The following is a 249,548-nucleotide window of genomic DNA, read 5'->3' as shown; positions in this document are numbered from 1 at the left end:
TAAAAAAATAATACAAAAAAAATTAAAATTTTATTTCAGTTATACATTAAATTGTACTAAATATTTATTTTTGGTAAGTTATTAATTTGTGATCGTTCCCTCCAAATTAAACTTCCTTGGTCCCCCCATTGCTTTCTGCCAAAATATCATGGTCCTTAAGTTTCAAATTTGCAAATAGGGGCTCTAAAATCTTCTAATTACTACGGTGGAGGATTACTCAGATTAGGGGTGTTGCAATTTTTATTAAACGGTAAATTTGAACTAAAATTGAATTTATTTTAATAATTTAATTTGGCTTGTCGCTTTAAATAATTTTTTATTTTATTTTATTTTATTTTAATTATTACACAAAAATTTTATTTTATTTTATTTTAACTGTTACACAAAATTTTTTTTTATTTTAAGTGTGCCAAATTTTAATATTTTTTATGTGCTAAGACTAATCGTTTGATTCTTGAAAAATGATTCGACAAAAAGTTTCCAACACTATTATCTAATTATTTTATGTGCTGAAAATATTTCATTAAAAATCAATTCATATAAAAAATTAAACAAAATAGTAATATTGTAAATAATTTCCTTTAATTAAAAATAACAATAATATTTTTGAATTAGTTTAAAGTCATTTAAAAATCATAAAAAAAGATATTTTAAATATCTTTCATTAAGATAGAAATTAAAAAATAAAAAAACTTAAATAGTAAGAGAGAAATTTTATATTCAAATTTCACTTTTATATATATATATATATTTTGAGATTTTTAGTGAGCGTACAAAATATATAATATTTCATGATAAATTTATATATTAAATTTTTAAATAAAAATGAAAATAAGATATTTATATTATCTTAAGAATTAATTATATACCTTTTCGCATTAAATTGTTTAATAAAAAAATAAATATCTAGAAAGATAAATATAAATATAAAAAATTTTATTTACAGTCATAACCCTGTATTCTTTCTAATAAAAGCTCCTTCCCTGGACCTTCCCTAATTCCCTTGTGGCATTTTGCGAAGCTTCCACTCACTCTTAAAGCTTTCCATCCAACGTGTGTCTTCTTCAACACCCAGACGACAGAATTCCAAATCCAACGGTCCAAACTTCCGAATCACACGCCCATCAACCGCGTAAATCTTAACATTATATATGAAAAAAAAAAAAAAAAAAGTCCAAGTCACCGTCCGTCGAGTCCCCCATACCGCGTTCACACTTTGCTCACACGCGCTTCCTTACGTATATATAAAAATAAATTCCCCTAAATCCCATCATCTTCGTGTACCCAGCTCTCTGTTCCCAATCTGAATACCATTTTCGAGTTCACATCTTTCCTTTCAGGCATTTTCTCAAACACTTTTTTCTTGCTTTCATTTTGATGGAAATCTCATCTTTCCCACTTCTTAATCAGGAGGATATTTCGTATTTCTATAGTCTTTTTCAGGATATGGATACTACTAATGGTGGTAATTCTACTGTGAACAACGATTTAAAGAAGCGTAAGAGAAGAGGTGAAGACGATGGTGGAGATGGCAATAAAGATCCTTTCCAACAATCTAAGGAAGAGGATTTGAAGAAGAGTGCAATGAGAGATATATTTGCTTCTCTTTTGATGCTGGATGAGGAGGAGAAACAAGAGCAGCAGCAGTGGGTTATTGATTCTCAGCAAGATAAGGCACTGTTCGATTCCAATTACAAGCGGAAAGTCCAAGCTATGAATGATTATAATTCTCAACTCCAGACCCACTACTCCAATTTGGATGAAGTGGATCATAATAGAACTAAGCGGGCGCGCCGCTCAGCTTCCGCGGTTGCCGCGGTGGTGACTGAAAATGCTGCTTCTGGGGATTCAGCCCAGAGTAGTGGTAGCGGTGCTGGTGGGGGGGCTACGGGGTCAGGCCAGCACCGGCGGCTATGGGTGAAGGACAGGTCAAAGGACTGGTGGGAGCGATGTAGCCACCCGGATTTCCCAGAGGAGGAGTTCAAGAAGGCTTTTCGCATGAGTAAAGCAACATTCGAGATGATCTGTGACGAGTTGGATTCTGTTGTTACTAAAAAGAACACAATGTTGCGTGATGCTATTCCTGTTCGCCAACGCGTGGCGGTTTGTATTTGGAGGTTGGCCACAGGCGAGCCTTTGCGACTCGTGTCGAAAAGATTTGGATTGGGGATCTCTACTTGCCATAAACTGGTTTTAGAGGTCTGCTCGGCTATAAAGACTGTGTTGATGCCCAAGTTCCTTCAATGGCCAGATGAGGAGAAATTGAGGATGATTAAGAGCGAATATGAATCAATGTCAGGGATACCAAATGTTGGTGGCTCAATGTACACTACCCATGTTCCAATTATCGCACCAAAGATTAGCGTGGCGGCTTATTTCAATAAGAGACACACCGAGAGGAATCAAAAGACATCATATTCTATAACAGTTCAAGGCGTTGTTGATCCCAGAGGCGTTTTCACTGATGTTTGCATTGGCTGGCCTGGCTCAATGCCTGATGATCAGGTGTTGGAGAAGTCTGCCCTGTACCAGAGGGCTAATAGGGGGGCTTTGAAGGATGTCTGGATTGTTGGAAATTCTGGGTACCCACTAACGGACTGGGTTCTGGTACCTTATACCCACCAGAATTTGACATGGACACAGCACGCATTCAATGAGAAGATTGGTGAGGTTCAAAGGGTGGCTAAGGAAGCGTTCGCTGGACTCAAAGGAAGGTGGTCTTGCTTGCAGAAGAGAACTGAAGTGAAGCTCCAGGACCTGCCAGTGGTTCTTGGGGCTTGTTGTGTCTTGCACAACATTTGCCAGATGAGAAATGAGGAGATTGAACCAGAGCTAAAATATGACCTTTTCGACGATGAGATGATACCTGAAAATGCCCTGAGATCAGTAGGTGCAATCCAGGCCAGGGATCACATCGCCCACAATCTCTTGCATCATGGCCTTGCAGGCACTTCCTTCCTCTAGCTCCTTAGTTATAGCATCATTTTGTAGGCTGGACTTTATGTTTTTGCATTATTTTTTTTGGGTACGGTGGCTTGTCACACTGTACTACCTAGAGAATAAGATGATTGTATTTTTTTTTCCGATGGGTCCATGTAAAATATTGTATTTTATCCATCTAACAAATAAAAATGAATGCTTTTTGGTTATATGAATGCTGAGTCCCAACTCATCTCTTCCCATTTTGCATCTAGATTTGATTTTGCCTTAAGCTTGAGCAGGGATATGGAATAGGGAAAGCCCCAGTTTGGGATGATTGAAGGTTTAAGTTTCAAACTTGGGATTTTGATTGAGGATATAAATGGTTAAGGTATTCAAATTTGAATCTCATTTATATTATCAATATTAAAAATTCATTTAAAAATTAATTTAAACTATTTAAATTTATTTTAAATTTAATTGTTATTCGAATAAAATTCGACCCTATTTAGTCTCATCTATTTTAATTAATAATTTATATAAAAATATTTTTATTAATAATTTACATTTAAAAAATTTAATATTTTTTAAAAATATTTAAATTTTAATTTTTAAATAAAAATATATAAAAAATTTATAAATATTATTATAAAATATATTTTTATATTAAATTAATTATTTATATAAAATAAATTTAAACAGTAATTATTTTATATATAAAATTTAAATTTATAATAAATATTATTTTTTAAATTTAAATTTATTTCAAATCTAATTAATATTAATGTCTATCTATTAAGATTCAGCGGAAATGGATACAAAAAATACCTTGCCATCCCTACCTTTGACAAAGGACCTCCTCCGTGTAATCGTGATTGATGGCTTTGTCTTGCTTATTTAATGCTTGAGAGTTGAGCCAATTAAACTGCCTTTCTAATGCCCATTGACTTAGCAATCAGTTCTCTTACTTCGCGATTTTCTCTTTTCTCTGTCTCGGCATTAATCGTGGAGTGAAAGATTTATCAGTTTTGTTAATTCATAAATCATTATCCCATCCTAGTTTTGCTAATTCATAAATCATTGTCCCATCCTTCATAAATTTCTATTCGGAATTTAAGGCCATTTAATCTTTTGACCTTTTAAAGGAGAAGTTTTCAGATAGCCTCTGTTTTCCAATTCTAGCAACTCTGGGTGCAAATATGGGGATGGGAGACTCTATTATGCCGTCAGATGCCCTTGATCGTGGTGTTTAAACTCCTTTCAAATTATTAAAAAATTAAATCTTAATTATTTATATTTATTTTAAATTTAATTAGACTTTACTCTTATCTGACAATAAAATAAAATCTTTATAATTGCTACAAAATAAAATTTATCAATATCAAACTCCATATTTTAACAATTTAATGCAAACAAAAGTAAATTAAGTATATATTATTTATTTAAGTATTAACTTATTGTATAGATTTAAACTACAATAATTAGATTGCTAGAATTATAAAATTATAAGTTTTAAATAGTGAATGAAATAAATAAATCCTCCACTGATTTGTTAGTTTTTTTTTAATTATAAAAATTAAATAATTTATTTTAAAAATATAAAAACTAATGAGCAGTTTTTATTAGACTACAATAATTACATTATAATTTATCAAAGTTCTAATTTTTTTTCGAGAGTATCAAAGTTTTAATTACATGAACTTCAAATAATATGGTTAATTACAAGATAAAAAATCATAATGCATAAGGTAATATCAAAATTGACAAAAATCTATTAGTTCTCTGTTTGTGCAAAAGTAATGTTGAATTGAAATGGAAGTAAGGTGTTATTTTCTCTTGAATTAGTTTTTAAAATGAATTATATTTAATTTCAATTTAATAAATATTAACAAATTGCTGCATTTTGTGAAAAGAAAAAAAAATACATATGGATAAAGGTAAGTAAATTTTTATATTTGTTAGATAATAATACAATTTGCATAATTTAGAATAAATTGTAATTAAATTTGGAACAAATTTAAATATTAAAGATATTTAAATTTTTAAAAAAAAGTCTTTACAAATATATCCATATAATTATATTAATTAGCTCTATGTGAAAGTCAAATAGATTTAAATTTGGAAAAAAGGAAAAGACAAATTATCATAGCTCATAGCATCCCATCACTCTAAAACAAAATTAATGAGCAACTAGCTAGTTTGACTGCGACACTTAATTTATGAAATAAAGAAACTAAAATTTATTTTTGAATCTCCAATCTCTTTGTAGACTAATAAGTAATAACACAATCTAGCGCCTCAATTGACATCATCGTTCAATAATGCAAGTGAATATTTATTATTTAATTTTTATAATATAAAAAATTATTAATAGATGACTCAAAAATAATATTAAAATATATTTAAAATTTTAAAAAATATTAATAATTATTTTATTAATTTTAATCATTAAATATTAAAAAAATATAAAATAATTTTAATACGAATAAATTAATTAATAGATTTTTGAATTTGTTTTTTTTTGCTCGTCCCCCTGGTGCCAAACATATAGTGGCAGACAGACAGAGAGAGAGGCTATGGAGAATAATCACAACAAGGAAGGAGTAGGAGAAACACGAGGACGACGAGGAGGTGAAGCCATGGACAGAGAGGAGGATGAGGGGGAGTTAGTTCCAGACTGACCTCGGAGAGGATGGCTTTCAATTGAGAACCTCTACAAGGCTCAGATGAAGCACATTCAACAGCGGAAACAAAGGTTTCCTTCTCTACAATATCTCTTAAATTCCTTGATGAATCTTGGATGATCTCATTTCAGATTTTGGTTCGCATCGCATGCCGGCATTTACATTTTAGCTAGAACATTTGCAATTGAATCTGATAGGTTTTGGTAATTGTTCTACGCCTGCTCTTTAAGTTTATCCAATTTTCTGCAGAATTAAAGAGGAGCGTGTCAGAGTAAGAATAGATTGATACATGACATTTACCTGTTCTGGTTTTACATCGATTATAATAATCCCTACGTTGCTAAGCTAAAATTTCCTGCATTGCAAAAAAAAAAATCCTTCTAGGTGATCGCAGTGTGATTATTCTGAAGACTTGCCTGATGACTCGGAAATCCAGAAGCTTTCTCTCTGTCACCACGAAGAATCACTGATTGCTCAGCGTGTAAACTGTACGGCATCAGCATAACAGATAGAGCACTCATCTTGCGAAGTTGGAGGATTGAGAGAGAGGATGCTTAACCTTGGGTGATCCTATTATCTTGGCCGCCACAGGCGCAGCCCAGCAACTGCAAATTAGGTCAGATTTTGGAATCTTTAGTAAAATTATCCACACGTAGACTTGATTCATTGTCTTGGGCAACGCTCTATCCTTGCTCTTGGCGAGTCAAATTCAAGGTTATCACATGGTAATTGGGCCTACTTGTTGGTCTCCTGTTGTCAAGTGGGCTGCTTAACTCTGACTTCTACTTTTCTTTATTATTTTTCTTTTCCTGATAGTTTTTACATAAGCTTGGCTTGGTAGCTCAGCTGAGTCATTTTGACTGATCCATAAATGATTAAGGATGCTGAAAAATAAATGGAAAGAAAGACAGGCTTCAATCTTCAATCCACTAAATTGCAAGTTTCAAAACATGCTAAATAATAATAATAAAAATTGAAAAAGAAAAGGATCTTCAGTAATGATGCTTTGTGGACGAGGTATCAGAAAGCTTATTCCCATACATTGATGAAGGAATCTTAACTGTACCAATTACCAAAGCAATCCCTGTTATTTTTATTATTATTATATTAAGATTATATTTAAATAAAGATTATAAATGTTATTACAATATCAAATTTAAATTAATTATTTATCAAGATGTAAGCTGCTACTATTATGGATTAAGCTTAACGAGATGAACCAATGTCAAACATTTTAATTAGGTTATTATCTTATTATTAGATGGAAGTGTCTATTTAATTTCATTAGGATCTTACAATCTATTTATATCTTCTTAACATTTGATAATTTTAAGCATTTAATACATTTGACATAAATTTATTTTTTCATATACAATATTTTTAAAGACAAATAAAATTAATAAAAACTTAGTTTCAAAAAGAAAATAAAATTAATAAAACTTAATCCAACAATATCAATTCAATTATGAAAGCTTCAAGCCAAGTTATAAAGGGAGTGGAGTTTTAAAATAATTAAAGAAAGAAACTTAATCTTATTATTGTGATTTATTTTGTAAAAACAAATTAAATAAATTATTAAAAAATCATACCAGATTTCAACATTTTAAAATGAATATTTTTAATTTGACAAATTAAATTTTTTTATTTTAAATAAGAGAATTATTAAAAAAATAATTAAATTAAATTATTATAAAATTCTTAATTTTAAACAAAAAGTATGTGTATAAACCGATTCAAGATTAATTTAAAATAAATATAATAAAAAACAAAATCTAAATTAGTAAATTTTAAATTAAATTTTATATGATAAGATAAATACTCAATAATTAAAGTTTATTAATTATCGTTTATATGCATAATTTGTTTTTAAAAAATTCTAAGACAGTTTTGGCAGTGTGTAAAGCTAAAAAATCTTCCAACTGAAAATTCGTTTTGGTTATTTGCAAGGACATTACATTGCATCACATTACAATTATAGGCCTACTTGAAGCCGTGTAGGAGCTCGGCTCCACACTTTTATACCCTAAATGCCCTCACTTCTCCATTCTTTCCTTCGAAATTTCACTGCCCAATTCATGGACAATTCTGTAATTTAACAAAGCCCAATTTCCATTGCCGATCAAAACTCAGGGCGCCTCGTCCTCCATGGCTTTGTACGAACCTTCGATTTGGAGCTCCAACTTCTTCTCGTCACGGATATCCAATTCCAATCCCTAAATCACTCAATCTCCAGTTCTCGCTCACTATTGAGCATCATTTTAACTATTCGAGGTAGAATTCGTCTGCTATTCTTAATGCGTGTTCCTTTGTTTTATTTTCAATTTCACGTTTGATTCAAGTGCTAGGGTTTATTTTTCGTGTTAATTATTTTTTTTTCTGGTGATTTAGCATGGAGTCTGCTTCCATTTTCAAGGTTTTATGTTGATTCAATTTTTAGGTGTTTATTTATGCATTGATTTATTTGCTTGCTTAATCATTTAACGGGTTTGTTGAATGAACTGAGATTGGGATTATAATTAGAAGAAGTGTAGAATGAACAGTGTCCGTCAACTTGTGCTTGCAGAATTTTTGCAATGGAGCAGCTAATGTGATTAGAAGGTCGTTTTCTGATAGGAAATAGACCGATGAATAGAGAAACATAGGTAACAAGAAATTGAAGAATGGGGAAAAGGGGGATAGGAGAACTAGCTTGTAAAGTTCCAATTGGGTGCAGTTTTATCGGATAAATCAGATTGAATAGAAGGAAAGCTGAATGGGAATTGTTGGCGCAAGTTTGAGATAGTATATTCTTGAGAAGAGCAACTAAAGTTAATTGCTGTATCCTGACTAGTTTGCTCAGAATGCAACTAATGGGGCTAATGGTGATAATTTTCTTTTTAAAGGAAGTGAGACATAATTGGCCACATGACTCTATCAGGATTTATTTTCCAACTAAGTTTGCGTAGATATTTAAGTCATCAGTTGGGTATATCCAGTGGCATCTGGCACACTTTTTATTCAATTTCCTTTTTCTGTTTATGCAAGTGATGAGTTACTATTTCAATGCAATTAATGAGCTGAAGTGTGCTACTATTCATTGGAACCATGGTCGAATTATGCTATGCATGTGACATGTATCAATTATTATTTTATCCAATTTATCTGTGTTTTTGCTGAACCTAAAAATATATGATTCATGCTTGGAATGCAGTTAATTCTGTATTTGTTATTGATGCAATGCTCAAGTTCCTCTACCTGAAAGTAATTGTTCAGCATTATACTGAACATCGTTTCAAATGGTAAAAATTATGTTGTAGCCATTTGTGCAACTGTACTAAAACTGCTTTGCTACAATGAGTTTGCACTGTGTACTTGGTTTGTTATTAACACCTAAAGATTTTACTGCAAAGAGAGATGTTGTAGCAGCCTTAGGATTGTTGCTTTTCCTATATTTGTGCAATTCCTATATTGGATGCCTTGATTCACTTTATATGAAAAAGGAAATGGAATCTTTTATTTAGAACATGGTTATATTAGGAGATGCTGAATAGATGGAGTTATGACAGCATAGGAAATTATAGAAATGCTGGTATAATGAATTGGAGATTTTGTTAGTTGGAAGGACGATATTGGAACCTGTTTACTAGAGTTCAGTTATGTGCAAGCAGCAACAGTAAAGGAGATGGAGTAATGTGATTAAGCTTGAACCATTACAAGAAAAAGAAGAAAGTCAAACAATGCTGGTTGAGCTGGTGTGAGGAGGTGTAATGTCTATGATTTTCTAGAAGAGGATATTGGCCTAGAAATAGATAAATGGCAAAAATTGTCTCATTTAGATGTTAATTTGTATTTTACATCCTGGATACAAATGTGTGGTGATGAACTTTTATCTAAGTAAAGCTTGTGTCCTGCATCAATCAAGGAGGGATAATGGTGTTTCTTGTGAAAGGATTCTGTTTGCAGTCTCTTAACGTTTCATTATTTTTATATTTAACAAAACTTGTTATTTTTAAAGAGAAGTCTATATTTATACTAATTTTCTGTCTTTTGATGTTCAAAAAAAGATGATAATACTAATTATCTTAGTTGTTGGGGGGGGGGGGGTTATGGATCTTAGCTCAGTTTACTGCTTCTAAGTTTTTGAAAGTAAACTGTTGTCATTCATATTGGGATCTTAAGCGAAACTTGTCATTATTGGTCATATTTCTATACTCAGCATTGAGCGTGTAAGAGCATAAAAAGTTGATGTAATATGAAGTCTGAAAATTCCATAGTTCTCATCTGTAATTTTTTCTCCTTTTCAGGTGCATTGCCCTTTGCCATCCAACAAAGGCTCAAATTGGGCTTTATGTGCAGCAATTATCTAATTTTGTCATGCATTGTTATATTTATTGGGTTTTCAATACAGAGGATGTAAGGAAACCAATGCAATGGCAACATCTAGTAAGTTCGATTTATCTTCTGATAGCCCAAATAGGTCGTTATACACCAGTGGGCAGCGTGGTGGATCCCACTTAACTGCTCAGTTGGACAGATCAGGTAGTTTTCGTGAGAGCATGGAGAACCCCATACTATCTTCTCTACCAAACATGACACGAAGCAGTTCCATGGTAGCACAAGGAGATGTGGTGAATTTCTTTCAGTGTTTGCGTTTTGATCCAAAGGTGGTGGCTGCTGACCATAAGTCTAATCTTCATGGGGACTTTAAACGACACTTGAATGTTGCTCTTGGTGTGTCTGTGGATGATTCTCCATCGGGTCTTTCGAAAGGCAAAGTCCCTGCTCCTGAGGAAATCAAGCGGGTCAAGGCTGGTCTGCGCGAAAGCTGTGTCAAGGCCAGGTAGGTCTTTAAATGCTCTATCTCTTGAGCCTTGAGTGAGAGCTGTAGCTGGTTTATTAAATTTCACGAAATTAACAGGTTACGGACGAAGACTTTCAATGAAGCGTTGTCTGTATTCAACAAGTTTTTCCCCAGTATTCCATCAAAGAAGAGATCAAGATCAGAAAGCTTTTCTAGCGATCGGTCAAATTCCTTGTTATCAAATGATCGATCAGTCCTGGGCCCAAGCTTTGGTAAGATGGGGGTTCATAATCATGCTGTTAGTGGTGGTGGTTTTGAACTTGAACCGCAAAAGTCGGAGGAGAGAACAAAAAATGTTGTGCCAAACAAACGGACACGAACTTCTTTGGTGGATGTGAGGGTCTGTAACTTGTATACCTTTCTCTACCCCTATTTAGTCAAAGATTTCAGTATCTTTTTGGATATCTCATTTCGTCAATTCATAATGATCCTTGTCACGATGTTTTATGGTTTTGGCATCATAATATTTTATCTTCGTTGATTTATGGTTTTGGCAGTGTAATATTTTTATCTTCCCTATTGATTATTTTTTTTAATCCATTTGATTCTGATATTTTTGGTTTTGGTTGGTTCCCCTGCTTCTCTGTCTTCATTAAGATTTTCCATCTTGTAACTTGGAAGCCTGTTTTATCTAATTCTTGCTTTGAGGTTACTGGTTTGTAATCCTCTATCTCTCCCCCTTGCTGCATTGGAAAAAAAAGATATTGAGTATAAGTGGGTGATTATGCTTCTAGTTTAAATTTCTGTTATTTGCTCCATAATGCATTAAGATAATATTGATAGTCTCTTTGGTGGATGACCTGTGTTTGCTAGCATACCTCTTTCCACATCTTTATTTCTTTGAAAACTGTTGTATAAATTTTTACAAATCTATGTGGATGTGCAGGGCAATTCTCTTGTCAGGCCAGCTGGTACAGTAGATAGAGATAGAGAAATGCTAAGGCTTGCAAATACTGCTGCAGTTCAAGGTGACGATCGAACTTTATCCATTGGTGTTGATGGTTGGGAAAAGACAAAAATGAAGAAGAAGCGCTCTGTGATAAAGGCAGATGTTTCTCCAAGTCTAGTGTCAACTAAATCCACTGATGGCTATCGTGAGTCCAAACAGGGAATGCAGCAACGGCCTGTTACTGAGGCTCGATCAAGGCTAAATGGCGACTCGCATGGGTTCAGGTATGCCTTCTTGGAGTGCTATTATTCTACCTCCTGCCTGTTCTGGCTTCTGTGCCCTTGGCTTAATTAACCACTATAAAATGTATCTGATAATTTTTCTCTTTGCTGTTTCTTTTGGTTATCTTTTTCCTATAATTGCTTTGTTTCTTCTTTGCTTGGAGGAAACTTGGTAAATTATATATTTGTGATATTGCCCTTCTATTGCTAGAATCCTTTGTAATGTTAAAATAAGAGTTTTATGTACTACTTGCTGTTACTGCCATTGTTGTTATTGCAAGTAGTCTTTTATGGTTTTATGAGTGAGAACATGTAAACAATTGAAAATATAGACAAAATTGTAATAAAGTAAAATTGGAGTTAAAAATTGTGATTTATAGTAAAATAAGTACAATTTTGTCTAATGTCTATAATTTACAATATTGCCTTTTCATATATAGAAGTCATTAACATTTGTTTTCTTCGATATCGTGTTTCTAGTTTTTAAGTCGTATATTTGGTTATTTTTTCATGGGAGGCCAAGTTTCTCTTTTATGCAACTGTAGTACTTGTTTATTGCATTTCTGTTGGTATTCTTTGAACTTTTCTGTCCTATTTTTAGCTGAAACAGTATTTTATATTAAAGATGAAGTTTGGAAAATGATAAATCTCCATGCTTATGAAGGTTTTATTGATTAAAGAATAGAGAATGTCAAGACAACAATGAAAACATGTATATTAAAATCAGTTATTTCTTTTATTATTATTGGTTCTCTTCTACATGTGGTGCCATCATGTGCTTCGCTATTTTTAAACTACCTTTTTGAAGTAATTATTAGGGACAACTCAGTATACAAAAATAGTTATCACCTAATGGTTTCTTACATTTGATTGCTTGTGGCACACAAATAATGCCTTAATCCAAATTTATGCTTCTGTGATATTTGAATGAAATATATAATTTGGATGTATTGATGAGTCTAAAACTCAAAATTAAACTTTTCTGCAATAACAGAATCATCATTCATCACTGCACCCACTGTTTAACCTATCATGTTTACCTACCTAGCATTTGCATGATAAAGTATTTGTCAATGAGGATTGCTCTAATGAATAATAAAAAGTATCGATAGACCATGGAGTGCTTGCTTAGTAGAAAAGATCTCTAAAGTCATTGAAATTCTTAATCAGAATAGAAGTCCTTAATCAACTTTGAGATAAGGAAAATAATTATTTCTGAAGCTTCCTTTTTGTAGTATAGAGGGGGAAAAGAGTTACTTTTCAGACAATAATAAAAAGTAACCTAGTTGTGCTTATTTGTTAGGGTTATTTCTGGCTTATTATTTTAAGACCTATAAAGTTTAACACCGAAGAAAATTATTGTTAGTTTTTGGTAATTTTTTTTTCTTTTATTTCTATAATCTCCGTTTTGGGTCATCATTAATCTATGTCTTGCTATAGGCCAGGAGTTGCTGCTAGTACTGTGAGCATTGGAAAATCAGACGGTAACTCACAAACAGGCTTGAGTATGCGGTCATCCATCCCTAGGGCTGATCTCGACAATAGTTCTCTTCTCAATGACAGAAGAGAACGTTCTATTGGTTCAGATAAGGAGAGGGTGAATATCAGAGCTGTTAATAAGTAAGTTTATTCATCTCCACTTTAGTTTTTGTTGTCGTTTAGTCATTACCATTCATTGAGGAATTGTTTTGCTACTCAGGTTTCAGGTTTTAATGCAATTATCTCTTCAAATAAATAATAGAGCATATTTTTCCTTGTGATCCTTTAGATCGTTGTGCAGTAGTGACTCTTTTTTTTAAGATAAAAAAGAAAAATTGAAATTTGAGAGGGGGGTTGCATGATATATTTTCTCTTTTTTGTTCATTAGATATGTGTCAATCAGATGGTTTTATGACTCATTCTTTTGGTTCATGTAATGCTCAGAGCAACTGTTCGTGATGATTTTAATTCAGCTAGTCCTACTTCAAGCACAAAAATGAATGCATCCATCCGAGCTCCATGGTCAGGTTCAGGCGTTGCCCCCAAGTTGTCACCAGTAGTCCATAGAGCTACTGCTCCGAATGATTGGGAGCTTTCACATTGCACTAACAAGCCACCTACTGTTGGAACTGGCAACCGTAAACGCACAGCATCAGCTCGATCTTCATCTCCACCTGTTGCCCATTGGGCAGGCCAGAGGCCACAGAAGAGTTCTCGTACTGCTAGAAGAACAAATTTGATTCCAATTGTTTCAAATAATGATGAAAGTCCTGCTTTGGATACTGTGTCTGATGTTTCCGGTAATGAACTTGGATTGGGATTTACTAAGCGTTTGATTGGAAATTCTCCTCAGCAAGTAAAGTTGAAAAATGAACCTGTTTCTTCTGCTGCATTATCTGAAAGTGAGGAATCTGGGGCTCCTGAAATTAAATCTAAAGACAAGGGTAAAAGGTCTGATGAGATCGATGAGAAAGCTGGACATAATGTTCAAAAAGTTTCAATTTTGGGCTTCTCTTCAAGAAAGAATAAGCCTGTTAATGGGGAAGACCTTGGAGATGGAGTAAGGAGGCAAGGGAGGACTGGGCGGGGTTTTACAACAAGGACTCGTTTGCCAATTTCGGTAGAGAAGGTTGGCAATGTTGGAACAGCAAAACAGCTTAGAAGTGCCAGACTTAATTTTGATAAAAATGAAAGGTTAAATATTTTCTCCTTTCTAATTTTATTCCCAAGTTTATCACGTATCTTTTTCAATTTTGTAGTCTTAGCAATGTGGGCCACTCAAAGTGAAATCTCACACATTAAACATTTTTATCAGCAAGACAGGTCGTCCGCCAACTAGAAAACTTTCTGGCCGCAAGGCATATAAACGTCAAAAGCATACAACAGTTAATGCAGCAGCGGATTTTCTTGGTAATTTTATCTTCAAAATATTTCTAGTGTATAAAGGTTCGTGATTATCAATTCTAGTTCCTGTATTCACTTCTGGCTTGATCTTTTTAGTTGGCTCAGATGATGGGCATGAAGAGCTATTGGCTGCTGCAAGTGCTGTGATTAACCCTGGTACTACTTGTTACTGAATAATATTCGGGTGTATTTTTTTTATTCCTGAAACTGTATTTTTGGTTAAATAACTTCATTGCTATTGCAGCTCATGCATGTCCCAACTCATTTTGGAGGCAAATGGAGCCATTCTTTGGCTTTATATCTGATGCAGACATTGCTCACTTGAAGAAACAGGTAAAGCACTCAGCTTTTAAGTTTAGTAATTTACTATTGTTCTTAGGTAGGGACTTTATATCAAGATATTTTGTTGCATAAACTCTTGGTATTCTTACAATCTTAATTTGGAGGTGTAAAGCATGCAGTAAGAATACATCCCATTTCTCTTTGATTCTAATGTCTTTCATGCTTCATAATTTTACCTACAATATACAGTTCTTTTCTTGATACTTTGAATGACTACCTTTTAACAATTTAAAATGTTGTTTATTTATTGAATCTATCATTTTAGGTGTACCATACATATCCTTGTTGTGTAGGCCAAAGAGTAATGAACTAATGACATCAGGCAGGCACAGACCTTTAACTTAACTAAGCCTCAATCCCATTCTTGTTGGGGTTTTGCTATATGGATCATTTCCTCCATACCATCCAATTATTCGCCAAAAATGTCTAGAGTTGCTGAGTTCTTTTTTACTATTTCACCCTATGACATGTCATTGACATGTTGGACTGGTTTGGTTTTTACTATACAATGGTGGTTTCACCTCAAAGTTGGAAGTCCCAAACACAAACCTCTGGGCTGTCCCCTTCAGGCAACATGTTTAATTTGTCCTAGCATATGCTAGGATTGTATTTCTGATAATTTTTGTTATAACATTCATCTGTTATTTCCAATTTTAGTAGTATCAGAATTAAGTTATGCAGTAACCATAACAGATTAGGCTTGAACGAGCAGGAAATGGAGCTATGCGTTCACTGTTTACCCTTTACCATGTCTGATTGATATAATATATATATATATATATATATATATATATATATTACATAACTTGATTGTTGGTGGTTTTGCTGTATGTGATGATAGGGTATGTCAGTGCTGTTTCACATTTGAAGTCATTTTCTTGCCTGCTTTCTGCAAGAGCTAAATTATCTAGTTGTTTTTTTAAACACTGTTTATTGATCTCTGTTGTTTATTATCCAGTTCTTCCCCCTTCTAATGAATGATAGATAGTATTCCTTTCTCATTGTTTCTAATCAACTGCAAGTCGTATTGCTGGTGGTTGTGCTAGTTTCGAATCTTAAGGCCTGATTCCAGTTAATTGTACTGCTTCTCTGAAGCATCCTGGGTGTACACTTCATTGCAATGTCTTTTGATAATCTATCATAATTATTGTTATTACTGGAGGGAGACTACCTCTGTTTTTCTTAATAAAATTTTGTCATGTTTGTTATTGTTATATATTCTTCTTAACATTTGCTGCTTCTTTTTCAGGGAAATATTGAATCTACTGCAGCATCACCTACTAGAGTTTCATCTGATGTAAATAACTGCAATAGTGTCCCTAATGGATATGGGTTGTTTGAATGTGTGGGAGAAGTGGGACTTTCTACTGAATCAAGGATTTGTGAACTGTCAGTATCTGGAGCAAGAGAGATTCCCCTTTGTCAAAGACTCTTAGCAGCTATAATTCCAGAGGAAGATTGTGCCCATAGAAATAGGGATTTTGAATGTGATACATATGAAACTGGATTTGAGCTGGACGGGGAGTTGGGATCAAATGGCTTGAGTCATGCAGATAACTTCAATTTTTCTGGACACACTGCATTTAATAGTTATGAAGTGACTGGGAAGACAACACACAATGTGGCAGAGGTGGATCCATTGGGCTTCCCAACCCTAGGCATTTATTCAAACTTGAATCATTCTGTAAATGGTGTTCATTCTGACCGGGCATTGGTTCCTGGCATGGTCTGTTCAGAATTTCAGTATGATGATAGGCAGATAAATGAAAATCTCCTTCTGGAGGTTCAAAGTCTTGGAGTTTTTCCAGAAACAATGGTAGGCTTATTTTTATATGTACTTTCAAATGGTTGTTACTTTTCTTTTTGTTTCACATCATCTCTACATTTTTTAGTTGGTTTGTGTTTGTAAGCATGTGGATGCTCAAGAAAGTCAAATATCTGCTACTTGTAATTTCTGCAGTATATGGTTTCCAATGCTTAGATGTCAAGCTTCTTGTTTTTAATTTGGTGCCCCACAGAGGGGAGGGGTGGTGTGGATTAGCAGAGGATAGGAGTGATGCTTAAACGCTTTATGCAATTCTGCTTTAGCCTTTGCATATATTAATATATTCTAGTAATTGTGTTTCTTTTTTGTTCAGCCTGATTTGCAGATGGAGGATGATGGAATCAGTGCTGAGATTATCAGCTTAGAGGACAAGTACCATGGACAGGTATGTTGATTGCTTAGTAAAGCCATCTTGCATAACTTATGTACTCTTTCTTTATTAACTGTGTTTTTTTCCTACCTTTTCATTTTCTTGTGGTTATCATGGCATTTCTAGGAAATGTTAATATTTATTTATTTACTCTTGTCCAATGATAGGAAGTAGGAAGTCTCAAATTTTTGCTTGAGTTGCAACATATTGCTGTTGAATTTGCCATGTTGCAGTGGGTGTTTTCTTCACAAAAACTCACGTTATAGTTTCTTCTGTTTACAACAGGTTTCAAAGAAGAAAGGTTTGTTAGATAAACTGTTGAAATCTGCCACAGGAACAAAAGAACTTCAGGAAAAGTAAGAATTTGTTCTGTTCATGGGATAAATCTATGTGTCTTTACCTTTTAAAATACTTCACAATAACTGTGTGCTCATAATACTGTATGTTTGTACAGGGAATTTGAACCGCGAGCTCATGACAAACTAGTTACAATGGCTTATGAAAAGTATATGGTAATATTCTTGCAGTTAATACCTCTTTGCTTTGTTTCATGATTTGCTGCTGTTTCTTTGTTTAGGTTCAGCCTGGATGCATTGTTATGAATAATCTGGTGTTGCAAAATTAAGAGCTGTTATGCTTATGCATATAAGTTGGAAGGAGATTTTGTAATTAGTTTGAGATTGTGATGGAAGAAGAGCTAAAAATTTGATATTATGGGTTAGTGAAGAAACAGACAATGGATCAGACACCAAATTCTTCAAAATTGTGCTCTTTACTGAACATTTTATGTGATTCTCAGTGCTAATTCCTACTATTGCTTTGGAATCTGAAGATGTGAATCTAATTTATGTTCTTCTGGCTCTAGGACTGTACATCACCTAAGTAACCGAAATGTTGATTTTGTTCAAAGGGCTTTTAATTCTAAAGTTCTTAATAAAAAGTTCTCTGGCTTGCTACTCACCTAGTGTTGTCTTTGACCTTGAAGCTTGACCTTGGTTGAAAACTTTTGTTCCAAAAGCTCTCTCTATTTTATAAAACTCTTTCTATTTTATTTTTTAGAGGGTTCAGGATTAGAGGCATGTGCCAGCATCTCTCTGAGTTGTTCTTGCATTGATAGCTTGTACGTAGTTTAAAGTTTTTGTTAACCAACAATTGCTTGAAATTTAGTCAATGAACCCTTTTTCCTTGCTGGTTATCACACTGGTGGTCACAAATTTTAGAATGTGCTGAGTAACAAAATTCATGGTTAAATGATGTGTCTTTCTCTGATAGGCTTGCCGGGGTTCTAGTACCACTGGTGGGAAAAGTTCCAGTAACAAAATGGCTAAGCAGGCTGCATTAGCGTTTGTCAAAAGGACATTAGAACGGTGTCACAAATTTGAAGAGACAGGCAAAAGCTGCTTTAGTGAACCACTATTTAGGGATATGTTTCTTTCTAGGTCTTCCAACCTGAGTGATGGAAGATCATTGGGTACTACAGTGGATGAGGAATCTGGAAAACTGCATGCCAATACCTCAAGCCGCACTTTAGAAGCTAGAGTTTCAGGTATTTTTATCTGGTTGCTCTGGAATTCACTTTGGTATTCCACGCAAATGTGCATGTGGTTTAAATACCTTGTTAAAGCATTTAGTGGTTTGTAATATCTTGTTCTTCTGCTCTAGCTTTATTTTCTGTAATGTGGGACAATTTAAACACCTTTTTTTTTCTTTTTTGTCTTCTGCAGCTTCTATGGTTCCACAGCCAAGTCCTCAAACTTCTCGGTTGAGTCAGAATGGAGATTTTTATGTTGCTAATTCATCTGATTTGCTTCCACCTGTAAATCGCTTTTCTGAACAATCTACTGCTAAAGAAGACTTATGGTCAAACAAGGTGAAGAAGCGGGAATTGTCTCTTGATGATGTTGGAGGTACCATAGGTACGCCAAGTGCTCCCTCAGGAATTGGAGGGTCTCTAGTATCAAGCAGTGCAAAAGGAAAGAGGAGTGAGAGAGATAGGGATGCCAAAGGGCACAACAAAGAGGTTTTATCTAGAAATGGAACAAATAAAATTGGTCGGCCAGCATTATCCAATGTTAAGGGGGAAAGGAAATCTAAAACAAAACCTAAGCAGAAAACTCAGTTGTCTGTTTCTGTAAATGGCCTTCTTGGCAAGATATCAGAGCAACCTAAACCGGGTTTACCTGCAAATGCAAAGTCTACTGAAATCATTACTAGTAGCAACAGAAGAGAAAAGGATGGTTTTGGCTTAGATGTATTGGATGATCCTGAGTCCATTGATTTGTCCAACCTGCAGCTACCAGGATTGGATGATGGCCAAGGGCAGGATCTGGGATCTTGGTTGAACATTGATGATGATGATGGATTACAAGATCATGGTGACTTCATGGGCCTTGAAATTCCAATGGATGACCTTTCAGACTTAAACATGATGGTTTGAAAATCTTTCTCTGTATAGTCTTGTTCATTATACTATTGACACAGAAATATAGTCACTGTTGTCAAGAAATGACCAGTTACATGGATGGTTATTTGGCTGCGGGTCCACAATTAGGTTATATAGATTCTTTGGTAGACTTCCAAGATTTTCAAGTGAACCTTCGGATGTTTGAATTTTGTTCCTGTGTTGGTAACTTCGACTGTAAATTTCTTTTGTTCAAGGTATAATTTAGCATGTCACAAGTTAGTATGTCGTAGCATTTACAACCCAGCAAACACTGTATCCTGGCTGTAGCTTTTACAATGAGAAAACAATGCCTCTTGTACATACATTTTATATTTCTAATAAAATCCTCTTTTGATTCAGTTTATTTCTCTCTTGCATACTTACCCTTTTATGCTTTCTGTCTCCTTTCTTTTTAATTTAAATGTCTGATTCTTTGCATCCTTGATGCAGTTGAAGTCCTGGCAGAACTAATTTTATTAAATGCAGCAACTTATTCTTGATATCCCACTAAATTTCCTTTTCATTCGTTTATGGAGCACGATACTCATAATTAGTTGGTCTCTTCTGTCGTTTTTCTTCACCATTAATATTTTTTACAGGTTCTGCTACATGTAATCTGCCACACCAATTTACAGTGAGATTTTTCTTGTCCATTTTTGTTCTGTCTTCTTAAGAAGTCATTGCTGCATATTCAAGTTGTTGTGGGACAGTGTTTGATAGAGGTGCAGCTTATATCAGTTGTTGTAATGTGTAAGCTATTAAGTTTGATATATTATCTAAGTTTTTGCAGATATTAGATCATGCCAATTTACATAAGTGCGCATTTACCTTTCTAATTGATAATAATGGAAGAATACCTTCAATATGTTTCTTGTTGTAATAAAAATTTCTTCAACTATCAATTAAAGAAATAACAAAAGAGACAATATTCTATATGTTTTGTGTTGTAGAATTGATGACATGGATTTTTACAGGAAATAACCATTGAAGTTTTTTGGTCTCCCCCATTTGCAGGATTCATATTTTACCTCAAATGAATTAATTGTTTATTGTCTTCTTTTGTCTAATTAATCTGAACCCCAGTTAAATGATTATTATCTCTTCTTGGTTCTTATAAACAATGTTGCTAGATTCATGCCAACAATGGTTGACTGTTCTTATTGTTTTTCTCTGTACTGTTTAAGGCATTGAATTTTTTTTCTAAATTGGTTTTGCAGGAAAATGGTGCACCTTTCTGTGCATCCTATGCAGGATTGTGTCTCGTGCTTGAAGCTCAGCTCTCTACTCGTTTGCCTTATGGGCAGGTAGATTTAACTTACTGGTAAGTGGTCGGATTGAAACTCATTTGGCACTCCCTTCAGGACTTAAGTGCAGCAATATCTGTTGAAAAATATGAACCACTAAATGCCTGATCCTAAAAGACAAGAGCCATGACTTCTAAATCTATACAAAACCTCCCTTGCCCATATCCTCTTATTTTTCTGTCCAAGGCTTTTAACTTTTCAGGATGCATCAAAGTTCAAAGCTAATTCAACACATTAGTTCATGTCAAATGTTTGCTTTGAGAACTTGGATCATTTTGTTTCTTACTTTTCTTAATTCATTAATTATCTTGTTGACAAAAGCTAAAGAATTTTTGGCTTTGGCTGTCTCATGCCACTAGTCCGTACCTGGTTTCTGTGATGTATTGCTCACGTTCCACATTCCAAAGTCGAATTGCAACTGGGCAGAGCACAATTCGGTTAAAACCAAATAACCGAACCATCAAATTCAGCTTTTCAGTCCACCCAGTTCAGTTGCTGTTTGATTCTTTTTTTTTTAAGCCGGGGGGAGGGGGGGGGGACTCTGTTCAGTTTGGTTGTCAAAATAACTGAATGAACTGGAATTTTAATTTATTTAGTTTCGCTCTGTTTGACCCTCAAGTCTCAGCCTCCAATTGGTTCCAAGGCTCTCAATCCTTTGTTCTCAGTCAGCCGGTCTTCACCCACCATGCCATGTTGCATTGCTTCTCATAACCTCATCGTGATGTCTTCGTCAACTGTAATGCCTTTGCGAACGTGAACTGAGTTTGAGGCACAATCATACTTTACTGAATTTGGGAATTATGGGTATGCCTTATTTGTTTATTATTATTATTATTATTATTGAAAAAGAAAATATATGTTTTAGTTGATTTTCCTAGATTTTTGAATCCAGGATTGAAAGTTTAGGTTTTGGCCTTTTAGGTGTTCTGGGAGTTTGCTGTTTTTTTTGTTTTTGGCTCAGTCGTGTTCTGCTCCCTCTGATCTGATGCACCTCTGATTTCTGAATATTTGGGATTTGGTTTTTGGAGCTGCCATTTCTCATCCTATGAATTCTCATTCTATGATTTCCTGTTGCTATTCACTTTTTCCAATTTTTTTTTTTTTGAAATTTGTCAGGTTTTAGTGCAAATCCCGTGTGCTTCAAATGTATAATATGTGTATGCTTTGTTTGTTCAATTACATGTATAAATGGCATGTGCTGATTTATTGTTTAGGAAAGCCAGTGCTACTATGTAATATGACTGTTAGGGTTGAATGAGTTAGCAATTGCACAGTTACAGTAGCTAGCAGGGGGAAAACTGAAAAATTCAACTGAACTAAGCCAAATTAATTAGTTCAACACTATATATATATATATATATATATATATATTGGGAAACTACTTTTTGTCCCACAATCATTATTGTTTTAAAGAATTTATTTATCTCAAATTATCTGTTATTTTGAAAATTTTAAAATAATATCAGTTTTTTTTTATATATACTCTTACTAATTTTTAAAGTTATTTAACATTAATATACGGAGAAAAATATGATCATTTAAATGATATTTTAGATATATTATTATATATTTTTGTAAATTAAAATTATTAATTAATTTTATTGATTTAGGTGAATGAATTTTAAATGAAAGATATAATGAAATTATGGTTTGGTTATATTTAAAAAGTATTAAATGCTTCCATTCTAAATTAAGACAGGTTAATCCTGTATGTGCACTTGGCTGAACATTTTTTTTTGTCAGGTGAACATTTTGATTAAAAAGGCAAGGTATTTGGGCAGTTGGGCGTGTGGCAGATGATTTTTGTTGTTATTGGTGGGCATCTCCTTTGTTAGCTTCCTTTTCTTTTCATTGGTTAATCTGTGGATGGCTGAGACCAATAATCCTACACGTGCAGGGGTCGGCAAATCCCAACAAATCTTTCATAATCCTTTAAAAGCTTTCGTGTCTAATTTGGTACGTGTCATTGATAAAAACAAAATGCTTAGATTATGAAGGGCCAATTCCCTATGATTCCTATTGCAGTTGTATTTTGATTTTGGATAGGCGTGAAAAAAAAAATTTAAAAAGGCGAAAAACAGATCACATAAGCTTTCCATATCTATCTATATATGGAACTTTCAAATTTTAAAATATGTTGAACTTCTTACCAATAAATTTTAAAAATAAATCAATCACTTTTAAATATATATCATATTCATGTTAAATTTCATCTATATGATAAACATATTTTGTCTATATTTGTAATTTATATTAACTATTCATTTTCACTCAGTATAATTCAAATTATGTCTCGTCGTATTATAATTGAATTTGTGATATGAATATTACAAAAAAATAATTAATTAATTAATTAAATTTATTAAAATCACCCATCAAAATTATCGTTTTCATTGTCTTTAATACTACGTTTTATACGTTTATATATCCATGATGCATAACGAATTAATTTGATATTTTTTGATGTGTCATTTCATTTTCTTTGTAAATAATTATATTAATAAATTGTTTTATTTTCTAATTAATTTGATAATAAAGAGAAAATGTTGAACAGATACTTTGACTCGGCCTTCTTATAAAAAAATTGGGTTGACAATTTCATATTTTCATTGTTGATATTTAATGTTTAACCTTTATAATTTATATATGAATTACACATATTTTTTATTTTTTAAATTTTAAATAATAATATTTTATAAAACTTAAAGAACTTGATAATTACATTTTTATAAAATTAAAGACTTAAATGTTAGGCTTTTACTTTTATAAAGGTTAAATCTTTGTTTAGATGAGAGAAAAATAACAAAGCTAATTTACATTCGTCACTAGTTTGGACAAAAGAAAAATAAGTTAGAGAAAGTAGTTAGCAAATCGTTGAGAAAGTGAATGGTAAAATATGCATCATTTATTTTTATAATAATTTATTTAACTATAAAAACAAATGATAAAATAGATATTTTATTATTTAGAAATAATAAAAATATTAAAATTTAATTTTAAAAGAATAAAAAATATCAAATTTCATATTTCAATCTTAATTTATCTTTTAAATAAAATTAATATAAACTGAAAACAATATGACTTACTATAAAATCATGGTAAATAATGATTTTATTTAATTTTTTCATAATAAAATTAAATTTGATATTTTTATTTTTTAATGTATAGTTAAAGGAAAAATTTAACGTTTAAACCATTTAAAAAATCAATTTATTTCCTTTTATTTTACTTACTAAGATCCAAACAGAAGGAATCTTTATTTTTTTCTCTTTTATCTTTTTTTTTCACTAAAAAAATGTTTTGAAACATAGTGTAAGTTATGTTAAGAAATTAAAAAAAAAAAAAAAAGAATGTTAAATATTTTTTTGTAAAAATGCGAGATAATATATTTAACTAGAGAAGAGATTGGTTTAATAAAAAACAAAATAAAGTAGTAAAGTTAGTGGGCGTCACTCGTCAGTGCATTGTATCGTATAACGAATTTAGTTGCAATGTACTGCACATCTCCTCCGCCGTCGCCCCTCCGGTCTTCTTACACGTCACCCTCTTTTGCTTAACATGCTCTCATTTCCGACAAACCGTCCATCCCTACGTGGCGCTTTATTAGTGGTTCGCCCACATTTTAATTTTCTTTCTTTTACATTCAATACGATTATTAAAATAAATACACTCCTTTTCCAAAAAACAATTAAAAAAAACTCTGCTTTTATTTTAATTAATTAATTTTCTGTCTAAAGTTTATAACTAAAATAATTCTAAAAAAATTACTATTTAATTTATATAATATTAAAAATTTTTAATTAATTTTTTATTTTTAATTAACTTTTTAATTTTAAAAAATTAAATATTATTTATATTTTAAAAAGTTTACTTTAATTTTTTCACTGATAGTTATCTATTCTCAAATAGCAAATTTAAGTATTTGACTACTTTTTAAAAGTAATCGATAGCGGATGGATATCTATTGATTATTTTTATTAAAAAATTTATTTAAAATTAAATTTTAAATAAAAATTAATTATTTATATTAAAATTATAGTAAAATCATAAAATTTAATAAAAAAGAATGAGTTTTATAGATTATTGCAGCAAATAGGTATTTATTAATTATTTTTTATATTGATTTAACTATAAATGTTAATATATATATATATATATATATATGAGATTTTTAAAAAAATTAATTAATAATTTTATTAATTTTAACTATTAAATATTATAAAAATATTAAAAATATTTTCAACATAAAATGATAAATTAATAGATATATTTATAAAAATTAAAGATTAATAAAAATAATTCTAATACTATATAGATTAAATAATAAAATAATTAATAATTAAAATTAATAAATTAATTAATAAATTTTTTAAAATTATATATACCTTTTAATATATGTTTTAAAATTAAAAAAAATACTAATGAGTTTATAAAAATTAAATAAAAATTTTTTAAATTAAAATCACATTTTTATAATTCTTCAAAAGAGCTAAAAAAGATAAATAGCTTTGTCAAAATTATTTTATTGATAATATTTAGGATCATATTTATTGCATATTTTAATTAGAAAAATGTTTAAGCTCAAAATAAAAAATATTAAAAATATAAAAGAATGGCCATAAACAATACAAAATATAATTTAAAAATAAAAAAAGTGCGTTATATTAATTTTTAGTACTAATATTACCATAAGCTTCATAGCTTTACGCGATTCAATTTTCCTTTGTTTAATTTCGTGTACTAAAGGTGAAGGGAACTCAATGGACACGTGTGTGTTCCTCCATTTATCTCTTTTTTTTTTTCTTATTCTCTTTAACATATATTGAAAAATTTATTAATTAATATTTTAATTTTAAAAAATATATTAAAATATTTTTAAAAAATATATTAATTAATTATTTCATTAATTTTAATCATCTTTATATTAATGATTTTTTAATTTTATAAAAAAATTATTAATTAATCCTATGTAATTATTAAAATTAATGACAAAAATTAATTAATAATTTTTTTATTATTTTAAAATATTTTTAAAAAAATTTATTAATTCAATTCTATTTAAAAATCACTCCCCAACATATATTTTAAAAAATTAAACTCTTTAATTTTTTAAATAAATATATCATTAATGGTTTTTAATTATAAATTAAAAAGTGTTGATTTTATAAATTTTAATAGGGTGATTTGAAATGACAACAAATTAATAAATTTCTAAAAAATGCGAACCTTTTAATAATTATTCCTTGTTTTCTTAAGCTCTGTTCTGCTCTGGCAACTATCCCTTTTTTCTATGTTTTTTTCTTGCAAGGTTAAGCAAACTCTCATATCTTTCTTAATTGATTGTTTTTTGTTTGCATTCTTTTATTTTTATTTTTTTTTTATTTTTCTTTTTTCTTTTTTTTTATATATGCAGTTTTTTTTTTATTAATTATTTTAATGAATTCTTGAAAGAGATTGAAGTCCTTGTTCAGATTGTTTTTCATAAATTTTTGAACGATACATATCCCTGGAGATCAGCTGGTGACTTGCTTGTTGTCTTCTTAACTTGGGTAGTTGCAGGTGGTTAAGTAAAAATAATAGAAGAGAAAAGAACTGAAAATTTCAAGAGGCTCAGATAAATTGCCTCTCCTTCAGGGAACCTGCTTGGGTTTTTCCAGGCTTTTCTACTTTGTTTCAATTCCTTTTCATCACTCTGTTTCTCATATTTTCTCATTTGATCCTTCCCATCTCTTTTATGACCAAAAGGATCAAAGGGGTTATCTGGGAGGTAGGAAAAAAAAGGAGGAATTTGGGTCTTTTCTGTCTCACACTTTCTTTCTGGTTGATGTGTCAAGGTACAGATTACTCCAGTTTTCTGGACCCATCTGTTTCTAGCATTTGATCTTAGTGTAATTTTTCTTTAAATTGCTTGGAATCCAAAATAATTCAAGTTTCAGTCCATTTCCAGCGATATTCTTTGCTACCCAGTTCAATTGGCATCTCATAGCTTCAGTGCTTAGCTTCTTCAATTTGCTTTATCATTCTTTCTTGTGTAAACGATTCCTTTTGAGAAGAAGCAAAATTGCAAGAGAAAATTTTGGAATTGTAAGTGAAATCAATTCAATGGAAGAGATATCTCCAACAGTTGCTGTTCCATTTAGCATAGACAAAATGATCTGCAAAAAGTCACCAGTGACAGCCCACAAGGAAATTTCTGGGCTAAAGCGTATGGCAGATAAAGCAACCTTGATACCAAACACTGCAAGGAAGCCAAACACACCTTTTGAGTCTGTTTCTTACAAGAATGATAGTGAAACTTCACAGATAGAAATAGCTGATGATGTGAGTTCTAGGGAAACCATTAATGAGCGAAGCAAGGGCTTTGATCACCAAGTACCAGAAACTTTATGTTCTCAATCTGTGGATTTGGATGCTGATTCCAATAGGGATTCAATGGATGTTGACAAGGGGATTGGTAATTTTGAAATGATAGCAAAGTCCCATGTGAGAGAACCATACGTTGAATTGTCTGAACCAAAATTATCTGCTGTGCCTCCTATGGTGCCGAAAGAACAGAAGATCACTGTAACAGGTAGCCTGAGTGCCTTTGAATTGGATAGAGTACCACTATGGGGATTTACATCTATATGTGGAAGGAGACCAGAGATGGAAGATGCTTTTGCTGCTGTTCCTAGATTTTTGCATATTCCTATTCATATTCTAACAGATGATATTGTTTTGAATGGCATGAACCAGAAACTAGATTACTGCACAGCTCATTTCTTTGGAGTCTATGATGGACATGGGGGCTCTCAGGTATGCTTAATACCACTTTTCATACTATTGTCCTTTAGTTATATAATGATTCTTTCGAGTAATATATCTGGAAATGCCTATTGATTTCTTATTAAGACTATTTCTAGTTCAAGTGATAGATTATAGAATAATCCTTATTGGGATATCCTGGCCAAGAATGTTCTGCTTGGTCAAAACTAAGGGCTTTCTTTCCGTAGGTTGCTAATTATTGTGCCAAGCGGATTCATTTGGCTCTGGCCAAGGAGATAGAAATTGCAAAAGCAGGCTTGTGTAATGGAAGCACTAGGAGTAATTGGCAGGAGCAGTGGAAGAAGGCCTTCTTAAATTGTTTTCTAAAAGTTGATGCTGAGACGGCAGGATCATGCAAAGGCGAGACAGGAAGTAATAGTGATGAATCTGAGGATCAATCTGAACCCATTGCCCCTGAAACTGTTGGTTCTACTGCAGTAGTTGCCATTGTTTGTCCAACTCACATTATAGTTGCAAACTGTGGCGACTCGAGAGCAGTCCTCTGTCGCGGAAAAGTAGCTATGCCATTATCAGTAGATCACAAAGTAAGGAATGGCTTCATTTTAATTTCAGTATTTTCCCATTAAAGTTTCACCTGGCATTCCTAAGGAGATCAATCTCCTCATATCTTCATTTTGCTTGCAGCCAGATAGAGAAGATGAATATGCAAGGATAGAAGCAGCAGGAGGCAAGATCATACAATGGAATGGATCTCGCGTTTTTGGTGTTCTTGCAATGTCAAGATCCATAGGTATGCGTCTCCACTCCAATCCTTTATGTTCTTTTCTGGGACATTACATGCTTGATGTCTAAATACTGTTGATGATTACAAATTGGTTTATATATCATCATCGTTATTTTTTTCTCAGGTGATAGATATTTGAAGCCATGGATAATCCCAGATCCTGAAGTGATGTTTGTTCCTCGAGCAAAAGAAGATGAGTGTCTTATCCTTGCAAGTGATGGCTTGTGGGATGTCATGACAAATCAAGAGGCATGTGACATTGCGAGAAGAAGAATTCTTCTTTGGCATAAAAAGAATGGTGATAAAAATACCTTGTCTGCAGAAAGGGGAGATGGAGCCGATCCTGCTGCTCAAGCTGCTGCAGAATACCTCTCCAAGCTCGCACTTCAGAAGGGAAGCAAGGATAATATCACTGTTATTGTGGTGGACTTGAAAGCTCAACGGAAACTAAAGAAGAAAACTTGACAGTAATACTAATATACTATAGAAATTATCAAGAGATAAAGGGAATGCATACTTTGGTTCATATATCTACATCAACTTGCTTTAGCCCATCAATTTTTTCACTTTGGGCTAAACATAACGTCTGTCATTAGCTCTCTTTCTCTCTACTAATTAGAAGCATATTTTGCCATCTGTATACTTGGACCTGCTGCAGTACATTGAACCTCTTGTTTTATTCTGCAAACAGCACATCCTATGATGATTAAAATTTCACCTCAAGGTGTTCCATTTGATATTGTAATCTTGGAGTTTGATTGGTGACCCTGGAATTCTCCCCGCTAAAGGGTTTTATTTTCCTTATATTTTCCCACGACAGAAAAGTAAATTATTTTTTTAGTGACCAACCAAAAGTTTGGTGGAAACAAGGCATGTGAACTAGTTAAAAGCCGGTTGAAATGCCTGGTCATGTTCAAGTTGACTAATTTTTCACCATCCTACTGATAATTGAATGACACAAATTAACGCGCGATAGTAAAATAGAATATTTCAAATCAGTGATCACCGTCAGGCTGCAGCTGACCAATATAGTCCCAGAAGTTAATGTCAAACATCGCGATTCAATAGATGGAACTAGGGGCGGCCCATAGTCTGATTTTTAGACCCAGAACCAGCCCAATCTAACCCAAGACCAGAATCAAACCATTTTCTCTCCTCTTTGAACCGAATTGAATTAACTTGAACTAAATTCAAGATGAAAGGACCCTGTAGTCCAGTCCCAAGTTCCAGAAACAGGACCATGCCACTGTAAGATTGAACACCTTTTAAAAAGAAGTTGATACATTTTCAACCCCCAACAAAGCAACTAAAAACAATGGTCTCCGTCTCCTTTAAGGTTAATACATGAAACACTCTGTACCTCAAACAATAACACAAGCAGGCAAATAGCACCTTTGTCAGCAAAACACTCTTGAATTTAACAGTGTTCCTCCCACAAGTAATCTTCTGGCACTGGGATGTGTTCCATGAAGTATTGATGCTTTCTCAACCTCAGACTTGTCATTTTAATGGTAGCAAGTGTTTTTCCACAGTTGCTGTGGCAGGTCTTAAAAATTTCAGGCAGCGAACCTCTCTTAAACTGTTTCATATTCTATCTGTTTGCAAAAGGAAAAGCAACTCCTTTAAATTGACAAAATCCGATACTCAAATCTTAAAAATATAAAATCCACATAAAATTATACTAAGTTAGCAAATTCCCGGAATTACCATTGAGTCCATGCAGCAATGCAAGATTGAGTTGAAAGTAAAATGCGTAAAAATGAGGGCATGAAACAAAATGCAAAAGATGAGGAAAAAGGAAACGGGTAACTTCTGACTATTTGGGAAGGAAAGAATTCGGCAAAAAGAGGGAGGCTAGCTCTATTAGTTACCACGCCTAGTACTAAATTGTGTGTGTGTGTGTACAAAGCAAGAGATTGCCTAATGCTCATGGAGCACATCCTCCTCTCACATACGCATGGGACCTACCCTCATTTTAAATAATAACTAAAGCTGTGAGTATAACTGCATTATTGCTTGCTGCGCTGAGAGCATAACATATTCTCTATATATATCTTATCAAAAAAAAAAAAAAACACAGAAACAATCACCAGGTTGTGTGCCTTTTTTCTTTTATTGGACCATCAGAGCAAGGGTCAGCCATCAAAACATAACCCCTCACCTGCACTGACCCATAATTTATTCTTATAAAACCTAAGTTTTAATTTGTGAAGATCTTTTTTTGGTTTCCAAAAGCAAAAGATACCATCAAAATTCTCTCAGAGACAAGCATGAGAAAGGAAAGCCTAAAATGCTTTAATATGCAGACTATGAACAAGGTGAAAGAATATAATGGACTAAAAGTTTATCTTGCCAGAAGATCCAAGTCATAGACACCGAAGGATGTGTACAAAACTCATAATAGTTTAGGACATATAATTTTCAAGAATATGACTTACAAACAAAAATTGGACTTACCATATGTTTAAGTTTGCAAGTGGAGAGCCTGAATTTGTGAAGTAAGAGGAGAGATCTATGTGCAGGTCATCATACATGTTCACAAATGGATGAGTCTGGCATTTGAATTGAAAAGATTTTGAAAGAAATCAGATCTAAAATTTTCAAGTCAGCACATGTTTATGTGATTTGACTTGGACATTAATGAGGCAAATAAATAAATAAATAAAATTAAATAGGAGTTTTCACCCACCATAAGTTCATTTGCTGACAGTCTGTCTTTTGGGTCTTTCTGCACACTGAAAAAGACAGTAAAATTATGATGGGAATTAGTAACCTGGTAATCTTGATATTCTGTAGGCCAAAAGGAAAATAATAATTCAATCTTAACATAAAAATGTTAACAGGGATAAAACCAGAAGTATCCTTCTATCAAAAGGAAAAGAAAAAAGAAATGACATGCAAAAAACTTGTGCATATAAACATAGATTTAACAGATGCTCCATTTCCTTTATCCTAATTCAACTGCAGAAACACATAGTCAGAATCAGAAATAACACACGCATAATATATTGTGAATTATTCCAAATGAAATTTTTAAGTATTTTTCTATTAAATTGCTTGATACTCATAAGAATGAATCAACATGACAAGTGAAGAAAAATACTGAGGTTATGCATATTATCTTCTTGAGTCTAATCTCATCATGTTGGTTTTCTGAGAGGAGAGGAGAACAAGAGTGTGAATGAGACTGAAAATTGTCTACTGATTTTATTAATCTGCTGGTATTTATACACAAAAATGTAATTGAAATTCAAATGAGATCATAAATAATTTAAATTTGAACTTAAAAATCTAAACAATATAATTTTAAAACCTAATCATGATTTAGCCTAATAACAGTAATTCAAAATTTGAAGACTAAGAACACTCCTCCTCGGTTTTGAAGTTGCAAATTTTGAATATTGTGAATTGTGCCTCTACTAGCTCTTGAATGTGAATGTGAATTTCAATATGGTCACGAACTTGATTGTGAGTGCAGAAATCTTTCTCCTGATCTTGAATGTGAGCAGAGAATTTCCTTCTCCTGGTCTTTGAATGTGAGCGGAGAATTTCATTCTCTGGACATTGGTTGTGAATGGAGAATTTTAGAATTCTCTTGACGTTTCTAGGTTAGGTTTATTATGGTAAGGATTTGTGGTTGGTGTAATTGTCTACTGCTGGTATTTATACTAAAAAATGTAACTGAAATTCAAATGAGATCATGAATAATTTAAATTTGAACTTAAAAATCTTAACAATATAATTTTAAAACTTAATCACGTGATTTAGCCTAACAACCATAATTCAAAATTTGAAGATTAAGTCAATTATTCTAACACATCAATACCATTATAGAGAGCATAACTTCACTCCATAACTGAAGACAACAAAACTATTATGAAGCACCACATAATCTATACCATGAAGATATAAATGAGCAGAACTCTGGAGAAAATTGATCAGAAGGTGCACAGGGTTGTGGTTGCTCAACAACAGCTTCCATAAGCTCGTAAACATTAACCCAACCTTCATCCTTCTGTGGAGGGGAATACGGGAACTGACCAGTTGCACACTCGAGCAATACTAAACCCAGGCTCCAAATGTCACTTTTGTATCCATATCTTCCTCCAATAATTCTTTCAGGCTACAGAGCCAATCACAAATGAACAAGTTTCAAAAACAAGCAGGTAATGGTGAACCTTTCCAACCAGATAACGTGGAAAGATTCTTGCAAAAGAAAGCAAACCACATGTACAGTTAAAAACTTACGGACATATAGTTATATGTACCAATAAAAGTATTTGCCTGTCCAGAGGTGCTTGCCATTATTGCACTCACGCCAAAGTCAGTAATTTTGACTTCTCCTCTATGATTTAATAATAAATTAGAAGGTTTTAAGTCCCTGTGGATAATGTGTTTTTCATGATGAAGATACAATAAGCCCTTGAGTACCTGCAGAAATAAGAAAAGCAATACGAAAAATAAATGGGTAGTACTATTGCAATTTGCGAATAACTAAAATTCATGATTCAATGATTTTCTAAATATTTCACCTGTTTACAGATCGCAGCAAGGTATGGTTCTGGAATTGTTTTAACTTTTCTGAGAAGATCTGCAAAAGATCCACCGTCCATATACTCTAAGATAATTGAGATGGCACCATTGTCATAAAAAGACTGGTAACACATAACGACATATGGACATTGTGATGATTGATTAATTTTTAGTTCCTGGGCAATTGCTTTTCTTGCATTAGCGTCAATATTCATCTGTACAACCTGAATCAAACAAGAATGAGTTCCTAATAAAAAGGAACAGCAAGTTAAATGTCAAAACATTCATATTTCTTGGAAAATAAGCCACACCTTTAATGCAAAAAACTGCCCTGTCCACTTATGCTGCACCAGCTGCACAATTCCACCACTTCCCTTCCCAATGACCTTAATGGCGTCTATGTCTGCCAAATTCAATTGGTTGTCCGTTGGTTTAATAGGGGGTGGCTGAAGAAAAGCATGCACATAAAACAAACTAGAAGTTTGTAAGGTGAAATTAACATTAAGTAATACATCCATCAAATAAACAAGAAAAATATGAATTAAAATTTAATTCACTAATCGTTGCTTTTCAGTTCATGGATCTCATTTTTGCAATTAAGTGAACTACATTAACCTTTCTATTTCTTTCATTTCTCTACTCACAATTTCTAAATCCAAGATGAACCTGAAACAAAAGCATATTAAGCATTCCTGTGGGAAGTTACAGATGGAACTAAAAAAATATTATATAATTGTGAGAAGGGTGGTACACCTTCAAAAAGGACCACATAGGAATTTTCAGATTTGTCTATGTTCAATAAGCCTTTGCAAGAGAAGCTTTGGAGATTCTAAATGAAAAGAATAGGCTACAGATATTAGCAATGAAGGCAACATATATTAATGGGGACATTTCATTGGGGCGCCAAATTAGAACTGTTAGTTCATTTCCCAGCAATGGCTTATAGAAGGTCATTAGGAATGAGAGAAATGATTTTACTTCAATTTTTTATTTTGACTCAGACTTCAAGCCTTGATTTTAGGGCTTGGAGAGGGATGATATCAACCTCAAGGAAGCCTTCTTGTTGAGGGCTTCGAGGAAGCCTTTCCTTAACTAAATAATGCAGCTTATGATAAAAAGGCTTGGTAAGAATATTGTCCTTTTTCTTTTTTTAAAAAAAATGGGATATGATGATAAAAAGAAAGACTATTTTGGAACAAAATGCTTCATTTAACAACTTCTTGGCTTTAACAAGGTGGCAAGTAGGAATTGACTGTTCTTGAGAATTTTCAACAATATGAGTGGATCTATTTTGTACCTTTTATGCAGCAGCTCTAGATAAATTGGGAAGTTTTCCGCAGGATAAATAAATTGGGAAGTTACAGATAGTACTAAGGCAAAAAAAGCTTGAGAAAAAGGACACAAATTCTGTGATAAAATAACAAGTGCAGCGAGTTTTGCCTTGCAAGAATGACAGAAAGAAAGAAAGAAAATAGAAGAAAAAATCATAAACAGATAAGTTAACTTCCATTCGTTTGTGCATCCTTTTACTCAGTTCTGACTTTAGGTAATCTGAAGTGGCGATGATATTTCTACTGGGTGTATCATGTGAGAGAAATGGTGAAAGATCAATCAATACTAATTTATTGTGAAGTTGCTTCCAGACCATGGGCCTTCCTTTTTGCCTATATCCAAATCTATCAGGTGCTTAAAAGGCTAGTTAAAAAGATGATTGAAGAAACGCATTGTAGAATTATTTAAGAACAAAATAAGGAAATTTGGGCTAATTCCCTACTTTGGTACATGGGACACAAGGAGGGAAGGAAGTAAAAAGACTTCTACCTTATGGGGAAGGTAGATAAAAATTAGAATAACTCACTTCAGATTATAATAAGACGTTTCAAGTAGAGGAAATTAATACGCATAATCTCGAAGCCACTACAATCAGTTAATATAATCCAAATAATTTTATGAATTGAAGTAATCGAATTTTTTGAGGAATGGATGATTCAAAGTTCAATCTCACGACTGACTCAAAAGAAACTGAAAATGTGCATAAACTATTCTTTAAGGGAAAAAAAAAAAGATAATAATAAAGAAATAAACAACAAATGTCGTTCAACCACTGATTAACGTTGAAACTCTCTCCAAATGAAGAAAATCTGCTCTTTCCTAAGTTAAAAAGATAGTTTAAAAACATCAGATCACCTCTGGGAAGAGGGAGAAGTAAAGACAACAATCTTACAGCTTCAGATTCGCTTTGCGAGACAGTTCGAACTCCATATCGATTGACTAGCAGATCACCATCCATAAAGGTACCACTTCGGGTTCTGGCAATGATTAAGCACCAGAAATCAGCTTAATGTATCAAAAACAGGTATTGTTAAAACAAGAGAATTAGACTTACAGGAACTTGGAAACTTCATCAGGAGGAGGGAGAGAGAGCTTGAGATTGATATTAGGCTTTAAGATTCCCTTCTTCATAATGGAAAATTGGGGGAAGAGATGTGGAGGAGAGTCGTTCCAAGTCTTTGCCTTTGAGGAGAAAATCAGCAGCTTCACCAGAGGCTTAGTCGCGCCTCTTTTTCCTCTCCCTCTGTCTAACACTTTCCATTCTTTGAAATGAAAATGTTTGGTTTTTATCTTTAAAAAAAAAGTTTTTAATAAATTCCTTCAAAAAATTTTTTTAATAAATTCTTTTTATTTTAGAATTAATATACAAATGATATTATAATAAAACTAAACGAATATGTGTTTTATTAAAAGTGAAAAATTCATAAAGCTTGTTAAATCAAAATTTTTAATTATTTTATTAAAAAATTAATTAATTAAGCAACTGGATAATATAAATATTTAAGATTAATATAAATTTATAATATTTATTTAATTACAATTAAAGTGATTAATTTTATAAAATATAAAAGTATTCAATGGAATGATTTTAAAAGGAAAAATTATTTTTTAGTCCTTAAAATATAGCGTAATTAACGGATTCATCCCTCTGTTTTTAGAATCTAACATTTTTATTTCTGAGATTTAATTATATCAAAATTAAAGGTATCTCTATTAAAAATACCGTTTTTATGATGTTGACGTATGTAATTTGCTTCTGTATTTTATATATACATATTTTTTTGAGTTTATTTAATTGCTCCGCTTTTACTTTTGACATTTTAAAATCGTGCCGATGAGTCGATGTATATCGATGAATTTAATAAATTCGGTGAGATGACACATATTATTGGATAGTTCGATTTTGATTTTAATTTTATTTAATTATTGATTTTAATTTGTTACATGATTTAATTTTGATTTTTTTGATTTTTTTTTTGAAGTTTTATTTTTTATAATCTTTTTTATAAAGTTGTATAAGCCTTACACAAATGCAATATATATAGTGTTTAAAAAAACATAAAAGCAAATAATTAATTTTTTTAAAAAAATAGGAATGTAATTGTAATAGCAAAAAAATTTCAGTAAAAGATAAGGTTTTGAATGATATTTTTTGACCCGATTTAATTTACTATAAGTTTGATACAAATCTCTTTAAATAAAAATTATATAAAGTCCACACGAAAGCTGAATCTTTTGCACAATGAAATTTCACATTGGTGAGCAAAATTTTCCAAGTTAAACTGTTTTGGTGGGAGACGGGTCGTCGCCCCTTGTTTTTGAACCTAGTAGCTAAGTGGTTGGAAAATTCATGGAATTTGGAATTTAAGCATTTACTTGTGCGTATTATTCAATACTAATCTAAACATTAATTCTTAGCAACCGATTTAGAGATTAGATTTGAAATCCCAATACGGTGAGCATTCGGTCGGTTTAGTTTTATCGAATAAACCGAAAATCGAAATTTTAGTGTTTATAAAAACTGAACCGAACTGATTTTGATCAAAAATCGAATCGAACCGGTCTGATTCGATTCGATTCGATCGGTTTCGATTTTTAATAATTTTTTTATTTTTTACACTTTATTTTTAGTATTTTAAAATTTAATTAAAATATTTTAATCTTAATATAATTTAATTTCTCTATATTATTGAAAAAACATATTATTATCACTAATTGGTTCGGTTTGGTTTTTTCGATTTTTTTCTGATTAAAACTGAATCGAATCGAAATAACTGAAATTTCTGAAATTAAAAATCGAACCGAACCGAAATATATAAAAAATCGAACTAAATTTTCAATTCAATTCGATTCGATCAATTTTTTCAATTTAAACCGAATAATACTAGTCCCATTTGGAGGGTTCACATTTCCAACAATTGGAATGGAAAGGAAAGTGATTTCCACTTTTCATTGTATGGGACACAACCTCACACATTATGATTATGAAAATTTACTATTTTAGGCTTCATTTATTTTATTTTAAATTTTTAATAAAATAATTTATTTTTAAAAATAAAATATATTAATAAATTTATATATAGAGATTTTAATAAAATATTTAAAATGTGAAAAATAATTTTTTATTTGAAAAAAAGTTATTTTTCTTAAATTTATTTAAATTTTCCATATCATAGACATATTTTGATAATGTAATTCATATTTTATGCATAAACATATTTTGGAAGTCATTAAATCAATTCATAAAGCTTAAAATTTTAATTTATCAAAATTTACTGATTTTTAACATAGACATAATTTAAAATTAGACTAAGATCAACATTCTAAAATGATAAAACATTTAAAAACATACTCTTACATTCAATGTATTGTTTTTTTTAGTTTTAGAACTAAGTTAAAATCATTATTTTAGAATCATAACAACTCCAAAATAGACTTCTATTTTAGATATTTAATATAACTCGTTATATGCCAAAAATAATGAATAATTTCTATATAAATCAGTTTGAAACTGAATTAAATTCGTATCAAAATTACTTTTGTCTCTTTTAACTTATATACCCGCTGATTATATGAGATTTAGAGAGAAATATGATTTCTTTATATAGAAAAGTTTAGTCTAAAGAGATTACGCAGATGGCCATTTAATTCTCTTTCGATATCCGTGTTGATAAGGTCTGCGGTATAACTGGACTTATTCTCCTACTCCCTGTCACGTCAAATGAGTTGAACTCCTTTGTAGCAAGTCCGGATCTTTGGTCAGTTTGACCTACTTTAATCGCGAGTTGAATGGCGTATTGATGGGTCAGTTTACATAATGAATTCTAATGGATTTTGGACATGTTTTTTTCTTCAGATTTGACTTAAGTTTGAGCGTCAGAAATCCGACGTTCATCCCCCACTATTTTATATCATTTTACAATTAATAAAAGTTGAGATCTTATTTAGTTAGAGATAATTAAGCAGGAAATTAAAATTTTTAAAAAGTGCTAAAACGTATCTATTGGGTTGATATTTTTACTCAAATTTTTAAAGTTGAAAGATTTTTTTTTATTTAAAAGAGAGTCTCACCTAATTAAGTTATTTAGTGAAAAGTTCACTCACGAGAAGTAACTAATTTGAAACTGAGATTATTTATAAAAAATTATTGTTTTCACCCACTAGTATTTATTGAGCTTTACTTGCAAATTAACCCTCTTGCTCCAAAACATATGATTTAACCTTGTTTGTGAAATAAGATTTTACTATTATATTCTTTAAAAAAAAAAACAATATTATATAGATTTTTTGGGTAAGCATTTAATCACATTAAATTCACATTCATACAATAAGGTTTTTGGGATATTTGAAAAATAATCACATTAAATTCACATAAAATTTAATATTATATATGATTTAATCGATTTTGTATATAAAAAAATTTCAGACAATAAAATTTTGAAACTGTGAAACAAGTAAAAAATATTAAAATAAATTTTATTTATTTTTTCGAGATCCACGTGTCTTGAAAATATCTTATTTCACGGCGAACCGGTTCCATAGAGTATTCCCACAGTAGAGGCATGGTGGTCTTTAACTTTCTTGCCGAATATACATATAGATTTTTATATTTGTTATTAATTAATCATTAATCATTAATCATTAATCATCATTTGCTTACGCCGTTGGAAGAGAAGGACATATCACGAGTCAATTTCGCTCAGCTCCAATAGTGAGCGATTGATACCAAACAAATGCCTTTACTTGTTCAATTGCAAATCTGTTCCCTTTATACTTCTTCTACGCTTCCATAATCCTATTTTGTATCTCCTTTATGATCTGAACGGAAAATCATCTCAAAACTGCCACAATTCACTTCCTGGCTTTCGCAGGCAAGAACCCTTTTCCTTTTCCCTTTTTTTTTTTTTGTTGCTTTTATCTGTTTTAGTCCAATGTCTTATTGTGCTTTTATGTTTAGATATGAAGTAGAAAATTATTGATGTTTGTGGGTATATGTGTGTTTTGATGGTGTGGATAATATTCTTAGATTTTTTTGTTTTTGCAAGTGGGCTGTTGAAGTTGTCATTTGGCTTAGTGATTAATTGAATTTTGTGGGTTGTTTCTATGCGTTTGTCTTAATAGTTTGTTGAGTATTGCTATTAATCAAACTGAATTAGATTTTTTGCCAGCTTTTTGGAATATGCAGCTAAAATTTATTGTTCCAGCGGAGGTTTAGTAATCCATCTTGAGAACTTCCTCTTATGTTGGCTTATAAACATATTTAAGACCCGTAGAAAGAAATTTGAACTTTTGAGACGAAAATGCTAACAACAAGACCGTGTCCGCTGAGGACACAGCTTTTTAGAGGTACCAGTTCTGCTGAGCCTCTGTGCAAGCAGGCTTATAATGCCTGTTTGAACTTTATTTCTTACTCCATGAGATGTACGCCTCATAGGAATCTTTGCTCACAATTGTGTAATAGTGACTTTGGGGCATGTGTGTTATCTCACTCTATCGTTTATGAGACTAAGAAATAAGAATATGGAACTGTTCCCCTTATGAGTGTATATTTTGACAGGAATGGCTGGCCAGTTCATATGAAAGATGGAAAAATAACCTAGTTTGTCCATTACAGTTATTTCAATTTAATTTTGTTGACATTTCAAGTCCTATCTAATCAAATCACAAACGGCCGTGCTATTACTTTCTTTTATTAGATTTTTGCCATTCTGTCTACTTGGTATATAATTTAATATTAAGCGTTTCTTTTATCTTTGAAGCAGGTAATTTTGGAGTTCAGGAGTACAACCTGCTGAATAGCCTGCCCAGCTGTAACACTAATGGATCAAAGTAATATGTCTTTCTTGATGTATTTGTTCAATTCTTGAACATAAATGTGTTCGTTCAGAATTGATGATCATCATCATTATTTTTAAAATCCTGCTACAATTTGATTTTCTTACAAATATGAACCTTGTGATACCAGGAATATAAATGTGTTTGAAAAGTTTTGAGTTCGGATAGACAATTTAGTTGTACTATGTCTGTGCGCCTTATATGCGTCTTGATTGTATGAAAAAGTTTATCCTTTGATATGTTCATGTGCAAAGATATAAATTTGTGACATGACAGTTTCTTCTCATCCAACTCCTCGCAAGTGATATTCTTAAAAAAAATATATACATGTACTTGATAAATTAAAAAAAGGGACTAAATCGTGGGATTCTTTGCGATTTCACTTAATCTATTTACTTAATATTTTGATATATTTTGACTTTACATAAATATAACAATATTTTTTTTCTTTACTTCAATAAATAAAAGAACATTTTGATTTTTTATGGGTTGGTTTTTGTTCTGATTGATTATTATATGTGTGTGTGGGTGGAATTTCTAGGCTCAATTTCTATGGATAATTATTTTACTGTAGAGTTCTTCATTAAGGTTCTTGCAGTACGGCAAAAAAGCAAGTAGGTTAGTATGTCAAAATTAAGTTATTTCATCGAATGTCCAACTTGTTGGTACTACAGGTCTTGCTATTGAGGAGGAGGGTATACGGAATGGCCTTGAGATGGTGAAATCTGCCTCTGATAAGCATATTGATATTCTCAGGCCATCTGCTCGATACTATTCAGCATCTAGAGGTAGTAATCCTATTCAGACATTAACCTGCTTGATAATTGTTTGTAATATGGATATCCCTTGCTTATATTGTGTACTGCATTTATAAATGATCTTTGTTTGCTTATTCTTTCCCTTCTTTTCATGTTTGCAAATGCATTGATGACTCAGTCTGTACACTTCCCTGGAACCACTGAACAACGAAAGCCCCTTCTTTATGCTAAAAAATTGTCATGGTTGTGTGGACACAAATAACAGAGTATGTTTATAGGGATCCAAATGTGGCCCATGGAGCTCAAGGAATTGATGTTTTCTCTATTTTACCTTCCCTTTTTTTCCCTATTTTTTCGTCTAGTATTGGAAGCTCGTACATGTTCTCATTTTCCAATTCTAGTAGAAACTGACATTTTCTTTAACTTTAAACTACATCAGTTTCATAGGATCCAGTTTCTTCTTTATTGCACATGACGTTTCTGCGCAGTTTCTGTATTGTCTCCATGCATTATTCTATTTGGTGGAAGAATTTTTTTAAAAAAAATCTTTCTTTCAGACTTTTATTTCAGTTAAATAAATAATTTTCATAGCATGTATTAGTGTTTATCCAAACAGCTGAAGACACTGTGATGGTGGAAGGGCAAGCCTCAGATGCTGCAGACCGTGAAAAGGGAAAGTATACTCTTCTTAGGGATCCTGAGGACTTCCAAGCTGGGATTTATGACAAACCTCTTCCATGCTTTGGCTGCGGTGTAGGATGGTTTTCGTGAGTAGTCTGCAAACTACATGCTTCCTTCCGCACCAATTCATATATTCTCATTATTTTCTCTTCTTTTGCAGCTTTCTCTCAGGATTTGTGTTCCCATTGATGTGGTACTATGCCACAATTCTTTACTTTGGAAATTATTACCGTAAAGATCCTAGGGAGCGAGCAGGCCTTGCTGCTGCTGCAATTGCTGTAAGCTCTCTCTTGCTTTCTCTCTCACCACACATCTCCCACTCCCCACACCCACATCGACAATGACATAAGACATTGATAGTGTTATCTGGACATACATATTTAGATTCTTATGACTTTTTCCTAATGACCAAGTATGTTAAGTGAATGCATCCTCAGACCTCTCTGCCTAATCTTCAATAATGATGTTCAATATTTTAACTGAATTTAACATTAAAAAATTTTATGCTGCAGGCAATGGCATGTTCTGCTGTGTTATTGGTCATAGTAGCTTTCTATATTCTATTTTAGTTCAGGACTTCGCGTGCTAGTGTGCTCTTAACATGTACATGTCAAAACAAGACGCTCTTTAGTTGGAAGAAATTGCCCTTGCAAATGTAGATAAGAAAGTAACTGGTGGAAGAGCACGAAGCTAAAATGTTATTACAAGGTGTTTCTCAACGACTGCAGATACAAACACTTCAGAAGCATAAAACTGGAAGCTTTTTTCCATGTGTTTTGGTGTACCTATGTTTTTGTGGTGTTGGGGAACATTGTCAATTAGCATAATGTTTACAGAGGCATTTACGTATTTAAACATATATATCGAGGCTTTGTTACATGCGAGTAAATTCAACTAAATACATACATACGTGGACATATGGTTGGTTCTTCTTTATCTTGAATGGAAGCTCTTTAAAAAATCATATGCTTGTGTCCATTCTGTTGAAGCAGAAGGGGCCCCAAATCAATAATGACACCCTAAGCTTCTCAATTACTCCGATTATCTAAAACCATTTTGGGATTTCAATTTAATAAAATCACATTTTTATTCTTCCATGACAATCACTGAATGTTTTGCCGGAAAACACGTCGGAATGCGCATCTTTCTTTAGATAGTAAAAGTGTATTACAATCCTGCCCTCATATCAAAAAAATCTAAATTGAGAATAAAAACCACCAAGACTTATAGTTAATTAATTTAAATAAAAAAAGAGGTGAGCGAGAGAGAGAAGAAGAAGAAGAAAAAGCTGCTGATTCTCTTTAAACCTTCTCACCGGTACTACTGGTGCGAAAATGAGGCGGCAGTGAAACTGAAGAATAGCACAAACGACAACCGATCCCCAAAATTGATGGTCCAAAAACGACAACCGGCCAACTCAACTCGACTGTTAACCCCAAAACTTTGTGTTGTCTACTAGCACATTCTCATACTACACTATCAAAGTGTTCACTTCCATTTCAATCTTTAGCCACCAGCCAGACATATTTGCCATCAACTTTGAACCTCGAACTTGAATTTATCTGTCCACAACGTTAAAAATGGTCAGCTACTAAAAATAGCACAAAGCAAATTCTATCAGAACGAATAATTGTAGCCTATTCTTCGTACGCCAAACTAAAATATGGCGAGGTTGAATTTCCATTCAAGGCAATGACAAATATCAAAACTATGGAATTTATCAAATGATATAGTCCTTTTTTTCCATGCAATGGAGTTCATTTATCTGGCATTTTATTTCAAACAATCATTCAACATTTAAATAATATTGTATTTAGATGAGAATTCTGATGGAGTTGATGGTGAACTCTTATCAATGTGCATAAGTGAGGAATATTTCATTAGACACATTATTCTAATAATCACATTATAACCTCCAAAATGTAAAGCTTGGATCTAGCTACCTTATAATCAACATTCAAAGATTGGTAAGATAAAAAACATTTAGCTAAAGTTTGTGTCTTTTTGGTTATTAATCCTAAACAAAGTGTAAAGGTAGAAAGAAACAGTACAACTCTTTAGAGGTCTGACCTTGTGCTCAAGCATACCACTGAGTTGAGTTTCATCTTCTGTTATGCCAGATTCCCCAAGAGAATTCAGTACAAGTTTTTTCAGCTTCTTCATCTTCAAAACCCCTTCTGGATTCTGTGATGGCATGCAGTAACGTATAAATACAAACACTACAAGGAAGATACTGGAAAATGGCTCAATGTAAGCCTATTCAGTAAAATAGAAAGGTCATCAAGCCTATTAAATAGCCAAAATGTTTATTTAATCAAGATGCCTCATTTAACTGCATATTAAAATATAATTGAAAAGATGCTCTTAAAAAAATGTGAACGTAAGACATGGTATTTAGCAAAGATACATACAGTTCTCAATGCTGATTTGATCAATCTCTTCAACTTCATCTTGTTCTTCGAGCCACATTCTACCACCTTATCATCTTTAAGCCCATTCTGTTTAGTTTGCTTTAACAGACTCTCCAATTTCTCTGTTTTGGCTCTCTCAACTTGAGTCACACCATTGCCTATTTTGCCTGTAGCATCACTACCAGTCTTTTTCCCAGTACTATCACTCCCAAATTCATCAAGTTTTCTCTTTTTGGATTGCAGCTTTCCGGTCTCTGTTTCTGAGTTGGCACTTGCTCTGTCACGTTTTGGCATATCCTCCCCTTTTGGTTCCTCTACTTGTGTATTTTCAGGCACTTCACCATTTGTAGCGTTTTCACTCATGACAGTTTTATCTTGAGCAGATTCTTCCGTCTGCTTAATTTGTTGCTGCTTCGCATGAAATGCCTTGGCCTTTGCACGGTGCTTCTTTCCATCAGCATGGAGCAGCAAGGTCTGCTTACTAGTAGCCTGGGTATTGCAGAGACTGCAAATATTTACATTTTACAAAAAGGTGATGAGTTGGAAAGAACGTTAGAAAAGAAATGACAAATGGAAGCATCTATAAGTGACTTCATGAAACTAATCTCCTCCCTTCCACGTGCATCAGTCTTATGGTGTAAGCTCGGGTGTCATTCTAAGATAAAGTTACAAAGATTATAGACATAGATCCACGACAAATATTGAATTAACACAATGCGAACCTCATGGAAGAAGCCATGATTGCCTCTCCTCTATCCAATCCAAGACATCTCAAAATAGGTAAGTCATCAATCTACACATAAAGCCTATACTAAAATAACTGTTTGTGCTTCATTGAGTTCAGAAGCCCCCCTCCCCCAAAAAATAAATAAATAAAATAAAGTTTCCGATCGGTTGCAAAACATTTTTTGCTCACAGAAAACGAGCATGAAAATTCTAGTTTCTTTACTCAAACCATATACGTATGAACAAGGTAAGAGATGCAGAGACTTTTGTCACCCATTGGACAGAGTATTAATTTGATAACTGAGAAGGCACACATAACGGAAATAAGAAAGCACAACAAGCTGAACCCACCTACAAAACCAAGGAGGGCGTTCAGATAACCCAACATTTATATCAATATCAGGTTGTTGCTTTGTGTTCTTACTGGGTTTAGGAGTCGCACCATTTGAAGCTTTCCCTTGACCCTTGGGACCATATTTTTCCTGATCACAAAACAAAACTGTAAAGAGAAGGCAAAGTATGCAAGCTGAATATTATGAAATTATATGCAACAAAAAACGAGAAACGAACCGCCTCAGTAATACATTGAGTATGGCCCTGAACGCTTTCCTGGCCGAACATCTCTCCGCAGTCAATGCATGATAGCTACAGCATTAAAACTCAAATATCAAACACAGATACAATTATTTGGGACGGAAGTAAAGAAAAGAAGCAATTGAAACCTTGGTGGCTGAGCAAATTCTGAAGTGATTAGGTAATTTAGGTTTCTTCAAGTTCTCTCCACAATCTTCACACTGAAACCAGACCATTGCTCTTGCCCTCTGATTCGATTGCGTGGGATGAAAAGAGAAGGGAAAAGCACGAAAACGAGGTAGTCAAGGTTTAAGACGAGTATTAGGGTTTTCTCTATTTCTTTCCAACTGGGGGACCCACTGATCGAAATCCAACTGTGCTCCTAAACGCACCGTTTAGCCCGTTGGACTTTAGCCAACGTGGCACTGGCAAGGCCGCTGTGGCTGCTTTTATCTGATCCAGGAGTAGGGGTGAGCATTCGGTCGGTTCGGTTCAAAACCGAACCGAACCGAATAAACCGAAAACCGAAATTTTAGTTTTTATGAAAACCGAACCGAACCGATTTTGGTCAGAAACCGAATCGAACCGAACCGGTCTGATTCGGTTCGGTTCAGTTCGGTTTGATCGGTTTCGATTTTTAATATTTTTTTAATTTTTTACTCTTTATTTTTAGTATTTTAAAATTTAATTAAAATATTTTAATTTTAATATAATTTAATTTCTCTATATTATTGAAAAAATATATTATTATCCCAAATCGGTTCGGTTCGGTTTTTTCGGTTTTTTTCTGATCAAAACCGAACCGAACCGAAATAACCGGAATTTTTGAAATTTAAAACCGAACCGAACCGAAATGTATAAAAAACCGAACCAAATTTTCAAATCGGTTCGGTTCGGTCGGTTTTTTCGGTTTGAACCGGATTCTGCTCAGCCCTATCCAGGAGTGTAAACGAATCGAGCCGAGTTGTAAAGAGTTCAAGCTTGGTTCGTTAAAATTTTTTCGAGTTCGAGCCGAATTCGAGCTTTACTCATATCGAACTCGAACCGAGTATTAAGAAGCTCAAACTTGACTCGTTTAGCAAACGAGTTTAAACGAGTCGAGTTTTTATCGAGCTGAATCGAGCTTTTATCGAGCTGAGTCTCGAATAATTTACGAGTAATTTAATTTATTTATATGTATAATGAGTTTTAGTTTAAAATTAATAAGTTTAAAACTAAAATAATTTTAGTTAAATAAATATATCTACAAATTAGCATATAAACTTATAAATATGAATTTTTAAATCTTAATGATCCAAATATATACAAGTTTAAGAATGTAACTAAACTATATAGAGCTGAATTTTAAAAAATTTAGATTTGGCTCATTAAAATATATGTAGGGTTTAAGTTTATTTCTCTTATGACAGTAATTTCAGTTTGCTTAACGAGACTATTCACGAGTCTATTCGCGAGTCCGTTCATGAATTCAGAAATGAGTTGAGCTCACGAGTCTTAACGAGCCGAATATTATGGAGCTCAAGTTTGGCTCGTTTATCAAACGAGCCTAAAAATTAAGCTCGAACTTGACTCGTTTAGAAATTAAGTCGAACTCGATCGAATTTTTATCGAATTAAATCTCGAATAACTCACGAACGGTTTGATTCATTTACATCCCTATTTACGTGACAGTTTTGTGCCGAGTGCTTACGTGACTCGGCTGTTGGGCATCAACCGTAAAACTTAATGGGCCTAGTTTTGGGGATGACTTTGAGTTTTTTCGCAAATGTCAATGTTGGCAGACTTACGGTCCAACGAAACAATTATTGGCCGGAGTTTCTTTTGTACTAATAACTCGAAAAATTATTATTTAATTTTTATGGATAAATTTATTAATTAATTTTTTAATTTTAAAAAATATATTAAAATATTTTTAATATTTTAAAATATAATTTATTAATTAATTTTACCTATTAAATATTATAAAAAAATTTAAAATATTTTTAATAAAGAGAAATTAATTAATAAATTTTTATAATAGATTAATTAATAAATTTTTTAAAATTATAGAAATTATATAATAAATAGTAAAATTGAAAGAGAGATTAATTAATAATTTTTAAAAAATTTTAAGAATATTTTAATATACTTTTTAAAATTAATAAACTAATCAATGTAAACAATTGATAAATTAATGAGTTTTAATATATTGTAGGGATTAAATAATAATTTTTTAATAATAATAATAATAATAATAATAAATATTTTAAAATTAACGTAATTAAAATTATTAAATTTATTTATGAATTAATCTAATTATTTAACAAATATTTTTTCTTTAAAGAAAAAAAACAACCCGGACAAAATCATATCATAATATCAAATACACAACAAAAGAGAAATATAATATATGCCGCTTTGATTGGTACCTTTCGCTGTCAAAAGATTGATAAGCTCGATCCTACCAAGGCAGCGATGAGCCCACATTTGATTTATTTTTTTTAAAATAAAAATTAAATATTGAAGTATATAATTTAAAATTTTTTAAATTTATTTAAATATATTTATTATTAAATTAAATTTATGAGTGTATATTTAATTTATTATTAATTAACCCAAACACCAACCTTTAAATGAAATTCACTTTAATTTAAATTTTCAGTAGTTTGTTTGTTAACTGTCTAATTAATTTCACATAATCATCATACATCTATTAATGTCACCATACAAGTATTTTAAAATTAGAAAAAAAAACAATAACTTATAATTATGTTTTATCAATTAATTATTAAAAATAAATAAAGCTACCCATTTTATATATTTTTTCATCCATTATTATATATTTATAAAGAGTAAATGATTGATTAGATTAAAGCATGAAATATTCACGTGCGAGCTAGCTGTTGGGGAGACTTGGAGGACACTTCGCGGCCAGGGGTTATGGTAACGATCCCTCAAGCTGTCCCTTTTACTCAAATTATCTTCCAACATAAAAATAAATATATATAAAAAAAAAAATTAAAAACCCTAATCGTCCCCACCTGAACCAGAAATCAAACACCATCCCCCTTACCCAACCCTAATTCAGTAAATTCAAATCGATATAATCGCGCGTAACATCACGAAGCAAATCAAAGCATGCCAAGTGTTTTTATTTTATTATTTTTTTAATGGTTTTTCAAGTTGAAAGAAAACCATTTTCCTTTGATATGTAGAGTGGTTAGGCATGGGCCACGAGAGCTTTTGCAGAGAAGGAAGACATGGGTGAGTGGGACATGTATGAACAGTATAATCGCTAAGGATTCAAGTAACATATACTGTATATACTACTGGTACTGTTGCCCTAAAATTTTCCATGATTTTGAAGGACCACTGATTCATTATTATCACGCATTCTTGATTAATTATATTTTCCCACTAGCCAAACAGCACTTTTCTCTTGGTTAGCATGACAGCTAAAGGCAGAATATTTATGAGAACATCTTGGAAATATTTTAGAATTTAAATTATAATTTTCTACTGTTGTCACATCAATATAAAATATCATTTTTACTCTTAACATTTTTAAAATTTAAAGACAAAATTTTTCATCATTCTCTTTCATCTATTAAATTTCTTTCAAGTATTAATAAATTATATTTTATTTTTAAGATACATAGAAGAAAATAATATATTATATATATATTGAATTATTTTTATGCTGAAATTTCTTTTAATTATTGTTATTTTTTATCATTTTAGTAATATTTTTTAAAATTATTTTGTAGCATAATAAATTACAGTTATAATGTATACACTACTATTACATTTTAGAGCGTAAGCAATATTATTTTCATCGGTAGTTATAAAATTATTGTCTCAATATTATTAAAATAATAATTTAAAATTATTATAAAAAATTTATTTTTTATTATATATAATAATATATTAATAAAAAATTTATTTTATATTTAATAAAATTATAATTTTAAACATATTTTTTATCTATTATAATAAAATAATTAAATTATTATTTTATAATTAACAACAAAAATAAATATAACGATTTTCAAATTGTTAATATGAATTTATAATTATAATTAAAGTATATATAAAATAACTATATAATATAATTATTTACAATCAATATTTTAAATTTATTTTTATAGCCATGATAAACGTATAATTTGTATTAAGTTGTAATTTAATATTAAATATAAATAACATTTATTTGGTGTTAAAATAAATCTCAATGATTATTTATTTCATTTAATAAAATACCATTTAATTTGCTGTCCTCATCACATTTATTTGTGAGTCACTAAATAATAAAAAGCTTATTAAATAACATTATTTAATCATATTATTTTATTTAATAAAATATTATATTTTTATTTTATAATTTTATATTATTTTAAAATTTTTTTTTAAACTATAGTAATATATAAATTGATTAGTATAACTCTATTTAATTTTATTTTATTTTAAGAATTTTTTTAAAATATTTTTTTAAAATATTTTTTAATATTTAATAAAATTTAATGTATTTGAGATGAATATAATTAAAAAATTAATGAAAAAAATTATATTTTTAATATGTGTGAAAAAATAAAATAAATAAAAATTATGAGATAAAATGAGTATTATATTTGAACTAATCATTAAAATAAGGAAAAGTTACATATCAAATATATTAATTATTTTTTTTTAAATTAAAAGGATGAAACTATTTTATGGGCGTCTAGGTCTTGGCTAAGTCCATACTTAAAAAATTGGATTTTAATTTTATTAGATTCAATGCACGAACCTACTCCTTGTACAAATCCAGAACTTACTTGAACGAGTTGGATTGAGTATGAACTTTTATGTGGGGGACCTGGTTTCGGATATCTGTTAGCCCCATAGGACAACAAATCCCGTAATATCTGGAATCGTATCCAAGTGGTGCCGGATGCATGAGGAGTTTTAAGGCCCTGGTTGAAGTTTGAAGTGAACATGCGAAAAACCTTCTTATATATTTTTTCATTTAGCTCTGCCGAGCCCTTATACTCCTCCAACCATGCTTCACAAGCCTGTTGAATTTTCTCCTTTAACTCTGCGGAGTCCTTGTAGTCCTGCAACTGCGCTTTATATGGGCGTCTAGGTCTTGGCTAAGCCTGCGCTAAAAAAATTGGGTCTTAGTTCTATTAGGTTCAATGCACGAGTCTACTCCTTATACAAGCCCAAGATTTGTTTCAACGAGCCGGGTTGAGCGCGGACTTGCATGTGGGGGACCTAGCCTCGAATATCTGTTAGCCCTATGGAATAATAAACCTCATGATGTCCAGAATCGTATCCAAGTGGCGCCAGATGCATGAGGAGCTTTAAGGCCCTGGTTGAAGCCTGAAGTGAACATGCGAAAGGCCTTCTTATATATTTTTTTTCATTTAGCTCTGTCGAGCCTTTATACTCCATGCTTCACAAGCCTGTTGAATTTTCTCCTTTAACTCTACATAGTCCTTGTACTCCTGCAACCGCGCTTCACATGCCTGTTGAACTCTATCCTCTGCAGCCCGGGCATCCCTCAATAAGAAGGCACACCTCTCCTCCAGAGCAGAAACCTTTTGACGGAGTTGCTGTTGTTGAAATTGAGACTCTTGTCGCTAAAGTCATGCTCTTCAGGTCCTCGATATGCTTGTTAAGCTCCTGCTGGAGGACAGTAGCATGAGCCAAGGCCTCATCGCGCTGACAGCGGATCTCCTCCAAAGCAGATAGTTGCACTAGGGTTTCATCTCGCTGAGACTCCACTGCAAAAGCCCATTGGGAGGACCTGGCGACCTCAGTAATGTGCTAGTCCATCGAGCTTTGGAGAGACCGATTCCGGGCATCGATCTCCATAAATACGCCAAAGGACTGCCACAAAAAAGAAAAAGTAAAGTTAAAAAAGCTAGAAAATTAAAAACACTTTCAAGAAGGACATATAACTTATCATAAGGAACATCTCACTCAAACTGTCCCCAAGATCCTTCAAGAAGCACGAGCTAAAGACCGCTTACTGTTTAGTGGCACAAGCCAAATGGCTGACAAGGGCTAGAAAGCGAGGGTTAGAAGCATCGGGGACCCCTCCAAACATCCTCTCACACCGCGTTCCAGCCATAAAAGTCAGCATAGACTCAGCAGTCACCTCGGTAGCGTTCAGTAGCTCATTGTCCGGGGCAGACGACAAGTGCTCTACCGCCTTTTTCCCCTTATCAACGGGAGGGGAAGGGGCTGCCCTGCAGGTTCTAAAGTCCGAGCATGTTTAGCAGCCCTATCTTCGGTTGTGATAGCACCCACAGCTTGAATGAGTGGGACATCCAAAGGAGGAGTCCTAGTGCCCTCTTCCAAGCTGCTCTTAGTTGACTCGCTAATTGCGATACGCTGTTTACAAACTTTCTTTAGAGCAGGAGGAGCCTTGGAAGAAGCCCGTGCTTTAGGAGGGATCGACGTCCTAGAAGCCACTGAACGAAAGCCCCCTGACACGGGCACTTAAGCCATAGAAGGTGCGGGGGTGAGAGTAGAGCAACGAGCTGAAGATGCGGGAGCTGTAGCCTGTAAAACCTCTCTGGTCACATCAACTACAGACTTGTTAGCCTCAAAGGCAACCAAAGTCTCCTTCATGCTCTCCCTAGACAGAGTAAAGTTCTTGAAAAACTTGATGGAATATATTGACACGGTGGAAGCTAAAAAAGAAATATCAGTCCAGTCAGAGCTCGAAACAATAAAAGAAGAACATAAAAAGAAAGAATACTAAAAAGTATCAGCTTTCCGGCAGTCCTACAGGTTAGACATAAATATACATTTCTCAACGTCATATTTTTTCTTTAGAGAGGTCAGTCAGAGAAGGCAAGTTTGTTCTACTAGGCTTAACCTAAAAAAGTCATTACAGCCTTAAGGAACTTCTCCCCAAGAGAGGTTGATATCCCAGTTAACCCCTGAGCTTTCCTTTAGCTCGATAACCATAAAATTTTCTACCTAATCTTTAATCGAGTTATTGTAACCCGCGAATATAGACAACCCTGCCCCGGGACTAAAGTAATAAAATCTATGGATGGACCTAACAAGGTGGAAGAAAGTATAAAGCAACTCGATAGAAGGGGCAAAACCCCAACATAGACAGACGGACTCGAAACAACACATGAACAAAATAAAATTAAGGGACAACATTCGAGGAGTCACTCTAAAATGACAAAGGGGTGAAAGGTAAGGTCAGCTGAAGTCATACTGTTTGACGAAAAAATCAAGTTATGCCCCTGCTGAGAGTTTATCAGGCCCACTGGCAGTGGGTAGAGGATAATAATTCATTCATTGGGCAAAATACCATAATTTTAAAAATGGTGATATCAGAATAGTCGCAGAAAAAATAGTGGGAGGAGGAAGGAGTAATAGAGGACACCAGACCCACTATATGGGTTAATCCTAATAGAAGCCATGAGAGGAGTAAGACATACCTCAGATTGAAAAATCAGGGATTACAAAGAAGAGAAAGACTAAGATAGCAGAAGCAGCATAAGAGGCAGAGTAACGAATGAAAGTAAAAGTGTAAGTTTGAAATAGGTAAAGGAAAAGAAGGAACGTTTTGATAGAACTCTTCTAGAACCGAACAATAAAAATTGGAATCTCGAAGTTTACCTCCTCATAAATCATAAAATTATTAATGAACGGATAAATGGACACTTGATGAAGGCCGGGCCCTGGGCGCCCAGACCTTAGCTAAGCCCGCGCTAGAAAAACTGGACCTTAGTTCTATTAGGGTCTAATGCACAGGCCTACTCCTTATATAAGTTCAGGACTTGCTCCAATGAGTCAGGATGGGCACAGACCTGCACATAAGGGACCTGGTCTCGAATATCTGTTAGTTCCATGGGACAACAGATCTCATAATGTCTGGGAATATATCCAAGTGACATCGAATAAAATTAAATGGTGGCTTAACAATAAAAATGATGTAATACTGTACGTACGGCTAGCATGACTATGACAGGAGAATATGAGTGCAAAATAATAATTACACATCACTAGAGAATAAAAAATAAATAAAAATAAATAAAAGGAAAGAAGGAGAGTAACAAGCCAAGTTTATCGAAATATACTCTCCATCTCAATCTCACTTTTTAATTAATTTCAAACATCAATAATGATAATTATATCACATCACATCATTAATTAAATTATATAAAAATTTAATATGTATACTTTCATAAAGTTTAAGCTTTTATTTCAAATAAAAGTGAAAATTAAAAAATATTATTAAATATATAAGAAAAATATCCATAGCTCTCACATGAAAGGGATCCATGGATTGCCAAAAAGTTGCTTTGCCTTTCTCTCTCTTTTCTTTTTCCTAATTTCTTTTTAGTTTCCTCTTTGGATTACAATGTTTGAACGAACAAAACCCAGATGAGAAAAGCACAGGAATCTAAACAAAAAAAAAACGATAATAATAGTAATGGTCGGGTAATATAATGTAGTAAACAGTGAAAAGGGGCAAAGTTATAACTATAAGCCTTTGAATTTGCTGTGTTTAGCCTAAAGGTGGGTATTGTTGTAAAGGATATGATTTCAATGATTGCTTCCACGCTCCAATCATACTGCAGCCACCTACAACTCCAAATTTCTTCTTCTTTTTTTTTTTTTTAATAAAAAAAAAAAACTTCCAAAGTATATCTCACAATCTGGACAAACATGTCTTCAGCTGGATTTAGCTATTTCTTTTTTATTTTATTGTGTTTTTGTTGACTACTTGTTGGCTCTTTCTATTTCTTATTCTAATTGTAGCCGTGTGTTGTTCAACAATATCTAAAATAAAATAATTAAATTAAATATTTATATTATATATTAAAAACTATGTAAATAAAAACCCAAAGGTATATATACTTCCTTCATACGAATTAAGATAAGTAATAAATTTTATAAAAAATAAGAAATATACTAGTAATTTAAGAAGGTAAAAATAAAAAAACAAGAAATTAGTTAATTTAAGAACGTCAACATTTTTTAAAATAAGAAATTAATTAATATATAATTTTTGAAAATAAAAAATAATTTACTTGAAAAATAAAACTAAAAAAAAGTTTGATTTTTCTATTTTTCCAACCCCAAATTATGTCCCACTTGAAAAAGCAATTCCACTTTTTTTTTTTTTTTTGAAAGCAAGCAATTCCACTTTTTTATTATTCTTTTTATAAAATCATAATTTTTTTATTTACATTATTAAAGAAGTTATATATATATATATATATATATATATATATATATATATATATAAACTAAAAAATTATAAAAGAAATACCAAACAAATGAATAAAAAAATAAAATCTTAACAAAAATATCTATATTTTACAAGAGTTTAAAAATGCAATTTTCTTTTCTTTTCTCAAATGATATATTTAATCTTTTCATTCTTCTACTTCTAAAATAAAGTAAATTTAAAATAATTTAGCAAAATTTTGAATTGAAAATAATGAAAGTTCACATTTAAATAATAAAAATAGATGAATACATAAATTATTTATTATTTATTAGCATTTTAAAAAGGAGCATCGTACTCATTTGTTAAACACACCTGTCAAAAAAAAGCCATACCTTCTCTCTTTCCCAGCAAGCAAAACTCAAAGCTAAAGAATTAAGCTCAGACCCACCACCCTTCTGCCCGCCCACTGCTCACACTCGCCGTCTTCCTCCTCCATGGCTCCTCGCCGCAGTAGCTCTCCATCTCTTCTCCTCAACCTACCATTACTAATTCTTCTCTTATCCATCTTTGCATTCTTTCTCTTCTTCTTCATCGCCGTCCCTTCTTTTCTCTCTTCTACTCATACAAAACTTCGACCCAATGCTGTCAAGAAGAGTTGGGACTCTCTTAACATCTTCCTTGTTTTGTTTGCGATCATATGTGGGATCTTTGCCAGAAGAAATGACGATGACTCTGCTGTCGGCGATGATGCTAGCAACGCCAACCGTAACGCTTTACATGGTGTTCATGGTAATAAAGAAGAACTCCATCATGGCTCCAATCAATGGTTTGATCAGTTCGCTGCTGCGACACCGGCGACTGGAGGTATGCGGAGGTTAAAGAGAAGCAGTAGCTCCTACCCAGATCTGAGGCAAGACTCTTTTTGGGAATCTGCCGATGATCGGTCTCGGTTCTATGACGATTTTGAATTAAGCAAGTATAGATCATCGGCGTCATCTGAATACATGTATCATCGCAGGCAGCGAAGTGTGTTTGAAGAACCTAATTTTAAGGAAATTCCTGTTGATACTTATGTACTTCGTTCCCCACCGCGATCGCCGTCGCCTCTACCGCCACCAAAGTCGCCTGCTCCACCTCCTCCGCCACCACCCCCTCCCCCACCAGGGGCAAGCAATCAAAAACAGAGGCGAACGTATAGAACAGTTCCACGTACAGAAAAGATAGAGAAAGCGGAAAAGAATGAAACTGAATTCTCAAGGCATGAAAATTCTCCACCAACGCCACCTCCTCCTCCTCCACCCCCACGCCCTCCACCGCCTCCATCGGTTATCATGGCTACTCGATCAGAGCGCAAACACTGGCGTAAAAAGACTAATCCGACTAAGGAGTTAAAGATGGCTTTGATTTCGTTATACCATCAGAGTAAAAGAAAGAAGAAGCAGAAAACAAAGAGTTTATACGATGATACACCTCAGTATCAGCCTGAATCACCATCCTTTCGTATACCTCCACCTTCGCCACCACCTCCTCCTCCTCCTCCTCCTCCTCCCCCTCCTCCATCAATGTTCCATAACTTGTTCAGAAAAGGAAGCAAAAATAAGAGAATTCATTCATTTTCAGCCGAATCGCCACCTCCACCGCCACCTCCTCCTCCACCTCGACAGTCTCTCTCCACATCAAAGAGGTGGTCCAAACGTAAGATTCAGGTACCACCTCCTCCACCTCCACCGCCACCGCCCCCAGCACCAGCAACACCTCCACGAGCACCCTCCAGACGTCGAAACTATACAACAACAGGCCGTCCACCATTACCAACAAGAAGCAATAATTCCTACGAGGAAAATGTGAATAACGGAGGGCAATCCCCTCTCATTCCTATGCCTCCACCACCTCCACCTCCGCCATTCAGAGTTCCAGGGTTTAAATTTACAGTCAAAGGAGACTACGTTAACATAAGAAGCAGCCATAGCTCACGGTGCAGCTCTCCAGAGCCGGAGGAGCTAGACAAGCAGACAACGGAGAGAGTCAGCGTGATGGAGGGAGGAGAAGCGAGCGGTGGATCCGTGTTCTGTCCCAGCCCGGATGTGAATGCCAAGGCCGATACTTTCATTGCCAGGCTAAGAGACGAATGGAGACTGGAGAAAATAAACTCCATGAAGGAGAAGAGAAGTATGAGCCTCGGCCCAGAAGGAAGCCCAAGTACAGGCCCATCAACAACATGGAGCTGACTCAAAGAATTACTTTAACATATAATTAATGCACTATAGTATGAAAAACACTATATAAATAGGAAGGAGCTCTGAGTTTCTTTTTTTCAGCCACATCTTGGAGCTACCCTCATAGAGAATGTGAGTTTTTTTTTTTTTTTTTTTTTTTTTTTTTTTTTTTTTTTAGTGTGGAATGTGTCAAAAGAGAATTGATTTATAGGGAATGCATCATATTAATGGTGTAGGGTTCTGGGTGTGTTTTTTGGTGACATCTTGGAGCCATTGATAGAGTTTGAGAAAAATTTGAATATCAAGTTTGAATTGTTTTGATGATGTTACACAATAATAATACGCAATGGTATTAGTGTGATAGAATTGAGCTGACCGCCGATTGATAATAGTTTGTATTTTTTTTATAAAAAAAATGTAATATTGAAATTTCCAATTTGAATTATATAAAGTGAGATTGAAATTTCCAGTTTGAATTATATGAAAATTGAATTGTATATGATTTATCTTATTTTCTATTATTGTTTTTTTTTATGAATGAATAATTAAATAAGTTTTTGATTGAAGGAATTTAGACAATAACTTATGAACGTAATAATAGAAAATAACAATATGATAAAAATGTTTTATTCTATCAAATTTGAAAATACATTCTCTAAAAACTCTTTTGTCATTTTTTTTAGGCTTTCAACCCTTTGTCTGTTTTGGGTTTTTAAAACCTAGTTAATGCTTGAGTTGAGGCTGATTTGCCCCTTTAATAAGGGAGAGTACTCTTGTGTGAGTTTGTCATTCTCTAAAATTGGTTGAAATGTAAGTAGATCTTTTTATTGTTTTGAGAGAGTATATTAGACCTTTTAAGAAATGATATATTTAGAATTTATGTTTTTTAATGGTATGAATTGGCCCATGTAAATCTATCTTGCATGGTTTTTATAAATTTTTTTTAGAGTTTTTATTATGTCTATAGTTATAGGTTTTTGAGAGCTCAAATCCTCAAAACCAAATAAATGTTAGCTAATGAAACTTTATTCGAATGGAGTAAATGAGACGTCAATGAGTAATATCAATATATTAGAAGTATATTCTTCAATTGTTAATAGTTTATTTTCCCTCAAATGCCTCTTTAGTTTGAATTAGAGAGAAACTATCGCTTTTCAGTTTGTTTTTTTAAAGATGTTCGGTCTTTTTTTTTCCTGTTATCTTAACGACTTTTTCTGCCTCGTTTGAGCAGAGGAGACTCTTCCTCTTCCTTGCCCGGTTGTGTATATTGCCCTTTTTTCGCCGAGTGTACTATGAATATTTTTGTGTTTGCTTTTATTTTTTTATTTTCTTGTGGTGACCTTTTTGCTGTTTTGTTGTAAGCGAGCTTCAAGATTAAAGGTTGATTTTGTCTCCCATGTGTACTTGTGGTGGTTCAATAGATCAGTGCTATCTCTTAGGGTTAGTAGTGGCGTTCTAGCTTTCAAGGTGGCCCTCAATACTAGATGGTGGTAAAAGCCCTAGTCACCACCCTCTCTCGGCGGTGAAACTTTTGTATTTTTATTTTTTTTGATGGCCGAAGTTGATCTTCTTTCTTTAGGTTTAGTTCTTGATTGCATGTGCTTAGTCCATATCGATCTCCCTAGATCTTCTAGTTTCTAGATATTTTCTCTGCCTTTTGGACTTTTTCATATTTTTCATTTACAACAGAGTTTAGTGGATGTGTGTTTTGTTTTCGATCGATACTTGTTTTGTTTTCGATCGATACTTTGTGGCCCTCATGAGTTTTGATTTAAATTTATTCTCAAAATCATTAAAAATCCAAGTAAAATCACCACTCATTAAAATTTAAGTGTATAAGCTATGCTTCTGTCATAATTTAAAAGTATGATCTGCACTAATAATATAAAAGTTATATAATTATTTTACTTGTAACATTATAGTTTCTTATAAAATAATAAACGCATTAATTCAGCTTTAAAAACCTCTTATTTCCATCTCATAGTAATGATCGTCTTAGATAAATTATTATAATTTTTTTATATGCAAAAGACTTTTAAAATCGTGATGAATTTTAAAATAGTGCTATAAGCCGCTAACGGTTTTTTTTTTTAAAAAGGGTTCTAACTAAATAGTAAGGTCGAATTAAATAATAATTATACATAAATTAAATCAATTAAAGTATTCTATTAGTCACGTAAATTACACGTATCTAATGTCATTAAATCATCGTTCCAACATTTCCTTGGCTCTCTGTTATAGAAGTTGTTCAATGGCTTCTTCTTCGAATCCAAATTCAATTGCCAAATTATGAAACTTGCAATTTTTAATTCTCAAGCATTGCAGGATTACAAGATTACCAATTTCTATCATTGAATTACAAAACCCATAAATGCTGATATTGAACTCTTGTCGCAATCTCAAAGGACTACCAAAGGACATTAAAAAGTTGATCGATCTTAGGCATCTTAACTTTTATGGATGTAAAATTAATCATATGCCAGTTGGGATTAGAGAATTGTCTCGCTTTGAGAAATACAGAACTCTACAGATTGTGCAAAAATCCCCAAATTTGCGAGTCTTCCATTTGTACCATAATCATCCGTCTCATCACAACATCTTCTCACGTTAATTCTTCACTGAATTCCCCCTTGCCCTATCTTCTCTCGAATAGAATTCTGAAGCCAACACCATCATCCTCTGTAGGGCTGGTGATCACTTCTGCTCTGTAGAGCTGGTGATCACTTCTGCTCTGGTATCAACCTCAAAATACTAAACTTAATCATTGATAATTCTTCGTCCAGCGACGGAGGCCATGCCAACGAGGGACTCCGACGAGAGATTAATGCTTTTGCTATCAGATTGTCGTAATTTAAAGAGATGGAAGAGATGCAGTCAGAACGTTGCAATAACAACCATATCATCTTCGCCATCAATTAGAAAGTTGCTCTAGTTTATTTCTCTTCGAAGCTCGATCCGCTTTTGCCCTAACTTAATTTTGATGCCCGCTTTTTCATCTCTTGAAAAACTTTATCTAAGTGAAGTCAGGGACTTTTTTAAACTAAAAAATTATTAGGAGTTTAATATAACTATTTATAATTAAAGTTATTAATCATTTGGATATTGTTGGCAAAGGTAGTAATAGCTAAAAGCAAAGGGCCAAAAAAAAGGTCCAACGACATGTCGTCACAGCTCAAAAGGCAATCACAGTAATCTAAATTTTCAAAAACCTCAACTTAAAGTCCCCCAAAAACAGAGCTCTAGGGTTCTTGTCATCTGCAATTCCTACTTATCACACCAAATCAATGAAACTTGCGGGCCTAAAATCTATCGAGAACGCACACGACGAGTCTGTATGGGCTGCCACGTGGGTCCCTGCCACCACCAGCCGACCGGCGCTTCTTCTCACCGGATCTCTTGATGAGACTGTCAAGCTTTGGAAGCCCGACGAGCTTCACCTTGAGCGCACCAACACCGGACACTGTCTCGGTGTCGTTGCCGTGGCGGCACATCCCTCAGGAATCATAGCTGCGTCCGCCTCGCTTGATAGTTTCGTTCGAGTTTTTGATGTCGACACTAATGCTAGCATTGCGACTCTCGAAGCTCCCCCATCGGAAGTGTGGCAAATGCAGTTCGATCCCAAGGTAAAAAAGAGTGGAAATTTCGCTTTCGTTTTATGGGTTTTAATTGTCTGCTAAATTTGAGAGAGAGAATTCTTTAGCACTCGTAATTGACTAAGGAAAATGCTGCTTTATTTTACTTGATTTCTTGTTGCAGTACGGAACACTCATTTAATCAGTTGTAGATTTCAGTAGGAGACACCATTTGCCTTTGAAATTGATTTTGGAAATTTTATGAAAATATTCACATTCTTTGAGAAGATTTGACTTGCAGTGCGAAAATGAAGTTAAGGGGGTGGGAGGCTGTGCAAGGCATTGAAGCTGCTCAAACCTAGTATTTTTCAGTGACAAGGGCACTCATTTGCTCTAATACTAGAAGCTGAAATAAATTTTAGGGCCTGTTAATCGCTTGAAGGCTTTAGCATACATTTTATATGATAATTGGAGGTGTACAAGCTTTATAAGCTAAATTCTTCAGTTCCAATTGGCATTAATACATGGGTCACAATTTCATTTATTGAAAAAAGATCTGGAACAAACTTGTGGGTTGTATTCTTCTGAATTTATTTTTATTCATGCTTTTGATTTTTATTAAAGGATATCTCAAAGGATCATCTCCATGGGAGGCTTTGCTTAATTAGATGGTGTAGCTTTTTTTTTAAAATTTATTTAATTTTTAAAAATTATCTTTGTTTTGATTACAAGGCAAAAGAATATGACTCAAATTATCTACCTCGTGGTATTATAGCTAACAATTGAAATTTCTACACAAATCCATTGAGGAGGTCTAATCAATGGAACTGCCTCATTATTCAGTTGATAATCTAGGTGACAATGTTCCCTACACTTACTGCATACAAACACATATTTTATGGATTTGTTGATCTTCACCTATTAGTATTTGGGGAATTATATGGAAATTACTTGACAATTGTAAGTTGTAATTTTTGAAGAGTGCTTTTTTATTTTTGATTTTGGGATTTCACTTCTTTACAATAACTGCTAAATTCACCAGTCTTGTTCATGAGTATATATTTAGGCCTAAGTTGAAGTTTTGAAACAATTTAGAATGTTAAAACTTTTGGCAATGAGGCAGTGAGGCATATACACCCATGAATGCGGATAGTCCACAATAATGAAAAGCCTCTTCTTGTGCTGACATATTGTGTGTGTGTGCATGCATTTGAGAGAGAGAATATTGTGAATATGTATACTGCTGCTGATTTCTTCTTGTAGGACAAACACCACATGCAAATGGTTTCTTATTTAGCCATCACCAAATGCAGAGAATGGGAAAAGATATCGATGTCTGTGTCTGCTCTAACCAATGTTAAACAATATTTCTACCTGCAGGGTACCACTCTTGCAGTTGCTGGCGGAGGTAGTGCATCAGTCAAGCTTTGGGACACTGCTACATGGAAACTGATTGCGTCCCTATCGGTTCCTCGTCCAGAAGGACCCAAGCCATCAGATAAGAATAGCAGCAAGAAGTTTGTCTTGTCAGTTTCGTGGAGTCCTGATGGAAGAAGACTTGCTTGTGGCTCAATGGATGGCACTATTTCTGTTTTTGACGTAGCTCGAGCAAAATTTCTACACCATCTAGAAGGCCATTTCATGCCTGTGCGCTCTCTCGTATATTCTCCTATAGATCCTCGGGTGCTCTTCTCTGCATCAGATGATGCTCATGTGCACATGTATGATGCTGAGGGGAAAAGCATGATTACAGCAATGTCAGGTCATGCAGGCTGGGTCTTAAGTGTTGATGCAAGCCCTGATGGATCAGCTATTGCAACAGGCTCTAGTGATAGAACTGTGAGGTTATGGGATCTCAACATGAGGGCTGCTGTGCAGACAATGAGTAATCATGCAGACCAGGTCTGGGGAGTAGCATTTCGGCCACCTGGAGGGACTGGTGTCCGAGCTGGTCGCCTTGCTAGTGTATCAGATGACAAAAGTATATCCCTCTATGATTACTCCTGAACATACATGGTATGTTGGGGGTAAGAACATCAAGCACCTGTTTCTGTTGCAAAATTCACTGCTGCTTTTTGTGTTATCTATCACACATTTAGATAAATGTTTGGCTGCAGATTCTTTTATGATCTTGCGTTTAATTGATTTTTGCTTGATGATATGGACAGAAGAGGCAGATCTGATACCATTTCCCATTGTTTATGAAGCGCTAAAAATTGCTCTTAAGAGTAGTGGAGTTGGAAATTAGTTGAGAGAATACGTTCGAATTAGGAAATGGGCCATCGGGGTAATGATCTCGTCCAGCTAATGCATGAACTGGTCAGCCGTTAGTGCTGCTTTTGCTAGCCAGGCATAATCTTTATCATCAAATTGATATTTGGGACATGTGACGTTTTATCCGAAATTATTTGCATAATGGTGCTGTGATTGTTTTAAGTAGGGATGGGAACGGATCGGGTATTTTTGGGTATCCGATCTGATCGAACCTAATAGAACGGATTTGAGTAGTTATAATCGGATTTGGGATGAGTTCGGGTTTTAAAAATAATACCCGTTATGAGTTCGGATCGGATTCGAATTTTATGTATAGGTATCCACTGCTCGAATCCGTTTATATAAATAATTAATTTAATATAAAAAATATATTTTACAATAATATTTATAAATTTTTTTATATATTTTTATTTAGAAATTTAAATTGAAATATTCTTTAGAAATATTAAATTTTTTAAATTTTTTTATATATTTTTATTTAAAAATTTAAATTTAAATATTTTTTATAAATATTAGATTTTTTAAATAAAAATTATTAATGAAAAATATTTTTTATATAAATTATTAATTAAAAAATATAAGATTAAATGAGTTCGGATTTTATTGAGATAATAATAATCGGGTTTGGAATGGATTCTGATAGTTTAAATTAATTTTTAATCAGATTCGAAATAAGTTTAGATATTTAGTTTGAGTAGTTTAATTTTTCTGAATATCTGACCCGTTTACATCCCTAGTTTTAAGTTCGACCGCTCCAAGTGCACGTGATTCATGATTGCGAGAACCTAGAAGTGAATTGATTTGATATCTGATTTTTCATAGTTTCAATTTGAATTGAATTTTCAATGGATCCGACTTTAAGCAATTCGATAATTAAAATAATATTTAAAACTTTCTTTTGGAAAAAAATAAAAAAAAGAGACATAATTTGATCCGCCGACTTAAGTGAGAAAGAACTATATCCCCTCGCACCCCTCCTTTAGTTGGAGTGACAACGCATAACTCCCCATCCCCACTATATCCCCTCGCAGCCCTCCTTTAGTTGAATTGGCAACGCATAGCTCCCTATCCCCACTCTTGCCACCCTTATCTGTGGACAAAAAGAAAAACCTAAATCCCCTCAAGCAATTTCAACCCAAATTAAGTTGAATCTAACCCGTCAAATATTTTTGAAGGTAAATACATATTTACATTTTTATATTATTTGAAATTAATACATTTGAATAAAATCATAATTTAAATATCTAAATTTATATAAATTATAATAATAAAAAAAATATTAATATTATTAATGACTAGTAAAAAAATTATTATTAATTATACACTAAATTTTATTTAAATGAAAATAATTTTATTATTTTGTAAAAATTTAAAATACTAACTAATTTTAAATGGAAATTTTGATATAATTAATTTATATTTAATTATAATGATTTTTATAAATTCCCGTATTTACCATGCAATAGTTGCGTAACTATATACTCGAACATTTTTATCCATCCGCAGCTCAAATGGCTCATTAGAACAGGCCGACTTAGGAGAAGGTAAAGGGAAAACACCGTCCCTTCAATTGACAATATTTTATGAGACAGAGACAGAGACAGCAAGGAAAACATGACAACCCAGGCAGCTAATAATATTTTACATAAATCACAAACTACATCGTCCCATTCACAAAGCTAACCCTTCAACCATCTACCTATTTTTCCTCGTATAATCATAATAAAACCATGGAAAACATTTAATACTTCTAACCAAAAGAACATTTGACTTCAAAATTCTCAGGAGCTGCTTCCATCTTTTAGATCTTATTTAGGTTTTCTTTTCGGCAATATGTATATACACACAAACAGACACATTCTTAAGGCATGAAAACGCCACTTAACCTCTGAAATACTGCAGTACCCATGGCAACATTCCGCCTAAAGCAATCAAGCAACATGTTACTAAGCTTCAACATTCTACTGAAAATTTATGCGCATGAACCATGGGCTTTATAGATGGGGATTCCAAACTGTAAAGCTGGATTCCATAGAGCATGAGCCAAAATCCATAACTTTAGCATTTCATTAGTTCATCCAACTGTAGAGCATTGCTGATTGATGTTTCTCAAGTTGCATGTATGCATCGTTTCGTGCTTCATCATGCTACACATGCAGCCAAAATTTAACGTAGCAAATAACCTTTCCCCTTTCACAAATTTGTATCTGCTTACTACTCGACATTTAAGTTTCTTACTGAAACTATATTGTTTTGGAGGTTTGCTTGACAGCCAAAAGAAATCATTCTAATGATCTTACTCAACTGAATTGCTACTTAAAAAAGCAGGCCAAAATGTTAAGCAACTTGTAAGAATTTCAAGGAAAAACACAAATCAATATATTCCCATTATCCCAAGAAGTTACGTTTAGCAGGGGGCACTTAAATTAAATCAATAAGATATCTTCTCAAATGAAAAAATAATTGCTACAACTCTCATTATAGCACCACTTCACAAGCATGAAAGATTGAATTCACATGGCAAGCATATTCACTTTCAAAAAGGGGAAAAAAGAAAAAGCAATTCCCTACATTCAACACGTGTGTGATAAACTTTTTTGCCTTTTTTTTAATTAGCGTCCTTCTTCTCTTCATTTCTGACTTGCTAAGGGAAGAGACCCAATAGTCCACCTACTAAAAAGGTTCGAGATAATATTTTCACCAACTGATATCCACTCCTCAGACTTTTCATATTTTTCCTTTTCTACTTTCATATTTTTGGCTTAACAAGTGTAATGATGCTACACTTACAAGGCAAATTTCCTTGGCTTTTCTCTTATTAAAGTAATAATCAATAAAGGAATTATTACAATTTCAGCGGACCTCAGATTACTAAAGCCTGATGGATTGATTTTCTAAGCACAAGAGGGAACGAAATTGTAAGTTGAGGCATAAAGCAAAATGAAAGCATATTATTTTAGATTACCACAAAGATTCCAAGTCTGCATGAAAGCACTTGTCCCCATTTAACTTGGCTCTGCCCCTTACCTTCCCAGTCCCCAGTCCCAAGTCCCCACCCAAACACCCACCCCGGCGCAAAAAAAAAAAAAAGAGTTTACAAGCATGCCAATTAGTAGCTCACTGCGGCAAATTGTTAACTTCTCTAAAGGGTAATGCTTATAATTCCAAAAAAGAAAACCGCGGCTTTGGGAGATTCCCACTCACAACAACCTATATGACCAAAAAAAACCATCATCCAACCTACAAAAAAATTCATAAGAGAAACACCATGAAAAAAGAAATTTTTTCCTTTGCTTTTTAAAAGGAAGTTCTTAAAAAACCAAACATAAAGCAAAAGAGTAAAGGTGCTGAACTTACAATGTCACCGAACAGATTATTTAGGAGCCTTGTTGCCCAAATACCTCTTCAAAACATCCATCACGGCCCCAAAATCTGCCTTAACTTGTACAGGTGGATTAGCAAACCTGCAAGCCATATCTGGTATTGCTTTGGAATGGTAATCAACCTTAGACTGAGTAAATTTCAAGCCATGAGCTGTGCTCACCACTACTGTCCTATCCATAGCCCCAATAACCCCACTATTCCTAAGCTTAATCAAGGCTGTCAGTGCAACCCCAGTATGAGGGCATATAAACATCCCAGTGGAATCAGCTTGAGCCATTGCATCCATCAACTCTTCCTCTGTGGCTTCCTCAACAATACCATTCGAATTCTTCAAAGCATACACAGCTCTGTCTATAGAAACCGGGTCTCCAATCTGTATAGCCGAAGCAAAAGTAGAATTCGCTTTCACAGGCTTAAACTCTTCCCATCCTGACTTGTAATACAAGTATAGCGGATTAGCATTTGCTGCTTGAGCACAAACTAGCCTCGGTATTCTGCTAACAAGCCCCAACTCATGACACATTTTGAAACCTTTATAAAAGGCATATATATTCCCTAAATTACCGCCGGGAACTATAACCCAATCCGGGACTTCCCAATCAAACTGCTGCAAAATCTCAATTGCAGCAGTTTTTTGCCCTTCAAGCCTCAAACTATTCAAAGAATTCGCCAAATAAATGGGCAATTCCGATGTAACCTCGCGGATTAGTTTCATGCACCCATCGAAATCTGTATCTATACTCAATACAAATGCTCCATTTGCAATTGGCTGCACCAATTGTGCAATTGAGATCTTGTTTGCGGGCAAGAAGACAATCGATGGAATTCCTGCCGACGCGCAATAGGCCGAGAGAGCCGCTGAGGTGTCTCCAGTGGAAGCGCAGCCAACTCCAACGACAGGCCGTTTCATTTTGCGCAAACGGTTCACTTGGCTGACCAGAACAGTCATGCCCAGATCCTTAAAACTGCCAGTGTGGCTAATGCCGCAGTGCTTAACCCACAGATCATTCATGCCCAGAAACTGTTTGCCAAAACGCTCAGCCCAAAACAGATTCGAGTTCCCTTCGAAAGCAGACACTATGTCGTCAGGATCAATCTCCGGCAACACCCATTCCTTCTTAGACCACACTCCCGAACCGTAAGGCCACGTGGTCTTCCCCACGCGCGAGTCGAACAGGTCGCGCCAGTAAGCACCGTCAAACTTCTTCAGAGCTTCCATGTCGTGCTGGACATCGAGGAGGCCACCGGACCGACTCCTGTACACGATCTCGTCAAGGGAGTACCACTCACGGGAGTCCGGCCCGGCGTTAAACGGGACGTACTTAGCTGAAAAAGTATTCGCAGCTGAGGAGCGTTGACGGCGAGCCTCATCGCGGATGTTCTCGTCGGCAGGGCGGCGGTGCTTGGTTACCGCAGGCGTATTGTTGGACGAAGAGGAGGGATCAAGCGTAGAAGAGGTGCAAGAAATTACGGTAGGAGAAAGACGAGAAGTGGGAGGTTTAGGATTTTGATGGAACCGTTTACGTTTGTAGGTGAGAGAAGAAGCGAAAGAGGGGTGGAGGAGTGAGGAAGAAGCAGCCATGTCTGTGAGTAAGGGAGGCGGCGGCAGTGCTCGTTTTGGTTTCTGTTGTTCGGTTTATTTTGGAGATAAATAGGATGCGATCCGAGTGGTGGCTGTTAGTATACGGGACGGACCGCGGTGGGTCCGATTGGATCGGCCATGTCCATGAAACCGTGCGTAACTCGTGCTCGGTAGCTTGCTTCGGCTAAACAAATTCGAAAGACCGAAGTAATTAATGGAAATTATTATTTTTTTAAAAAAAATATTAATTAATTTCTCCAGAAATCTAAAATATTCATAATTTTATTTAATAAATATTTTTACAAAATTATATGGAGAAAAGTAAATAAATAGAAAAAAATTAACATTAAATAACATAAATAAAATAATAAAAATGAAAATAAATAAAGAAAATTTACGTTTTTAACTTCTTATATTAATTTATAATATTTTTTTATTTAAATTAGTGAAAATAGAGAATTAAAATACTTAAATATAGAGTTGATTTTCTTTTTAATTTTAACTTGAAAATAGAATTGAACCTCATTATTTTTCTATAATATTGATTCGATTTAATCTACAATTTCAGCCAATTCAATTTTTTAGATTTTAAATTTTCATTCAATTCAGAAAAAAAAAGCTGACTAAATCATAATCTATATCTATTAAAATGTCATCATTTTTCTCAATTTTTTTTTTTTTTAGATTTATGAGATATGATAGTTATTTCTTATCTTTTTCCTTCAAATAAGAAATTGTCTCACCTATTTCAATAATATGTCTAAATAATATAGAGTAACGTGCATTTAGAAATTGTTTTTTATGAAAATGGAAAGGGTTTCTGATGTTATCCCCCAAAACAAGCTATAAATTGTTACTATAGGACAATTGCATATGATAAAAATCTGATAAAAATCTGATGAGTAGAAAATGCAGTTTTACTGTAGGAGAAGGATATTTGCATATTTTAATTCCCGAACTATCGTAAAAAATTTTTCGAACTATTGTAAAAAACTCATCCTCCTTGAATAGGTCGAATCTTGACATAAAATTACTATTATTAAGTATATTCTCATTTCACTGGAGATCGCAGGATTACCAGCCTAATTAGCTGACAATGTCCATTATCGAGCAGCCGGCCACATCAACGCTGAATTTTCAAGAAACACTATATTTATTTTCATCATCTCATAGTATAAAAAAAGAATGATCCCAAAGGCAAATGTACGCTATTCTCCAAAACCAAAACTCTAAGCAATTCATTGTTTATCTACTTGTCGGATACTGACTTGAGCGTCGGAGTAGATGCCGTGGACACCCACCACCATTCCACATTTTCTCACTTGCAGGTTCTAACCAATCATAGTATAATCACATTCTGACCATATCATAAATCTAAACTCAGCTGCATCATTTGGTTTCGTTGTCGGAAAACTCCATTGAATCCCCTTCATTCAATTGGACTACGACCGGTTTTCTATTCCTTTTCTCTCCTCTAACTCTCAAAATGGTCGATAGCTCTACAGCCGCTACTAATGTTGCTACCAATGAAGGATTCATCATTTCCTTTATCCCATACAACCGAGAAAATACGCCCCCGGTAGTCAATAAAGCATACCTTAATAATTTGAACAACGAGCAAATACTTTAATATATACAAAGGTTGTAGGCTACTCTCGGGCGGTATAAGGTCTGGGAAGAGGTGTCTAAGATGGACTCCAAAAGAAGAGATGAAACTTTCGTAGACACTCCAACGGCCTAGATGGAAGCAACTAAAGTGCAGCACAAAGGTAAGTTCGAGTATGAAGATAAATCGGATGAGACTCCAAAAGGAGTGGATTGAAAGCTAGTATGGGTCGTACAAAGATATCAAAAAGAACAGGAAGAGGATTTTAGTTTAGATGGGTCTCGCCTCTTTCGGAAGAAATACTAGTGAAAACATTTCCCGCTAAGTTCAAGTTGCTCAGTTTGGATAAGTATAACAGAACAATGGACCCCCGAAACCATCTACCCATCTTCAGGATGACCATGTAGCTTCAAGATGTAAATGATTTAGTGTTATACCGAGTGTTCTTGTCGACACTCACGGGTTTGGCTCAGAGATGGTATGAATACCTAAGCTCGAGTTTAATTCAAAACTTTATACAATTTGCTACAATTCAAATCTAGATTTATCACTTGCATACCTCCAAAAAAGCTTTTCTCGAACTTGCGGAAGATCTGTCAGGAGGAGGGCGAGTCTTTGAGAAGTTTTATTTTCCATTTCAATGCTAAAGCCATACGAGTGGTGTAACGACCCGAAAATCCGGACTGCTACCGACGCTAGGATCCAGATCGGCATAAGGCCGCCGGGACCCGTAGCAAGCCTACTATACATCCTGTACAGCTGGTATAATCCCAAACATGATCCAACATTTTCATAAAACATTTAAAACTTTACCTTTAACCAGTTTGACCTGTGTATGCACTATGACTGAACTCATAGAACCCCTAGGGTCAGCATACCCTTATGTCAAACTCGGTCCATCACATGTAACAACATAAAATAAAACTCATGTACAAAGGGATTATCCAACTCGGGCCAAGCACAATACTATAACTCTGAACATATAACATAAAGTCATATTACAATATAACTCTTTTACATCCTTACATAACTTTACATTACATCATGTCCACTACTATTCTATTACATAAACATGACCATGGACGTAACCTGCTGATCTCTTGACTATCTCTGACCCTGCAAACCTGGGGTTAGGGGCGAGGGGTGAGCTAAAAAGCCCAGTGAGCAGAAACCATAAAGAAAACAGTTCATTTTAACATATGCTATCATGGAATGCGTCACATCACAAATATATCACTTCATGGATGAATCTGTCACCAATAGCCCTCTACATATCAATCTCGTACCATAACAAGTCAACAATACTCTATGCCAGGGGCGATACGGCCACGCCTGGACTTCATATGCTCTATGCCAGGGGCGATACGGCCACACCTGGACTTCTCATGCTCTATGCCAGGGGCGATACGGCCACACCTGGACTTCTCATCTCATATCATATCGTACATGCCATATCATATCATTTCATAACATACTGAGGGCTAGAGGATCATCCAGTATCCATCCACATCATTATCATCGTATTATGCAATGCATCATATTCGTGAATTCTAATGCAAACAACCTATTGCATAACATGGTATTCATGATGCATGAACATGCTTGAACATGCTGAAAACATTTGATTTAAAACATAAGGGTTAGTTCCACTCACCTCTGGCTAGCTCTGGACTAACTCTAAAGCAGCTAACACTGCTAAACACCTCGGTTCCTCGGGTCCGATCCTACACAGGTGGACTCTAGTGAGGTGCCAAACATACTCTAAACAACTCATAAACAACTACCCAAAAACCCCCCTAAAGCATCACTTAAACATGCATAGAAAACACTCATGAAAAGGCTGGACAGGGCACTTTTGGCGGCACCTTCGGCGGCCGAAAGTCCCAGACAGAGACGAAAGTCAGGCAGGTTCGGCGGCACCTTCGGCGGCCGAACTCTCTCTCCAGAGACGAAAGTCAGGCACTTTCGGCGGCCGAACATTACCTTCGGCGGCCGAAAGTCTGCTTTCAAGCCAAAACTCAACTTTTCAAACACATGCATATATCACTAACCATGCACAAAGGAGCTCAAACAAGCTTAAACTCCCAAAAATAACATCTAAAGCATACACAGATAGTTTATGACCCATATAGGCCAAAACCATCAAAATAATCCAAACCCCACATACTCTTTCCCAATCATGCATACTCTCTCCCATAAGCTCAAGGGGCTTGAAAACTAACTTAAACCCCAACACAAACATCACATGAACATACATTATCATACATTGGGCATAAAACCCACATAAACCCTAACATGCATATCTACCCATACTCAACCATCAAAACCTCTTAAAACTCACTTAAAACTTCATGAAACATAAAAGAAAGCATAGATCCACACTTACCTCTTGAAGATCGAGGGTTTGTGCAAGCTCTAACTTGGAGATGGGAGGAAACTACTCCTTGGGTCTCCAAGCTCCCAAAACTTTGATCTAAGCTTGAAAACTCTTCAAAACAACCATGGAACTCATAAAAATGAAGGAGATGAAGAGAAAACATGAAAATGACCAAAGGAGGACATGAACACACCTGAGCTCGAGAATGGGGAGAAATCTCGCCCATTTTCGGTCTGAGGGGCTTTTATAGGTGGCCAGCCGAACCTCCTTCGGCGGCCTAACATGCATGCAAAACACCCCCATGTTCGGCGGCCGAACTTGAGGTTCGGCGGCCGAACTTGAGGTTCGGCGGCCGAACTTGGTTTGTTCAAACATAGCTTTCGGAGGCCAAAAGCGCCCCCAAAACCAACTCATGTTCGGCGGCCGAACTTCACTTTCGGCGGCCGAACCTGGCAAATGTCTCCTTGGTCTATTCTTTTCAAAACTCAAATCTTTTTCATTTAAAACTATGAAATCAGTAAAAAAAAATCATTTTAGAAATCACATTTTACCCCTCTAGAAGACTCTGGCATCATCAAAATTCCATATTCCAACGGAGATTCCGCCGGAAGGTAGGGATTCCGATGCCGGAATCTAGCCGGGTATTACATTCTTCCCCCCTTTAAGAACATTCGTCCTCGAATGTTCAAACAAACAAACAGGCAACTCAAAGCATAGCATCTAACATACATAAGCAAGCAAGCAACAAGCAAGCAACAAGCAAGCAAAACCTAAAAACCTCTCTTCTAAAAGAGAGACACAGTCATTGCTGGAGTATAAACTCTCGGTCTCCCCGGTGAACTTTTCATCTTAAGGTGATTCTAAGGGGCTTTCACCATCAGGATTTCCTTGTTTCCACACTTTCTGACTTGTGTGTCTGTAGTCCGTACTAGCTGCTCAACATAGGTGAGATCCTCTACGGTCTCCACCTCTGGTTCCTTTAAGAACCTCACTCGGACCTGACACGAACTCATATATTGTGGAAACATGGAAAAACGAATGGATCTCTTCCATTGAAGTGGGTAAACCTAACTCGTGGGATGCATTCCCAAATCCTTTGCAGGATTTCAAAGGGTCTAATGTATCTGAGAGCTAATTTACCTTTCCGCCCATAACGAATCACTCTCTCTTTAGGAGACACCTCCAGCAAACCTCAACTTCCTCGAAAACCTAAACACGCTTCCGCTGCGCACTCTGACAAAACTCTTCTTCTCTTCCGAAACTCTACATGCCTTTTGCGGACGACTTCATACTCTCCTGCTGACTCACAGCAGTTTTGATTCCTCTTTTTTCTGACTATGCAGCTCTTACTCCTTTTCTCTGCCTCTGATTCTCCTCTCTTGACTCAAGATGTATTGCAAGCTCTTTCGATCTGTAAGGATCTGTCCTCATACCTTATACAGGTACCGCCTCCACATCTTGAGTGCAAAGATTACCATCGCCATCTCTAGATCATGTGTAGTATGATTCAACTCATGCTTCTTCAGCTACCTAGAAGCATAAGCAATCATCCTATCACTTTACAATAACACACAATCTAGTCCCACACGGGACGCATCACAGGACACTGTGACATCTTCATTATTGGCGGACAGAGCCACCACTGGTGCTGACATCAACATTTCCTTTGGCTTTTCAAAGCCCTCTTCAATCTGAGTAGACCACACAACCCTCTGGTTCTTCTTGATCCATCTGGTCATAGGAGCGGCAACTATAGAGAAGTTCTAGATGAACCTCCATTAGGTAACCTGCCCAACCCAAAAGCTCTTGATCTTAGTCATTACCATGGGCCTGGGCTAGTCGGCTACAACTTCAACTTTCTCAGGTCTACTTCACTTTCTTTTCTCCGACACACATGACCCAAGAAGGATATGCTCCTCGACCAGAACTCACATTGGAGAACTAGGCATCCAAGCCATGTTCTCTCAGGATTTGCAATCCTGATTTCAGATGATGGGCATACTCTTTTGCATTTCTGGAACTCGCCAAGATACCGTCAATGAAGACAATAACGGAGTGATCCAGAAACCGACTAAAACTCTGCTTATGAGATCCATGAATGATGTAGGGGCGTTCATTAACCCGAACGACATTCCTAGGAACTCATAGTGCCCATATCTGGTTCTAAACTCTGCTCTCTGCACATCTTCTTCCTTGATCTTAACTGATGGTACCTAGACTTCAGATCTATCTTGGAAAGGCAACTAGCTCCTGCTAGCTGGCTTAAAATAGACCGTCGATCCAAGGTAACAAATACTTGTTCTGGGTAGTGACTTTGTTCAACGACTAGTGGTCGACACAAAGTCCTAGGGATCCATCCTTCATCCTCATACAACACTGGAACACTCCAAGGTGAAGTGCTCAGTCAGATGGGAACCCTTAACTACCAACTCTTACAACTGATCCTTATAACTCTTTTAACTCTGTTGATACCATCCTGTGGGGAGGGATAAAGATTGGTCCAATTTCATGCATTACTTCTATTTTTAAACTCTATCTCCCTGACAGGTGGTAGTCCTGGGAACTCATCTGGGGAAACATCTAAACTCTCTAACAATGGGCACTGAGGCGGGCTCCCTGACCTGACTGCTATACTCTCTCTGAAGAGCTAGAACACCTGACAATTTTTCCTGAACAGCCTACGAGCCTATAGGGTTGATACTAAACCTCTAGGTATCCCTATTTTGTCCCCTCTAAGAACTACCTCTGATCCATCCTGACCTCTGAACCTGACTACCTTGTCTCTGCAGACTAGGTAGTACCACTAGTAGAAGAACCAATCCAACCCTAGAATGACGTCAAATAGTCAAATCTAGAACCGCTAGGTCAGCTGGAAGGCATCTACTCACAACACATACTCTGACTATACCGGCAGACTGACTCTGCCACAGATGGATCACACTTGGGTGCACTGACCCCAAGGGGATACTCTAACCCATAAGCTATCAACCCAACCTCACAAGAGCTCACAAGCAAACAAAGAAAAAAAAAGAGAAACATCAGGGTTCATGAAACAGACACACCAGAACATACCAGAGTGAGATTACCTGATCCCATCGGGTTCGATGTGTTAGCCTCCTGCTGGGTCATGGCGAAGATCCGCGCTGGAGCTGATGGACCTTCCCCACGGGAACCTGCTGAAGAAGGGGCTGTCCCCCTGCCTCCGCCTCTACCACTGCCCTGAAACATGACTGGAGCTGATGGCTGTGCCATACTGCCTGGAGTTGTCTGATGGGACGGTGTCATAAAAGCTGCCTTAGGGCACTCTCGAGCTATGTGCCCCTCCTGGCCGCATCTGTAACATGTTGTAGTCCCAAACTGACAGACTCCCTTGTGCGGCCTACCGCACCTTGCACACTCTGCAACCTCTGTGCCTGAGCTTGAGCCACCTCCTAATCCCAGACCAGACTTTATCCGATTCCAGAACTTGTTCTTCTGAGACCTCTGTCTCCCTTCTTACTTTTTGTGACAGCCTCGCTCAGAGGGGAGAGATTAACATCACTTGTCCCCGGGATTTGGAGTCCCGAAGACTGTGCCACAGACTGCTTAACTGTTCCTTGAACGATAGCACTAGCCTCCATTCTCCGTGCCATATCCACTATAGCATGGAAGCTCTCCCTTTCTGCTGATTGAACCAACGAGGAATATCTGGAGTGAAGCTTCATAACATATCTCCTAGACTTCTTCAGGTCTGTGTCAAGACCTTGTCCTGCAAACGGCAACAGCTCCAGGAACCTGTCCGTAAACTCCTCTACGCTCATCTCTTCCGTCTGCCTTAGCTGTTCAAACTGAATCATCTTCAGTTCTCTGGAACTATCTGGAAAAGCCCATCCTGCAAACTCATTGGCAAACTGCTCCCAGGACAAGCTCTCCAACCTTGGGTCCACATAGTTTTTGAACCATTCCCTTGCCTTCTTGCATTTCAATGTGAACCCTGCCATCTGAATGGCTCTACTGTCACTTGCTCCTAGCTCATCTGTTATCATCTTTACCGTTCTGAGGTACTCAAAGGGGTCATCGCCTGCTTCAAACTTGGGGGCATCCAACTTGAGGTAATCTGTTATCTTTACTTTACCCCCAACTGATGAACCAGGTTTGGGTATCCGGACATCAGGGACTATTGGTTCTGCTGGTGGAGGAGGAGGTGCAGCATCCCCTGGGTTAGGGTTTGCTGGACTTGGGAAAAAGGGTGAGGATGGAAACATGGGGTACTGTGGGTAAAAGGGAGGATAGGGCATAAAGGTGGGATATGGGTTATGGCTAAAGAAATCCGATGTACCTCCCATCGGATACCCTGGCCCTTGCGGGTAGGGTGGATACTGTGGTGGAACAAAGCCCGAGGCATGAGTGCCTCCTTGGGATTCTCCCATATCCTCTACTGACATACTCATGCCCAAACTACTATCTCTTCTCTGGTTATCCTCCTCTGTTTCCATCACATCCGCTGACATACCTTCATGAACTGATCTCCTCCGACCTGCATCAAAAGACCTTCTAGGGTCCCTTGATGTACTTTCCCTGATCGTCCTACAAGATCTTGCCCTCTGCAGAGCAGGGGAATGGGCATCCATGCCCTCATTCTCTGGCGAAGCTCCAGTCAATCTCGCAGATCGACGAGTTCCTCTCATCTTGACTTCTGAAAGCATAACATAGCACATAAACATTAGCATCTTATGGTTCATGTGGAAACACATGAACCCGCATCACATACATAACATACATATCATAGCATTAATGCACATGCTCATTATCATGGCATTTCACATCATCAATCAAGACAGGACTCTACATCCTATCCTAGTGGACATGATCTTCCTATTGTGCTTGACCTTCTATAACATCTATGAGCCCGATACTCTAGGTCCGACCATGTGAACCTAGGGCTCTGATACCATTCTGTAACGACCCGAAAATCCGGACTGCTACCGGCGCTAGGATCCAGATCGGCATAAGGCCGCCTGGACCCGTAGCAAGCCTACTATGCATCCTGTACAGCTGGTATAATCCCAAACATGATCCAACATTTTCATAAAACATTTAAAACTTTACCTTTAACCAGTTTGACCTGTGTGTAACAGCCCGGAAACCGAACTGCCACCGGCACTAGGATCCAGATCGACTTAAGATTGCCGGGACCCGTAGTAAGCCTGCTATCCTGTCTGTATACCTGTGAAATCCCATACATGATCATACATTTCTGTAAAAACATAAAACTTTTCTTCATTCCAAGGCTTAATCTGTGCATGCACTCTTTCTGTTCTCTACTAATCCCTACTAGAGCTTCTCATGGCTCTAGGCGGATCAAACTCATAATGTTAAGCCTGGTTTTGCTCATAAACATACAACAATAAAGAAACATACATAAACTGATCATGTGACTCCACAAAGGACTTACAACTCTTATAAGTCAAGCACTATTCTATACACTGTCCATATACACTATCTCTATACAGTTACATGTCCACACTAGCTATTACACCACTCTGTACTCTTCCTGTACCCTGCTGAGTTCTCTCTGACCTCTGAACCTGCACAACTGGAGTTAGGGGAGAGGGATGAGCTACGATAGCCCAGTGAGTAGCATAGTAATAAAATTACAGGTGATAAAACATGCTCTCATGAAATGCAACACATAATCACATCACCTCGGCCGGACGGATCAAAACTCCCTCTATCTCATCTGGGGTACCGGAGTACCATGTGCCTGGTCCCCGTAGGGCTGTTCCAGGTCTTTGTGCCTGGTCCCCGTAGGGCTGTTCCAGGTCTTTCCTCTGAGGGCTAATGAATCCTCACGAAGTCCGTGCCGTCTCACATAAGCAATGTACAAGGAGCCATGCCAAGTACAAGGATACATGCAATGCGTCATATTCGTGTACTCTAATGCACTCACCCTATTGCATAGTCATGATGCATGAAGCATGATAAAATATTCAGTTGTCATATTAAAACAAGTTCAGTTCCACTCACCTTTAGTTATTTCTGAACGGACTCTGCAGGTTCTGACACTGGACTCACTGCTGACTTCCCTGATTCCTCTGGTCCGTACCTACACAGGTGGACTCAAATGAGGGACCAAACTCACTCAAGAACATCTCTAAGAAACTCCCCAAAACCCCTCTAAACAATCCTCAAACCATCACATAAAACATGCTAAAGAAAGCTGGACAGGGCACTTTCGGCGGCAAGTTCGGCGGCCGAAACCCCTCTCCAGAGACGAAACTCATGCATGTTCGGCGGCACCTTCGGCGGCCGAAGGTCTCGTCCAGAGACGAAACGCACCAACGTTCGGCGTCCGAACTCCATCTTTCGGCGGCCGAAAGTCTCTTTCTAAACCGAAAGCCTAGCTTTCGGGGGCAACTTTTAGCAGCCGAAACTGCCTCCACAAGGGGTTCGGCAGCCGAACCTTCCTTCGGCGGCCGAACCTGGTTTTGCCCAAAGGGCAGAACCCTGCTCTGTTTCATGCACACTTTGCCCAAAAACCTACAAACATGCATAGCAACTACTCCCAACTAGCATCTACACATAGAGATGCACAAAGGGGTCTAAAACTACCCTAAAACCCCAAACAACCTAGCACATAACACTTAACCATGCTGGAACACCACAAATCACCAAAAACCTCACCTAAACCTGAACATGCATACTACCCATACAATCATCAAAGAAGCTCAGGATCTTCACTTACCTCTTAAAGAACTTGAGGATGAAGGATCCTAACGTGGAGATATGAAGAAAAGCTCTTCCAAAGCTCCAAGCTTCAAAACTTGGTTCTTTTGCTCAAAACCTTCATAAGTCACCAAAACTCTTAAAACTCTTGAAAGATTTGATGAAAATCATGGAAAACATGAAAGTCAACGTGGGAGAGGCTGAAACTCACCTCTGACTGCAAGTGGAGGAGAAATAACCTCCTTCCACCGACCCTTGGCCCTTTTATAGGTGGCTGGCCAGACCACCTTCGGCAGCCGAACGTGAAGCCGCAACCATGCAATGTTCGGCGGCCGAAAGTGACCTTCGGCGGCCGAAAGTGACCTTCGGCGGCCGAACCTTTGCATTTCTCCCTTGTTGCTTTTCTTTCAAAACTCAATGCTTTTAACACGTCAAAACATGAAAACAAGTGAAAATACCTTGGAAAACATATGCATTACCCTTCTCGAGGGTTCCGACACCCGAGATTCCACCGGACTACAGGAATTCCGATGCCGGACTCGAGCCGGGTATTACACTGTGTATGCACTATGACTGAACTCATAGAACCCCTAGGGTCAGCATACCCTTATGTCAAACTCGGTCCATCACATGTAACAACATAAAATAAAACTCATGTACAAAAGGATTATCCAACTCGGGCCAAGCACAATACTATAACTCTGAACATATAACATAAAGTCATATTACAATATAACTCTTTTACATCCTTACATAACTTTACATTACATCATATCCACTACTATTCTATTACATAAACATGACCATGGACGTAACCTGCTGATCTCCTGACTATCTCTGACCCTGCAAACCTGGGGTTAGGGGCGAGGGGTGAGCTAAAAAGCCCAGTGAGCAGAAACCATAAAGAAAACAGTTCATTTTAACATATGCTATCATGGAATGCGTCACATCACAAATATATCACTTCATGGATGAATCTGTCACCAATAGCCCTCTACATATCAATCTCGTACCATAACAAGTCAACAATACTCTATGCCAGGGGCGATACGGCCACGCCTGGACTTCATATGCTCTATGCCAGGGGCGATACGGCCACACCTGGACTTCTCATGCTCTATGCCAGGGGCGATACGGCCACACCTGGACTTCTCATCTCATATCATATCGTACATGCCATATCATATCATTTCATAACATACTGAGGGCTAGAGGATCATCCAGTATCCATCCACATCATTATCATCGTATTATGCAATGCATCATATTCGTGAATTCTAATGCAAATAACCTATTGCATAACATGGTATTCATGATGCATGAACATGCTTGAACATGCTGAAAACATTTGATTTAAAACATAAGGGTTAGTTCCACTCACCTCTGGCTAGCTCTGGACTAACTCTGAAGCAGCTAACACTGCTAAACACCTCGGTTCCTCGGGTCCGATCCTACACAGGTGGACTCTAGTGAGGTGCCAAACATACTCTAAATAACTCATAAACAACTATCCAAAAACCCCCCTAAAGCATCACTTAAACATGCATAGAAAACACTCATGAAAAGGCTGGACAGGGCACTTTCGGCGGCACCTTTGGCGGCCGAAAGTCCCAGACAGAGACGAAAGTCAGGCAGGTTCGGTGGCACCTTCGGCGGCCGAACTCTCTCTCCAAAGACGAAAGTCAGGCACTTTCGGCGGCCGAACATTACCTTTGGCGGCCGAAAGTCTGCTTTCAAGCCAAAACTCAACTTCTCAAACACATGCATATATCACTAACCATGCACAAAGGAGCTCAAACAAGCTTAAACTCCCAAAAACAACATCTAAAGCATACATAGATAGTTTATGACCCACATAGGCCAAAACCATCAAAACAATCCAAACCCCACATACTCTTTCCCAATCATGCATACTCTCTCCCATAAGCTCAAGGGGCTTGAAAACTAACTTAAACCCCAACACAAACATCACATGAACATACATTATCATACATTGGGCATAAAACCCACATAAACCCTAACATGCATATCTACCCATACTCAACCATCAAAACCTCTTAAAACTCACTTAAAACTTCATGAAACATAAAAGAAAGCATAGATCCACACTTACCTCTTGAAGATCGAGGGTTTGTGCGAGCTCTAACTTGGAGATGGGAGGAAACTACTCCTTGGGTCTCCAAGCTCCCAAAACTTTGATCTAAGCTTGAAAACTCTTCAAAACAACCATGGAACTCATAAAAATGAAGGAGATGAAGAGAAAACATGAAAATGACCAAAGGAGGACATGAACACACCTGAGCTCGAGAATGGGGAGAAATCTCGCCCATTTTCGGTCTGAGGGGCTTTTATAGGTGGCCAGCCGAACCTCCTTCGGCGGCCTAACATGCATGCAAAACACCCCCATGTTCGGCGACCGAACTTGAGGTTCGACGGCCGAACCTGGTTTGTTCAAACATAGCTTTCGGAGGCCAAAAGCGCCCCCAAAACCAACTCATGTTCGGCGGCCGAACTTCACTTTCGGCGGCCGAACCTGGCAAATGTCTCCTTGGTCTATTCTTTTCAAAACTCAAATCTTTTTCATTTAAAACTATGAAATCAGTAAAAAAAATCATTTTAGAAATCACATTTTACCCCTCTAGAAGACTCTGGCATCATCAAAATTCCATATTCCAACGGAGATTCCGCCGGAAGGTAGGGATTCCGATGCCGGAATCTAGCCGGGTATTACAAGTGGAAGAGTTGAATGATGAGATAACATGTGAGGCGTTGAAGAAAGGGACTCAAAACATCAAGTTCATGGATTCCTTAACAAAAAAAACCCAGCGGCAATATACCAACGGCTGATAGATAAAATCCAGAAGTATATGAGGTTAGATGATGAGATCCAAATATTAAAAGAAAACAAGAAGGCGAGTCATAAGATAAGTCAAAAGTCTGAGAGACGAACCCCTGAAGGGGATCATAGCAGCTATCCATCTCTTGAAAAAAGGATGAACGGAGTAAGTATAAGAATTACACCCCACTAAGTGACTCACGAACTCATATCTTGATATGGATCACGAAAAATAATAAGGAAATTAGGTGGCCGTCCAAGCTTAATTCTAAGAAGGCAGACAAACGAGACATGACCAAATATTGTCGCTTCCATGAAGATCATTGCCACACAATGGAAGAATGTTAACAATTAAAGGAAGAGATCGAGAGGCTCATAAGGGATGACACCCTGTAGAAATTCACAAGAAAAGGAAAAGAAGGTCAAAAGTCTGAGCTTGAGGAAATAACCCCTGAGACGACTCTTGATAGAGAACCTGTGGGAGTCATACATGTGATGACAAAAGAACTCGATGAGGTATGGACAAGTTTACAGCTTAGTTACTAGAAAGATGGGGTCCGCCCAAAGTATCCATTCCGATATTATTCGCATTTTGACAAGCAATTTAGTTTCACCCTCATATGTAAATGAAGGATATTATTTTAATAATAAAATCAACAAATTATTTTCACATGGTATGATTCTTAGGTCATAAGGTAGTTCCAGCCATATCACTTGGGCGTTGGTTCCACGAATCAAGGCCACAAGGCAAATTTTCACCAGATCAGGTCACTAGACGGTTTTCACCAGACCACTTAGGCATTGATCCTATGAATTAAGGCCATAAGGTAAATCTTCGCCAAGCCAAGTCACCAGGCGGTTCCTACCAGACTACTCGAGCATTAGTCCTACGAATCAAAGCCATAAGGCAACCTTTGCTAGGCTAGGTCACAAGGCGGTTCTCGCCAGACCACTTGGGCATTGGTCCCATGAATTAAGACCATAAGGCAATTTTAACCAAGTTAGATCACAAGGCGGTCCCTGTCAGACTACTTGGGCATTGGTCCCACGAATTAAGGCCATAAGGCAATTTTAGCCAGGCTAGGTCACGAAGTGGTCCCTCTGGACCACTTGGATGTTGGTCCCACGAATTAAGGTCATAAGGTAATTTTAGCCAGGCTAGGTCATAAGGCGGTCCTGGTCCCACGAATTCAGACCATAAGGCAATTTTAGCCCAGCCAGGTCACAATGTTGTCCCACCAGACTACTTGGGTGTTGGTCCCATGAATTAAGACCATAAGGCAATTTTAGCCAAGTCAGGTCACAAAGCTATCCCTGCCAAACCACTTAGGCATTTGTAATACCCGGCTTACTCAGGCATCGAAATTCCTGTAGTCCGGTGGAATTTCGGATGTTGGTAAGGGGTTAAGCAAAGGTGTTCAAAAGGTTTAGCAAAAGTGTGAAAAAGGATTTTGAGTTTTGAAGAGAAAAAGGTGAAGGAGACAAAATGCAGTTTCGGCCGCCGAAGGTGATGTTCGGCCGCCGAAAGTGCTTGAGGTTCGGATTCCGAAAGAAAAGTTCGGCTTCCGAACATTGCATGGTTCGCCTGCATGTTTGGCCGCCGAACGTGGTTGACCAGCTCCTCTATAAAAGCCACTTAGGGCGGTGGAAGAGGAAAGTTTTCTCCCTCTTCCCATCCAAGGTGAGCTCATGTCCTCCTTGGCATGATTTCTTAGTTTTTTCATGATTCTTCAAAGTTTTAGTAAGCTGTAACTTGGTTTTGACGGTTTTCAGCAAATTTTGGAGTTGAAGCTTGCAAAGCTTGGTGCTCCATGTTTTGAAGTTGAGGTCACACCAACTCAAGAGGTAAGGGTTGATCTCTACGTTTTATGATGTTTTAAGCATGTTTTATGGATAGTTTTAGGAGTTTTATGGGAAGAAAGGGTTAGATGAGCATGGGAGTGCATGGGAGGGTTTTAGGGACCCTTTGTGCACTATGTGTTTATATGTTATTGTTGTTAGAGTTTAAGAGTGTTTTAGGCCTCTTTGGGTATGTTTAGCGGTCTATGCATGTCTTGAGGAGGTTTTATGCATGTTGGGTATGTGAGGAAGGGTTGAGGAGAGGTGTTTGTGCATGAACTGGGTTCTGGAAGAACTCAGGTTCGGCCGCCGAAGTGAGTTTCGGCCGCCGAAAAGCCTTGTGGAGGTGGCTTCGGCTGCCGAAGGCTGCTTCCGGAAGCTGGACTTTCGGATCTGTCATGCACATTCGGCTGCCAAAGGTGCACCCGAAGGAGAGATAATAGGACTTTCGGCCGCCGAAAGTAGAGGTTCGGCCGCCGAAAGTAGGCGAGTTTCGTCTCTGGAAGAGACTTTCGGCCGCCGAAAGTGCCGCCGAAGGTGCTCTGTTTTGCCTTCCTTTGCATGATTTTTTCATGCATGTTTATGAGGCTTTAGAGGGGTTTTTGGGAAGGTGTTTTAGAGTTATGCTAGAGATGCTTAACACCTCATAAGAGGCTTTTTGTGTAGGATTTGAGCAGAGGAGAGGTGGTTAGCTACAGTACAGAGTTGGCCCAAGTTAGTAAAGCAGAGGTTCCAGGTGAGTGGGACTAACTATGCATGTTTTAAATTAAAGAATGTTTCAGCATGATCCATGCATCATAATGGCCATGTTAATGCTAGGATGGTTAATACTAAAAGATAATAATGTGACGAACAGACATGCATCATGGATGCCATGAGATAATAGGTTGTTGCACTAGAACCATGAAGATGCTGCATTGCATAACTGGATGAGTATTGCGGATGAATGTTGATAACCCTTTAGCCCTCAGTATGACATGAAAAGTCGAGAAAAGAGTCAGGGAAGAGTCAAGCATAAAGAGTATGAGCAGGGAGGCCTAACCGCCCCTATTAGTGAGTCAGTATAGTCAGGAGGCCTAATCGCCCTGACACAATGTTCTCAGGAAGCAGTCAGGAGGCCTAATCGCCCTGACAAAATGTTTTCATGAGCCAGTCAGGAGGCCTAATCGCCCTGACAAAATGTTTTCATGAGCCAGTCAGGAGGCCTAATCGCCCTGACAAAATGTTTTCATGAGCTAGTCAGGAGGCCTAATCGCCCTGACAAAATGTTTTCATGAGCTAGTCAGGAGGCCTAATCGCCCTGACAAAACGTTTTCAGAAATCAGTCAGGAGGCCTAATCGCCCTGACAAATCTGTTTTCAGAAAGTTAAGTACAAAAGAAATTTTACAAGTGAGTCAGTTAGGAAGAGGGCTATAGGTGACAACGTCTTCCTTGATGTGAAGTATGACATAAGAGCATGTGTTTTAATGAATGGTTTTTATGGATTCCACTCACTGGGCTTTAGAAGCTCATCCCTCTCCCCTATTCCCAATTTTGCAGGGCCAGTTCTAGTGATGGATGATAGGAAGGAGCTATGAGAAGTTAAAGATGGTAGAGACTAAAGTAATGAAGAGTTATATTTGAGATGTAATGGAATAGATGGTTATGTAAGTGATGATATGTTATGACTGTATGCATGTATAGTATAGTTGTGGACATGAGAATGTATGGACATGAGATGTATGAATGTAAAGAGATAAAGTAAAGCTATGAAAAGTATATGAAATATGGTTTAGAGATGTGCTATGCCTAATGTATAGAGTTATGTTATGTCTATGGTTGGCTAATCCTAGAAGGGGTACATGATCAATGAGTTTTAAGAAAGGATACGTTTTCATGATGTATGAAATGTTTTCAAGAACGAGTAAGTTTAAAGAGAAAAGATGTTTGAAGGAAGAATGAAATGTATTACAGAGGTTTTGATGGCCAAGCTTAATAAGTAAGAGCATGCATGGGTTAAGCTTGGAAAAAATGAAAGAAAAGTTTTTAGTCACAGTCCCTCGGGGTTACCCTGGGGTATTTAAAGGTAAAAGTTTTTATAAACCGTTGATCATGTAGGGGATTAGACCAGATGTATAGAAGGGATGTTAGGCTTACTACGGGTCCCGGCGGCCTTAAGCCGATCTGGATCCTAGTGCCGAACAGTTTGGAACCGTTACGGAAGGGTACCGGTTTCCGGGCTGTTACAGCATTGGTCCCACGAATTAAGGCCATAAGGCAATTTTAGCCAAGTTAGGTCACAAGACATTTTCGTCAGACCACTTAAGCGTTGGTCTCACGGATTATGGCCATAAGGCAATTTTCGCAGACTAGGTCGTATAGCGGCCCCTGCTAGACCGCAACTTATAACGACAAGGCAAGCATTCGCCACATGTTATGGTTGGTCGCTGAAAATTCATTAAGTCCCTTATTTCATGAACCCAAGATGGGTCAATGATTAGACGTCATAAATAAGTGGTAGCCACATGAGCAAACCTTTTTCCTCAAGAGAAAAATTATATGCAAAAAATATAAACAATAAACAAAAGGAACATTCTCATTAAATAAAAAAGATTACAAAAAGGCAAGGTCATCAGTCTCATCCGTTCGAGTCTCAATTACATTGATATTTTTGGCAAGAGAAACCCAGCCAGAGGGTGCATCTTCATCACACCCGTCCTCAAAAGGAGTATCCTCAGCACGCTCCCCTCCACCCTCACTGTCCTCCTCGAGGAGGATATCATCTATCCAAGAGAAATCATCAGAAGGAAAATGCTTCATCAGCTCCATTTTCACGAAATCCTAGCCTTGAACAAACATCTCCCTGCCTTGGGCTGCTATCTCTTGGAGTTTTGCCTCAAGTTCGGTTACCCTGCTAAAGGCGGCCTGGGCCTCCTCCGCCTGAGCCTGCAACTCTGAAACCTGGCATTGCAACAAGACTACTTAATCCTTGATAGACTTAACTCAAATCTCAAGGCTCAAGTTAGAAGCACGGGCCACGTCAAGATCAGCCTGGAGCTTGTCCATAGATTCCAGAGTCTCCTTCATCGCACCCTCAACTTCAGCCACCTAGGTCTTCAAGGTTGGACACTCTTCGACCAAAAGCTCCCTATGCATCTCATTTGTGCCAAATTCCTATCTCAAGGTTCTAAAATGTTTCTTGACCACATAAGTACAAAGGGCACCCTCTAGTGCAGAATGAAAAGCATTTATAAATAGCTCATCTATCTAGATCTCATTTAAATGATGGCCATTTGCGGGCCTCAAGGCACTCTTGATTAGCAGAAGACCCAGAGAAGGGTCATCAAGGAGAGAAGGTTCCCTGTTTAGCGCCTAGGCCAAATGTTGAATGCCCACAGGCCAAGAAGACTCAGCATTCGCATGAGCGAAAGAAGACAAGGCATCAGTGGGAAGCACAGGGTTTGAGGCAGAAGCAGAGTCGCTTGGGACTAAAGACTCAGGTTGAGGGAGTGTCAGTTCCTCAGCAGTAGGTTGGGAAGGAGAAGGGGAAAGTACAATCACATCTTTCGAAGGGCGAGCACGTTTAGCAGCAGGGTTGGTAACTCCAGCAGCAATAGCTTTGCCCTTTTGAGCAGCACGTACCGCCTTGGTGAATCTACTTGACTCGGCCATATCTGCAAACAAAAGAAAAAATAAGTAAGATAGTCAATTCAGGAAATAAAAAGCTTGAAAAGGGAAGTACCTTGATTCTAAGGAAGGGATACACGTTTAGAAAGGCTGGATGGGTGAGGAGCGTGGGCCTGGCTTGCCGACATGTGGCTCTTCCAGGACAAGTAGGCGTTCCTCACCGCCTAAGTAATGTCAATCTTCCTTAAGGTTTTAGCCATCACCATAAGGGAAATCAAAGCCCCGTCCTCCTTTTTCTTCTGGCAAACCTCATCTTTTCTCAACTCCACCTAGTAATATCAACTAGTTTGAAGGCGTTCAAAACCCCTCGGAGTATGATGATGGAGGACAAAAAACTTATTATTTCACCGTTTCTAAAAATAATGCATCTGGTAAAAAATATTCAAGTACTTTTGACTACTAAAATACCAAAACTTCTCGTTTTTACGATTATCCAGTTGGTATAGCTGGGAAAAAAGTGTTACGCTAGGCTCAATGTGATTGTTAAAGCACACGAATTAAAAAGCTACTAAGATTCTCAAGCTGTTATTCGGTCAAAAATATTCAAGTACTTTTTGACAACTAAAATACCAGAACTCCTCGTTCTTACGAGTATCCAGTTGGTATAGCTGGAAAAAAAGTGTTACGCTAGGTTCAATCCAAAGATTCAGAAAGAATCTCGAGGAATGTGATAGGTGTCATACAAACGATCCACATCGCTATTTGAGAAGATTGGGGGGATGTTGCTAAGGGAGGCACCCTCGTTCTCAGAGGTCACCCTAAAAGGAACAATAGGGGTTGACACTCGGATAGGGCCGTCAAAGGAGGAGTTGAAAACTTCACTAGGGAAGGAAGAGATGTTCCTATCTATATCAAAAAGGCAATAGAGTTACCGAAAATCAAGTAAGGACTTTAACAGAAAGGGAGTCGTAAGAGTGAATTCCTCTAGAAGTTGCAGAAAAACGCAAAAGTGATGCTTAGAGAAGACGATAGAACCTTATAAAAGTCGTTTCGATGGCAGGTGTTAAATGTGGCAAACAAACAGTGCAGAAGGTTCAGTAGGCCAAGAGACGTGAGTAGCAAGGAATCAATCTTGAAGGTCTACGTCTCCCGGACCTCGATAGGAGATATCCCCTTAGAATCTGAAGAAACAAAAACTAGTGGGGGACCTTTGATGTTACATAATATCTGCCAAAAATAAGTTATGAGCTATCACCGCAGGACATGGGTCACGTGATAAGGATCTAATAAGTAGAAAATGCAATCTCATTATAGGAGAAAGAGACCAGACACTTTAACACTCGAACTATTGTCAAATACTCTCCCTCCCCGGTAGGCCGAGTCTTGACATAGAATTATTGTTATCAGGCACATTCCCATTTCGTAGGAGATCGCAGGATTACCAACCTAATTAGTTGGTAATGCCCATTATTGAGTAGCCGATTACATCATCGCTGGATTTCAGAAAATACTGTATTTATTTTTATCCTCACACAATATAAAAGTAAAACGATCTTAAGATAAATGTACGCTATTCTCTAACATCAAAGCTCTAAGCGCTTACCACCACCTCACATTTTCTCCCTTGCAGGTTCTAGCCAATTGTAGTATAATTCTATTTCGACCATATTATCAATCTAAACTTAGCTACATCAGGTTCCATTCTATGAAAAATATTTTTTAATAAAATAATTTATTTTTTATTATTTAATTAAAATTTTAAAAATTAAAAATATAATAAATTTATATATAGATATTAATAAAGTCATTAAAATATGGAGAATAATTTTATTTTTGAAATAATAATGTTATTTTTTTTAAATAATTTATTTTTTTATCAGTTAAATATTTTTTGTTAATCAAATTGTTTAATGATTTAAATAAAAAAAATGTTTTGTAAAATAGAGGGAGTTTTAAATTTATATTATTTTCTGTTTTGTTTATTTATCCTCCTTAATTTCTAATTATTTCCCTGAAGCAATCAAACAATGGTGTTGATCAAACAAGCACGTGTTTTATACCATTAAGCTTTTCTCCTTTTTTTCTTTAACCATCGTCTGATTTATTATTAAAACAGCAACTTTTATACTTTTTAATTTTTCAAAACTAACCATTAAAAAAACATTTGAAATTAATTTTTCGAAATTCAGGCGTACGATTTTAATTCTTATTTGAAATCTACTATAAATTAAAATTGAATTGAACTTTCGATATGATTTTCGTTCAAATTCAATATTTTGATTTGGCTTCAATTTGAATTTGTCACCTAAAACAATTTATATTTTTATTGTCATAGAAAATCATACATGAATGGAAATTGATTTATTAATTTATATCATTATGCTGAAAATTGTCATTTAACATATTTAGAAAAGGCTAAATTATATCCCAAACTTTCTATAAAGTTTTTATTATAGTTAAATCTTTTAATTTTATCAATTTAATTCAATTTTAGTAATTAGCTTAATTAGAATATTTAATTAACAAAATTAATAGAATATTTGTTTACATCATACATATATTTTATAAATACGAATGTTAACGACGTGAAAATCGGATTACTATCGGTACTAAAATTTAAATAGACTTAATATCGCCGAAACTCATAGCAAGTTTATTGTAAATCTTATTACGCCTGATATAATCTTATACATAATCATACAAGTATATAAAATATTTTTCATTTCATTAATCAAAACACGATATTTGCATACATCATAACTAAAAAAACATGAAACTCATACTAGAAACCTTATCAAATGCTCAAATATAGTCAACATTACATGTCTCAACCTTAATTCAAATATAGCTTACATTTTAAAATTTTTACATAAAAAGATCATAAATAAGATATTAGTAAAGGAAATTCGGGCAAAGAACAATTCTAAACCACAATTTAATATATGTCCACACCTATATTATTATAACAGGACTATACCAATAACTTTGATAATCACCCGAACTAATTCTGATTATGCAAACCTGAGGTTAGGGAAAAGAAATAAGTTACAAGAGTCTAATGCCCCAGAACGCAAGAATAATTATCACCTTCGAATATGAAGAATCGAAGACTAGTAGGAGGACCTTTGATGCTACATAATAATTGCTCAAAGTGAGCCATGAGTTGTCACCACAAGATAGGGCCACGTGGGATCTGATAAGTGAGTGATACAGTTCCACTCGAGAAAATGAAGACCCGAACACCTTAATTCCCGGTTCATCATCAAGACTCGCCCTCCTTTGAATAGATCGAGTCTTAGCCTAAAATTATTATTAGTAGGCACAATTCAGCAGGCTTCCGTCCTGCCTGTAATTACGAGATCTATGACTAGTTAACCCAGCGAGATCCCTTATCAAACAGCCGGCCACATTATCATCGAATTATCATAAAATGCTATATTTATTTCTGCTTTTTTACAGTATAAAAAGATAATGATTTCAGAAGCAAATATACGCTATTTTATTACACTATTTAAGTTATAAACAATTTATTACATTCGTCCTATTTTTTAATATACTAACTTGAATGTTGGAGCAGTTGCTGTGGGCACTTGCCACCCTATATTCTCTTTATTACAGGTCTAACTAATCACAATATAATTTTATTTTCTGATCGCATTAATATTATTAAATTATTATATAGTGATTGAATTATAAAATCACTCTTATTCTATGTAGGTATATTCCCTCCAGCTGGTTTTCCCGATGTCTTGCTGCATGATATTTGTGGTGTGACGTATAGGAGCTGTGTTACTTCACCTTTCTTATTTTATCTTCCACATGTTTGAAAGAAAAAACGCTTTCAATTTGAATGAGCAAATTCTCGTTTCGATTCAAGTTTTACATATAAATCGAAACTGAATTAGAATTTTTGGTTTTTTGTGTTTCGGCTTTGATTTGGTGTGAATATTGGTTTTTCAATGCCAATACGGTTTGATATTATTGCATTCGACTCTTGAATTTTAATGTATTTTTTTCATAAAATATTATACTTAATTATAATCTAAATTTTAAAATTAATTATTAATAAAAATTATATCGTATATAAAAAACAGTTGAATTTATTTATAAATTATATAATTTTAATATTATATATACATATAACTAAAAAAATATAAAAAAATATCATATAATTTTATTAATTTTTTACTTAAGAGTTTGTAATTTATTTTATATTAAAGTTGTATATGATAATTTATTTCTGTTAATAAACGGCTATAAAATCTCGACAGGATTAAATATTACTGATATAACATTTTGATTAATGATTTTTTAAAAAAATAAAAAAAATAAAAAAATTATATGTAAGTTACCATATTAATAATATTTGATTGTGTCAAAAAATTAATAATTTAATTTTTTTATTTTTTATATTAATTAAAATATTAAAAAATAATAATTAAATTATATATAGATTGCCATATCATTTCACAGTGTTAAAATTCTGCCTCTCTTCATTAATATAAATAAACTTTGAAATACTATTTTAATACATAATGAGTTACAAACATGAAAATGAATGTAACTATAAAATATTTTTTATACTTTTATTATAAATATATTATTGGATATATATTTTAAATTTTTTATTATATAATCTTTAATTATAGAATATATATGTAATTGCTTTCAAAAAACAGAATACACATGTAATAAATTATTGAATATATTAAAATTATAGTTAAAACTGTTAGTATTAATTTTATAATATATAAAAATAATAATTATAACTAACATATATATGTATAATATAGTAATATTAGTGCAAGTATATATATATGTTAACAATATATATATAATAAACCTAAAAAATATATAAAAAATTGTACAAAATTCGTTTTCAGTTTGGTTTTCAGTAAGGGACAGATCCAATAGAGGATTGGTATAGCTTCGATTCAATGTTTTATAAAAAATCAAAACTGAATTAATACAATAGAATAAATTTAGTTTTATTCTAGTTTGATATAATTCTTAATAATTGGTAAGATACTTTTAATAGTAAATAGTCAAAGATGGAGGGACGATTCTGTAATTTTAATGACAATTTTTATTTCGCCCTGTCGAGTTCGCGTCCGTTTCGGGAATTTAGCAAGCGTTGTTTCCCACCTAAGCTAAGCCTACTTTCTTTGATAAAAAAACAAAAGCTAAGCCTACTTTCAACGTTCAATTAAAAATATCTTATTGGGTCTTGATGAAACGTGTCTGAGTAAAGAAATATAAGGACAGAAGAATGGTATCAGTAGCGTCACATGTTAAAGTTTCCTCTACCCAAATATCTAGCTAAAATATTTCCGCTCCCAGCGAAAGTTGGGCGGACAACATTCTATAATGCGTCAAATTTACTCTCCTTTTACGAGGTTATACTAAAAAATATATTTTTATTTCTCTAGCCACTTGTTCGTTGACAAGTAATTATATGACGACAGATACACCTTTTTGAGTTAATTCTCTCTCTACACCGACAATTTTATTTTATTTTTCTAAAATATCAACATATTTGCATTAGAAAAAGGGTAAGGTCCAATATTTAAAAAGCCGTACAATTAAGAAATGGACCAAAAAAAAGATAATTAGCCCTAATAAGAGAGCTCAAAGCAGCCCGACCCAAAGAACTTAGAACTCGAAAAAACAAAGAGCAGCACCTCTTGGCATCCCCGCTCCCCAAATCAGCGTTGAAAGGAGGAATTACGTATCTTTGGAAGAAAGTAAAAAGTTTAAAAGAATTCCGAAGCAAAAGGACACTATAGACAGCAGCGACAAGGGAGAAATGCTGTGGAGAAACAACGTCAGGTAAAAGGCAGATCGAGAGACCTCTGTCAACCATAACCACAGATCTACTAGTAAAAGGATATTTTATTTATTTACACAACTCTGTCCAGAGAGAATAACTCACACCTTGGACGGAGGAAGGAGACGACCAATCTATGCATAGTAAAGACAAAGGACGGCCACACAAACCACTGGTAGAAAAAGCAGAAATACTATAGAAAACATGAACAAAGGAAGGAGAGAGATTCTCTATCTAGTCTAAAACCAAATAGAGAAAATATGTAATTACCTACCAATTGTTCTAAATAAAATTTTAATGTTCACCATTACTAAGTTATATTTAATTTCCATACTAAAAAAGTTATATTTAATTTAAAAATAATTTGAATACAATAAAACTTTTTCTTAACCTGTAAACGTAAATAAAAAATTTATATTATACAATTGCAAAGGGCAGCAAAAGTAGATATTTCAGATAAGGCAACTGATTCTTTCAGATTATAGGCACATCGATTTATTAACAAAATATTCATAATTTTGCTATAATATCAGAAAATATATTAGCTGCATGAGCAACTGAAATTTAGTAAAAATAGACGTTTTATAATAAGGTGATTAGTTTTTTCAGATTATAAATACACTAAATTATTGAAAAAATATGCATAATGTTGCTATATCATCAGAAAATATGTTAGCCGTAGGAGGAACTCAAGATAAGTAGACACACGAAATGCAAAAATTGAATATCTTAATGGCGGCCAAAATCACCGAAATATCAGAAAAATGGTAAAAACATAGCTTATTAAAAAGTTTGATGAAGAACAGCGAAGTTCATAGACGACAGTATAATACAATAAAACTTGCGCAAGTAATTAGTAATTCCACTGCCTCATGGAGGTCGGTTAATGACGTACCAACTTTTTCGTCTATGTTGATTACGTACAGATCGGTGATTGTGTCGTTTTCACGTATTCCAGGAATGGCTGATACCTGAAACGACAAATCCCACCAAGCATGTTTTTGAAAAGCACAATATTATTTATCTATTTATTACATAAGTTGTCTCTAATGGCGGTTTTACAGCCAAATCATCGTCTAATTATTTTTTAATTTAAAATTTTATTTTTATTCGATGTAATAAAACTAAAACTTCAAAAAAAAAAAAAAGAAAAGAAAAGAAAAACATTGTTTTTGGCGACCACGAATGCCCAACTAGCCTCTGCCTGCATGGACCCCACTTGACCAGTAAGGAAGAATTTTAGAAAGAGAAGAGAAGTTTAGAGGTTAGAGCTTTGCATTTTGGTGTATATGAGCTTCTTTAACCTCAATATTAAGGAGAGTAATAAATAATATTTTTTTTAAAAAAAAAAGGAAAAAAGAGGGGCAAAGATCCTTGTAAACTCTTGTTTCCTTCTGGTTTATCATCTTCTTCTTCAGCTCAAATTCAATTCAACCGCCGTTTTTTGTCCGTCGAAGGCGAACAGGAAGAGAAGTTAGCTTTGGAAGTCGCAAAGACAAAGCTCACCGAGTCTTTTTTCTCCCCGATCCGACTCACTGATTCTTATTTCTCCTCGACTTGGTCTTTCTTCTAATGAGTTGAGAGAGAAAGAAGATCGCTGAATAGGATCGCCATGGTAATTTAAAGATATGAATAACATTTCTTATTTTTTCAATTTTTTATTGCTTGATTTCTTCTACTCTGGTTGATTTGTTTGAGTTAAATCCATTGTTATTGTTTGCTTCTGAGATATGGAATATGGAATTTGTAAAAACTGCGCCTCCTTATTTTTGGATTTTGACTTTTTTCTTAGGTGAATTTTGTGGATGAGACAGTATGTGTTATGTTTCAATTCAAGCTTGTTTGGTTACTTGCATTACTAGATGAGAGGATATGGAATATGTGATGCGAGAATTGTAGAGTTTGAATAGCTTTTGAACAATTTGATTCCAAACACATAGATGAAAGCAGCTAAAAAATTAGATGGCACTCTTTTACTTTTTAATTCTATTGGCTCGGCAGCTATATTTTCGCGTATGCAAATAAGGATTTAGATAAAGAATCATGCAGTAAGGTTAGTTGGACAACTAGCATTTCCATTTTTTTTTTGGTTATACGGTGGAACCATAATGGTATAACCACCTAATTACTGTTCCTAGCTTCAGAAAAGCTGAAACTTGGTAAGTTTTGTTTGGAATTGGGAGTTTAATCTGCATTTCTGACTGCTGTTGACTTCACAGTCAGCTGCTGAGCTCTTATTCAACTGTAGAAACATTTAAAAGAATGTCATTGTATACTTTTAGCAATATTTCCATAGCCAAAATCTGGAGATCCCCACATACTATTTCTTTTTGTTCCATATACTCTTTCTCTCTGCACTTCTCTTTACAGTTCCAATAAACCCATGATGTGAGTAATAACTCTTGTTACTTCTTCAATGGTTTTACCTTATGGGCCACAAACGTCAATGTGCAACTCGCTGTCAATATTTTTTTTCCCTTTCTAAACACATCTAGCTATGGTTATTATGAATTTTCATAATGTAAATATTCTTTTTGAATTTATCATTGGAGCATGTGAATCTTCTGTTTCTGTTTAAAATATCAATCGCCATTATAGATTTTTGGTGATCCTTCTTTGTGTGATTGTATCTCCATAATACTTTTCAACCTTGCGTAGGGAATACTACGAATAACTCTCAAGTTGCGTGCTATGCATATTAAGTTCACTGTCTAAACATATCTTACGACAAATCATATTCTTATTCATCTCTACTTCTCTTTATGTGTCTAATATGATTTTTTATTTTCAGGCCACACCGGTTAACATTATAGTAGGTTCTCATGTATGGGTTGAAGATGCAGCAGAGGCATGGATAGATGGGGAAGTTTTCAAAATAAATGGTGAAGAAGTTCATGCTCATACCACAAAGGGGAAAACAGTAAGTTCATACCTTACAACTCATTTTGTTGCTTTATTTGCATTAGGAGGATCTATGAGTTTCTAAATGATTGTGTTTATCATCTACTATGAAAATTTGAATCTACAATCTCGAGTATTGAATTTACCTGTAACAACAAATGCATAGCTATTACGAACTAAAGAGTTGATTGGCAACTTCAGTTTTAATCTAGGTGGAGATTTGGCTTCCTTTCCATCTCTCTCCTTCAAATTCATTTTTCTAATTTATAGTCTCGTGACGTCCAAATTTGAAAACCTTTTCAGGTTGTTGCAAATATATCCAAAGTGTTCCCCAAGGATACTGAAGCTCCTCCCGGAGGTGTAGATGACATGACAAAGTTGTCATACTTGCATGAACCAGGAGTTTTGCATAACTTGGCTACCAGATATGAACTTAATGAAATCTATGTAAAATACTTTCAGAATTTTCTTTCCCAGTTTATGTGCTGAAGTAAATATTGCAATTTGCATCCATAAAGTTCCAATTGGGTAAAATACCCTTCATTTTATGAACTGTTGAAGAGAGGACCTTTTATTTGCTGCAGACATACACGGGAAATATACTGATTGCTATAAATCCATTTCAAAGGTTGCCACATCTGTATGATACTCACATGATGGAACAATATAAAGGTGCTCAATTTGGAGAGCTAAGCCCTCATGTTTTTGCAGTTGCAGATGTTGCATACAGGTAAATTATTTTAATTCTATTAGATCTTATATTTTCCTGCCATATTTGTACTGAACTTTCTGCTTTGCTTGCAAAGGGCAATGATCAATGAGGGAAAGAGCAACTCAATTCTAGTTAGTGGAGAAAGTGGTGCTGGTAAGACTGAGACAACAAAGATGCTCATGCGATATCTTGCACGTTTGGGCGGTCGAGCTGGGGTGGAAGGGCGAACTGTTGAACAACAAGTTCTAGAAGTAAGATGAAGAGCTTTCCCAGTCCCACCTTCGCGTTGAATCTAAGATCTGCAAACTGTTCTAGATCCTCTAATTTTTATTAGATGGGAATTGCTCTCTGATGTGGGGTTTCTGGTCTATTGAAATTTGCAGTCCAATCCAGTTCTTGAAGCATTTGGCAATGCCAAAACTGTTAGGAACAACAACTCAAGGTAAGTACCATTTTACTCTTGACAAATACACTAAATATAATATTGTTATATGTGGTCCAATTTGGAGGTTGAACTGCAAAAGCAATTGAAAGTTAGTAAATGAAGAGATTACAGAGGATTAAATTCTTTTTCTTCTAGGTTCATGAGTTCTCTCTTGATTGAGTAGCTATGATGTTCAGAAGGTTGAATATAGTCCTTTGCATCTCCTCTTCTTCTCATCTTCTGAATGATAAAATAAGTGCATACATAGTTGTCGAATTGAGAATCAAAATCTTCATTTTGTGAATTGGGAATCAAGAATCAAAACAATTTGTAAGATTCAATAATTTTTTTAAAAATTGATTAAAGTATATATGTTCTAAAAAATAAGTACAAAAATATGGTAACCACATATTTTAATAAGTATAGAATTATCATTTGTATAATTAAAAAGTATTTTCTATAATAGAATAATATATTACTATTATGTTATATAGTTTTATATTATAAATTAGGAACTCTTGAATTGTATATAATGATTATCATTATGTATTTGCTGAAACTCTCATTTAAATTTGATCAAATAATTAAATAATAAAAAAACATAGCAAGTTACATTAAAATATTAAAATATAAAATGTCATAACTTGACAATTATAACTGGAGAAGTAAAATGAACTATAAAAAAGTAGAGAGATAGGGAAAAGGATGAGTAATGGAAGAAAAATAGCTAAATAAAGGATTATGTGCATTTTTCAATTTTCATAGTAAAAATGAATGAAATCTTAAACTAACAACCCTTTAGAAAATAATCCCTTGAATTGATTGAATAATCCATTGATTCATATTGGTTCACTTAACTCATCATTGATTCTTTTGACTTGGTCACAATTTAGGTTCATTCGCGATTTGCTCCATAAATTTGAATCGCTAGGATGTAGAATATCAAATCGAGAATTATAAGATTCAAATCAAGAGTCGTAAGATTCAAGTACATTTAAGATTCACCTTATAAATTTGGATCAATATGGTGGAAATAGATTCGAAATGTAAAATTTGAATCGAGAATCGTGAGATTCCAACGTAGTAAGTGCATATAGAACATAAATATGAGCAATGGCATCTGATGTTTTATGTTTCGGCTATAATTGGTTTTTCTGATTGACTTAGATGAGCCTGGTTCACCTCATGCTTCTGCCATACTTTTTCACTGTTCTTTTCCATGTTTCTTAGCCATTATTTTTTTTTCCTTCCTCCTGTTTTGAGACCTTATTTCCTTGAGTCCATCAGTGACTTTGTTCAAACTGTTTTCCGCATAAGTTTATTCACTTATTAAACCATTTTTTGCATTCATCTTGGTTTCAAAATGCAGTCGTTTTGGTAAATTTGTTGAGATCCAATTTGACAAGAATGGGAGGATATCAGGGGCCGCCATACGAACTTATTTGCTTGAGAGGTCTCGGGTTTGCCAAATTTCTGATCCTGAAAGAAACTATCATTGTTTCTACCTTCTTTGTGCAGCTCCACCTGAGGTATTGATTCTTTGCATTTGTATTGAAATATGTCCTTTCTCCAGTTATATTTCATAATGCCCCTGCCACTATTTGTGAATATAACTGTTATTGTCCCTTGGATTTTTAGGAAAGGGAGAAGTACAAGTTGGGAGACCCCAAGTCTTTTCATTACTTGAACCAATCCAACTGCTATAAGCTGGATGGAGTAAATGATGCTGAGGAATATCTTGCAACTAGAAGGGCTATGGATATAGTTGGCATCAGTGAAGAAGAGCAGGTTAGAATGATTTTTAATTGGTTTCTGAGAGGTGTAGTCTGCTTGCTATTGCACTCACTATTTCTATATTATGTCTTTTTAGGAGGCAATTTTTAGGGTTGTAGCTGCAGTTCTGCATCTTGGAAACATTGAATTTGCAAAGGGAGCGGAGATAGACTCTTCAATCATAAAGGATGACAAATGTAGATCTCATCTTAATATGACTGCAGAGCTGCTCAAGTATAGCTTATTTACTAGTTCCTGTTTCTGATACATTTAATTGATTTTTGTTATGCATGATTATTTGAACCATGTACACAATTATGTTGTACTGTAGGTGTGATGCCAAGAGCTTGGAAGATGCACTGATAAAACGTGTCATGGTAACTCCAGAAGAGATCATTACAAGGACTCTTGATCCTGTTGGTGCAGTGGTTAGCAGGGATGCCTTGGCTAAGACCATTTATTCCCGCTTGTTTGATTGGTAAAATTATCTAGTGTTGTTCTCTATGTGTGTGTCTGTTACTCTGTTATAACATTTGTGGCATATGACTGTGAAATGATCATGGACAGAACTTTAAAAAAGGGTTACTGAATCAGTAGATGTTCCAAATCACATTTGCACACATTTTTTTACCAGTTTTTAAAAATTTTTGCAGGCTTGTGGATAAAATTAATAGTTCAATTGGGCAGGATCCAAACTCAAAACAGTTGATTGGAGTTCTGGATATATATGGTTTTGAAAGTTTTAAGTTCAATAGGTAAGCCTTTGACTTTAGATTTTTTTTTGCTGTACAGCATTTTTTTACTTATCGTTACAATTTTCCCCTTTCTATACAGTTTTGAGCAGTTTTGCATAAATTTTACAAATGAAAAACTGCAGCAGCATTTCAATCAGGTTTGTTGCTTTGCATTGTCCTTGGCCACTAATTTGTGGTATCATCAGTTTTACTAAAATTGTGTGATGATTGTATGTTTGCAGCATGTCTTTAAAATGGAGCAGGAAGAATATACAAAAGAAGAAATAAATTGGAGCTACATAGAATTTGTTGATAACCAAGATGTGCTAGATCTGATCGAGAAGGTCTTATATATTTGACCAGTGCTTTTCATTTATACCTTTCTCCTTGACTTGTCAACTTTCTAAATAGAAAATACGGGGATATGGATGTAAGCTTACATACGGGTGTTGGGATACGTTATATTATATAAAATAATTTAGAATAAAGAATATAAAGTTATGTAGTAATAATTATAGCCTAGATAGATGATCAAATACAACTAAATATATCATCTAAAATACATCCAAATAACTATTTTTATTTGAATATATGCTCTTAATCTTAAGAGAGAAAAATACTTTATTAACTATACAGGAATATTCACTCAAGTGCTTGAGTGCACAAATATGCGTTGGGCATATATTTCATATCATATCTCATAAAGTGTCGTGTTAACACGGGTACGGTATGGTATAATGAAAAGTTAGAGTATCAGAGCCTTTATTCATTTGTTTGAAGAATAATATGCTTTGTGGGGCATTGTGAAGATCATTTAAATACATATACATATATATATATATATAATCTATATGAATACTTCTCTATACTTCTGATGTATGGTCAAAGATATTCAAACTGTTCTCTTCAATATTTGCAGAAACCTGGTGGAATTATAGCACTTCTAGATGAAGCCTGGTATGGTCCTTGTTTGCTTTTACTTGATCTCATATATTCCTCAGGATTTGAGTTGCTGTTTTTATTTTGGAGATTGTAGTTCACAGAACCTACACTATATGTTGCCTCTTTATTCTTGCATGTTTCTAAGTTTACTCAAGCAAGCTTAGATGCTTCATGCAGCATGTTTCCTAAATCAACACATGAAACTTTTGCCCAGAAGTTGTACCAGACATTTACAAAAAACAAGCGGTTTATCAAACCTAAGCTTTCTCGTACTAGTTTTACCATATCTCACTATGCAGGGGAGGTACACATTTTCCTGTATATTTTTGTTAAGTTGCTTCTACTTTAATAGATGTTAAAATACTCTTCATGTTTGATCCAGGTAACTTATCTGGCCGATCAATTCCTTGACAAGAACAAGGATTATGTAGTGGCAGAACATCAGGATCTTCTGACAGCCTCAAAATGCTCCTTTGTGGCTGGTCTCTTTCCTCCACTTCCAGAGGAATCATCAAAATCTTCTAAATTTTCTTCCATTGGGTCACGCTTTAAGGTATTAGGGAAACCTCCTAAAAGAGAAGCTATTTTCATGAACTAATTTATTTGAAGAAGATAAGAATCTTAGGATTATAGAACCCTAACAGACAATTAGAGGGGGGGGGGGGGGTAGACTGTAGAGAAGAAAGGGAAGAAGTTGAGAGAGAACGTAAGAGGCAAAAGAGTGTTTATATAATTAATCCTCTCTATTTATAACTAATCCAGCTGTACTATTTCTATAGCTGGTGTAACTAAGTTCAGCTCATACAAATACAGCTCACAAAATCTAAACTATCTGTAGTGGACCAGAAGGCCCAGAACTTATGGTCCAATGCTATGGAGAGAGGAGAAAATGTTTTTACTCCAGAAAGCCAACAAATACATTTGATTGTTGTTTGGGTTAAGTAATTTAAGCTTACAACTCAAACAACATCGGTGGGAGGTTTGATATCGTGTAATTCGTGTTTAATTTGGGTCAGACCTAATTCACCCTAAAAGCTCTCAAGGGAGAAGTGTCTAAGACGCTTATAAGGAGCACATCACCCTATCTCAAACTGATGTGGGATTCAAGATATATAATTGATTCTAATTAGTTTGTGATTAAGATTTTGAGTTGGGTTGAGTAGATTTTTGGTGATGGAAAGATATTGTGAGTTGTGTGTTGCCTTGAGAACTAATAATGTAATGGACTGCGAAGTTGTGAATGTCATATCGTAATAGGTGAAAAATAGTAGTAAAATCTGACCTAACATGTGAGGCTTGTAGCCAAACAAGGATAACAATGATTCTGTCATACCATTTTCGCTCATTGCAGTTATTTGCTTTATTTCTCCATTTTAGATTCTTTTTAGAGGTTTGAGTTAAACAATACTTCAAGGCTGCTATGTCTGTATCTGTCATCTAAATGTACATCTTTACCCAAAGAAGATGGCCATAGATTTGATTCAAAATTCAGTATCTTCTTCTTTTGGGTGTCATGGGGATTACCTTATTGGAGGAGTACATTTTGATTCAGCCGACATGTTGCAGGTTGACTTAAAAGACTATACAATAATAACAATTAAGCATTAATCTCAAGCCAGTTAGAGTGTGTTATATGGATCCTTTTTTGCTATTAAGACCAATTCTGCAATGGTATTTGAAACTCCTAAATTTTTTGATGCTATTTGGTCTCCTCCTTTCTCTCCCCTCCCCTTTCACTACTAATTTATCATATTTCTGTACAGGAGCATTTTAGTCTCTATGTTGAACATGATTAAACCATCTTAATCAATACTCTGTTATTTTATACCTGAAGTATGCTAAATGCACTTTCTGACAGATGCTGTTATTTCTAATCATGCCCATTATTGCAATACCAGACATCCATCTTACACTTGCATCCCTACCATGCTTATATTATGGAATGTTGTACCTTAGGAGCCCAATTTTCATTCCCATATAACATAGCTGACTTGGTCATAATTATATAGAACTTATCTTTTACTTTGTCAAGAAATTTACGATTGCATAATACACCTATCATACTTCTCCATTTCATCCATCCGATTTTAATCTTATGAGTTACATCCTCATCTATTACTCCATTCGTGGGATGATAAACCTAAGTACTTAAATTGGCTATATTTTGGCACCCCATCAAATATCCCCTCCATTCTTTTGGAAGATGATACAACTTCCAAATTTTAAGAAACACCTAAGATAGTCCAGAAGATGTGTACTGTTCTTGAACTATGGTGGTGCTCTTTGTCTAGTTGTAGCTGTGCATTAATCATACATGGAGTGATATTTATATACATGCCAATTCTTAACTGGAACTTTTTCCCCCTTTCTGTTTAAAGTATAAACTCCTTATAATTATATTCATGAAGATATTGTATGTTGACAATGGGGATGTATTTAAAAATTGCAGCTACAACTCCAGTCATTGATGGAGACATTGAGTTCAACTGAGCCCCATTATATCAGGTGTGTGAAGCCAAATAATGTACTCAAGCCTGCAATTTTTGAAAATGCTAACATTATCCAGCAACTACGTTGTGGTGTAAGTATGATGAGGCTTTGGCTTTTACATTGTTGTGATTCTTCTTTTTGAAAACCTGCAAGATTTCATATTTGTGCTTATTAACATGATGTACATTGTTCTTTCATATTTATAAAATTATTTAGGGTGTTCTAGAGGCAATTAGAATCAGCTGTGCTGGATATCCTACCAGACGGACATTCTATGAGTTTCTCCTCCGTTTTGGTGTTCTTGCTCCAGAAGTTCTGGAGGGAAAGTAAGTCAGAATTCAAAGGGGATAAATATCAGCATACCTTTTGTTTTATTTTTCTGAAGCATTTTATTTCTCTGAAATTGCTGTTGCTTCCTTTCATGCAGTCATGATGACAAGGTTGCTTGCCAAATGATTCTGGATAAAATGGGATTGAAAGGTTATCAGGTAATGGAATTTTCTCTGTTACTAATTCTCCATATGATGCTCTTAGGAACAGCAATTAATTGTCCTTGGTATGAGGAGGTGTCAACTCGATCTGCCTCATGAGATAATGAATATTGAGATGCAGCAGGGGAGTAGTAAATTTATTTAGATTTCTTTCACTTGGCTATTACTTACTGACACATCTTAATGTAAATGTGGCCACTTGCACTATGCTGCCCTCATATTTACTGCCAGAGACAGGTTATCATATATTCTTGGGTGAGTGGTGGAAAGTGAGAAAGGGAGTGCAGGGATGGTGAACTTTTAACGAATAATGCCCGTTTTTGGTCTTAGCTGTTTCAGATGTTCCAAGGAGTTATTACCAGCTGGTGGTTGCTAGTTAAATACCAATTTTTTCCCCCAATTCTTGTCTTACTGCTGGCTCTTTGGTGTTGGATATCCAAATCCAACCGTCTTACCTCCATCAAAATGTTTTGAGGAGGGTATTTTGGTTAGTTGCTGGGATACAGCAGTGGTGTTTTGGACACCTAATGGAAAATTGCTAATTTTGGAGCGCTTAATTTCATTATTAAATATTTTAATTGCAAAAGGATTTCAAAAACTAGCAGTTGTCATTTCAAACTTCTAGTTTAAATGTTGAAAGCTGGATTTCTTCTTTATTGTTGAGCCCTTAACTGCAACCATCAATAGGTGATCACACCCACTGATCCAAATAGGTCTCCTCAGTAATTTTTTCATGCTCACTCAACGCTTATGATGCAACTGCTGTCAAATTCTGTGTGTGTGTGTCACCTATCACTATTTCACTAACTGTGGGCTTTTCTATTGGAAACCCATTGGCTAGAGCTACTTATAGGGGCTAGCCTGCCATTCCCTAATCCTATGTTTTTCACAACATGTCTAATATGTTGTTCATCTATAAATTTCTCATGTCTGTTATATCTTGCCAATGGAATTTTTTATTCTGCAATATCAACCATGCACAAAATTGCTGGTCTCACAGATAGGCAAGACAAAGGTTTTCCTCAGAGCTGGTCAGATGGCTGAACTGGATGCAAGAAGAGCACAGGTGCTTGGAAATGCAGCTAGAACAATTCAAAGACAAATCCGCACATATATCGCACGCAAGGAATTTATTGCATTACGGCAAACTGCTATTTGCCTGCAATCTCATTGCCGGGGTATTTTCTTAAGAACTTACTTTAAACCATTCTTGTTTGTATCTTTTTACTTTTCAATAGTATCAGCCGTTCACCACTGCTGTGACATAAAGTTATCTACATTATCTTCCAATGGCAAACTATAGATCTTCATGTGTGCATGTGATGTTGTCTTGAATGTGCAGCCAGCCATGTTGATGTGCATATATCTGTGCCTTTAGAGAGCCATTTACATTGGCTTTGTGTGTGTTTGCGAGGGAGATAGAAAGAGGGAGAAAGGGGGGGAGGGGAGGGGTTGGATAAACCATGCAAAAATAAACTTATATACTTTGAATAATTCATGAATACTAGAACTTTGTCCAATTAATTTCAAAATGCAATATCTGTGATGCTAGATATTGCAAATATTCCCCCCATCCTTTCCTACACCAGTTTCATGATTTCATATCGTAATACTGCTTTACTATTTTTATACATTTAAATTCTGATTCAGATTTTAACCTTTTTGTTGTTTATGACTACAATCAGGTGTATTGGCCCGCAAAATATTCGAGCAGTTGCGAAGGGAAGCAGCAGCTTTGAAGATTCAGAGGAATTTCAAACGATATACTGCCAGGAAATCCTACTTGACTCTATACTTGTCTGCAGTCACATTGCAGACAGGCTTAAGGGCAATGACTGCTCGGGATGAATTCAGATTCAGAAAACAAACTAAAGCTGCAATTGCTATACAGGTCTTCTACTCAACTGTTGTCATATTTGCTTGTGATTAAGAAAGAAGCTATGGACTTCTAAAATTAGTTGCTATAATTGAAATTCAATTGATTCTCTTTTTCAATTTTGAAATTTATAAATTATTGCTTGTTTTTATTAATTCTGTTGGTGACTTTTAGGCACAATTGCGTCGCCATATAGCCTATTCTTATTATAAGAAGCTTCAAAGGGCTGCATTAACTTCTCAATGTGGCTGGAGGAGAAGGGTTGCTCGGAGAGAACTTAGAAAGCTTAAAATGGTAGGCCAAATTCCTTAATGGGGCTTTTTCAATTAGATCTTTGCGCATGGTAGTGATTAGATTATTTTTCAGGCTGCAAGGGAAACAGGTGCTCTTAAAGAAGCAAAAGACAAATTAGAGAAGCGTGTGGAAGAGCTGACATGGAGGTTGCAATTGGAGAAGAGATTGAGGGTATATTTTACTTTATGGAAATGCTAGTATGACAAACTCATGTGCACCATCATCTCATTTTGTTTTGATTTGAATCACAGACTGATTTAGAAGAGGAAAAAGCCCAAGAAATTGCCAAGTTACAGGATGCTTTGCATGCAATGCAAATGCAAGTAGAAGAAGCAAATGCTAGAGTTATCAAAGAACGAGAGGCAGCCCGGAAAGCTATTGAAGAGGCACCTCCAGTCATTAAGGAGACCCCTGTTCTTGTCCAAGACACATTAAAGGTCGAACAGTTAATGGCTGAGGTAGAGAGTTTGAAGGTATGCACTCAGACGTGGATTATCACTGTTCATGGTGTGTTACCCAAATGTCTACCACCTAATATCATTTCTGTATACAAGCATACTGATGTTCTTAACAAAATCATATAATCTGAAGGGATCTTATGAGAAACTTTATTGAGTGGCGAGTCTTCATTATTGGCAATGACTGAACTGTAATCAATTCAGTAACGGATGACTGCAGTTTCAAAGTTTCAAACAAAATTCAAACTTACTGTTGTTCCATATTTCCTGAAGTTCAATAGTTGTTTTGCTTTTTCTGCTTAAAGTACTGCATAAAACACATTCCATTTCCAAGCTTTTTTTTATGTATTATCAGGCGAGTTAATACCCAAGTTCATTAGCTTCTTTTTTTACTGGGTCAACCTATGAATAAACTAGTTTGCTTTGCATCAAAATTTTATATGGCACAAAAATTATTGATGGTAACTTTCCTTGATATTGTTTTTTTATTCTTGTTGAATTTCTGTTGCTGTCCAGGCTTCACTGCTATCAGAAAGACAGGCAGCAGAAGAAGCAAGGAAAGCATGTAAAGATGCTGAGGCCAGAAACTCAGAACTGAGCAAGAAACTCATAGATTCACAGAAAAAGGTGGATCAACTTCAGGAATCAGTGCAGAGGTTTGTTAATGATTTGTGAAATGGAACAATGAATGTTAAAACCCTGCCGTACAATTTTTTTTTTATTGTTACTTTTTATGTTTGATGCACCATAGATGATTGACTTATGCAGGTATGCCTATTTAATTCAATGCAATTCTTCTCCTATCCTGTCTGGTTACTTGAGTTTGTACACAATTTCACCATTGTCTTGGCAGCTTGTGTGTCTGCAAGTACATATTTCCTCATCATTTATGTTGTAGCTTATGATTTTGATTTTATCCACATTTTGCATGTAACTATATGCTTGTTCTCTCTGTCTCTGCATAGATACATTCTTTTGCTTTAGACATCCGAAGTTCTAAAAGAAATTTCATTTGCATTTCATTTTCAGGTTAGAGGATAAACTTTCCAACTCAGAGTCAGAGAATCAAGTGCTTCGTCAGCAAGCACTTACCATTTCACCAACAGGGAAATCTTTATATGGGCGGCCAAAATCAATAATTTTGCAGGTTGAATAGGATGTTTGGTTACTTGTCCATGCCTTTTACATAAAAGCTTCTAGAAATTTATGTTTTTTTATTAAATTACACTATTACAGAGGACCCCGGAGAATGGAAATGTTGCAAATGGAGAACCAAAGGTAGCATCAGTAAGGGAACTTTTTTCTTTCTTCACTTAACATTATTTTAAATTACCTTTTATCATCTATTATGCGTTTCAGGATATGGTGGTTGCTGTATCAAATGTACGTGAACCTGAATCTGAGGAGAAACCACAGAAATCTCTCAATGAAAAGCAGCAGGTTAGTTGCTTTTATATGCTCGCAAATGACTTATTTAATTGATTGGTCAACTATCAAGGTAATAAGAATATGCATGGAAGAATGCGTAATATTTTTTTCCTTATTTGAAGTGTTAAATTTGAGTGCCTCTGAAGTTCATAATCTCTTTACTATTTTGTCTTCTGAAATCTGCTTTTCTGGTCCAGGAGAACCAGGATCTACTGATCAAGTGTATATCACAAAATTTGGGATTCTCAGGAGGCAAACCAGTTGCTGCGTGCATCATTTACAAATGTCTTCTTCACTGGAGGTCATTTGAAGTTGAAAGGACTAGTGTGTTTGACCGTATTATTCAAACAGTAGCTTCAGCTATAGAGGTAAGTTCCCATCAGAGATTAGTCTGCCTTTTTTTTAACTACATTCAGATAAACTCTATTGTCTTTGCATTTTGTTGTCAGCTCAAACAAGTTGTGAATATATGACAGATGTTTTTGCATTTTATTGAAGGTCCCAGATAACAATGATATCTTAGCCTATTGGTTATCAAATTCATCCACATTGTTGCTGCTGCTCCAACACACACTCAAAGCAAGTGGGGCAGCTAGCTTGACACCACAACGGCGGAGAACAGCATCAGCTTCTCTCTTTGGGAGGATGTCTCAAGTTTTTATCTTTTCCTTTTCCCTAATCATATAAATTGTACCTTCTCCTTTTTCTTCATCTTCTGATTGTTTATATGGATTGTAGGGGCTACGGGCATCTCCTCAAAGTGCTGGACTCTCATTCCTTAATGGTCGAGCACTTAGTAGACTGGATGATTTACGACAGGTTGAAGCCAAGTATCCAGCATTACTGTTTAAGCAACAGCTTACTGCCTTCCTTGAAAAGATATATGGAATGATAAGGGACAATTTGAAGAAAGAGATCTCTCCATTGCTTGGTTTATGCATTCAGGTTGCTGCTTATTTACTTTGTGGACATGCACATGCTCTAACTACTGCTCTAGAGTTTTTTTTTTTTTTGTTTTGGGGGGGGGGGGGGTGTTGGGAATTAGTGCTATAGAGGATGAGGAGGGGGAAAAGGAAAGAACTAGAGATTAGGACAGTCATAGTGCCTTTTTCTCAATGCACATGTTAATGTATGAGTTCTGGGGTTCTCATTTGTTGATTATCTTGTGACCATGAGTGCAGGCACCAAGAACTTCCCGGGCTAGCTTAGTAAAAGGACGCTCTCAGGCTAACGCTGTTGCTCAGCAAGCTTTAATTGCTCATTGGCAAAGCATTGTGAAAAGCTTAAACAGTTGTTTGATGATAATGAAGGCAAACTATGTGAGTCATGACTTACGTCATATTCTAATTCTTCATAGAGTGTCAACAACTAACAACTCCTTGAAGAAATATCACTCTGATACGCCATTTTGCAGGTCCCTCCCTTCTTAATGCGTAAAGTTTTCACTCAAATATTCTCATTCATCAATGTTCAGTTGTTCAATAGGTACATGCAGTCAAAACCCATCTCCTCATGTCTCTTCTTGTCTTTGTTCATTCTTTTATTTAATGATGCGACACTGCAAAAGGGTTATCATTCTTGTGCAATTTACCAAGTTTCCTCTTTTTATACTTTCTGCAGTCTTCTTTTGCGGCGTGAGTGTTGCTCATTCAGTAATGGAGAATATGTGAAAACAGGTTTGGCTGAATTAGAGCAGTGGTGCTATGAAGCAACCTCAGAAGTGAGCATTGAGCATTCTTCCTGGTTTTATCCCCTACAGGCTTATCACATATCTACCTTACATGTTTTTCTCTTCAGTTTGCAGGCTCGGCATGGGATGAATTGAAGCATATAAGACAGGCTGTTGGATTCCTAGTAATACTTTTGTCTATTGCTTCTCCTGTTAACTAGTTAAAAAATCATATGCTTAGTGTGCTGACCTACTTTTTCTTTCAATATTGCAATCAGGTCATACATCAAAAGCCAAAGAAGACCTTGAATGAAATTACAAAAGATCTTTGTCCTGTCAGCACCTCTTACATCTTTAATCTACTTGCATTTTAATGCTCGATTTCATTTCCTCTTCATCTTTTTTTTTAAATATCTTTGTAATAATACAACATTATATTATTTGCTTGATGCTTCTTCAGGTGCTGAGCATTCAGCAACTATATAGGATCAGTACCATGTATTGGGATGATAAGTATGGCACACATAGTGTTTCGTCAGATGTAAGTTCCCTAAAGTTGGTGATGATAATGTTTATTTCTGTGGCCTGTTTTATCCATCCTTGATTTTGGTGTTAAATTCCTACCTTAGTTTATTCCTTTGCATCTAAAACAATTTAGTTATACAGGTTATATCTAGAATGAGAGTTATGATGACCGAGGACTCGAACAACGCTGTCAGCAGTTCTTTTCTGTTAGATGATGACTCAAGGTAGCATTTTTAACAGTGATTCCATATTTAATAGCAGTTGCATCCATAATAGGACACTTAATTTAAGTTGCTATTTGAATGCTGTCCAGCATCCCATTCACTGTGGATGACATCTCCAAGTCAATGCAACAAGTAGAAATAGCCGACATTGATCCTCCGCCGTTGATTCGTGAAAACTCCAGTTTTGGGTTCTTGCTTCCACGCTCGGAGTGATGTTCATATTCAACCACTATACGCGGAACCTTGTTCTTATGGATGTCCGTGGGACGTTCTATGCAAGAACGAGCTATAAGATCTGTCCATATAATCATCCATGTGTATATTATACTTTGCATTAGTCTCAGGTTATCTTCTTTCCCTCGCGTTACATAAACAAGAGGGGGTATTTTGTGAAGTTGCCATTATCACAGATAATGTGATAATGTGCAATCATAGCGGTAGGAGGCAGAAATGGTGCCTCGTTATCTCTGATGCCTACAACAGGCTTAGTTCATATTTTTTTATTATTTTTAGCCGGGCTGCTTCTATATAGTTTGTTTGGTTTTGAGCTGCAGTGATTTTTGAGTGTAACTGACATCTGCCGCATTTTATAGGCGCAATTGTTTGTATGAGAAAACAATGTATGTATTCTTTTTTTTTTTCCTTTTACCTTTTCTGAAGGCTTGAAGTGCCATAAGCAAATAGGATACCAGTTTCTTTTTTTTTTTTCCCCAAAAGAAAGAAAAACAAACTTAGCATATAAGACTTGGAACACTGGAATGTCAGATTTCTGATCGAGGGGTGAATAGAAGTGTATATTGTAATAGTGTTATTGGAGCTTGATGCAATGAATCATTCAGCTGCATGCCAGACAGATTCAAGTATGGAGCCAGCACCATAATACAGAATTTCTGTCGCCGAGGAGTTTTGTAATTAGAGGAGATGCACAGTCAACACTTGCGCAGTCACCTGATAGCTATGGTGGCATCTCCAACCAACCAACTCTAATATCGCCATCAACCACAGCGAGTTGAACTGAAGCGTGAGGTAGTAACTTTGTAGAAAAGCCATCTTATTTTCCATCATTCAAAGATTACTTGGAAAAATAATTTGGATTCCAATTTCCATCATGTAATTTAGAAAATTGTAATTCTACTTCCAAGTTTGATTAAAATGTTCAATTTAATCTATTTTTAACTTTGCAAATTAATGATAGAAAATTCTCAATTTAATAAAATTTTAATTGATATTTCTTGATTCAGCTAAAATTTTTTTATTAAAAACTCAAAATTTGAACGTTGTATTTTGAATTAAATTTAATTGCATTTGAAATTTCAAAATAAAGTTAAATGAAACATTAAGAATGAGGTAAAATGAATGTTTCTAATAACTGTATAGGAGCAAAATTAAACGTCAATTTACTTGGATATCTAGCCCTCGAGCGATCTGTTTGAGCTGAAATTACAGAGTCGATATGCAGACCAACCAAGATATAATATTGTCGAGCCCAAGCCTATAATAGCCACTATTCATTGCCTTAGCCCAACAGTAAATCAAATGCATTTAATTGAATTTTGAAAAGTTTCCAGTTAAAAAATAAAAAAAAGCAACAAATTATCGAATTAAGTCAAGATTTGTACGTTGACGTAACTTCACACTTGCCTCAGGAAATTTCAGTGTCATGTACACAGCAGGAAAAAGAAAAAAAGAAAAAAAAAAAGAAAAAAAGAAAAACTGCAATTTTTACCAAGTAAAAGAAGTTATTGAAATTCATTTTCAGCACTAGTACAATTTGAACTATTGAGAGCTAAGGCAGCTACTTTTTTGACACAAAGTTCTAGAGTAAGACGGGTTTGTTACAATTGTCAGAAAACTATCGATCCAGGGCCGTTAGGACTCCGCGGCAGCGCACCCCACCCCAGAAGAATCAATGGTATGCACTGTGTTCTCCATCACATTTGGGGATTGATCTTGCTGGATAGGTGCTGGCTGCATCTCTGATTTTTTCTTCTCTTTGAGAATCACCTGTCTTGGCATTACATCTAGCAGAAAGCTTCCTCCATTCCATACAGCTGCAGAAACCTTGAGTATTTGGAAGACCGCATGTAGTTCATATGACAAAAAGATAGGGACAGTGAGTGCCGTAGTTGCCACAGTAAATATAGCTTGTAACAGAATGTACATGAACATGCGGTTCTGATCCCCAAGCAAACCACTTAAGCGCCACCATACATTGTTTGCCTTTTGCGCCTTTTTCGAGAGCTCCCTAATGGAAGTCAACGAAATGAAAAGAAGATGAGGTTAACAAGTTGCAACAATTCGTAAAAGTAACTCATAGGAACAGCCATATGCATATCGTAAAATTTATATGTACACAAATTGTTAGTGGAGAGAGGGAGAGTCAGAACCTGTAAGAAGTCATGACTTCAGGATCTCTAAGTAGCCTCTGCCGACGTAGGACGTTGACAATGAGGAAATAAAGAACTTGCCACAGGGTATAAGCAACTAAGGGAACCAAGAACAGCCAAGTTAACAGGAAGGATTTGTCTTCTACTACATATGGAAATGATGCTCTTCGTGAACTTCCTTCAGGATGCATGGCTTCAAAGGTTGCAGGATTCCACCACCTTATAGTGAAGAAAACTAAACCTGAAAGAAAACTATCCTGTTAGAAATTGGGAATTCTTGAAGTTATTGACAACTGACTGAAAGATCTATAGTACTAAACATTAGTCTTGCCCTTCCACTCTCAGTCCACTGACTATCCATGTAAAATAACATCGAGAGAGATTGCAATGTTCTCTCATTATACAATGATTGTGGACTGAATTATTTTTGAAAATTGAACTTTTAGGTTGAGGGCCATGCTAATGCTCCTTTCTGATGAAACATAAGCAATTGCTGTGGCACACTGTCAAAGAGTATCAAAAACTCTATTTTCAGTTTCTCTCTCAGAACAATAGCCATTATTATGTTTTTCTCTCATATTTTATTGATATTGTAATAATTAGCTTTATTAGTGGAGCACATCAGCCTGGCAATAAAGCATTAAATTTTAGAATTTCTACCAATGATAAACCAAAGGTCACAACACAAAACAGCACTTGCAAGCATGCTTAGACTTGGAGAACACTGCAAGGGTCACTCTCCCCAATTCTTTTGTACACAAAAAACATACTTTAACATCACCCAACACACCATTTTTTTATGTGCTTCCTTTCCTTCCCTTTCTCCTAGTAGTTTGGAAATCTCTCTATATGTCTGCAAAAGCAGCTAAAGTAAGTCTAAATGCCATTCACTGACCAACTCAGAAATCATATTCTTCAGCATTATGTAGAACAGTGATCACCCAAGTACCTATGCAGTATAAACTTTTTACTCCCAATGACACTTGAGGATGGAACTACAATTTGCTGAAGACTTGCATAAAACTTAGCAACTGCAAACAACACTTATTATAGGCAGCCAAACCTAAAATGATTTGATACAGGATCATAACAGTAAGTTTGGGTAGACTTGATTTTAAGAATCAAAGGCTAAATTATATGCTTCTCCCTTGAAATATGTGAAAATGGTTAGTTTAAAATTCAACAGAATTATTGATATCACTAGCTTAAACAATAATCCAATTACAATACATCCACAGTTAAACCTCATGAGCAGTTGGGGCAACATTTAACGGACAGTGATCTTGAATGATCCCCTTCCTCTCCAGAAAACAAAATACTTTTCCTAAAATATATTCATATTGTCGTAAAGGACATATAAGTGTCTCAAAAAGAGGAAGGACCAACTCACCAGGTAAAAGATGAATAAGAACACTGACAAGTTTGTCAACAGAACTAAAAACCAAGCTACAACGCCAAACAATCAATGCCCATGCTAATGGCCCCTACAACATCATTTTGAAAAGGTAAAAAACAGGAGAAGATAATCATCCATCAAATATATATATACATATGTATAAGCTATCCCAGGAGTATTTTCTTACTTCAGCAAATGAGAAGCAAACCATGAAAAGCTTTTCATTCTTTGGGTATAAAAGAAGGTCGACCAAGAATATTGTATTGGCATAATAACAGAAGTCCTGAAATGCAACAAAAATTATGTTACTTTTAAAATTTCTCAATTCAGATGATAGAAAAGTGGTAAAGGCAGAAAAACTTTTGAGTGACAGGTATTCGGATCTTCCCGAATATCTGCATTACTGTGACAAGCATACTCAAACTTCAGAGCACGGCAAACTGATTAAGCTTCCACCATGCTTTGAACAGAATACAGTAGTAAATTACATTTGACATCATATGAAGCCCCTCGATCTTGAAACTTCGCAACTTTTTTTTACACTTGTCTATTTGGGATTATGCAACATCTAACCTGTTTTACCGTTTCATTCTATCTGCGAGTCATATTTTTCTAATACATGATGCATCATCTTAAGGTTATGTTGCAGTAGTAAGGAAGTTATTGAACATATCAACATTATTAACTCAAAAAAAAATTCATAAAATCTCTGATATGCTTTTCCATATGTTTGAACTAAGCAATTCATGTACCTATAAAGAGAAACTAGACAACCACAAAGCTTACCAGAAGATAATAATGCCATTTCTTGAACCTATAGTATATCCACCGAAGAGGAACAAATATGACATAGAACAAACAGTATACATATGGAATGTCCTGAGGCCCTGCACAAAGAACATTAAAATGGCAAGCAAAAAATAAAATAAAAATTATTGACTATAATTGTAGTAACCATTCCATCAAAAAACCAGTATACTCACTTGCACCCAGGAGGAAGCAAAATCCCCCAAAACCAAGAACACCAAGAAGATGAGTCACCTAAATATAAGAAAAAAAGAACATTAGTTTTAACACGCTCATATAATCAAACACTATGTGCACCGCTATAGAATATAACCAACAAGAATTGCTTCAAAACAAAAACCAAGAAGAATTCAACGAAAAAATCAATTAAAAGTAATCAGGCAATACCCAGAAAAGGAACAACCTTACTAAGAAAGCTCTGATGTTCCTCGGCTTGTTTTGCAATCTTAACAGCCTGTTTAGACAAGATCTCCTTGGTCTGATTCGCTTGTTTTGATAACATTTCCTTGGTTTGAGCCACTTTCTATTCATAAACAAAACACAACAAGATCAAGGAAACGAAACAGGAACGCAAAAGAAGCAATCAGAGACAAAATGGAAGGCAAAGATTCTGTGCACCTTAGATCGGTCCTTGAGCCTCTGCTTCACTTTTTCAAATGAATCTCCATTGGAAACCATATCCTCAACAAGGTCTTCGTTGCTAGACATTTTCTTCTTCCTTCTTTCTTCCTCCTGTTCTTCTTCTTCGTCGTTATTGAGAGAGACACGCGAGAGACGAAGGGGGAAAGGTGGGGCTTCCACAGATATATAAAGACACAGATCTCTGTCTAAGAGAAAATTAAATAAACCAATGTTTAAGTAATGCCTAATCATTACGTTACTAATTGAGATTAGGCGACATAATCTTCTTCTAATCACTAGATAAGTTATTAAATTAAATTTAATTAATTTTAAAATAAAAATTACTATTTAATATTTATATTATACAAAAATTTACTAATTGATTTTATAATTTTAAAAAATATATTAAAATATTTTTAAATTATTAAAAAATTAATATTAATTTTTTTATTAAATGTTTTAATATTCAGTATTTATAATATAAAAAAATTTATTAATTAACTTTTTAATTTTATAAAATATCTATTAATTAATTTTTTATATTAAAAATATTTTAAATTTTTTTATAATATTTAACGGTTAAAATTATAAAAATATTAATTAATATATTTTTTAAAATTAAAAAATTAATTATTAATTTCTTCAGTAATTAAAAAAATTTTTTTTTCAAAAATAAATTCCTATGTCGTATTCGTATGAAATAAGTATGGAGCTACATACTCAACAATTTGTGTCCGCATCGATGACGTGGAATCTGAATGCATTTTAATAATATTTTTATTTAATAATTATTAACCTCATTCTCTAATTTTGTTTTTCGTCTTTTACTTTTTCGTCGTTAAGCTTCAGGAGTTGATGACTGGACGAGGAGGTTAAGGAATCGATGACGTGTTACCATTAATTGGTGAGCCAGAATGTTTAATGGGCCGAAGACGTGTAATTTGCAGAGAACTCTAGACGGTTACAGTTTCCACGTAGAAAGTGACGCTAACGTCAGATTCGTTTCACAGGAGCAAGAGGCAAATATTCGCACCGGAGGGAATAAACTCCGTCCGGTGTCACGCGGCTCAAGGACGCTGTGATTCTGCATTTAAAATGAAGGATGAGGAATAGGAATGCGTATTTGTCTTGCAATTGGCAAATTCGAAGCTCACAATTTCCAATCACTCACCTGAAAGTACCCACACAATGAGTCAATTCAATGCCCTTGACTACTTTTCTTTTCTTTTCTTTTCTTTTTTTTCCTTTTCATTCCATCATTATTGAAATTCAAATTGTAAATTTAACAATTTTACAAATAATTCATTAATTTAATATTTAATCTTATAATTCTTAACACACGTTCCATTAAAAATGTCATAATAAAAAGGCTTTTTTAAGTACTTTAAATATTTTTTAAAAAATATTTTATAAAACAATTTTTTTTAAAAAATTTTTTAATGGTAGTTTAAAGATAAATTTAAATAAAATAATGAATTTTAATATTTTTATATCTTTATATAATTTATGGTTATATTTAATTTTATTTCATTTTTATTTTATAAAATTAATCCGTATATAATTTTTTTATTATAATAAATGCTCATAATAGATTTCAATAAAATCAAAATTATAATAAAATGGTTGCATGTAAATCATTTTCATAACTTTTTCCAACCGTTTTCTTCTTTGCTCTCCCATAAAAGAAGACTGTACCTCCAAATGACATCATCATCATCAGAGCCATAGAAAAAAACAGAAAAAACTGAAACTTAGCATCAACTTATTACAAAAAGTAAGCACTTAAAGTCTTCAACCCTAACTGCCATAACTGCCATTTTAAATCATTTCCTCCCTTTAACCATTTTTGGCTCCACTTCAAATATCTGAATTTTTAATAGCATAAATTGTTATTCAGTTGTTATAGTATGGGAGAAATTCATTAATTATTATTTTAATTTTAAAAAATATTTTAAAATTTTTTAAATACTTTAAAAAGTTTATTAATTATTTTTTTAATTTATTATTAAATATTTTACTATTTTTTATATAATTTTAAAAAATTTATTAATTGATTTTTTAATTTTTAAAATATTTATTAATTAATTCTTTTATAATAAATACATTTTAAATTTTTTTATAATATTTAACGGTTATAATTAACTGAATAGTTAATTAATAAATTTTTTAAAATATTAAATTTATCTTTTATTATTTTTAAAATTAAAAAATTAATTAAATTTTTTTTATATTATAAAAATTAAATAGTAATTTTTCCTTTTTAATATTGAAAAACCTTATTCAAATCAAACGTAAGAAACGAATTAAAAAAAAAAAAACCTTACAAAATTATATATATAATTGTAATTTTTTAAAATGAAATTTTTACAAATTTTAAAAAATAAAATTTTTTATTATAATTAAAAAAAATAAATTGAATTAAATTATTGTAAAAATTCTTTCATTCATTCCAATTAAGATGGAGTGAATTTTTTACTAATAATAATAAATAAATAAAAAAGCTTCAAGGTTGAGCTTTAATTGAAAAACTTAACCACAATTTGTGAAATTCAGATGAGCAAAACCAATGAACGAATATTTAAATTTTTAGCTTTTTTTTTTTATTATTATCCATATAACCTCAGTAATATTTATCACAAATTTATTATAATTATTTAGCGAGTTCGAAAAATAACTCTTGAAATAATTTAAAAATAGCCCTACATTTTTTTTGGGTACTTGTTTCTCATAATGACTTGGGACACATTTGGTTTATTTTATAGTAATTTGTTCTATAATTAAAATCACCACAAAATTATTAATCTATTATATAATATATAAAAATATATTAAAAAATAGTTATTTTATTATATAAGAATGAATGTTGCAACTAATTCAATATTACATATAATAATTTTTCTATTTATGTCTTATAAGTTAAACTAATTTATTAATATAAATTTAATTTAAAAAATTAAACCAAATTTTTAAATTAATTCGGTTTGATGGATTTTTTCAATTTGAATTAATACTAGTCTGAATCATCTTATTTTAGCTAATTATGATTTCCATCAAAATATTTTCATATATTACTATCTGTCCATGCTATTTAAGAATTTTTTTTTTTTTTTCTTGTTTAACATGCATTCTTATGCAAGGCCCAATTGTCCAAGGAAGAGATATAAGCTCATGAAAAATCCAGCCCCAAATCTAGACAGAAGAACAGCTCAATCCAAACAACCAAAACAACCCCAACCAGCGCGTCTGATGTTCAGCCGCCAATCAGACCATCGACAGCATAGTCTTAACAAAAAAAGCAACACACATGTCTAGAAAAAAGAGCACAACACCAACTATCAATTAAGTACACACATGTATATGGCCTACGATTCTTACCGTTTTCAATCCATCCTTAAACAATTATGTAAAGTTGCATAAACATATTTAATTTTAAGATAATATGTAATATAATTTTTAAAATTTAACGAAACTCATAATTTAAGAGTTCATTCTATAAATAAAATAATTATTTTATTAAAAATTTAATTTTACTTATAATTGTTTAATCATTATGATTTATAATAATTTAGTCTTCATAATTTTAATATTTATAATATTTTACTTTCTTTTATGTGAGATAGATTAACAATAATTTAGTAGAGAGCTATTTTATTAAAAAACTTAGGATTAAATTATTATTTATATAAAAATTATTAAACTAAAATGAAGTATTGAAAGACGGAGATAGAAAAGACAGATTTATAATCTCAATGAGAAAATGAAATTATATGTCTGTGCAACGGTCAAAAGCCTTTTTATAAGGCTAACCACAATATCAAAAAGATCTCTAAAATATTCCGTGTAGACCAATTAAGAACAATAAGAAGAAAAATAAAAGATGTAAAATAAAATGCAAAAAATAAAATATAGAAATAATTAGAAATACTTCTTCACACCCCATCAAGTTAGAGCTGTTATGAGAGCAAGTGTAACTTGAAGGCAAGATGATTATATTGCTTAACTGTAAAAGGCTTTATGAGGATATTTGCAGGCTGCTCTAGAGAAGGCACATGAGTAGGATGGATAAGTCCCAATTGGTACTATTCCCTCGTAACATGACAGTCAATTATAATATATTTAGTTTATTTATGAAATATTGGATTAGCTGCATCAAACCTGTACATGCATCAAACCACAAATATAAGACCTCCACTAGGGTCCTCATCAAACTCTAGTGTGGTAAACAACACATGACACAAGTTTAGTTCAAACACAACTCAACATATAACCAAAACATACATCATGTACTAAACAGGGACTAACCAAGTCTTAGGGCCAAGCACAGTACTAATCCATAAACATAATTCTACTTTACATTACATTACGTTATCTTACAATACATTATCTTAGTTTACATTACATGTCCACACTAACAGTACTAATCTATTACATAAGCATAACCTTAACTCTTGAGACTTCCCGATCGACCTCATACCTGCAGCATTGGAGTTAGGGGAGAGGGGTGAGCTAAAAAGCCTAGTGAGTAGAAACAAAGAAAACAGTTCATTAATTACATGCTTTCATGAAATGCGTCACAGCACAAACAATTCACATCACAGATTGGACATGACCACCAAAACTCCCTCTATCTGTAACATAACATGGTGCCCGGCCCTTCGGGCTCCTCAGGACTTCATTATGCCCAGCCCTCAAGGGGCTCCTCAGGACTTCATTAACATAACATAGTTAGGGCTATTGGGGTAGCCTTGGTCCATCCACATCAACAGTAAATAATGCAATGCGTCATATTCGTGTAACTAGTGCAATCAACCTATTACATATAAACATGATGCATGAACATGCCTTAGGCATTTGAATTTCATAAAATAAAAGATTATGTTAGTTCTACTCACCTCTGGCAGACAGCGACTGACTCTGCAACTGCTAACACTGATGGCCTCCTCGGTCCCTCAGGTCCGATCCTACACAGGAGGACTCGAATGAGGTGCCAAACACACTCTAAACAACTCATAAACAACTACCCAAAAACCCCCTAAAACATCACTTAAACATGCATTAACTATTCTACAACATGCAACCAAGCACATAGGGGTCTCAAACTACCCTAAACCCCAACAACAATACATTCATTATACATAAACACACATTTGCATTAAGGGTAACATAAACCCTCAACCTTATGCATTTGTTCTAAAACAACCCAAATCCTCACATACTCTCTCCCCATCATGCACACTCACTCCCACATGCATAAAGGAGCATAAACCTTCAACATAACATCACATAAACACTCATAAACATACATTTACATAAAAATGCACATAAACCTTAACATGCTTATCTACCCATACTCAACCATCAAAACATCATTAAACTTACTTAAAACTTCATTAAAACACTAGGAAAGCAAGGATCTACACTTACCTCTTGAAGATCGAGGGGTGGTGCGATCCCTAACTCGGAGGTGTGGAGGATCCAAGCTCCAACAGTCTCCAAGCTCCCAAAACTCCTATTTAAGCTTCAAAACTTCAAAACAAGGGGTAGAACTCATGAAAACTTGAGGGATGGGTAGAGAAAGCATGAAAACGACCAAAGGAGGGCTTAAACTCACCTGAGCTCGAGAATGGGGAGAAAACTCGCCCATTTCCGATCTGAGGGCTCTTTATAGGTGGCCTGGTCAACGACCTTCGGCAGCCTAACGTGCCCCCTAAACTCATGCATGTTCGGCGGCCGAACCTTGGCTCGTTCAAACAAAGCTTTCGGAGGCCAAAAGCGCTCCCGAAATCTTCCCATGTTCGGCGGCCGAACTTCACTTTCGGCGGCCGAACCTGGCAAATGCCTCCTTGGGCTTTTCTTTTCAAAACTCAATTCTTTTTCATTTAAAACCATGAAATCAGTAAAAACATTTTAGAAAACACATTTTACCCCTCTAGAAGCCTCTGGCATCTTCAGAAATTCCAGATTCCAACGGAGATTCCGCCGGAAGGTAGGGATTCCAATGCCAGAATCTAGCCGGGTATTACATTCTTCCCCCCTTTAAGAACATTCATCCCCGAATGTTCCACAAACAAACAAGCATCCTGAAATCATAGCATCAAACATACATAAACAAGCAAGCAAAACCTAAAACCTCTCTCCTAAAAGAGAGACACAGGTACTGCTGGAGTATAAACTCCCGGTTTCCAAAAGAAACACCTTAGCAATACCCAACCTCCTCCTGAACTCAACAAGCTTCCACTGCGCTTCTCTGATCCTTACTCTTTTCTCTTCATCTCTACCAAATTGACTCCTTCTCTTATCCTCAATAGGTAATACCCGAATCTCATATCTATCTTGGAAAACAACCAGCTCCTGCTAGTTGATCCAATAGGTCATCAATCCTAAGGGATACCTGCCCTTGGTAGTAACTTTGGTCAACTGCTTACAGTTGTAACAAAGTCTCAAGGATCCATCCTTCTTTTCCCCCAACCATACTGGAGCAATCCAGGGTGAGGTACTAGGTTAGATAAAACCCTTATCTACCAAGTCTCACAACTGCTCTAACAACTCCTACAACTCTGCAGGTGCCATCCTGTAGGGGAGAATAGAAATGGTTCTGGGTCCAGACACCACTCTTACTCCAAACTCTAACTTCCCTGACAGGTGGTAATCCTGACAACTCGCCTGGGAAGACAACTAAGAACTCTCTCTAACAACTAACACTGAGGCTGGTTCCCTGACCTGACTGCTAACCTCTCAAACAAGCGCTAGAACCCTTTGACAACCCCTCCTACGTACCCTACGAACCTGACAGGCTGACATCAAACCTCTAGGCATCCCTACTGTGTTCCCTCAGAAGATTACCTCTGACCCATGTTGTCCTCTGAACCTGACTACCTTGTCTCTACAGACCAAGATAGCACCACGAGCAGAAACCAATCCATCCCTCGATTGACGTCCAGACAGTCAAGTCTAGGACCTCAAAGTCGGGTGGAAGGCATCTACCCTTAACTGTCACAGAACTGAACCGGCAGACTGACTCTGCCACAGATGGATCACACTCGGGTCCACTGACCCAAAGAGAACACTCTAGCCCAGAAGCTATCAACTCAACCTCTCGACGGCTCCTAGAGCAACTAAAGAAAGAGAACCACCAGAGTTCACAAAACATACACATCAGAACATTCAAAAGTGAGCGTACCTGACACCACCATGTTTGATGTGTCTGCCTCCTGCTGAGCTTGGGTGAAGATCCGAGCTGAAGCTGACGGACCTTCTCCACGGGAACCTTCAGAAGAAAAGGCTGACCCTCTTCCTCTGCCTCGACCACTAACCTGAACCATGGCTAGAGCTGCTGGCTGAGCCGCTCTACCTGAAGTTGTCCACTGGGATTGAGCTATCCAGGGCGCAGTGGGACACTCTCGTGCTATGTGCCCCTCCTGTCCGCACTTGAAACATGTTGTAGTCCTCGCCAGACAGACTCCCTTGTGCGGCCTTCCGCACCTCATGCATTTTGAACTGTCCGAGCCAGAGCTTGAGCCACCAAAACCCAAACTAGCCTTCAAATTCTTCCAAAACTTCTTCTTCGACCTTCTGAGGCCTCTGCCCCACTTCTTAGTGGTGTTTCCCCACCTTTTATCTCTTGAGGCAGCTGTACTCAAAGTGGAGGGATCAATCCCTCCTGAACCCGAGATCCTGGAATCTTGAGTCTGAGCATCCTCCTGAGAAACTCCCATACCTTCTTCTGGCACTCTGATTCCCAAACTGATATCTCTTCTCTGAACATCCAACTCCACTTCTCTCGCACTAGCTGCCATCCTTCTTGGAGGCATTCCTTCTCTGCTTGCATCAAAAGACCTTCCAGGGTCCCTTAATGTTCCCCATCTGCTGACTCTCCACGACTGCGCTCTTGGCAGAGTAGGGGGAAAGGTGTCCATACCTTCCCTATCAGATGGAACTCCAGTCGATTTCACAGATCGACGAGTACCTCGCATTCTGGCTCCTCTGAAGAACAACATACAAGCATACAAACAATCATTAGCATCATACGGTTCATATGAAAACACATGAACCAGCAACATACATAGCATACATAGCATATCATACATAACAATAATGCACATGCATAAACTCATGGCATTCCACCTCATTATCAAACAAGACAGGACTCTACATCCTATCCTAGTGGACATGATTTTTTTTTCCTATTGTGCTTGCCCTTCTATGACCTCTAAACCAACCTCTTTCCGATGTGAGATATCTCTAATCCTTGAGCATCTTTGCTCAACACACCGTACTGATGAGGCCCAAAGCTCTGATACCACTCTGTAACGACCCGGAATCGATACCCCTCTATAACGGCCTGAACCGCTACCGGCACTAGGATCCAGATCGGCTTAAGGCCGCCGGGACCCGTAGCAAGCCAACATACATCCTATCACCTGGTCAAATCCCATACATGATAAAAAACTTTAACATAAAAACTGAAACATCTGATGTAAAAACCGAGCTTGACCTGCATGTAACATAACTGGAGACATAAAGAACCCCCCTACTAGAGCCCTCATCAAAACTCTAGCTAGGTCAACATAACATACATCAAGCTGGGATTACATCCAAGGAACTAGAACCTAACCTGTGCATGCATCAAACCACAAACATAAGACCTCCACTAGGGTCCTCATCAAACTCTAGTGTGGTAAACAACACATGACACAAGTTTAGTTCAAACACAACTCAACATATAACCAAAACATACATCATGTACTAAACAGGGACTAACCAAGTCTTAGGGCCAAGCACAGTACTAATCCATAAACATAATTCTACTTTACATTACATTACGTTATCTTACAATATATTATCTCAGTTTACATTACATGTCCACACTAACAGTACTAATCTATTACATAAGCATAACCTTAACTCTTGAGACTTCCCGATCGACCTCATACCTGCAGCACTAGGGTTAGGGGAGAGGGGTGAGCTAAAAAGCCCAGTGAGTAGAAACAAAGAAAACAGTTCATTAATTACATGCTTTCATGAAATGTGTCACAGCACAAACAATTCACATCACGAATTGGACATGACCACCAAAACTCCCTCTATCTGTAACATAACATGGTGCCCGGCCCTTCGGGGTCCTCAGGACTTCATTATGCCCGGCCCTTCGGGCTCCTCAGGACTTCATTATGCCCGGCCCTCAAGGGGCTCCTCAGGACTTCATTAACATAACATAGTTAGGGCTATTGGGGTCGCCTTGGTCCATCCACATCAACAGTAAATAATGCAATGCATCATATTCGTGTAACTAGTGCAATCAACCTATTACATATAAACATGATGCATGAACATGCCTTAGGCATTTGAATTTCATAAAATAAAAGATTATGTTAGTTCTACTCACCTCTGGCAGACAGCGACTGACTCTGCAACTGCTAACACTGATGGCCTCCTCGGTCCCTCAGGTCCGATCCTACACAGGAGGACTCGAATGAGGTGCCAAACACACTCTAAACAACTCATAAACAACTACCCAAAAACCCCCTAAAACATCACTTAAACATGCATTAACTATTCTACAACATGCAACCAAGCACATAGGGGTCTCAAACTACCCTAAACCCCAACAACAATACATTCATTATACATAAACACACATTTGCATAAAGGGTAACATAAACCCTCAACCTTATGCATTTGTTCTAAAACAATCCAAATCCTCACATACTCTCTCCCCATCATGCATACTCACTCCCACATGCATAAAGGAGCATAAACCTTCAACATAACATCACATAAACACTCATAAACATACATTTACATAAAAACGCACATAAACCTTAACATGCTTATCTACCCATACTCAACCATCAAAACATCATTAAACTTACTTAAAACTTCATTAAAACACTAGGAAAGCAAGGATCTACACTTACCTCTTGAAGATCGAGGGGTGGTGCGATCCCTAACTCGGAGGTGTGGAGGATCCAAGCTCCAACAGTCTCCAAGCTCCCAAAACTCCTATTTAAGCTTCAAAACTTCAAAACAAGGGGTAGAACTCATGAAAACTTGAGGGATGGGTAGAGAAAGCATGAAAACGACCAAAGGAGGGCTTAAACTCACCTGAGCTCGAGAATGGGGAGAAAACTCGCCCATTTTCGATCTGAGGGCTCTTTATAGGTGGCCTGGTCAACGACCTTTGGCAGCCTAACGTGCCCCCTAAACTCATGCATGTTCGGCGGCCGAACCTTGGCTCGTTCAAACAAAGCTTTCGGAGGCCAAAAGCGCTCCCGAAATCTTCCCATGTTCGGCGGCCGAAATTTACTTTCGGCGGCCGAACCTGTCCTTGGGCTTTTCTTTTCAAAACTCAATTCTTTTTCATTTAAAACCATGAAATCAGTAAAAACATTTTAGAAAACACATTTTACCCCTCTAGAAGCCTCTGGCATCTTCAGAAATTTCAGATTCCAATGGAGATTCCGCCGGAAGGTAGGGATTCCGATGCCGGAATCTAGCCGAGTATTACAATGAGAACCTGCAAATCTTGAAAAATATAAGTGATCCAAAGAAGTTCACACACAATGCTAGCCATAGCCCTGTACTTAACCTCCGTAAAAGGTTTAGAAATAGTATTTTATTTCTTAATCTTCTAAAAAAAAAGAAAATTATCCAAAAATATGTAAAAGCCTGTTAAAGACTTTTTTATGAGTGAGCAAGATGCCCAGTCAAAGTCACAATAGGCAGAAAGACCAAATGTATCAGAAATAGCAAAATATAAACCTTGATGTATTGTTCCCTTGAGATACCATAGAACATGGAAAACTACTTCCAAATGAGGCTTTCTAGGAACAATCATGAACTGACTAAGATGTTGTGTAGCATAACTAATTTCTGGTTTGGTCAAATTAATGTAGAGAAGCTTTCCAATGAGCCTCTTGTATACCAGAGGCTCTGGAAAGGGATTTCCAGTATCTGGTGATAAATGTAATCTTTTTTGTAAAGGAATAACTGAAGGTTTACAATCCAGCATGCCAGCATCTTTCAAGATGTCAGAAATAAGCTTTCTCTAACTAAGTACAGTAGCAATAGGTGATCTGGCTACCTCAAGTCCCAAAAAAATACTTGAGGAGGCCTAAATCCTTGATGGTGAACTTAGAATGAAAGCTTGTTTAACATGAGAAGTAGCATCTATTAAAGTGCCAATGATTATGATGTCATCCACATAAATCAGTAAAGCTAGAAAATGGTCACTAGTATTTTCATAAAAAGGCAATGATCATGAGATGACTAGACAAAACCCAGTGTTTTGATATAACCTGAAAATTCAATGTTCCATTGTCTAGAAGCTTGTTTAAGTCTATAAAGGGACCTCTTTAGGAGATAGACTTGTCCTGACAAGCCCTTATCATATCCCTAAGGAGGTACCATATAGACTTTCTCATCCAAATGCCCATGTAAAAAGGCATTATTCAAATCAAGTTGAAATATAGGCCACTATTTGTTAGTGGCTAAGGCAATTAAGATTCTAACAGTGAACAGTTTTGCTACAGGTGCAAATCTGTCCTTGTAATCAAGCCCTTCTATCTGATTATAGCCCTTAGCAATCAAACATGCTTTAAATCTTTCAATTTCTCTATTAAGTTTGCATTTCACCTTATACACCCATTTACATCCAATTGCTTGTTTTCCTTTAGCCAGCTCTATGAAAATCCAAGTGTTGTTTTGCTCTAAGGCCATGAATTCAAGGTGCATTGCAGTAATCCAGTTTACATTCTTAGATTCTTGGGCATAAGTGGAAGGTTCTGGTGTTTTAGAGACATTAAAGACAAAACAAAAGTGTGCAAGAGAGAAACAGATAGTTGGTGTGTGATGGATGTCAGTTGTTACAGTGGTATTGACAAAATCAACAAGTCAATTGGGTTGTTTAATGACTCTAGTAGATCTCCTAAGAGTTTTATGAGGCTGAACAAGAGTGATTTGGCTACTAGAGGATGACACAGAAGGGTAATGTTTGTCTGAAGTAGGAAGAGGTAATACAACTTCATGTTCATCTTGAATATTTTGAAAAAGAAATATATTTTCATAAAATTTCATATTTCTACTGATAAAGATAGTGTGATCAGTAAGATTGTAAAGCTTGTAAGCTTTATGATCATTGGCATATCCAAGAAAGACAGATTTGATGGACCTACTATCAAACTTGTCTTTATTGGTACCTAACTTGGTAGCAAAGCAAAGACAACCAAACTTTTTTAAGTGAGAATAATTAGGAGGCTTGCTGAAAAGTTTTTCATAAGGGCTCAACCAACCCAACTTCTCCATAGATAGTCTATTAATTAAGTAGGCGGCAGGAAGGATGCATTCTGACCAAAACCTTTTGGGCAGATGTGACTGTATTTTAAGAGCTCTTGCTGTGTCTAAAATATGCCTATATTTCCTTTCCACAATACCATTCTATTGTAAAGTATAGGTGCATATTATTTCATGAACAATGCCCCTTTCTTTAAACAGATTGGAATAATCATGGCTAAGAAATTCATTGCCATTATCAGTTTTAATTTTAACACCAAACTGATTTTTTTATCATTTTAAAGGACATGGTTATACTCTCTACAGTTTGCCCTTTGAGGGTCATCATGAAAGTCCAGGTGGCCTTAGTGCAGTCATCTACTATAGTAAGGAAATACCTAGCCTAATAATGGACTCTTCTCTATAAGGTCTTCAGATGTCAATATGAACAAGATCAAAGGTGTAACGACCCGGAAACCAGACCACTACCGGCACTAGGATTCAGGTCGACTTAAGGTCGCCGGAACCCGTAGCAAGCCTACCATGCAACCTTTGTACCTGATAAAATCCCATACATGATCATACATTTACATAAAATTTAAATATTTAACGAACCAAAACCTGACTTGTGCATGCATCATAACTGTATACATAAAACCCACACTAGAGTCCTCATCAAATACTCTAGCATGGTAAACATCACATGCCTCAAGTTTGGTTCCAACATAACTCATCATTAAAACTTTTTACATAAAGATTATGTACAACAGGGATTTACAACATAAACTAGGGCAAAGCACAATTCTAATCCATTACATGATACATGTCCACTACTATTCTATTACATAACATATACCATCAACCTTGGTGACTTCTTGTGTTATCTCTGACCTGCAAACCTGGGGGTTAGGGGAAAGGGGTAAGCTACAAGAGCATAGTGAGCAGAACCATAAAAAAAAAGTTTAATAAATAAATGCTTTCATGTAATGCATCACATTACAAACAATTCACATCAAGGATGGACTTGTCACCAGTAACCCTCTACATATTCAATTGTGCCAGGGGCGTAGAATGGGTCTCGACCTGGACTTCCATATCATATCACATTATATTATATCATGTCATATCGAGGGCTAGTGGGTCATCCAATATTCATCCACAACAATAGCAAATTATGCAATGCATCATATTCGTGAATTCTAATGCAAACAACTTATTATATGACATGGTATTCGTGATGCATGAACATGCTAAAAATTTAGTTACTTTTTAAAAAAAAATAGTTCAGTTCTACTCACCTCTGGCTGACGTTTTACTAACTCTGAAGCAGTTAACTCACTGCTGGTCTCTTCGGTCTCTCGGGTCTGATCCTACACAGGTGGACTCTGTAATACCCGGCTAGACTCCGGTATTGGAATTCCTACCGTCCGGTGGAATCTCGGATGTCGAAAACCTCTAGAAGGGTAAAATCATGTTTTTATAAAATGTTTTAATGTATTTTATAAAATTTAAGTAAGAAGGAAATTGAGTTTTTGAATGAAAAAGACCATGGAGGCATTTCCAGGTTTGGCCGCCGAACCTCAAGTTCGGCCGCCGAACATTGGATAGTTTAGGGGGGCAAGTTAGGCTTCTGAAAGTGGCTCAGGTTCGGCCGTCGAACCCCATGTTCGGCCGCCGAACTTGTATGAGTTTTGGAGGCACTTTAGGCTGCCGAAGGGTGGTCTAGCCAGCCCTATATAAGGGCTCCATGGCCGAAACGGGCGAGTTTTCTCCCCATCTTTGGCCAACGGTGAGTCCATGCTCTCCCATGGTTGGTTTTGTTGATTTTCCATCAATCTTTCAAGTTTTAACAAGTGTTTGCTTGGCTTTTGAAGATTTGTGAACTTAGAGCAAGTTTTGGAGCTTGGAGACCCAAGGAGCGAGATTTCTCCCATCTCCGAGTTAGATCGCCTTCCCTCTCGATCTCCAAGAGGTAAGAGTAGATCTCTAACTCATTTTTTGTTTTAAACAAGTTTTATGAAGGTTTATGGGATAGAAATGCATGTTTAGGTTTATTTTGAGTTTTTGGTTAATGTTGAGTATATGGGGAATGTGTGTTGTATATTAATGTTTGATGTGTTTTGGTTGGGGTTTAGGTTAGTTTGAGACCCCTATATGCTTGTTGGTTTGAGTTTGCATGTTGTAGAATAGGTAAATGCATGATTGAATGGTTTGGGAGGCAAATGTGCATTGTAGGAGGCTGAGTTCTGCCCTTTGGAAGAACTCAGGTTCGGCAGCCGAAGGGACTTTCAGCCGCCGAATCTGCCTGTGGAGGCAAGCCTTTGGCTGCCGAACCCTACCCTCGAAAGTGGACTTTCGGCTCTGGAAGGGAGTTTCGGCTGCCGAAGGTGCCGCCGAACATGCATGAGTTTCGTCTCTGGAGAGAACCTTTGGCCGCCGAAAGTGCCGTCGAAGGTGCATGACTTTCGGCTCTGGAGGGACTTTCGGCCGCCGAACCTGCCGCCGAAAGTGCCCTGTTCAGCCTTCCTTTGCATGATTTCTATGATTGTTTTAAGGTGTTCTAGGGGATTTTTGGGGAGTATTTTAGAGTCATGTTCATGTATGTTTGGTCCCTCATTTGAGTCCACCTGTGTAGGTTCGAACCCGAGGAACCGAGGACCCCAGCAGTGATGTAACAGCCCGCATCTTCGGACCGCCACCGGCGCTAGGATCCAGATCGGCTTAAGGCCGCCGGGACCCGTAGCAAGCCACTAGACATGCTAAACTTCTGGTCTAATCCCATACATGATCAAACTTTTCTTGAAAACTTAAGCTATGTTTTAGAAAAACCTTTAAACTTGTTTTCCTTACCTCCGCTTGACCTATGCATGAAAACATAGAACCTCATACCAGATGGGTCATCAAGCTTGCTTTAAAACCATGTCCGCTTTGGGTCAAGGGATTGAAACCCTTTCTTCCCTCACGGGCCATTCAAATCTCATAACATTAAAACATTTCACATCATGAAAACCTTTAACTCTTTAACATCAAGACATTTTCTTAAGATCATGTAAAACAAGGGATCAACCAACTCTAGGGTCAAACACAACTCTATACATCACATGACATACTATACTTTCCATCCTCTAGCTTTTCATTAACTCTTTACATACATCATCATATCATATCCTTTATATACATCATGTCCACTACTATACTATTCAAGCATACAAAACATAACATCTCTTTATATCCAGCTTACTTAACATATACATGCTTTTTCCTTTACATAAACTAAGCTATACTATTACATCAAAACACGGCAACCCATGCTTAAACTCTGCTTTCCCCATAGCTTACTCTGACTTACTCTGGCTTAACTTAGCTCTGGCCCTGCAAAACTGGGGTTAAGGGAAAGGGATGAGCTACAAGAGCCCAATGAGTAGAAACAGATAAAACAGTTCATTCATTCATTACATGCTTTCATGATATGTGTCACAGCACAAACATTCCACATCTCGGATTAGACATGACCTCAAAACTCCCTCTGTCGGCGCCCGACTCCTCCCATGGAGCTCACACAGGACTTTCACTGCCATTGACAGATTATGGGCTATTGATGTCGCCTTGGTCCAATCCCCACTATCAGTAAATAATGCAATGCACCATAGTCGTGATTCTAATGCAATCACCCTAGTACATAACATGGCATCCATGATGCATGAACTATGCTAAAGCATTCCATTTTTCAGTATAAAAGATTAAGTTTAGTTCTACTCACCTGAAGCCACTGCTCAGCTAACTCTACTGGGCCAACTAGCACTGAAGCTAGACACCTCGATGTCTCAGGTCCGATCCTACACAGATGGACTCACATGAGGTACCAAACAACTCTAACATAGACATAAACATCTCCCCAAAAACCCCCTAAAACATCCTCAAAACTTGCATAGAACATACTCATGAAAAGGCTGGACAGGGCACTTTCGGCGGCCGAAGGTCCCTTCCAGAGACGAACCTCATGCATGTTCGGCGGCACCTTCGGCGGCCGAACCCTCTCTCTAAAGACGAAAGTCAGGCACTTTCGGTGGCCGAACATTACCTTCGGCGGCCGAAAGTCTGCTTTCAAGCCAACACTCAACTTTCGGGGGCAAGGTTAGGCGGCCAAACCCTGCATCCTCAGGCAGGTTCGGCGGCCGAAACTACCTTCGGCGGTCGAACCTGAGTTCATCAGAACTCAGCCTCTCGAGCATACCAGCCTCCCAACCCCCCAAAACCAACCTCAACCTCACATACTCTCTCCCAAACATGCATACACACTCCCACAAGCATAAAGGAGCAAAGAAACTAGCTTAAACCTACCAACACAACACCACATAACATACATTGGGCATAAACCCACAAAAGCCTAAACATGCATAACTACCCATACATAAACATTAAAACTTCATAAAACTTATTTAAAACTTCATTAAACCATAAGGGAAAACCAAGATCTACACTTACCTCTTGAAGATCGAGGGTTGGTGAAATCCTTAACTCGGAGGTGTGGAGGATCCAAGCTCCAAAAGCCTCCAAGCTCCCAAAACTTGATTTAAGCTTAAAACTCTTCAAAACAAACGTAAAACTCATGAAAACTTGAGGGATGGGTAGAGAAAGCATGAAAACGACCAAAGGAAGGCAAAAACTCACCTGAGCTCGGGAATGGGGAGAAAACTCGCCCATTTCCGATCTGAGGGCCCTTTATAGGTGGCCTGGTCAAAGACCTTCGGCAGCCTAACGTGCCCCCTAAACTCATGCATGTTTGGCGGCCGAACTTGACTTTCGGCGGCCGAACCTTGGCTCGTTCAAACAAGACTTTCGGGGGCCAAAGGCGCTCCCGAAGCCTTTCCATGTTCGGCGGCCGAACTTCACTTTCGGCGGCTGAACCTGGCAAACGCCTCCTTGGTCTTTTTCTCTTCAAAACTCAAAACATTTCTTTTACAACTATAAAACACTTAAAACCATTTTAGAAAACCTTCCCTTAACTCTTGCTATACCCCTCAAAAAGGATCCGACATCCGAAACTCCACCTGACGGCAGGAATTTCGATGCCTGAACGAGCGGGGTCTTACAAGTGAGCTAGCTGCTTCAGAGTCAGCCAGAAGTGAGTGGAATAAATCTTTATGTTTTAAATTAATGAAAGTGTTAGCATGACTCATGCATCACGAACGCCATGTGATATTTTAGGTTGTTTGCATTAGAATCCACGAATATGTTGCATTGCATTATTTGATGTTGATGTGGATGGATGTTGGATGATCCTTTAGTCCTCGTATGATATGATATGATGATGATACGGTATGGAAGACTAGTGAGGCCCATTCTACGCCCCTGGCACAATGTAAGAGAAAGACCAGTGAGGCCCATTCTACGCCCCTGGCATAGTTGGAATGTTATGTTATGTTATGTTATGTTATGTAAGAGAAATACCAGTGAGGCCCATTCTACGCCCCTGGCATAGTTGGACTATGTAGAGGACTACTGGTGACAAGTCCATCCTTGATGTGATTTGTCTGTGATGTGATGCATTCCATTATAGCATATGTTTTAAATGTTTTATTATTCTGCTCACTGGACTCTAGTAGCTCACCCCACTCCCTTAATCCCCCAGGTTTGCAGGTACGGGATAGATCAGGAAGTCAAGAGTAAAGATGTGTGTTATGTAATAGTTAGATGTGGACATGATGAATTGTAATGTATTGAATAGTCATGTAATGATGAGTATTGAGGATAGAATTGTGCTTGACCCTATGTGTATGGTTATCCCCTTTGATACATGATCTATAAAATGTTTTTATGATGTTTATGTTAAACCAAACTTTTGTAATGTTATGTCAACCCATTGGAGCAATTGATGAGGACTCCAATGTGGGGTTGATGATTATGATCATGTGTCGTGCATGCACAGGTTAAGTTTGGTAAATGAATGAGAAAGTTCAAAATTTTTATGAATATGTTGATCATGTATAGGATTAAACAGGTTTACAGGTCGTATGTTAGGCTTACTACGGGTCCCGGCGACCTTAAGCCGATCTGGATCCTAGCGCCGGTAGCGGTCCGATTTTCGGGTCGTTACAGACTCAAATGAGGGACCAAACATACTCTATAAGGACTCTAAACATCTCCCCAAAAATCTCCTAAAACATCATAAAACATGCATCGAAAACAGGCAAAGGAAGGCTGGGCAGAGAACTTTCGGCGGCAGGTTCGGCGGTCAAAAATCCCTACAGATCCGAAAGTCAGGCACTTTCGAGGGGCAAGGTTCGGCGGCCGAAAGCCTTCACAGACCCGAAAGTCACTAACCTTCGGGGGCAGGTTCGGCGGCCTAAACTCCCCTCCAGAGCCGAAAGTCCATTCCTTTGGGGGCTAGTTTAGGCGGCCAAAGCTGCCTCCTCAAGTAGGTTCGGCGGTCGAACCTTGCTTCGGCGGCCAAACCTGGGTCTTTCTGAGTGACAGAACCCGATTCTGACATCATGCCCAAGCCACCAAAACTCTCCAAACTCACACTCAACTTCCTACAACATGCATTCTCACACCCACATGCATAAGGGGCACAAAACTAACTTAAGCCCCAACAACCAACAACAAAAACATCACAAGGGCAAACATTTAGCATAAAGCTAACATAAACCCTAAAACATAGATCTAACCAAAACATGCATTATAACCCCTTAAACCTTCACAAAACTTAATTAAAAACATGAGAGAGGCAAGGATCAAGGCTTACCTCTTGGAGATCTAGGAGTGACAGTAACCCCAACGTGGAGATGAGTCAAATGGTCTCCAAAGCTTCAAAACTTCGATTTAAGCTTAAAAACTTCAAAAACAAGATAAAAACTCATAAAAATCTTGAGAGATTTGAAGGAAAAACACAAGATCATCAAGGGGTGACGGAGACTCACCTTGCCCGAAAATGAAAAGAGAAAACTCGCCCATTTTCGAATAGGAGGCCTTTTATAGGTGGCTGGCCAGACCACCTTTGGGGGCCAAAGGAGCTTCCGAAACCCCACCATGTTCAACGGCCGAACATGAGGTTCGGCGGTCGAACCTGAGCCTTTCTCTCAATCTCTTTTCTTTTCTTCTTTAAAACTTTTAACTCAAAACCAAATAATAAAACCATGAAAATCATTTTGTAAAAACATATTTTACCCTTCTAGAGGTTCCGGTGCCCGAGATTCCGAATTTCAATGGAGATTCCGTCGAAAAGTTGGAATTCTGATGCCAGAGTCTAGTCGGGTATTACAAAATGGTTTTTTTAGTTATGGTGTGGCTGAGAGGGAAAGGTAATCTTGTTTGTTTGGCCTGAGAACAAATGTGGCACTCAAAGTTATTATTTTCAGTAAGTTTCATGCCTTTAATATGCTTAAGTTTGCTAAAGGATGCATGTCCAAGCCTATCATGGAGATCAATTACATCAACAATATGCACACAAACATTAGACACATCAAAAAAGCTCTCTTTATTATTGCAAGTGTTAGAAAGTATGGTATTTACAGTTAGCATGGTATTTACAGATGAATGCATATTAGGCAACAAATGAACAACATGGATTAAGCAATTTTCAATTTCAAAAGCCAAAAAGCTTAACTGATTCAATTTGTATAGACTTGCTTTTTCTTTTCCTACAGCAACCACTCTCTTAATCAGAAGGTCTTATATTACACAACAATTAGAGCAAAAAATAAAACTTAAAGATGAAGTATGGATCAATTTACTTACTGAGATGATATTGTAATGGAACTTTGGTATAAAAAGAACATTGTCAAGTTGTATGCAATCAGATACAATAATTGATCCTCTATGGGTCACCTTAAGGGCAGTGCCATCAGGGAGATAAACAAAAACAACTTTATCAAGTATTTGTAAGCATTTAAACAATGATTTATTAGAAGAGATATGGTCTGTGGCTCTAGTGTCTAATATCCAATCAGTATTATTGCAAGTAGATGCATAACAGATAAATCTTAGATTAGAAGTACCTATGAAATCCATGAGGCTTGAATCAGAGGCATTCCCACCACAGTAATCCAAAGCTTTGGTGCTAGCTGCAAGAACTGTCTTTCCCTTACTCAACTTTGTAACCTCCTGTTGAAGTGAACTGAGCATTGCACTCAGTTCATCAATCTTTATTGTGGCATCAGACATCTCGAGAAGATTGTCTCCTTCATAATAAGGTTCTTCTACAGCTGCCACTACCTTATCTATGCTCCTTGTGTTTCTATCTTGTCTAGAAGACTGTCCTCTAGTCTTATTCTTGGTCTTATACCATTTAGGGTAGCCTATTAGTTTGAAGCATCCCTCTCTAACATGACCATTCATGTCACAGTATGAGCAGTGTCCTTTCATGGACTCAAACTTCCTTTATTTCCCTTGAAATTGTCCCTATGCTTTATTAAGTAGGATTAGAGAATCCATACTGTTGCTTATGGTTCCTAAAAGTTTCTTTTGGGACTCAAATTTGTGTACCATAGAATATGCCTTATTCACAGAAGACAGGGAATAAAATCTAAGGATGTGGTCCCTCACAGGGTTGTAAGCATCATTAAAGCCATGAGAAATTGTATTAGTTTGTTTCTACTGTTAATCTCATCTATGGCCTTTGAAGTACCACAGGTATAGGGAGGCAGGGTCTCTATAAACCCCAACTCATTCCATAGCCTATTGAGTCTTGTGAAATAGATTGATACGGAGGTGTTTTCTTGCACAACCAAAGAAATTTTCCTATGTAATTGATATATCATCGGGCCATTACATTCCTTGAACCTTTCAGTGATTTTGATCCAAAGGTCACGAGCAGAGGCTGTATAAATGAAGCCATCTACAAGATCTTTAGATATTGAGTTCAATATCCAAGATGTGACCATAAAATCACATTTTCTCCATAGCTCATACTGTTTAGAATTCTGATATGGCACAGTAATAGTACTTTCTATAAACCCTGACTTCTTCTTGACTCCTAAAGCTATTCTGATAGCTCTATGCCAAAATTTGAAGTTGGTCCCTATCAGAGGAGTAGAGACGAGAACCATACCTGGATGATTCAACGATTGCAAGATGAGCGGATCTCCAAGCGTTTGCATCGTCATTTTTTATTTATCGGACATTAAAGCTTTTTCCTCTTTGCTCCCTTCACCGTGTTCTTTCATTTTTGCAAGAATCGGCTAGCATGCACTGCAGATCTAGAGAGAACAAAGAAATCAAAAGGTGCAGCTGTTACTAGAACCCTAGTCGTGGCTGTGATACCATGAAAGGAAGCATTGAGAGAATGAGAGAGAAAAGAAAGATTTATTGTCCGAATGAGAAAATGAAATTATATGTCTGTACAACGGTCAGAGCCCTTCTTATAGGACTGAGCATAATATCAAAGAGATCCCTAAAATATTACATGTAGATCAATTAAGGATAATAGAAAAAGATAAAATATAAAATAAAGTGCAGAAAATAAAATACAGAAATAATTAGAAATAATTCTTCAGATAAACTTCATATATTTACTTTGCACATGTATAAACTAGATATTGACAAGAATTAGGATTGGATGAGAAAAAGTTTGTTAAAGATCACAAAAGAAAGTTTCGATAATGGGTATAAAACAAAATTAACAGAAAGTACCGTGCGCTAAAAGTAATTTCACAAAAGGCATGTGCACAAAGGGCAAATACCATATACAGCACAGCTACAGCCTACAGCCCACAAATGTTGTTTGGTAGTTGGTTTGAAATCTTGAATGAAAAGAAGCGGCGGCAATTCTGAGAAGGAGACTCAGAGTCAGAGAAAAGAGGGAGAGAAGAATCACTGGCCGCACGAACGCTGTTCAGACACCAGCAACTCTTCTCTTCCTGCCAGATACTATCCTCGTTGTCGTGCTTAATGTTCTTTCCGATATTCTTTTGGGCATAATTGTTTCGAAAATTTTGAATTTTAGATACAGAGACGGTGTCTGTTTTAGGGTTCGCTTTGAAAAGAGTTTCTGAGTGCAGGTAAACTCTTCTGGGATTCATGTGAATAATCAATTATTCGGTTTTGGTTTTTTGCATCTGTATTCTATTTTAACCAAGTTTGCTTCAGTTTCGTTTTGGGTTATCCTGAAATGCTGAAGATTGCCCTATGAGATTTATTGCTTGAGATTTAGTTTATTATGTGAGTTTATGAATTTTATGTTTTATAGTATTGGATATTGGTTGTTTAATCTGATTTTTTTGTTCGTCATTGTTTTATTGTTTTGAATTTATGCATAGGTGATGATGTCCAAAGTTGAAGTTAGGAAAAAACTTGGAGAAGATTTAGGAAATGCAAAGCTGTTAAGCGAGATAGAAACCATAAACAAAGCTCTATACCGAGACAAAAACCCTTCGAGGACCTCAATTTCTCAGCCTGGTAATCTATCAAAACCCACAGGAAAATCCCAATTGGTTGATTCTAAATTGAAGATAAAGTATGGCAATATAGATTCATCACAAAAGGATAAGAAGTCCTTTTGGAATTGGAAGCCATTAAAATCCCTTTCAAATGTCAGGAACCGAAAGTTTAATTGTTGTTTCTCTCTCCTAGTCCACTCCATCGAAGGGTTTCCCTCAAGTTTCGAAAATCTCACTGTTTGTGTGCACTGGAAGAGGCGTGATGGGGAGTTGGCTACACGTCCTGTGAAGGTATCGGAAGGAATTGCTGAATTTGAGGAGAAGTTGACGCATACATGCTTGGTCTATGGGAGTAGGAGTGGACCTCACCACTCAGCAAAGTATGAGGCAAAACATTTCTTGCTATATGCATCAGCAATTGGTGTCCAGGAGCTTGATTTGGGAAAGCATAGGGTTGACCTCACAAGGCTGCTTCCTCTCACATTGGAGGAATTGGAAGAGGAGAAGAGCTCGGGAAAGTGGACTACAAGTTTTAAGTTGACAGGAAAAGCAAAGGGTGCAATGATGAATGTTAGTTTTGGGTACACAGTGGTTGGGGATAGTCCAATTCCACTTGGACATAACCAGACTGTTCCAGAGATGTTTAACTTGAAGCTGAATAATGAGAGAACAGTGAAGTCAGTCCCTAAATGTGGTCAGGGTGATGGAAGGAGCACACTTCATCGCACTGGAAGTCTTCCTGATGTTCATGCCTCATCCCGAACTGTAGAAGATGTAAAAGATCTTTCTGATGTATTGCCAATGTCAAAGTCAGAACTTGTCCTTCCGGTACATATGCTGCATCAGAAACTCAATGAAGAAAAGTTGGGTTCTTCATTTGATTATAAGACTGAACATGATGTTTTTACTGAACAAATTGACCTTGAGGAATCAAATTTCTTCTGTGTGCCTGCTTCCAGCCAAGACAATGTTGAAAAAGAGTGTGAAGATGGTGAATTTCCTGTCATTGAACGGGGACTGGAATTGTCAAAAGAGCAACAGGAAAAACCAGATGAAGCTACTGTTAAGGACGACAATGCTTTTTCTCTAGAAGATAAAGTTGATGGTAGTTTTCAGATAAGTTCTGAAGAGGGTGGTGAGCTTCATCTAAAGGATGCAGGAAATGGTAGTCAAAAGGAAGAGCTTATGGTGCATGGTTGCAATTTTAAGGAGGATGAGATATGCTCAAAAGAGTCTGTGATGAAAGAATTGGAAGCTGCATTGAGTAATGTGACAAATTTGGAATCTGAAGCATTTGATTATCCTGAAAAGAAAGAAAATTACATGGGAGTCAAAATAGATTATGAATCTAATAGGAACGGGACATCACTTAGTTTAGATGATGTTACTGAGTCTGTGGCAAATGAATTTCTGGACATGCTGGGGATTGAGCATGGTCCATTAGCCTTGAGTTCAGAAAGTGAACCTGAGTCGCCAAGGGAGCGCTTACTGAGACAATTTGAGAAGGATGCCCTAGGTGGGGGTTATTCTCTGTTTGATTTCGATGTCGACATAGAGGACCAAATAGAATGTGACATCAACAGATCAACTGTGTCCGAGGATTTTGGTCTCTCATCAATTATCCAAGCTGCTGAGAATCAGCCGATGGGAACTCGTGCAGAGAGTGCCAAGACAAGGGCAAAAATGTTGGAAGACTTGGAGACAGAAGCTTTAATGAATGAATGGGGCTTGAATGAAAAGGCCTTTCAGAGCTCTCCGCCTGAGAACTGTAGTAGCTTTGGAAGTCCAGTTGATTTGCCTCCTGAAGAGCCACTTGAATTGCCACCTCTTGGAGAAGGATTAGGTTCTCTTCTGCAGACAAGCAATGGTGGATTTTTGCGATCTATGAATCCTTCTCTTTTTAGAAATGCCAAAAGTGGTGGGAGCTTGATCATGCAAGTTTCTAGTCCTGTTGTGGTACCTGCTGAAATGGGTCCTACTATGAAGGATATACTGCAGCAGTTGGCTTCAGTTGGGATTGAAAAGCTCTCTATGCAGGCTAATAAGTTGATGCCTTTGGAAGATATCACTGGAAAAACAATGCAACAAGTAGCATGGGAAGCTTCAGCTTCTCTTGAGGGACCTGAGAGGTTTGCGTAATTATGTATGAACTATTCTTTTTCTTTAATTCGTCTAGTAGAATGTGTATTTACTCTACTATTTCTTCCTTTGCGCAGCCAAAGTTCATTGCAGCATGAATTGGAAATTGGGCAAGATATATTTGGTTGGCAAAAGAATGTGAAGGAGAGGTCATCTGCACTCGGATCTAACAGGTCGAAATCAGGCACAGTAGGTGATAAGATTGGTTCAGAATACGTATCTCTAGAAGATCTTGCTCCATTGGCAATGGATAAGATTGAGGCACTCTCATTTGAGGGATTAAGAGTACAATCTGGCATGTCAGATGAGAATGCACCTTCAAGCATCAGTGCACAGTCTATAGGTGAAATTTCAGCCTTTCAGGGAAAGGGCATCGTCGTCACTGGGTCCTTTGATTTGGAGGGAGCTGCTGGTTTACAGTTGTTGGACATCGGGGATAGTGGTGATGATATTGATGGATTAATGGGTCTGTCGCTGACTCTTGATGAATGGATGCAGCTGGACTCTGGTGATATTGGTGATGGGGATCAGATAAGCGAGCGGACGTCTAAGATACTTGCTGCCCATCATGCCAGCTCCTTGGACTCGATTCGTGGGGGGTCGAAAGGAGAGAGAAGGCGTGGCAAAGGATCTGGTAGAAAGTGTGGTTTACTGGGGAATAACTTCACTGTTGCATTGATGGTGCAGCTTCGTGATCCTCTGAGAAACTATGAACCAGTTGGCACACCTATGCTTGCTCTCATACAAGTAGAGAGAGTATTTGTTCCACCAAAACCAAAAATATACTGCAAGGTTTCGGAGATAAGAAATAAGAATGAGGATGATGATGAGTCAGGGTCACTGGTGAAGGAAAAGGAAAAGGAAAAGAAGCAGAAAAATGAGGGAAAAGCATCTGAAGAGGAAGGAATTCCTCAATTCTGCATAACTGAAGTGCAAGTTGCTGGTCTCAAGACTGAGCCTGGCAAGAAGAAACTCTGGGGTACCACCTCTCAGCAACAATCTGGTTCTCGATGGCTGCTTGCTAATGGAATGGGGAAGAACAATAAGCAACCGCTTGTGAAGTCAAAGACCATTTCTAATAAACCTGCAGGCCCATTGACCACGAATGCAAAGCGTGGTGACAAGCTATGGAGCATCTCATCTCGTATTCTTGGTACTGGTGCAAAGTAGAAATTGGTTGCATTGAGTTCATATATGCAGAGTCCAAGTGTAGTTTTCCAATGAAATTACTACAGATTGAGGTGAGTTGACGATGCAATTGTGTACTTCTGAGGAGTTTCTTCATCATGTTACTGGAATATGGCATAATATGCGTGATCTTTCAGACATGTGGATATAGAATGCCTAGATTTAAACAAACCATGAATGGGGCTGCGGATCAAATTTGAAAAAAACCGTGCAGGATGGTTCTCGAGCCACTATGATGTTCTATAAGTCTGCTTGAGGAGTTCTTGGATTTACTTCTGATATAGTCCACAGTTTAGTTTTGTTCGTATCAATACAAGGTAACTTCAATTGATCAATTTGCTGTATTTATATTCCTTTTTATTTGTAAATTTCCATGTTAGGCATGTCCATTTGTAATTTATATCCCAAGGTCAATTGAGGGAATACCGCTGCTGCATATTTGGCTGCAAATAAACGGTCTGGTCTGGTCTTTTGTTGGACAAATTGTTCGAAATTCAGTGGCCATTGGGTCTTTTTTTTACCCCTTCGGAAGAACTGAACGAATTTGTGTTGTGTACCATGATATGTAGAATTACATTATGTTTACAACTGATCAAATGAGAACCGTCCAATTGTACAGACATCACAGTACATGAATCAAATAAATCGTTGCAATGAAGTTGAGCTTGATGCAGATTTCGCCAACCTCTACATCTAAATCCTTGAAACTGGGGTCTAGGAGAGTAAATGCTTGTAACCTGACAGTTAAGATGGGATTCAGACGTAAGCCCGACGCTGCTCTTGTGCTTTACTCAGATGCCATGAAAACCTTTTCTAGTTTTTAAACCTTTTCTGATTTGAAATATATTTTGATGATAAATGCTTCAGAAATACAGTTGCTAACATAATTTCTCGTCATCTTTAATGTTCGTAAAACAGTGATCTTCATGCAATTCTCCGTAAATTAACAGTTTCAGAGATTGCTTTCGGTTGTGCTTCACTGCTAAATGCAAAAGGGTTTCACCTCTGTCCACTGTATACTGAAGGACTTCACCACTAGCCTGAACCAACCAACTTTCATATGTCGAGCGCATAAAAAATGCAGTAATCGATTCTCTCAACATGTAATTAGTACTTAAGGCTGATAGTATCAATCGTGTTAATTTTCTTATGGAATTTATAATGCTCGTAACATTAACTCAGAATTTCGTGATTGCTCGATGAAGAGGGGCTTGATGAAAATATTGATAAATATCAGTTTAAATACTATGATTATGTGATTGCAGTTCACACACCTGGGAGATTTTTTAGAATTTCAAAGAAAATGTTGCAATGAAATTGAGCATTCTTATTACTAGGGAAGTTTAAATTTGCACATGGCTCTCAATACAACATAAACAATGCCAGGTTTCTATGATTACATAAATTTAAAACAGAGGAGCTCTCTCTTTCCAATCTCTTAAGCACTTCAACAAAACATCTCCAAGTTTCCCTTCATTAATAGCCTCATTTACTTTCTCTATATCCTCTCCTGGGCTCACTTTCTTCTCCCCACTGAGAAGCTCAGTTCCCACTTCACTTCTCACAAACTCATATATGGGATAGGTCCCGCATTTCTTGATCCTGTTTGCTATAGCAAATTCTCCACCATCAAATCTCTCTCTTGCGTTTGACACTTCTTCTCCTAGTTTTGCTTTCAGTTCCTCCATGAAAATTGGTATCCTCTTGAATACTGAGTAGCCATTTTCATCCCTACGTTCAGATTTGGAATCTTTAAGTGCCCTTTTGACGAGAACCTCTTGCAGTTTTGGCAGAAGTGCATAAGAAGGATTTGTTGGGTCGTCGAGATATGAGAATACAGGTTGATGATCAATAACCTGCAAGAGTTCTTTCTCGCAGAAACGCGATTCGAGCAGCGATCCATCTTCAGAAATGTAAAGGGTTTTTCTTACTATCTGGCGGAGGACTTGTTTCACAACTTCCCTCATGTTCTCCTCCAAATGCCGTAGATCAATTGCCTGACAAAGTGCCACCATGAAAGTTGCAGACATGAGCTTCAGGATTTCAATGGCTTCAGCGCTTTTTCTTGCTGAAATCAAGCCTAGAGAATTCACATCTTGATTGTGTTGTTCAGCACTTTGAACATGGGTAGTTACAGGATTTGCCAAGTACTGAAGCTCTGAGCAGTATGAAGCCATGGCTATTTCTGCACCTTTTAACCCATAATCCAAGCTTGGATTAGGCCCTCCACTCAAATTGGAAGGCAACCCATTGTTGTAATAGTCACAAACAAGTTCAGAAAACTGAGCAAACATAAGCTTTCCAATTGCTGCAATGGCAATCCTGAGATTGTCCATAGAAACACCAATTGGTGTTCCTTGGAAATTTCCTCCATGAAGGGCAAGGTCTCGAGCTACATCAATCAATGGATTATCATTGACAGAATTGATCTCCCTCTCAATTGAATGAGTGGCTGCTCGGATAACCTCAATTTGCGGACCAAGCCATTGAGGAGAGGTTCTAATTGCATATCTGTCCTGTTTAGGCTTTGTAAGTGGGTCTTTCTCATGGCGAATTTTTGCTTCTTTCATGTAGTCACTTTCATCTAACAGATGTTTCATGATTGCAGCTGCTTCAATCTGGCCAGGATGATGCTTAAGTTCATGAGTAAGAGGATCTGTATACTCAGGCTTTCCATGCATGACCTCACAGAACAAAGCAGAGAGAATTTCTGCCAGAAGAGCCAAAACGTTGGCATCAAAACAAACAGTTGCAGCTACAGCTGAGCCAACTGCTGTTCCATTCACAAGAGCCAAGCCTTCCTTCGCTTGTAGCTCGAATGGAGCCTGAATTCCAGCTCTCTTCAAAGCTGCAATGGCTGTAATCACTTCCCCTTGAAGGGTTTCCACCTTGGAGTTGTGACGTCCAGTTAACAAGCCGGCGATATAAGATAATGGCACGAGGTCGCCTGAAGCTGTGATTGTCCCTCTCAGAGGCAGTTTAGGGATCAAATTTTCATTCATGAGCTTGGCAATGGATTCAAGAATCTCCCACCGAATACCAGAATAGCCTTGCATTAATGTGTTGGTTCTGACAAGCATAGCTGCTTTTGAATAACTTGTCGGAAGATTCTCTTTGCCAATAACTCCAGCATTGAGGAATCGAATGAGCTCTGTCTGAAGGTCACCAGTTTTACTGGTACGCCTATGAGAAGTGGCACCAAAGCCAGTAGTAACACCATAAGTATCAGTCCCACGAGAGATATTCACTGCAACCCAATCAGCACTCTTAGCCACTCGATCACGAGCAGCAGCCTCATCGAGGCAAACTTTTACTTCAACCCGACGAGCAACGGCAGTGACCTGAGCAACAGTGAGAGTGGTGCCTTGGATGTCAACGGTTTTAGCATTGGCAAACTGGGACACCATTTGAGTGACTTCATCAAAATGAGCACATTGGAGAGACTCTGCAGCCTTCTTCCAGTGTGGTGGGCATGACACAAAAGATTCACAAAAGGGCTCCTTTTCACCGCCGAAGGCAGAGGCAACGCCATTTGCAGCCATTAGTACCACAAGAAAAAAGGGAGAAAATGGTGAAAATTTTCTGGGAATTGAGAGAATTGGGTGTGAGAAATTTGTTGAGCTGTGAGGATTGAGTTTAAGAGGAAGCTTGGTATTTATAGTGGGGAGACTGGTAAGTGAGTGGGAAAGGGCTGCGTCAATGGTCCAAGTCCCAGTGCTTCAAGAGAAAAATAAATAAATAAATAAACTATAAGGAATGTTAAAGCTTGTTGGGGAGAATTTACATGGAAGGATGGCAGAAGCTTGGCTATCTTGAAAAACGTGGTGTGGTTGGTCAGTTAGTCTGAATTTGACCATTGACCCACCAAACCTTTGATCACACTTAACTAATTAACTACCATAGAAATAGATTACTATTGTATTTTATTTTCATATTATTATCCTTTAGCCACCCTCTCTCTCTATGGCAAGTTGCTTGGATTGTAAAGCACTCAGATTAACTAAGGTGGGTTAGTTGAGGTTGTAATTTTCTACTTTTTGTTTTTTATTTTGTAAAAAAATACCTAATTTATTTTTACTATCTACTAAAAAACATTTTTAATTAAAAAATTAAAAGGGTTTTTTTTACAAATTCTATCAAACAAGTATTTTTTAATTATCATTAATAATTTTAAAATTTTATATCAACCATTAAATTCATTTCTTTTTTTAAATATATATTCATTTAATTAGTTTATAAAATATATTTTTATTTTATTACTATAAGGATTCTTATTTAATTATTTTTATAATATAAAAAACTCATTAATTAATTTATGAATTTTAAAAATATATTAAAACACTCTTAAAATTTTAAAAAATTTTAGTAATTAGTTATTTCTATTAACTATTTTACTAGTTAATTTTTTATTATAATTTTAATTGAAAGTGGAATTAGTAGATTTTTTAGAATTTTAATAATATTTTAATTAGTTATTTCTATTAACTATTTTACTAGTTAATTTTTTATTATAATTTTAATTGAAAATCTAATTCGTAGATTTTTTAAAATTTTAATAATATTTTAATATATTTTTTAAAATCGAATAATTAATTAATAAATTTTATATTCTTTACTAATATACTTTTCACTTATGATACTCTATTATTAAATTATTTTTACAATTAATAAATATTGATTTTTTGTGCATATTAGATAAGGATATATTAAAAAACAAACTAATAAATAACTATTTAAAAAAGGAAAATCACCTATAATTTAAGGCAGATGAAAAAAGAAAATAACCTCCTATTTATGAAATAAAATGAGTAATAAATTTTACTTTTTCATTGCATATATTACATAGAAAATTACTTATAATTTATTGTAAATTAAAAGGAAAAATAAAATTATTTTTATAAAAAAATGTATTTATATATCAAGATGTAAAATGTTATTTTTCTTTTGAGGGCCTTAAAATATAAATACCTAATCCTCATCATTAATTAGCATAATTGAATTATTAATTTAATATCACTCGTATTTTTTTATTTTTAGATATCAAATTCTAATTAATTTTAGAATTATAGATTTAATTTGATGATAAAGACATCGAAATTGAAAAAAAAAATTCTGAATTTAACTCTCTCAATCTTCTGCCCTTCACTTCTGGCGAAAAAAAAAAAATCTGAGCAAAGGAATGGTTTAGACTTCTTGACAATGGCAAGGCAGGAAAAGTAATGTGGTTCTCGTGGTAATGCATGTGATATGACTTTCATATTCTGTAGCAAATGGGAAAGGATGGACTCAACAGTCCAAGTCTTTGCAGATTGGAATAAGGACTTTCTTCTGAAATTACATGGAAATTAAATGCTGAGTGAGCCTTTGGGTCATTTCTTCTTGTGTCTCAGTTTCATTAGAATACTTTCTATGGACTTTGCGCTTGTCAAGCTGAGAAAATTTCCTTTAACAACTCTTCTTTTGTTCTCTTCCAATTCACAGCTCCATAATAATTCATTCCTATAACATTTTGATAAATCCGTTATAAATATTAAAAACTTTCAGATATTTAATCTTTTTTTAAATTTTAAACTAGTTAAGAGACGCTTATTAACTAATTCGTAAATGCTTATTAGCTGATTCTATCTAATAAATGTGAGGCGTTCGGTTTATTTAAATTAGATTATATTGTTCTTTAGGAGAGTTTTACATAATCTAATTCACTAATATAGTGTTATAATAATTGTGCAACGCGCGCTTATTATAATAATCAATAGAATAATAATAAATACTAGTTATAAAAAAATATAAATATCAAGAACAATTAAAAAACTAATAAAATCACATAAATTTCATAATTAATTAAATTGAAATCTTATTTATCTTTTAATTGAAAAATAAAAAACCTTAATTACACGTGTTCATAGCTGAAACACCACAATGAGAATAGCGTTTTCAGCCTGCTAAACTAATTAAGAGTCAAATACAAGTAATTAAAATCAAAATTGAGTATATATTGACATATGAAAATTATTCGTTTGCCTTTCAAATTTAAAACTAAACTCTGTTCGTCAAAGTATGTATACCCATAACATAGTACATAACACAATTCATTTGGGAGTTAGAATTCAGGCATGACTCTACCTCTTATTTTTCTATGAACTTAGTTACTTCAATGATTTTTTTAAGTTTAGAATATAGAGTCTAAATTGGACTTTTCTCTTATTATTCTACGATCCTTGTTAATCCTACCAAGATATCAAAATTCAAATAAATTAATATATTTTAAATAAAATTAAACAATATCTAAATATTTTAAAATATTAAAACTACAAAATATACATATTATCACACTTGTGCATTGCAAATACTGATACCCTATCAAATTGAGGCATTGTAAATACTGATACCCTATCAAATTGAGACATCACTTTAACAACCCTTACTAAATATCAAGTAAACTCTCGCTATTAAATTTGTATCAGATCTAAAAAATTAATTCAAGGAGAGTAAGGTCCAAAATGGAATTCAACCACTCCTCGCACTCAAAATTGGTAATGGACACATTATAAGTTGTCATGGTCATTGATGACTATTTTTCTCTCATTCCAATCTTAAATTTTGACTTTAACTTATAAAGATTCACTTATAAATACTGGGTGCTTAGAAGTTAAACATTTAAAATTATGGGCATTCTTTAAAATGTTGACATGTTTGATAAAAACCAGTTTATAAACACAATTATTATTATTTCAATTAACCTCAGTCCTTAAAAACCTTGCAATTCATTAGACTTGAACAGAAGTAATGGATGCACTTCAATAATTAGTTGAGAATAATTAGATAGTCTGTGTTTAATAGGAAAAATGCTTTCCTACACAGTGGAAATGATAATATCCAAACTAGACATGCTCGACTATGCAAGCTACCAAATGCTAACATACACAAACTAACAAGTTCCAAAGACATTTTACCTAATAATACACGGGGCCAATATAGCACCACGTAGAAAATCTGACTAACTGAATAGTTTGATGACATGAACACGAGGGAAGCACGGTGGTGAGGGCTGAACAAACCTACAAACATCAAGGCCGTGCTCTCTTGTTGCTACAAGATGGGCATTTGTATTGCTTAATGTGCTCGGCCCTGGCTGGAGTTATCTTCACGCACTTGCCATGGAACCACTTTTCGCATATGTCGCAACAAATCCAGAACTCATCTGCAGCATAGTTTTCTCTACATGCCCCACACAATGTATCCCCATGCTCTTCCTCATCATCTTCTTCCAGTCCTTCATCATCATCCCTTGGCTGCCCCTTTGAATATTTGCCAGATTCAGATCCACGCTGTTTTCATGTTACAAAATTAGTATTAGCTTTCGACACGACGATGAATGATTTTCTCATCAAGGACCTGTTTGGCATTGAGTTTCAAGGGGGGAAATGCTTTCCCAAAAAAAAAAAAAAGTTGTTGGAAAAAAAGTTTACAAAAAGATGTAAAAAATATATGTAAGAAATGTTTTTCTTTCACCAACAATTCCAACAACAATGCCAAACCAACCATAAAAATTACAGAACACCATATTTGAAAGCAGTAAAAAACATGCACGTTTGTTGCAATGATTAGAATGACAAAAGTCCCCCATATTTTAAGTTGTCCAAAACATCTTCATAACTTGTAAAAGCAAATTGTTGCCTTCCACAGCCAAAATTTCTTCAAATAATGTCGACTTCAAGTAGCATGAAATTACATTTTTTCCAAAATTCCAAATATAGATGTTAATGACATTAATTTTCATGTTAACTGTTAGCATGGAAATTCACCTAGCACAGCTACCGCACAAATAAATAAAAAGCCTTCCAAATGACATCAGAATTGAAGTCCTAGGTCAAATAGTGTATTACTGAACTATGAGACTTGAGCAGGATAGTAATTGAAGGGTTCTAAGAAACTTCCTAAACATTAGTCACTTTCAATCCTGAACCCATGATACTGTAATACACACCAAGACTACACATGAAAACAATTGACTGCTCCAGACCATCCCATAAACCCCACTGCACTCCTCCCCCCACCCAAAAGACGACATTTTGTTCTACTTCTGCCCCTGCTGCTAGCACTCGCCATTATAGTTGCAATTTATAATGACAAAGCCTAAATAACCTGGAAAGAGGAGATGCACTCACCTGAAACTAAATTATATAACCCCATACACATATCAAATAAAGCTGAAGAAAAAGGGATACAAAAATATAATGGAAATTTATCAGAGTAAAATGTCACATTGAGTTATTGATGAAGGATCAAGTTATCAAATCAGAGCCCAAGAGCCAAGTCTTAAAATTTTAACTGATCCACTGAACAGAGTCTAAGGACCAGGACACCTATGTAAATTTGGCACTTATAAACATGACAAAAGATGGTTGATATTCCAGATCCATTTAACTAGCCAAATGACAAAAGAGATAGATTTTACCCCTTTTGAGCTCGACTTGGACTTGTTACTGCTATGATTTGAGACTGATGACTTCTCCTTCACCTGCTTCTTTGCAGTTCCCGTCACAACCTCAAATATTGTTGGAAGATCATTTATCATAGTGAAAAGACGTTTCCTGTGTCAGAACATCCATTTTATTTTCTGGGAAATCAAGCTTATAAAATATAACTCCTTTAGACAATCAGCTAATATAAATTATAAGAAAACCCACAAGTGGTATGCTCTACAGTAATAACCCAAATTTAAGCACTAAGAGGGGAATATCTTCCAGCAGAATTTGCGGAGTTAAATGAATTTATTTTTAGGGAAAGTATAATAAGTACCTTATAATTTGGGCCATATCCAATTACGGTCCCATGGTTTAGGTTTGACAAATCGGTTCCTTGTAGTTCAATCTGTTAGCAAAGAAGGTCCAATCACCCTAACACCATTAACGGCTGCTGATATGGAGATATTTTTCTGCCCACCACATTAGCACCATTAACGGTTGTTAGGGTCTCTTCTCTAGACCTTCTGTGCTAACGGACTAAACCTTGAGAATTGAGAAAATAGCTCATCAAAAGCCAAAACCTAAACCACAGGATATCAACTACAAATGAAGAAGAAAACAAACTAGGTCATCAGCAAAAAGCTCATAAGCACTGCCTGAATGCACATATCTTAGTTAATATCCATGCTTCAACAAGAAGTATTGTCTTCAGAAGAGATTTGCTGAGGCATAATAAACATGTAATGAATAATATTTCAATCAAGGATGACTTATTTGCTCAAACAACAGGACTTGCAAACAAATTAAAATTGAAATCCAGCTTAAATCTTGAAGGATTTGAATAAAATTTAGATATTTTAGAGAAAGAATTTTTCCAAATGCTTATTTTAAGCTTCATAATTTCATGCTCAACCTAACAGGCCTAGTGATCCTAATTGGAATAAACGAACAGCTAATTATAATAAACTACATACCTGCTCCTTTTCCTTGAAACTGCCATATAGGCTTATACATTATGCAAGGAATATGATTATATGAAGCAGTCATTAAATTTCTCAATAAATAACATTTGATATCACTAAAATCCCAAAAAAAAAGGATAAGCAAGTATTAAAAATCAAGTAATGCACTAATTGCAGATACTTTCATTGTTTGACAAAAATTTGCAACCTTAAAATAATTTTTACAGTTGAAATACAAAGATTGAAAGAGGTAGGAAAAAAGGGTACCTGTCAGCTTTATCAAAACCAAATCTAGCACCAAAATAGAAAGCCACAGCAAGTAACCATGCATCACTGTGAACAGCAACTAGAGAAAGCCAATCTTTCTCCTGCATTCCATCTCTGGCAAAGTTAATACCTAGTGCAGGCTCAGGGAGCTCTGGAGGCACTTCTTCAGCAGGTAAATTGACTTCCCACTGCTCATTAGGGAATCCATACAGGCAAAGATTCTCCTTCTCTGCACAGGTGTACAAGCTTATGTTAGGCATAAAAAATTTAGTGTTTGGAATAATTTCCAATTTCACCAAGAATAAATATCAAGTATTTTACACGAGGACAAAAAAATGGTAATGCAAACAACATGTCCCTAAAACATATATGCTGCTGCAAGTGTCAGCCTGTCAGGGAGTATTTTATCTCAGAGATGCCAAAAACTATTGCACAGTGGATAAAGAAAGAAAAAAAGCTTCACTAGTTATCACTGGATTTGCTAACAAAATAACACTGATGATCGATGTTCTCTAAGGAATTAAGAGGAAAGAATTAAGAGCATTGACTTTTTACTCTTCTAGTTGCAACTTCAATTTATTGTCAATAGAAATTCAGTTTGTTGTCTCCAGACAAGAAGCAAAGGAAACAAGCTAGATTGCATTTAAAAAAATTATATTATAAAAGCAAATGGCTAATATTTTATATCGGAGTTACAAATCACTTGAAGAAACATTGTACAAGTAGAATCAGGAAAAGTCACAAAACTGTTGCAAGTTTAAGCTGAGACTTGGTATACCAGAACCATATAAATTCTTGGTAAAAGAAGATGAATTTACCAGAACAATCACCAAATATCAATATATCTGAGAGATGAGATTTGTATGTTCAAGTATGTTCTTATAAATAGTTGTAAGAGCTCCAAAGAGAAAAGTAAGAGTGCAAATAACTAGTAAGACAGTTTTCTACCACATTTCTACTTCAAGGCACCCACGTAATAATTAAAAATAAATTCCAAAACTGCTACTCCTAGAAGGGAAATCAAAACTAAGCCACGTATATAATCTGAAGCTTCAAGTTGAAACTTCATAAATTCAATGAAAATTGAATAAAGCAACACCTGGGAGTTTCCATACACATATAAGCTAAGCATTGACCACCCAAAAAAAAATCAATTTGAAAACATGTGGGATAGTATAACAGCAAGGAAACAAAACTCTAAAGCCCTTAAACAAATGTACAAACATAAGAACCCTAACCAGGATTACACAGTTGATAGAACTCTTCCACATCTGCCAAAAAAAAGTATACTCATTAGAAACAGAAACTTCATAATGCTAAGAAAAATGAAAAAACAAAAGAAAACAGCAAAACCCCAACACCCAACTAGGAAAAGAGAAGAAAGAAAGCTAAAATTCAATTAAGAGAACACGAGCAAGTAAGAGACCAGTGGTGAGGGCCTTGATCATTCCAGCTCTACGGCCTTTAAAATCCCTGAAAACCTCTTCTACTGTTCGTGGGTTGTACTGTGCCCCACCCTCCATGTCCGTAACTCAAAGATAAATTTCGTTTACAGAGAGAGAATAAAGAAAAGAAAATGGAGACAGAAGAAAAGAGACCAGAAGTGTGTGTGAGAGAGAGAGAGAGGATAAGAAGGAAAATCTACAGTTTGAAAGGGGCAACTACGGAGATATCGCAGCCTATAGAACCAAAAACATCAACAGGCAATTCAGTCATGGCAGCAGAATGAGAAATTTGGTGGATAATTTTTCAGTTTTTATTTTTTCTTTTATACAAGAAGAGGGAAATTGCAAACAAAAGGTCGAGACCAGACCAGACCCAAACAGATTATTGCTTGACCTCCCGGCTTAGCATTTATTCACTCACGGTCACTGGCTCCACACACCAAATTCTTCTCCTTTCTTTTTCAAGTGTGTTTTTTTTTTTTTTTTTTTTTCAACTCAAGTTAAGAAATTAAGGGAAAAAAATAAAGTCCGACACTTATGCCACGTGGCATCATCATATGGCTAGAGATTTGCTACGTTGATGGATAGATTTTGGGAGTCGGAAAGAGTGGAGATGATGTAGTATAGTGTAGTGCAGGGTACTGTAGTGTATGCCTTTCTGCCTTTTCGGCTCAATGAGTATTTCGAGCGTGATGATCATGAAATGAGTTGTGGTGGGTGAAGATCACACACCTGATCTGCACGTGGCATGAGGATGAAGCCGCAATTGGGTGCATCGACAGGAGCAAATAGTCTACTAGTGACATGCATCCACGAAGAGGGTGCGCAGGAATATTAACGTGCGCACTCATGGCTTGCCTTTTTAGCTCTGTGGAAAATGGATGCTCAGCCTCCGCGACAGCAAGCGCCTTCCCGTTTTGAAACATCGATTATGTTATGGACCAAAGGGAGTATAGTGGGACTTTGTTATTCACGGCTGGCTAGGCATTTATATAGCATTCCAAACTAGGAATGTTTTCCCATCATGACCATTTTGCCATTCATAAAATACGCTTATTCTTGCTGTGCTGGCAGCAAATTCTTAGACACCATGAATGGTTTTTCTTTTTTTTTTCAAAGGATGAATGGGTTTTTGGTCAGGGAAAAACAAAAAGGGCAAAATGGTATTTTTCCACTGATGCAATTAGAAATGGAATATGCCTCTCTTGTTTTTCTTTCTTTTTTTTATTAGATAGAGATTAAAAAAAAAAAAAAAAAAAGCAGTTCTAACATCACAGTAGACAGACTAAATAGTTTAGTTTTTCAAATTTTTTCATTTTATCAGTAACATATTTTCTTAAAAATATACTTGTTGAAATCCCAACCTCTGGGGCCCAACAGTGACTGACCATTCATCATCATCTACCCGTGCATTCTCAGGTCTCTGGTGAGTGGTGAAACATTATCAAATGCGACTGTAGGGTTATATAATAGACACACCAGGTGGAAACCTAAATTTTAGAGTGATATCCATTAATTGTAAAAATAAGTTTTTGCAGTTCACCCAAAACTTTTAATTTAGTATCAAAATTAGCCATCATTTCAAAAAAAGATATATGTATTTTTTTTCGAAATTTTAATGATTAAATAATAATTTCATATAATTAGCATTATAAAACGCCAAAAATCGTCTAATTTGATTCTGCATGAAAATTTTTCAAGAACATTGAGCCCTATATCAAAGTTAGGGGCAAAAAATGGAATTTAATCCCTCGAACAATTGAAACAAAATTAAAAAGGCCTAATTGAAATTGTTTATTAAGATACAAACAGTCCATACATCAATTATATACTTCAAATTTCAGATTTTTTTTATTCGTACAATGGGAACAGGTCAGAATCGACTAACGAAGATGTATGTCAAAGAGTTTTGCAGCATACCAAAAGCTTTCACATTTTCCTGGCATCTGCTGAAGCTTCTAGAACCAACAAAAAATGTTAGAGAAAAACCAGACGTACTGGACGGATCTCAGCCAGCAGATATTCTTCACATAGAGCTTTTAATTGCTGCAGCTTCAAAAACACAAGGCACAAATACTTTGAGGACCTGTCGTGAGCCAGTTTATAACATCTAAATATTCTACATAAAGAAGTCACCACCACCCCTCAAACTCTGGAAGCACAAAAATAAAGAAGTCATTAACAAAATGAAGAAGCAATATAAGCTGCCTAGAATTTGAGCACAAGGGATCGAAAATTCCTGAATTACAATTTTATACCTAGAAAATAGCAAAGTCTTGATAGCTCTCACCAAAAAATGTTTGCGTGGTAAGTGATAAATGCCAGTGCTTCGGTATCCATGTTTTGGAATTTGGCCGTTGTCCAATAGTTTTCAAAAATTATATTATTGAACTTGTTTGTTTTTGTTGCTTGATGTGTTAAGAAGTGGCTTTTACTTGTCTCCTCAACTTGTTCCCCACATATACAAATTTTTTAATGTTGCACAACCATCCAAAAAGGAAGAAACAACATGGATATCAAACAAGCCCACACTGTGGCTGAAACCAAAACATGCTTTTTTTTTGCCTAGTTGAGTTTATGCTTTTTGGTAGAAGACATCTGCTTTAGGGAATAACCTTTTCCAGCTTGTGGCTGTTTTCACGCCATCCGACCAACAATTTTATGGTTTCTTAATGGTGAGTCCCACAGCAAAGAAACAGCCTTCCAAATCACCAAAATAGCTTGTCTCTTGGTTTTGCATGTCAATTTATAATCACCTAGTCTATTAACAAAGAAAATCCCTTTGACCATTTTGTTTTGCTAAGTTGCTAGGAGAGACAAAATGCTCACTGTACTTTGAGTCTGATCTTAATGGTTTCGTCTCCTTGGCCAAACCCAGGTCATGCAAAAGCACCAACAAAAAATTAAGCACCAACAGAAAATTAACTCAGATAAGAGAGGACTATGAGAAACCACCCAAATGAGGAGCCCAACCAAGTAATAATTATTATGTTGGATTGGTGTGGATATCTAATCTATATAGTTTTTTTTGTTGGTTAACTAACAAATAACCATCTAACATTCAATTATACATCTTAATTCTAACTTTACCTTCTCTTTCTAAATTTTTGTAGTTGGTTTCAATATAATATTAACTAGATTTTTTTTGTATTTCTATTATTATTAGGAATGTAATATCTCAATTCAATTATTTTTATTTTTATATTTTAATTTCTGAAAAAATAAAATTAGCCCTATCTTTGCGCTTGCACTATATTTTGCAGACATGTTATTTTATTTTTTTGCAATTATTTCAGATGTAATAATTTTTTAATTTCTGTAAAATTAAAATTAGTCACATTTCTGAAAAAAAATTTAAAATAATATACATAAATTATTTTTTTTTAATTTCTGCAAAATTAGAATTAGTCATATTTTTGAAAAAAATTTAAATTAATATGTAGAAATTATTTTAATTTTTTAATTGGTGCAAAAGTAGTCACGTTTCTAAAAAAATAGTTAAAATAATGTGCAAAATATATTTTATTTTTTAATTTCTACAAAATTAAAATTAGTCACATTTCTAAAAATAATTAAAATAATATGCAGAAATTATTTTAATCTTTTAATTTCTGAAAGATTAAAATTAAAGTTATAATTTTTATTTTGAAGTTAACCTTTTTTAGTTTACAAGATTTAAAAGTGTATAATTTATAAAATTAATTAGATGTTTTTTTGCTTCTTTATTATTTGAAATAAAATATCTAAATTTAATTATTTTAATTTTATTTAATTTTTATAATATTTTTTAATTTATACTTTTCAGTTGTGTTTTTATCATATTAGCAAATTTGCAGTTGAGACCCGAATGATTTTTTATTGTAACATTAATTGTAATAATTATTTTAATAGTTGATGGGGTATGTGGATAGTAGATGGTTTGAATGGTTAACCGATAAATAGGATATATAGATTAGATAGAGTTTGGTTACAAAATCAAATAACTATCTATTGTGATGAATGAACATGGTTTGATCCAAATTTGATCCAAACCAGCCATTGAACACCTCTAATAATTATACTATAGGAAAATGTCATTCATCTCCCTATTGTTACTTCTTCACATTACTATCATATTACGTGCATCATATTCCATTTTCGATTCCTTTTCCAAGAGAAGGTTTCAGTAAATTTTCCGAAGCAAAAGGAATACCTTGGTCAGTGTTGTATGACTCATGTTCCTTCTTCTCTGAAACATGCTTTTCAAGAAACTGCTGAATAGTTCTCCAATAATGATCACCACCGGCCAGCCAGGTGTCCATGTGCATGCCAGTAGGAAATTCCACAAAGATGCATTCCTTGTTATGAGCAGCTGCTTTAGCATACAGCAATGCCATATGGGATGGGGGTACCATTTCATCTTGTAATCCAGAGAGAAAAAGGATCGGCTGCCTAATCTGCAGTTGAAAAGGTCAATTTTATGAGCTATGCACGGAAAACGCTAATAGCCCAACAGTACAGAACAGAGGGGGAAAAAATAGAGGAAGCGTCATCATGTTCTATTTATCATTTTCAGAATTCAGAAATGAAATTTGGGAAATAGCTATTTAAGCATCAGAAAGAGTGTTGAATTAACACATGGGTTCTGAGTAAAGTTCACCAAGAGGCAAGAGGGTATGGAGGTTAACTATCTGCATGTGTAAATGCACAGCATAGCTTCCACTCATTTAGAGAGACTGAAGGCAACAAATTGAAAAATGCTTGGGAATGGATAGCAGGAGTTTCTGACATGTAGACTCACCTGGCTTACAACATCAATAGTGCTCCATGGAGACCGTACTAGAAAATTAAGAATTTTAGGACCATTTGAATGAGTACTTCGACTTCCAATAAACCACTTTAAGAAAGGCAATAGAACTCCAGCCATGTCCAAAATGGACGTAAAAGTATTTTCCAGAATCAGTCCAGCAACCTGCCAAGCAGAAAAAGGTCAACAGATAAAGCCAAAATGGCTTAGTACAATTTCAGGTAGCTTGATGACCTTGAAACTTGAAACTAGAAACACATAAATGCTAACAATAACATAGGTAAGTAACTGGAATGAGAACATGATTGCAACAGAAGGCAAGAATTTAAATCAATTGGAAGGATCTCCAGCAGAGAGTTTTGTCACGATAAGAAGTTTTTGATAGCAAATAAAATCAAGAAGACTGGTAGAAACATATGGGGAATGGGGATGGAAAACCCCATTGTGCCCTGACATTGAACCTGTCCCTCCTCGTGAATGGTAATGTGATGGGAACAAGAATAAGCCTCCCCCACCCTGCCCCAATCCATGCATCGGCTTTAGTTTTAAAATAAAAGTATATTTTTTACATTATAACTTTTAAGTTATATAAATATGAACAGTAAAATTTTCTTAAGAACATGCCATGTATTAATTATTTTTCTCTCAACTACAACCTAATAAAACATGAAACTTAATATGAACCTATATAATATATGAATTATATACTAACTTGTGATAACATATAAAAATATTGTTTAGTTATCACTTAAAAATGAAAATAAATATAAAATAAACCGGAAAACCCATTGCAAAATCCAAGCCACCTCATTGCCATTCCTAGAAACATGCAACCAAGTGATTGCATGAATCATGTTTCCATATTGCGTCCCTTCTAAATCTCAGAGCAAAACAATAGGAGCAAAATGTAAAATACCTTATCGGGGTTGTTCGTTGTCAGCAGAGCCCCAACTGCACCCCCAAGTGACCTCCCGAACACAACTATTCTAGACGTGTCAATGTCAGTCCTCTGAGAAAGATGATCTAGTGCAGCCTACAAAAGAAAGAAGCCATAACACATGCCAATTAAGAACATAGCCAGAACCCAAACAACAGTTGTTGGAAGTTAAAGACCAAGATCCAAAAGAAATGCACACCTGAGAGTCCTTTGTGATTCCTTGTTGAGAAGGATATCCATCGCTTGCTCCATAACTGTTAAGACACAAAAGCAATTGGAGCTTTGTATTTACTCGGCTTGATGAGCAGAAAGCAGAACAAATGCATCGATTTGCATCCAGAATATACTAAATATTGAGAAAATTTTGATGCACAACTAAAAAATGCATACCCTCGGTATGAAAGCATGAACACATTGCACTGCAGCCTCTGTATCATTATGCGAATCATTTCAAGACGGTGAGCAATATCTGCAGAATACTAATTAAGGCTGCTAGGAGAGGTCTGAAACAACCATATATACAAATAAAACCACCAATTGGAAAACACATTTTAAACTAAACATACTGCAGATCACCCATATGGTAAAAATGAAAATAAAGGATACTTCCAGCATTCTCCTGGAAAAACAAGATGGTTGGACCTGCAAACCAATGGCATTACCATTAAGCTATGGGAAACAGGAATCCAAGAAAAAAAACAAATTTGCTAAAGAAAAAGGAACCATAAAACCCGAAATTTCCAGAAGAAAAAACCAATTAGAAGAGCACCTTTCAGCATCAATTTTATGGAAGGAAAAACATCCTAGATAATATTCAATCATACTAGTTTACTTCCTGGAAAGACTTCCACATCAGAATCATGGGCTCATGTGTGTGCAAAAGTTCAACTGAAACCAAATCAGACAAACATCAAAAGAGTTGTGCAAAAGATCCGTCATGCCAATACAATTATAACAGACATTCAGCAAAGAAAATCCACCACGGATCAATTCCAATCTAATTCTGATCTTGTCTACTTTCCTAAATTTTAGCTAAAAAGAAGCTTGATAGCGCTGCATTATCCATTCGCACTTGGATTAGTCGTGCCACTAACAGCAACAGTAATAGTTAACCAAAACGAAAAATCCAAATCTTATTTTCGCTAATTACAATCAAGTAGATTTGAGGTCCATGAAACACAAATTACACACAGAACAGTGAATGTAACATAACTAGTTAATTAAAACATTGTGATTCCATTTCGAATTGTCCAGAACACAGCTCAGACCTAAAAGTTGGTCCGAAAGCAAACCCTAACTCAGTGAACAAAAACCAATAACAACAAATTCTATCAATAGATTAACAATTGAATAAAGAAATGGTAACCTCGGCATTCAGGAAAGAGCTTAATGAACCAAGCGTGGAGGCGAACGCCATCGGAAGATCTGAGCCAGACGTCCTCATAAGTGAGTCGGAGGCGAGCGGGCGTTATAGGGTAGGACTTGGTGAGACCGGGCAAGACCGGCACATAGACTAACCTCTCTTGAAAGGCCACGAGCAGCGCCATCCCTGCCACCACTATGCCGCCCACTCCGTACAGCAAGGCACTGACGTACGACACCATATTTTGGGGAATTGTCTGGATCTTTTACTCGTGATTTGATTTTGATTTGACGCTTTAGCTAACACCAACAATAGCTGCTGCCTGCGGGCGCTGGTGGTGCCTCTGTGCCTGTGAGCTGAGAGACTCGTTTGCTAGCTGCGAAAGAAAAGTAGTAATTTTATGGGAAACGTAAAACCAATGGGAGGAATGTGGGGTCCCTCGTTAAGAAGGTGGGCCTCGTCTCTGCCCGTTGAGGTAAATTTTTGTTGAATACTGCTAATAGAGAATTGTTTTATTATTTATTTTAAAAAGGAGAATTTACTTATTATGTATTATAATTCATGTATATTTAAAAAAAAGTTCATTAATTTTAAAAATAATTGCATAATATGAATTAATAAAAATTTATTTGTTTTAATTATAATATTTATATTAACAATATAAAAATAGTATTTTAAATTAAAATAATGAAAACATCAATATTGTTATTTTTTTAAAATTGCTTTGATTTGAAGAAGTTGCTATTTTTATTTTAAAATGATAATTCACATTTATTAAAATATAAAGTTCATTAGTTTTAAAATAATTGTGAAATATGAATCATTTAATTTTAATAAAGTAATATCAATAGAAACTATATAAATATCAGCAAAAGTTTTTTTTATTATATTAATAATAATATAATGAGTGTATTTTATTATTTAAAAATATTATATTTTAAAAAAAAATATTATATTTTTAAAAAAAATATTATTTAATTTTTATATTATATAAAAACTCATTAATTAATATTTTTAATTTTAAAAATATATTAAAATATTTTTATCATTTTAAAAAATTTATTAATTAATCACCTTATTAAATTTAAATATTAAATTTAAAAAAAATTATCGGTTAATTCTTTAATTTTATAAAATTTATTAATTATTTTCTTATATCAAAATCATTTTAACTTTTTTATATTAATATTTAATAGTTAAAATTATAAAAATAATTAATTAATTAATTTTTTAAAATATTAGAAATATTTTAATATATTTTTTACAACTAATTAATTTTTTTTGTAACATAGAGAACCGATAGATATTTTGAAAATATGATACTTTCTACATTAATTAATAAAAAAAGTTGAAGTTCAACTTTGAATTACAGTAAATCCATTTACATTACAGTCCTATTATTTTGTTTTATTTTTCAAATTTATTATATTATTATTATTAATCACATATTATTGTGATTTAGGGGTAATAATAATCCGTTAAAATAAAAAAATTAATCGAATCGAATTAATTTAAAATTTTTTAAAAAATTAAACTAAATTAATTAATAATAATAATATATTATTTTTAATACCTCTAACGTTAAAATTTTTTAATTAAATTTTAAAATATTAAAAATAAAAAATAAAAAATTTATTAAAAATTTAAACCGATCAAATTAAATCATACTAATTTAATTTAATTTAATTTAATTTAATTTTTAATTAAATTTAATTTAATTTAATTTTTATAAATATTAAATTTTAATTTTTTATTTATTTAATTTAAAATTTAATTTAATTTAATTTTTATAAATATTAAAATTTTAAATTTTTATTTATTTAATTTAATTTTAAACTGAATGGAGTGAATATTCCTCCTAAAACGACGTCAGAATAAAACTCAAATATTATAATGATATTAATATTATAAAATGCGCTCTTCTGCTGCTTTACTTCGTCGAGCGGCAAACGCTAACAGAATGGATAAATAAATAGCCTCCATCCATTTCAAAAAAATAAATAAATAGCCTCCGCAAAGCTAAGATTCTTACAAGTACTAGCGGCTAATCATGCTCCACGTCAGCATAATTGGACAAAGTCTGTTGATATATCTTTTAAAGTCTCCAACCAACGCATGTCAAAATAACAAACAAACGTTTCATTTATAATTAGTTTCTACTGAGTTCGAATTCCAAACCTCACATCTCTGGCCATCACATGAAGTAAGCTAAGTAATGGATGAACACCAACAATGCAAAATCCCAAAAGCAAACTTTTTTCAGTAACGTTAAACACAAACATGAGACTCGTAAAAGCAAACACCACAGTTAAGTCAGAAGCTTATTTCATAACAAAACGTGATAGCTTATAATAGCAAGAAATAGACAAAGCCAAGGATGAATTGCCCGCCCGGAATGGTATCCGGACAACTGGAAGCATAGTTCTAAGTTCCACTGCACATAAGACCCCCACTGCTTTGGATGCTACCACCGATATGTGCAGCTAGGCTTGCGAAACGGTGATCTGACTGCCTAAAAATGGATTCATCGTTAGAGACACTGGTCATACCAGAGGAGGTTGTGTTTGAATTACCAGATTGGCTGGTTCTTGAATAGAAACTTCCATGTTCTGTTGTCTCATTATTTTGATGCAGCTGAATGGTGTCCAAGATGACATGCCTGTTACTGGAGGAAGTTGGATCAGACTGTTGGAGCTTTTTTGTGCTAAGAAAGCGTCCACCAGATCCCCTAACCCTATTTAATGCGTGCAGATGCCGAGACTCGTGAAGATATGGCTGCATTCCACCCAGTAACTCGGTCAGTAGATCATATATAAAGAAAAATACTACTGTTGTTATTATTATTAGCATTTTCTTACAATGATGGTATCAAACAATTTTTGCTTCTAAAAATAACATCGGCTTGATGAGATTCTCAATAACTTAACTACTGACTCTCCATAGTAGTAAATCAATGCCCTGACGATATATGCAGATTATATGTACCTTTCGACTTTTGACAAGTTTGTTCTGAGCCTCTAGCTTTGCACGTGATTGTCTCCTCCTGAGAATTCCATGGTACTGTTTTGCATTAACATAAATGGGCCCATCATCAGCTAGATCAAGGGGCAAAGCGACCCGTGTCGTTGTCATCCCCACCATCTGAGAACCCAGCTGAGGCTGAATCTAGTCAGTTCTCAAATATACTTGTACCATAAAAAGAAAACTAAGCTTACCACAAAACACAAAAATACATAAACAAGAGAAAATGAGGCTCAAACTATCACTTTAAAAGGACTAGAATCCATCTTGCCCATCTGACCTATGATTTGGGAGTGAAAAATCTCATTAACAGTGAACTGCAAAACAATTGATACATCATACTACTAAACTAGGAAGATTCCTTCAACATATTATACCTATCAACAACACATGCACAACTTGTAGAAAATAAAATAGTCCAATGGTCACACAACTTTCCTACATGAAAACAACTGCATGGCACAAAGTGCCTGCATATGGGCAGCAAAAGAACAATATATAAACAAACTTACAATGTCCTGCCGTCCATATGGGGTAAATAGTCCACCTACGTAATTATCTGCATGGGGAAATGGAGCTCGAGCCTGAAGCTGAAGGAGAAGTATTAGTTTACCACAAATCAAAATATCTTTAAACCATTGTTTTCTTTAAAAAAAAAGGGACACACCATTGAGTGACTATTGTCAGTCTGTGAAGGATCAAGTGCAATTTCTGGAGTACTAAACAAGAAAACTGGCTTCATCCTGCCTTCGGCACCTTTCCCACAACCCTCATCTTGACCTGAGCACACAGAACAATAACTCACTAATTTGAGACCATTTTCCAATATTCAGGTAAGCAACCCATTCAGCCACAAGCATAAAGCATAGAACATCAGCACCCATGACAAATAGGAATGCGAATATCAGAGGAATACATTCAAAAATACAATTTTCCAAAAAGTAATGAAAGAATATATGTTCCCCTTGACTGTCTCATTTTACAAAATATATGTTACTTATCAACATTAGGGTGTTGATTTTGGGCATACATAACTGAAACAGCAACAAGCATTTTAAATCCGAAAAAGAGGATGAGTTTTTTAATATAAGATTCTTTAATGATGAAAAACAAAGTAAGCAAGCAAATTTGGAAATTTGATTAAAAAATAAAATCCTTCCTTCTAGAGAGTAGAGACACTATAAAACCATTGACAGCTGAGAAGTAATTACAAAGATTCCAAATGCAAAAAGAAACACATGAAGAAATCAACTTGGCTGATTTAATAAACACTAAACCTTCAAACTACCATCAGATCCGGGAAAAAAAAATCTAACTGTATAATAATACATGCACACAATTTAAGCGAAGACATGGTACAGGAAAAATATATGTATAAATTGTTCAGCAACATAAAATGCAGCAAAACCACATGGAAAGTAGATTGATTACTGATCAATTTCCATGCTGAAAACATCCCATAGAACATTCATATGCTTCTTTCCATTGAAATCTCAATGCTTCTAACACTGTGCAATAGATATAAAATCATTTGAATAACAAAATACTTGCACAAACTGATCTTAAATTTCTTGCATCAAATATAGTTAACAGCCTTGTGAACTGATATTTTAAAAGGTGCTGACATTTGTTAGCTTCTTGCAAGATTAGCTAGATTCATAGATGAGAACTGAAAAAGAGAGCAAGAGAGGAAGAAAGAGAGAGATTCATAGGGTAACCAAATTATTGAGTCCAAACATATATCAGGACTGAATCATATAGCTCTCATTTAGCAGGAACTGCATAAATTTCATCCACAAGGGAAGGAGGGGGAGGAAAAAGAACACTGTCCCCCATTATCCTTTTCTTTCCCTTTCAACTCATTTTGCAAACTGCAATAATCTATGCTTTATTAACTGCATGTATCCAGAGGGGAAAGAATAAATAATATAATGCAAAAAAAAAAAATTTATCCAACCAAAAGTATATACCAGATTCAGATGAAATGCATTGATCTTGTGAATTGGCCTCCCCCCCAGTGCCCACTTCATTGTGAGATTGACCAATTGATCGAATTGAAGATGATTCTTGGTCCAAGAGCTGAAGACCTAAATGATTTGCTTTGTGATAAAGTTGGGTTGGAGATTCCACTTTAAAGCTTATATTCTTGGATAATGACTGTTGCTGTTCATTTGAAGTCCACCATGATGGGCAACTAAAACTGAAGTTGGCTTGACCAAAATTTTTCTTGGGCAAGTTCTGAATTCGTACAGCCATCTAGTTTATCTATGCGTCTCAAATTTGAAGAAAATCCTCAACAAAGCACTTGTCTTTTGGCTGGCTTTTAAGATTACTGATTAGCTGAAAAGACAATATACAATGAGCTAGGCTGCCTTAGTAATATAAAGATGAAACTGCAAAATTCATAACCAAATTAGATAGGAAATAGATTGCAGATGGGACTAAAACACTCTCAATACAGATTTTGCATGATAAAAAAGCCAAATGAAGCACCTCTTTATTGCTTAGAATTGGAATCTCAAATGCCCACTGAGATACTATCCCAATCAAGTCAATTCAATACTTAGAAATGCAAAGACAAAAATGCTAGCTTCTGACACTTTTTCCTCCGATTTGGAACAATTAAATTCTATAGAACTTTCGGAATTCATTTGCTATTTCATAGTTTCCATGTTTTAAACCTTAAAAAATAAATTATTAAAATACAAAGGTTTAAATTAATAAAATTGATGGAAGTTTGCAAATGAATTCCACAAGAGTTAAATGCTCTTCATTCTTCATTGTTTAAACAAAAGCAACAACTTAACCTTCATTTCCATCCCAGTTTCTCTCTTTAGTAATGCTATATAGGGAATTTTACGGGAAAAAAGGAAAAGAGGATTCAGTTATTCATTCATTTCAAAAACAACATTTGAATTCAATTGAAATTTGATACTAGTTTAAAGCTAACAGGTATGCATTTCAATTACAAACAAAATCTAAGTCTCAAATCATAGAATGAATTTGAAAAAATGACATAAATTTCTCATTGATTAGTTTCCAAAGAGTTAAATTTCGGAAGGTAGAAATATAAGTTATAAAAAATAAAAATATATATATATATATAAAAAAAAACATCTATATAGCAACCATCTCTATGAATTCCTTCTCAGTTGCCACATAAGATTTTGAAGATTTCCAACCCTTCATCATACTTCTTTAAACAGTTTATGAGAAGAAACCTTTTGTGAGCCTATCTTAATAACAAGATTATTCCAAAACTGAACCCCCATCAATAAAAGGGTAGCCTTGGTATAATGGTAAAGTTACTGCAATTGTGAATTGAGGTTATGAGTTGAAGTCTCCAGAAATAGTCTCTAAAAAGCAGGGGAAGGCTGCATACATCAACCCTCCCCGAAACCTACAAATGTGGATTGCTTCGTGCGCTAGCTAACCCCATTTAACTCCCCATCACTATGACTGTGTTCAAACATGTGTTTGCAAAAGCTACCAATGCGCACGTGTGTAAGCTGTAAGCAATTGAGAATGAACATGCAAGGGAAAAAAAGACCTGATTTCTACTACAAATTCCAAGTGGTAAAGCAGAATATTCAGAAGCATTGCATGAGACCCAAAAGAAAACTCCCAGCTAAAAAAACCATAAGTGGTATTCCACATCAAGCTTGAGGAAGATGGGCACGCATGCAAATTTTCCACTAGTGGAGGTAGAATGAAGCAGCCAACAGCATTAGTAAAGCCACGTGTATTTCCTCCACCAAACCCACAAAAGCAAATAGTCTAAACCAGTCATTAATATTGGCATGCAGCAGGAAAAGCATGGATGCAAAACAAATCTATAGAACTGCAACCATCTCGAAACTTGATCAAAAGGACATTATTATATTCAATCGGCTGATGAGATAGAACTTTCTAAGTATAATCAAGTGTAAGACGAATTAAGAGCCTAACATGAATGTTTGTAAAAACAATCCAATCACCCTTAACACTGAATAATCATGAAAACAAAGTCCAATCACAGAAACCACCAGATGAAATGAGCATACCGGACTGTTAATAACCCGTTCAATACGTTATCCAACAAAGACATCCTCAGACTTAGCAGAGCAAAATCAAAGAGGCAATAAAAGGAAACACTTATCCAACTGGAACTTAAGTGGAGAAAAAGAACTAACCAAAAGTGGAGGAAAATTTTTTATATATTAAAACAAAATCCACTACCATTAAAGGAGGGGGGGAAAAATCCAATCTGAACAATCTAAGGCAAACAAAAAGAATTTTTTGATTTTTAGAAAAAAGTATCACAGTGATCTCAAACTCCACATGCATACACAAAACAGCAAATAACAGAAAACCACATGGACTCCATGAACAAAAATAATCACTACCCAGATGCACAAAGTACAAGAAACAAGCAAAAAAAAGGTAAAAGGACAGAAATCAGAAAGAGAAACCAAAAAGAAATAGAGTTATCAGGTGGAGCTAAAAACAATGCCAAGGATGGAGACTGGATAATGGATGATAAATGGATGGGTATAAGAAAAAAGAGACAGAGAGAGAGAGAGAGAGAGAGACCTTTTGGGATCTGGTAAGTCAAGTAGAAGCAAAGAATTGAGGTGTTGGGAAGAACTTGGGCATGTCTCCTCTCTTGAAACTCTCCACCATCACCACCACCTCTCTCTCTCTCTCTCTCTCTCTCTCTCTCTCCCAATCTTGTTCTTTGCTTTGCTGTGACCCAGCCCACAATAAAATCCACAAGGTAATAATTCCAAATAGAATAAAGACACCCACCACCCACCACCACCACCATTTCTTCTCCACCTCTGCTTGTTTATTTTTCTCTTTTTTTCCTTTTTCATTTCCACGTCCTTTTCTATTTGGCCCACATTACTCTATCCCAAACGCGCCCTTACCCTTTTGTCTTCTTCCGCAGCCGCCCTTCACTGTCCTTCGATATCCCCACGCGCAAGTCATCGTGTGAACATCACTTTCAGCTTGATTAAGTCCAGCTGTGGGTTCCACTGTTTGCGTGAGAGCGTGTGGTTCAGTTGTTCTGTAATGATCTTTGAAAGTTGCACCCGACGTTTCTTGTATTTTTGTCCTCGAATTGTACTATATTTCCAAAAATGCCCCCATCCGAATTTTTGCTTGCCCAATCTCTTTTTAATAATTATTATTAAAATGGAAATCAGGCGGGATTAGTAGGTTGGATCAGTTTGATTTAGGAAAATAACTATTTAATTTTTTATATTTAATAAAATTTATTATTTAATTTATTAATTTAAAAATCAAATTAATTAGTTTCCCATTTTAGAATTTTCCAATATTTAATGATTAAAATCAATATAAAAAAAACTTTAAAAATTAAATTTTAATATAAAAAGAAAAAAACTTGAATATTATCTTTCATTATTCTGATTTCCATCAATTGAGGAAGAATATAACTTTTTTTTTACTTAATAGTATTCAATTTAATTATTAAATGTAATTGTAACATATTTATATTATAGTTATTATATATTTTATATTATATAATATAGAGGTGTCAATATATAATAATTATATTATTTTTAAAAAAATTATTATTTAATTCTTATAAATTAATTTTTTAATTTTAAAAAATATATTAAAATATCTCTAATATTTTAAAAAATCTACTAATTAATTTCTCTATTAATTTTAATCATTAAATATTATAAAAAATTTTAAAATATACTTAATATAAAGACTAATTAATAAATTTTTTTAAAAATCTAAAAAATTAATTAATAAAATTTTTAAAACTATAATCACTAAATGATAAAATATTTAATGATAAAATATGTTATAATAAATTTTTCAAAATTGATGTATTAATTAGTGAATTTTTTATATTATAATGATTAGGTAATATTTTTTTTATTTTTATACTTAATTATTTACACATATGTACTTTATAATTAATAATTATATAATAATTAATTTTTTTATTTAGAAGTGTATATTATATGTTATAATATGTAAATAGTTACTGGTTTTTAATTGAAAATGTTTTATGTTTGGAAATGTTTTCTATATTTTTTAATGAGATAAAGTTATTTTTATTATTTAATTTAAAATTTAAAAATAAAATTTATTAATAAATTTATATATAAAAACTTTAATAAAAATATTAATTATATAAAATATTTTCTTTTAAAAGAGAAAGTCATTTTTTTAAAATGATTTACTGTTTTTTTATTAAAAAAATGTTTTTTAATGTTTCAAATACTATAAAATATATATTTTTTATGAAATAAATAAAACTTTATATTAATTTTAGTTTTAGAGTTTTCTCATCCATTGATAATTAATTTATTATTACTTTTAAAATTTATTAATTATAATTTTTTCCATGAATTAATTTTTATATCATTAAATTATTTATAACTACAAGAAAATCAATAGATATAATAATATTATTATAATAATGAAACTAGTTATGTAATACCCGGCTCGAGTCCGGCATCGAAATTCCTGTAGTCCGGTGGAATCTCGGGTGTCGGAACCCTCGAGAAGGGTAATACATATGTTTTCTACCGGTATTTTCCCTTGTGTTCATGTTTTGAAGTGTTAAAAGTATTAAGTTTTGAAAGAAAAGCAACAAGGGAGCAATGCAAAGGTTCGGCCGCCGAAGGTCACTTTCGGCCGCCGAACATTGCATGGTTGCGGCTTCACGTTCGGCTGCCGAAGGTGGTCTGGCCAGCCACCTATAAAAGGGCCAAGGGTCGGTGGAAGGAGGGTATTTCTCCTCCACTTGCAGCCAGAGGTGAGTTCCAGCCTCTCCCACGTTGACTTTTATGTTTTCCATGATTTTCATCAAATCTTTCAAGAGTTTTAAGAGTTTTGGTGACTTTGGAAGGTTTTGAGCAAAATAACCAAGTTTTGAAGCTTGGAGCTTTGGAAGAGCTTTTCTTCATATCTCCACGTTAGGATCCTTCATCCTTAAGTTGTGTAAGAGGTAAGTGAAGATCCTGAGCTTCTTTGATGCTTTTGAAAGGTTTTATGAAGTTTGTATGGGTAGTATGCATGTTTAGGTTTAGGTGAGGTTTTTGGTGATTTGTGGTGTTCAAACATGTTTAAGTGTTATGTGCTATGTTTGTTTGGGGGTTTAGGGTAGGTTTAGACCCCTTTGTGCATATATATGTGTATATGCTAGTTGGGAGTAGTTGCTATGCATGTTTGTAGGTTTTTGGACAAAGTTTGCATGAAACAGAGCAGGGTTCTGCCCTTCGGGCAAAACCAGGTTCGGCCGCCGAACCCCTTGTGGAGGCAGTTTCGGCTGCCAAAGGTTGCCCCCGAAAGCGAGGCTTTCGGTTTAGAAAGAGACTTTTGGCCGCCGAAAGAGGGAGTTCGGCCGCCAAAAGTGTGTGAGTTTCGTCTCTGGATGAGACCTTCGGCCGCCGAAGGTGCCGCCGAACATGCATGAGTTTCGTCTCTGGAGTGGGGTTTCGGCCGCCGAACCTGCCGCCGAAAGTGCCCTGTCCAGCTTTCTTTTGCATGTTTTATATGATGGTTTTAGGATCGTTTAGAGGGGTTTTGGGGAGTTTCATAGAGATGTTCTTGAGTGAGTTTGGTCCCTCATTTGAGTCCATCTGTGTAGGTACGGACCAGAGGAATCAGGGAAGTCAGCAGTGAGTCCAGTGTCAGAACCTGCAGAGTCCGTTCAGCGATAGCCAGAGGTGAGTGGAACTTAACTTAATGTTTTCATATGAGAACTGAATATTTTATCATGCTTCATGCATCATGATTATGCTATAGGGTGAGTGCATTAGTGTACACAAAGATGATGCATTGCATTTATCCTTGTACTTGGCACTGCTCCTTGTACATTGTTTCTATGAGACGGCACGGACTTCATGAGGATTCATTAGCCCTCAGAGGAAAGACCTGGAACAGCCCTACGGGGACCAGACACATGGTACTCCGGTACCCCAGATGAGATAGAGGGAGTTTTGATCCGTCCGGCCGAGGTGATGTGATTATGTGTTGCATTCCATGAGAGCATGTTTTAGCACCTGTGATTTTATTACTATTCTACTCACTGGGCTATAGTAGCTCATCCCTCTCCCCTAACTCCAGTTGTGCAGGTTCAGAGGTCAGAGACAACTCAGCAGGGTACAGGAAGAGTACAGAGTAGTGTAATAGCTAGTGTGGACATGTAAATGTATAGAGCTAGTGTATATGTCCAGTGTATAGAATGGTGCTTGACTGATAAGAATTGTAATCCCTTTGTGGAGTCACATGATCAGTGTATGTATGTTTCTTTCTTGTTGTATATTTCTGAGCAAAACCAGGCTTAACATTATGAGTTTGATCCGCCTAGAGCCATGAGGAGCTCTAGTAGGGATTAGTAGAGAACATAGAGAGTGCATGCACAGGTTAAGCCTTGAAATGAAGAAAAGTCTTATGTTTTTACAGAACATGTATGATCATGTATGGGATTTCACAGGTATACAGACAGAATAGCAGGCTTACTACGGGTCCCGGCGACCTTACGTCGATCTGGATCCTAGTGCCGGTAGCAGTTCGGTTTCCGGGCTGTTACAGATTGGTATCAGAGCCCTAGGTTCACATGGTCGGACCTATAGAGAGAGAGTTGGGCTCATAGAGCGGTTTAGCAGGTCAAGCATCATAGGAAAACATGTCCACGAGGATAGAATGTTAGTCCTGTCTATATGCTGATGTGCAATGCCATGATTTCTGCATGTGCATTTTTTTTTTATGTGTTGCTTATGTGTTATGTGATTTGTTGTTTTTCCAGCAAGTGAAGATGCGAGGAACTCGTCGATCCGCGAGATTGACTGGAGTCCCACCTGCAAGTGAGGGTACAGCTGCTCGTCCACCTGCCTTGCCAAGGGCAAGATCTCACAGGTCAAGCAGGGAAGGAACGTCACAAGACCCTAGAAGGTCTTCTGATGAGAGCAGGAGAGGAGTAAGCAGAGGGGGAAGGTCAGTAGAAGAAAGAGATGTGATGGAAGAGGATCAGAGTAAAGATGTAAGCATGGGTGTAGGAAGGTCAGAAGAAGGTATGGGGGAGTCCCAAGGAGGCGCACAGGCCTCGGGGTTTGGCTATCCACCCTTTCCTCAGGGCCCAGAGTATCCGATGGGAGGCACGTCGGATTACTCCAACTTTGCCCCATATCCACCCTACATGCCATATATGCCCTATCCTTCCTTCTATCCACCATATCACATGTATCCACCCCCACCTGTTCATCCAAGTCTAGTACAGCCTGAAGTGAGGGAACCAGTTCCTCCACCACCACCTCCTGAACCAGTAGCCCCTGTTGTGGAAGCACAGCAACCCAGTTCTTCAGGGGGAAGTAAGGTGAAGATGACTGAGTACTTAAAGTTGGATGCGCCTAAATGCAATACAGGAGATGATCCCTTTGAGTATCTCAGTGCAGTCAGAATGATAACAAGTGAGTTGGGAGCAGATGATGGTAGAGCCATTGAGATGGCAGGGTTCACTTTAAAGTGCAAGAAAGCTAGAGAATGGTTCAAGAACTATGTGGACCCGAGACTTGAGAGTATGACATGGGAAGAGTTCGCCAATGAATTTGCTGGATGGGCTTTTCCTGACGGTTCCAGGGAACTAAAGGTTGTGGAGTTTGAGCAGTTGCGACAGACGGAGGAGATGAGCGTTGATGAATATACAGATAAGTTCCTAGAATTGTTGCCATATGTCGGTCAGGCATATGATACAGATCAGAAGAAGGCAAAGAGATATGCCACAAGGCTTCATCCCAGGTATTTCTCTTTGATTCTTCATGCGGAGAAGGAAAGTTTCCACTCTATTGTGGATGCTGCTAGAAAGATGGAGGCCAGTGCCATAAGTCAAGGTGTAGTCAAGGCACAGTCTACTGGTGTTAAACCAGGTTCCTCCTCACAGAGTACGGCAAGTGCGAGTAAGAAGAGATGGGAGAAATTCAAAGGAAAGAGAGGCAAGTTCTGGAACAGGCTTAAGTCGGGTCTGGGAATGAGTAGTGGCTCCAGTTCTGGCACAGATTTTCCAGTGTGTAAGAGGTGTGGCAAACAGCATAGAGGAGCTTGTCAGTTGGAATCCACCGCCTGCTATAGATGTGGGCAGGAGGGACATTATGCACGGGAATGTCCTCAGGCGACTTTGGTTGCACCATCCCAGTAGATGAGTGCGGGCAGTGTAGTACAGCCAGTAGCTTCAGTCATACCACCAAGCAGTGGCAGAGGAAGAGGAAGAGGGGCAGCCTCTTCATCAGGGATGGGTTCCCGAGGTGCAGGTCCGTCAGCCCCAGCACGGATTTTCACCCTGACTCAGCAGGAGGCAGACACTTTGAACACGGTGGTGTCAGGTAATCTCATCATTGGGTGTTCAGAGGTGTATGCTTTAATGGACCCCGGTGCTTCTCACTCTTTCATTTCTTCTAGAGCTGCAGAGAGGTTGGGTCTGATGATGTCTGAGTTAGAGTGTCCTCTATGGGTCAGTGGACCCAAATGTGATCCATCTTTGGCAGAGTCAGTCTGTCGGTTCAGTCCAGTGTGCATAGAGGGTAGATACCTTCCAGCTGACCTGGTGGTTCTAGAGTTGACAGATTTTGATGTCATTCTAGGGATGGACTGGTTATCTACGTATGCTGCTACCCTGAATTGTAGAGACAAGGTAGTCAGTGTCAGAGACCAGGATGGGTCAGAGTGTGTCTTCAGAGGAGACAGGAGAGGGACACCTAGGGGTTTGATATCAGCCCTCCAGGCTCGTAGGATGTTAAGGAAGGGGTGTTAGGGGTTCCTAGCTTATGTGAGAGAGCTAGACAGTCAGGTTAGGGAACCATCCTCAGTCCCAGTTGTTAGAGAATTCCCAGATTTGTTTCCTGAAGAGCTTCCAGGACTACCACCGGATAGGGAAATAGAGTTCGAGATTGAGTTGATGCCCAATGCCAGACCGATCTCTATTCCTCCCTACAGGATGGCACCAGCAGAGTTGCGAGAGTTGAAAGAGCAGTTACAGGATTTGGTAGCTAAGGGTTTCATCCGCCCGAGTACCTCACCCTGGGGTGCTCCAGTATTATTTGTCAGAAAGAAGGATGGACCTCTTAGACTTTGTGTCGACTACAGACAGTTGAACAAAGTCACTATCAAAAATAAGTATCCATTACCCAGGATCGATGATCTATTCGACCAACTGGCAGGAGCAGGTTGTTTTTCTAAAATAGATCTGAGATCCGGATACCACCAGTTGAAGATCAGGGAAGGAGATGTATCCAAGACTGCTTTCAGAACCAGATATGGGCATTATGAGTTCCTTGTGATGCCGTTCGGGTTGACTAACGCCCCTGCAGCATTCATGGATCTCATGAACAGGGTTTTCAGGGAGTACTTGGATCGTTTTGTGATCGTCTTTATTGATGATATCTTGGTGTACTCCAGGAATGTAGAGGAACATGCCCAGCATCTGCGGATAGTGCTTCAAACCTTGAGAGAGCATGGCTTGTATGCCAAGTTCTCCAAGTGCGAGTTCTGGCTAAGGAGCATTTCCTTTTTGGGACATGTCGTATCAGAGGAAGGCATAGCAGTAGATCCCGAAAAGGTAGAGGCAGTAGCCAACTGGCCTACACCCACTACAGTGACAGAGATCAAGAGTTTTCTGGGTTTGGCAGGCTACTGTCGGAGGTTCGTTCAGGACTTCTCGAAGATAGCTGCTCCTATGACCAGACTGACCAGAAAGAATCAGAAGTTTGTGTGGTCAGAGGAATGTGAGGAGAGTTTTGCAGAGTTGAAGAGACGGTTGACTTCAGCACCGGTGTTAGCTCTGCCGATCAGTGATGAAGATTTCACAGTGTTCTGTGATGCATCCCGAGTGGGAGTAGGTTGTGTGTTGATGCAGAATGACAGAGTGATAGCTTATGCTTCTAGACAGCTGAAGAAGCACGAGCTGAATTACCCGACACACGATCTTGAGATGGCAGTTGTTATCTTTGCACTTAAGATGTGGAGGCATTACCTTTATGGGGTAAAGTGTGAGATCTATACGGATCATAAGAGCCTGCAGCACATCTTAAGTCAGAGAGAGTTAAACTTGAGGCAGAGACGGTGGGTAGAATTGCTCAGTGATTACGATTGTAAGATCCAGTATCATCCGGGCAAGGCTAATGTTGTCGCTGATGCCTTAAGCCGAAAGTCACTTGGCAGTTTATCCCACATTGCAGTAGAGAGAAGACCGGTGGTGAAGGATTTCTACACGCTCGTGGAAGAAGGGTTACAGTTGCAGTTATCTGGTACAGGTGCTTTGATCGCACAGATGAGAGTGACACCAGTGTTTCTAGAGCAAGTGGCTCGGAAACAGCACGAAGACCCCGAGTTAGTGAAAATTGCCAGGACTGTTCAGTCTGGCAACAGTGCAGAGTTCAGATTTGATAGTGAGGGGATTCTTCGGCACGGTAAGAGGTTATGTGTACCAGATGATAGTAGTTTGAAGGCAGACATTATGAGGGAAGCTCATAATGCGAGGTATAGCGTTCACCCGGGAGCCACCAAAATGTATCAAGATCTGAGAAGGGTGTATTGGTGGCCAGCAATGAAGAGAGAAGTGGCACAGTTCGTGTCAGCCTGCGAGACATGTCAAAGGGTGAAGCTAGAGCACCAGAAGCCGGCTGGAATGCTTAACCCACTGCCGATTCCAGAATGGAAATGGGAGAACATAGCTATGGATTTTGTAGTGGGGTTACCGGCGACGTCTAACAGACTAGACTCCATATGGGTGATTGTGGATAGACTCACGAAATCTGCTCACTTCATTCCAGTCAGGAGTAACTACTCTGTGGACAAGTTGGCGCAGGCGTATGTAGACGAAATAGTAAGGTTGCATGGAGTTCCAGTGTCGATAGTATCAGATCAAGGACCTCAGTTCACCTCCAGATTTTGGCAGAGTCTGCAGCAGGAAATGGGCACAAGGTTGGATTTCAGCACTGCTTTCCATCCACAGACAGACGGGCAGTCAGAGAGGACCATCCAGACCATCGAAGATATACTGAGAATGTGTGTGTAGACTTTGGCGGTTCTTGGAGGCAGCATCTACCTCTGGTGGAGTTTGCCTACAACAACAGCCATCATGCTAGCCTAGGGATGGCCCCTTATGAAGCTCTGTATAGGAGGAAGTGCCGAACACCTGTTTGCTGGGAAGAGGTAGGAGAGAAAACTCTTGCAGGGCCAGAGTTAGTTGAGATAACCAGCAAGTTAGTGCCTATCATCAGAGAGAGGATCAGAACAGCTGTAAGCAGACAGAAAAGTTATGCAGACATCCGTAGGAAGCAGATAGAGTTCCAGGAGGGGGATATGGTATTGCTCAAGGTGTCTCCAATGAAGGGAGTGGGTCGGTTTGGAAAGAAGGGTAAACTGGCCCCACGGTACATTGGTCCCTTTGAGATCTTGCAGAAGATCGGGCCTGTGTCATATAAGCTAGATTTACCGGCTTCTATGGAAAGAATTCACCCGGTGTTCCATGTTTCTATGTTGAGGAAGTTTGTGTCAGATCCAGAAAAGGTTCTTAGTGAACCTGAGGTGGAAATCTTAAGTGATCTCACCTATGTAGAGCAGCTAGTGCGGATCCTTGACACCCAGATCAGAAAGCTGAGAAACAAGGAGATACCAATGGTGAAAGTTCTGTGGAACCACCACAACCTAGAAGAGTGCACCTGGGAGACTCGAGAGTCCATGCGCCAGCAATACCCATATCTGTTTTAAGGTTAGTTAGTGAACTTTCCCCTTTTCTATGTGTTTATGTTGTGTTAGGGACATTCGGGGACGAATGTTCTTAAGGGGGGAGAATGTAATACCCGGCTCGAGTCCGGCATCGGAATTCCTGTAGTCCGGTGGAATCTCGGGTGTCGGAACCCTCGAGAAGGGTAATACATGTGTTTTCTACCGGTATTTTCCCTTGTGTTCATGTTTTGAAGTGTTAAAAGCATTGAGTTTTGAAAGAAAAGCAACAAGGGAGCAATGCAAAGGTTCGGCCGCCGAAGGTCACTTTTGGCCGCCGAACATTGCATGGTTGCGGCTTCACGTTCGGCTGCCGAAGGTGGTCTGGCCAGCCACCTATAAAAGGGCCAAGGGTCGGTGGAAGGAGGGTATTTCTCCTCCACTTGCAGCCAGAGGTGAGTTCCAGCCTCTCCCACGTTGACTTTTATGTTTTCCATGATTTTCATCAAATCTTTCAAGAGTTTTAAGAGTTTTGGTGACTTTGGAAGGTTTTGAGCAAAAGAACCAAGTTTTGAAGCTTGGAGCTTTGGAAGAGCTTTTCTTCATATCTCCACGTTAGGATCCTTCATCCTTAAGTTGTGTAAGAGGTAAGTGAAGATCCTGAGTTTCTTTGATGCTTTTGAAAGGTTTTATGAAGTTTGTATGGGTAGTATGCATGTTTAGGTTTAGGTGAGGTTTTTGGTGATTTGTGGTGTTCAAACATGTTTAAGTGTTATGTGCTATGTTTGTTTGGGGGTTTAGGGTAGGTTTAGACCCCTTTGTGCATATATATGTGTATATGCTAGTTGGGAGTAGTTGCTATTCATGTTTGTAGGTTTTTGGACAAAGTTTGCATGAAACAGAGCAGGGTTCTGCCCTTCGGGCAAAACCAGGTTCGGCCGCCGAAGGAAGGTTCGGTCGCCGAAGGAAGGTTCGGCCGCCGAACCCCTTGTGGAGGCAGTTTCGGCTGCCAAAGGTTGCCCCCGAAGCGAGGCTTTCGGTTTAGAAAGAGACTTTCGGCCGCCGAAAGAGGGAGTTCGGCCGCCGAAAGTGTGTGAGTTTCGTCTCTGGACGAGACCTTCGGCAGCTGAAGGTGCCGCCAAACATGCATGAGTTTCGTCTCTGGAGTGGGGTTTCGGCCGCCGAACCTACCGCCGAAAGTGCCCTGTCCAGCTTTCTTTTGCATGTTTTATGTGATGGTTTTAGGATCGTTTAGAGGGGTTTTGGGGAGTTTCTTAGAGATGTTCTTGAGTGAGTTTGGTTCCTCATTTGAGTCCACCTGTGTAGGTACGGACCAGAGGAATCAGGGAAGTCAGCAGTGAGTCCAGTGTCAGAACCTGCAGAGTCCGTTCAGCGATAGCCAGAGGTGAGTGGAACTTAACTTAATGTTTTCATATGAGAACTGAATATTTTATCATGCTTCATGCATCATGATTATGCTATAGGGTGAGTGCATTAGTGTACACAAAGATGATGCATTGCATTTATCCTTGTACTTGGCACTGCTCCTTGTACATTGTTTCTATGAGACGGCACGGATTTCGTGAGGATTCATTAGCCCTCAGAGGAAAGACCTGGAACAGCCCTACGGGGACCAGGCACATGGTACTCCGGTACCCCAGATGAGATAGAGGGAGTTTTGATCCGTCCGGCCGAGGTGATGTGATTATGTGTTGCATTCCATGAGAGAATGTTTTAGCACCTGTGATTTTATTACTATTCTACTCACTGGGCTATAGTAGCTCATCCCTCTCCCCTAACTCCAGTTGTGCAGGTTCAGAGGTCAGAGACAACTCAGCAGGGTACAGAAAGAGTACAGAGTAGTGTAATAGCTAGTGTGGACATGTAAATGTATAGAGCTAGTGTATATGTCCAGTGTATAGAATGGTGCTTGACTGATAAGAATTGTAATCCCTTTGTGGAGTCACATGATCAGTGTATGTATGTTTCTTTCTTGTTGTATATTTCTGAGCAAAACCAGGCTTAACATTATGAGTTTGATCCGCCTAGAGCCATGAGGAGCTCTAGTAGGGATTAGTAGAAAACATAGAGAGTGCATGCACAGGTTAAGCCTTGAAATGAAGAAAAGTCTTATGTTTTTACAGAACATGTATGATCATGTATGGGATTTCACAGGTATACAAACAGGATAGCAGGCTTACTACGGGTCCCGGCGACCTTACGTCGATCTGGATCCTAGTGCCGGTAGCAGTTCGGTTTCCGGGCTGTTACAAGTTATAATTTTAGTTTTATATGATAAATGTAAATACATAAAAAAAAAAATTACATTTAAAAAAATATTCTTAAATCTTACCCATTATACAGTCAGCATAATTGCATTTCAATTTTAATAATTAAATGAATAAATAATATGATATACTATTATTACTGGTATAAAACACCAATAATTAAATATTCTCTTCATTTTATAATTTTTATTTTTTTATTATTTTAAAATTATTGTTCACTTTTTTATTTTTAAATTATAATACCATATAAATTGATTATTATAATTTTATTTGATTTTATCTTATTATTAATAAATTTTTCAAAAATATCTTAATATTTAATAAATTTTAATGTATTTGAAATGAATATAATTAAAAAATTAATAAAAAAATAGTATAATTTTCAAAGACTTTGCTGGAATTGATAATTAATTATTAACTACTAATTATTAAAAATAATTATTAATTATATTCATTCTAAATATATTAAGTTTTATTAAATATTCTAAAATATTTTTTAAAAATAAAATAAAATTCAATAGAGTTATAATAATTCATTTACATGTTATTATAGTTTAAGAAATAAAAGTGGACAGTAATTTTATAATAATTAAATAATAAAAAGATTAATAAAAATTATAAGACGAAAAAAGTATTTAATGTGACAAAAAAAGTTAGGAACTATCATGTAAGACAATATCACATGGTAATGATTTAATAAATTTATACGTGATTTCATTTATAAAAAAGAAAACTCAAATATCATAACAGTCAATTTTTCATCAAGACTCTATTACTGTTAACGGTTATAATCTAACAGGTCCCATTATACCTATAATTATGAGATTTTTTATCCACTTACTAATAACAGTTAAATTTTTAGAAAATCTGATAATTTAATAAGTCCCATTATACGTATAATCATGAGATTCTTTATCCACTTATTAATATTAATTTATTTTTTAGAAAATCTAATAATCAACCTCTTTTTCGTAAAATATAAAAGCTAATGTGCATAAAAATTAAGTTTGACATAATCATTTTAAATAAAAAATAATTTATTATATTCGCTCATTTTATTATTAATTTGAGCATCGAAATAACTATTTATAAATGTTAAATACCTCGCTTTCTTCTTTCACAAATTGGCCTATTCCCACAGTATTAATTATATTGGTGAGCTAAAACAAACATTTAACAAAATTCATAAATATTTTATTTATAAATTAATTTTATTTACACTTTCAAAAGCAGTCCAGTTATGAAAATATTATAATAATATGTGTTATTAAATTGACATATTATCTACTAAGTGTTTGTTTTTATAGTGTAAACACATTTGCAAAATGATACTTTAATGATAAAAATTTAATGCCATATTAATTTTTTTAAAATTTATTTTTAGTTTTTTTAAATAACTTGTTGAATTGCTTTATAAATTTAATCAAAATTTACTTGTCAACAAAAACTAATAGATTATGTAAAATAAATGAACCAAAACAAGTGAACTATATTTCTGCAAAGAGTATCTTGATTAGTTTTAAATTTATTTTTAAATTATAAAAAAATAAATGAGAACTTAAATTCAAATAATTTTATTTATTTATTTTGAGATATTTATTTTTATATGTCTTATTAATAATTTTATATAATTTAAAAATTACTCATGCTTTATTATAAAAATTAATTAATAAATCAAGATAATATTTTTTTTAATGAAAAATCGTCTATTTGTTGGAGTCCGATCACCAAATTAAGTAAATTTCAGTTCGAAAAACTCTTATTTGCTAAATATTTAATCAAGTAATTTTACATATAAAAATAATATACACGTTTAGCACGTAACACAATGTGTTATTTTATTAAAATAATTATTTAATTTAATTTTTTGAAATAATTATTTTATAATCTTATAGTATAAGAAAATCAAAGATTAAATCTTAATATTTATCTTCTCGGTGTCTATATAAATTAGAAATTACTCTGTTAAGAAATAAAGTGATTTCACATAATTTTTTAATTCTATTTTGTATAAGATAATACTACTTTTTAAAACTAGTTAACTACAATAAATTTATCAATTTTAAAAAGTTAAAGAGTCTTAATGCGAAAAAAAATAAAAACATGTAATGGTTTTATTAATATTATAAAATTTTAACTATAAATAGCATGGATAAAGTTAGTCATTTAATATTTTATATTTAAAATTTGTGGTTTTTAATTAATATTATAAAATTTTATACCAAAAATTATGATGTTGAAGCCAAATATAATAATTCAACACCATTTACACTCATCTCACAGTATTTTTATAAAATAATAATTTTTTTTATAAAGCATTTAATTATGAAAAATGGTTAAATTAATTAAAAATGCTTCACAATCAAAAGAAACATATAAAATTTAATATTTTAAAATTCAAAAAATAGAGTTTTACAATATACGTATAGGATTTTATAATATGTGTATAAGTTTGACCTATAAAAATTATTTCTCTTATCCTTTTATCTTCTAATGACACATAACTGTTACCTTACTACGGTACTATTTATCTCTATCATTCAAGTCGAACGAGTTAGAGCATTCTCCATGCTAAACTGCTGTTTAATTCTTTTGGATACACATATTGACAGGATTGCAAGGTAATCGGGCTCGCTTTCCTTTCCTTCTGCTGCATTACCGAACTAAGTTTTCCTTGAATACGTCAGTCCGGTCCACTTCACCTTACAGCGCGATATTGACCGATTTACTTGCGTGTGGCTTGATGGGATTTGAAATCATATCATTCTCTAGATTCGATCTCACTCTATGGTGAGAGAAGCCTGATGGTCATCATTATTTATTTATTAAAATTTTTAATTATAAAATCAATTTTATAATTGGAATATGCTATCAAATAAATTAAAGTAGGAGGTAAATATCAGAATAGTATATTGATTAAATTTATAGAAAATACCAAAAAATCAGGGGCTAAGCTAATTGAGCAGGAAAATGTGGTTTGTCGTTTTGTTTGTTGTTTAGTATTGTCGTTTTGAGTGTTGTTTAGGAGGGTGTGCAGTCATGATTGGAGTATGCTATACTAATTGAATTTTTTATATAGTTTTGTTTGATTTTTTAATGTGTAATTCTCATTATTTCATTTTTTATTATTCTATTTTATTTAGATATATTAATTATAATTATAATATAAGTTTTAGAAAATTATAAATGCAAAAAGAAATTAATTGGATATAATTTTTTTTAGTTGGATTTGAAACTCCAAGACAAGAATCCTTAGCCTTGGACCTACAGCTAGCAAGCTACTCTATGAGAAAATCACATGTCGCTAAACGACGGCGTTACTGACGAAGATTAATCTTACCAAAGACTCCTCTAGTCCCAAAACATTAATTATTTATTAATGGTTAATGTTTAATTTTACTAACCCAGAAAGTTCAATATATTAATTTATGGATACATGGCTAAATTGTAATTTCAGAAAAAATATATTATTTATGATGTATAATTATAGGAGGCCAGCGAAGCCAACTCTGAAATCGTCAAACCTCAGAAGAACAATTTTCTTTTCTAATTGTAGAAAGAGGCGCAAGAAGTTAGTCACCTCAACTAAGCGGATCCTTTGTCAGCTTTCAGGCGGCCGGCAACTCTGTGAAAAGCCTCATCAATGATGAATCCCATTACAATGGCTAAGCTTGCTTTATTAAATCTCCATGAGCCAAAGCCAAATAAAAACCGAATCAACGTTCAAAATCTGAATCGAATTAACATCAATCAAAACAAAAGTAATCAAAATCGAACTTCAATCAAGCCATAACTATAGCTGCAAGTTGATCTTTCTGGAGCATTTGAAAAATTCAGAATGAACTTGGTGTCCTTCCAAGTCCTCCCCTGTAGCTCCTGCTGCTGCCCTTATAATGTCCTCTGTTAATGTAAAGTTTTCCGGTAAATGAATTATACCAAAAGGAGGGAAATTTTTTCCCAATATGCAAAACTAAGATTCAGAAAAAGAAAGAAATATGATTGTGGCCTAAAATACCATACCTTAGTGTTCAGAAATGATATTCTCCAATCATATGAAGCCATGTTTTTTCCTCATATCCGAAGCGACCCAAATTAGCAATTCAAATTGCCCATACAAAATAATCAGCTGCCACAAGTCCAGATTAGGGGTGATGAATTTCTCGGTTTTGGTTTAAAATTGAATCTAACTAAATCAAAATTTTAGTATTTATAAAATTTAAATCGAATTAATTTTAATCAAAAATAGAATCGAATCGAATCGAATCAATCTGATTGGTTTAAATTTTTAATAATTTTTTATTTTTTACATTTTATTTTTATTTTTAATATTTTAAAATTTAATTGAAATATTTTAACATTAATATAATCTAATCTTTCTATATCATTGAAAATAATATATTATTATCACTAATTAATTCGATTCATTTTTTTAAGATTAAAATCAAATTGAACTGAAATAATTGAAATTTTTAAAATAAAAAATCAAACAGAATCAAAATGATTAAAGAACTAAACTAAAATTTTAAATTAGTTCAATTTGATCAATTTTTTTAATTTGAACTGAATAATAATCCTTCTAATCCAAGCCTGACTCTTATGCCAGGAGTGTCCAATCCAATTTCATTGTCGAGTAACATATATTCAACCCAGCATAATGTTCTGAATGAAAATAAGGAGAAACAAGAGGGGAAAAAACAAGCTTGAAATAGTCAAATCCACCACCCTTAATGTCCAATCTCATAATCAACATAATTGGGAATCTTGGCAAGAAATATTAGGAATGGACACAATTAAACATATCAGAAATGAATCTTTCAAGCTTGAATCAATTGGATCGCTTAACACAAAATAGGAACAAGGAACCACATCAATCAAATCAAATTACAGTGCCTCGCCATCTCTAATTTTTAATATAGTTTTTTGAGTTGAATTGTGATTTGACTGTGAAAAGTTTTGTTAGTAATCAGAAACAATATTTTATAAGATATGTGGTGGTAGTAGATATATTTGCTACATATTGCGGCATAGAATTATGCGATTTTCCAGCAAAAAAATAGTTTTAGAATTTGAGAGGTTCGAGAAATTTTATCTTTTTTTTTTTTTTATTATAGTGAAAATTTTAGCTCTATTTTAATTGTGGACATATATTTTTTAAGTTAAATTATGTGTCCATTTCTTTTTATTTTTATGTGTTTAAATTTATATAACTCATTTGAAATTTAATTTTAAAAAAGAGTGTCTAAAATATTTAGGAATATATTATTAATCGAGGAGCGAGTCAACCATAGATATTTAATCAATAAGCTAAGAAGCTGAAGATTCATAATCAATTTTAATGGTCCTTCAAAAAGATGAAAGAAGATATATCTAATTATAATTGTTCAAGTATCGGTATACAATTATCCAAAATAAAAAAATCCAACTTTAACAGAATATCAAAAAATTTAAATTATATATAATAGTTAGTATGAAACTATTAAATAATTTGTATTAATCATTTTAGATAAGTGGAAAGTGAATTCAAAATTATTCGGATCAATTTGAATCGGACTGTTTCAATTGGTATTAGAGTTAATGGAACTCTCATATCAATAAAGTACGAAAAAAAATCTAAATTGTATATAATAATTAACATAAAACTATTAAATAATTTAAATTAATCATTTTATATCAGGTAGAGAGTTGAGCGATCTGGACTATTTTTTAGTATAATTCTGAAACTAAAATTACTGCTCAAACAACGTTAGCATAGAATTAGATTCACTTTCCTCACCGAATTGTTAATACAAACCCTCCTGTCACCTTTTTAACACAGAATTAGATTCTAATTGCACGCCATCGTGAAAAACAAGTTTAAATATTTAACATATGCTTGAATTGGTCACCACTATCTGTTTCAGTGCATCCCTCTGTTCACTACTTCATAAAACGGATTTAAAATCATAAACTTTTAACAGGCTTTGTCACACACTGAAAACTTCTCGATTGTCAACAACAACAGCAGATGAGCTCCCATGGATTATAATCTTATGGTCAGACACATTTCTTCTTCACTGTCCCGTCTGCTTACAGTAAATAATAAAAATGCAGATGCACCCACCAAAAATTTCTATTTTAAAATGGAACTAGCGCAGTACTAACGAAGCGACCTTATCCAACTACAGAATTTTCACGGGCCGTGTTAGCTTGAGAGAAAGATTAAAAAGGCCCATAACATTGAGGGTGATTAATGTTATGGTCTCTTAGATTTAATAAAATTTATAATTTAATTTTTATTTATTTAACATTAAATAATTTAATTTATAAATTTTTATTTTATTAATAAAATAATTTTTATTTAATTTCACGCTAATCAGTTGTTAATTGAAAAAGTCAACTCACATTATTGTATCTTTTATATTTTTGAAGGTAAACATTTTATCTTATAAAAAAAATTCAGAAAAATAACATATTTATAATTTACTTAAATAATGTATTGATTTATATTAATGCGGATCTAACTCGATTTATCAAAGTAAAAATATTACGTTTTATTAAATAATGAAATTATTATTAATAACATAAAATTTAAATTAAATACTAAAATATAATTTGAATTTTTATTTGAAAAAAACAATTCATGGGGAATTTTATTAAAAAAAAATAACATTAAATATCATAGTACTAAGTTATATATTAATCATAATGTGAGAAAAGAAAGTGGTGGATAATATTTTAAAATAATTAAAAATAAAAAAATATAGTATGGGTGGAGTATTAAACATAATTAATTTTATATTAATAATATAAAAATTATACTTCCTCCGTTCTCTTTTTCCAGAAAAACTATACACATAGCGTGTTTTATTTAAATATTGAATTTTACTTTATGCGGAGAACTTGAGAAGCGTAAAAGGAAAAAAAAATTTGAAAGATCCCCTAAATTAACATTGTTAATTTATTTGACCAAATATGATAAATCAAATAGCGGCAAACAAGTAATTTAGGTATTTATTGAGCTAATACAACCAAAACTACAGTTAAGAAAGTAGTATGTCTATGTGTTTTTCCATTGTATATACTACTATTAATTATTATGCTCATATCTTTTCATTTATTCATGTAATTATGTTCTATTGGTGAATTGATAAATTGAGGTGATCCTACACATGAATCATTCAAAGTGAATTTTAAGTTGTCACCACAAAATATGATTATATGACAAGTGTTTGATAAGCGAATGTGTGGTCCCGCTCAAGAACAAGGGAGGGCAAGTATTCACATGAAGTTACTATTAGCAGACACAATTCAGCGGACTCCCGTTACGCCTATAATAACGGGATCAGCGACCAGATAAACCGCTGAGATCCCATATCAAATAGTCGGCCACATCATCGATACTATATTTAATCCCGTCCTCTTACAGTATAAAATACAATGATCATAAAAACAAAGATATATAATTCTCTTACACTCGCCCTATTCCCCAATTTACTGACTTGAGCTTCAGAGTGACTACCGTGTGGACCCACTACCTCACGTTTTCTTTTTTGTAGGATTGACCAATCACAATGCAGCTCTATTTTTTGATTACATTATTTGGTTCTATTGCTGAAAAATCCATTGAATCATTTCTGTTCATTTGGATTAAAGCCAAAAAATTCTTATTCCTTTTCTCTTGGAAAGAAATCTATCTCTTTTTTTTTTTTTCGAAATGACCATGCTACCAAGGTTGTTACCAATAAGAGCACTATCATTTATTCCACCCCTAGCAGTGGACAAAACACACCCTCAATAGTTAATGAAGCGCAGATCGCAACAACCTGGATAATGAGCAAATGATTCCATACATCTAAAAGTTGTAGGTGTAATACCCGGTTAGACCCCAGCATCGGAATTCTTACTTTCGGGCGGAATCTCCGTTGGAATATGGAATTCTAGGATGTCGGAGCTTCCTAGAAGGGTAAAAGAAAGGTTTTCCAAAATGTTTTTACATGTTTTTATTATTTTGATCAAGAAAATTTGAGTTTTGAAAAGAAAAGACCAAGGAGGGAAATGCCAGGTTCGGCCGCCGAACCTCACTTTCGGCCGCCGAAGGTGGCTTCCTTTCGTTGCCACCGAAGCCCAAGTTCGGCTTCCGAACGTGGTGGTGCTGTGGAAACAGCTTTGGCCGCTGAAGGTGGTTGACCGGCCACCTATAAAAGGGTCCCTTGTCCGGAATGGAGGTGAGTTTTCTCTCTCTTTTCGGGCATAGGTGAGTTTTTGTCCTCCTTTGGTTGATTTCATGTATTTCTTCAAAGTTTAGCAAGTTTTAAGTAGCTTTTAATTTGGTTTTGAAGATTTTGAGCTAAGAAGCAAAGTTTTGAGGCTTGGAGACTTCGGATTTGTTTTCCTTCGCATCTTCGAGTTTGGACCATCAATCCTCTCGATCTTCAAGAGGTAAGCATGGATCCTCACCTCCCCTTATGTTTTAAGTAGGTTTTGAAGGGTTTAAGGGAGTTTTATGCATGTTGTAGAGTTGAATCTAGAGGTTAAGGCTTATGTTGATCATAAGCTATATGTGTTGTTTTGATATTGTTTGTTGGGGTTTAAGCTAGTTTTAAGCCCCTATATGCATGAATAAGGGTATATGCATGTGTTTGAGAGGTTGGATGTTAGTTGTGAGTGTTTGGAAGGGTTTTGGAGGCTGAAAACTTGAGGTTGAATCAGGTTCTGCCTTCCTGGAGAAGCAAGGTTCGGCTGCCGAAGCAAGGTTCGGCCGCCGAACCCCTTGAGGAGGCTGTTTTGGCTGCCTAAACTCGCCCCCGAAAGTTTGGACTTTCGGCTCTAGAGTGGAGTTTCCGGCCGCCGAACATGCCGCCTAAGGTAGGTGACTTTCGTCTCTGGAAGCACTTTCGGCCGCCGAACCCTGCCCCCGAAAGTGCCTGACTTTCGGCTCTGGAGGGACTTTCGGCCGCCGAACCTGCTGCTAAAAATCCCTGTCCAGCCTTCCTTTGCATGTTTTTTCATGCATGTTTGAGATGTTTTAGGGGGTTTTTGGGGAGATGTTTAGAGTTATGTTAGAGTATGTTTGGTCCCTCACTTGAGTCCACCATTGTAGGATCGTACCCGAGGAACCAAGGAGGCCCACAGAGTTAACTGGTTCAGAGGTATTCCAGCATCTACTAGAGGTGAGTAGAACTGAACTATGTTTTTAAATAAATGAAAGGTTTTAGCATGAAACATGCATCATGAGTGCCATGTATATATTAGGTTGTATTGCATTAGTATTCACGAATATGACGCAATGCATTATTTCTTGTCGGTGTGGATGGACAACAGGACGACCCTTTAGCCCTCTAGTTATTATTTCTTGTAACAGAAGTCCTGAGGAGCTCCTTTGAGAGCCGGGCACAGAGCTTATTGTATGTAACAGAAGGCCTGAGGAGCTCCACCGAGGGCCGGGCATAGAGTAGAGGGATTTTTGAGTCAGTCCATCCGTGATGTGATTTGCTTGTGATGTGAGGCATTTCATGGAAGCATGATTTATAAATGAGTTTTATTATTGCTCTACTCACTGGGCTCTAGTAGCTCACCCTTCTCCCTAACCCCCAGGTTTGCAAGGCCAGAGATAGCTCGGAATAGCAGCAAGAGTAAAGTCTATGTAATATTACAGTAGTGGACATGTATTGTAAAAAGGATGTAATGTTATGTAATGTATATTGAGGATAGAATTGTGCTTGGCCCTAGAGTATGGTTGATCCCTTTTTGCATGATCAGTATATTATTATGTTTTATAATGATATGTATTGGGAACCAAGTTTAATATGTAATGTTGACCCAACTAGAGCATTTGATGAGGGCTCTAGTATCGGGTTTTATGTTTACAGAGATAGTGCATGCACAGGATTAAGCTTGGTAGATGAAAAGTTTCAAATTTTTATAGAAATTGGTGATCATGTATGGGATTTATCAGGTATATAGGATGCATAGTAGGCTTGCTACGGGTTCCGGCGACCTTAAGTCGATCTGAATCCTAGCGCCGGTAGCGGTCCGGTCCCCGGGTCGTTACAGTAGGCTACTCTCGAGAAATACAAGACTCGAAGGGAGCATAGGTCACGACTCTTAGGGGAAGGGAGAAAACCTCCATTAATATCCCGAGGACTCAAACAGTAGCGATGAAGAGGCTGTCCAAAGGAAAGGCCAAATTAGAAGAAGATGAATCAAATGATGCTTCGAAAGGTGTAGACTGGAAGCTGGTACAGACTATTCAAAGGTATCAGAAGGAGCAAGAGGAGGACTTTGGCTTGGGTGGTGTCTCGCCCCTTTCAAAAGAAATCTTAGCGAAAACATTCATGATCTTTAAGATGACAATGTAGCTTTAGGATGTTAACAACTTTGTGTTGTGTCGAGTGTTTTCGTCAACACTCACAGGTTTGGCTCAGAAATGGTACCAACATCTGAGCTCAGATTTAATTCAGAACTTTACACAGTTTGCTTCATTATTTAAATCCACATTCAAACCCCGGCCGCTACATGTCAACAATTGATGGAAAAATCCCAGAAGTATGTCAGACTTGATGATGAAGTCTAAGTACTAAAGAGGGGGAACCAAAAGTCAGAGAGGCATGGATATGAAGGAGACCACAAAAGTTACCTCGTCACCTGAAGGAGGGATGACCAAGGTAAGTATAAGAATTATACTCCATTAAATGACTCACGAACACGTATTCTGATGTGAATCAGAAAAAATGATAATGAGATCAAGTGGCCGCCCAAGCTCAATCTCGAGAAAGCGAAAAGACGAGACACGACCAAGTACTGTCGTTTTCACGAAAATCACGGTCATAGAATGAAGGAGTGCCAGTAGCTGAAAGATGAGACCGAGAGGCTGATAAGGGACAACACTCTTTGAAAGTTCATTAAGAAGAGTAGGGAAGAGAGGAGACCTGAACTCGATACAACAACTCTTAAAACCACTCATGACAGGAAGCCTGTAGGGATTATTTATGTAATTGCAGAAAGACTTAGCAATGATCTGGAAAAATAAGCAAACTATAGGAGATGTAATAACTGGTCTATTAAGCTCACCAAAAACTAAAAAGGATTATTTAAGGTCTTGAAAGTTATTCGGCCGTGGTCTTATAGGCTGACCAAATTAGATGACCGAGTCATGTAATGTTTGTAACTTGAGAAAATTATATTAATAACAGTTAATGAGATATTTTTTCATATGTTGTGTTCTTCAGTGACAAGAAACGATGAGGTTTCCTTCTTCAAAAAAGATAAGGAGAAGCCACAAGATGGGTTCTGCCATGCCACAATCCGGGCGTTGGTCCCACTAATCAAAGCCACAAGACAGGTTCCACCAGGTCAGGTCACAAGGTGGTTTTTGCCAAACCATAATCCGAGCATTAGTCCCACTAATCAAGACCACAAGGCGGTTTCTGCCAGACTAGGTCACAAGGCAGGTTTCGCCAAACCACAATATAAGTGTTGGTCTCGCTAATCAAGGGCACAAAATGGGTTTCAACAAACCATAATTTGGGCATTGGACCATGGAAACAAAGGCATTTGTGCCAGGCCACAAGGTGTGTTCCGCCAGACTAAAAGATCGGGCATTGGTCCAATATAAATTTTTGAGGCATTTGAGGCCTATGCGACAAAAAGTTTCTAAGACATTTTATGCTTAGACCTCAATGCGAGTATACGCCAGGCCGACCAACCGAGTATTAGTCCCGCTTCACAAGAAATTTCTTGGGCATTTTATACTTAAGTCATAAGGCGGGAGATGATCCCATTAATAAAGGCATTCATGCCAGGCTACAAGGTGGGTTCCACCAGGCCAGAAGGTTAAGTTTTAGTCCTATGTAAATGCTTATAAGGCATTATGCCCGGAGTGTAAGGTGGAAATCTGCTAGGCCATATATCCAAGTGTTGGTCCCATTTTACAAAAAGGACGAGTTATTTTATGGTTAGCATTCCCTACATCTATTACATTTTCTACGAGAACTTGGTCGATATCATCAATCCTTCCCTCCTCGTACTCGCTCTCTTCCTCCTCTAGAAGGAAGTCATCTATCCAAGCAAAGTCCTCCAAAGGAAACCACTTCACTAGTTTCTTCTTTATTGATTTTTGGCCTTCGATGAACATTTCTCCATTCCAGACCACCGTCTCTTGAAGCTTGGCCTCTAATTCAGTAATTCTATAAGAGGCGGCTCAATTCTCCTCAACCTGAGACTGCAACTCTTGAACTTAGTATTGAAGCATGGCCACTTGATCCTCAGCACTCTTTGCGTGATTCTCAAGGGCAAGTTTGGAAGCATTGGCCTCACCCAAGTCTCCCTAGAGTTTGTATACTGACTCTAGAGTCTCTTTCGTGATGCCTTCCACCTCGACAACCCAAGTCTTCAGCCTGAAGCACTCCTTTACCAAGAGTCTCTTGTCCATTTATTGAGCACCAAACTCCCACCTTAGGACCTTATTACGCTCTTTGGCCATATAAGTACAAAGGGCACTCTCCAGGGCTGAATGCATGACGTTGTCAAAAAGCTCATTAGTCTCAACCTCGTTTAAGCGACAATAGTCTCCGAGCCTTAGAGCATTCTTGGTTAATAGGGCGACCATGCTGGGATCTTCAAGGAGAGAGGGTGTTTGGGTTAGCACCAGTGCCAACCATTGAATGCTAGGAGGCCATGATGAATCAATCCTTACGTTCGCAGGAATGGGCTCCATAGAAGTGGGGATTGCAGCAGAAGGCTCAAAAATTGGGACAGATGCAGAGGCACCCAGTGCAGAAGACTTAGGCTGTGAGTAAGCCGACTCTTATACTGTAAGTTGAGGAGGAGGAGGAAGCATGATTACTTTTTCTACTCTGCGAGCACATTTGGGAATGGGATCGGTTGCCTCAGCAATAGCTTTGCTTTTGTGGGCAACACGCGCCGCTTTAACAAATTTGCTTCTCGATCCAGCCATATCTGCGTAAATTGAAAAGTAAGTAAGTCAATTTGAAATCTAAAAGAAGGCAAAAAGAAAAATATCATAATCTCTAGTCAGGAAAGGGCTCTTCCCAAGGTTGGGAAGGCTGGACCGGTGAGCATTTCAAGTCTGACTCACGTGGAGACTCTACCAAGACAAAACAACATTTCTCACCGCCTCGGTAATGTCCGTTTTCTGAGGGAACTTAGCCATCGTCAAGAGAAAGGCTACAACCTCATCCTCATTCCTCCTCGGTTGGACCACATCCTTCTTCAGCTTCATCCACAGGTTCCAGCTCATTCAGAGGTGCCAAAACCCCCAGACGATTGGTGACAAAGGATAAAAAACTTGTCCTTCCACTACTTTAATGAAGAAGGTATTCGGTCAAATATCGTCTAGCGTTTTCGCCCGCTAAAAAATCAGAACTCTTCAATTCTCTAAGTACTTAGCTGGTATAGTTAGGAGAAGAGATCCATGCTTGGCTGTTGTTATTAGAATAAACAAATCGGAAGGCCACCAGAATTCTCCAGCAGTTAGGATGCAGTTGGGCAATTGAAAGTTTTTAAAACCAGAGGACCGCAGTGAAAAATGGGTCCATGGGGAACTGAAGACCCGCCTTCAGCTGCTCTTCATAAACTATGATAGTATCCTCTGCAGGGATTTGGTAATCTGCGTGAAAGCCCGAGGAAAGGTCGAAGATATGGAAGGTTTCCCAAGAAATTTGATATTTATCATGAAGACGGTCTACATCTTGCTCTGATAGGATGGATGAGATGTTGCTAATTAAGCTACCTTCACTTTCTTGATCCACTCTCAGCAGAACGATAGGAGCAAGGGCACGGATAGGGCCATCGAAGAAGGAGCTTGAGATGGAACTTCCATCGGGAGTAAGAGAAGAAGAGGAAGAGGAAGTATTCCTATTCATCTTAAAAGGAAATGAAAAACAGAAATTACCAGGAAAGCAATGGAGTATAAACGAGAAAAAAAGGAGCGACCGAGACTTTTCAGAAGCAAAGGTTACAATTGTGAGTAAAAGTGATATCTAGAGAATAAGAAGGACTCTTATAAAACAGTTTTGATGGTAGACTTTAAATGCGGCTGGAGAAACAGAGCAGCCATCATTGAAAAGTTAGGTAGGTAAAACAGTGTGAGCAGGGAAAGGCCAATAGGTAGGCAAAACAATGTGAGCAGGGAAAGGGCAATCTCAATGGGCATGTGTCCCAAATCATAAGAACAATTGTTCGCTTCAAATATGAAGAATCGAAGACCAGCAGAAGGACCTCTTATGCTATACAAGAATCGCCCAAAGTGAGTCCTGAACTGTCACCACAAAATAGGGCCACATAGTAAGGATCTGATAAGTGGATATGCGGTCCTGCCTAAGGAAAAGAAGACTCAAACACTGTTACGTCCGGTCTTGCATCAAGACTTGCCCTCCTTTGAAGAGGTCGAATCTTTACATGAAGTTTTCGTTAGCAAGCACAATCCAGCAGACTTCCATTACGTCTGTAATTATGAGATCACCGACCAGATAAATCGGCTAGATCCCTTATCAAATAGCCGGCCACATCATCACCGAATATTATAATATGTTGTATTTAATCACGTCCTCTTACAATATAAAATCTAGCGATCATAGAGGCAAAGGTATACAATTCTCTTGCACTACTATACTTGAGTTCGAAACAGTTTCTTATATTCGCATTATTTTTCAGTTTACTAATTTGAGTATCAAAATAATTATCGTGGGTATTTATCCCCTCATGTCCTCTTTGTTATAAAATTGACCAATCATAACACAATTCTATTTTTCTAGTATATCACGATATATGTTAAAAAATATGATGACAAAAAAGAAAGCATACTAATCGTATTATATTGTATTTAAACATTCAATGTATCCACTGAATTAAAAAATCATGCACGTTTTGTTTTTTCAATTGATGCCAATGTTTATATCTTAATATTGTAAAAAAATGCCAGCATACTCTTAAATTTAGATTGATAAAACATAATTTTAAAAATAAAATGAACCCTATTTTATAAATTGGCTTTATACTCTAATTTCTTTAGTGCAATTTGTTTAAAACAGGCAAGTAATGCAAATTGCTCCAACTTGGAATTTTTGTGACAGAACATTTTGGCGCTCTTTGCAATTTTACTCAATAAATGCACTTAGATTATTCATATTACATGATTTGGCTTTCCTTATTTATTTCATCATTAAATATTGATTCAAGATAAAATAAGTATACATTGAAGAAAATATATAATTTAACTATTACCTTGATTATTGTGCTAATTTTAGTTTTTTATATAAAGAGAAGAAAGTTTTTTTTTTTATATAATATTAATCGATTCTAAAGCGTGCATGGTTTGAAATATGAAAATTGAAAAAACAAGCTATAACATGTATTTAATTTAGAGCAGTATTTTTTTTTTTTTATCAGAGTCAGAACACACAGATTCAACCCATTGAAATAATGTAAAATTGGGCATTTCAAATGCCGTATCGCAATTAATCCTCACTCCTATTTTAAACTCCACCAATTTCCTCAAACTAAGGGCATCCATCGCTGCCCCTGTCCCTGTCCCTGTCCCTGTCCCTCATGCTCGCCAATCACAATGCTCAATCTACCTTAAATTCGCCCTCTTTCAATTGCTCAGATACAGTTGCTCTCCTAGTATTCGGACATAACGAATTTTAGTATGCTCCGGCCTTCTAAGGTTCTTAAAAAAGGGGGCCCGTCATGTGGGCCAAAAGTCCACTAAATATCTCCCCGGACCATACGACGAGGGAATCTTAAAGCTTTGCTTCACCACCCAACATTTGATTAGGCATCCAAAGAAGACTCACCACCGCACTAAGCAAAGCATGGCGAGCTACAGGTCGCTCGACTATTACAACCGCGGGTGTTGTTTTCGCGCCTATTACAACCGGTAACCATCCGGTTCCAGGTACCCTTGTAAAGCAGGCTCAACAACAGTTCACCCAAATCAACACTACTATCTCCATTATAGGGATCAGCCACCATCAAAGCTAAGCTGATAAGCGAAAAAAATTATACTCTTCTTTCCCATTTTGATCCTTCTGCGCTCTTCTCTGTTGCCGGCCGGACTATCCAATGCAATCCTTCTCCGCCATTAACTCCGATGAGGTGCTTTTTATACCTATTTTGTTTTCTCTTTCTTTTAGTTTTTCTCCTCTTGCTAATAATCATAATTTAAGGAAAAACTGTATAATCAACCTCTTGTGTTTGTTTGTTCATGTAATTCACAGAATTTTGAGCAGAGAATCTCTGATCGTTTTATCTGAAGTGTGCATTCAAACGCTGCATGGGCATTGCTTTTCACTGTGTTAGGAATATCTCGTTTTTGGCGCTGAGACACTGAAGCCAAACTGACTCCTCAGTCCTCAGATTTCATTCTTCTGATTTCTAAGTGTAAGGATTCTCCACGCTCATCAATTTTCATTACCTGAATTCAATTCCGCTCATCTCTGATTCATTCCGCAGAGTTTTTTTTTTCTTTTTGAATCCCTGGTTTTGAAAATTATTGATGCTTTCCTTATCCTGTAAATTGTTGCAGTCTGAGTCCCGCAAACGATCAGAGGTCTGGTTTTCTAGAAGTTGACAATGTGTTTAAACTGTTAGCGTTTTCTTGTGGAGTGATACATTTTTATTTTTTCAGAATTGAAAAATGCTGACGTGTATAGCTCGATCGAAGCAACCTGGCGATGACTCGCTGAGTCAACCCGATGAGTCCGGTACGACAAACAATCCGAACACCAAACAACACCAAGCGATCAAGTCCCTCACTACTCAGGTACTTCAAAATTCCAAAACCCTGACTCCTCACTCCGTTTGGTAATTCAAGGTTTAATTATGGCTATTTCTTAATAGCTTAGGGACATGGCTCTCAAGGCCTCTGGAGCGTACCGGCACTGCAATCCATGTACTGCACCAACAAGTCAGAGCCGATTTAGAAACAACTCGAACGAGTCTGACGCAGAGTCGGATCGTTTCCGGTGGTCGTTACGGCGGACCGGAAGCTCGAGCTCTACGACACCTAGGACATGGGGAAAGGAGATGGAGGCAAGGCTGAAAGGGATATCGAGTTCAAGCGGCGAAGGAACGCCAAACTCAGTGAACGGCAGTGGGCGCCGGGTCGACCCGCCCGTCGTTTTCGTCGAAGAGAATGAACCCAAGGAGTGGGTGGCCCAGGTGGAGCCCGGTGTTCTGATCACTTTCGTTTCGCTCCCACGCGGAGGAAATGATCTCAAGCGGATACGCTTCAGGTACGCCCTCGTGACTGATTAGATATTTTGACGGTCCTGATTCGTTCTGAAATGACAATGTCATAGATTGATTTTTTGCATTTTTTGACCTCTGATCGTCGGTGTCTGGTGAGTCATGACTGTGCATTTGGTGTGCATGTGTCTTACATTAGTTCTGTTTCTTGGGTTGATTATGAGAGTGGACCGCTAGTGGGTTAGTATACGTCATTGATTGGTTGCTAAGTGATTGTTGGGATTTTTGTTATATTTATTTACTTTTGTTATTTTATGGCATTTTTTTAAGAAAAAAGGAAAATGTACGTGTGAAACTGTGAATGGAGATAAAAAGGAAATGGACCAAGGTGGTATTTTTTATATATCTGCGTTATTTAATTAATAAGCTTCCAGAATGCCTTGATGCTATGGGCTAACTTGTAATATAGGCATGATAAAAATGAGAAAAAAAAAATTACATTAATGAGAATTTTTTTTACCGGTTACAAAAAAGAAGCATCCAATTCGAAACGCAACCCTGGACAATGGACACGATGTGGCGTTCAAATGGATGAATTAGGTGGGGGACCCACATCATACAGTAAAAATCACGCCTAGTGAAAAGCAATCCAAGAAAAGTCCAAAAGGGGAACTCATTGTGCCTCATTAGTGGTGGTGGGGCAGATCTGATTGTGTTGGGTACCTTTTTCTCTGAGCGTTGTCGCTGTGTCGGAGAAGGCCCTTCTCTTTTCTTTTTCAAAAATTTAATTTTTTTTTGTTCTTTCGCGCCTGATTCCCCGTGGCCTTGTCACTTTATATGTCTCACCAATTTTCTTTTGTCGCGTTGTTTGCTATAGCCCACATCATCTGTCACTCCCAAGCTGTATGCAAGACAAAATATGCCCTTCAAGTGAGGCCAATATTGGCAGCAACAATGACTTTGCTAGAGAAGGAATAGACCTCTCTTGTTTCAAAGGGGACAATGACAAGAACGTTCATGGTTAAATCTGCAGTTGGATTTTCTTTTCTTGACCCCTCAAAGCTTACATTTGACTCTCTGTTCTATTCCAACCAAAATTTCTTCCTCGTTATTTTCCCTGTTTTTTTCCTTTATTGACTTTGTTATCCCAAAATGCTTTCGCATTATATCCAATAATTCTGCTTGGAATTGTTAACGGAATGATGGCACTGGGTTGTTGTTGGTTTGAGTCCCCTTATGTGTTTGACTGATTAGACATCCACTATTATGTTGTTGCCACCTATAATGTTTATTGTATTTCATGCACTGAAACCCTCTTCAAGTAAAGTGGCCTATTGATTCTTTTTTTCAAAACGTGCTTAGTGTCCAGTTTAATTGCCTATTATAATTAAAGAAGAGTTTGTGTGAAGCCATAGGCATGTGACAACTAATAGCATGATTTATGCCTACTTGATCATCCTATACCTATATGTAAAAATATTTTAGGACTTTAATTCTTTTTAGGATAATTTTATCTCGTTATGCTTGACTTTTGCTGTCGGATTGGCAAACCCATGATTTGATTCACATTGTGTTCTTTTCTTAATCACTAAATAGTATTAATTTTTCCTTTTAATTGCCTTAGACTCTATCACATGCATAGCACGTGCCAAAAATTTCGTGCCATTGCTAATTCACTGTTTTATCATCATATTTTCATGAATATTCATGGCTCCTGAATGCGGTTAATTTTATCTGCTTTAGTCGAGACATGTTTAACAAGTGGCAAGCTCAAAGATGGTGGGCAGAGAACTATGACAGGGTCATGGAGCTTTATAATGTCCAGAGGTTTAATCGCCAGGCTTTTCCACTTCCAACACCCCCAAGATCAGAAGATGAGGTGAGTTCCACATTAGTTATCACTTCCACACAATGACATGAGGGCATGATCAAGGAGAGTATAATCAATCAATAATCTCAGGTAGTCACTTTGAGGCAATGTAAACCAAATTAATAGACTTCTTTTTAGTGACTGGCATTAGTGTAACATAGTGTGGTTGCATGTTGAGAATGAGATGTACTTCCTCCCATTATATTGGAGCTAATAATGTCATTTTTTAAAACCTGGTTCAGAGCTCAAAAATGGAGTCTGCGGAAGACAGCCCTGTAACACCACCACTGACCAGAGAACGCTTGCCTCGTAATTTGTATCGACCAACAGGAATGGGAATGGGATACTCATCCTCAGATTCACTGGATCATCATCCAATGCAAGCCCGTCATTACTGTGACTCAGTTGGTCTCACCTCAACCCCAAAACTCTCTAGTATTAGTGGGGCCAAGACGGAGACATCATCAATGGATGCTTCTATAAGAAGTAGCTCGTCAAGGGAGGCAGATCGCTCTGGAGAGCTGTCAATCAGCAATGCTAGTGACATGGAAACTGAATGGGTGGAACAAGATGAACCAGGAGTTTACATAACAATTAGAGCCTTGCCAGGTGGCAAAAGGGAGCTCAGAAGAGTTAGATTCAGGTAAGTTCCTGTTATCACTCTATGACAAGCTAATCGAATTATTTCTCATAAAGCATGTCATGTGGATAGAACTGGCAAACAAGTTCCTAAATTCGACAAAGGATCTGATATAGTAACATACCCGTGTATATGGGTGCATTTTAGCCCCCGTGTTTTTATTTTGCTTGCCTGAAGCCCCCATGTTTTTTTTTTTGAAATGGTGAAGCCCCCATGTTAAAAGCATGATATATCTGCCATATTCTTGGTTCCCTTAGATTCACTGCTATCTGATGTTTTGCTGGTTGAGATAGAGGATACGTCCGTTACCTGAATTCTAGCCACTGAAATTTCCTTATGATTAGCAGCTGGTATGGCCTGATAGAAAATATGGCGTGTATAATGTATAAGTACATGCCAAGCTTCAGGGTCAAAGCTTTTAGTATCTGACATATATCTCAATTAGATTACCACTTACTTTAGCCATGTACTTAGGTCAAAAATTATTGTTCTGTCAGGATTGTGATCTGACTTAGGCATTATTGCGTGCTTGTCAAGCCTATGTACTGGTTTAATTTTAGATCCGTATGGTTGGTGATACAGGAAGAATACATAATTATCTGGATTTATAATCTACATGTTTGTTGGCAACAATTTCCCCCTTTTCAAACCACCAGGGACAGTTTTATAGACAAAAAAACATTGCTGACCAGTTGATGATGCTCCGTGAATAAGTCCATCAGTGGGTTTGATTTGACTCAATCCAGGTTGTTTGGACTTGACGATAATGATTTCATGCTATAATTGAGCCAACTTGCTTATAATTATGACTTGAATTGACAGGCTTTAGAAACAAATTACTGTACTTCATCATGTTGCTTCCACCAGCATATTCTTTTCTTGTGCTGCTATACAAGTTTGGATTTACAATATTAGCTTGAAGTGATTATGTGGACTGTCAAGTCTCAAATGAAAAAGAGAGAATAATTTATCAAAATCAAATAGCTTCCTGTCTACTTTACTTCTATGCTTAGAATTGTATTTACTGCTGAACTTACTCTATGCAAATGTGGTGCAGCCGGGAAAAATTCGGGGAGATGCATGCTCGAGTGTGGTGGGAAGAGAATCGAGCCAGGATACATGAACAATACTTGTAATTGAGCGGAAACAGCCGCTGCTGGTGCTGTCTAGATTGTGGGGGTGTGTTCATCTTTTCTCTTTCTATTTATATATATGTATATTTTTTTTCTCCCTTCCATACGAGTAGAATCTAAACAGGTGCTGCTGGCACCTCTTTTATTTTTTGGGGGACTCTGCGCACTTACAGTGAAGTTCCTCAACTTGGTAGATGCACGATACCCTTGTGGGATTGGGATCAAGTACTTGAATTAATCTTATATTTTTAACAATTTCTTTTTAATTGTGGGTGGGTAAAGAGCAACGGTTGTGTAATCGCAATTATATGGGTGGTCCACACATGAGTATCAATATCAATGAAATGAAAGAATGTGTTTTTTCTTTTTCTTTGCTTTCCCTTTCGTTTTCAACTTTTTTTTCAAAGATAATAATTTCATTTCATTGATTTGGGAATACATGGCCCAAGGCCTAAAACCAAACAAGTCATAAGAGCAATCCATACAACCACTACCTAAGTGGCTAAGTCTACTAAACAAAAAGGGCCTAAGCCATTTCAAACGACAACTCCTTCACATTTTTTCGTATCAACCATGAAAGCAGACACAAATTCAACGTGCAATCTGCAAATAGCCCTCCTTGAAGCATTGATCTACATCAAACAACGACAAAAACATACTTGCATCTAAAACCATTAGCTGGCCGAGGGAAGACCCTCCCTTGTCTGCAGGGTCATATGAGGCTTCAAAAAGGCAGATTTGGATCTCCAATATTGAACTGTTTAGACTATTAAGTTGTCCATATTATTTAAAACTTTTCAAATTCGAACGTTGAGAAGTGATATGTCTGTGTTGGAATTTTTAATAGCTTGGCAAAGATATTATTACCCTTGTAGGTGACCATAGAGGGCAGATTGTTTGAATATAAAGTTCATAGTGCTGAGAACTCATTGGCTTTAACTTTAGCTCTAGAGTGTTGAATCAGAGCATAAGGTAAAATTTGAAATTCTTCGATGTGAAATGAACTAGAAATAGAACTTAGCATTTCATTCAATGACTAAAAACGGACCATGGCGAAATAGACGCCGATCGAGCGATGCGGGCGGCTGAGCGGGCAATGATATCGTCGATGGAGTGAGTGACAGGCCCACTTCTTATTCTCCATAATGGGCTTTCATGTTTGTATTTTTCTAGTAAAGGCATCCACTTAGCCCACGAAGGAAACTATGTGGATCGGAGAATGTTCCACAAAGTCCCTTTTTTTTTTTCTTCCCTTTTTTGCTTTAAGATAAATTTTATCATTACGAAAATCTAATTTTATGTTTTAATGCACAAAGAACTGATATTAATATTTAAAATAGGAGTTTATTTGAACCAAAAATTTTATTTTTTTAATATTAATTCAAAATTTTTTAATTTTTTGAGAAATTTTATTTTCTTAATTTACTTTTTTTATGATTTTTTTGAGTCATGCACTATACTCCACTCCTACTGGTAGAAAAAAAAAACATTTAAATTTGAGAGTCTTAAAATTATTTTGGCATTACCAATTTAATATATTTTTATGACCAAAATAAAATTATATATTTTTATGTTCTTGGTAACATTAAGTTAATTAAATTTATACCCAATGAATTTTTATATTTTCAAATTTGTTACAGCTAAATTCTTTTTAAAAAAAAAGAAAAAAAATGTTGCAACTGAAAAACATAACATCAATTTTTAATCATTTTAATAACTAAAAATTCCATATCACCATCTGGGTAAGATTTACTCATAATGATCCCTTGAAAAAGAATAAGTGACTAATCATAATTAACCCTCCAATGTTTGAAACACACAAGTCATTCCTGAACTTACCACTGTAACCAAAGCATACCCATTTAAACAGAAAAAAAAATAAAAAAATTCCAACAATCACTTGCAGCAACACCTTTCTAATTAACTTGTTCACAAGAAAAAAAGCAAATAAAATTTAAAAAATAAAATAAAATAAAAGCTTGTGAAGAGACTTATGACAAGATCTAGTGAAAAAATGAAGAAAAACAACTTTTATTTCACCTCACATTGTGCTATAATTAATTTTCAGTTACCCCAAGTTTCTCCAATCATCATCATTACAATACCAATATTTTTATTTTTTTTTAAAATTTTTTTTTACTATCTCAGTAAAAAAAAATTAAAAAATTAACCGAAAAACAGAGAGTAAAGTGATGAAAGAAAAGCAATTCCTCAACTCCCACCCTGTCAATCTCCCAACTATAATTTACCCGCACGCGCGCCCTTTCCTTTAAAATCTTTCCTTTCTCTGCTTTTTCTGGCCAATTCTTTTCATTTTCTTGTTCTTCTTGCCTTCTCTCATTTCTTCATTATTCAAAGCTCTGCCGTACATAAACACACCACATCTTCGCCTACAGAGCAAAACCCAACAAGGAAATTTCTCTACTCTCTCTCTCTCTCTCTCTGCTTCACATGACCTAGTTGCCATTCTATTAATGTGTCTTGCAGCTTTTGACATTCTCTCAGCAGACACTATACCTCATAACTTCCTTAAACTAAATCTCCTTGTCTTCTGATCTTCTTTCTTCTTTGCTTGCTTCTCTTTATAACCCCAGCTGAAAACTCTAACTCTCTTTCTATGAACATGTATAAGAAGGACAGGTCTTCCAGGGAAATGGAGAATACATTTCCTCAAAGGAGACGAACTCCATCTTTTTCTTCTTCCCTTCTTGATGCTATTTATCGTTCGATTGATGAACCCAATGGCGGTGAAGAGGAATTTTTCAGTCAGTATAGAGAAACTAAGATGATCAAGAAACAGAGCACTGCCAAATCTGTTTCTACTGCCGCCCGACGTGATGCGTTTCTTGAAGCAGATCTTCGAAGAGATATCATGATTGAAAGTTGGATGGAGAAGCAAAGCACTCGTGGTTCTCTGCATTCTAATTCTACTTCCTCTTCTTCAGATTCCAGCTCTGGTGCAGGAGGAAGTGGCGGTGGAGTGTTCTCGTCATCTGAAGCAGAGTCGAGTGTCAAGGAAAATTCAACAAGGGTATCAATCTTAACTCCACAGAGAATCAACCCACTTTCAGAAAAACAACAGAAGCCAAAGTGTGAAGGAGGATTTACAAAGACAAAGCTACGAGCACTGAAAATCTATGGAGAATTAAAGAAAGTAAAGCAACCAATTTCACCAGGGGGTCGCATTGCCAGCTTTCTGAATTCTATTTTCAACTCAGGGAGTGGGAAGAAGGTGAAACTTTGTTCCATTGGAGCCGTAGATGATGTGAGTTCCGAGCGAAAATCAAAATCTGCATGTTCTTCAGTTACATCATTTTCGAGATCTTGTTTAAGCAAAACGCCACCTTCAAGAGGAAAACAGAGCAACAGAAGCAAAAGGTCAGTGAGATTTTATCCTGTTACTGTGATTGTTGATGAGGATTCTAGGCCTTGTGGTCATAAATGTATCTATGAAGATGATCCTGGGTTGATGCCAATGCCGATTCCTCAAAAAATTGCCAAGAGTTCTTCTCTGAAAGGAGATGTTGTTAAAGGAGCAAATTACATCAGGAAGTATCAGAAGAAGAATATCAGTGAATTTGATTTCAGGGGTTTTCACAGTTATGTTGAAAATCATGAAGACAGCGATGATGAAGAAGAAGATGATGATGAGAGTTGCTCAAGCTCTGATCTTTTCGAGCTAGATCATCTCATTGGAATTGGAAGGTACAGAGAAGAGCTACCAGTTTATGAAACTACAAGTTTGAAAACAAATCAAGCAATTGCTAATGGCTTAATGCTGTAGTTCATTGTGAAATCAATCAATCAATGTAAATTATTTGTATGGGAAATCAATTACTTAATCAAATAACTTATTCTGTTAATCAATTATTTCAGATTCTGTTTAGAAAGAAAGAAAATGGAATAGGGCAGTGAAAAACAGTGAAACAAATAAAGCAATTCATAAAAAGGTGAAAGAAAAAAAAGTAGACAGAAATCTTACCCCCCATATGAATTAATGTCCTTGCTTTTTCACAGCCTTAGCACATGGCCTCAACCTCTCAAGCAAATTTGACCCACCTTAAGAAAAATGATTACAATGGAGGGTTTCAAAAATTTCCCCTTTGCCTTTCAATACCCATCCCTCCCTAATCCATGACATTAATTCTAATAGAAAATCCTAATATCCAATCAGTGATTTCAAATTCGGTATAAAAATTAAATCACATTCGCATTTGATCAGTCTGAAAAATATTTTTAATAAATATTTATCGACTATTTATCTCGATATAAGTGAGTTGATAAAATTTTTCAATGGTAAGATATTATGCAAGTTTTCAAAGGAAGAAAATGTGAAAAAGAAGAAAAGTGAGGAGTGGTAATCTAAGAATGATCACAATGTCGCATACACTAAATAATGGTAGAAGAAATGGAGACAAGTAGGGTCGCACATGAAGAATCTCACAAGTCAAAATACAGCAGGCATCAGATATTATAGCTAGCAAAAATCCAAACTAACTTTTCACCTAAGAAAGTGATAAAAAGCAAATTTTAGCTTGTATTAAAGTCGTCGGAATAAAGTTTGAAAATGCCCTCAAATCTTTTGGGAAATTTTTTTTTAAATAAGGTAAATTCTATTTTTTAATTAAATTAAATTTTAATTTTTAATTTAAGTTTAAATAGTTTCTTTTTCAAAATTAAAATAATAGTTCTTAGTTTTAATAAAATGTTATTATCATTTTGTTAAATATTAGGAAGTGGCTTATTATTTTTAATTAAAATAATTTATTTTTTTAAAAAATTTGAGTGATTTCAAAAGTAAAAGAAGTTGGGCTTCGTGGTATATGGGTTGAAAAATTTTACACGTATCAAGGTATATGCACATTCAAATTTAAATTAAAAATATTTTATTAGTTAATCATTGATAATATATAAAAAAATGATTAAAACAGACAATTTATCTTCTTCACCAAATCTAATCGAGAGGAAAGAAATATCAACGTATAAGGAATCAAAGAAACAAGATGAGCGATCATCTCAATGCTCGAATCATGTGCTAGAAATAAATATAAAAACCATTAACTTTAAGAAAAATCGTACAAATCGAATACAACTTGATAAAATTAAGGCGAATCAAACGACCTCTGTACAATAGTTGGTCCCCTCCAACTCTCTCTGAAATACTAATCAAGCATGCAGAAAGGCTGTCCAATTACTTAATACGTCTACCAAAAGTATGGGCTCAACGGTTCAATATTGATTTGATGTCTGTCAGCCACTTAACACGCTTGCTGAAGGATATGGGCTCAACAACTCAATATTGATCTGACATCTACCAGCCACCTAATATACTTGTCGCGCCACGGCACCATCCAATCGGATGGGATATTCAAAAACCCACTTCAATGATGGAATAAAAAACAACAACAATATTTTTCTCTCTTAACCACCAGAAAATCCACTTCTCTCTAGGAGCGAGCAGTTCTCTATAAGTGAAGACCAACTGTCTCTTTGATATATCAATTAAAGAACATCACCAGAAAGAGAATCTCTCTTCTCGAGGAGTTTAGACCCAAAAGGAGTTAATCCCCTCACATATACATTCTTCAAACGAAGGCCTTTTGAAGATTTCTTGAAGATTTTTTATTATTTTATTTATTTTTATTTTTTCCTTATAGCAACGATCTAATCTGAGCGTTAGAGGATAACCTCCGTCGAAGACATTCCTAATGAACTCCTTTCTATTTTACAAATTATCTCCGTAATACTAAAGAGTTCAACTGAGCCAATTATAAATCAACAATTCACCCGTTAAATTGAACTACTGTTAAGTGTTCACATATGAACACCTCATTAGATCTCCTCCTTACTAAATAGATATATATCAGGTGCATAAAATAATTTTTATATAAGTGCTAACACCATCGACCCTCAAGAGTTTATCATAGTTGACTTATATACAGTGCATCTCAATTGTACCCACAACCAAAAAGAAAAGAAACTCAACTAAAACAAGGATGAATACTAAAGCCAAGATCTCTCTTTTCTCAGTGTGAAAATACTTTGGACTATCACTATTTATTGTCCGAAAAATTTAAGATAATATATTTATATTTTTTCCACTGTTTTTTACTAAAATATAAGAAAAAGGATGTAAAAGGAAGGATGCATTTGCACATTACTTTTTAAATTATGCCATAATAAGAATTAAGAAATTCATAAAATTTTAATTTAAATTGTTTTTAATGCTTAAAACAAAAGAATATAATTTATATTCAAACAATAATTTATTTTTTAGTTGATTCCATACAATATGTCGTAAAAAAAAATATTTATCTCATATTTTTAAGATACAAAATAAATAGATTTCTCATAAAAAAAATTAATAAAATCTATTTTAGTGTCTTTTAAATCTACAATAAATTTGATTTATCTAAAATTTTTTCATATATTATAGCCAATTTCATATTTATTTATTTTTTAATGGAATATATTGATGATGATAAAATAGCATTCCGAGTATGGCAGAAAAGCTTTTTAAAAATGGATGATAATGGAGAAAGAATGTTTGGTGTGAGATAGATTTATACTCCACACCTAGATAATCTTAGACTACAAATATTACAAACAAACAAAAAATCCCACTATAGCATTTGGCCAGAAAGCAACAGTGGCTGTGTTTCTCACCAACCAAACAACATATCCTTTGCCACACTTGACAATTTTGGATTCTATTTTCTACCAACACCACGGTGCAATATTCAGGACCACCCACCGTCTCTTACCACTAGGCTTTCCACGGTTAACACATACCGATTTCGAGTTAAAAGCAAAATGATTTTATAACAATTTATTTAAATTCTTTTCTTATAAAATTATTAAAAAATTTTAAAAATTTAAAATATTTATTAAATTATAATTTAAAAATAAAATATTAATATTTCTTTTAACTACCAATATGGATGGCGGCCACCTCCAGCGACGCTTGCCTTAATAGAAGGCTGCATATTTGGTCACATAAGGTTGGCAACCTCTACGTACACTATGTATATACGCTGTACGCTTGTATTTTTCTAATTAGATTATGAACACAAACATAATATCCAACTGGAATTTTCGTCCCTGCTTCCAATTGGTTGCATTTAAGGGAAGTATTGGATGCTTGTTTGTCCCATGGCTGTTATGGTAGGCCTACACCACAATAATTTGTTCACAACTGGATTTGATTGGGTTTAAAGAACGATGCATATAATAATAATAATAATTAATAATTTGATTAGTTTATGATCTACATTATTTCAACTGCTTTCGTGCATATCCTCAATTTTTTTCTTTTTTTCTTTTTTTCATTGGTTTAATTTCAATAAGGTAAAATTTTTCAATTTTTTAGATTAAATTGAAAATTTTAAATTAATTTCGATAAATAATTGAAATCATTAGAAAAATGTCGGGAGAGCGCGTGGAAATTTAAAAACAAGAGAACAGAAAGGCACGTGACGCAGTGGGCTGCAGGCGCACGAGAAGGAGCAGGTGTGGCGTTTATTAAATTTTTTTTTTTGTTGAGAAAGGGATATCGCCACCACATGCACTCGTGTGCACCGCATTAATCTTTTTGATTTATGTCAATTGTCAGCTTCGGAAACAAAATCAACTGCAAAGTTGCAGCTTTAGCATTTTTCAAATGAGGTGGAAAAGGGTGATTTTCAGACGTCAATTTCTCGCGTGGCCTTTGTATTTTAATCTTTTTAACCTTTATCATGCCAGCAAAAATGCTTTTTGTCAGAGTGAAAAAAGAAGAAAAGACACTCGCTCCCCCCCCCCCCCCCCCCCTCTCTATTTTCTCATGGCATCTGAAGTTATTATTATGTTTCTTACGCGTTGCCCTTTTTATAATTAAGGTTATTAAAAAAAATAGATGAATAAAATATAATAATAGTATGTAAATGGTTTATAATTATAAAATATATATTATTATATAAAAATAAAAATAATTCTGTTTATAGTATATAATATTTTTAAAAAATTATAAAAATATGTATATAACTCGATTATCCGTTCAAGTTCGCTTGTATAGTTTTAGCTCAATTTATAGCAAAAAATTAAAACAGAATAGATCAATAAAATTAATATTGGACTTCATAAAATTTTTGATATGATTTTTCAGTTTAAAATTTTAAAAATTGTAATTTTACTGGTGATGACCGCTGAATTCCTTCATCCCGGTCCAGAGTCTCGACCACAACCTAAGCCCCATAAAGTAAAGGCCCACGTACTTGGCACCCAAAGCAGGTCTGGCTCATCTAACTTCCAAGGCTGGGCTCGACCAAGCCTCCTCACCCAGATGGATTCAGTCCGCGCAAAACAGGCCCTTTCCTCTCTGGCCCAACTCTCGGCCCGACCCAGTATCCAGAATGATACTCACCAGACAGCCTGGCAGATCCGTCCGAACGTACGCACAGGGAGAATCAGAGGCCGTTACGCATGGGGCAGGCGCCTGATACCCTCGTACGCCCGAATCTGTATGGCAGAGACGCGTGGCCCAATCCTGGAGAGACCTTTACACGTCACCAGCAAGCAAGACGAAATGGATAAAAGGGAGTCCCCTCCTCAGAAAGAAAGAGTTTTAGGATTCAATACAAAAACCCTTGTAAAACCCTATTCTATTGGATCTCAGATCATCAATTGGCGCTGTCTGTGGGAAACGACGGAGATCTGTTCATCACCGGAGTTTTCACTCTTAACAAAACCCACTGAGATCCACGATGGCTAATCACCAAGAAAGTAACCTTAACGTCCCAAATGACCTAAGCTCTGCCCAAGATGGGCAACAATTCTCCTTTTCTAGTCCTACGACATTAAACAACCAAACGCCTGTTCCTCTTAATCCCTCGCCAAGTTTGGCAGGGAATACTCCCGCTGTTACCTTGTCTAACCAAGATCTTCAAAACATGGCTCTCCAGTTATAGAATACAGCCCACTGGTTGGGGCAGATCATGCAGCAGAGAGGCCTCAACACCCCAGCAAATACACTCCCGGTTGTAGAGGAACCTCAGACCAATGACCCCCGACCTGCACCTGACCGTCTTCAAACCAGCAGCCGCGATACTGAAGAAAGAGGGAGAAGAGCCGGCGAAGAGGAAGGACCGGAGGCCCGAATCCATGGGAGGAGGGCGAGAGAGATGATAGAAAATGAGGAGGTGGATAACTATTCCGCCGAAATAACCGGGTGGACGGGAACTGAAGCAGAGGAGGAGGAGTACCACCTGGAGAAAAAACCTAGCCCAGAAGACGAGAAGGTGGACCAAAAGTTGAAGAAACTGAGAGAACAGCTCCTCGCCGAGTTAGGTAAGAAAGACCAAAGCCAAACCTCTTTGCCTACTTCTTCCCCTTTCTCCAAGTGGGTGCAGCAAGAGACTGTCCCTAAGAAGTTCATGATGCCATCAATGGCGGCTTATGATGGAACTGGTAACCCGAGGGAGCACGTCATGAACTATAAGACCTTCATGGAGTTGCAAACTCTATCTGATGCCTTAATGTGTAAAGTATTCCCAACGACGCTCTCGGGACCAGCGCGGGCGTGGTTCAACAGCCTTGAGGCCGGAAGCATCAGGAGTTTCGGAGACCTAGCCATTCGCTTCATCAGTCGATTCATAGCCGGAGTGCCAGCGGAGAGGAGGACGAGCTACTTGGAGACAGTAAGGCAGAGAGAGGGTGAATCACTCAGAGAGTATGTCGCTCGTTTCAATACGGAGGCCCTGCAGATTCCCGATCTTGATGAAGGAAGGGCGGTAGAGGCAATGCAAAAGGGAACGACCTCCGCTGAGTTCTTCGGTTCCTTGAGCAGGAAGCCTCCCACATCCCTGGCCGAGCTGATGCAGAGAGCGGAGAAGTATATAAGGCAGGATGACGCCTTAGTAACGAGCCGATTTGCCAAAAGGATGGCAGGAAAAGAAAAAGCCTCAGAAGAAAGGAGGCCGGAGAAATATGAAAGGAACCACGGCAAGAGGCCCGAACCGTACAAGCAGGCTTGGGAGCGAAGGGATCAAAGGCCTCCCCCTCCACGGGCCCTTGAGCCAAGGTTGCCTCCCCCTTGGGTCCCTGAAAAGCCGACTCCATTAAATGCGTCCAGAGCCGAGGTGCTCATGGCTGTCCAGGATAAGGATTTTCTCCAGTGGCCCAAACCCATGAAGTCGGAAGCAGATCATCGGAATCCTGACAAATACTGTCAATATCATCGGACGCATGGCCACGATACCAACAACTGCTTCCAGTTGATAGCAGAGATCGAGAGGTTGATAAAGAGGGGGCACCTAAAGAATTTTATAAAGAAATCAGAGGGACAAAGGCCTCAATCCAGCCCGGCAGTTCAGGCACCGAGGAGAACAGGAGCGGGACCAGTGAACGATGGATCCAGTGGGACCATCAACATGATTGTAGGAGGAACGGGAGGACGATGGGCCACCGAGGGAAGAAGAGAAATCGGGAGGGAGAGACCAGCAGCACCGAGGTTATGCAGATCGTTGACCACTCTCCCATGACAATCACCTTCTCTTCAGAAGATGCTCAGGGTATTCAGATGCCCCATGATGACGCGCTCGTCATTGAAGCCGTCATTCATAATTATCGAGTAAAGAAGGTCTTAGTGGATGACGGGAGCAAAGTCAACTTGCTACCACACCGGGTTTTTCAGCAGATGGGAATTCCGGAAGAACAGTTGGTCCGAGACCAAGCACCAATCAAGGGGATCGGAGGAGTACCGGTGGTCGTAGAAGGGAAGGTGAAGCTGGCTCTCACCTTGGGCGAAGCACCCAGAACTCGTACTCACCACGAGGTATTTTTAGTGGTCAAACTTCCGTTAAGCTATAATGTGATCTTGGGGAGGCCTGCGCTGTTCAATTTCGAAGCGGTCACCAGTATCAGGTATTTGGCGCTCAAATTTCCAACAGAAGAAGGAGTGGGAATTGTCCGGGGCAGCCAGGAAGAGGCAAGAGCAGTATACTTGGCCACAGTAGCAGAACCGAGCTCCACTGGAGAAGCTCTTGATTCGGAAGTTCTAGAGGTTCGGGATGAGAAAACAGAAGCCAGGACAGAATCGGTGGGGGAGCTGGAGATATTCCCTTTATCGAAAGCAGAGGCAGAAAAAGTTTTCAGTCTCAATGCCGGCCTCACTAAAGAATAAAAAGCTGAAGTCATGGCCCTGATCCGAGGTCATGCGTCTAGTTTCGCCTGGAAGCCCTCCGACATGCCTGGAATTGACCCCACGGTAATGACACACAAGCTGAATGTACTCCCCGAAGCCAAGCCAGTAAAACAGAAGAAGAGAGTAGTAGGAAGAGAGAAGCAGCAGGCCACCAGGGAAGAGGTGCAGAAACTTGAGGAGGCAGGCTTTATTAGGGAGGTTATGTACCCACAGTGGTTAGCAAATCCTGTATTAGTCAAAAAAGCCAATGGCAAATATAGGATGTGCATAGATTTTACTGACCTAAATAAGGCCTGCCCTAAAGATTGTTATCCACTTCCTGACATTAATAAAATGGTCGACTCTACGGCCGGTTTTGATTATATGTCTTCTTTGGATGTTATGTCTGGTTATCATCAAATCCCAATGGAAAGGTCGGATGAGGAAAAGACCTCGTTTATAACTGAAGATGGGACTTATTGCTACAGAGCTATGCCATTCGGATTGAGGAATGCCGGGGCAACGTACCAAAGATTGATGAATAAAATCTTCAAAAATCAGATTGGCAGGAATGTAGAAGTTTACGTAGATGATATAGTGGTCAAAAGCCCAAACTTCCAACAACATATGGCAGACTTGAGGGAAGTATTCGGGGTATTAAACCAGTACAGAATGAAGTTGAACCCAGCAAAGTGTGCTTTCTTTATTTGAGGAGGAAAATTCCTGGGATTCATGGTAAGCGAAAAAGGCATCGAGCCTAATCCGGAGAAGGTGGAAGCCATATTGACTATGCCAGAGCCGACCTGTGTAAAGGACGTCCAGAGACTAACTGGGAGAGTAGTGGCGCTCAACCGATTCATGTCAAGATCGGCAGAAAAGTGCTTGCCGTTCTTCCAAAAGTTGAGGAAAGTACCGAACTTCGAGTGGACGGAAGACTGCAAAAAAGCCTTCGCAGAGCTTAAGAAATATCTTAGCTCGCCCCATGTACTCAGCAGCCCTGTAAAAGGAGAGGAACTTCTGATATACTTGGCGGCCTCAGAACAAGCAGTCAGCGCAGTATTAGTGAGGGTGGAAGAGGGGGAGCAGAAACCCGTCTTTTACGTCAGCAAAGTACTCAGAGATACCGAGGTCAGATACTCAAACATTGAAAAAATGGCTTACGCCCTATTGCTAGCAGTTCGGAAATTCAAGGTTTACTTGGAGGGCCACCAAGGAGTTGTGATGACAGACCAACCCTTGAAGAAGATTCTACGCAGGCCGGAAACTTCAGGTCGGATGTTGGCTTGGTCCGTCGAGATCAGCCCTTACTGTCTAGAGTATCGACCCAGGACAGCTATAAAATCCCAAGCTTTGGCTGACTTCATAGCAGAGTGCTCATTCAACGAGGTGTAGGGAGGATCATCCTCAGGGACAGCAAGACAGCAATGTGAGGGGGAGCCTCATCCAGAATTTAACTGGAAGCTATATGTAGACGGAGCATCAAGCACTGAGGGCAATGGTGCCGGAATAATGCTCAAGGGGCCAGAGGAGTTTAAGGTGTGTTACGCCCTACGTCTAGAGTTCAAAGCCTCGAATAATGTAGCAGAATATGAAGCCCTGGTGAATGGAATGTTGGTAGTTTTGGAGGTAGGGGTAACCGACCTCGAGGTGAATAGCGACTCTCAGCTAGTGATCAACCAGGTGACGGGAGTATATCAGGCTAGAGACCCCGTCATGCAGAACTACCTTAATAAAGTAAAAACTTTGGAAGCCGAGCTCATGGGTCGAGGAGTAACCATCAAGTTTCAAAGAATACCCCGAGAGGAAAATGAGGAAGCAGATTTGCTCAGCCGATTATCCAGAGAAGAACTGGAACAGCTTCCCGATGAAGTATACATACAACAGGTCCATACACCTACTTTTAATAAAACTAACACAATATTGCAGGTAGAACAAAGCCCAACTTGGATGACCCCATACCTGAGATACTTGGAAAAGGGTGAGCTCCCCGAAGATAAAGATGAAGCCAGAAAGATAGCAGCCCGTGCCGCTAACTGTAATACCCGGCTAGACTCCGGTATCGGAATTCCTACCGTCCGGTGGAATCTCGGATGTCGGAAGCCTCTAGTAGGGTAGAAACATGTTTTCATAAAATGTTTTAATGTTTTTGATGATTTTAAGTAAAGAGGAAATGAGTTTTTGAATAAAAACACCCTTGGAGGAAACTCAGGTTCGGCCGCCGAAACTCAAAGTTCGGCCACCGAACGTGCATGCACTTCGGGAGTGCTTTAGGCCCCCGAAGGCATAAGTGAGGAAAGTCCAGGTTCGGCCGCCGAACCTCAAGTTCGGCCGCCGAACATGGCATGCATGCGGAGGCACTTTCGGCCCCCGAACGTGGCCTGGCCAGCCACTATAAAAGGGTCCCTTAGCCGAAAACGGGCGAGCTTTTTTTCCCCATTTTCGGCCAAGGTGAGTCCTTCCGCCATTCCTCACCATCCTTGAGTTCTTTCCTTCAAATCTTTCAAGTTTTTCACAAGATTTTGCTTTGTTTTGAAGATTTTCGAGTTTAAAGCAAGTTTTGGAGCTTTGAGGTTCAAGAACTCAAAATCTCCCACCTTCGAGTTTAGGACGTCTCTCTCTCAATCTTCAAGAGGTAAGAGCCGATCTTAAGCTCATTTTATGTTTAAAGTAAGTTTTATGTAAGATCTATGGGGTAGAATGCATGTTTAGCTCATAGTAGGTTTTTGAGTTAATGTTATATTTTGAGCATGTATGTTGGATTTGAGTTGTTGTTGTGTGTTGTAGTTGGGGTTTAAGTTAGTTTGAAGCCCCTAGGAGCCAATGTATGTATATTTGCATGGTTTGGATGAGTTAAATGCATGTTGAAGGATTTGGGAGGCAAATGTGCATAAAGGAGCCAAGTTTCTGCCCTTTGGCAGAAACCAGGTTCGGCAGCCGAAGGAACTTTCGGCCGCCGAACATGGCTGGGGAGGCAGGCCTTTCGGCTGCCGAAGTTGCCCCCGAAAAGAGACTTTCGTCTCTGTCTGGGACTTTCGGCCGCCGAAGGTGCCGCCGAACCTGCCTGGGTTTCGGCTCTGAAGGGACTTTCGGCCGTCGAAGGTGCCGCCGAACCTGCCCTGTTCTGCCTTCCTTTGTATGTTTTTGCATGATTGTTTTGAGGTGTTTTAGGGGGTTTTTGGGGGATGTTTTCAGAGTAATGTTCTAGTTGTTTGGTCCCTCATTTGAGTCTGCCTGTGTAGGTTCGGACCCGAGGAACCGAGGACCCCAGCAGTGAGTTCAGCTGCTTCTGAGTCAGTAGAGCTTCAGCCAGAGGTGAGTGGAATGACTTTTATGCTTTAAATAAATAAACCAGTTTTAGCATGATTCACGCATCATGAATGCCATGAGATATATTAGGTTGTTTGCATTAGAATTCACGAATATGTTGCATTGCATTTATGATGTTGATGTGGATTGGTTATTGAATGATCCTTTAGTCCTCATATGGTATGATGATGCTACGGCATGAGATGGTATGGAAGTCCAGGTTGTACCCATTCTACGTCCCTGGCACAGTTGGACTGTATGATATGTTATGTTAAGAGAAAGACCGGTTGTACCCATTCTACGTCCCGGCACAGTTGGATTATGTAGAGGACTATTGGTGACAATACCATCCGAGATGTGATTAGTTGTGATGTGTTGCATTACATGATGGCATGAGATTTTTAAATATTGTTTTCTACTATTCTGCTCACTGGGCTCTTGTAGCTCACCCCTTTTCCCTAATCCCCCAGGATTGCAGGTTCGGGCTAGACAGAGAAGTCAAGAAGAGTAAAGTCTTATGTTTGTAATAGTTAGAAAGTGGACATGATAAATTGTATGATGATGTAAAGTTGAACAGTCATGTTATGTATAAAGATATTGAGGATTAGAATATGTGCTTGACCCTATAGATGTTGTAATCCCTTTTTATTACATGATCTTATGTTTATTGATGTCTATATTTAGCCAACTCAACACATGTTATGCCACCTATCGGGGGCATTGATGAGATCCCATAGAGGGGCCAAAGTTTATGATTATGATTATGTTGAGTGCATGCACAGGTTGAGTTTGGTATATGATAGAATGTATGAAAGAAAAGTTTTAATTTTTATGTATGTTCTTGATCATGTATGGGATTAAACAGGTTTCCAGGATGTATGTTTGGCTTGCTACGAGTCCCGGCGGCCTTAAGTCGACCCGGATCCTAGCGCCGGTAGCAGTCCGATTTTCGGGTCGTTACACTAACTATCAAGCAATAAGGGGGACCTTATACAGAAAAGGAAAATCCAGTCCATGGCTCCGATGTGTGATCCCGGAAGAGGCTACAAAGGTAATGGAAGAGATACATAGAGGCATGTGTGGAGCCCACGAGGGAGCAGGAACATTAGCCAACAAAGTATTCAGGCAAGGATACTATTGGCCCACTGTTAAAAAAGAAGCAGAAGAGTTTGTCCGGAAGTGCGACGTATGTCAGAGATTTGCTAATGCCATCAGAACCCCTGCCACTCCTCAAGCAAGCATATCCAGTCCATGGCCTTTCTCACAATGGGAAATCGATATCCTGGGACCATTCCCCAAGACTACGGGGCAAAGGAAATTCGTAGTGGTGGCTGTAGAATACTTTTCAAAATGGCCAGAGGCAGAAGCGATAGCCACAATCACAGCTCGCAAGATGATAGATTTCGTGTGGGGGCATATCATCTGTAGATTCGGCATACCTAGAGTGCTTATCTCAGACAATGGCAGACAATTTGACTGCAGTACCTTCAGAGCCTTCACGACGAACATGGGCATATGGCACAAATTCTCCTCTGTGGCCCATCCTCAAACTAATGGCCAAACAGAAGTCACTAACAGAGCTATCCTCCAAGGGTTAAAGAAACGGCTAGATGGCGCAAAGGAGAATTGGGCTGAAGAACTCAACAGTATCCTGTGGGCACTCCGAACCACTCCCAGAGCACCCACTAAAGAAACACCCTTTGCACTTGCTTATGGCACGGAGGCCGTAGTCCCAGTCGAGTTGCAGATTCCCACTCACCGAGTCCAATTCGTTAGTGAAGACACTAACGGGGACAAGTTAAGAAGCAACCTAGATACTCTTGAAGAAGTTAGGGAAGAAGCCCAAATCCGAACTGCTGCTTATCAACAACGGGCAGCACGATATTACAACCAAAAGGTCAGAGAGAGAAGCTTGAAAGTGGGAGACCTGGCATTAAGAAACCTAGAAGCTACAGGGAAAAGAGCGGCCGCGGGCAAGTTAGCACCGACCTGGGAAGGTCCATTCAGGGTGACAAAAGTGGTCAAGTCAGGGGTATACCGGATTGAAGATATGCAAGGAAACCCTGAGCCCACGCTTGGAACATCCAGCACTTAAAGAGGTATTTCCCTTAATATATTTGTAAAGAAAAACATTGTATTCTGACACACATGAGTGAATAAAATTGTTTATACAATGTGATTATCTTTGTGAATAATACTCCTCCGTGAAAAAGAACGAATAGGGCTCAGAGAGACCCCTTGGAAAACAAGACCTTAGTTAGACACAAAACCAGCTGAGATGACGAAGCGACAGTAAGGCCAATGTGCCTGAATATTGTGCAAAACCTCAAGAAGGAACAAAAATAACCAGGATCCCGTAAGATCTCCTGGCGCAAAAGCTGCCGGCGGGGCCCCGAGGTCACCCCAGAACAAAAATAACCAGGATCCCGTAAGATCTCCTGGCGCAAAAGCAGCCGGTGGGGCCCCGAGGTCACCCCGGAACAAAAATAACCAGGATCCCGTAAGATCTCCTGGCGCAAAAGCTGCCGGCGGGGCCCCGAGGTCACCTCGGAATAAAAATAACCAGGATTCCGTAAGATCTCCTGGCGCAAAAGCAGCCGGCGGGGCCCCGAGGTCATCCCGGAACAAAAATAACCAGGATCCCGTAAGATCTCCTGGCGCAAAAGCAACCGGCGGGGCCCCGAGGTCACCCCGGAACAAAAATAACCAGGATCCCGTAAGATCTCCTGGCGCAAAGGCAGCTGGCGGGGCCCCGAGGTCACCCCGGAACAAAAATAACCAGGATCCCATAAGATCTCCTGGCGCAAAAGCTGCCGGCAGTGCCCCGAGGTCACCCCGGAACAAAAAAGATCAGGATCCCGTAAGATCTCCTGAAGCAAAAGACAGCCGGCGGGGCCCCGAAGTCACCTCGGAACAAAAATGGCCGGTGAGGACCTTAAAGGACCTCCCAGAGCATGAAAACCGGGATCCCCTAAGAACTCCCGGAAAAAAAAAACAAGACCGGTCGGTGGTCCCAAAAACCTCCCAAAGTACAAACTTCTCATATCATATGCAGGGACAACTTATAACAATACTGTTCCAGCTTCACAAAAAAGAAGGACTCAAAGCTATCAAGCAAAAATCAGATTCCGACCTCCCAAAGGGGTTCCGACCTCTTGAAGGGGTTCAGGGCATAACAGCTAAAAAACACCGACCTCGAAATGACTGCTAATACTTAAAGCCTGGGCCGAGCTCCCAGTTCGGATAGTCCTGTACCCTAACGCTCGAAGTATAAAGGCCGAGCGAAAAGCCGAGCTCCCTCTATAAAAAGGCTCATAAACGAAGAAACCAGCAGGAAGATAAATGAAGGTAAAAAGGCTATACTCAAAGCCCAAATCAGTTTGTCTAGAACAAACATCCGAAGTCACAATCAAGAAGAAAGGGTTAAAAACAGAAAAACAAACATGCTAGTCGCCATTAAAAGATATGAGATTTGATCTCTCAGATAATTAGCCGAGAACTGAGCTCACAACTTAAGACTGACTCAGTGGAAAAAGAGCTTATAAATGAGAATACTTAGTGCAAATATTACAAGTATGAAAAGCAGATATAGATATGAAGAACAAGAGTAGTTCAAGAAAAAAGGAATCAAAGTTTCATTAAAATAGCTTTTACAATCTATTTTTCGGACGAAGTAGAAGGAAAAATAGTCCTCAAAGGACTCACATCTGTGAGAACATCCTCGCCTACACTATCTTTATTTACAGCTACATCTGGAGGAAGCACGGCCTCCTTTGGATCAGGCCTCTCAACATTAACAACAGGGGCAATCTCTGACCCTAGGTGGGGGTCCTCCTTCTCAGAATTAGGGTCATCTCCCTCTGACCCAGGAACTTCCTCGTCCTCCCCCTCCGACTCGGATTCTTCTGAAGAAGACACAGAGGACCGGCCTACGATGCGACAATCCCCTCTGGGCATAGGGAAATCATCTTCCCCATATAACACCGGCTCGCCATCCGAGTCCAATTCGGGCTTACGAAGCTTTTCCAAAGGAATATCAGGAGCGTGTCTAGCTTCCCTTAAACCACGATTGTAACCGGTTACGTACATACGGAAGGCTTTCTTAAAAATAGCCGACCCCATCTCAGCGGAAGCTTTATATTCATCAAGATGTGCTTCGCAAGCCTCAGTTACAAACGCCTTCAATTCAGAAGAATCTTTGTAGTCCTGAAGGTGAACCTCACAGGCCTGCTCGATCTTCCTCTTCAGTTCATCAGACTCTTGATACTCCGCTATACATTGCTCACGCTCTAGCTGAGCCCTGTCTTCAACATGTTTTACTACCTTGAGCAGGGCTGAACACTTACGTTCCAAGGTCCTGACTTCATGCTTGAGCTGTTGGTGGTGAAGGTTGAACTCTTCAGCCGACGAAGCCAGGTCCCTGATACGATCAGAGCTCGTACTCAACTCCTGCTCAAGGACCTCCACCCGAGCTAGGGCTCCTTCCTTCTGAGCTTTCACCTCCTCCAGGTGAGCCTGCAGTCCTTCAGAATCAGCCTTTAAGGCCTCATATTGACGCTGGATCTCAGTTTTCTGGCTCACAGCCTCATCTCTCTCTCGAAGGGCCCCCGTCATAGAGGACAGCTGCTTTAAAACTTCTGCACAACGAGCCTCCACGGCAGCTGCTCTCTCATCAGACTCCTTGAGGACCTTGCGAGTATGAGACAGCTCTGCTTCTAAAGACTTGGTGTGCTCTGCTGTCTCAGCCGCCTTCTCCTCAGCCCTTTTAATAACCTCCAGCGCAGAGCGCAACTCTACCTGGAGGGACTGGGTATGCTCCCGAGCCGCTGCAAGGTTACCCGTGGCGTCACTAGTTGCAGACAAATTTTCATCCAGACGTGCCTCTTCAATCCGACGGTCTACAGACTCCCGAAAGGAGTAATCACGAGCATCCACCTCCATAAAGAGGCCCGTCACCTAGCACGGAATAACAATCGTCAAGAGGAAGAAATAAAGCAAACTAAAAGAGAAGTGGAAAAGTAATTTACCATCAGAAGCATCTCCCTAATTGTCGATCCGAGCTCCTCCCGAGAGCGAGACCGAAAGGACGCTTGTTCCTTGGTAAAACTGGCTAAGAGACCAGTCAGGGCAAGAAGACGCGAATCAGAGGCCTCGGTAATTCCGCCGAACATTCGCTCTCTAAGAAGTTTGGCAACAGCACTGGCCGGAGACTCAGAGGTAATGTCCGACGCGTTTAGAGCGATGTCGGAAGAAGACAACAAGGGCATAGCAGGAATACCTTTCCCCTTCCCAATGGGAGGAAGAGCTGGAGAAGATCCTGTGGCAGCCCTGGATTTCTTCCGAGCAGGAGATGGGGAAGATGTTCCGGAAGGGGCTGGGCGCTTATCCCCGGGCTTTAGTGGAATGCCTTCAGAATCCTCAGGCCCAGTCCCCACAGAGGCAGGGGCATCTTGGGGGGGAACATCTGGGATTTGGTCCTCTATGAGGATGATCTCCATCCCTGTCCCAGAGAACTCCTTGTCTTCAGTAACGGGGGACTTAGATTTTCCCCCTGACACCCCTTCAGGAGAATGGACAAGACCCGACTCCACTTGTTCAACGACTTGGGTCTGCTCCACAATGGCTAGGGAGGTTTCCCTCGCACCCTCCGAGGAAGCTGGAGTAGATTTAGACCCTTCAGCGGGCTTAAGAGTTGAGCTCGATCCACCACGGCTAGATGGCCGACATGACTTGGTGCCGCGCGAGCTTGGTTTAGAAGCCCGAGAAGAAGCTTTGGCAGGAGGTCGGCTAACCTTTTTAGAGGAAACAGCTTGAACCACCTCCGCCGCAGCCTCAGACACCGAACGCCCAGCCGAAAAAGCGTCGAAAACTGCGTGCATATTGTCTCGAGACAGGAAAAAGTTCTTGGGGAACTTGATGTCATCCATTTTAACCTCAGAAGCTGCAAAAAACACGAAATTATATAGAGTCAGCACACTTTCTGATATCATGAGCAAAGAAGAAACAGAATCGCTAGACAAAGCAATATACCCGTGTCCCGGACATCCCTAAAATTGGACACGAACATACACTTCTCGACGTCATACTTCCTTTCAATGGAAGTCAGTCGAAGCAACCCCACCTGCTCAATAAGGCTCAATTGGGGCAGCTCGTTGGAACCCGGATGGACCTCCTCCCAACTTAGATCCACCTCCCACGATCGGGCGGACTCTAATTTCAGCTCCACCACAAGGAAATTCTCTACCCATCCCTTTATGGAATCCTTGTAGCCCGTGAAAAGAGACAACCCACTACGGGGGGGAAAGTAATAAAAATTCTGAACTGCTCTAACCAGACGGAAAAAAGTGACAAACAGACACGCTGTGGGGGTAAAACCCCAACTCAGGCAGATAGACTCAAAACAGGACAGAAACAAAATAGAATTTGGGGATAACATCCGAGGGGTTACCCCGAAGTACTCGAAAACCTCAATAAAGAAAGGGGTAAAAGGAAACGGTAGACCGAAATCCCTCTGTTTGAGAAAGAACACTATACAGCGACCCCTTTGGGGATCAATCAAACCAGGAGGAGGAGGGTTAGGAAGGACTATCCTTTCGTTTTGAAAAGGCGCTCGAATGAGATACAGAGGAGTATCTAAGAGCCTCTGGGAAATGTGCTTAGTTATGTTGGAAGAAGTAATATGCGACCTAGTATTAACGACATCAGGGAGCTTTGGACCCTCCATAGAAGAGCAAAGAAGCGTACCTGGAAGCACAATAAGATGGAAGAAACAGAAGAAGTTGCAGGAAAACAGAGAGCAGAAGAGAGCGAGTTTTCTTCAGAAGACAGGGAGAATTCGAAGGGAAAGGCAATAATGAGATGGAACGTTCTTCTGAGCGGTTTTGTCTTGGAGCGGCGCGATCATTAATTGCTCTCGAAGTTTACCCTCTCAACGGTTAGATAGTAACCGGCGAGAAGGTAAAGGGGCAAGGAGATGACCGCTGGGCTTCTCCACCTCTACAAAGGGCCAGGCCCACGACAATGGCCCATCAGCTGAAGGCCCGCACGCTATTCGCATAAGACAAACAAGTTGTCAAAACCTCAAAACCGAACTCCAGTCGAATCTCTCCCTCAGGACGACCTGACGCGCAAAATGCACATCATCACCGCTCAGGCAGTAAAAACCAAGGAAAAAGAATAAGTCATAGAAAAGCCCAAGGAGACAAACAGGAGGAAGCATGATAAAGGTCAGACCAGCCCATCACCTAAGAAGGATCATCATTAAGCAAAGGCCAGGAGCCCCGAACGACGCGATGAAGACGCCTCGGAATCTTACAAAGTTATGGGTCGGAAGCTCAACATTTTTTGATTAAAAGCAAAGCTCATAGGTCAGTCAGTTCAGCTCGAAAAAAGTACAATCGAAAGTTAAGGAAACTTAGAGCTCGGATCATTGAACACAGATAGAGCTCAGAGGTCGGATTAGTCTCGATTGGACAAAGTAAACCGAAAGTAAGCTCGCAGGTCGGTCGGTACAGCTCGGAAAGAGCAAACTAAAAACTCAAACTGGCTAAATAGATTCCAGGTCGGATCAGAGAAAACCACAGAGAAAAAAGTCATCTCATGCATAATAAAGAACAGTTCGGATATGAACGAAAAAACGAAAGTTTCATTACAGCGCGTTACAAATACCCACATTACAGAACAAAAAGCTATCCTTAGAGGATTTACATGACCAGATACATCGTCTACGTTTACATCACTATCACCTATCATTATCCTAGTCTTCGACACAGAGGAACTCTTGAATACGGGAAACGAGCTCAGTAGGTCGGCCGAACCCTGCATCGTTATTATAGGAGAACTGAACAAGTTGATTCCCATAAGCATTTCTCACTGTTCCCCTATGGATAAACATTCGGTTGCCCAAATGTGATGCGCCGTACATTCAAACAAGCTCAGATATTATATGCTGTCCGGATGTCGCGCATGAAAAACATAAGTCTTTGAGTTACGGCCTCAAGAAGATCACAGAGCATATATTCGAAGGCATCGCCAAAAGCTTGACTGAGTGCAGCAGATCTCAGCCTTTCATAATACGGGTACTTCACACCAGAGGGGGTAATAAATTGATCATTTTTGCCACTTCCATTTATATCAAAAGCGGACAACATGGACATCGGGGAAATTTCCTCCTTGAAGGAAGATAAAGTCAAAACAGACCTCCCAGCAGCCCATAGCCTCTTTGGAGCCCGAACAACAACCAAAGGGGGAGGCCAGCCAGACGATCTGGGTAAAACAGTTTCAACGACCCGCCGAATGACTCCACCCACCAACCGCCCTGCTAGAAGGACCTCAGAAGCAACATTCAGACTCCCTCGAGGTAATATCAGATTTTCAAGAGTTTTGGACTGATCCATCTTTATCTCAGGTACTGCAAAAAGTTCCAAACAGAGAAGTCAGGATAATTTTTTGTTAAAATAAAGAAAGCAAGGTTCAAGCAAATCCCTGGGGCAGCAAAGCAATAAAGCCTCCGGCTCACCTTAATCTGTGTGAAGAAAACGTCAAATACATCCTTTGCGGAAAAAACAGGAGAATCTCGCTGGAAGGAAAAACTCCTTTTCTCCGACAAAGGGCCTAGAAGTGAAGAAGAGTCCACACTGATATATACTCGAAATCTGAAGTCTTAGCGCAAAATAACTCTAGACTCTAAGACCACAATGTCAGGATCTTTAACAGATATTCATGGAAAAGGAAAAAGAAGCGCGTCTAGGCAATAATGACAAGAAAGTAAAGAAGAGCAGAGTATCTGAGAGGTAAGGAAAGGCCAGAAAGGGAAAGAGGCAGATGGAATTCAAGAAATGAGGAATAACAAAAAGATGAAAGGGAGTTATGAAGGCATCTGTACGCGAACAGACGCGGTCATAATGGTTCTCGATATTCACCCCCTCGGCAGTCAGAGCAATAACTACTGAGAAGGTGAAGGGGCAATTGATGACCGTTGGATTCCTTCATCCCGGTCCAGGGTCTCGACCACAACCTAAGGCCCATAAAGTAAAGGTCCACATACTTGGCACCCAAAGCAGGTCCGGCTCATCTAACTTCCAAGGCCGGACTCGACCAAGCCTCCTCACCCAGATGGATTCAGTCCGCGCAAAACAGGCCCTTTCCTCTCTGGCCCATCTCTCGGCCCGACCCAGTATCCAGAATGATACTCACCAGACAGCCTGGCAGATCCGTCCGAACGTACGCACAGGGAGAATCAGAGGCCGTTACGCATGGGGCAGGCGCCTGATACCCTCGTACGCCCGAATCTGTATGGCAGAGACGCGTGACCCAATCCTGGAGAGACCTTTACACGTCACCAGCAAGCAAGACGAAATGGATAAAAGGGGAGTCCCATCCTCAGAAAGAAAGAGTTTTAGGATTCAATACAAAAACTCTTGTAAAACCCTATTCTATTGGATCTCAGATCATCAACAGGGAATAATTTAATTATTTTTTATATTTAAAATAATACGTGAAAGAATTTAAATTTATGATATTAAAAAATTATTAAAATTGTGATCGAGTGAAAATTTTGCTTTATCTTAATTTTTATTTCAAATGAACTGGTATCAAGATGTTTATTTTTTTGTGCGAGAATTGTTTGATGAATCTAGTGTTTGTCGGTGGTTTTAAAATGCAGCCGATGATTTTTCGATACTGGAGTTTAGATGACTCTGATAAGATTGTTTCATAACTAGATAAAATTTAGAATGTTATAGACTAGTCTCTCTGTCCAGTGAACGGTGGCAAGCTTTGTTGGCTTTCAGCAAGCGGCGTGATTGATCCTTGACTAGGTTGTCAATCTTTATGCATAGTAATGATAACAGTTTTTTATTTTATGTCTTTACGATTTTGGATTTGTTTTCTCTCCATTTGATTATTTTTTCGATCCATGTATAAAATAAAAAATATTTATCAATTCATGTGAGATTCGAAAATATTTTTAAATTCTGTGTGTCAGACTGTCGAACACGCTTGTTCGACATTCATGATATCGAACGTGTCGAACAGTCATGCGGACCAACTTATTCGACACCATTAATATCGAATAAGTTGTTTTTTTATCACGGGAGCAATTTCAAATTGCTCCCATGGCTGATGTGGCATGTTCGAAGACATGTATGCAAGTGTCACATGCTGCTGCAAAAATCTTTACACCCCTATAAAATATCACATGGACATATTCGGCACTTTGATACGATACTTTATAAATATTTAAAAATGTAAAGATGTACATTATATTTATTTAACTTTATTACAATCTTTAATTATATTTTACAGATAAATTACCATAAAAATATAATTAAATAAATTTTTTTAATTAAAACATTGATGCACGGTTAACATTTTTTGAAAATTTTATTATTTATTCTCTTAAATTAAAATACTAATTATTTAATTTTTAAAAATTTTAAACTTCATTTAATAATATTTCTAAATTTATAAAAATTACATAAAAAATTACATTAATAATATCATTTAATATGAAATACTTTATATTTTTTTAATTAAGATTTAATATTTTAATTTATTATTTCATTTTTATATATAAAGTAAAAAATATATATATATATATATATATATATATATATATATATATATATATATATATATATTTTAAATAAAAAAAAAAGTTTTAGAAATAGCTGATGATGATATAGAGCCACACGAACCTGTATGCAAAATAAAAGTGTTCGGCACTTAGAGTGCCGAACACTTTTATTTTGTCAAGGCTTCGTCGGGGATTCCTGACGAAACCTTGATATTTGTGCGTGTTCGACATCCAAGGTGCCGAACACGCCACATTAGTCACGGGAGTAATTTTAAATTGCTCCCGTGGTAGGAAATAGCTTGTTCGACATTATTTGTGTCGAACAAGCTGGTCTGCGTGGCAGTTCGACACCCATGGTATCGAACGGCCTTTTGTTCGATATTCAGGGTGTCGAACAAGCGTATTTGGTAGTATGACTGTCGAACACGCTGAACACACATAATTCGAAAATATTTTCGAATCCCATGTGAATTGATAAATATTTTTTGTTGTATGCATGGATCGAAAAACAATGCTACTCCTTTCGCGTGCAAAGACTGACTAGCATAAGTGGAGTTGCCAATGTTACCAATTCTAGGTTGATCGCATTTTGCTGACCGCATTTTGCCTCCGCAAGTCGATAATGACAGCGGTAATTGTTGTTGCTTCGAAGGCGGAGATAGGTGGTGGCATCCCTTCTTCTTCGAATCATTTGTTCAGTGCTGTGCGTGTAATGAGCTTAGGTTAATGAGCTTTTTTTCGTTTATGAACTATGGATTTTGGACTATCTGTAATTTTTTGAGTTTTAATAATCTGAATCTGATTTGGGTCTTTTAATATAAGTTTAATTTGCATGATAAAAAAAAATCTTGGCGGCTAAGTATTGAAAATACATCAATAATAAATTAATTTGAGAATATTTAGTCAATTTTGGTATTATATTTAAAATATTTAAATTAAAAAGTGTAATTTATCGAGATTTTACATTAAAAAAAACTCAAGAAAAGCCCATCAATAGCATATTGGGCATCATCCAAAGTATAATACGCAACGGGAAACTGTAAATGGCCGGAGCCCGAAGGATCTAGTGAGCCCATTATCGCTGTCGACGTAAAAAGAACCATATAAAGAAATTGGCCCCACAATTATAGTGGGCCACGTATGCCATCGGATAAACGAAACTGAACACCGTACTAAAATATTAAAAACCGTATCAAACTAAACTTGTTTCAATTTTACTAATTCACTGATAACCGAACCGAAACCGTACCTCTACGGTACTTCCCTTCCCTGCTGGCTTATTCCTTTCCTTAACCACTAGCGCGTAAAAATAAAAAATAAAAGGGAAGACTGGTACTGCATTAAGCATTAGCGCCACCTTTAAGCGATCTCTCAATATCTGAGAACCCATAAGATCCGATCAATTTCGTCCCGTCCACTGCTCGTAGAATCGGAATTCTTCATCCACGCCGACTAGACATGAGTTTCCTCTTCGGCAAGAGAAAAACCCCTGCAGGTTCTTTTACTTTTTCTTCAATTCTACGTTATCGATCTGTCTTTAATTTTTCCCGTTAATGTTCTTTTGTGTTCTTTTGCGCCCTGATTAAGTTAGAACCCGGTAATTTCAGGTTTTGATTATCATTATGACTTTATATGATCAGAATTGAAACACGATTGCGACGCTTAATCTGTGATTATTCTGTTTTATGGGCGAGTTCTGTATGTGAGATTTAATTCGTTTGAAACTTAGTATTTTTCACCCCGAGATTGATCAAGGACATGTCTAATTGATCAATTTTTTTTTTCACATTGATTTTGTTGTGCATCATAAGTGAATGAGTATGCTGGATATGAATGGCAAATTGGCAATTTTTAATCAAATTGTTGTTTGTATGAATGGCAACTGATGTACGTTTTGGGTTTCAGAACTTCTGCGGGAAAATAAGAGGATGCTGGATAAATCTATTAGAGAGATAGAGAGGGAGAGGCAAGGTCTGCAGGCTCAAGAAAAGAAACTAATTGCCGAGATGAAGAAGAGTGCTAAGCAAGGGCAGATGGTGTGCTACTTTTTCTTTGCTTATAACTTTCTGGTTTATTTTAAAAATAACTTTATAGGTATTTGTCAACTATTTTCTATCTGCTGAGTCTAAGCTGATGGAGAATATTGCTTTCTTGCAATTGTGTGTGTGTGTATATATATATAGTGCTATTCATGTTGTTTTCTGTTTTGGTTAGTGATTATATAAAAGTTTTCGTAGATGTTTAATATTAATTGATTGAAAGCTTAACAAAAGAATGCCAGCTAATTCATCTTTTATGTAAAAGCTTGTTGATATAATGTCCCAGGTTGTGAGGTTGAATCAGTTGTTTAGATGTTTTAGTGAATCATTAAGGAGGTTCTGATTATAATTTCATTATAATGCAAAATCATATTGTTTATCTGGTAAGTGATGCTAAAAGTTGAGCATGAATGAATTAATCGTAAAGTTTTCTCGTCTGAAAGGCTTTAATTTGGAGAGTATTCATTCAATGCTGACGTCATTCCCCTTGCTCTCATTTTTTTCTTGATATGTTTTTAGTTATCTGAATATTTAAATGAAAAAGGAATTGAACACCTCACTCACAGTTGATTTTCCATGATATTTTTGCAGGGAGCTGTGAAAGTAATGGCAAAGGACCTTATTAGGACAAGACATCAGATTGAGAAGTTCTATAAGCTGAAGTCACAACTCCAGGGTGTCTCTCTTAGAATTCAGGTATATCTTGCTTGATATTACTCTTTTTCCCTTCTTTTTTATGTGTGTGTGTGTGCATGCTCATGCCCGATGCCTTCTCTTCATGATTTTGAAAGCTTTTAGATTAGCATTATAGTATGACCTTTGTGATGAGACCAGCCAAGCTGATTATATAGGAATTAATATCTCACCTTTTCTAAAACCTTACTTGAAGAATGATAAGTTTTTGGATTTTTTCATGGTATATATCTACTATATGATACACACAGCTTTCTTGTTTGAATAGCTTGCATACAACATGCAAAATTCTGTAGGAGTAATGTTATTTGCAAAGCCATCATTTTATAGCAATGTGCAATGAAATTTCAAATAAGAACAAAGGCAGATCATAAAAGTGTCTGTTTCTTGAAGTTATTCAGTTGATAATGAGAGCTAGTATGGTCAAACATGTAATTTTCTGGTAGTCTCTGAATGAGAATACAGAAGATCTTTTGAGTATAAATTTGATTGGCTAACATACCCTGAAATTCTATAGATAGAACTGTGAAAATATTGAACTCTATTTAGCCTTTTTTTTTTCACCTCTTCTGTGTGTCTTGAGATTTGCAGTGTTTATAAATTTGCAAATTGATCAGCTTTTGCTTTTTGGAAAACTACAACAAAGCATTCTTTTGTCTCTGTCTTAATGACATAGTGCATTTGAATTTTTGAAATACTATGCAGACATTGAAATCTACACAAGCAATGGGGGAGGCGATGAAAGGTGTGACGAAGGCAATGGGCCAAATGAACAGGCAAATGAACTTGCCATCACTACAGAAAATTATGCAAGAGTTTGAGAGGCAAAATGAGAGGATGGAAATGGTGACCGAGGTCATGGGAGATGCCATTGATGATGCATTGGAAGGAGACGAGGAAGAGGAGGAAACAGAAGAACTAGTGAGCCAGGTTCTTGATGAAATTGGAATCAACATAAATCAAGAGGTATTGTTGTGGTGTCGGCTTTTCCTTTTCCATGCACTGGGCATAAAATATGCATCAAACAATAATGACCAGATTTTTTTTCCTTGTACCTGCAGCTTGTGAATGCACCATCATCTGCTGTAGCTGCGCCAGCTGCAAAAGGCAAGGTTGCACAAGTGGAAACAACTGGGAATGATGACAGTGGGATAGATAGTGAATTACAGGCGAGGTTAGATAATTTAAGAAGGATGTAATCTTTATCTTGTTACACTTATAAAATGTTTACATCTACACTGAAAAGATCATTAGTTTGGCCTGTGTAGCATTGGTGACAGTAGTTCCAGAATTTTAACTCCTGGTTTGGGGGACATGTGGAAGTTGTATAAAATATTTATTTGGATATATTTACACACAAAAATCTGAAATGCATAAGGAAAATTGGTTTTGATTTTTCCCTTTTCCTTTTTCTGACTTGTAGCCAGTATGTATTTCCTGTGTTGAATGGTTGATTGCTCGTCTGCTTATTACATCGAGTTCTTTTTGTTACAGCAGCTAAAAAAGTAACCCTGAAACCAGGATAATATATTGCTGGCACAGATCAAAAAATGCCTGCTGCCTCTAGTTGTACAAGTCCAAAAGAAAGGGATCATGTGTTGGGTACACTACCATTTGTTCTCTTGATTATGTCAAAATTAACAATTTGGCAAGTTTGGTCAAGTCAATTATTTGGGCTTTCTATCTATTTTATGCCAATTTAACCATTGGTAAATAGTTTAAAAGATAATAAATGAGAAATATAAGTAATAATAAATATTTAGGAATAAAAATATTTATAATCTTTAAAACACTGGGAAGAAAGTGAGCGCAAAATTGAACGATAGAATTAACATTTACATAGACTAATCAAGTTAGAATGCATAAAGATTAATAAAATCTATTTTCTAAAATAGAAAGACCAAGTCATTAATGTTGTTATAATACAAAACAAAATAATAATATTCCCTAAATACATTCCACGTACTTTGAAGAGAATCAGCTAATGATTTCAGCTACTGCCAACTAATTAACAACATTTCACCAAAAAAGAAAGAAAATCTATGCACAAAGCGGACTACTAATATCTGTCCCTACCTACCGTCTCAGCTGTCAGCAAAGACTCCACTCTTGATACAAACACAAGATCAGCTTACAACGCATTTAGTGGAAGATGGTTCACCAAACCAAACAATCCTAGTGATCATGGCTGCCCAATCAACAAATACAAAAAAGACACAAGAACCCAAAATTACAAAATGAAAATTAAAAAAAAAAAATCCAAGAATTGTCCGGCACCGCCATGCCCGGCAAAGAGGCAATTAAATCTGATTTGGCAACACAGCCAAGAGTCTAGACGAGAGGCACGAAATGAACGTTTCCACCCAGCAAATTTTCTTGAGAATTCTCTAGCGTAGATGCTGCAGAATGTCGACGGCAGAAGGAATAAGAAGCAGCAACTCGGGAACGACAAAGTGGGCAATCAGAGTGAGAATACAGCCACATATCTATACAAGGAGCATGAAACGAGTGATTGCATCCTGGCAATTTCCTGATCTCTTCTCCCTCTTCAAAAACTGATAAGCAAACAGCACATTCAGAGTCACTGCCTTGGCCTTGGGTACTCATATTCTCATCCTTCCTGTATTTGAAAGTCGACAAGTCGAAACTCCGTCCAGCTGCTGCCGAGTCTGTAAACCGAGTTGGTCTCTGGCCAGACTGCAGGTCATGGCGTCGACGATTGGCGCACCACTTGATGATGATAAGGTTGTAAGTGAACAATACGATGACTGCTGTCCCAATAATTACAAGGCCATAATATAGCATTGGGAAGTTGGATTTCTGAGCAGGAGGTGGCGGCTCAATGTAAGGACTTGGAACATCACCCATGTTGATAAGTTTCTTCTGGATTGCGAAATGGGTAATTAAGCAAATTAAGAGTGGAATTGAGAAGTAATATAAAAGAATAAAATTGTGCATTAACATAACGAAAAATTTATTATTTAATTTTTATAATATAAAAATTAAAAGAGTAATTTCGCTTAAAATAATGTTATTTGGTTAATATAAAAGGCCTTGTTGTTGTGTAGCTATGGAAGACGAAGAAATTTATTGAAAAAAAAAAAAACTTGTAAATTGTAATCTATGGGGTTGGAAAGAAGACAAAGGACAGAGCAATCAGAAGACGGTGGACGAGGCTGCTTTGATAGAGATTGAATTATTAGATAACGATCCTTAGGTTAGGAAAATACAATATTATAATAAATTAAAATAGTTGATAAGATTCTCAATCATCATCCAAAAAGGTCAAGCAATAATCCTACCGGATTCTAATACGCTCCGTACGTTTCCTGGGGAGGCTAAAATTTTATATAAGAATTAATTCCAATTAATTTTAATTAAATGAATAAAATTAAAATTCCCTTGCCCAGAGCTTTCTCCTTTTTAAATTCATATTTTTTAATTTAATTTTTTATTATATTATAATTATAATTATAATATTTAATAAATAAAAATATTAAAATACATATATGAGTGATTTGAGGCGTAGAAAGAAAAGGCACTTGAAGGCCCACAAGTGTAGCTCTAACACAATAGCCCAGAGGCCCAATAAATTGATAATAACCATAGAGCTCAGAAACAAGGTGAGGGAAATTGCAAGGGAAATTTCTTCCGCCGCTTGACTTGTGCAATCTGGGCAAGGAGGCCGAAATCACCGCCGAAATTCCCAGAGAAAGCAAGATCAATGATTCACTATCAACCACCAAATCTATTTTAAAACAAACGGTAAAAACACCGCGAACAGCCTTTGGAGGGTGGCGACAGCAGTGCTCTCAGCCTCTCCTTCATGCCCATGCCATAATGCACAGCATCACCTCAGTCCAAAAACCTGAAATGGCAGCCCATCTCTACCTTTTTACCCCATCCCAATTCTTGTCATGACAATGGATAGGCTTAGACTTTCATGTACCAACCGATAAATCATGTCTGAAATCGTTGTTCCAACAATGTCTGCAAGTTGTGATAAAAATAAGTATTAGGTACTTATTTTCAGTCGTAGAGATAAATCTTTTTCATGTATGTTCACCAATTGAATGTTGCCAGATCATTAAAAAAAAAAAAGAAAAATGGATTATTATTTAGGTTATATATATAGAAATATTTTTAAAAAATTAGTAAAACAAAAAAAAAAAGAGAAATATCTCAATTATGGTGTATTTTAAAACTTGAAACTTTAATTGATTAATTTAATAGCAATTTGACTTGTTAATTAAATATATAAGTTGTATATTGCTGTTGATAACGTCATCTAAGATATTAATTTTTAATTTATTAATGGTTTGGTTATTGACATTTTTATTATATATTTTAAAAAAATTATTATTTAATTCTCTTATTATTTAATTTCTTAATTTTCAAAAATATATCATAATATCAATAAAAATTTTAAAAAATTTACTACTTAATCATTTCATTAATTTTAAACTTTAAACATTTTATTATTTATTTTATGTGATTTATTAAAATTATGAATTTTATAAAATTTAAAATATTAATTTTTAATTTATTAATGGTTTTATTATTGACATATTTCTTATATATGTTTAAAAATTTATTATTTACTCCTCTTATTATTTAATTTTTTAATTTTAAAAAATATACCATAATATTAATGAGATTTTTAAAAGCAACTGCATCATCAAATAAAAGTCAAACAACAATTAAACACACTTAAAAACTTAAAAAAAAAAAAGGTTAAATGGAGAGAAGACCGAAAATTTATCATTTAAGAATGCGTTATCTAAAATCAAATCGAATAAATTAAAATTAAAAATTTAATATTTATAAAAATTAAATTGATTTTGATTAGAAATCGAATTGAATCGATTTGATTAAATTCGATTTTATTTGATTTAATTAATTTAAATTTTTAATAATTTTTTTTATTCTTTATATTTTATTTTTAATATTTTAAAATTTAATTAAAATATTTTAATTTTAATTATATTTAATATATTTATATTATTAAAAATAATATAATACTATCGATTTTTTTTATTTTTTATCAAAATTAAATAAACTGAAATAATTAAAATTTTTAAAATTAAAAATCAAATCGAAATAAATAAAAAATTATATTAAATTTATAAATTAATTTAATTGGATAAAATTTTTTAATTTAAATCAAATATTAGTTCAGTTCTCTCTCCTCTCTTTTCTCATGTTGAGAAGTTGATGCTTCTGACATTATTACTTAGTTTATTCTATATCAATATATTTAATATCAAATTACTTTAAACAGATCATTCCCATAAATTTAGGTTTAATAAATTAGAATATGAACTAACCGACAATCATCACGTGTTATATATCTTATTCGTTTTGTAATATAATATTAAGCTGAGCATAAGTGCTCCTTTTAATAAATTAAAATAATAATAATAATATAAAAAGATAATTAATTAATTAACACTTACCGACTCACACATCTCACTTCTCCACCATCTCCTTAACATAGCTCTCCGCAGCCATTTCATTTTCCATTGTTTAATTTGTGGATATCAGATTAATTTTTTAATAATTAAATAAACTTAAATATTTATGTTTAAATTTATATATTTTAATTAATTTTATTTAAATATTAATGTAAATGTTTAATTTTACATAACCCATTTTCGTATAAAATCAAACTTATTCTTAAACAACTTTATGTATTTAAAAATTAAAAGATTTACTATTTAATTATTAAATATTATTATTATTAATAAATCAATCTTTACATTTTTAATTTTATTCAAATATTAATGTAAATGTTTAATTTTACCTAACTACATTTTTAAAATTCGTTAAGAAATTTATATATTTCTGTAAAAAAAAAATTATTGAAAAATAATTTATTATTTGTGAGGGATGGGTAATAATATATTTAAATACAAAGCTTCCCGGCAAATTATATATGCGTATCTATGGATCCTTCTTAGTCAAAATTGCAACGCCAACGCTTTCCTTTTAGCTCTCTTCTCTGTTTCTCTAGCTGCCGGATTTCTTTGAAGCACAAAACTAGGGTTCCTCCATTCTCTTTATTACCTATTCTTCCGATTTCTTTCTCCAATTACTGTCGGTGGTCAAATTTCCTTGAAAGTTTTCTTATTTTCCCCAGAAACTTGATTCCTCAGACTTTTTTCTAGGATAAGTGCTTGTCGAATGCTGAGTTTTGAGCAGAGAGCACGATAATGGAAGCTGGCAGAGTGGTGGTGGAGCATACAGGAAAAAACGATGTCGTACTCCAGATTTCGACGAACCAGGAAGCTTACTTTGCTTCTCAGGGAAACAAAGATGCTAAAGCTTACACTGTATCAGAAAACTCCCAGTTGGGTTCTTCTCCAGAACATGGAAACCTTGAGTTGATGGAGGATCCAAGGTTGAGGATCAAGACATCCACGTTTGTAACTTCTCCTTCTTCTTCAGACATAGCAAGGCAAAGTCCAGTTCTCACACCAACTATATCCAAGCCGCCAAAAATCCCAACCACCGACTCCATTACACGGAGAAAATCGTTTGCGCGTTCTGAGTTTTCGAAGCCGAAATCAAGATTGGTGGAGCCATCGTATCCAAATGATGCAAACTTAAAAGAAGAAAAGGCGCGGTTGGGGAATTCAAGCTCGCCTTGTAGTAAATCACCTTGTCCAACTTCACCAAGCAACGGAATAAGTATATCCACGCAGAAAGATAACTTGAAATCGGCTCCAATTACCCCGAGAACGCCATTAATTGGAACCCCAGGACCAGAGGATGACGATGATGAGGAGGTATATAAGACAGCAAGTCTTAAAGTGAGCAAGAGAATGGGTAACAAACGGAATATATTAATCTTATTTGAGCTTACTGCATTTATTTGCTTTTTGAGTTTGCTAATTGCGAGTTTGACCATTGATAGACTGCAAAATTCTACGATTTGGGGGGTAGAGTTATGGAAATGGTGTGTTCTGATATTAGTTATCTTCTGTGGTGGATTAGTTACTGAGTGGTCTATAAATATTTTGGTTTTCTTGATTGAAAGAAACTTCTTGCTAAAGAAAAAGGTGCTTTATTTTGTATATGGGTTGAAGAAGAGTGTTAAGGCTGTTCTTTGGTTGAGCTTGGTGCTTCTGGCTTGGGGCTTGCTGTTTAATCGTGGAGTTAAGCGATCCAGGCACGCTAAAAAGGTTCTAAATTACATTACAAGAGCTCTTGCTTCTTGTCTTATTGGGGCTGCTATATGGTTGCTCAAAACTTTCTTAGTTAAATTACTAGCATCTTCTTTTCATGTCACTAGATTCTTTGATAGAATTCAAGAATCAATCTTTCATCAGTATGTTCTTAGAACTCTTTCGGGGCCTCCTGTGATGGAGATAGCTGAAAAAGTTGGAAGCAGCAATACAATGCCAGGCCAGTTGAGTTTTAATAATTTGAAGAAGCAAAATGATGAGAAAAAAGAAGAGGTGATTGATGTTGATAAGCTTAAGAAGATGAAGAATGGGAAGGTTTCTGCTTGGACCATGAAAGGATTGGTTAATGTTATTACAGGTACAGGGTTGTCTACTCTATCAAACACACTCGATCAGAGTGATGAGGAGGAGGGTGAGCAGGACAAAGAGATTACAAGTGAGTGGGAAGCAAAAGCTGCTGCTTATAAGATTTTCAGGAATGTCGCAAAGCCTGGAAGCAAGTGAGAATATCTACACTACCTCATTAAATTTCCAGCAATTATTGCCGCTAGTTTGTTCCAGGATTATCTCACTTTTCTCTCTGTTTAATGGATTAGGTACATTGATGAAGAAGACCTCTTGCGTTTCATGAAAAAGGAGGAGGTGGACGATGTGATTCTACTGTTTGAAGGAGCGGCAGAAACTGGAAAGATTAAGAGATCAGCACTGAAAAATTGGCTGGTTAGATCTCTAATTGCCATTTTGCATAAGGTGTTTCAGTTTTATAGAGTTTAGAGGATGTCAGAAAATTTTTTGAACCTCTAGCCTCTCAGTCTATGAGTTCTAGTTTTGCAGGTGAATGTTTACAACGAGCGAAAATCACTGGCACATTCCTTAAATGACACGAAAACAGCAATCGAAGAACTGAACAAGCTTCTTTCAGGAATTGTGTTTCTTGTGTTCTTGATTGTGTGGTTACTTATGATGGGGTTTTTAACAACCAAAGTTCTTGTCTTCATTTCATCTCAACTTTTGCTTGTGGTATTCATGTTTGGTAACACAGCCAAGACAGCATTTGAAGCCATTATTTTTGTGTTTGTGATGCATCCATTTGATGTTGGCGATCGCTGCGTCATTGATGGGGTACAGGTAAGGCCTTGATCCCACGAAAATTTTTGTACGTACCAGGGTGTATGTGCATATCAACTTGATTGATATTCCGGTATATTGCAGATGGTTGTTGAAGAGATGAATATTTTGACAACAGTATTTTTGAGATATGACAATGAGAAAATATTCTACCCAAATTCAGTTCTAGCTACCAAACCAATCAGTAACTTTTACAGGAGTCCTGAAATGGGTGATGCTGTAGAATTTGCTGTTGATGTTTCAACTTCAATTGAGACTATTGGAATTCTGAAATCTAAGATAAAAGCGTAAGTGAAATCTTGTATATATTTTTCTTGTTGTTTATTGGTTAAGAAATTAATCGAATGTTGAATAATGAATGATGGTTCCATCATGTTTCAGGTACTTGGAGAGTAAGCCTCAGCACTGGCGTCCTGGCCACAGTGTACAGGTTAAAGAGATTGAAAATGTGAACAAGATGAAAATGGCTCTCTATGTTACTCACACTATAAACTTCCAGAATTCTGGAGAAAAGGGCAACAGAAGATCTGATCTAGTATTAGAGATGAAGAAGATTTTTGAAGAGCTTGGTATGAAATATCATCTTCTTCCTCAAGAAGTTAATATTAGCTACGTTGGCTCAGCAGCCATGGCAGTCCCACCTCTCACTCGATGACAGTTCTTCTTTTCTTGCAATTGTTTGTTTCGTTTGCATGTGTAATCATTTATTCTTTGAAGTTGTATCATTATTACATGTATCATCCTTGCAAGCTGGGCTTTAAATTTCTGATATGTAACACCCAGAATAATCTGGCTGGGAAAACCACAAGATTCTGAACTTTGTTGTTGTCCTTTTTTATCACTGGGAATAAAGAAATTGGTCTTATTCCTTCAAAGCAAAGAAGTCAACATAAATAATTTCTCTCTGAAGGCTAATTGGAGGTAGTTTTGAATTTGGAAGGTATGTGAATGGGCCAACATGATATCTCGCTGTGTGGCAAGCCCTCCAAAAGTCCATTCTGGAGCCCAAAACGCAGCTCTGAAAGGAAAGTAGAGTACTGATACCTAGGCTACATAGAACTACTGTTGCCACCCAAGAGAAATGGAGAACTCTCTTCCATATTTCAAACTTGATGGTGATTGGCCCAATCAGATAACCTTATCCACCAATCCCTAACGGAGAAGCTGCCACGTAGGACAGCGATCAAGATGGCAACGCCACCTGATATCTAAAATTTCCACCTCTCATTGCATCCTCTCCCCCACTCTCAAACACAGCCTTAAGAATACCATCTCCCAAATAAGGACAGTAAATTCGTAGAACCAAAGATCGGAGAAAGAAATGGCCTCAACTTCAGCTGTTTCAATGGCTATGCCATTAACTTCTGCAAGCCAAAAGAGGGTTCTTCCAGGGTCAGAGGCCTTCTTCAAGCCATTGCATGTGAGGCCATCTAAGGCTACAGTGGCATCAAAATCCAATGGGAGGTTTCAAGTGAAGGCTTCATTGAAGGAGAAGGCAGTCACTGGGTTGACAGCAGCTGCACTCACTGCTTCCATGGTGATTCCAGAGGTGGCTGAAGCTGCTGAGTCTGGGGTTTCTCCATCTCTCAAGAACTTCTTGCTCAGCATTGTGGCTGGTGGGGTTGTGCTCTTTGCCATTGTTGGTGCTGTAATTGGAGTATCCAATTTCGACCCTGTCAAGCGGAGCTAAGGGGTGTAATAAAAAAATTTCTTAGGTTTCTGGGAATTCTTTTTCCTCTTTTGTGTTTATGTATCTCTACGATGTTTCTAGTGTTAATCTGTCTTAAATTCTGTGTTTGTTTTGTCTGTCCCTTCCTCAGCTGTAATTTCACCTGAAACCTGTGGATTCTGACATTTTCATTTTCTAATTTCGCCAATACAAGAAACATAAATTTCCAGGAAGTCGCAAGTTTTCAGCCATGTTTGGCAATACTTAGCCGTTTAACATGGATAGTTAATGTAGCAGTGATTAGTCAAGAAGTACATGCCGCCGAAAAGTTTAACTGGATTTGATATTCTATTTCATTTTTTTCTATTTTAAAACCATTTGGATACTAACATTGACAATTTTATTTATTGTATAAAAGTTTAACATGCAATTCCTCCTGAAAAGCTGTTACCCAAGTCACTCCGATATGGTCTTGAATCTGAACTTGAAGAAAATGCCTATAATCACTAATCAAATTCTCGATTGCATCTATCACATTGCCATTTTGAGATTCCTGAGCTTGTCACTTTCTTGTTACACTGTCTATCACCAATCATCCAAGGGCAAGCTGTATAACAGAATGCATCTAATCTAACAAAAGTTAATCTTGCACACACAGTTGCACATACCCCTTGTATAAGAAAGTCTTTGAAATTAATTCAAAGAGATTTGACTTGATTTTCAAAATATCTTTCAATTGTTTGAGATTTTTTATTCTTACCATTAACTAAATTAAAACAATGGCCAGCCAAAGAAAATTGATATCACAATAGAATGGTATCAAACAATTCTTAAAAAAAAAAGGAAGATTGAAACACTGATGGAAATAATAATAATAATGATAATAACAACATCACATCAATAACAAACAGAACATTAACAGAAAAGGCGTTAAGCCACCGAGACTGGAGCTGGGACTGGGACCTCAATATCGGTAGCCAATACAGGTGGTGGACGTGCGTACTCCTCTTCCTCCTTGGGGGGATGGATTGTGACCAAATCTGGTAGAGGTGTTGTTGGGCCCTGCTTTCCCTTGGGATCCCAATCAAGCATAATCTTCACCTTGATACCAAGAACACCCTGTGTGCCAATTATAGACTTCACAAGTGAGGTTCCAACATCCAAGGCTTAATAAAAACTGAACAAATTGCAAACCAACCTGTCGTAAAAGTACATGTCTCACAGCAGAGTCAATATAATCTTTGACTGGCTGACCAGATGAAATCATATATCCATCCTTAAATTTCATAGATTTTGCACGCTGTGCCCTTAGCTTCCCGCTGACAATCACCTGATCACAAGCAGCTACAATTGAAAATGGTGATACCAATACAACCCCCCAAAGTCATCAAAATTAGAACTGGTTACAGACGAACCAACCTCACATCCCTTGGCACCACTTTCCATGACAAATCTCAACACACCATAACAGGCCCTTGGAGATGTAGAAAGAATCAAGTAAGTTTTCAAATTGTACATTCATAACCAAAAAAAAAGGAAAATATAACGATAGAGAACAGTAACTTGTGGCAAATTAGAAGATTCGAAAACACTTCTGGGGATCAAAATCAAACAATTATATGTTTCTATCAAAACAATAGCATACATATTGAGGACAAACACTTTAGTATCTCTAAGACCAACCGATATGTTAATGGCATATTCGCCACAAATAGGAAGGAAATGAATGGCCTGAATGTGATCAAGATTCAATACAAAGTCACATAGGCAAGGAAAAGACTGTGTACCCTCACTAAGGTTAATGCATGAAAACATGAGAGTTTCATGAGAATAATGGAAGGGAGGAGCTTGGTTAATTTTGTCATCCTCCGACACAAATGTTGGTAAGGAAGACCAATCTGCTTTATGGATGACATAACATACACATCAAATGATGGCAAAAGAAAAAAAAAATACATATAGATATATAGATATATAGCCTCACTAAGGTTACTGCAAGAAAACAAGAGAGTTTCATGAGAATGATGGCATGGAGGCGTAATTAATTTTGTCATCATCCGACACAGAGGTTGGTAGGGAAAGACCAATCTGCTATAAAGATGACATAACAAACACATTAAAATGGTGGCAAAAGAAAACAAGAGTTGATAGAGAAAACCTCCAGCTCTGTAGGATGCAGATGACATAAAGCACACATCAAAATGGGCCAAGACTACAGGGAAGTGAGGGGAGAACTAATAGAAAAACTGAAAAGAAAGAGAGATAGAGCAGAAATGTAGCGAAAATAGTTGCACTTAGATAGCATAAATCACTACAAAAACCAACCATGAATTCTTAAGCACATAATATATAATCATGAAATCTTTCTACAATTACAAAAACATAAACTACAACTGACCTAACTCACTAATTCATGAAGTATTCACTAGTTGGAAAACAGAATTCACAAGGTTGATGGATTTCTAGTTCCAAGAATTCAGTACAAGTTAATCACCACCAGCAAAGAGAACCATTTAAAAGTCCCCCGAGGCCAGAAAAAAAAATGCCCCCAGGATCTAAAAGTATAATAACATCGAATTAACAACCAAAGGAAGGACGAAATCCACTAGAAACTAAAAATTTGTATGATTTTGGGAAAAATAAGATTATGTAGATGGTCAAGAAGAATAAAGTAGATGAATTTATAAAAATGTACCCTACCTAAGGTTACTGCATGAAAATAGAGTATTTCATGAGGATGATGGCATGGAGTAGTTTCTTAAATATTGTCATCTTCCGACACAAACTTGGTATAGTGTACACCAAATCTGCTTTGTAGATGACGTGAGAAACCCATATATAGTATTTTAAGAAATAACGAGATTTCTCTTTTATCGCAGACAAGACCATTGACTGTTGTCAAAATAGTAACAATTTTAACAAAGTCCTTGGTCCGAACTTTCGTATGTTACATATAACAAAGCTAGATGTTAACAGGTTAATGAATGGAAGTTAGAAATCAAATTTCTCCCTTTTCCATTACTTTCTCCCCTTTTCTCTCCTCTAATTTATTGTTCGAACAAGGGAAATGGAACAAAGGGTAATAGAAAAATCGAGAAATGAAATAAATGTTAATATATACCTGCGAACAGCAAGACCACCAAGGAGCTTGTAGCGAAGAGACTCGGCCTGAGCAATGGCGCAAAGCCCTCTGTTGTTAACCTTCTCAGCATAGAGTTCGACGCTGTTCTCTGGGAATTTAAACCTCTTTTGTACCACGGAGGTCAGCTCCCTGATCCTCCTCCCCTTCTCACCTATAATAAGCATATTCAATCAGTAAATCCTCAAAATCCTAATCACAAAAACGAAAATGAATCGAGGGAAATACAATCATTTATTACCCAGAACGTTTTGAGTTCGGGTAGCTCTAATGATAATCTCAGTACGCATAGGGGTGACCCTAACCTCAACGCCAGAGTATCCATCCTCGGCAAGCTCTCTGGTCAAAACCTCGTTAAGCTCGGCGAAGAAAACTCCGTCAGCGACGAACTGTATAACAACAAAGACAAAAATGATATACAAATTAAGTGGGAGGAAAAAGAGTTGCTCGGTTAGCGCGAGGCATAAAACAAAGAAAAGTGAAGAGGAGAAGGTGAAGGACTTTTCGCTTCTTGCTTATTTGGGTTGCCATTCTGTAAGGCTGACAATGGCAATAGAAGGTTACTTGCAGAGGCGAAGATGTTAGTGCACAGTGGCAAGCTCTCCGCAAATCGTCGCTCGATGTCTGGACGACCCAAAAATGAGGTTATATATTAGGAGGGTTTTGATCGGACGGTGGATATTGATTCTAGGGTTTAGTTTTCAAGGGATGCAGGGCCTGGGATATTGATCCACTCCGTTGGAACTCGACTAGGCCTGGGCTTTTTATGGTTGTTGATATCTCCGAACTCATTGGATCCTATCTGATCCAACCTAGTGAGCCCGAGGAAATGCAAAGAGAAGGTCAAACGCGGCTAATATTTTTTCAATGCGATTTACAATTTAATTATTAACTATTACTATTATTAATAAGTCAGTTCTTATATTTTTAAAAATTTATTAAAATATTTTTATCGTTTCTCTCCGTCAATAAAATAGTCATTTCATCTATTTTTGCCATTAAAAATATAATAAAATACCAAATTACCCCCTTATTTTCCTTCGACTCCTTTTTCTTGTTCATCAATTCTTCCTCCTTCTTCTACTTTTTCTTCTGCTTCTGCTTTTTCTTCTTCTGCTTCTGCTTCTTCTTCTTCTTTTCTTTCATCATCATCATTTTTTTCTTCTTTTTTTTCTTCTTTTTTGAGAAGGAGTAGAGACTATTTTGTTGACAGAAAGAAATGATAAGGACGTTTTAATAGATGTGAGAAAAGATAGGAACTATTTCGTTGACAAAAAGAAATGATAAGAACGTTTTAATAGATTTTTGAAAATATATAGAGGTACGATTTCGTTGACAAAAAGAAACGATGAGAAATGACTATTTCGTTGACGGAAAGAAACGATAAGAACATTTTAATAGATATGAAAAAAAAATATGAACTATTTTATTGACAGAAAAAACGATAAGGACATTTTAATAGATATGAAAAAAGATAAAAATATTTTAATAGATTTTTTAAAATGTAGGGACTGACTTATTAATAATAGCAATATCCAATGATTAAATAAGGGGTTTTATTTGAGGGTAAAATTGGATTTTAAAAATTCTCTCAACTCCTTTATCTAATTTTAACGGAAAAAATGATAGAATGACTATTTTATTGACAGTAAGAAAATATAATGACGTTTTAATATATTTCTAAAAATACAGGGACTGACCTGTTAATAATGATAATACCTAGAAACTAAATTATAAATCTTCATTTTTTTAATTTATTAGGTGGCATTGTACAATCATTAAAAAAAAAAAAGACAACGAAACCACGCAACTGCTTTGCGTGCTCTACCAAAACTCCGATTTCAATCAATTATCCCCATCTTTTTAACTTTTGGTTTTTAATTTAATGTTATGAGAAGATCTAGAGAGTAAGTTTTTACAGTATGAGTGTAAGTATAGATGGGGAGGAATGCGTTCCTTTCCTTTTATTCCTTTCTTTTTATTTCTCTCCTTTTATTCCTCTCTTTTTGTCCACTAGTAATGTTTAACGGCTTCTACGTTATAGTACTATTTGTCTCTATCACACAGATTCGTATGTACAGAAGCGTTAAAACTCCTCTCCCCATTAGACGACTATTTAATTCTCTCAGCGCGCATGCAGGCAAAGCTGCGAAATGACCGAGTCTGCTAACTCTCCTCACGTCACATCACCGAACTGAATTTCTCCTTTAGACCTAGGCTCGCGAGTGACCGGATCTACCTCGCTTATCTGGGTTAGATCTCAAAACACTGAATAATTCAGTGTAAGGTTTTGTGGGTTTTGAATCAGTTCTATCCTTCTAAATCTGGCCTTATTCAGGACGGAAAAGACTCGACAGTTATCACAATTCACGGACTTTTAAAATGTTAAGTTTTTTTTTTATCCATGCAAAGAGAGTGTATTTATTGTGGTCTTGGAGGCTAGAGGTACAATAATTTATAAATTGATCCACCAAAATCCAAACCACAAAGTTAAGCCAAGCCTAAAGTTCAGAGTCCACAGTAACCTAAAAGTCTAAAGTTCAGAGTCCATAGTAACCTAAAAGTTAGGGCACTGTTTAGAAGCACAAACCAACCAAACTCACGCACCCATCACTGCTTCATCCTTTGTTAGATAAATAAATTGGCATTCGCCGGATAAAGTTCTTAGTTGGTAACGGTAAGTCTGCGTTGCAAAAAATGACTTTTGCAATTTCATCTTAATTTTAACAATATCATCTTAATTCAAATAATATATATAAATCCATAAAAGATTTGTCTAGTATGAAAAAAATTACTAATTTAAAAACAAATTGCATAAAGACACCACATTTTCAAGATCTCGAGTTTAATTCTGTCTTACTGCCTTTAAATAGAATTTATAAATAAAAAACTCTTAAAATATTTTTTAATATTTAATAAAAGTTAATGTTTTTAAAATAAATATAATAAAAAATTAATAAAATAAATTATCTTTTTTTGAGAAAATAAGGTGACAAAAATTATAAAACACATGAAAAAAAATTGCATGATGTGCCTGTTTTTAAAAAAAAAAGATGTAAAGAAGAAAAAAAAAACTACTTTAGAAAATGTCACCATGAGTTTGATAGCAAAACAAGATAACGTGGCTCTGGCAAAGCTAATTAAGAAGCAACAAGTTAGAGATAAACTTTAATACAATCAAGCACCGAATCGTACATATCCCCTCTAAGTTGAAAAGGACAGAAAGCTAAAGGAGGAGAAAAAAATTTAAAAAAAAAAACCTAACTTTTATTTTGGTAATCAATAAAAAATTATATAAAATAATTTATTTTATAAAAAAATTAAAAATCATACATAATTTTATTTTTTTAATTAATAAGAATTGAGTTCATTTATTTTAAATAAAAAATTAATTAAATTGAATTACTATAAAATTATTAATTTATTAATTAATATAATTGTCCAATCACAATCAGAAACCTCAATTATTATAGCTGCCATGGCATTGGTGAGAGGTAAAATAGGTCAAAGAAGATGCATACTCATATGAAATTAGGTTTGTAGCTATTATGATTATGCATGAGAATAAGTAAAAGTTTTTTTGATTTTATTCTTTAATTTTATTGAGTAAAATAAACAAAAGGGAATTTGTGTATGCAGATGGTAGGGAGGTTGTTGATGAGTTTGCTTTATTATGAAATATTATCATGATTAATTATTATATAGTTTTCATTAAGGAATAATTGGTCATTTCAAGCATGGGCATGTATCATATATTATAATAATAATAATAATAATAATTATAAATTGGATTAATGTATTTGGGTCCAAGTAATGATGTAGATACCTAAAAGATCCCATTATTATAATTGGTTAAGGGGGCAAATTAGACTTGGGTTCCTTTCCAACCTATTTGCTGGAAATGCAAGGAACATTTTCAAAGAAAAAAAAGCAGATTCCCACTTCACATGTCATGCTATTGCTATTGCTATTGCTATTGCTATTGCTATGCCTTAGTTTCTTTTGTCTTGGCTTAGCCTTCCCCCTTAGCCTCTCAAGGCTCCTACTCATTTCTTCTTCATATTCATCATTATTAATCTTAATCTAAGCATGCCCTTCTCTTTTTTTAAGAGAATATTATTATTTACTTCTCTTAATATATAAAAATTCATTAATTAATTTATTAATTTACAAGCTTTCCTAATTAAACCTTTAATTAATAAGCAGCTGTAGTTTTTAGCATTTGCGTTGGCGGCCGGCAACCGCTGGATTTCGTTGACGGAATCATCAAAGATTAATACCCCTTTCTATCTCTCTCCTTAGCTTGGAAAGATCCATCAGCTGATTCCGAGAATTTTCTTGAGAAAGTGACACCACCTACCTGGTACACACTGGTAACGTTTGTAGTTGTCATCACTCATTTGATTTTGTTATGATTGCTATTACGTGTATTATAATTATTTATTTAAAACCTGTTTTTGATATTTCTTTGTACTTGTTAAATACTATTCAAACAATTATTTTTTTCTTGTTTACATACCTCATTTGTCATCTCAAAATTATATTCTTTCAAACATTAATTTAATTTAAGGTAATAATATGAACCAGCTGAGCTGCCTGAAGAGCTACGTAGCCTGCAATGATTCATTCAATCAGAAACATTATTTTATAGAGATTGTCTGATTGTCTCTGAGCTTCAGAGTTTTGAGGAGTGATTCAGGCAAGGATGTCTATCCCAAGTTGTGGCTGATAATAATTATCAGTACCTTTCTTTTTTATTACAAACTGTCCCATATGCCTTGTCTGAGAGCAACACTTCACCAATTCAATGTCTCAATTAAAGAAAAGAAGCCATGAAATCATAGATCATTAGGTAAAAACTTCAAATTCCAAAATCACAGGTACAATGAAGTGATGGAACAAGCAAAGATTAGATTTTTAAAGGGACAAGAATGCAAAATGGACCATATGGAAGAAGAAGAAACACCCTTACCACTAGCTTTTTTCAAAAAAATCTTACCAAAAACAAAGCATTTTCCAGCAATCACTCTTTGGTGGGCCTTTTGCTATTAGATGAGAAAATTAAGCTGGTGCCATATATGTTTGGGTCCACAAAAGAAAAAGAAAGAAGACATTTTCTCAATCAGAGCTGCTAGAGAATCATTAACTTGAGTGAAGTCATAAAGGGTATTAAATGCAAAAAAGAAAATGGAAAAAAAAATTATAAGAATTGAAGAGTAAAAGAGAGAGAACACTTAGTAGAGAAGAAGAGATAAGCATGGGGAAGTAAATTTTGAGGGCCCTTGTCATGTTGTTGGGGGTCACTATTACACATACCTGTCTGTCTCTTGAAACTATAGTGCTTTGTTTTTAAACTACCCAAAGAATATTTTTTATTTTTTTTAGAGATTGTCATTGGTTAGAACAGATTAAAAAAATAGTCAAAAAGCTCATCATCATCATCTCTTATCTGAGATTCTGTTCCTGTGGTGGTGTGTGATTGGGAACCAAAAAGATTATCTAAAGCTGCTTTCTTCCTTATTGTTTCAGAGCATCTTCACAGAGATGATGTATGTAATGTATGTATGTTCATTTCTTCACTGACCCATAAACAAAAAGCAACATGAACATCAATATCATAGCAAAGAGATCAGTGGGGGATAAAAAGGGCAAAAAAAAAAAAGTAACTTTGGCTTTCCTGCATGGGAGAGACTGAAAACAGTATCTGCAAACTCTCTTTACTTCTGTTCTTACTTCTCAGGTAAGGTCTAGAAGAAATTACTTTGGATTAAGGTTGAAAAGGGAATAAAAGGGAGGCGTTGTGGAGAGTTTCAAAAGGAAAAAGAGAGAGAGAGAGAGAGAGAAATAAAAAGTGGATTATGATCATTCATGAAAAAGAGGTTTGACAGAGAAAATTGTGTAAAGAGTAAAGAATAATGATAGATATCAGCCTTTTTGACAAACAGAAAAAAGCTAGGAGAAGCTAAAAGCTCTTAAAGGCCTAAGTTTTATCAAAAATCAAAAGATAAAAGAAATATGCATTATGAACAGATCAATTATGTAGACACAGAAAATCAAGTGAAACTAAATTTCTACAGAATGGAAGGAACAGGATATGAAAAAAGGTCTTTAAATATGTATGCACTGACTACTGCGAAGAATAAGAGCAAGAAGAAAATGTTAGATAGCAGAAACATGGTTGATTTCAATTAGATCAACTGCTACACAGTTACAAATGGGCAGAAATTTTGGCCAATTATTTCTCTTAGCAGAAAGGTATGGAAAAGAAGAAGTGGATAGATATAGAGACAGTTCAGCAATAACAAAAATTTTAAAAAAAAAAAGTTACAGAATCTAATAATCATGTTCTACTACCTCAAGGCAATTGTGAAATTCTTCATGCAAAGAATGAAGAAAAGAAAACAACTTTTTTGGCTATGCAGGCCTATTTCTCTTGTGACCAGCTTTGCCATCAGATCTCAAAGCCCCACTGGAATCTCCTTCAGAGGAAGCTTCCATGGATTTGGAGAATGAGCTAGAAAGATCAGCATAAAGGTCAACCACTCTCCTGATGTTATTGTTGAGCTCCCTAATCAGACCCACATTTCTGCTTAGGTTGTCAGGGATCTTGGATTCATGGTTCTGATTTATCTCATTAATAAGCAGCCTATTCTGGTCCAAAATGTTTTGAACCTGAACAAAGTTCTTCTGAAATGTCTGCAAGATCTTGCCATCTATCTGGGTACCATTGCCAATTCCTGAAAATGTGTCGCCCTCCATTCTTCCTATTAATCTTCTCTCTGGGGGGATCAGAATTCTATCAAATCAGAACCAGTCCTGCATCAAGAACAAACCAAAAATATCAAGGATTTGAAAGAACAAAAGATGAAACTGTGTTTATTAAAAACTGAATGCATCTTTTTGAAAATTAAATAAAGACTAATAACCATATTCTTCCTATCTGTTCATGGCTACACTAACCAAACCCCAGATAAAAACATGAGAATCCTTGGATTTGTTTAAGGCGTTTTTGTTCATATGAGACAAGAGTCTGTAGTATAAATCATGACTCCCATGGGTTCCACTTTTACAGAGAAATCTGATACAAACAACCAATTATTATTATTATTATTATTGATGAAGTGAAAAAGCAGATCCCACTTCCATAAAAGGGAACCTTTTTTATGTACTGAGAAAATACTCATCTAAAACTAAGTTTCGAAAAAGAATCTTAGAGACCCAAAAAAACCAGTCAATGATGCAGAGAAGATGAGGCCATGAAGATGTACCAATGCACAGATAACATCATCAATCTTTGCCTTTTTTTTAGAAAAAAAATGTATATCTCAATATTCAAAAAAAAAAAAAATCCCAGATATATTCATAATAAGTTGACAAATCCAAATGGGATTTACTTAAAATTCAGAAATATCAGAAACCAAAGAACCAAAATTGGGAATTAAATGTCCAAAACCGTACATGAAAACTTGCACTTCCATAAGCATAATTCCCAAAATAGAAAAAAATAAATAAAAATAAAACAACATAAACTCGAATCCCATTTAAAAAAATAACAAAACGAAAATCTAAAAAAATCCAATTGCCATTTATGAAGATCCTCATATGAAAAGGAATTCAGCACTATTTCGAAATTCCGAGGGTAAAAAGACAGTATTAAACAAAAACAGGAAGAAGATAAGATCAAAGGCATTTAGTTCGAAAACAAAAAATATAAAAATTTAATGAACCCATCAACTCAAATAATCCATTAAACTCTAAATAAAAACAAAAGAATAGAAAAATAATATATTATTATTTTATTGTGCCTTCTCTCTTCGTATATATATAGTAATAATAGTGTATTTATGTATTGGTACCTTGAAAATCTGGAACATTACATTCTGGAAGAGAAGACACAGATTGAAGACGAGGGATTCCCGAGAAAAAGAGTGGAAAAGATCGCCGATTCTTTACCAGCTGAATCTCCCAAACAAGGTCCCCCTCTGAATTATGAGAATTTACAGGAAATAGAGAAAGAGAGAGAGAGAGCCTGTAGAGATAGAAAGAAAGAAGGAAAGAAACTGAGGAGAGAGAGAGAGAGAGAGAGAGAATATGAAGATTTGACAGTCACGCTCGGGACTCCTCTGTCTAAAAATATTTTAGCTTCTCAAACTCCTAAATAAAAATATATATATATATATATATCCACCTGTTAATTTCCTATTTATTGTTTTTTATTTAATTTAATTTTAATTTTAATTGATTTTATTTATTATAATTGGGTAATTTTACCATCTTTTGCTCAGATCCAAGGCATCATTTCTTTTCTTCTTTAATTATTGAGCACGTGGCATGTGATTCAGAGTGTTATGTTCATGACTTAAGGCCCACATTTTTTTTTCCTTTTTTTCTTTTTAATAATCAATCATACTTATTAATCGATTGGTATTTAATGACATTCCAGTAATAATAATTCAATCATTATGTGTTTATTTTTATGACATATTTATATTTTTTATAATTTTTTTCAATAGAAATATTTCCTAAATTTATTAAATATTAAATATATTTCGTTTCATGTATTTATTTTTATTTTTTATTTTTTAAATTCTTAAAAAATTTTATAATAATAAACACGATAATAAATATATTAAAATAAAATTAAAAAATTTTAATGAAACAGTCCGGTTCAAATTAATTTAAATAATTTTTAAATTTATTTTTTATTTAATTTAAAATAATTAATTCAAATTATTTAATATTTTTATACTAATTATTATTTATAATTTTAATTTACCATAAATTATATGAAATTTTTTCTACAGAGGGTGCGAATCTCACACTTAAATTTAATTATTTTAATTTTCTATTTAAATTTTTTAAAAAAAGCACTCAGAAATAATTCAATTTATATTAATAATATCTTTTTATTTAATAATATTATGTGGCTGAGTATAGGTGTAGTAGTTAGTATTCACCAATTGAGTATTTAAATTAAAATTATGATATATTAAATATATGAAATTATAAAATTATAATAATTAAATAAATATTAACTGGTTGATAATTTATTAAAAAAATAAAAATAAAAACTATATTACTTATTACAATTTAAATTACTCTAAATTTTTATAAATTAATAAAGTTAGTAAATAATAATTAAATTATTTTATTAGAAATTTTAATCAATCAGCAAAAATTTTGGACACACAGTCTACAATAAATAAATGTATTTTTTAACTTTTTGTTTATAAATTATTAATAATATTATTAATTTATATTAATTATTATGTTTTTTAAAAATTTAAATATTTAATATATTATAATTGTAATTCAAATGGATAAGGAAATAATTTTTTTATTTCAAAAAGTAAATATATAATTATGTATTAATATTGTTATGGATTAAATCTCAATTAAAAATATATTAAAAATAATATAAGTGGTTATAATAATATATAAATATGTATAATATTACATAACATCTATCCAATAAAATCTATAAGTTATCCACATGTAATAATAACCGGACATGTAACAAACTAATATGAAAAAGAAAAAATTCAAATACCTTAATATTCAAGTCATTGTTAAAAAATTCATCTTTCCTGCAATAACATGAATCTCGACATAGAGTTGTTGTTATCAAGCACAGATCATCATATTTCTATTACGATATACTGTTTAATAGAAAAATTCGAATTATGATAAAAATTTTTTATAAAATTTGAATTATAGTTAAAGTAGTTTGTATGATCAAAAAATTCGAATTTTATTTTTTTAGAAATCTTATAGCTAAAGTAGTTTGTATGATCAAAAAATTCGAATTATGATAAAAAATTCGTCTGTAATCGCGAGATTTTTTTCTGTTGGATGATGATATTCCGTATTAAATAGATAGCCAAATTACCATTGAATTATAAAAAAAATAACATATTCATCTTTACCTCTTATAATATATAAAAAAAAATTACAGAAATAAAATTATATTATTCATAAATACTAAAAGTTTTCAATAATTCATTATATGTTTTCAACTTGTTAAAATAGTAACTAGAGTTTTGAAGTGACTGTCGTGGGTACCCACCACTATCTCACTTTTTATATAAACTCTAACAAATCACAGTACAGTTTCATTCCAAATACATTATCAATATAATTTCAGCAATATTATTATGTATTTAAGATTTTAGTTTCCACTCGATTTTCACTTATGGTAATATTATAATTGAATGAGCAATGTTATAAAGAGTTGTATCTCATGTGATAATGAGTTTGACATCTATTAAATTAAATTGTTTTGTATTTTTCTATATTA

At 36.1% G+C, this 249,548-nt stretch overlaps 25 protein-coding genes and 1 long non-coding RNA gene across 45 annotated transcripts; 14 read left to right on the top strand and 12 right to left on the bottom strand.

Moving 5' to 3' along the window:
- Positions 1–1,254: 1,254 nt before the first annotated feature.
- Positions 1,255–3,149, top strand: LOC110604194 (protein ALP1-like). Its single transcript, XM_021742328.2, has one exon. It carries the CDS (start codon positions 1,378–1,380, stop codon positions 2,962–2,964), a length of 1,587 nt encoding a protein of 528 aa, XP_021598020.1. The 5' UTR covers positions 1,255–1,377; the 3' UTR covers positions 2,965–3,149.
- A 2,286-nt stretch (positions 3,150–5,435) lies between these two features.
- On the top strand, positions 5,436–6,526 carry LOC110604268. Its single transcript, XR_002486220.2, has 2 exons — positions 5,436–5,674; positions 5,988–6,526. It is a non-coding gene; the product is annotated as an uncharacterized LOC110604268 (long non-coding RNA).
- Positions 6,527–7,678: 1,152 nt separating this feature from the next.
- Positions 7,679–19,840, top strand: LOC110603593. Its single transcript, XM_021741367.2, has 15 exons — positions 7,679–7,874; positions 9,887–10,422; positions 10,501–10,783; positions 11,330–11,616; positions 13,054–13,233; positions 13,537–14,286; positions 14,408–14,502; positions 14,593–14,652; positions 14,741–14,829; positions 16,088–16,654; positions 16,977–17,048; positions 17,319–17,389; positions 17,488–17,545; positions 18,306–18,579; positions 18,758–19,840. The coding sequence occupies exons 2-15, from the start codon at positions 10,013–10,015 to the stop codon at positions 19,468–19,470; spliced, it is 3,909 nt and encodes a 1,302-aa protein (XP_021597059.1). The 5' UTR covers positions 7,679–7,874; positions 9,887–10,012; the 3' UTR covers positions 19,471–19,840.
- A 6,329-nt stretch (positions 19,841–26,169) lies between these two features.
- On the top strand, positions 26,170–29,066 carry LOC110603726 (protein phosphatase 2C 77). Its single transcript, XM_021741608.2, has 4 exons — positions 26,170–27,575; positions 27,773–28,129; positions 28,230–28,335; positions 28,454–29,066. The coding sequence occupies exons 1-4, from the start codon at positions 26,883–26,885 to the stop codon at positions 28,792–28,794; spliced, it is 1,497 nt and encodes a 498-aa protein (XP_021597300.1). The 5' UTR covers positions 26,170–26,882; the 3' UTR covers positions 28,795–29,066.
- Positions 29,067–29,487: 421 nt separating this feature from the next.
- On the bottom strand, positions 29,488–35,458 carry LOC110603727 (mitogen-activated protein kinase kinase 2). Of its 2 annotated transcripts, none has more exons than XM_021741609.2 (9): positions 35,249–35,458; positions 35,087–35,171; positions 33,174–33,308; positions 32,862–33,086; positions 32,578–32,760; positions 32,229–32,452; positions 31,019–31,064; positions 30,787–30,881; positions 29,488–29,924 (listed from the first exon to the last, which is right to left on the bottom strand). In XM_021741609.2, coding segments are annotated over exons 1-9 (1,071 nt in total). In that variant the 5' UTR covers positions 35,326–35,458; the 3' UTR covers positions 29,488–29,923. The 2 variants fall into 2 exon arrangements, with proteins under 2 accessions (XP_021597301.1, XP_043807828.1); XM_043951893.1 differs by having other exon boundaries at positions 32,862–33,077.
- Positions 35,459–38,806: 3,348 nt separating this feature from the next.
- On the top strand, positions 38,807–42,329 carry LOC110603777. 3 transcript variants are annotated; one of them, XM_021741680.2, is made up of 6 exons: positions 38,807–39,065; positions 39,957–40,023; positions 40,704–40,817; positions 41,389–41,554; positions 41,629–41,746; positions 41,981–42,329. In XM_021741680.2, exons 2-6 carry the CDS (start codon positions 40,014–40,016, stop codon positions 42,035–42,037), a joined length of 465 nt encoding a protein of 154 aa, XP_021597372.1. In that variant the 5' UTR covers positions 38,807–39,065; positions 39,957–40,013; the 3' UTR covers positions 42,038–42,329. The 3 variants fall into 3 exon arrangements, with proteins under 3 accessions (XP_021597372.1, XP_021597374.1, XP_021597373.1); XM_021741682.2 differs by having other exon boundaries at positions 38,809–39,065; positions 41,428–41,554; XM_021741681.2 differs by having other exon boundaries at positions 38,812–39,065; positions 41,404–41,554.
- A 256-nt stretch (positions 42,330–42,585) lies between these two features.
- Positions 42,586–45,496, bottom strand: LOC110603776 (UBP1-associated proteins 1C). 2 transcript variants are annotated; one of them, XM_021741678.1, is made up of 6 exons: positions 45,328–45,495; positions 45,176–45,250; positions 44,957–45,087; positions 43,880–44,384; positions 43,539–43,652; positions 42,586–43,030 (listed from the first exon to the last, which is right to left on the bottom strand). In XM_021741678.1, exons 1-6 carry the CDS (start codon positions 45,412–45,414, stop codon positions 42,968–42,970), a joined length of 975 nt encoding a protein of 324 aa, XP_021597370.1. In that variant the 5' UTR covers positions 45,415–45,495; the 3' UTR covers positions 42,586–42,967. The 2 variants fall into 2 exon arrangements, with proteins under 2 accessions (XP_021597370.1, XP_043807963.1); XM_043952028.1 differs by lacking the exon at positions 43,539–43,652 and having other exon boundaries at positions 45,328–45,496.
- A 9,211-nt stretch (positions 45,497–54,707) lies between these two features.
- LOC110603298 (ras-associated and pleckstrin homology domains-containing protein 1) lies at positions 54,708–56,730 on the top strand. Its single transcript, XM_021740993.2, has one exon. It carries the CDS (start codon positions 54,842–54,844, stop codon positions 56,573–56,575), a length of 1,734 nt encoding a protein of 577 aa, XP_021596685.2. The 5' UTR covers positions 54,708–54,841; the 3' UTR covers positions 56,576–56,730.
- Positions 56,731–59,747: 3,017 nt separating this feature from the next.
- LOC110604221 (WD repeat-containing protein VIP3) lies at positions 59,748–62,261 on the top strand. The gene is made up of 2 exons (XM_021742365.2): positions 59,748–60,186; positions 61,516–62,261. Exons 1-2 carry the CDS (start codon positions 59,848–59,850, stop codon positions 62,140–62,142), a joined length of 966 nt encoding a protein of 321 aa, XP_021598057.1. The 5' UTR covers positions 59,748–59,847; the 3' UTR covers positions 62,143–62,261.
- Positions 62,262–65,350: 3,089 nt separating this feature from the next.
- On the bottom strand, positions 65,351–67,498 carry LOC110603978 (threonine synthase 1, chloroplastic). Of its 2 annotated transcripts, none has more exons than XM_021741988.2 (2): positions 65,767–67,498; positions 65,351–65,619 (listed from the first exon to the last, which is right to left on the bottom strand). In XM_021741988.2, exon 1 carries the CDS (start codon positions 67,373–67,375, stop codon positions 65,783–65,785), a length of 1,593 nt encoding a protein of 530 aa, XP_021597680.1. In that variant the 5' UTR covers positions 67,376–67,498; the 3' UTR covers positions 65,351–65,619; positions 65,767–65,782. The 2 variants fall into 2 exon arrangements, with proteins under 2 accessions (XP_021597680.1, XP_021597679.1); XM_021741987.2 differs by having other exon boundaries at positions 65,351–65,649; positions 65,767–67,492.
- Positions 67,499–93,442: 25,944 nt separating this feature from the next.
- Positions 93,443–109,761, top strand: LOC110602813 (myosin-17). The gene is made up of 39 exons (XM_021740377.2): positions 93,443–93,787; positions 94,964–95,092; positions 95,377–95,520; positions 95,658–95,803; positions 95,880–96,036; positions 96,169–96,227; positions 97,579–97,738; positions 97,848–97,997; positions 98,080–98,216; positions 98,314–98,460; positions 98,636–98,737; positions 98,817–98,874; positions 98,959–99,060; positions 99,636–99,673; positions 99,836–99,962; positions 100,041–100,211; positions 102,108–102,239; positions 102,365–102,474; positions 102,576–102,636; positions 103,640–103,817; positions 104,325–104,530; positions 104,690–104,809; positions 104,882–104,980; positions 105,061–105,282; positions 105,784–105,923; positions 106,297–106,414; positions 106,504–106,545; positions 106,627–106,707; positions 106,893–107,063; positions 107,194–107,349; positions 107,434–107,640; positions 107,877–108,014; positions 108,110–108,180; positions 108,316–108,415; positions 108,493–108,549; positions 108,643–108,699; positions 108,825–108,905; positions 109,031–109,113; positions 109,203–109,761. Exons 1-39 carry the CDS (start codon positions 93,785–93,787, stop codon positions 109,324–109,326), a joined length of 4,584 nt encoding a protein of 1,527 aa, XP_021596069.1. The 5' UTR covers positions 93,443–93,784; the 3' UTR covers positions 109,327–109,761.
- A 1,051-nt stretch (positions 109,762–110,812) lies between these two features.
- Positions 110,813–114,519, bottom strand: LOC110602864 (glycerophosphocholine acyltransferase 1). The gene is made up of 8 exons (XM_021740448.2): positions 114,322–114,519; positions 114,107–114,226; positions 113,880–113,937; positions 113,683–113,783; positions 113,084–113,179; positions 112,891–112,984; positions 111,501–111,741; positions 110,813–111,358 (listed from the first exon to the last, which is right to left on the bottom strand). Exons 1-8 carry the CDS (start codon positions 114,409–114,411, stop codon positions 110,983–110,985), a joined length of 1,176 nt encoding a protein of 391 aa, XP_021596140.1. The 5' UTR covers positions 114,412–114,519; the 3' UTR covers positions 110,813–110,982.
- A 21,766-nt stretch (positions 114,520–136,285) lies between these two features.
- LOC110603553 (protein PLASTID MOVEMENT IMPAIRED 1-RELATED 1) lies at positions 136,286–141,116 on the top strand. The gene is made up of 3 exons (XM_021741310.2): positions 136,286–136,595; positions 136,854–139,102; positions 139,190–141,116. The coding sequence occupies exons 2-3, from the start codon at positions 136,857–136,859 to the stop codon at positions 140,280–140,282; spliced, it is 3,339 nt and encodes a 1,112-aa protein (XP_021597002.1). The 5' UTR covers positions 136,286–136,595; positions 136,854–136,856; the 3' UTR covers positions 140,283–141,116.
- A 490-nt stretch (positions 141,117–141,606) lies between these two features.
- On the bottom strand, positions 141,607–143,955 carry LOC110603555 (phenylalanine ammonia-lyase). The gene has a single exon (XM_021741311.2). The coding sequence runs from the start codon at positions 143,840–143,842 to the stop codon at positions 141,707–141,709; it is 2,136 nt and encodes a 711-aa protein (XP_021597003.1). The 5' UTR covers positions 143,843–143,955; the 3' UTR covers positions 141,607–141,706.
- A 3,118-nt stretch (positions 143,956–147,073) lies between these two features.
- LOC110604028 (PHD finger protein ALFIN-LIKE 4) lies at positions 147,074–151,918 on the bottom strand. Of its 2 annotated transcripts, XM_021742057.2 has the most exons (5): positions 151,424–151,916; positions 151,236–151,268; positions 149,998–150,226; positions 148,759–148,894; positions 147,074–147,628 (listed from the first exon to the last, which is right to left on the bottom strand). In XM_021742057.2, the coding sequence occupies exons 1-5, from the start codon at positions 151,518–151,520 to the stop codon at positions 147,368–147,370; spliced, it is 756 nt and encodes a 251-aa protein (XP_021597749.1). In that variant the 5' UTR covers positions 151,521–151,916; the 3' UTR covers positions 147,074–147,367. The 2 variants fall into 2 exon arrangements, with proteins under 2 accessions (XP_021597749.1, XP_021597750.1); XM_021742058.2 differs by lacking the exon at positions 151,236–151,268 and having other exon boundaries at positions 151,424–151,918.
- A 1,283-nt stretch (positions 151,919–153,201) lies between these two features.
- LOC110604030 (alpha/beta hydrolase domain-containing protein WAV2) lies at positions 153,202–158,919 on the bottom strand. 5 transcript variants are annotated; one of them, XM_021742065.1, is made up of 8 exons: positions 158,532–158,914; positions 157,772–157,807; positions 157,556–157,634; positions 157,365–157,419; positions 157,145–157,261; positions 156,223–156,393; positions 155,635–155,878; positions 153,202–153,594 (listed from the first exon to the last, which is right to left on the bottom strand). In XM_021742065.1, exons 1-8 carry the CDS (start codon positions 158,767–158,769, stop codon positions 153,575–153,577), a joined length of 960 nt encoding a protein of 319 aa, XP_021597757.1. In that variant the 5' UTR covers positions 158,770–158,914; the 3' UTR covers positions 153,202–153,574. The 5 variants fall into 5 exon arrangements, with proteins under 5 accessions (XP_021597757.1, XP_021597756.1, XP_021597758.1 ...); XM_021742064.1 differs by having other exon boundaries at positions 153,202–153,494; XM_021742066.1 differs by having other exon boundaries at positions 153,202–153,488.
- A 1,727-nt stretch (positions 158,920–160,646) lies between these two features.
- On the bottom strand, positions 160,647–166,326 carry LOC110604046 (nuclear transcription factor Y subunit A-3). Of its 6 annotated transcripts, none has more exons than XM_021742099.1 (7): positions 166,122–166,326; positions 163,520–163,889; positions 162,217–162,329; positions 162,062–162,139; positions 161,514–161,681; positions 161,188–161,303; positions 160,647–161,040 (listed from the first exon to the last, which is right to left on the bottom strand). In XM_021742099.1, exons 2-7 carry the CDS (start codon positions 163,803–163,805, stop codon positions 160,953–160,955), a joined length of 849 nt encoding a protein of 282 aa, XP_021597791.1. In that variant the 5' UTR covers positions 163,806–163,889; positions 166,122–166,326; the 3' UTR covers positions 160,647–160,952. The 6 variants fall into 6 exon arrangements, with proteins under 6 accessions (XP_021597791.1, XP_021597787.1, XP_021597785.1 ...); XM_021742095.2 differs by adding an exon at positions 165,188–165,326 and having other exon boundaries at positions 160,647–161,303; positions 166,122–166,278; XM_021742093.1 differs by having other exon boundaries at positions 160,647–161,303.
- A 26,838-nt stretch (positions 166,327–193,164) lies between these two features.
- LOC110603045 (protein Brevis radix-like 4) lies at positions 193,165–198,726 on the top strand. Of its 2 annotated transcripts, XM_021740699.2 has the most exons (8): positions 193,165–193,621; positions 193,744–193,906; positions 194,052–194,075; positions 194,154–194,288; positions 194,366–194,760; positions 196,457–196,592; positions 196,826–197,226; positions 198,281–198,726. In XM_021740699.2, exons 4-8 carry the CDS (start codon positions 194,163–194,165, stop codon positions 198,357–198,359), a joined length of 1,137 nt encoding a protein of 378 aa, XP_021596391.1. In that variant the 5' UTR covers positions 193,165–193,621; positions 193,744–193,906; positions 194,052–194,075; positions 194,154–194,162; the 3' UTR covers positions 198,360–198,726. The 2 variants fall into 2 exon arrangements, with proteins under 2 accessions (XP_021596391.1, XP_021596390.1); XM_021740698.2 differs by lacking the exon at positions 194,052–194,075 and having other exon boundaries at positions 193,167–193,621.
- Positions 198,727–200,649: 1,923 nt separating this feature from the next.
- On the top strand, positions 200,650–202,219 carry LOC110603525 (protein BIG GRAIN 1-like C). The gene has a single exon (XM_021741277.2). It carries the CDS (start codon positions 200,974–200,976, stop codon positions 202,138–202,140), a length of 1,167 nt encoding a protein of 388 aa, XP_021596969.1. The 5' UTR covers positions 200,650–200,973; the 3' UTR covers positions 202,141–202,219.
- Positions 202,220–216,477: 14,258 nt separating this feature from the next.
- LOC122722096 lies at positions 216,478–218,755 on the bottom strand. Its single transcript, XM_043951757.1, has 2 exons — positions 218,402–218,755; positions 216,478–217,177 (listed from the first exon to the last, which is right to left on the bottom strand). Exon 2 carries the CDS (start codon positions 216,940–216,942, stop codon positions 216,478–216,480), a length of 465 nt encoding a protein of 154 aa, XP_043807692.1. The 5' UTR covers positions 216,943–217,177; positions 218,402–218,755.
- Positions 218,756–224,625: 5,870 nt separating this feature from the next.
- Positions 224,626–227,527, top strand: LOC110603123 (vacuolar protein sorting-associated protein 2 homolog 1). The gene is made up of 5 exons (XM_021740808.2): positions 224,626–224,891; positions 225,302–225,432; positions 226,027–226,131; positions 226,834–227,094; positions 227,190–227,527. Exons 1-5 carry the CDS (start codon positions 224,855–224,857, stop codon positions 227,325–227,327), a joined length of 672 nt encoding a protein of 223 aa, XP_021596500.1. The 5' UTR covers positions 224,626–224,854; the 3' UTR covers positions 227,328–227,527.
- A 483-nt stretch (positions 227,528–228,010) lies between these two features.
- LOC110603428 (RING-H2 finger protein ATL51) lies at positions 228,011–229,209 on the bottom strand. The gene has a single exon (XM_021741159.2). The coding sequence runs from the start codon at positions 229,090–229,092 to the stop codon at positions 228,460–228,462; it is 633 nt and encodes a 210-aa protein (XP_021596851.1). The 5' UTR covers positions 229,093–229,209; the 3' UTR covers positions 228,011–228,459.
- Positions 229,210–232,081: 2,872 nt separating this feature from the next.
- Positions 232,082–235,349, top strand: LOC110602985 (mechanosensitive ion channel protein 10). Its single transcript, XM_021740621.2, has 5 exons — positions 232,082–233,815; positions 233,912–234,035; positions 234,150–234,443; positions 234,528–234,730; positions 234,825–235,349. Exons 1-5 carry the CDS (start codon positions 232,341–232,343, stop codon positions 235,096–235,098), a joined length of 2,370 nt encoding a protein of 789 aa, XP_021596313.1. The 5' UTR covers positions 232,082–232,340; the 3' UTR covers positions 235,099–235,349.
- A 210-nt stretch (positions 235,350–235,559) lies between these two features.
- LOC110602986 lies at positions 235,560–236,345 on the top strand. Its single transcript, XM_021740622.1, has one exon. It carries the CDS (start codon positions 235,765–235,767, stop codon positions 236,131–236,133), a length of 369 nt encoding a protein of 122 aa, XP_021596314.1. The 5' UTR covers positions 235,560–235,764; the 3' UTR covers positions 236,134–236,345.
- A 615-nt stretch (positions 236,346–236,960) lies between these two features.
- Positions 236,961–239,907, bottom strand: LOC110604037 (40S ribosomal protein S3-3). The gene is made up of 6 exons (XM_021742075.2): positions 239,753–239,907; positions 239,493–239,640; positions 239,234–239,405; positions 237,532–237,586; positions 237,311–237,442; positions 236,961–237,231 (listed from the first exon to the last, which is right to left on the bottom strand). The coding sequence occupies exons 1-6, from the start codon at positions 239,780–239,782 to the stop codon at positions 237,043–237,045; spliced, it is 726 nt and encodes a 241-aa protein (XP_021597767.1). The 5' UTR covers positions 239,783–239,907; the 3' UTR covers positions 236,961–237,042.
- A 5,602-nt stretch (positions 239,908–245,509) lies between these two features.
- Positions 245,510–247,387, bottom strand: LOC110603080 (protein ELF4-LIKE 3). 4 transcript variants are annotated; one of them, XM_021740750.2, is made up of 2 exons: positions 247,108–247,387; positions 245,510–246,067 (listed from the first exon to the last, which is right to left on the bottom strand). In XM_021740750.2, exon 2 carries the CDS (start codon positions 246,008–246,010, stop codon positions 245,666–245,668), a length of 345 nt encoding a protein of 114 aa, XP_021596442.1. In that variant the 5' UTR covers positions 246,011–246,067; positions 247,108–247,387; the 3' UTR covers positions 245,510–245,665. The 4 variants fall into 4 exon arrangements, with proteins under 4 accessions (XP_021596442.1, XP_021596443.1, XP_021596444.1 ...); XM_021740751.2 differs by lacking the exon at positions 247,108–247,387 and adding an exon at positions 246,710–246,961; XM_021740752.2 differs by lacking the exon at positions 247,108–247,387 and adding an exon at positions 246,178–246,699.
- Positions 247,388–249,548: the final 2,161 nt, after the last annotated feature.

This window comes from Manihot esculenta, chromosome 16 (genome assembly GCF_001659605.2).
Source record: "Manihot esculenta cultivar AM560-2 chromosome 16, M.esculenta_v8, whole genome shotgun sequence".
Taxonomy (NCBI): Eukaryota; Viridiplantae; Streptophyta; class Magnoliopsida; order Malpighiales; family Euphorbiaceae; genus Manihot; species Manihot esculenta.
Note: the sequence above shows the minus strand (reverse complement) of the source record. Positions and strands in the feature narration are given on the sequence as shown.

Bases quoted from the DNA above. Each gene is read 5' to 3' on its own strand.
- LOC110604030 (XM_043952037.1), bottom strand. From the start codon at position 158,769: ATGGTGTCGTACGTCAGTGCCTTGCTGTACGGAGTGGGCGGCATAGTG. The intron at 157,808-158,531 runs GTTACCATTTCT...ATTGGTTTGCAG, and splicing joins GCTCTTTCCTGAATGCCGAG to GTCCAACCATCTTGTTTTTC. The intron at 157,262-157,364 runs GTGTGCATTTCT...TTTCTTTTGTAG, and splicing joins GAATCACAAAGGACTCTCAG to GCTGCACTAGATCATCTTTC.
- LOC110604037 (XM_021742075.2), bottom strand. From the start codon at position 239,782: ATGGCAACCCAAATAAGCAAGAAGCGAAAA. The intron at 239,406-239,492 runs GTAATAAATGAT...TGCTTATTATAG, and splicing joins CCGAACTCAAAACGTTCTGG to GTGAGAAGGGGAGGAGGATC. The intron at 237,443-237,531 runs GTTGGTTCGTCT...GCTTGTGATCAG, and splicing joins GTGGTGCCAAGGGATGTGAG to GTGATTGTCAGCGGGAAGCT.
- LOC110603553 (XM_021741310.2), top strand. From the start codon at position 136,857: ATGATGTCCAAAGTTGAAGTTAGGAAAAAACTTGGAGAAGATTTAGGA. The intron at 139,103-139,189 runs GTTTGCGTAATT...TCCTTTGCGCAG, and splicing joins TCTCTTGAGGGACCTGAGAG to CCAAAGTTCATTGCAGCATG.
- LOC110603525 (XM_021741277.2), top strand. From the start codon at position 200,974: ATGAACATGTATAAGAAGGACAGGTCTTCCAGGGAAATGGAGAATACA.
- LOC110603727 (XM_021741609.2), bottom strand. From the start codon at position 35,325: ATGAAGAAGGGAATCTTAAAGCCTAATATCAATCTCAAGCTCTCTCTC. The intron at 33,087-33,173 runs GTGTGGCTTATT...TGTTTGATTCAG, and splicing joins GGCAGTTTTTTGCATTAAAG to GTTGTACAGATGAATATTGA. The intron at 31,065-32,228 runs GTATAGATTATG...TGTCTTTTTCAG, and splicing joins TGCTCATTTATATCTTCATG to TGTGCAGAAAGACCCAAAAG.
- LOC110603978 (XM_021741988.2), bottom strand. From the start codon at position 67,375: ATGGCTGCTTCTTCCTCACTCCTCCACCCCTCTTTCGCTTCTTCTCTC.
- LOC122722096 (XM_043951757.1), bottom strand. From the start codon at position 216,942: ATGGGGTCGGCTATTTTTAAGAAAGCCTTCCGTATGTACGTAACCGGT.
- LOC110602985 (XM_021740621.2), top strand. From the start codon at position 232,341: ATGGAAGCTGGCAGAGTGGTGGTGGAGCATACAGGAAAAAACGATGTC. The intron at 234,036-234,149 runs GTTAGATCTCTA...CTAGTTTTGCAG, and splicing joins CAGCACTGAAAAATTGGCTG to GTGAATGTTTACAACGAGCG. The intron at 234,731-234,824 runs GTAAGTGAAATC...ATCATGTTTCAG, and splicing joins CTGAAATCTAAGATAAAAGC to GTACTTGGAGAGTAAGCCTC.
- LOC110604046 (XM_021742093.1), bottom strand. From the start codon at position 163,805: ATGGCTGTACGAATTCAGAACTTGCCCAAGAAAAATTTTGGTCAAGCC. The intron at 162,140-162,216 runs GTGTGTCCCTTT...CTTCTCCTTCAG, and splicing joins CTGACAATAGTCACTCAATG to CTTCAGGCTCGAGCTCCATT. The intron at 161,304-161,513 runs GTACATATAATC...GGTGGAATGCAG, and splicing joins AACTTGTCAAAAGTCGAAAG to CCATATCTTCACGAGTCTCG.
- LOC110603726 (XM_021741608.2), top strand. From the start codon at position 26,883: ATGGAAGAGATATCTCCAACAGTTGCTGTTCCATTTAGCATAGACAAA. The intron at 28,130-28,229 runs GTAAGGAATGGC...TTTTGCTTGCAG, and splicing joins CATTATCAGTAGATCACAAA to CCAGATAGAGAAGATGAATA. The intron at 28,336-28,453 runs GTATGCGTCTCC...TTTTTTTCTCAG, and splicing joins TGCAATGTCAAGATCCATAG to GTGATAGATATTTGAAGCCA.
- LOC110603555 (XM_021741311.2), bottom strand. From the start codon at position 143,842: ATGGCTGCAAATGGCGTTGCCTCTGCCTTCGGCGGTGAAAAGGAGCCC.
- LOC110603777 (XM_021741680.2), top strand. The intron at 40,818-41,388 runs GTAGTAATCCTA...AGCATGTATTAG, and splicing joins ATACTATTCAGCATCTAGAG to TGTTTATCCAAACAGCTGAA. The intron at 41,747-41,980 runs GTAAGCTCTCTC...TTTATGCTGCAG, and splicing joins TTGCTGCTGCTGCAATTGCT to GCAATGGCATGTTCTGCTGT.
- LOC110603776 (XM_021741678.1), bottom strand. From the start codon at position 45,414: ATGGTCTGGTTTCAGTGTGAAGATTGTGGAGAGAACTTGAAGAAACCT. The intron at 44,385-44,956 runs GTGGGTTCAGCT...AAATATTTGCAG, and splicing joins CGCCCTCCTTGGTTTTGTAG to TCTCTGCAATACCCAGGCTA. The intron at 43,653-43,879 runs GTATGTATCTTT...ATGCCATCACAG, and splicing joins TCAAATCAGCATTGAGAACT to AATCCAGAAGGGGTTTTGAA.
- LOC110603080 (XM_021740750.2), bottom strand. From the start codon at position 246,010: ATGGAGGGCGACACATTTTCAGGAATTGGCAATGGTACCCAGATAGAT.
- LOC110603123 (XM_021740808.2), top strand. From the start codon at position 224,855: ATGAGTTTCCTCTTCGGCAAGAGAAAAACCCCTGCAG. The intron at 226,132-226,833 runs GTATATCTTGCT...AATACTATGCAG, and splicing joins GTGTCTCTCTTAGAATTCAG to ACATTGAAATCTACACAAGC. The intron at 227,095-227,189 runs GTATTGTTGTGG...TTGTACCTGCAG, and splicing joins GAATCAACATAAATCAAGAG to CTTGTGAATGCACCATCATC.
- LOC110602986 (XM_021740622.1), top strand. From the start codon at position 235,765: ATGGCCTCAACTTCAGCTGTTTCAATGGCTATGCCATTAACTTCTGCA.
- LOC110604194 (XM_021742328.2), top strand. From the start codon at position 1,378: ATGGAAATCTCATCTTTCCCACTTCTTAATCAGGAGGATATTTCGTAT.
- LOC110603428 (XM_021741159.2), bottom strand. From the start codon at position 229,092: ATGTTAATGCACAATTTTATTCTTTTATATTACTTCTCAATTCCACTC.
- LOC110602864 (XM_021740448.2), bottom strand. From the start codon at position 114,411: ATGTCTAGCAACGAAGACCTTGTTGAGGATATGGTTTCCAATGGAGAT. The intron at 113,784-113,879 runs GTGAGTATACTG...TTCTTTGTGCAG, and splicing joins TTGCTTCCTCCTGGGTGCAA to GGCCTCAGGACATTCCATAT. The intron at 113,180-113,682 runs GTAAGCTTTGTG...GTTGCATTTCAG, and splicing joins AATGGCATTATTATCTTCTG to GACTTCTGTTATTATGCCAA.
- LOC110603298 (XM_021740993.2), top strand. From the start codon at position 54,842: ATGGCTCCTCGCCGCAGTAGCTCTCCATCTCTTCTCCTCAACCTACCA.
- LOC110604028 (XM_021742057.2), bottom strand. From the start codon at position 151,520: ATGGAGGGTGGGGCACAGTACAACCCACGAACAGTAGAAGAGGTTTTC. The intron at 150,227-151,235 runs GTTAGGGTTCTT...ACACCTGTGCAG, and splicing joins CTATCAACTGTGTAATCCTG to AGAAGGAGAATCTTTGCCTG. The intron at 148,895-149,997 runs GTACCCTTTTTT...GTTCTGACACAG, and splicing joins GGTTTTGATAAAGCTGACAG to GAAACGTCTTTTCACTATGA.
- LOC110603045 (XM_021740699.2), top strand. From the start codon at position 194,163: ATGCTGACGTGTATAGCTCGATCGAAGCAACCTGGCGATGACTCGCTG. The intron at 196,593-196,825 runs GTGAGTTCCACA...AACCTGGTTCAG, and splicing joins CCCCAAGATCAGAAGATGAG to AGCTCAAAAATGGAGTCTGC. The intron at 197,227-198,280 runs GTAAGTTCCTGT...AATGTGGTGCAG, and splicing joins CTCAGAAGAGTTAGATTCAG to CCGGGAAAAATTCGGGGAGA.
- LOC110602813 (XM_021740377.2), top strand. The intron at 98,738-98,816 runs GTAAGCCTTTGA...CTTTCTATACAG, and splicing joins GAAAGTTTTAAGTTCAATAG to TTTTGAGCAGTTTTGCATAA. The intron at 99,674-99,835 runs GTATGGTCCTTG...TGCTTCATGCAG, and splicing joins GCACTTCTAGATGAAGCCTG to CATGTTTCCTAAATCAACAC.
- LOC110603593 (XM_021741367.2), top strand. From the start codon at position 10,013: ATGGCAACATCTAGTAAGTTCGATTTATCTTCTGATAGCCCAAATAGG. The intron at 17,546-18,305 runs GTAATATTCTTG...TTTCTCTGATAG, and splicing joins TGGCTTATGAAAAGTATATG to GCTTGCCGGGGTTCTAGTAC. The intron at 18,580-18,757 runs GTATTTTTATCT...TGTCTTCTGCAG, and splicing joins TTTAGAAGCTAGAGTTTCAG to CTTCTATGGTTCCACAGCCA.
- LOC110604221 (XM_021742365.2), top strand. From the start codon at position 59,848: ATGAAACTTGCGGGCCTAAAATCTATCGAGAACGCACACGACGAGTCT. The intron at 60,187-61,515 runs GTAAAAAAGAGT...TTCTACCTGCAG, and splicing joins AAATGCAGTTCGATCCCAAG to GGTACCACTCTTGCAGTTGC.